At 32.7% G+C, this 244,502-nt stretch overlaps 10 protein-coding genes and 1 pseudogene across 17 annotated transcripts; 6 read left to right on the top strand and 5 right to left on the bottom strand.

Moving 5' to 3' along the window:
* The first annotated feature begins 16,234 nt into the window (after window positions 1-16,234).
* On the top strand, window positions 16,235-18,970 carry LOC133193796 (uncharacterized). 2 transcript variants are annotated; one of them, XM_061329724.1, is made up of 4 exons: window positions 16,235-16,318; window positions 16,961-16,999; window positions 17,786-17,815; window positions 18,664-18,970. In XM_061329724.1, exons 1-4 carry the CDS (start codon window positions 16,243-16,245, stop codon window positions 18,828-18,830), a joined length of 312 nt encoding a protein of 103 aa, XP_061185708.1. In that variant the 5' UTR covers window positions 16,235-16,242; the 3' UTR covers window positions 18,831-18,970. The 2 variants fall into 2 exon arrangements, with proteins under 2 accessions (XP_061185708.1, XP_061185709.1); XM_061329725.1 differs by lacking the exon at window positions 17,786-17,815.
* A 6,616-nt stretch (window positions 18,971-25,586) lies between these two features.
* On the top strand, window positions 25,587-35,545 carry LOC133193795 (uncharacterized). The gene is made up of 6 exons (XM_061329723.1): window positions 25,587-25,613; window positions 30,395-30,479; window positions 32,304-32,381; window positions 32,525-32,581; window positions 34,565-34,675; window positions 35,323-35,545. Exons 2-6 carry the CDS (start codon window positions 30,398-30,400, stop codon window positions 35,430-35,432), a joined length of 438 nt encoding a protein of 145 aa, XP_061185707.1. The 5' UTR covers window positions 25,587-25,613; window positions 30,395-30,397; the 3' UTR covers window positions 35,433-35,545.
* A 25,145-nt stretch (window positions 35,546-60,690) lies between these two features.
* Window positions 60,691-66,712, bottom strand: LOC133193794 (transcription factor 15-like). Of its 2 annotated transcripts, none has more exons than XM_061329722.1 (2): window positions 65,924-66,712; window positions 60,691-60,816 (listed from the first exon to the last, which is right to left on the bottom strand). In XM_061329722.1, exons 1-2 carry the CDS (start codon window positions 66,408-66,410, stop codon window positions 60,803-60,805), a joined length of 501 nt encoding a protein of 166 aa, XP_061185706.1. In that variant the 5' UTR covers window positions 66,411-66,712; the 3' UTR covers window positions 60,691-60,802. The 2 variants fall into 2 exon arrangements, with proteins under 2 accessions (XP_061185706.1, XP_061185705.1); XM_061329721.1 differs by having other exon boundaries at window positions 65,949-66,712.
* Window positions 66,713-69,024: 2,312 nt separating this feature from the next.
* Window positions 69,025-89,097, bottom strand: LOC133194153 (coiled-coil domain-containing protein 93-like). 4 transcript variants are annotated; one of them, XM_061330141.1, is made up of 22 exons: window positions 88,994-89,097; window positions 88,363-88,476; window positions 87,765-87,859; window positions 87,229-87,340; window positions 86,606-86,704; window positions 86,277-86,333; window positions 85,445-85,542; window positions 84,061-84,097; window positions 80,750-80,842; window positions 79,906-79,950; window positions 79,643-79,657; window positions 79,052-79,138; window positions 76,911-77,027; window positions 76,596-76,658; window positions 74,517-74,590; window positions 74,028-74,184; window positions 73,114-73,185; window positions 72,775-72,883; window positions 72,045-72,165; window positions 71,558-71,642; window positions 69,616-69,729; window positions 69,025-69,213 (listed from the first exon to the last, which is right to left on the bottom strand). In XM_061330141.1, the coding sequence occupies exons 1-22, from the start codon at window positions 89,084-89,086 to the stop codon at window positions 69,169-69,171; spliced, it is 1,902 nt and encodes a 633-aa protein (XP_061186125.1). In that variant the 5' UTR covers window positions 89,087-89,097; the 3' UTR covers window positions 69,025-69,168. The 4 variants fall into 4 exon arrangements, with proteins under 4 accessions (XP_061186125.1, XP_061186127.1, XP_061186126.1 ...); XM_061330143.1 differs by lacking the exon at window positions 79,052-79,138; XM_061330142.1 differs by lacking the exon at window positions 79,643-79,657.
* A 154-nt stretch (window positions 89,098-89,251) lies between these two features.
* On the top strand, window positions 89,252-95,412 carry LOC133193793 (insulin-induced gene 2 protein-like). The gene is made up of 6 exons (XM_061329720.1): window positions 89,252-89,383; window positions 89,756-89,944; window positions 91,511-91,641; window positions 92,820-92,986; window positions 93,337-93,436; window positions 94,247-95,412. Exons 2-6 carry the CDS (start codon window positions 89,767-89,769, stop codon window positions 94,280-94,282), a joined length of 612 nt encoding a protein of 203 aa, XP_061185704.1. The 5' UTR covers window positions 89,252-89,383; window positions 89,756-89,766; the 3' UTR covers window positions 94,283-95,412.
* A 4,965-nt stretch (window positions 95,413-100,377) lies between these two features.
* Window positions 100,378-103,687, bottom strand: LOC133193792 (E3 ubiquitin-protein ligase TRIM45-like). Its single transcript, XM_061329718.1, has 4 exons — window positions 102,374-103,687; window positions 101,588-101,761; window positions 101,283-101,324; window positions 100,378-101,158 (listed from the first exon to the last, which is right to left on the bottom strand). Exons 1-4 carry the CDS (start codon window positions 103,680-103,682, stop codon window positions 100,569-100,571), a joined length of 2,115 nt encoding a protein of 704 aa, XP_061185702.1. The 5' UTR covers window positions 103,683-103,687; the 3' UTR covers window positions 100,378-100,568.
* Window positions 103,688-107,842: 4,155 nt separating this feature from the next.
* Window positions 107,843-174,454, top strand: LOC133194155 (sodium-dependent multivitamin transporter-like). 3 transcript variants are annotated; one of them, XM_061330146.1, is made up of 17 exons: window positions 107,843-107,901; window positions 121,180-121,563; window positions 121,676-121,744; window positions 128,042-128,093; window positions 129,892-129,959; window positions 142,825-142,905; window positions 157,845-157,918; window positions 158,366-158,503; window positions 158,892-159,027; window positions 159,312-159,400; window positions 161,207-161,319; window positions 168,200-168,270; window positions 170,922-171,008; window positions 171,602-171,822; window positions 172,767-172,867; window positions 173,841-173,959; window positions 174,086-174,454. In XM_061330146.1, exons 2-17 carry the CDS (start codon window positions 121,222-121,224, stop codon window positions 174,176-174,178), a joined length of 1,854 nt encoding a protein of 617 aa, XP_061186130.1. In that variant the 5' UTR covers window positions 107,843-107,901; window positions 121,180-121,221; the 3' UTR covers window positions 174,179-174,454. The 3 variants fall into 3 exon arrangements, with proteins under 3 accessions (XP_061186130.1, XP_061186129.1, XP_061186131.1); XM_061330145.1 differs by lacking the exon at window positions 107,843-107,901 and adding an exon at window positions 114,217-114,263; XM_061330147.1 differs by lacking the exon at window positions 107,843-107,901 and adding an exon at window positions 114,232-114,263 and having other exon boundaries at window positions 121,183-121,563.
* LOC133194148 (uncharacterized) lies at window positions 144,354-157,555 on the bottom strand. The gene is made up of 9 exons (XM_061330129.1): window positions 157,103-157,555; window positions 155,383-155,588; window positions 155,013-155,109; window positions 152,597-152,777; window positions 151,269-151,354; window positions 149,416-150,209; window positions 148,088-148,227; window positions 147,255-147,442; window positions 144,354-146,238 (listed from the first exon to the last, which is right to left on the bottom strand). The coding sequence occupies exons 1-9, from the start codon at window positions 157,266-157,268 to the stop codon at window positions 145,442-145,444; spliced, it is 2,655 nt and encodes an 884-aa protein (XP_061186113.1). The 5' UTR covers window positions 157,269-157,555; the 3' UTR covers window positions 144,354-145,441.
* A 16,216-nt stretch (window positions 174,455-190,670) lies between the features above and the next one.
* LOC133193549 (uncharacterized) lies at window positions 190,671-204,281 on the top strand. The gene is made up of 11 exons (XM_061329510.1): window positions 190,671-191,829; window positions 195,155-195,406; window positions 195,720-195,833; window positions 196,310-196,537; window positions 196,836-197,923; window positions 198,369-198,510; window positions 200,204-200,587; window positions 200,906-201,043; window positions 201,254-201,310; window positions 201,768-201,843; window positions 202,630-204,281. The coding sequence occupies exons 1-11, from the start codon at window positions 191,775-191,777 to the stop codon at window positions 203,363-203,365; spliced, it is 3,270 nt and encodes a 1,089-aa protein (XP_061185494.1). The 5' UTR covers window positions 190,671-191,774; the 3' UTR covers window positions 203,366-204,281.
* Window positions 204,282-207,790: 3,509 nt separating this feature from the next.
* Window positions 207,791-209,140, bottom strand: LOC133193547 (uncharacterized). Its single transcript, XM_061329509.1, has one exon. It carries the CDS (start codon window positions 209,138-209,140, stop codon window positions 207,836-207,838), a length of 1,305 nt encoding a protein of 434 aa, XP_061185493.1. The 3' UTR covers window positions 207,791-207,835.
* Window positions 209,141-229,151: 20,011 nt separating this feature from the next.
* LOC133193791 (uncharacterized) lies at window positions 229,152-230,362 on the top strand (annotated as a pseudogene).
* Window positions 230,363-244,502: the final 14,140 nt, after the last annotated feature.

Raw genomic sequence — 244,502 nt, 5'->3', positions numbered from 1 at the left:
TTTTAAGACAAAATGCGACGTTGCTGTAAAAAGTAATTGAATAAATTGACCAAATGCAACATACATGGTAATGGACCAGTAACAATTTACAGTGAAATCACTAATATTTGTGGGGATTTAATTTCATACAGCAGTATGATGATTCTCCAAAAACCACGAAATTAAATCCCCTCGAACCAGTATTTTTTCCCCAGAACCACGAAAATATGACCCCACGAAAATTACGTGATTTTACAGTATATCAAAATGTTACATGCTAGTGTTACAATTTACCGATTTATGACATATGACAGCACTTTATTCGCTTAATTGTACATATAAAGAGAAGTGGAAACACAGCGGCGTGTAGTACGTTACACAGTGATAATATACAATTTAAACTTTCATTCTTATACGTCGAGGGATTGAAGTAAGAGATGACTTGCACCAAAACCATAGGAATTGCTGGAACAACCGATGCAATGAGAAAGGAACGCAATATCTTGAACGCTTTTAACTTCCACCTACCTCCCACTTCGGTATTTAGCTGTTTGATTTTCGTTTGGTTTTGTTTTCTTGAACTTGGCAAATTTTCCTGTGATTGTGTGGTTCCAAGTTTATTCTTTCTCCCTGGAAAGTTATTAGCTTTTCCCAAAAATCCTGTGGATTTGGAAAAAGAAACCATCTTTGCTGCCTTTCTTTGTGAAGGTTCTTTAGTTACTGGTTTTGTCGAAATGCGTTTTAATGTTTCTGTATTTTTTCTTCCATCTTCAAATCCCTCAGTATTATCAGAAAAAGTAGAGCATTTTGTCCGACTTTGGCCCATTTCCTGTTTATTATTCGTTCCGAATTCTGATACTGTAATGAAAGCATCACTCGAATTTCCGCGTGAGTTGACATTTGAAAGAATAGCAGTTTTTATCTTTTTAGCAATGCAAAAATACATAACGGACACGATAATGATTTCCAGTGAAAAGATCGTCCTAGTTATGTTCACAACCAGAGTGACATTGTCACCAAAACGTTCCTGGCCATCACATCTTTTTGAATTTTCCCGCGAGTACATAAGAAACAGAGGTAGAAATATACAGGTTGAAATTGACAAAGAACATCCGAGGAATATGAGTCTAGTTTTCAATTTTGTCATCTTAACAAATGTTTTTACTGAAAGAGCCTTTCAGAGCACAATATCGCTCGACACAAATATAAAGGAGATGGTTAAAAGCATTATGTCTGCCAATGGTACACATAAGGATGAATACCACACACATGTATTCTTGGTAGTTTGTCAGGAACAAGAGAAGGAAATAAAAAACATTTGTCAAAATTTCAGTTGAAGAGATTATAAGAAATACAATATTCTGGTTTCGCTTTCGTAGATTTCCTAAGATGATACAAGCAGCCACGCTTAGCAATGTTGAGATGCACAGGATACCTCCAAACACTGGAAAAATAAAACTTCCAAGATCTCCAAATGGATGAATATAAGGCTTTTTGTCCAATTTAATGATGAATTCATTTCTTTATTTGTACTCCTTTTATTTGAATTATTCCAACAAATGTGGATAAACACATTGTTTCAATGGACACTAGGTTTTAATGAAATCTTTGTTCTGTTAATAAAATGTGGTTAATGTAATACAATGTGTTAGGGATCAGCGCTATTCTGAAACGCCTTTTCATATTTCCTCTGCTCAGTTAAAGGTACCAAAAGTAGTTTACCACTGTCTTGACTTTATTCGACGTGAAAAATTGATTTATTAACGGTGGCACTAGCATTTTTCTCCAAGTTGATGGCTATTGTTGGAAAAGTGGGGATCAGACTGAATTTCATTTTTTTTTTCAAAATCACCTGTTACTCCTCAATAATATCATGCTTTATATCGTCTGTGTATTTGTTTTGATACAAACGGTTTTTTTTCATTTATAAACCCCGTGATTTTCATTTTAAAATACAGGTAACATGTGTATGAGTACTTAATTTAACAAAATTGATAGTTGCATCTGAAATATGGACTTATATGCAACTATTAATTTTGTTACTTCTGAAGGCACTTATTTTATTAAACACCAATGAGTTATGGACTTATTAGTGTTCAGTAAAATTAGTGCCTTCAGAAGTAACATTCTTGCCAATCTTTGAAGGTTTTCAAGCATGGTTCAATAAAACGTGTAAAATTGACTAGAATTTTCAGTTAATACATGAATTTCCTGGTCTATTCAGTTGTTACATGTAGTTCCTAAAACGGCCAGTAAATACATGTATTTACTGAATGGTTTAGGAAATACATGAAATTTCTGATTTCACATATTTACTGTAACATATGCATGTATTTGATTCATTAACATAGAATGAAACTCGACTGTCAGCGGAGTGGTCACTGAAAGGTCTGGAGAGGTAATTGAACGGCAATATGTGGGTAAGCATATTATGTGAACCACATTTTGAAAATGCCTTTTCGTTCATTTCCTGCAAACGCTAGGCAGGATAGTACAATAAGATGTGCATTCAATTCGTAAACAAACCGATTTGTACACAAACTAATTCATACACAAGGAGTCAATTCATATACAAAACAGAGGTAAATCCGTACACAAGGTCTTCCTGTATACAAAAGTGAGAAGTAAATTCGTACAAAAATGTTTTTTAAACGATATTCTATGTAAAAATGAAAAATCTATTTTTTTTTATGACAGGTTTAACTCGTATAAAAGAATTGGAATGACTGTATTTAAAGTGAAATTTTGCCAAGTAGAAACTAATGATGATATGTATTCAGTTATTAAGTTATTCTCTTATGTTCAAACCGTTCACGGTAGCTCAGTCGATAGAGCGCTCGCTCCGTGATCGGTAGGTCGTGAGTTCGAATCTCAGCCGCGACTGACTTAAGTCGATAAAAAATGGGTTCGGCACTTTGAAGTAAAAGTTGCGGGTCCTTCGGATGAGACCTTATAAACCGACGTCCCGTGTCACGGCAGGCGTTGGCACGATAAAGATCCCTCACTGCTCAATGGCCCTGAGTGCCGAGTATAGGTCAAAATTTGAAGCCCTTCACCGGTATAAGGTGAGGTCTCTATATGAGTGAAAAATTCTCGATAACAACATATAATCAATCAGTCAATATCTTATGTTCATTTAGATGTAGTGATAGAAATATCGCTGCATTACTTATGCTTTATAGTTACGTTTTTTATTCTTTCTATGTAACGGTATCTATTAAAAATTGAAATTCAAACAAACTACTGTGATCGTAGAAACTATTATAATTTTTTCCAAAATATTTTTAAAAATAAAATATTTTAGTCTAAAATTAGTTTTTTTATGATTTGACAATACTTGCTACTTTCTTATTAGTCCCCTACCGGTGAAACCGGAGGGGACTATAGATTTCCTCTGAGTCTGTCCGTCCGTCCGTCTGTCTGTCTATCCGTCTAGCTGTCCCTCTGTCTGTCTGTCAGTCTGTCCCACTTTTTTCCGCACTTTTTTTTCTAAACGCTTGCAGATATTGAGCTGATTTTTGATATGTGAGTGTATCTTGATGAGTTACTGGTCAAGTTCGCATTTCGTTCCGCTTCAATGATTTTTGACGGAATTATGACCTTTTCAATTTTTCAGGATTTTCCGCAATTTTTTCCTAAACGCTTGCAGATATTGAGCTGATTTTTGGTATGTGACTTTACCTTGATGAGTTATAGATCAAGTTTGCATTTCGTTTCGCTTCAATGATTTTTGACGGAGTTATGGCATTTTCAATTTTTAACGGGAACCAGATTACACTTGCCGGTAGGGGACTAGTATTGCTAATGCAATACTTTCAGAATGCTTGTTTTATATGCAGTTTTCATGAACATCTTTAGTCACCGTTTCTGGTATACTTCCGGTCAATTGTTGATGTTCAAAATGAGGTTTTTTGAAAGCCGATTAATTTTTAGTAGATGTTATTTATCAAAGGAATTGCAAACCTAGCTATACTTCTGAAACATTGGGTATTCTTATGCCTACTACTGATTCACATGGGACAAAATATTGAAAAATGTCAAGCAATTCGGCAAAGGGAAAGAACTGATAGGGCTAGGAATAAATCCCCATTTTTCTACACGTGTTGTTCATATTGAGCAAATATCAAAGCCTTCTCTGATATCATAGTCGCAAACCACGGCCAAAATGTACGATCCTCTCCCACTCTGGCCTGGTTGAAGGAGAAGACAATATTTCGTAGCCCATAAAATTATTGACCAATGCGAGTAAAGCATAGTCGGATAATGAACTTTGACGTGACCTTTCAATACCCAATCGCAGTATACGAAACATTTCTTGTATACTGTTGATATCAATTGTTGATTTCAATTGCGATGGAAACAAATATTGTCATTGGCTGTACATGACGTCACAATATAGAGGCGTAAATATTCAAGATTACGACTCTTTTTGTGATCAAGCAGCCACGGGTAGGAGAGAGCTAAATGCGGACTCCGGATCGTGGCTTGAGACGATGTCTCTGATATGTGAATGTTATTTTACTAGGCTTACAAACTCTTGTCCTTAACTGAATTCCTCTTCTTTTTTTTTAAATATTTTGTACCACATAATTCAAAAGAAACAGTGAAATACTCGGTGTTTCTGAAATATCACCAGATTTATCAATCCCATTATTAATAAATAGCTTAGGCTAACTTTAAAGTAATGTTTGCTTGCCCTCTCCCGAGTCAGGGTTAAAAAAATGGGTAATATTTTTCTCAGAAAATTTCAATTTCAAAACTAAATTTTAAAATCTATTGTCCAGAATACATCAAAAAAAATATTGCTTTCAGGGGGTTAAAAAAAAAAAAAGGTTTGAGTCGGGCCATTTTTGGCCAGTCGGTCGGGAGAGGGTAACCAAACAATTGTTTAAAGATGGCCTTAAATATGCTTTCTTTTTTTCGATAGCAGTAATTTTGAACATCCCTAGACAACAGGAAATGTATAAAATAAATGGGAGGCTATCTATGAGAACTGCATGTATCATCAGAAAGCACGGGGTATTGTCATGAAATAGAATAATAACAATAATTAGAATTTTTGTTATTAATCCAACATTTTAGATAAATGCATCATGAGAATAATCACCAACAATTTCTGGGAAGACTATAAATGTTTTTTGCATCGGTCTAATAAATTCTATGTTGATCGGTCTATCAGTCCAAAATAAGAATTGTTAGACCGTAAAAAGGCTACGTCACATGTTATTAAAAGTCGTTCTTTGAAAATAACCGAAGTATAGTATTGAATGTCATGGTTTTCTCAAAGAGACGAAAATAATGTTTAGCCTTAAAAAAATATATAAATAATAAAAAGTAAAAGATAACGTGATATAATGATTTTATAATTAGTTTTTCATTCCCTATAATTGTTTCATGTTTATTATTAAAGCAAATGTATTAATGATAAAGTTGTTTTTCATATATTAATAAAATCTACTCAAAAAGTTTCACTCTAGTATTTCAATATTACATATGTATATCTGAGGTGAAGTGTATATTAACAAAACAGTTACAAACTGGGACTCAGCAACATATGCTTTGTTCGAGCTGTAGGTGAAATGCTGCCCTTTGCCTAGGGCCTCGGGGAATATTTTCATCTTCAGCTCCAACAAATTATATATTGCCCTCATACCCACTCAAAAACTGTATATTGAAATATGAAGATAACGAACAGTATTCAATCTCGAAAGTCCAATGAAACGATACGAATTTGGAGCAGGGCAAACACTGACCTCAAATTTTAGAGGTGGGATCAGGTGCAATGGAGGAGTGAGCATCCCCTGCAAACCGGTCACACCCGCCGTGTGCTCCATGTCATGATCGGGAAACAAAAACCGGAAATGTCCGTAGACAGTTCAGTGTATAAATAATGGCCTAACAATCAGTATGAAAAACGTCAATCAGCATTTGACTCAATGACAGGATGAGTGTGCTGAGAAGGTCATCGTATCGACCGAAAAACTTGCGAAAAGATAACTTCAAACGAGACTGTTGATATCCCTGTTACGTAAAATTGTTTGTCAATAGCTTGTCTTGTTTTAGAAATTGTACATACGTAGATCCTATTTTCATAAACTGTCGAACTTTTTGGGTGGTCCTTTTTCTACACTTGCAAGCCACTGTATAGCCAGCGATGTTATTGCGATTTATTTCATTTTTCAATGTACATGTATTAAACATACCTCCATTGCATTTACTATCTTTTTAGCCATTCTTGGTGCTTTTTAGGGACTGTCTCATTTCTGGGGCTGACATTTTACATTTGGTTTAATAAGACCAATTTAATAAGACAGACAACTCTTACTATTAACTCTTACTTCTGATTATAAATTTAAAAAACGAGTTCTAGTACAAAACTTCCAATGAAGTCTTCTTATATTCTTATACACTTCTGCATCTATAATAGATAAAGGAATGTGTCAAAAATAATACATTTCTTTGAGAATTCATAAAGGTATAGAAAGTATTTTTTTATTTATTCTAAAATTAATATAATTTCTAATACGTTTCATTTGTTCCTCTAAATTTGTCCTAATTGTAAATTTTTCAGGGTCAGTGTTTGTTGTATGGAGGATGTTGTTATTAGTTTACTAACAAAAACATGATAAAGCAATTTTATTTCACTGGATATCGGGTCTCGTATTACAAAACTTTCTATGTAGTACTGGTGATCTGGCTAAGATTATACAAACACATTTTGCGTGTGTGTGTTTATGTGTAACATCTTGTAATACTTGCATAAATATCACAAAGGAAAAAAATTCTCACAAGAAACACAAAATTGAAAAAAGGGTACACATTCCTGTTTTTTCCTTAAACTCCAATATGCCAACAAACGAAATGACGCGGTTAATATAAGTAATATTCTTAATCACAAAAGGGTCCAGTCTTGTATTCCACTATATTTCAAGTTGAAGACTACACCTTGTATTTCCTACAAATATACATTGACTATTGCTTCCAAACGTTTTAATTACAAGAAAACTTTACAGGGCCTAGATATTGAATATCTGAAACATAATCCTTCTTCGTGTTCATGTTCTTCTTCATCCTGCTGGACACGTTATTACTGGTGGCGTAAATATAGTTAATAATGAGGACCTTAGATCACTAATTTTAAAAGGTCCTAAATATAGGGAACCCCGATCCTTTAACTGGCGTCGTAATTTCATACATATTATGAGTTCCGTAGAGGATTACGCCAGGCGGTGGGTCAGACATGAAAAAGAAGACCTTGACATTTTGTCAGAATGGATTAAATGTATCAGATATGTTAAAGTCTCGCATTTAACGATTGAGGAACCGTATGAAAACCACCTGTCCTTCTGTATTCAATAATTCAAATGTGAAAAAAGAAAATGTATGAAAGATTGTATTTGCTGACAAGGTCATTGTATCGACCATAGAACTTACGAAATGATGACTTTAAACCAGACAGTTGACATTCTTGTTTCATCAACTTATTTGTCAATAACGTACCTCGTTTTAGAAATTGTTCATACGTAGAGCATGCTCTGGCGTATCGAATCAACTGAGGGATATAAACCCCGTATGCAGGTGATAAGGGTATACTGCTGCATAAGTAACGGAAGTTGACGATTGAAAAGTTAAAGTCATCACGTTTATCATACAGCTTTGTTGTTTAATTAGCATTAACGTCTTTTTTTAGGAAAATATCCAAATATGAAACAGATTTGTCAGACTCTGTGGTATCTTTTATCTCAAGCTCACCGAGATATATCGTGTCGACATATGAATGGAAATAACTATTGTTAATTGACAATACGTCGTCGCTATATTTAAATGTCGAGTTGAAGGCCACAGCAAGTGTTTTCTTCTTTTTACGTGAAAGATTTTGAACAAATTCTGCTTCATATGAATACAGAAATAGGTCTGCTTATAACGAGGCACAATTAGTACCCATCTGAATTCCAATAGATTGTTGGAAGACCTGGTCTCCAAAAACCACATAGACATTGTCAATCAGGAACTCGGGCATCTTTTTAATGTCAACTTCAGAGTACTTGTGTGTACAATCGGATTGTTTTTTAACAAAGTAATTTTGCGTATATGATTTACATTATGACCCCTGGGTCGAGGCCTCTGCTGGTGGACTGTTAGTCCCCGAGGACCTCTACAGCCCAGTAACCTAGAACCTCGGTACTAGCTTGAAAATACGGATATATATTTAATTGCAGTGGTAAAATTTAGAAATTTATTTCAAAATTAAGGATTATCCCCCTCATGCATAGCTCTGATCCTTCGAGGTATTCAGCTCCAGTCTTTGGCACCTTTTTTCAGCTCTTCCAATACTTTTTTTTTTTAATATTTTGGATTTCCAAAGTGTCGGCTTGAGCATCACTGAAGAGACATAATTTGTCGAAATGAGCATCTTGTGCATCAAAATTGGTACCGTATATGGTTTACATTCATTAAGTCAAATGCTGACTGACTTTTTTCATACTAATTGTAATTGTTAGGCCATTATTTATACACTAAATTGTCGACGGAGTTTTCCGTTATTTCCCGATCATGACAAGGAGCACACGGCGGGTGTGACAGGTCGGCAGGGGATGCTCACTCCTCCATGGCACCTGATCCCACCTCTGATATCTTAGAGGTCCGTGTTTGCTCTGCTCCTATTTTGTAATGTTTGGACATTTGAGCTCGAATACTGTTAGTTATCTCCATGTATTTCATGTGAAAAAATAAAGATCCAGTAGGTACAGTATTATGAAAACAAAAAATACATGCATAAGAATAGGTGATAATTGAATTACAAATAATATAAATAATGTTTGTATATAAATATTGCAACATTCACAAAAAGAAAAAAAAATAGACAGTAGTTGTAAATCTAAAATTTCTCTCAATGACTACGAATCTATGTACAAAAAAATTTTGGACAAATATTTAGGATTATCCTATAATAGTTCTACTAACAATTGTTAAGGCCTTGGATAATAAAAACTAGATTTATGCTAAATTACCCAGTCTTGTTGCCGTCGGGGATACTTTTGGTTCGCTCCAGCATGGTGTACACATGTACCTGTATGATGTTAAGTGCAAGTAGGGCAGCAATCATTTTTTATTTAATATTTAGTTGTATATAGTGCAAATAACATTAAACTATTTCGAAGTTCTTTATGTGTTTGTTGAGCTTTTAAATTCCATAAACCTATAGAAATGATAAATTTCAGGTTTACTGTTTTGTGTAAGGCTTTCGTAGGGTAACAGTAAAAACCTAACCTACATACTACCTAACTGACCTTCTACACTGTTCTTCTGGCACGTTTCTCTTCTGATAGACCTCTTAGTTGTGACTACAAAATTATATGGCAATTACATTATTTTAATTAACAAAAGCAAACTGTCAATAAAACAAATTTGATGCTATTCACAAGGAGGAGTTGAGAGGGACATATAATTATATTACATTTCCTAAATAAGAAAAAAAACTTAAGGGGAGCGGCGTATCCCTCCCTCAAATGAGATAAAGAGGGGAGCGGGGAAGCGAATGAGAGGAAAATGTTTGACATCATTATGTTTGTAGCGTTAATTAGCTGTTCTGAAGGCGCCTCATTTTGTGAGTATTAATTGACGGCTGATTTTTTATCACCCCCCTCCTATTGGAATCCTGGATCCTCCATCTAATTTCATATATCTTGCCAGATTTTGGGTGCATTGAACTTTATTCAGCGTGGTTTTGAACTTTTACACTTTGTTGTTTCTAGAAAGACCCTTTTCATTCATGCATTTTGACATGCATGACAGTCAAGTACGTTGACAAGACCACAAAATAAATTACAAAATTGACGCAGGCATGGGGGTAAAATAGATGATGTTTTTGTCAGCGGCTGACTTGGTCCAACTCATTCTAAACATTTTTTTGGACTTTACATGTAACATTCACTTCAGGAATGTTAAACAGTAACTCCTTGTTATGATTTGAAACTTAATACAAAGGCCTAGTTAACAAAAAAAGGTTGAGATTATCACTCTAACTGAATCATTGGCTGATCGAATATAATGTCCCGATCGTGAATTTTCATTCATGTAAAGATGACACCTGCTTAAGGTGAAGTGCCACTAATTTTGACCTATACACGTTGGTCACGGCCGCAGTTGAGGATTTTATCGTGTTTACACACATCACGACACGGTACCGCAGTTTTTAATGTCTCATCCGAAAGACCCTTGACTTTACGTCTAATACCAGGCGCTTGGTGAAAAGTCACTTTGTTGTCTTAACATTCACACGGCACAGTGAACAAGAATCGCCAGCGCCCAGCCTCATCATTCTACCCGGAGTGATGGTTTTATTATTCAGGGTCTATATTTAAAAAAAATATTATGCTCTGTAATTTGTTTATAATACATTTGTATAAAAATATATTTTTGAATTAAAATTGACGTAGTTAGGATTCAAACTTACAAACATTACACCCAGAAAGATAGAAATATTATACTAAGGAAGGGGTCTGTAATATTAGAATAGTAAATTTGTTCTGGGATATGTAATGGGATAGCATATCAACAGTGTATGTAAAGCCCTTCTGTTTTAGTTCATTTTACTTTTTATCTTAATTTACTTATCCTTTATGCGTCACATTTCCCCAAGCGCCTTAACATATATCTTCCAACCATCCTTTCATTTGAAAATTTTAAAGTCAAAATGATGTAATATGCACTTAGTTCTACTCCATGCCTCGACGACGAATTTCTTGAAAATTCAAATGTATTTATTTCTTTTTCTTTGTCAGAGAGTGAGTATAATTAAAATTGTTGCAAATTCAAAACTCCCATCTATCGGTAAACAGTCAAATCTCGTTATCTCAAACTCGATGGGGCCGAGAAAAATTCGAGATTTCCGATGGTTCGAGAAATCGAGGGTAAAATACTTAAAGAATAAGTGATTGGACCTTCCAACTCTTTTCGACTTATCCATGGTATTCGAGATATTAGTGTTCGAGATAGCGAAGTTCAACGTATTTTATATGCAGGTTTGCCACCACAATATGTTTGGATTGAAAACATATCAAAACTTTAGCAGATTATTATTATGATTATTAAAACGATTTGGGCAGATAGAGATCAAAGAGAATAGTTTGGAGAAAAAAAAGTTCACAAAAGTATATATTTTAAGGTCCTTTAACCCTTTGGGAAGAGAGATAACTCTCATTGGAATAATTGGCTGTTTTCCTCTGTAAAATTGACATGTTAAAAATCAATTTCTTTCAAATTTTGCCCTGAAAGATATCCTGATATTGTTTGCATTTTACTTATAAATTAGACATCTTTACGTGAGCATTCACACAACATTTTATATGTGTGAACAGGGGGATGATTCATCATAACGCCGCTTCGTGATAATTTTGTCACTTCTGGTCATTGACGTCTTTCAGTGATTAATATACTAAATCATACGATATACCAACAACGTCAAATTATGTGCGTTATTTCATTCATCTGATGAACTTGAGATTTCTCAAGTCATTTCAGGATTTACTGTAAGAATTATTTTGTTAATCGAGAAATGAAACTTAAAATGAAACTCGCACTTAATTAATGATAACCGAGGGCTTTCATAAAGGTGTGTGATTTATATAATTTTGTTAAAGTTTCCTTACTCAGTGAGCAAAATAATATACCGTGTATTTACGATTTAGTCAAGGCTTATGATTAATTTTTTTGTTGTTGTAACAAACATGTTTTTATCATGTAAGTAAATTTAAATACGGACAACTATAAAGATGTACACAATTTCTAGGGAACGTTTCCAGAAGTCTCCAAAAATTCATGTATATGTTGTTGGAAGGCGAAAAACATTAAATATATCATTGAAAAATGAATCTCCTTTGTAATTGACTTACAAAAAATGTTATCCAAGTTCCTTTTGCAGACCTCGTTTGTCTCATTCGTAGTTATTCAAAACCTAGATGGGAACATATCATGTTGAAATAAGCTAAGAAATGAACGATTAAAGAGTCAAATGAAGAGTTTCAAAATAAAAATGAACTGCATCCGTTGTTTGCAGAACAGGTCCATAGAACGAGGCGGGGGGGGGGGGGGGGCTTTTCAAACCACTGCTCCGGGCTTGCAGAACGAACGGGGTGAGGAAATGCTGGCGTAGAGGGTACAAGGTATGGGTAGAGGCGCTGTGTGGCAGTAAGATAAAAATGAAGTATAAGTGTGCTGTATTCCCGAAGGTCAACCAAATTGGTTGAACCAATATGCAATTCCAGAGATAAAACAAATAATGAAGGAAGTGGCCCCCAATCTCAGAGACCTGGGAGTCGAACGTAGCCAAGACTGGCCTATATATATCCCAGACTAAAGATTAAAATTATACATGACTAATTAAACATTCATTCATTTATTCTCTCAAAAACTATATAAATGGTACAAGAAGTACATACATGCATATTTACAACATTTATGCAGAGATTATTTAGATTGAGAAGGACAGAGATCGAGTGTCATAAATTTTGATCACCATGATAAATATACACAATTTTCTTAAGAATGCAGGATCATTATTTGCCATCAAATCACAGAATTTTACAATATTTAATTTGGAAACACATATTTTTGTAACAAAAAATAATTTCCAAATATTAGTACCAGGTAAAATTTCTTAACTTCAAAGTTGGTAATTTCAACTTTCATTTTGGCTTTTCCAACTTTAAATTTGACTTTTGGTAATTCCAACTAAAAATATGGCGGTTGGTAGTTCCAACTCTCATTTTGGCTTTTTCATTTTTAAAGTTGGCTTTTCCAACCGTTTTGACCTTCATGCATTTCGTTCGTATACTTTGTAGTTAATTGGACTCATGTTGCTGTTTTAGAATTACATTTTTTTTTATTATAATTATGATGGAAGAAGAAAAAAAATTTTCATCGAGTTTTTAGGTACATAATTGAAACTTTTTTTAATTCATGATCGTTTGTCTTTGTGACATGAAATTTAGTGTTCATCCATCCTATGAATCAAACACCTATTATGTTAAAATTCATTTTCAATATATATATATATATATATATATATATATATATATATATATATATATATATATATATATATATATATATATATATATATATATATATGTTTGATCTCATTAAGGTATGGTTGAATGCTCTTATTTACAGAGTTGTATGAAGTTACTATATACTCTATAAAAGTGTACAAGACGGACCAACAGAAATATGAGGGCTTTTAAGGTTGAAAGTTATATGTAAGGTCATGGGAAAGGTGAAGGTAAAAAATAATTCATTTGACATTAATTGTTCATCAGCTTGTTTAAGTGTATTAAATTTGCATTAATAAAGATGAAATAATATTGAATAAAGAAAAGAAACCTAAAGTCAAAGAAAGGACTAGAGAAAGCTCAAATTAAAGTTGGAAAAGCAAACATTAAAGTTCGAATTACCAACCTTAAAATTGGAAAAGCCGTCTTTAAAGTTGGAATTACATTTTAAATTGAAATTACCAACTTTAAAAAAATTTACGTGACACTAATCTGATTCCGTAAATATTACATATTGCAATACATTCCAGTCAGTAGTGAAATTCTCCTCCAATTCGGTTATTATTACACTGATAACACACTCTTTCAACATTATTATTCATTTTAAAAATCTACGCAATGGGTAAATAAATGACAGGCGTTGACATTACGTAAGATGAGTGAAATATTCACAGGTATTGAGTACTGTAATTAAATGACTTCTTGATGTTTTGAAATGAAGATCAGATAATTACACGATGTTGTTTCTATAACCTTGTATATACAGATAAACAGTGCTTGAGATACAGCACTTTGTCTTTTTGTAATAACAGATCAAGTGTCCGAATAGTGTCACTCGTAAATAAAGAATTAGATTCGTTGAACTTATTGTGAGAAATAAAATATGACATAAGCAAGAAATTGAAAAGTAAAGTCCAAAATAAAGTTTTTCTGAAACTGCGAATTTTACACCTTGATAGATTTTATGATATAAATACTCCTCTGAGGAATGCATCGAATTTTTAAAAGATCCAATTCAAATTTGAGCTATTCACCTTATTTTGTACGAAACTCGCCATACGCACGTACCAAGATTGTCCATGCAGCAAAGATAGGCAGTAGGTTACTTATAATAAAACCTTCAAAACTCTTATGTGTATTTAGTAGATGTATCTCTCACTTTTGATCTCCTTGTTCAAACTAGTACTAATCTCAGTTACACCTTAAAAAACTGACGTCTTTGCCCCATCAGATGTTGTTTACGATTATTTTCATAACTAAACTTTCTCTTCAGCTTTAAGGGTTAGATTAATGAATTAATCAAATGTGCAAAAATGCGATTGGGGTTGCACTGTTAGATTCATTTACAATTTCTCTTTAATGAAGTAATAAAAGTTTTTCTTATGATTATGTATTGGTATTGGTGCAGCTATATAAAGGTTGAAGTAATAAACCATACGTGACGAAATGTGGCCTATTCGGAAAAAAAAACTTGGAGATATTCCAATAACTCCAAACAGTCATTAAAATATTAATTAAATTATCAAATGTGGTTCTTTTTGTTAAAAAAGAAATCATTATAGTACATCAAACGCTGCACCCATATGTATTAGCAAACATTTCATCTGAGGAAGCTCGTTGTAACAATAGACATAGCTAACATTAAGAATAAAACCCAGGACCCAGGTTTACCCTATCTTAAGGTAAACTAAGATGCATTTCATTCAGATTAGTTTTTCATTTTTACATACCATTACAAGATTTCTACATATTTTGGTTAAATATTACAATGTTTTATGAAAAGAGGATCTAACCCCTCTATATTACCTTGCCTATACCGTGACACTAGCAGTGAATAAAATGCAGATAAATTTTCAGCAGTGGAGACTTAAAAGACTTGAAGTGAAAGCTTCACACATTAAAAATGAAATATTATTTTTTGTGGGTTAATACGCATCATGTCTCCCGGCTGCTGAGGTTTTGCCAGGTGATAATCGGGGCAGATCCTTGCTGATCATTAATCAGATCGGACTGTGAATCAGCCATGACCTACCGTTCAGGACAGAAAACATTTGTAAACTTAAAAAAAAAACCCTGGGCTTAAATGAATCCCCCGCCTCTTTTGGCATGCTCTCTAAGATACACAAAATTTGGTAGCCTCCAAAAGAGTATAAAAAGCTTATCTAATTAGCAAAACATGTATTTGTTAGCAAAGGCATCCCAGAGAGGTGATGTATTTCTTTTTGTTTCTAATCTTTCTAAAGATTACATCATGTTTCATTTCATTAAGGCTTTAATCACTGAATTCTCTTAGTTTAATGATTCTAAAATTCTTCTATTTTTATTTCCACAACTAATTTGATGTAATGATGAAATAGTAAATGTAAATTTATTTTTTTTATTTGAATTTTCACATATGGTTTTAATTATGCCTTCTTTTTTTTCAAAGCTATACATTTAAATATAATTTGTTTACATTCAAAAATATATAACATTTTCATCATCAGTACTCACTTTTCACGAAACAGAATCAGTAATTATGATTTCAAATTCGATAACTCCAGACAAAATGTCTCGTTATTTATCTGATATGCATTATTGTACTTAAGATCCACTGCCCCCCTTAAGAAAAAATTCCGTTGCTTATGTTTATATTTAAGAAAAAAATATGTTACAACATGTAACAAAAGCAATGGTAGGGTCAGATTTGAAACCCCCCCCCCCCCCCAAAAAAAAAATGATTAAATGAATTTTTTAATTTTAATTTCTAAAATAAATCAAAATTAATCAAGAATATTTTTTTTGGAGCTTTATATTTTTGTTAAAGTGCATTTTCATTTAGATGCCAGTTGCCTCGTCACCCTTCTTTTTTATTGTGTTGAACATTCAAATTCAAGGATTAGAACAAAATGTTCCAAAAAGTAAGAGAAGGGTCCATTCCACCCCTGTCTACCCACAAAATGGTATTTCCGAGTTTGGACAGTTTACTTTTTTGACTCGTCAGAATGGGTTTTTTTTTCAATGTCAGTTTTTAGGAGGTGGAACACCACTTTTAAAACCGTTGCTACGGGTCTTTGAAATGAACATGAATAATATCAAAATGCCATGCCTTATTTGGTTTATGTTTAACTATGATGTTTAAGATCCCCACAGATGTGTTTCAAATGTAATTATTTCATTCTTAAATACGATTTCAGAATTTGGGTATTTAAAAAAAAAATACGGAAACATCATGAACGGCTTCCTGCTCGTGACGTTATGTTGCTTAGGAATGGTGGCAGCGCAGGACAACTTAATTAGCTTCCTTGGTAAATCTCTTGTTTGAAACATGTTAACGGATTTATGTTTAGTTTCTAGTTATGTGTTTTAAATGAATTAAACGGTAAGCTTACTAAACCTACAGTGTAACCCCTAACAATATGAAGAATATATTGAGGAATATATTACTTACCATGACGCATATCCGGCTTTACATATACATGATTATTTAATTGCTTTATAAGAACTAAATTAAAATATGGAACCATTTTTATCTTTTTTCACTCTTGTTTTATTCTTGTTAATAATTCTTGTTTGCTATTAGCAGCATATTTCGAAATATTTTTGTAATATTCTGATGGATTAAACTGCACTTATTTGAAAAGATTCAAGATAATTTCAGTTTTATAAAGTATTATAATATTGATTAATTTTTTCTAGGGTATAAATAAATACCTTGTGTTCTGATTGGTAAATTGAAAGTAATAAATAAATAAATACATTAACATATGCATGAAAGAAGAAGTGCACACAATTTTTCTGGAAGTATTGTAAAGTACAATATATTACAAATGAAATGAGACTTCATTTTGGTGCAAAAGTACAGGTCTGTACAGACTTTCCTTACAAGATAAATTGACTCTTAATATTAATAGCGATAACTTCGTAATAATCAATTGCTATATTTTCAGCAATGAAAAGATTATTTGATCAAGCCAACCAACAGCCAGGTAAGAAATAAGAGATCTCTTAACCTTTTTGTCCTGTTATGGTCTTTATTACATGTATATGTGAATAAATTCTATATATACCAAAAACCCATGAAATAAATAAATATAAATAGATAGAGAATAAATAAACCTAGGGAAGGAATATACCCTTAAGTTGTGTATGAAAACTATATGATAATCATATTTAAGTATCTAGAATATTAATGCATGAATGCACCACGAGACTAGTTAGACCATTAGACACAAAAATTAATTACCAGTTCTTTAGATTAATTACCCAGGATTTTTTTTGCTTTGGACTTTTGTAATTTCTACCTCCAATTCCTTTGATATGCCCTGAAGGCCCTCAAATGATGAAGAGACTCGAGGAACAGGTTTGTAAAAACGCACCTGTTAAGGCGAATCTAGTAAAATTAATGAAAATAAAATCAACATTTGATGACGGTACTCGACAAGAGAATTGTTTTCTTTTGAAAATGAAACAACTGAAAGGGCGTTTAAAATGGTCTACAAATTTTGACATTTGAAATGTGTAATATTTACTTCTAGAAAACTATGTTATGTTAATTTTGGACGTATGATTGATTGCGGGAATATTGTAACATGTCATATGATTACGACCAATTAAGTGATCATGTACTGGAATATTTTAATTACTTTTTCATGACGAATTTCGTCTTCTTTATCTAATATTTCAAATTCTTTGCACATGTTAACTTTTTCTACCTCCCCATTTATGAAAATGACATAATTTCATAATTAATGAATCCCTTCTTTTTCATTAAGGAACTGCACAAAACACGATAGCTTCAAAAGGTAAGAAATTAATTAATGTCTACATTAATTAACTTAAAATATGGGAGCAATCATGACATGTCACATAGAACGGAGGAATGATAAATCTGATGTGGGGAGATAAGGCTAAAAGAACAAACTTGTCCGAAAAAAAAAACAATTTATCTTATCCCTGTGTCCCTAAGATAAACAGAGAAAATATATAATTAGAACAAGCAGTGTCTCTTCGTTTGCTGAAGTAATTTGTGATTACATGTGTAGAATAGAATACACATTTAGTATGTATAATGAATGATAATTCAATTTTAGGGAAGGGAAGCAAAGCTATATATAATCAACATGTTTTAATTATTATTATAAAAATATTATGCCAATGAAAGAAACCAACAAAAAAAAATAATAATAATAATAATTCATGATAATTCATAATAATTCATGGTCGAAGTGCTTCCAGCATGTTTCAGAATCTCAAATGAAGAACTGAACTCATAAAACAAAGATTTGGACATACATTTATCCCAAAATGTTAAATTATATTAAATTGTTCTGGTACGATCATAACTCTTTCATTGGAATGGCCCGAAATTAACCCACAAGATCGTTTGTTCAGAAGGGATTTGGGACGAAGCGGAGAGGGGTTGCCATCGTGATCATGAATACAGTAGCATATTCTAAAATAACTCGAGCTCTAAATTTATTTATATGGTTATACAAGAGAAAATCTTTATTACACATTTCCGGCCAACAATCTTTATCTTAAACAACCTAGATTTATTAAAGTTCAATCAATTTTATACAACAGTTTTTTATGCCTTCCACAAACCTTTAGAAATGACAGACATTCTATATACCATAAGGATATTTTTTAGGACTGAGCACCTCAGACACTCCAGGAACTACCGGAAGTCAAATGTTTGGAAGAACCAGCAGAAGAAGCAACATGTTCCGAAACCCCATGAACTGGTACGTTATGGATCAAATGGTGGACATTCCAGACGCTATGATGTGGCCCCTCCTTATGGGTGGTTTTAACTAGACTTGGACTGAATATTTTGCCTGATATAGAAATTAATTTGTTTGCAGTTTACAAATAAGCATATTTAATTAACTACAAGTTACATAAATACAATGTAGAACAATTTTTTTTTTCATTTTTAAGTTTAATTTTGTAATCTAAGAAAGTAACAACTTTTTTTGAATATTTTGTTTCGTCTTGGAATCAAAATTAACTTACTAAACATTTGCTTTAGAAACTGCAAACAAACATTTTTGTATACATGGCAAGTTTACGAGTACATGTATTATTCCTAGAGTGGAAGATGTTACATTTTAAACGCAGTTCTAATCTGAGTTCAGAAAGACACAGTGACGATATCATATTCATTTTCTTTTATCTCAATTATTTATATTACATTTAAATTCTATGTTCATGAGTATTAAAATGTGTTGAATTCTTGTTTCGTTTAATGTGTTATTTTTTTATGGCAGGGATTTGTTTATTGAAGGAGGTTTGCAACGTTTGCAACAAGGTAGCAATGTAGATATATAATGCATAACAAATACGTGTACCTCTTAAGCGAGATTGCGACCCTTCTACCCTGCAGTATAGTTGCAATATAGTTTTCATTAGTGAAGTACTTCTCAGTGCTAATACATGTAGCAGTTCATTGATAGAATATATCATAGGCATTACTGTACTTACTCAGATTTTCTGAATTAAAGTAGTAGCAGATGATTGTATATGGTTGGAAGACTTTGCAGCTTATCCAAGAAAGAAAATTTGAACATTTTGACAATTTACTCATTTGATTAATCATCGTGAGTATTATTCATCACAAGGTATATTCTTTTGTGGAGGGCTATATAATAATTCAGAAAACAATAATTAAATGTTAAATCTAGACATTACCTCTCAGATTCCTATAAAATAGGATCGAACGTTTTCCTCATAGACTTCTATAGCAAAATTCAAAAACAAATAAATTAACAAACAAAACAAAACAAAACAAAAAATCCGAGAGTTTTTATATATGGTTTTATGTGTTTTACAATTGCATACCATTTTTAAAAGTGCTCAATACGAAATTTAGATATGAGGAAAAAATATGTTCTCAACGAGCATTTGTAGATTACCGAAGATCTCAGAATTTTAATCAAAGATCTTAAATGCCCATCACGTAACATGTTGCTACAAGTAGGCTTGAGAAACATGCTTTCGAAGCATGAGATATTTTTATTTTAGTATTTTCTGTTACTGAACGATGATAAAACGATGATAGAATACATGAAATTTATTCTCAAAAAATTAGTAATGGTTAAAAATTCTGTCAATATTATCATAAATACAAAATTATTTCATAGAAACTAAATATACTCTTCCTCGATGTAAATTATTAAATACTATTTATAGTTGTAAATTGAATGTTGATATTTATCAAAGCAACTTTAGTGATCCCCTTGGTTGCTTGTAAAAAAAACTATTAATCATAGCAACAATTTGATAATATTTCTCTAAGTTGCCCGAGTTTATAAACATAATAACAATGAACTTTTTGATAGCATAAGATTTATTTATACACATTATAGAGAATTTCAATATAATTGTTCTCATAAATGTTATTTTACATCCATTTCTGAAGAACAGGGGTTTCTATGTTTTACAATATTGAAAATTATTGTAACTTTGACCAATTAAAAAATAAAAATGGGGATCCTCACTGCTATAGTGAAATATATTTTACTCAAGTTCACCATTGCTTCTTATAGCATCAAAGCTTTTACTATGGTAAATCAAAGTGATTTTACAATGAAGTTCAAACTGTTACATGTAACATATTTCATTTTCCCTAATTTTTACATGAAATATATGGAGATAACGAACAGTATTCAAGCTCAAAAGTCCATAAATCATTACAAAATATGAGCAGAGCAAACGCGAACCTCCAAAACATCAGAGGTTGGATCAGGTGCCATGGAGGAGTGAGCATCCCCTGTCGACCGGTCACACCCGTCATGTGCTCCTTGTCATGATCGGGAAATATGGGGAAAATCCGTCGACAATTCAGTGTGTAAATAATCGCCTAACAATTAGTATGAAAAAAGTCAGTCAGCATTTGACTCAATGATAAATTGTATTTGCTGACAAGGTCATTGTATCGACCATAGAACTTACGAAATGATGACTTTAAATGAGACTGCTGATATTCTTGTTTCATCAACTTGTTTGTCAATAATAAATTGTACATACGTAGAGCATGCTCTTGCGTATCGAATCAACTGAGAGATATAAACCCCGTATGCAGGTGATGAATATATATTGCTGCATAAGTAAGGGAAGTTGACGATTGAAAAGTTAAAGTCATCACGTTTATCATAAAGCTTGGTTGTTAGATTACCATTAACGTCTTTTTCAAGTAAAATATTCAAATATGAAACAGATTTGTCAAACTCTGTGGTATCTTTTATCTCAAGCTCACCGAGATATATCGTATCGACATAAAAATGGAAATAACCATTGTTAATTGACAATACGTCATCGATATATCTAAATGTCGAGTTGAAGACCACAGCGGGTTTTTTCTTCTTTTCACGTATAAGATTTTGGACAAATTCGGTTTCAAATGAATACAAAAAAGGGTCAGCTAATAACGGGTCGCAATTGGTACCCATGGGAATTCCAACAGATTGTTGGAAGACCTGGTCTCCAAAAACCACATAGATATTGTCAATCAGAAACTCAAGCATCTTTTTAATGTCAACTTCAGAATACTTTTGTATACAATCTGAATTATTTTTAACAAAATAATTTTGCAAATGACCAATGACAAGGTAAGTTAATCTACGATTTCCATTTTTATTGAAAAAGCAGCTGTCAATGATATCAAAAAGCCTGGACTTTAATTTATCGTGGGGAATGGTTGTGTATAAAGTTGAAAAGTCGTAAGTTTTTCAGCTGTTGATTTTGGTAAAATCTTGTGATTTCAAATTTTCCAAAAGTTCCTTGGAATTTTTAAGTATCCACATCTGATTTACACCACTTCTCGAATATATTGTTGCACATTGCTCTTGAAGTTTCTCCTTCACTACCGTTAATATCTTAGTGAGGCGTAAAGAAAGAGGCTTGGTTGAACATTTACTGGAACCCGCTATGTATCTTTGTAAGGATTTTTATGAAGTTTTGGAATCCAATATAGATATGGAAATTCAAATTCATTTTGGTTGTTTGGAATATTAAAAATATTCAAAACTGACATATGATATGTGACTTTTTGATATCGAAAGGAAATATAAGATGTAAATTCACATACTATTCATAACATTTACATAATTGGAATGACATAGGGATATTAAGAATATAAATCTCAAAAAAAGTTTTAGAGTAAAGTTTCACAGTGAATAAAAATGTACTATAGTGAACTATAGCTACTTATTAGGAATATATACCTAGTACTCTTTTTTCATCAAAATTTTCAAAATCTTGGGGATCAGATTGTTGATTGACATTGGACATTGGACCAGATATTCGTCCCTTCGAAAGGGATGAACTATGTAAGTATGATTGTTGTGTGTGCATTGTCGACGATACTTATCTTTAAACTATGCTAATACATCATTGATAAACTACAAATGATTCTGCATACGTAATGCAAACATAAATCAAATTTATTTACCAGAAAACACATTTAAGTGTTCCAGATTGTATGTTAATAAAAAAGTTGGTAATGGATAATTTTTGGATGGGTCTAATTTTCGAATAATTTAAAAATATATCAAAGATTTGAAATTTTGACATTTTAATGATGAATGTTTAGAGTGGATAACAAACAGCGATCGATTTAAAAACCTACAAACATCACATATGTGACAGGGCATAATTCACGAACCCCTGGGAATTCCAGATGTGAGATTAGGTGCCTAGTTGTATGCATTTCTTGTCAACCGGTAAGCCGTGAGTCCTATGCACCGATCAGGTTTACGGAATATTTGAGGTAAAATTTAATATTTAATCAAAGATCTAACAATTTGTATGAATATGGCAGTCAAAATACGACCAAGTGATAGGTCATATTTGCTAACAAGGTCATTATTACGACCGTAGAATTTACGAAATTCTTACTTTAAACGATGTTGTTGAAATCCCTTTAACAACTTATCTATCCGTCAGTAGCCTGTCTTATTATTAATTGATAAAACGTCGTCAATATATCTGAATGTCAAGTTGAATGGTACAGCGAATGTTTTCTTCTTCTCATATAGAGGTTTTGAATTAGTTGTGCTTCGTAGGAATATAAAAATAAGTCGGCTTGTAAAGGAGAACAATTAGCGAACATCGAAATTCCTACAATATGTTAGAAGACCTGGTCTCCAAAACAACACAGTTGTTTTCAATAAGGAACTACAGCATCCTTTTAATAACAATTTCAGACTACTTGCGTGTAGAATAAGAAAGTAGTTCTGTTGATGACAAATCATAAGATATGAAAATTCCCGAGTTCCATTTTTATTGAAAAAGCAGTTGTCCTTGATATAAAAAAATCTTGTTTTTATTTTACCTTTAGGAATAATTGCATAAAGCACAGAAGTCATTTGTTTTTACGTTACTTTTCAAAAAAGTTTTGCTTTTAAATTTTCTAAAAGTTCTTTGGATTTTTGAGAATCCACATTTGATCTAAACCACTTCTAGAATATACTGTAGCACTACATCTGATGTTTCCTCTTTAAAGCAATTAAATATTTGTGAGGAGTAAAGAATGGGGCTTGGTGTAGCACGTGCTGGACCTTCCAATGTATCTTTGTAAAACGTTTAGGAATCCTGTACAGCTAGGATAGACCTAGGTTGACTGGATTGTTGAAAGTATTAAAGTCTGAAATGTGATTTTAAAGAATTTCATCCAGATGTAGTATTAAATCAAGTTCTTCTAAATACAGTTGTTATAATGAGCCTAACAAATATGATATTGCAACAAGCCATAAAGATATTTCTGTTGTTAACTTTAAACTTCGATTAGATGGTTTTTGATACTGTATGTTATATCCTGTCATCCAAGGTATTTGATCTTTTAATAACATTAGAATTTAACGAATATATATGTCCGGGTAATGTCACTTACTTGGTCAATAATGATTTTAATATTTTGTGTGCATTTTTGTCATACATATATAATATGGTGACAATATTCTGTTGTAAAAAAAAAAGAGGGCCTAAGAAAATCAGAAAAAGATTAAGAAGTATAACATTTTCAATACTCACAGCATGCAATCTGCATTCCCAGATGCAATCAGCATTCTCAGAGAGAAAGGAGCATTCCGAGCATGCATTCAGCATCCGCCAAAAAAAAAAAAGATAGCAAATCTCCAAGCATGTAATCAGCATTCCCAAAAAGCAATCGGCATTCGAAGCAAGCATACAGCATTCCCAGCATGGCATCAACATTCCAAGCAAGTTATCAATATTCTTCACTCATGCAATTAGCATTTCCAACAGGGAAGTAGCATCAGCAGCATGATTCCAGCATTTTCGGTATACATACCAAATTGTTCTGGATCAAAAAATATGTGTTTTATGATTTTAGAAAAATGTTCCTTAATGAGAATACACTTTTTCCTTTATTGTATTAAACCAATTAAAAAAAATACGTGATAAAGATACCAGATAACAAGAATGAAAAGAAAACTTAATATTGATATTGATATTTGCATCTTGGCTTTAAAATGATTACATTGCTATATTTTATAATTTAGTATTCATTTTTATTCATTGTTTGAGGATTTAAAGCTCCAGAGTAATACTTAATCACATGAAGATTCCATCACCATCTGGTGTCAAAATAAGAAAAGGAGCAGGTCTGTATCGGTGCCAACTGCGACACGAACCTTATTCTTTTCCATCCCCATTCAATACCCATAATTCCCTCTGATGCTTTCGTTTGGCTATAGAACAATCACTACCACCTTAGAAGTACTAGTTTGATCCGAATGGGAGTCGCTTAATGATCTATTTGAAGGAAGTCATTAGTTCTTTAGTTTGGCTCTTGATGCCCTACCACTGCGCATTTAAGCAAAAAATTCAAATTTGAAAAAAAAAATCACGTAGAAAAATATGTGTTTTGTTTGAGCATATAAAATCAAAATACTGTGTATGACTCAGAAAACTTAAAAGAGATTGCAGTCTCTGAGATCATCCAAAATATTAACTGTCTATGTCTGGTGAGTATATTGAGGTATAAAAGTGTAAAGGCAGAAGAAATCGTGTTGAAAAAAGAAAATATGTTGTTTATTTTGCCACCATGCCAATAAGCACAAACAAGCTGGCCTATTAATGGATAGATAATTAAAATTACATGCATGAACTGATTCATAGAGGTAATTAAACTATGGAAAGCCATGTCAATGTTCGAGCAGTTCAGAAAAATACCCCAAAAGAGTTTTTTTTCTCTCTAAATCCTGTTTACAATTTTAAACCAACGGTTTTTGAAGCCCTTGGCTACTTTACATCCGGGAGACTGCGCACAGTATATCATCCTATGTATCAAAATCTTGGTCAACGACCATAGAAGGGATAAAAGTAAACCAGAAGAGGCAAATCTTCAACAAAAAAGAACGTGACTTTTCCTTTGGTTCGAGCCGAAGGTGACTTCAGTGCGCAATAATTTTGGCACTTTGAGCACAGATTAAAAGGACTTTTCTGACTTCAGATACCCTGGAGGAGCAGATTACAAATGAGAGGTGCAGCGTCGTCTAGATTACTTAATATGAATTCATCCTGTTACTCATCCCATTCAAACAGAGGATTTGCAGCAACACCAATCATTTCAGACAGGTAGGATTAAATTTATAATATCCGTCTAAGTACGAGGGTTGTCCAGCAAGTCTGTAAAACTCTACTGATGAACATTCAATATTAGAGAAATAAATCATTTGATGAGATTTACTTACTTTGTCAGTATTTAATATATATATAAAAAAAGAGAAGGGTACGTTATTAAATATGATAAAATTGGTATGCTTCTTCACATAAGCGATTGTTGATTGATTCCCTATCCCTTTATTTTCTTCCACTAATATATGTCTGATTCCACATGCGGATTTTTGAGTTATGGAAAGTTCCAAGCTAAAAATCATAAAAACAAGCGAGTCCGTAACGTAGCTTGCTGCAGCAAGTTTTGTATTGGGTCAAAAAATCGTACTATTTAGTATTATCACTCTTTGAGACTATTTGACTTTTTCCAGTCTCTATTGAACTGCTCGAACTTTCAGGGAAAACACGTATCCATTCTATATCTTTGCAAAATTATTGAAACATACCAGTCTGTCCTTTTTTGTCTCTGAAGGATATTGAAAGAACAATACAAAATTTTAATGACCCTGAACAGATTTGCTCGAACGTTCTATGTCACTTTTTATGCGTTTACAAAAACTCTATATCTTTAAATCAGTTTTACTGTTCTAAACTTAATTATGAAGGACAGGTTAATGTGAAGTAATACCTCCAGGCTACGGTAAAATAAGTATTATATAATTCCGATTGGTTTAAGTAAGTTTTTAAAAAGGAAACGTTAACGGATTTTTAAATATGAGAATTGATTCATAAATTTTATGAAAAATTATGATGCCATGTGCACTCATTCAGAGATTTCGATCGTAATCTTAACCTTAAAGCAATATTACAACCCAACAAATATTTTGAAATAAATCCAAATGCTTCTCGATATATAGATTAATGTATTAATCAGGAGCAGTTATGTTTTGGACAACTAAATAATAAAAAATAAATGATAATAGTAAGTGACCAAATTTGATTGTATACAAATGATAGAGGTGTAACAGGAATGAAAAGAGGTGAAAATGACGAACAATGATCGACCAAAACAATCTGTATGAACAGGGCATAAATCACCTCCTCCCCCCCCCCCCCCCCCCCGAAAATTCCAGAGGCGGGATCGGGTGCCTAGGAGGAGTATGAATTCCCTGTTGACAGGACAAACCTGCCCTAAGTATTCATCAAGTAGACGGAATTTCCGTAGTCAAATTTTATATTAAGTCAAAGACCTAACTATTGATGTGAAAAACATCAGTCAAAATACGACACAATAATGGGTTCTATTTGCTAACAAGGTCATTATAACGACCATAATGTTTACGAAATGCTGGTTTTGAACGTTAAAATCCCTGTAACATATTCTTGAAAATATTAAAAAAAAACTTGGGAGACACGAACCCCATATGCAGGTGATAGCGGAATATTATTATATAAATAAGGAAAGTTGACGATGGAAAAGCTGAAGTCATCTGGTTTGTTATATAATTCAGTTGTTAGTTGGCCCTTATCGGTTATAGTGTCAGTAAAACATCCAAATATGAAACAGATGTAGCTGACTATGGTGTCTTTTATATGACATATGAATGGAGATAACTATAATTGTTAATTGATAAAACGTCGTCAGTATATCTGAATGTCTAGTTGAAGGCGACAGCAAGTATGACTTATTCAGATAGGAAGACAATCATTTTAGAACAATGTATAAGTGGCGATTCTGAAATCAGATCACCTTACTTCAGAAAGTGCCATATTATTAGCAACATAATATGAGGCAAGTTAGGGAACACAACTTTCTATAAATAAGCCAATTTAAAATACTAAACAAGTATAGTATAACAAAACTATTTAAGTCTGAGCTTACTTTCAGACTTAAAGTATGTCATTCCTGAAATGGATATATCTTCTTTATGAATTTTTGAAATAGGCACCTGTATTTTGAAAACCTTTGTACGGCTCCAAACATCTGAACTAATAATAAAAAAAAATCCTTTAATTTATAGAGTGCAATGTATTCAATTTGTCTTGTCATCTTTTTAACCTAAGGTTCTGTATATTAATTCAGTATTTTTCTTTCTTTCTTATTATTTTCTTACATTTTTTATGTTTATAATTTTTGTTTGTTTGTATGTCTGTTTGTTTGTTTGTTTTGCTTGTTTCTTTTTGTGTCCCTAATATGTCATAATATATTCTCATCCTATGGTCATTATAACGACCTCGTTTACAAATACAACCTATCGTAGGATCGTACTTTGCCTATATTTCATAAAAACTGTACGGTTATTGTTTTTATACTAAATTTGACAACGGCTTACTCTGTCTACCCGATCAATATAAACGGCTCACGGAAGGTGTGACCGGTCGTCAGGGAGTGCTTACTCCTCCTAGGCAACTGATCCCACCTCTGGTATTTTCAGGAGTCTGTGCTTTTTCCCTGTTCTTGATTTGTATACTTATTGGATTTCTGAGATTGAAGACTGTTAGTTATCTTCAACCTTTACCCATTATTTAAGGTCTTTTTTAAGTAAAACTAAATGTCAGGAGTGCAACAAGGTAAATTAGGATTACTTTAGAATCTTGTCCTATTTATAAGAAAACTTTATATCTCACTTCTTTTTTTATCTTAGATTTTAATAACTGACTAATTTCACACACACAAAAAAAAAGAAACTTTGGGAAATTAATTGCATTATATTTCTTTCCTATTAAATCTTTTCAAACGAAAATTGAGACGATTAGTTTCAAATAACAATCATAAAGCCATTTTGTCACATATACAAGCCACTTTTTTCACATTTACAAGTTTAAATCTAATCATTTGTATCCTTCACAAAAGTTCGAAAAGAAAAAAATCTTTTGATCATAAAAATTCGAAAACTTTTATATTTATTTGTCAATTTTACTGTAATTTTAGAAATGTATGTACAACAAAATGGTATAATTAAAAAAATGGTATGGTCTAACAGTTGATTTCAATTTGCTGGACATTATTTTTCAATTCACCCATATATGAGTTATACTTTTTCTCCCGAATTTCTACTTTCACAATCGAGGCAAAACAAATTCCAATTATAATGACTTTTTTTCCTTTTTTTGTAGAAATAGCTTGTATTTAACAACACAATTGATAATAATTTGTGACGAATGTGTTTTTTTTAAGAATTTTGTTTGTAAAATTCACAGCACTGAGCCTACTGGCTTTCAGACTTCAGGAATATCATTCTTGAAACTGGATACATCAAGGACTTTTTTTGAAAAATATATCTGAGATATCTAGATATCTACTCATATAGTATAACTCAAAACTGGAAAGAAAAATGGTTGCCATTATGCATATCACTGAGCAACATGCAATAAAGTTGATGTTTTTGCAGCTAAATTATAACTTATAATTTAAAATCAATCACTTAATTATCAATGCATTTTATTAGATGTAATCATGATGATAGATATAATCTTATTTTATGTAAAATAGTTTAAATAAAATATATTTTGGAGAAAATATGCCGATTGATGCGTGTGAATTATTATTTGACCTTTTGCACTAATAGCAAAGCATTTTTGGGTATTACAAAAACTAAATACTCGATATCATATTTTCCTTTTTCAAGCTTTTCATGATTAAAGTGTTGAGAGGTAAGAAGTATTGAATAATTTCAGAGCGTGAAATAAAAACTTACCTGTCACAATATGCAAAATTTAGGGTAAAAACAAAGTGAATTTTTGTTGATTGTATTAATATATCTGAAGTTTTTGGCAAAGTATGTTGACAAAATGTGTAAAATTTGTTCCTAAAATATCATTTGAAACCTACATTGAATATTCCTAGCATATTATAGTATGAAAATATCTGTGATTAAAAATATGTCGGACCAAAGTTCCATCATTAAATGATTCACATCTGTACATTTTGAGAATTTTCTTCTTAATGTCCTTAAATATAAAATATACGTGGATAAGGATAAATTTCTGGATCTTACAGTACCTGTATGTGTAACTTATTCAAAATTAATTGTATCTGATTCATTTAGTAAAATGTTGTAGTGGTATATAGGTAGAATTTAACAATTGCGATGGATTTTAGTCTGTAAACATACCCATCCAACCGCACCCACCCCCTATTATGATATCCGTGAGTATTGCCAAACATACAGAGTTAAGGCTTTTTTTGAGAATATTCAAATATTCTGTTAATTGATATATAATATCTATATAAATTTGAAAAATGACTGAAACTTGAATACTTTTGGAAACTGACCTGGAGGTAGGCGGCAAAACAATTATATCCTTCGCAGTCCTTTCAAGGCAAACAGCATCTTATATATACCTTAAAGTTGTCAAAGGGACGTTAAACCATACTAAAGATGACAGAAAAAGAATTTGTTTTGCCAATTAAGATGATTAAAATAGATTTTTTTGCATTTGTGTCCCATCCTGGAAGGGTAAACCACATCCTACCCTCCAAAAAGGGATTTAACTAAATTAAAATATCAACTGCTAATCTGCAAATAAAACTGTATAGCACTTAAAGAAAGACAATTAATGTAAACTAAATAGTTGTAAAAGAGGAGAGTAAGCGCCAGCTTCAGGTGTATACCAAAAACTCTTCTTATTAAAGTGGAGGAAAACAGTGGAGACCACTGTTTCATTTTTGAATACAAAATTGTTCTTATGACATGCCTATTTTCAATAGAATAAAGTTAGTATATATTAAAACATTGGCAAATTTAATTAGGAAGCATAATGTTTACTTTACGTATTTTATTTTATTATTTTATTTTTAGAAAATGCATTCTATAGTTGTACTCCTTTCGCTGATGGTATGTACATGTGTGACGTCACACTCCCATGTAGGAGCACAATCCACAGGTAAGACTACGGATAATCCCATAATACTCATACCTACATAATACAAGATAAATTAATTCAGGCACGATACCCTAAGATACTCGCACGATGTGATGCAATCAGGATACAAGGTACACGCGGTACACACACAGGGTACTTATATCCTTTAGGAGACACACACGATATGATAGGATGTACAAGCACGGTACTTCAGAATGAACGAAGTGATACGTAAACGCAAGACCTGATAAATTATTTACAAGGTTAACGAAAAATCTGATAAATGATGTTAAACAGTAGGCCTAATGGAGACAAATCCTGTCTCTAGCGCTAACGGGCTGTATGAAATAAATATACGAGCGTAAAATACTAGTGTAAATTTAAACCTTCATGTACTTTTCAGAGAGAGAGAGAGAGAGAGTCTTTATAATAAAGGCAAACCTTGATTAATGGAATACTCGATAAAGACAAAATACGACAGGATTAGTATTTACCGATAGACACAAAAGACGATATGATTACTGATAGACACAAAAGACACAAAAGACGATATGATTACTGATAGACACAAAAGACGATAGGAAAAGAACTTATAGGATACAAGCACGACACGACATAAATGAAACGTTGTAGATGTTGTGTATATAGAGTGTAATTCTAATTACTTGTGTATATACAGTTATTCAACGTTTTTTAATAAGATATGGAATTTATTTCTTGAGTTGGACAGGATATTTTTTTAATTGTCACGAGTGCGATTGTGAGATTGAAAACATTGTAGACATGGATTTCAACATCATATTTGGAGAAATACTTCAAATTGGCAGTTTCATAAGTTAGTTTCTGACCCGATGTTTTATTACTCTCTGTATCACAACAGACCAGAGATTATTTTTTACAGCTCTCTATGAAGGGAACCCAAATTGAGAGTTTAGCAACGCTTTTGATATTCTTTCACATCGTGGCAATATATCACTCTGATATTCTTTAACACCGTGACAATATATCACTTTTATTCAATAAAAAAAATAAATATTTCATTGTTGAGAATATAATCAAAGTAGCATATTTACATAATATAAGTATATGTTTTCCACATTTTGAAAAATAAGAAGAAACAAATATACATTTATTAAGTTAAAGAAAAATATGTTTATTCAAATATATTTTATATAGATATATTGAATTTATCAGCCATATAAACAATCATTCCTTTTTGACTACCGTAAAGTAATATACCGTGTATTAAAAAAAAAAATCCGGGTTAATATAGCCAAAGGTGATTTCCTGGAGGAGAGCTTCAACGGCCGGAGATTTTACACAAAATCTAAATACAGTAAAACTCTTTTAATACGAAAACAGATAAAGCGAATTTACGGATATTGCGAAGTTTTTAACAATTCCTTGTAAAATGGTATGGATTTTTGTTTATAGAGAACTCAGATATTCAAATTTACGGATATAGCGAACTGATTTTGTGACCCATAGTGGTTAAAAAACGAATTCTTAAGATTTCAAAATGAAAACTTTAAACTGAGATCATTTTTTTGAAATGAATAAAGAGGATTTTTTAATATATTTTATTACGTACGATGGTCTTCCAGAAAATCACACATGGCTATATGAACCTAGAATTTTATATCTGTTTGTATCTTTAATCTTAGTATATCCAAAAGTTTGTAAAAATATAAATCACACAGAAAATGTAGTATTAATTAAAGACTGTTGATTGTATATTAATAACTACATGTATATTTTATGATTCTGTTACTCAAAGTAATAATTACATACTTACGAATTAGTGAAAATTAGCTACCTTATTCATAACACTTTTCCCGCCTTCAGGTGAGAACTGGCCAATGAATATGCTTGGTTCGAGATCAAGGTCTAGTGTATCTAGGAGTCTTCCCCCAGAGGCTTCCAGTAAGTTTGTTATTGGTCGTAAAAATTGAACTTTACATAAACATTTTTTGATGAATAAAACCAGTTTTTAATGGTTAAATTATATTTCTATATATAATTTTTGAGATGTTTTATTTCATAAATTGGTTTTTCGTTCCCTTTAGATATGTTATGGTCGCTTTCCTCCTCAATGAATGGAGGGATTCCCCGAGGGGGCTCTGGTAGGTTTTATAGCATGATCAAAAATATCATTATAAATTATCTATCAGCTAAATTTTTATCACATGGTAAATATATCACTTGAAATTCATAGTTTCTATGTTTTTATCATGAAATTTGTTTAATCAATACTAAAGACTGATAATTTTAACATGCATGTTTTTTGAAAGAAGCAAATATTTTCCATATAAAAATGATATACGCTTTGTAAAACGAATTTACCTAAATCCTGAATTGCAATGTCACATCAAAGTCCATACACCATCTGTGAAAAAGAAATATTACTGCGTTTCTCGTATTTCTCTTGTGAGGTTCACTAACATCACATGCGATCAGAATGAAATACTTCGAAAGAATAGAGAAAACCGCGCTCAAACATTTGCTTTGTTTTATTGTAACAGCATTCCGTTCTGTATCCAATCGAATTTACCCCAGAAGAGGTGAGTATGTTTCTTTTCCCACGTGACAGTTCTAATGTATTTTCATAGTTTATTGAGTCAAATTAGATATATTATCATGTATAAAAGCATTGTTAATTTTATTATATAAGCATGACTTCCAAATATATTTACGAATATAAAATTCAATTTATATTCAATATGATATGCTTTGTACATACGTATATATATATCATTTAATATGAAATACAATATACTCACTATTTATCTATCTATTTCAATGTAGTCAACAATATATATTCAATGACATGTATCTCACGTTTTATATCTTTTAAAATTCATGATTTCCTTCCCAAATTGAAATTCTGCTCAGAACGGAAATTTTCCATAAGTTGTACTTTAGTAAAACTGTTAAAGAAATTGCAACTTTTGTAAAATTCTTGGTGCGTGTTGCAGGATCGCAGTTTGTTCAGAGAAGACAGATGAATCAGGTGCTGCCCTGGATGATGGCGGCTGATATGGACGCAGCTGAAGAATGGATGCCGTTTATGATGCTAAATTCTTTGTAAAATGAATAAACATTCATTAAACATTTATCTTTCTATTGGGTTTCTTTTATGATATGTGTGTGTTATTCAAAAAGTGTGATGTGATGTGACATTTTGTATACTCAATTGATGATCACTGTAAATTCAAAACATTTCTAATTTACAAAGGACTTTGTAAAGCAATTAATCAAGTTTTAAGCAATTTCATTTCTACACAATTTTGATTTTAAGTGCTCATGGCTACGTTTGATTATTTTTTCAATACATTCATATAAAAGGTAAAGTAAGAAAACTTTACCTGGATCCCTTTCCATAAATACGCCACGGAGGATGAGTTCAGGAATGTATGTCAATACATTCACTTGTCATTGAAACTTCTATATTAGAAACTCTTAAATATTTTTCCTACGATTTTGTGGTTGCGATACATTTCAACCCAGGTATATTTACCCAAAATTTTGTGTGTAAAAAATTAAGCAATTTACCCCAAATAAAATGTATAAAAGGACGCGTATGAAAACAAGATAATGTGAGAAACTGGAAGTTCAGAAGAATCCGCGTGCCTGTTTAAAATTTCTGTAAAATTCGTCATTGAAATAACAAAAAATGGATAAAGTGTTCGATCTTCACAATTTCCAATTTTTCCTCGTCTTTAAAATTTTAAATCTACCGACGTAACGGATACAGAATGGTACAATATTAAGCATTTTGTGTTTCTCTTTTGCATTTGGTGAAACATACAGACTATATTTCAATGTAATATATTGTAGTAATACGGTAAAGCTATATGCTTTACTATGCTGGATAGACTTATGCATTCCGAATAGAACCCAGTGGATGTTTTTTTTTAAATCAGAAATTAGAATTAGATTAAGAAATTGTTTTTTGACATATGGAAATATTATTAAGAATGCAAATTCAATAATCTAAAAATTAAATAATCTAAATACCACATGATTCTTTTCTGAACATTGTCAAGTCTTTTTTATGCATCCCTTTTTGGTGATAAATATAATAACCATGTTTCTATATATTACAGAGGGTTTGGTCAATCTCCAAAGTATGCTAGGAAATAGACATCAAAAGCGAAGAAGGGTTTTACAACCTGTTGTGGTCAGACCACATATAGTGAGACAGAACCAAGATAGAGGTAGGTATAAAGCTACAATTAACCGTACCTAAATTAGACAGAGACTAAACAATACATGAAGGATTTAACAGGGGGGGGGGGGGCTGTTACAAATAACCGTACCTAAATAAGACAGACATGAAGGATTTAACAGAGGGGGGGGGGGGGCTGTTACAAATAACCATACCTAGATAAGACAGACTAAACGACAAAGATGAAGGTTTAAATCAAAGGAAACAATTAAAATTTACCGTACCTAGATCAAACTGTGAAAAATCCAAAATAAAGGTAAGTACATGTAAATGTAAGTGAAAATTGTTACAATGTGTATAATTATGTGTTCGTGCGTGCGTGGGTGCGTGCATGCATATAAGAGAGAGAAAGAGAGAGATATCCTATCTCCATTAAAAATCATCAAGGTAAAGACACAATTCAACACTTACAGCTAACTTACAGTAACAATTTGCTAAATAAAATTGTGGGCATTAGAGCTGTTGAGCAGTTCCATGCATTGATAAACTTTGTATCTTAACAAATATATATGTTTTAAAATTGTTTCTTCATCATTTATGACCACATTAATTACAAAAGTTAATTTTAATCTTTGTGTGCACCGTTATGGAACTGTAATATGAATTTTAAAAATCGTGATACTATTTCTGTACTAGATATGCAGCAGTTGATGCAGTTATTGCCCCTTCTATCAATGACTGAAGCAGGTGAAGGTATGATGGAAATGCTACCTCTGTTACTTATGCAGAAAAACACACGATTTTGATTCATCATCGACCTTTGTTCCTCACCTCCTGAAGTCATCCCGATGAATGCTATGTTTAGCTTTTATTTGATTAAAAGAAAGATGTGTTAAATTGAATAAATATAATTTTATTTCATTTTTTTTTTAATTGTAATTTTCCTAGATTCTATCATATTTTACTTTAATTTGTAATTGATTTCATGTGTCATCATTTCAGAAAAAGTAATCATATGGAATATACATGTACATGGAGTTTTCATTTAATTATTTTATTATGTAAATGCTTTACGAGTTTATCTTGGTGTAAATATTCTCAAACCCAAAGCTTAATTAAGTTTTCATTCCCTTGTTTAGTTTGTATGTAGCATTTCAGTATACTCATAGATGAAATATGAAGATAACGAACGACATTCAAGCTCAAAGTCAATAAAAACAATATAAATTGAGAATAGAGCAAACATGAATCTCCAATAACATCAGATGTGGGATCAGGTGCTATGGAGAAGTGAGCATCCCCTGCGGTCACACCCGCCGTGTACTCGTTGTCATGATCGGGAAATAATGGGAAAATCCGTCGACAATTCAGTGTGTGAATAATGGCCTAACAATTAGTATGAAAAACGTCAGTCAGCATACTTAATGATAGATTGTATTTGCTGATAAGGTCATTGTATCGACCATAGAACTTAGAAATGATGACTTTAGACGAGACTGTTGATATTCTTTTTTCGTCATCTTGTTTGTCAATGATTTACCTCGTTTTAGAAATTGTTCATACGTAGAGCATGTACTTGCGTATTGAATCAACTGGGAGACAAAAACCCCATATGCAGGTGATAAGGGTATATTGCTACATAAGTAAGGGAAGTTGACGATTGAAAAGTTAAAGTTATCAAGTTTATCATAAAGCTTTCTTGTTAGATTATCATTAAAGTCTTTTTCTAGTAAAATATCCAACTATGAAAGAGATATGTAAGAATCTGTAGTATCGTTTATTTCAAGCTTAGACGATATTTTTTTTTCTTTTATGAACCGTGGAATAAAGTGAAACAACATTTGGTAAATTACTGGTATTTTGCTTGTGTCAGAAAACAACCATGGTCATTTGGAGTATATCTATTGGCGAGTTGAAGGAAATGTTGATTTTTCAATCTGACTGTTTTAATGAAAAAAAAACGGTTCTTTATAGAAATACTCATGCTTAGTTGGACAGTTATAAATATTTATCAATACATCAGCAGAAAGATATCAATAGGACTAAAAATGTGAACTTTGTATTTTGATGAAGGAATATTGTGCTTTCAATTTGTGTATTAATTTAAAACCATATGAATGAAAGTGATGGAAACTTACTTCTGTTAAGAAGTAAATAAAAAACATTATGGGTGTCTTAGTGGTATCAAAATAATATTATATTTTCTATAAAATTTGAAATCTGAATTAAAGGTATAAAAAGGGAAAAACAATGAAAGGTGCTTTTGTAGCAAATGCCACAATTAAACATCAATGATATAAAATTATTGAACATATTTACATTTGACTTATTTATAGAAAATATAAATTCATTATTAGACTTATGGAAGAAAATTGTCAACAAGCAGTTAGCTAGTTGTTTTTTTTTCAATGTATGAGGTTTTATTATTTAATATCATGTCCAACTAGTGGAGTGAAGCTCTTCTGAAGATGTCAATTTATGATGGAATACATGGACAGCAACAACATTCTTTAACGCTTGAAATAATATAGAAGTATAAGTTACAATGATATATATATATAATGTTATATGTTAATTTCAATTTGCAACAAAATTTTAATATTGACACACTACATAAAAGATTTTTCAAACTGTAGACATAAAGTTTTTTCTTCCGTATTTAGTTTGCAGCAATTAGAGATTAGTTTCTTAAAAAATATAATACATAGTTGTTCCTAAGTAAGATCGCTGGCTAAACGAACTTAAAATACTTAGAATAAATGCCACCATGAGGATGATAAACAACCAAATCATAATATGCATTTTGTGTTTATATCATTGAATACGCAAATAATGTCAACATCAGCTAATTACTAACATTTGCAATTTTATCTGTTTTTGCTATTTTTAATGGTAAAAACAATCAGCCAGAATTTTTATCATCAAAAAATTAATCAATTCATTATGTTGTCTGCTTGTATCTGTGAAAATTTTATCAATTTTAAAATACTTAAAATATGAGAAGAATCCATCCTTAAGGAGAATCAGAGCAGGATATATGTCAAGTGACTCAACTGACTACGACATAGTTGATGCAGATGCTAAACGTTGTTAATATCATCAGTAATCGTGTAATTCTGTATAACTCTAAGCTTCAACATAAAACATGAAAATATTAAAAAGGTTTTTAACAATTTAGTCAACATTTACCCATTGTGAATTGATTGATTTACTCCTATGTTTCCTTAAACAGAGCACCTAACAAGTCAGTGACGTCATATCTGATTTGTTAGTATAGCAAGATCAAGTACACGTTTATTACGTGGTAAGATTTTATTACATAAAAACAGGTCATAATCAGTGCATTGTTAGGGTTATTTTGAAACAGGGAACAATAATAATATTTGCGAGAATAGTAGCAGATATTCGATGTATTTATACTCTAATCTGCTAGTTAAGTTTTTGTGATGTCATATAGTTTTTTAATGTCGTCTTGCTTATGTAAAGTGATCTTTTTGCCAAGGCTCGGGAATTAATAAACACAACTCGTCAGATAAAAATCTTAACGAACACAAATCATGGGAGATCATACAAAAAACCAAAAACAATGTAATATTATATTGTGTCGGATATATTTAATATATACATAAAAACATACAAAAAACCCAAAAAACTGTAATATTATATTGTGTCGGATATATTTAATATATACATAAAAACATACAAAAAGCCAAAAACACTGTAATATTATATTGTGTCGGATATATTTAATATATACATAAAAACATACAAAAAACCAAAAACACTGTAATATTATATTGTGTCGGATATATTTAATATATACATAAAAACAAGGTCATGAATTAAAAAATGAAAATTATTCAAAGCACCAAAAATGACCAACGATACGAACAACAGAAATTGTCAATTCTTTTGGAACGCCCTATCCCTTCCTCAGGACAACGAAAAAGTTAAAAAGTCAAATGAACAAAAAAAAATTGAAAGCAAAAACAACTACCTCTCCAACTAAACTAAACTTTCAACTGACAATATTAAATGCTGCCGAAAAATACTGGAAATTTTTTCTCGGTGAACTTGCGTGTAGAAGTTGTACACTATGGATGTTACGACTTCATTATCCTGATCAGCAATAACAAGGAGGTTTTATACAGGCACTAAACAGGGGACACATCGAAGTCATTGTATTACCAGCATACGCTACAAGTCAAAAGAAATATTCATTACATTTCAACAATGAAAATATAAATATATATATCATCTATATTTATTTAAGGAATGAAATTGATAGCTACCCATTTTATATGGTATAAACTGGGTTGGGGCAGTTTACACTTTATAAACCGCGAAGCGGTTTATAAAAAAGCGTAAACTGTTCCAACCCAGTTTATACCGTATAAATTGGGTAGCTATTAAATTCATTCCTTATAATTTAATTTTCATTCATTTGATGTTAGGAAAAAAAGGACGATTGTCCTTAAAAAATGACTACAATTTGTTCAAAATTTGAATGTAACGTCAGGCGGATCGATACGTTTTTGACGCAAGTTATTGTGACGTAAGCAACCCATTTTATACGATATAAAGTAAATTTTTTATCCAATCAAATACAGCGTTACAACCAGAATTAAAATATACTAAAATAACCGAAATATAAAAATAAAAAATAACCGAAAATAGCTATCAATAATCCGAATCTCATTAACTCATTAATCCAGCCAAAAATACAAATCTTGGACAGGGCAAAAAATCGGACTCCCTCTTTTTCCCTCCCATAAACAGACTAAACGGCCAAAGTTTCTCTGAATTTATTGTCGATATCATACTGGCAAATGGGTGCGTGGAGGTAGGGGTCATCAAGTGAATCGCACAGAAATACATGTTTTTGTTACGATCTTTGATCGCTATTCTTGAGTTTTGTCTTATCTTTATGAACTTTTGAATGGATTTATCTTATAATTATTCAATTGTATTGAAGACCCGAGCATTAAAGATAAATTACCTAATTTAAAATAAAGAAAAGATTCATACCTGCTTTGTCACAAGACGTTGATTCATCATCGCCAAATTTTTCTGGTCAATATAAAAAAAGAAATCATGATATAAAAATTTGCCTGATTTGTAAAATATAAAGTTATAAATCTATTTATCGAACATTATTATATGTATATATTTTACAACTGTAATTATTACTCTTTCTTCGAAGCAGGGTTTATGAATGCTCTTTTTAAAGATTGGTTAGAGAATTTATATTTTCAAACAAAATAAACTAATTTAAAATATAACGAATTGAAAAGGAAGGAGAAATGTCAGAAGATTTTCAAACATCCTCAAATAAGATTTTTTTTTAATTTGTAAAATTTTATTTCTCATCAAAACACTAAGATATACTCGTATATGCATCAAAATCATTATTAATTTCAAACAAAAGTAGTTTTTCTTGCACATTTCATAAAGGTTTATTTCTATAATCTAATTTTTTTTTTACCTTGAACATTTACAAACTATATTAATTTCCAAGAATGAAAGAATAATCCAAAAATTGCATCCATTTCAGAAATGTGTTTTCGTGTACAGGTGTGACATTTCGCGCTTCAAGGTGTTAACGGATTACCTCATTTCATATAAAAAGAAATTCACAGAGTTTTAAAACTGGTCCTGGTGACTGCTATAGTCAATACCTCAAACCATTTTAATGATACAAAATTAACAGAATTTATCAAACCCAACAGAAACTCAAAAAGAAATTCTTACCTGTCAGGTAAATAACAAGAATTGTGATGAAAGCGATGAGGGTCAAGACGAGTAAGACAACGAGAACGATGATAAATTTGGTTCCAGTCGGCACACTGGTTTTAGTTTGCGTCCCCTCTTGTAAGAAGAAAAAAATCATGAATGTTTATCATAAAAGGAAAATATTGAAGAATCTTAAAAATATACTTAATACAAGGAAATGTTTGCCCCCGTTTTATTTTTGTCCCTTTCGCATTACCTCTTAAATGCAACTGAATCTGGGCGAATTTAAAACGAAGCAAAATTGTTTGACAGTTTGAATGGGCAAATAAAATGTTTTTTGAAAAATAAACATTATAGAAATATAAAAACATTACATAAAAAATAGAGCTCTTTAAAAAGACAGTAAATATCAATTCATAGAAGGTTTATATCAAATAGAGATTATCATACTGATACCTGTAATTTATTCATTTAGTTAAAAAAAATTAAAAAGAGATAAAATAGTGCTACAGTGCTTACTTACCTGGTTCACCTTCTGATACCCAGGGGTTAACTAGCGTCATTGTTCTAATGCCAGAATTATATTCTCAAATCTCAATTCTGCCTTTCTTTTTCAAATATATGTATGTCTATTCCTGGTTCTATCTAATACCGAATTACATGGATTACAGCGCCATAATATAGATTATAAGACATATCAAATGTTTCTAACAAATAATATTCATTCACAATTTTTTTTGGGAAGCAGCATCGATATTTAAATGGAATCAGTGGGATTAAAATTGTTTACAAAAAATAAGAATAAGGTTTGATAACCTATTTGAATAATTTAACCTCAAATGGTAATCGTTCATGACACGAGCCATGGTAAATTAAGGGAATCACTGAAAAAAAAAAAAATCGGATATATCACAGTCGACTCCTTCCACATCAACAGGAAAAAAATAACCATTTAAGAAAATAGGTCAATTTGTCCACAGAAAGTACATTAAAGCTATGTATGGGGTATCAGAGCTAAACAATCAAAATTCGAGATTGAGTGTAGATATATTTGACATGAATGAAATATATGGAGATAACGAAAAGTATTCAAGCTCAGAAGTCCATTAAACATTACAAAATAGGTGCAGAGCAAACACGGACCTCCAAAACATCAGAGGTGGGATCAGGTGCCATGGAGGAGTGAGCATCATCGGTCAACCGGTCATACCCGCCATATGTTCCTTGTCATGTTCTGGAAAAAAAACAGAAAAATATGTACTTCAGACAATTCGGTGTGTAAAAAATGGCCTAACAATTAGTTTGAAAAACGTCAGTCATCATTCGACTTAACGATAGGTTGTATATGCTGACCCTGGTCATTGAATCGACCATAAAACTTGCGTAACTGTTGATAACCTTGTTTCATCAACTTGTTTGTCAATAGCTTGCCTCGTTTTAGATTTGTTCATAAGTAGAGCATGCTCTACATGCATCTGCAACTGTTGCAGAAAAAATACATAACATACGCTGATTATGTATTTTTTCTGCAACGTTAATTCCGTACTAATAAACAAAGAAAGACATTTTATTGTTTATGTTTATATCTGTAAATTATCATATAAAATAGAATTAAATACTTTAAATATTGTATTATTGATATTAATGTAATAATGTATATTTCATTGATGAAAGATCCGCTGCTCAAGAAATTCATACAGGTGTCTCGCTCATTGGCATTTACTGATTGATAAACAACTTTTTTCATAAGAAATAAAGGAGATAATACCCATTGGATGTAAATATACAACATTTAATACTTTTAGTTTAATATATTTGTATTGAATTGCACACTATTGAAAATGAATCAAATGAGTAACTTGGTGTAGAGTTACGTAAGAAGTATGATGTAGATCTTTGATTTGAAAATATTAGATTTTTACGACATCGAGGTTCAACTCTTAATATTTATCTCAAAAGACAGCCTATGATACTAAACACGTTTTACATCCAAATTTACACCAGGACAAAAGATTTAACATAATACCTCCTCTGTACAACGTTTTAACAAAGCAGTAGTAGAGTTGGTATTTAAAATACCGTGGTCGTGCTTTGACCTATGGTGAACGTGTGTTGACCAAGGCATGAATTTAAATGTCCTCACGTACACAGAGTTTACGATTTTAAACAATAGAAATTTTTACATGCAATTCTTATATTTAAAAAAAGTCGTTCGATAGGTTAGTGTTATTTGTTTCTTTTTACACTGCAGCGACATTTAATTAGGAGAAATAATGACCAACCGTTAGTACGTTGTGCTCATTTAATGAGGTAAATCACACACACTTGGCTCCCGTTCTGGTGTCTATATATAAGTAACTATGTTCTGTATAAATTTACTTACTTTCGGGTTTAACCTTGATGTAAAATGGATCTTTATACCTGTCGTTCTTGATTTGGATTTTAATGAAAAATATTTTCAGTTTTTCATGATTTTTATTCAATACATGAAAATTGTGAAAAGAGAGATGTGAAGTAAAAAAAAAGCTCACAAAAACAAAAAATTCCTGTTCGTGTTTGATAAAAATGATAAAATAAGTAACGTGAACCTCATGGACTCGGCGTGAACCTTTGGACTCATAACCTAGCTACAGAACTGAAGCTCTCTGGTTGAGAACATTTAGGTTTGCCTGTTCGAATTTTCTGAACCAGAGAGCTACGGTTCTGCAGCTAGCTCACACCACAGCTAGAAAATGTGCTGTAATATGTAAGCCAATCACAATATAATACACGTTTAGGGTCTCTGACGGAGCGCAAGCAGGGATGTCCGCACACTTACGCAGCCCTTACTGGTAGCGAGTTAGTACACAGGCAGAAGTTAACACAATATAGTGTACTTCCACAGGGAACAAAAAGGGATGTCTGCATAATTAGTAACAAGCAGGAATGACCCCACACTTGCTACACCTGGCAGGGAAATCTACATACCAGTCAGTACACTAATGCAACAAGAAACGAGAAGGGATTACTCTTCCACATTGTTAAGTAGAGATGACAGCACATTTTTAATAAACTGCAGTATATTATAAGCAGGAAATATGCATATTTATACGTCTTTTAACTCAGCTTTTTGAGTTTGACCCTAATATTTTGATTCATACTTTATTATTATTCACAAAGCTAAGAAAATTCTAATTATACATCAAACAGACATATCTTTATTACAATAAGTATGGACTCAAACAATGATTATTCTTGATCTCTTCTTTTGGAAATACACATAAATCACAGGATATTTTTTGCATATAATAAAAAGAATTATAAAAGTTTCATTTCAGTTTAAAATATGAAAAACATCTCCTTTCAATCTTATAAACGCCACCGTTAATATTTCAGTTGTTGGTTTGTATGTCTGATTTTTGTTAATTATTCAATTTTTATCAAGTGAAAAGGTGGCAATATGAATGATGATCAATCTCAACTATCCCGCCTATAAGCAATACAAATCGTGACCAGTGCAAAAACACGGACCCTGGTCGACCGGTCTATAGAATATTTATTTAAAACAGAATGGAAAAATGATTTTCTTGAAAGAAATTCCAAATCTAAGATTCATCAAATTTATTTTCACTTTTACAGCAGTTTGAAATAACAGTTTTACAGCTATACACACCTATATACAATCCCTGGCGTAGGTTTACTGTTAATATATCGATGAAAGAAATAACTATGAGAACATTTAATAGATTATCCCTATTCATTTTGTCTAATAAAAGAGAATGCAAGAGGAAACCAAACTGCCCCTATATATATATATATATATATATATATATATATATATATATATATATATATATATATATATATATATATATATATATATATATATATATATATATATATATATATATATATATATATATATATATATATATATATATATATATACGTATATGTTCATGCAAGTTACGCAAATATGTTTTGTCATGTTTTTAATTATGCTATGACGTCATATCCTCCTTCACTGTGGTGAGGTATGACGGGATTCCACAACAGTATTATGTTCTTTACCTTGGAATTTCCATTTTTGACAAATACAAGGACGTAAACAATGGGATTGACATTTTATTACACATTTTCGATTTGACGTTCTAATTTACTGTTGGTTTTCATGTTAGTGAATTTCCCCTCATTCTCAAGCTTAAATTTAATAAACAAGGGTATGATAAAACCTACTAGTAGGATAATTGACGGAATTACAATGTAGTTTGAAGAAAAGATAATAACGGTTTGAAAAACTCGCCTTAGGCAAAAGTGATTTTTCCCCTGTAAAGGAAATGATGTAATCAATATTTTTAGATTAAAAGTCGGGCACCCATACATCCTATTTGATTGTTGTATTACTTTAAACATATTACATGTTATAGGATGCAACACTTGCATTTATTATTTTCATCAAACTTCTGTTTAATACACTGAGTGACACCCTATAGGGTAAACGTTTATTCCTAAGTTCTGTGGTAAACCAAGACCTATGTTTTAGAGTTCCAGTCGAATGAACACTTTTAAGCGCTCTTGACCTGCTCACAGTTTTGACATATGTTTTTGTCAGGTGTTAAACTTACAGGTCACTTGTTTGAATGAACTTATTTTTGAGGTTTATAAAATAGCTTATTTGACTGTATTTTAGATATTTTAGATAGTTTATACTCAGTAGAGATTTTTGGACCAATGCTAATAAATTTGAAAAATCTGAATATTTTTATAAGAACGGTGGAATTCATTAAAGGCAAATGTTAATGTACATGTTACATTATTACAAGTACGGTTATTAGTGGTTTCTAACTATTTTGCAATATTTTGTTGGTCTGCTGAACAAGTCGATAAAAAAAAATTTACAGGACTTGTATATAAACAATGGCCTAACAAATTGTTTGAAAAATGTCAAATCAAAATACGACCCATTGATAGGTTGTATTTTTAACCAAAGCAATTATTATAGCTACATGAAATTTGCCAAATGCCGACTTTTCAAAACCGGATTATAGATAATCCCGAAAAATCAATTTGTCAATTGAAAAATCAATTTATTTGTCAGAAGCCTGTCTCTGTTTTAAAATTTATCTTACACTCAACATGCGTATTAATTTAGTTAGGAGACATGAACAGGTTTTGCAGGTGATAGTGGATTGATTAAGGTCAAGATCTAGTAAATGAAAGGTGCCTACAGATTTCTCAAATTTGAGAAATGAATTCCTTTAATGATGCTTTATAACTTTAGCTTGGTCAAATAAGGTGTTTCGGGGCATAATTTGTAGATGAACAAGGTGAAAATCATATTTTAAACTGTCATTTTCAATGAAAAATTAAGAAAACCAGACATGAATATGGGAGTTTTTTCCATATCAGACAAAGGAAATATATCCAGATTGCCTACATTCTCTTAGAAAACGATAATTTGTATGTTCTTGGCCTCTTCTTTAGAATAATATTAAATTGAATATAGGTATCGGGATTACTTTTCACATGATTTCAAATTGAATTCCATGAAAATACTTTATTTTCTACATAATTCTATTAGAGCCGTAAAGTACGGGAAAAAGAAGGTAAAACTTGATTATGACGTCATAATGGATCTAGCACCAAAAAGTTAGTCTAAAGTCATTTACTAGATCTTGACCTTAATTGATTGGATGTTGTTCGAGAATTTTTCACTGATATAGAGACGTCAATAATATGATAGTGGAATATTACTACATAAATACATGTACATGGGGAAGTTAGAATGTGGATATGAAAAAAATAGAATAGATGAAGTCATCTCATTAGAGAAAATTAGATTTTGTTTTGCCATTTACGTCTAGAGTCAGTAAAACACGGTGAAACAGATGTGGTGTCTTTTATTTTCAGTTCACTGAGATATATTGAGTCGTCACTCGATAAAACGTCATCGATGAGTTGGTTTTTTTTTTTTAATCTCATGTAGAATTTTTTGATTTAATGTATGAATACCAGTTGATAATGCGTAAATTGGCGGGGCACAAGATTACGTTTGTATTAATGATAATGGTAAAGAAATATCATCTCAATCTATTGTTTAGAAAGCATTTATCTGTGTATTTCAATGACTATTCTGTAATACAAAAAGGAAAAGTAATACGTGAACACAACGTACATGTACTAATGTAAAACGAAGTGGGTCATAATAGGACACAATATAATATAATAAAGGTAGAATAGATCATAATGAAAATCAATTAAAAAAAGGGTTAACGCATTATTATATCTCATAATGTGATAAAACCAAAAGTATTTTTTTTAAATAATAAAGTGCTGCAATGTAATTATATAAAAGAAATTAAACAAAATTATAATATAGTAATGTAGCAATGCACCCCCTCCCAAAAGAAAAAAAAAAAAAAAAAAAAAAAAACATCATAATGTAGCACGAGAATATTATTACAGAAACGTTGTGTTACATAATGTTATTACCCAAATAAGATTTTTTTTAAAGTCATCATGTACAACCTGAATTGATTATAATGGATCATCTATTTTTCTCCAAAGAAAAAAATCATCGATATAAAAAGATATAAGTAGGATAGCATCGTCACAAAAAAAAAATACTCAGTCCTGAAAGAAGCACATTCTGAACATGAATATATTTAATTGTCTTTAAAATGCATTTGCATTTATAAATTTATTTAAATTAATTTAAAAATTATGATAAAGTTAGATTAATTGTGGAAATCATTTCTGAAAGATTCTAGTTTACAAGTAAAAAGTTTTTGTTTTATATATATATATATATATATATATATATATATATATATATATATATATATATATATATATATATATATATATATATATATATATATATATATATATATATATATATATATATATATATATATATATATAAAATGCGTTTATTTTTTTTAAGTTTTAAGAAAATAAAACCCTGTATGACATCAAGGATATTTAAATTAATGTATGTTCATTTTGATAATTGTCTGTCTTAATCATCAGTTTTAATGAAACGTAGATGAACGCAAACTAATTGCTTGTTTATGAAACAAAATGCGAATCAGACAGGTAACATCTGGTTGAGAGAAGTATTGTCCAGATTCAAACTGCCTTGCTCATAAGGTAAATCTTAAGAAAGCAGATGACAATTTTCGAAACAATCACAATCCATACATCTTGAAGGATGTTTTCACTTATGGATTTTTTTCCTACAAGTAAGCATCTGCATATCATTAATATTTGAGTAGTCAGTAAATTCAGGATGAAATAATGTTTTCTATTTTGCTTTGTTTGCTCGTTTTCTTTGACCCCAGTTCCTTTACATAATTGGCTTGATTACATCTTTGTCCATAGAACTGAATACAGCCAGAGTGTATATGGATTGAACATTCTAGTATATAGTTACAAAAAAGGACAAATTGAAAAATTTCATTTATATCAGATATTTGCAAACCTTGAATTGATTCTTTAAAACTGAGTTTAATACACAATAAATAGTAAAGTCAAAGGTCATTGGGAAGGTCAAGGTAAAAAATCTACATTTAAGATATTCCAATTTTCCTTATCTAGATATGATATGGAAATGGTTTAGAATTGTGTGGATATTTACATGCAAAGATAATAACAAAAACATCAATGAACATTTTATTTAATTTCAATTCAAATATTCAATTAAAGATCATTACACATCATACCTCAAAAGAAAAATAATATATATATTTACAATGAATACTACAGTATGTGGGGAAATGAACATTATTGTAAAGCAAATGCGCGGCGGCCCCCGGCTCTGTGAAAGATGTCACTCAATGGCGGATCCCCAGCACAATAGCATGGATAGCAACAACAAACACAGCCGCCTTTTATCCTAATGTTTGACTTGCCACCTGAAAAATATACAAGTATTCTTTAATTCTTTATTAAACAACTTTAAGCCATACGGCCCATTAGTATACACAAAATTAACATAATTATGCACGCATAGCGAGAGTCTACGTGGGATGGAATCCCTAGTGTCCATCTGTCCGACTCCTCAACACCAAAAATTACAGTAAACATTATAAACTCTCCATTATACATGAAAAATATCTATGCATAATATACATATAAATTAAATAACTCATCATTTCTTAATATCATTGCATGAAAAATAAATTTCCCTAATCCAACTAAAACACCAACATCATGAGAGCTGTCAGTAACGGAGTAAGTTTGTACATATTTGGAGATCTGAAATAATATGGTTTGATATATTTTCTTCTTAAAGAATCATAAACAGGACATTCAAGCAAAAAATGATATTAATCTTCGATACAATGATCATTACAAAATTGACATATTCTATTACTTCTTTCTATTTTCTGATATCTTCCTGTTTCTATACTTAAGCTATGGGAAGAAAGTCTTATTCTAGTTATATACTTCTTTAACCTAGAATGAATAGGTTTTGTCAAATATGCATGGATTTTGGAAAAATTGTCACACACAATGTGCTTATACAAGAAACACTTTGTTGAATTTTCAAAAAAGGCATTACAATCTTGAAGGTAGATATCCAACAGTCTTTCCTTATATAAAGATATAAACTGTATTGGATTAATAAAATCTTGATTGATCCAAAAATTCCCAAGTCCCATTCTAAACAACTAAAGTAAACATTTCTAATTGGATAACTGACCAGGTAATTTTATTGCACATGGGTAGCTACATGTACCAATTTAGTCGAAAAATAATAAATCTGTTACATGTATATCAGAGATATTATTTTTAAGCAAAAAAGTTTCGGAAAATCATTTCATTGAATAAGACTTATCCTCTTCCATTTAAAAATCTATTTTCAAGCCAAGAGTATCAACTCCTGTTTACATTAAGTACATTGCTAATTTCTATATTTCTTTATCCTCAGACAATTAAGACATATTGTTTTCGAAGGGGGTGCTAAAATACGTATAATTTCAAGAACACTAAGTTTTTGCTGAGCAAAAAAAAAATCTTACTTTAGGGGCTTTCTTCAAAATTATAAGGAGCTTGTATATTAACCTACCTATGTAGAATCCATCTCCTGTGTTAATAGTTAGAGTTAGGATAAAGGTCATCAGAAGAAAGGATCTGTAACTAAACATTTTGAGGTATAATGTAGAATGCATAAAGGCAACAAGCTGGTGCTTTTTATAGGCGAAAAATTATTTTCTTTTTGTCTTCAATTAACATGATTAATTCAGCTGGGATTTCCATTCCAAAAGTACAAAGATAATAAATAATGTTGTTTTAAATGTGACGTATTTAAGGTCAAGATCTAGTAAATGACTTTAGACTGTCTTTTTGGTGCTAGATCCATTATGACGTCATAATTGATTTAAGCTTAATTTTTTCCGTACTTTACGGCTGTAAAAGAATTATGTAGCAAATGAAGCATTTTCAATGTATTCAATTTGAAATTATATCAAAAGTAACCCCGATATCTATAATCAATTTAATATCATTTTGAAGTAGAGGTTAAGAAGAAATGAAAAACCGTTTTCTGAGAGACTGTAGGCAATATTGATACATTTCTTTTATCTGGGATGGAAAAAACTCCTAAATTTATACCCGACTTTCTTCGTTTTTCATTAAAAATAATAGTTTAAAATATGTTTTTTTGTCTAGTTTATCAAAAAATTATGTCCCGAAACACCCTATTTTTGCAAGTCATATTTGTAAAGGATCATTAAAAGAACTCGTTTCTCAAATTTGAAAAATCTGTAGGCATCTTTCATTTACTAGATCTTGACCTTAAAATTAACAAGTTATGACGTTCTGATTATAATTAACGTTGGGTTTTCCGATCAATTCCGTCATTCCTCTATAGTTATTTACAAGTAATTTATTCGAGAAACAAAATTCATGTATTACCAAGGGGTATTTGTTTGCTAAAGGTATGCGGCATAAAGTAAATATAAAAGCATCATTTCATTTGTTACTCTTTTATCTTCTTCAGAAGTTACCTGAAGATTGAAAAAAAGATTGAAATGTTTAAAATAATTGAAGTTAACAGAAACAAAATTATGATGGTATGAAGCGAACATATATTGCATTAGAAATCCGATAAAATTACTTTCCTTTGGCTATTTAAATTAATTAATTGATTGATCGGTTAATTTGATTTTATTACATTTAATGAAAACTGTAAAAGGTATTTTCTTCTTCATAAGAAAATATCTCTCTACACGAAGACTTTACAAAACGCCGCCTTGTTTTCCTTTTGTTATTGTTATTATTTGTTAAACAAGATGCGTAAATATGTCGGTGATGTCTTTGAACAATAGATAATCAGACAAAGAATACTGAATGAACTGGGAGGGACATACAAATGATAAATGACAGATGTCAATGTTAAGGACATCGTGTGTCTACAAACTTAAATGTTAGCATGTTTACGACCTTGTCATATTTATGCCCCGCCATGAATATGGCCGGGGCATATAGTGTTTGTCATGTCCGTCTTCCGTCCTTCGGTCCTTCTGTCCTTCCGTCTGTCCTTCCGTCACACTTTGCGTTTAGCTCTGTTTAAAGCTCAGTTTCAAAGAAACTATCCAAGATATTTTTATCAAACTTCATATGCTGATAGATATTGATGCGGGCTCTGCAACTGCATCAACATTTTTTGACCTTGACCTTTCCTTTGACCTTGACCTCACTTTTCTTAAATTAGTGTTTAGCTCAGTTTTAAATATACCATTCAAGATAGTGTAATGAAACTTCATATGTTGATACCTACTGACGTAAGCTATTCAATGGCATCAACATTTTTTGACCTTGACCTTTCTTTTGACCTTGACCTCACTTTTCTTAAATTAGTGTTTAGCTCAGTTTTAAAGATACCATTCAAAAAAGTGTAATCAAACTTCATATGTTGATACATACTGATGTAAGCTATTCAACTGCATCAACATTTTTTGACCTTGACCTTACTTTTGACCTTGACCTCACTTTTCTTAAATTGGTGTTTAGCTCAGTTTTAAAGATACCATTCAAGAAAGTGTAATCAAACTTCATATGTTGATACATACTGATGCATGCTATTCAATTGCATCAACATTTTTCTGACCTTGACCTTTCTTTTGACCTTGACCTCACTTTCCTTAAATTAGTGTTAAGCTCAGTTTTAATGAAACCATTCAAGATATTTTTTAACAAACTTCATATCCTGATACATACTGATGTAACCTTTTCAACTGCATCAACATTTTTTGACCTTGACCTTTCCTCTGACCTTGACCTCACTTTTCTTAAATTAGTGTCAAACTTCATATGGTGATACATACCGATAAGAGCTATTCAACTGCATCAATATATTTTGACCTTGACCTTTTCTTTGACCTTGACCTCACTTTTCTTAAATTAGTGTTTAGCTCATTTTTAAAGAAACCATTCATAATATTTTCATCAAACTTCATATGCTTATACATACTGATGTAACCTTTTCAACTGCATCAACATTTTTTGACCTTGACCTTTCCTCTGACCTTGACCTCACTTTTCTTATATTAGTGTCAAACTTCATATGCTGATACATACCGATGAGAGCTATTCAACTGCATCAATGTTTTTTGACCTTTACCTTTCCTTTGACCTTGACCTCACTTTTCTCAATTTGTGTTAAAATGTTGCATTACTAATATACCTTCGGCGGGGCATTCATTTCCTATGGACATATTTCTAGTTTCAAAATACTTCCGTTTATAAATGTATGTGTTTATTGATACAATTTCATTATAAGATGCGCTTATTGATATGATTAAATTATAAAGTTGTGTTTATTGATACAATTTAATTACAAAATGTGGTTATTGATACAATTTAATTACAAAATGTGGTTATTGATACAATTAAATTATAAAATGTTTTTATTGATACAATTTAATTATAAGATGTGTTTATTGACATAATTTAATTATAAGTTATGTTTATTGAAATAATTTTATTAGAGGATGTGGTTATTGATACAATTTAATTATAAGATGTGTTTATTGATACAATTTAATTATAAGATGTGTTTATTGATACAATTTAATTATAAGATGTGCTTATTGATACAATTTAATTATAAGATGTGCTTATTGATACAATTTAATTATAAACTGTGGCTATTGATACAATTTAATTATAAGATGTGTTTATTGATACAATTTAATTATAAGATGTGGTTATTGATACAATTTAATTATAAGATGTGCTTATTGATACAATTTAATTATAAGTTATGTTTATTGATACAATTTAATTATAAGATGTGTTAATTGACATAATTTAATTATAAGATGTGTTTATTGATAAATTTAATTATAAGATGTGGTTATTGATACAATTTAATTATAAGATGTGTTATTGATGCAATTTAATCATAAGATGTGTTTATTGATACAATTTAATTATAAGATATGTTTATTGACATAATTTTATTATAAGATGTGTTTATTGATACAATTTAATTATAAGATGTGGTTATTGATACAATTTAATTATAAGATGTGGTTATTGATACAATTTAATTATAAGATGTGTTTATTGATACAATTTTATTATAAGATGTGGTTATTGATACAATTTTATTATAAAATGTGTTTATTAATGCATTTTACATGTAATTATAAGATGTGTATATTTATACAATTTAATTATAAGATGTGGTTATTGATACAATTTAATTATAAGATGTGCTTATTGATACAATTTAATTATAAGTTATGTTTATTGATACAATTTAATTATAAGATGTGTTAATTGACATGATTTAATTATAAGATGTGTTTATTGATAAATTTAATTATAAGATGTGGTTATTGATACAATTTAATTATAAGATGTGTTATTGATGCAATTTAATCATAAGATGTGTTTATTGATACAATTTAATTATAAGATATGTTTATTGACATAATTTTATTATAAGATGTGTTTATTGATACAATTTAATTATAAGATGTGGTTATTGATACAATTTAATTATAAGATGTGGTTATTGATACAATTTAATTATAAGATGTGGTTATTGATACAATTTTATTATAAGATGTGGTTATTGATACAATTTTATTATAAAATGTGTTTATTAATGCATTTTACATGTAATTATAAGATGTGTATATTGATACAATTTAATTATAAGATGTGGTTATTGAGACTATTTTATTATAAAATGTGTTTATTAATACATTTTACATGTAATTATAAGATGTGTATATTGATACAATTTAATTATAAGATGTGTTAATTGATACATTTTACATGTAATTATAAGATGTGTATATTGATACAATTTAATTATAAGATGTGTTTATTAATACATTTTACATGTAATTATAAGATGTGTATATTGATACAATTTAATTATAAGATGTGTTTATTGATACATTTTACATGTAATTATAAGATGTGTATATTGATACAATTTAATTATAAGATGTGTTTATTAATACATTTTACATGTAATTATAAGATGTGTATATTGATACAATTTAATTATAAGATGTGTTTATTAATACAATTTACATGTAATTATAAGATTTAATCATAATCATTGATACTATTGTTACTGATTCATTTTAACTTTTTGACGGCGTTTTTTTTCTTCAAATCACATTTATTGCACCAGTCCACGAACTTTTTAATACCCTCTCGTATTTAATACTGTTCATTAATACTTACTGCCATTTAAGAGAAAACATTTGTAAGGAAAAAGTTTGGAAAAATACTTGACAAAAAATGTGTAAGAGTTGTAAGAGGAATATAGTAACGCTTGTGTACGTTTGTGTATGTGTATGGTTTAGTCAGTGAATACATTTGAAACAGAGGTTATGCAAGTAATAATTTATATCGGGATCGATATGCTCCTTTGCCAGGGAATGCTCCGCTTATCAGTGCCCTTGTTTTAATTTTTTTTTTTTTTCATGAAATACATGTACATGTATCATTGGATGAGGATTTCAACTTACTTCCCTTTTTTATGTAGCAAAATAATACCATTATCACTTGCATATGGAATTTATGTCTTCCAGTTGATTCGATACCCAAGAACGCATGAAAAATTTCTAGAACGATGCAAGCTATTGATAGATAAGGTGATGAAAAAGAATATCAGAAGTCTCATTTAACGTTAATATTTCGCAAGTTCTATGGTAGATACAATGGCCTTGTCATTAAATACAATCGATCATTAAGTCGAATGTTGACTGACGTTTTTCGTAGAATTGTTAAGTAATTTTTCACACTGAATTTTCTACGGATTTTTCCGTTTGCATGATTATGACAAGAAGCTCAAGGTTGACTGGTGTGACCGGTCGACAGGGGATGCTTACTCCACCATGGTACCTGATCCCAAGTCTGGTGTTTTTAGAAGTCTGTGTTTGCTCTGTTCCAAATCTGTATTGAAGTAAAGGACTTCTGTGTTTGATTAATGAAACAGTTCATTATCTTCATATTTTATCTAATTTATACTAGAGTAATTACACAGAAAAAGGTTTAATAAGTAACATCTTTTCACAAGGTTCCTAATGTTTCTCAGAAATCCAAAGATAAATGCAATAACAGTCACATTCTTAAGAATACAGGCTGTTTTTTAAATGGTCTTTTCACTTTTAAAGCGGGGATGCATGAATGGAATTAAGAAATTTTTAATCCTTTATTTTCCTAGCCATATACAACTCATCTTTTTAGCCTAACTTGACTTTGTGACCAAAATTAAATCTTTTTTGAAGTAACTTTGCTACTAGGCAATGGTGAAGAGAAAAGATATGGTGGTTTCGCAAATTTAGCAAAGTTTTGATGTTCATAATTCATTTTGTAGTAATTAGTTGCTCAGCTTTTTGCACGAGTAATAAACTTAATGCAATAATCCATGTTATGAACGAAGTTTTCACAGAGATGTTTTTCTTTAAATTTAGTATCATTTTAGCTAGTCCATATTTGGGTTCTTCGACACCAGAATACAGACTCGGATCTGTGATTATGGATATTGCAAATCATTGGCTCTTTAAACCGCCACACTTCGCGGAAGAAAATACCGCTCAAAAAATCCTCTTTGTTCCTTAAACTTCAATATACCATCAAACGAATTGATTCAGTTATTTTAAATAATATTCTTTATCACAAAAAGGTCCAGTCTTATATTCCACCATATTCAAGCTGTAATCGAAACCCATATACTGTAAACATGGAAATTTTCGCCATTGTTTTATTTTCACCCCTTTCGCCCTAAACATAAGTGTTCGAATTTAATACGGGGCGAATTCAAAGAATAAATAATAATTTCTTAGACAAAACTGTGACTGGGCGAAATTAAAACGGGACAAAATTGTTTGCAAGTGTAAAAGGGCGAAAATAACCCTGTATACAGTATATCTACAATTTCTTCAAAATTGTATAATTATTAAGAATAACTATACAGTGTCTAGATATTGAGCATTTGAACATATAATCCTCCATCGTGATCATGTTCTTCACCCTACAAATATAGTCCTGCTGGACACGTTATTACTGCTGACGTAAACATAGTTAATAACGAGGACCTTAAATCACTTATTAAAAGAGGGCCAAAGTTTAGAGAGCCCCGATCCTCCAACCCAACTGGCGTCATAATTTCATCAATATTATGAAATCAGTAGGAGCCAAATATGAAAAAGAAGACCTTGATACTTTGTCAGAATGGATTAAATTTATCAGATGGATGTTAAAATCGCGCATCAAACGATTGTGAGGCAATATCAAAACCACCTAGCCTTCTGCCTTCGACAATGCAGAAGTGAAAAAAAGAATTAGATAGATTACAAAATCAGTATGCATGTACTGTTCACCACTGACGAAGCAGGTTGCAAACATTGTTTTTAAGTTTCATTATTCGAATTGTATTTTAGAGGAAATAAGATTTAATTCTGCAAGTGGTAATCCAACTTATACCCAAAGCTCCTTTTCTAAGGAGGAAATACTTTAAAATCATATGTGAGTTTTAAATATTTTAATATTCCCAACAATCAAAATTAATTTGAATTACCATACCTATACTGGATTCCAAATCTCCATAAAAAATCCTTACAAACAAAGATACATAGCGTGTTCCAGTAAATGTTCTACCAAGTCTCTATCTTTACTCTTCACTAAAATATTTACGGCAGTGAAGGAGAAACGTCAGGAGTACTGTACAACAGTATATTCGAGAAGTGGTGTAAATCAGATGTGGATACTTAAAAGCCCCAAAGAAGTTTTAGAAAATTTGAAATCACAAAATTTGAACAAAATAAATAATATCAGAACGTACTTTTTAACACTTTATACAACCATTCCCCACGATAAATTAAAGTCCAGGCTTTTTGACATCATAGATAGCTGCTTTTTCAATAAAAAAAAAAACCTCGTAAATATACTAACCTTTTCATTGGTCATTCGAAAAATTATTCTGTTAAAAACATTCTGTTTGTACACACAAGTACTCTGTTGATATTAGAAAAATGCTTGAGTGTCTGATTGACAATATCTATGTAGTTTTTGGAGATCAGGTTTTCCATCAATCTGTTGGACTTTCCATTGTTACCAATTGCACCCCCTTAATAGCAGACCCATTTTTGTATTCATATAAAGCAGAATTCGTTCAAAAACTCGTATATAAGAAGAAAGCCCTGCTGTGGTCTTACTAGATATTTTACTAGAAAAAGACTTTAATGGTAACCCAACAACAAAGCTTTGTGATTAATGTGATGACTTCAATTTTTCAACCGTCAACTTCCCTTACATATGAAGCAATATACCCTTATCACCTGCATATGGGGTTTATGGCTCTCAGTTGATTCAATACGCAAGTACATGCTCTACGTATGAACAATTTCTAAAACGAGGCAAGCTATTGATAAACAAATTGATATAATAAGGATATCAACAGTCTTGTTTGAAGTCATTATTTCGCAAGTTTTATGGTCGATACAATGACCTTGTCAGCAAATACAATCTATCATTTTCTGACTGACGTTTTCATATAATTGCTAAGCCATTATTTACACACTGAATTGTCTATGGATTCTTCTGCTTTTCCCGATCATGACAAGGAGCACACGGCGGTTGTGACCGGTCGCTAGGGGATGTTCACTCCACCATGACACCTGATCCCATCTCTGTTGTTTTTGAAGGTCTGTGTTTGCTCTACTCTCGATTTGTATTGTTTAAATGGACTGTTCCTCATCTCCATATTTCATCTTCCAGATGTCTTTATTCTAGTCGTTAGCATGCTTTTACCAAATTCTTCCTATTCCATCCTAAAATTCCTCTGAGGTGCTTTAGATTAAAGCTGACTTGAACTCTTAAATAGGCATTTTTTTCATCCTTGTATGCCTTTTTATTCATTCCAAAACGCCTCTTTCCGCAATATTTCTTTGATTCCGTCAAATTTGTTTGGGAACCTGGCCTAAACCCCGATGCATTTGTAACACTTGAGTGATTTTCTAGCCTGGCTGTCGACATGTACACATCTCCGATAGCATAGTTTTGGGACACACCATGAACTGAGTAAATACACGTTTTAAACATAAAAATCCATCCAAAAAGTATAACTACTTAGAAGAAATAAATTTTGAATACTTTAGGTGCATGGCCGTAGGAACCGGGGGGGGGGGGGGGGGCGTGCCCCCCAATAATTTTGCCGATATATAGTATACTATAGAAAGCATAGCTACTATGCTCGTGCCCCCTCTATAAAAACTTCTGATGACCTTTTTTTTTTTTTTTGCTTGTCAAGGAATTTTTGGTAGTTGATAGTGCCCCCAACTGAAAATATATGGTTGTGCCTCCCTCCCCCCCCCCCCCCCCAAAAAAAACAAAAAAAAAAACTGAAATTGCTTCCTACGGGCCTGAGGTGCAATGTAGAGAAATCACAAATGGCACGTGCATGTTTTCATGCACATAAATATCACAACAATAAACAGGAGAGGGCTACTCAATGCATCTTTTCCAATTGCACTGTTATGTACACGTACTGTTAGAGCTATATGCATGATACACGGTATTTGCGCAAATTATGCATTCATGTACAATAAATTTAGTTGTTTATATATACATACATGCATGCCGAGAAAACGCGTCGAATGCTGTGGTAATATTAATCACATTTATCTGAAATACTGCTATCGTTACAGGGATGTGCACATGTCGAGAGAATTACAGCATATTTTACTTTAATTGAAATATGCATCACAGAAGTTTTAAATTCCATTTATAACTCACATATATAGTTACAATAAGACAAGGTATCTGAAAGAAATATGGAGGAATACGGCTATATGCAACAAGTCTTACATAGATGAAAATGTTGCGTTTCTAAGAGTTCATGTCGGCTTTAAGTTTCAATCGGGTTTGTTCCCGGATCGCGTTAATATAGAAAATATATTTCCTTTGAGAAACTTTCTTGTGCTCATCAAAAGATACTGAAAGATGTTAGTACAGCTGTAGCATATTTGCTTGTTTGGTATGCCATAACTCAGAAACCACAAGACAGTTTCTCATGCAAAATATGCTACTTGTCTTTTGTTGTCCTAGAACACCCCTAACTCACCCCCCCCCCCCCAAACATCTTGGGGCAAATAGAGAAAACCTGACCTTACTCATGCTTACAACTTTTAAATTAAAAGGTGAATGAAAAGTAATAACGTTTATCAAATCCAAAAAGAGGTTCTGTGAAAACTAAATTCATAACTTATATCTAATTGTATTTAGTCCAATATGCGTGCAAAAAGGGGGAATAACAAAGTTCTTCAAAATAAATTATAGATCAAGAATATAAAACCTTCATTAAAATGGCATAGTTTTTCATATCATATCCATATTGGCTACATTTTTCGCACATTTTAAAATGCGTGGCTGTTGCTCAAATTTTTACGAAATGTAATGAAGGTAACGAACAATCATCAAACTTATAAATGTAGTAAAGAATACAATTCGTGATCATGCAGGGCAAAAAACATGGACCACTGGAGACACCATCTCCTGTCAACCAGTCACACCAGCTGTATGTGAGGCCTCTGTACTGATCAGGTAAACGGACTAATCCGTGATCAAACTGGTATTATAAAAACAATGTCGTAACAAACGTAAGAAACATGTCAGTCAAAATACGACAAAAAAAATTAATTTTTACAAACAATGACATTGTGTCATTTTAAGGACAATACACACCAGAAGTCTCTGACGAGACTGAAGTTCTACTGATAGTACTTATGACACTTGAAGGAAGATAAAAGTAGCACATGGACTTGAAAGTTTGCAACAGCAATAAATAGAATAATGATCCTTTTTGTGGCAAGATTTATTGCAATCAGACTAAAACTGCAGGAGGAGTAGTCTTTTAAAACAATTTTACAGAAATTTCGATTTTAGTAACCATGGCAACAACATTCAACAAAATCAAAAAAACAATAAAGATAATTATGTATCTTAGTGTAGTCTACTTGTGTGCCAAGTTATACTGAAATTAGACCAAAACTGAAGGAGGAGTGGCATTTTGAAAATTTTTCAAGGAAATTCCTTTTTTAGTAACCAAGGCAACACCGTTCATCAAAATAGAAAACCGATACACAGAATTATGTATCTTAGTGTAGTCTACTTGTGTGCCAAATTATACTGAAATCAGACCAAAACTGTAGGAGGAGTAGCATTTTGAAAGTATTTCAAGGAAAATTCTATTCTAGTAACCATGGCAACACCGTTCATCGAAATCAAAAACGGATATATAAAATACATGGTTACTGTCTTGAAATATAAGCGATATTTGGGCGAGGGTAAGAAAACGTGATAGAGGGCGAGGCTTGCCGAGCCCTCTATCACGTCTTCGACCCGAGCCCAAATATCGCTTATATTTCAACACAGTATCGATGTATTTTGTTTATCCTGCAACATATTTTTACATGACCTTCGAAACGAGCTATTTTCAATCGATTTAGGTACATCTCTGCAGTTGAATCTAAGACGCCATGGCGTAAACATTGCAATATTCATGACGTCCCAATGCTTTTAGAACGTCGGAATACATGCACGAGGCTTTATTAGGGCATTGACCGAATAAATCTTTGGGTTATTAGGTTACCTTTTTTAGGTCAATGCAAGGGGTAGTTGCAGGATAAATAGAATTATGTATCTTAGTGTAGTCTACCTGTGTGCCAAGTTATACTGAAATCAGACCAAAGTTGTAGGAGTAGCATTTTGAAAGGATCTCCCAGAAATCTCTATTGGAACACCGTTGGCTGAAATATTGCCGACTCGGCGTTAAACAATATCAATCATTCAAATAATTTGGCAGAAACGTAAAAAGATTTTTTTTACATTTTATTCACGCTACTATGAAGTAACAAATAAATAAAAGCTGCTTCCCGGTCTCTACCGGCGACAGTTGGTGGTGTGTCTCCCTTCCTTATACATACAACTATCCCCGCGAATCTGAAAAAAGAAACGAGTAATAATTAATTTCATAAAAATGTAGTAAAGCATTTTGTAAACTTTCTTTGTAAAGCTTTACAGCAACGAGTAAGCATGCGCAGAAGACATTTTCGGAAATATATGAATTCAGGTGTGAGAAGAATTCAAGGCGTTGTTCAAATGTGTGATCATTGATGTCTTTCAATAATGAATATTCATAAAAGTTGCTCGTGTAATTGTATATATTCATAATATAAGTGCCAAAATAATGAACATTTTCCTGGGAGGGATTTTTTTTTTAAATATGTATATCAACCATATTTTCATATTGAATCCTGTTGTAAAGCATTTCAAAAATTACAGAAAAAATCATAATAATATGAAATATAATTAATATAATTATGTTTGGAAAAAAAAAATTCAATAAGAAAATTCTTATAAACTTCGACAAAAACTTAATTATGAAATCGTGTATTTTGAAAAGTTTTTGAAAAATATATTTAAAATCGAAAAATACAGAATGGCCATGCACCTTCCCTAATATTGATACCAGAATACATTTCTGTAAAGGTGTGTTGGTCTTACTCATACATTGGTAAAATGCAATAGAAAAATGACATTTCATTGAAGTAAAACGAGTCTTTCCTTGTTTTAACGAACATTTTAGCTCATTAACATTCATTTGATAACGCAAGAAATTTAACAAATAGAAGTTTCGATAAATTTACATCATGAATCGAGGGACTAAGTCAAAACCGGAAATGATGTAAAGCCGATACCAGTGGATAAAGCATAGGTCTATCTTATGGGTGTATACACCATACGAATGAGATAAAATGCAACACAAAACTGTCATAATATAAACTTTCATTACTGCATTCTTCTTATTCACATCAAATTGACAATTATATCAACTTGAAAATTAAATTGCAACGGCAAATTTTGGTCTAAGTCGTCTCTTATTTGTCTCTTTTGTAAAACATGGCCATGTATTGAAAACTGGATTGCAATAATTAATTTTAAAGAATAAAATAAATATTATCAATTTAAGCATTCAAGAATGATTTTCTTCAGTGTCTTTTAAAAGGTATGAAAGGGTCAATTGTAGGTTTTGACAAAATCAAGAGGTCTGTGAAAAATACTTTAAAGCTCTTCTTTTTTTCTTAAAAAATTTATCATAATAGTGCAGCACTTGCCATTATCGACGCTTTGCTATGTTGATTATGGAAGGGTCGCACACACAAAAGTAAGTTGCGGAACTTTCAAAATGTTCTATTTTAAACAGTTGATAGCCGAATAGTGTGAACATACGGATAATTAACATGTACATCGTTTGAGATTCCATAATCACCATGCGACCTGCATAGGGATAAAAGAAACATCTTGCAATACATGAAGTCTTTCAAAGCATTTTATGGTTGGCTAGCATGGTACTATTTTAAGAACAAGAACTCTAATTGAAATTATATATATATATATATATATATATATATATATATATATATATATATATATATATATATATATATATATATATATATATATATTAGGGATGTCAACGAGTACCCGGTTACTCGATAGAACGCCCGAGTATCGAATACTAAAATCGCTACTCGGTTACCCAGATGTATATTTTTTTCATATTTCATCAAAGTTCATATATTTATTAAAAACTTATCAAAAAATGTGATTTAAATCTTATGCATTGTCCCTGTCTATAAAGTAATTAGCATTACCTACGCCGAGTTAATACCCGTTTTCGCCTGTGGCTGTGTACATGTACATACAGTAATTACCGTGACCAATCACTGGACATCGTACACAGGTGTTCTCACCTCTTGCGACCCTAATTTTTGGATGGCTTTAATTATTTGTTTTCAATGAACACCATTTAATTATGATCTATTAATTATCCTTATATAGATTATTTCATTAGCATCGGGCATAAGTTATTAGAAATCGAATTAGAAATTAGAAATCAGACATAAATAGAAATACCGCTACCAATTCCAAAGTGAAAACTGTAAAGAATTAATTTTGTAATTATTAGTGTATTAATTGATCAATACATGTCTTTCGTGTTTGTTTGATTCATAAATCAAGTACCCAAAAATTCATTTTCGTTGGGCTCGATGTTTATGTACATGCATTGTAAACGAAAGTAAACATCGATGGAGTAAACAAGTCTCGATAAGATCAATAAACTTTTACATGTATACACACGTTTTCCGAGTACCCGGGTAATCGATCGGAAAATCGTCCGAGTAACCGATTATCAAATATTGACCGATTTGACATCCCTAATATATATATATATATATATATATATATATATATATATATATATATATATATATATATATATATATATATATATATATATATATATATATATATTTGCGTACCTGATAGTACCTGTTTCAATACGAACTTAGGGAACTATTTCGGTTCAAGTATTTTTTATATGATAAAAATAAAATTTAAATAATTTTGAATTTTATAATTTTGAAATTTGTGATTGCAATTCTCATTTCTTTTCTTTTTTTTCTATTTTTTATTTATTCATTGATTATTTATCTTTTAAAGAATCCAGCAAACATTATGTAAAGAAAACAATGTTTTAGTTTGAACTCTAGTCGAGAAAATACAAAAGAAGACTTATCTTAAGTGACACAGTACACAAAATAAAATCATTCATTTAAAATGAATTATTAATAATGACATTATACGTATACAAAGAAAACATAATTGTCTGAACTGCATGTGCACATTATTACCACGGCATTTAGTGCATCACTGTGGAGTTAGAGTTTTCAGTTTCTCACCATACATTATCAGATAAATTGATGTTCAAAGCACTTACAGACAGCTGCACTTATTTGTTTCTGGAGCAACTCTGAGGTCAAGTAAAAGTTCAAAACCTCTCACTTCTTTAATCGGAATTTAAGTTAATGAAATAAATGGAAAAAAAATACAGATCTTGTGAATAATGTTACATGGATAAACAAATAAAATATCATGTTTCTAAGATATACGTGTATGTCTTAAAGAATAAACTGGAAACGTTTTTGATTATATGATTTCATATTCAAATAAATGAATAAGAAAAACAATTTTTAAAAATATATTGTACTGAAGATATGATAAGTATGTGAACAGATTTATACTAGTACAGTACCAATATAATGGTCAACTTCAAAAGCGGACGGTTATATTTGCCAATTTCCTCTGAATATCAATTTAAGACACTTTTACTAGTTTTCGTTTGTGTTGATGATGACAGATTTAGTTTCCAACACAAGCTATAAATTATTTATTTAAACTCTCTTCGTGAGGTCAGATCTTTTTCAGCTATTTGTGAAATAATTTTGAGCCATATCTTTGGACCTATTTCTTATATCTTTGGAATTCTTTTATTTTAATTCCATATTAAAACATATAAAAATTTACGTTTTAAGAACTATACACAAAATTAATTATTTTTGCATAGCGAGAAGAATTCTCTTGGGAGACTGCATGGACAAATAAAATATTTACAATGAAGCCTTCATCAAAATATAGCTTATTATTTTGGCATCACTTAATGACTCACAATCATCTGGAGAATCTAATTAGTCTCTGATTACAAAACGTGGAGGTCGATCGTCTCACTGCCCCTCTTACTCTCATAGCCATATGCGACTTTCGAAAATTCATTCCCTATTAATTGACCTAGTGTAATCCATTTTGCGTAAACATGTATATGAAAAATATTATGTTCAACGAAACAAAGACTTATTAGTCCACCTTCATTACTGAGATCAAAAACTTAAAAAGCTCGAGCATTACCCCCCCCCCCCAAATTTACAAACATATGCAGTGATTTCAATTCAAAATAATATTTAGTTTTAGTTAGATACAGGTACATACGAACACATACTCGAAAAATAAAAGTTGCACTTTTTTTGATAAACGAGAAAGATATCCTTGTATGAGAATTTCGCAAGAAAATATTTTAAATATTCTAAGTTGAATTAGCTTTATGGTAGAAATTCTAACATGCAGTTTTGATATAAATAAAAGTTTCTCACATAGAATTAATCTTACGGGAGGAGCACATTACAGCATTTTTTTTTACCTGGATTTCAAGTGTGAATTACCGCTTCATTTTATGAAAAAAATACCTGCAAGGTATAAGGGGTTCAATGTACGCATGGCACTAAACGGTAGTTCTATTTCATATGATTCACTCAAAATGTAGTCGAAGTACAATTACATGTAAATGTGAGTTCTTTTCAATATCATTCATTCTGCCTGTGGTCGAAAGTAATTACATGCATACAGAATAAGTTGAACATTGCTTGTTACAAATCTCAGCAATGCGGATTTAATATTTCCTATAAATAAAACTTTTTAGAAAATTTAATTAAGCTGCATTACGCGTAGTTGTCAAGGTAAAAAAAAAAATAAAAAAGCCGCTCCAATATATGTTGTACTTCGAACTTGTGCATGAATGAGGCGCTAACGGAAGAGGCATTTTACATAGTGGTAATGTACGTAAACATGTACATATAAAATAATGTAATGGTATTGTGTACTATTTTGTAGCGGTTTTGAATATGCAAAGGTATTGCCAATTATGAAAATAAAGCGGTAATGTTATGCATCTATTTTAACGAACCTGTGTGCGACAATTTACAAGTGCACTTCATACAAGAGCAATTTTAATCTCCATTTGAATCCTAGATTGCTGGAAATGCATGAATCCAGACTCCCCCCCCCCCCCTTTTTGATGCATTAGAATTAGATTAGATATATTACTGAGAATGGTGATGTCAAACAAATAAACAGTATCCGCATTATTTAAGAGATTGGTATTTTGATTTTTTGAACAATTAAATATTTGAGAGGAATATATATCAATAAGCTGATAACATTCATAAACAAAAGAACCAATGAAAATCTGTAGGTGAAATTCCTAAAATACACTCATAAAATTAAAATGTATTTCACAAAGAAGAAACTAAACGATGAAAAAAGTGTAATAAATTCATAAGGCATGCGGAAAGAAATCCTATTGGAAACAAAATATATGCAACTAATTAAATAGAAAATGTGAACAATGAATGAAAATAAAATTTAATGTTACCTCCAAAAATCACGTGATGCCTTACCGGTCTCGTTTTGGAGGCGCTCAGGCAAAATGTGCAGACAGGTTTGGGTAGATTATCTACCCCGCCTCTGATCATGGCCTGATGTTTGATACAAGGTTGATCAACACAGTCTGACCCTACCATCAGCACCGTATTTAGGTGAGCTATGTAGCTCGTGGCTAGTCTCAAAGTTTCAATTTTTGACAATTTCCGGTCAGCAGGTTCGGTAGGAATAAGCGTCCGAAGCGTCACAAATGCCGTATTGACGCTATGCGTTCGGTCCCTTTCACGAGCGTTGGCAGCCATCCGCTGCTTTGGGACGGGAGTTCCGTCAAAGTTAAAGTTACACGTTTTGTCGTCTCCGTCAGAATAATTCCGTGATTTTCTTTTCCGAATTCCAGAAGTTTGGTTGTCCTCAGTTGAACCACAGCTATCGTTTTCGTCTGAAAGATGTAGATCCTCTCCGCTTGGCCCTCGTCGCATTGCGTCACTATGACGTTGCGTTCATTTACCTCATATTAAGCCACGGCGTCAAAAATATATCAAAATAATTTCAAGTTTCATCAAATCCGATATGATGAAAATTCTCTTCAATGTTTTAAGATCTTAGAACTTGCATTGAAGCCACAACAAGAATGGAATTACATATGGATATGCAATTTCACGCCATGTACATCCCAAATATGCTTTAATGTAGCGATAAACCCCGAAACCTTCCGTAATATCCAACAGCTAAGCGGCTTCAAGCTGGTATTATTTCGATCTGCAAAAGCCATCACGAAGGGTAATTATACCGGCCTTTTTTTCTGTCTGTCGAGTAAAGGTCGCATTTAATAGGAGGAGCACTCAGAGATTATGATGCTTCAAATGTCGTCGTCAAGACAACAGGATGGCGTGAATAAAATGACGACGTTACAATTACAAAATGTTTAGATTTTTTTTCAACGTTTATTCAGCGGCCCCAAAATGGCTGAAATATATATTTTTGCAGTTAATATTTCTATAAATCTTTAAAATGATTATGTCGCGGCGGTGGGGGTCGGGATGGAGAGCCTTAGAATGCAAGAACTGCTTGAAGCTTGTGTTTTCGACAAAATAATGGCGATTACATTTGTATTCAGTTGTTTTTCCTGATGTTGTTATCAAATTAAAGCTTGATTTCGATTTTAAATTAAAATCAAAGTTGTTTTCCAAAAGACGTCGTTCAGTGCATTAAATGCGAGAAGAAATTTACGTGCAAGTTTTGCAAATGAAGAGCGCATTCCCTGCAGTAGTAACAGGCTTGCGGATCATCAGAACACAAACGACAACATGCATGTTCCCCAATTTTTCAAAACAAATAGAAACTTCCCCCTATAATGATGCGTTGATGATTGGCGGAGCAGTCAGGAGAAGTGACCGTAAAATGAGATCTGCCACCGGTCAGAGAACTCTCTAGGGGCGGATCAAAGCTCAGTGCTCTACAAATAACTGGCGCTAAACAAACTTTGGCTGAAGTATCGTCTTCTGAACTACGATGTAGTATCAGTATTCACGTGCACCCCCCTCCTCCCTTCCTCGGGAACTCGCTAAACATTGTATTTTACACCTTTTCCCATTTTAAAGAATACATGTATATAATTTATCGATTTTAATGTATATGAAAATCTGGTGGATTTACAGAAAATTATTATACAAGCAAAACCCTCGAATTTAACTGGCCTATCAAAATTAATACGAATCGAGATTCAGATTTAAAGAGAGTGTATATCAAAATTGAGAAAATGTGGCTCATAATAACAGTGAATAAGTATCCCTGAAATTATAACAATAGTTATATTTTTTTCAATAATATATACAATATTCATAAATGAATAAATGTTTATGTACAGTTTGAAGGTTTGGAAAGAACACTTTGGTTCGATTTTTTTTTCCATTTATAAACCGATACAGATAGCCATTTCGGACTCTTAATTTAAGACCAAAGGATTCAAGTCGGTGGTTTCTGTTTTCATCTAAATATTTGTAGCAAACAATTCCAAATCTAGCAAAAAAAAATCTGTTACAGTACGTGAAATGCAGTTCCGTATTAACGATATTCAGCTTGCGTGACGCTTTGATTCGAGCTTATGATATTGGATTTTGAGGACATTTGCTCTGTAGTTGGTTAATATATTGCCCCCCTCCCCTCCCTCCCTAAGAATTTAGGATAAGGAGGTATTGTATTGTCAAGTGTTGAACAATGCATTATTTCATGAAAAAGTTCTTGAAAGGCAAATCAACATTTTTTTTTTTTTACTATAGTGCGATTTTTTGAACGATGCACATAATTTACGATGCTTATCAAGGAACAAAATTGGTTTAATATTTTTCTCAACCAAAAAGAGTGCTTTATAATTTATTTTTTCAGATGAATGCGCGTTTTTGTCATATGCATATATACATGCACCCGTCTTGTAGCGTGTTATATCTTTCATTTATAGGTATGATACATTGAGGATATTTAATAATTTGTAGTTGGAGACAGTATATGATAAATTACAGTAATTCACTTCATAAAATTTAATAAATATAGATTATGCCAAGTTCAATATACAATGTATGAACTTCAGTAATTCGACATCCCTTCGCAATCCAGGCAGTATATAATTACATATGTATATAAATGACTTTTTTTTTTAGAAACTCGCATATGTGTCAACGTTGGTAATCTTTTGTGACCTTACATGCTAATTATCATCAGTTGCAGATTTACATAACGTAGGTAAAAACGCATCGTCGGAAAGTGAAAACGCAGACTTTACTGCTAATGGCTAATATAGACAAGGTGAATACTGAAAAATAAATTCGTCTCCATTCATCTGAGTGAAGAATAAATGGATCTGAAAGTATTAGAATAGAAATATTGCAATAATAGGCATGCAGTGTCATTTCCAGAGCGGGGGGGGGGGGGCAAGAGAAAAGAATTGACAAGATACCTGAAAAAAACTTTGAAAAAGCAAAAAAAAAAAAAAAGTCCAAACTGGAGACTGGGGAACATTTTTTTTTTGGGGGGGGGGGGGGGGGAAGGGGGTTATGCTGATACTACGAGCCTGATTTTAAAAAAAGCAGATGTGTAGTGATTCATTACTTTTTATTGAAGCTCAACAAAACAGCACATTTATCATGATTGTATACTGTTATCATTATTATGTTATATAAATGTTACAGGTGCCATTCACTCTGAAGTGCTCCACATGGCCAAGTCATTCCAATCTCATTATCACTTCTTTAATTTACTAAGCAGCATTTCATTTCTTCGACATTCCTGGAAAATTTAAATTCAGTGTTAAAATACACCAATTTTCTTTAAAAATGTTTTCCTGGTAAAGAATTTTAATTTAAGGAAAAACAATAAAATGCAATAAAATGGAAATAAAAATGTTAATCAAGTGACTTTTTTTGTAAACACGCTTTAGCAGACTGGAAACTACTTTGACAATAAATTTTTTACTTCATAAATTGATTTTATGGAAATCTTATTTTAATATTGTCTAAATCTGACATTGGTATTCATGGTTGGAGAATTAGAAGTCTAAATCTGACATTGTTTTTCATGGTTGAGGCATAAGAAATCTAAATTTGACACTGTTACTCATGGCTGGGGCATTAGAAATCAAAATCTAACATTATTTTTTCATGGTTGGGGCTGTTGATTACCGAGACCTACCTCTTTGAAGTCCTTCACCGTCTTGAAGTAGAGTCGCTGTTTTTCTACGAGGTCTAAATATTGATCGTTCAGCTGGTCTCTCTTCATCTTCTCTTCTTGTTTACGTTTTTCAAGCTAAACAGAAACAAAGAAAATACCTACAATAATTATCAGTTTGTATATATAAAGAAAATGAGGAGTGAGAATTTAAAATGAAGAGTTCAGAAAACACTTGTAAGCTTAAGCTTGAGTGATTTATTTTGGAATGTGTGACTCTTCCCTTGTAGACCGACAAACAGGAGAACAGATAAAAAAGCAAAAAGTGATCTCTACAAAGTATCTACCATCTTCAGCTGTTGATATAACAATGATGAAGATCTGGCTAAATTATGTACATGTATTTAAAGATGTTTACATGATATACCAATTAGTAATGAACTTTATAGTGAAATAACTCCAACATGCAAAATCAATAAAAACAAGAGACCCATGTGCCACATCGCTCACCTGAGCACACTGGCTAGGAAAAAAGCACAAATCAGTTCAGTATTATAAAGTTTCAATGGGGGGGGGGGAGGGGGTCATCATTTGAACAAACTTCAATCTACACTACCTGGGGATGCTTCCATTTCAATATGACTAAATATGGCTATTCTGTTCCTGAAAAGATTTTTTCCTATATATTTCTATGTAAAAAATTTGATCCCCCATTGTGGCCCCACCCTTCCCCTGGGGGTTATGATTTGAACAAACTTGAATCTACACTACCTGAAGATGCTTCCATTTCAATATGACAAAACATAGCTTTGCTGTTCTTGAAAAAGATTTTAATTTTTTTTTCCTATATATTCCTATGTAAAACTTTTGATCCCCCATTGTGGCCCAGCCCTACCCCTGGGGTTCATGGTTTGAACAAATTGAATCTACACTACCTGAGAATGCTTCCACTGCAACAAGACTAATCATGGCTTTGCTGTTCTTGAGAAGAACATTTTTCAAGTTTTTTCCCTATATATTCCTATGTAAAAATTTGATCCCCCATTGTGGCCCACCCTAACCCAGGGGATCATGATACGAACAAAGTTGAATCTGCACTAACTGAAAATGCTTCCAAATCAATACGACTCATCATCACTTTGCTGTTCTTGAGAAGAAGTTTTTTCCCAGTACATTCCTATGTCAATTTTGATGTGACCCCACCCTACCCCCAGGGGGTCATGATTTGAACAAACTTGAATCTACACTACCTGAGGATGATTTCACATGAGTTTCATCATTCCTGGCCCAGTAGTTCTTGAGAAGAAGATTTTTAAAAGATGCTATTAATTTTTCACTAATTTGTAATTATCTCCCCTTGGAAGCGGGCATCGCCCTTCATTTGAACAAACTTGAATCCCCTACCCAAGGATACTTTGTGGCAAGTTTGGTTGAAATTAATTGGCCCAGTGGTTCTTGAGAAGAAGTTGAAAATGTGAAAAGTTTACAGACGGACAGACAGATAGACAGCTAGAGAGACGGACGCCGGACAAAATGTGATCAGAAAAGCTCACCTGAGCCTTCGGCTCAGGTGAGTTAATAAAAATCAAGTGTTAATGTTATAGAACTGGATCATAGTTAAAACTTTTGTTTTATAATTGTAAAATTTTGGACATCTGATAAATGAGCCAAATTTTTCCTATATTATATCTTCCAATATGGTTGGTACTTAGTTTAATAACTCAAAACTCTCAACAAACTTTAATATGTGACTGTTTTATAGGATAACTTTAACTTTTTAAACCTCAAAAAAAAAAAAAAAATTATAACCAACAATAGCAACTAAGTCAAGGTTTAAGAAGCAGAATCATTTGAGTATTTCTAACACAACGGACATCTATCTTACCACGGTATTTTTAGCAGAAAAAAAAAAAATAAGCTTACAGTACTACATTCTAAGAATAGATTAGATTCCTTGACCACTGACCTTTGCTTTATTTTGTTTGATCCCCTCCACAATGTTCTCAAACTGCTTCAGGAACTGCTCCCTGGATGCTGGGCTAGCCATGGCTCTAAAACAATAACACAATGATAAATACATCCCGACGTTGTGTCAGCTTTAGTCTTTTTATCTAAAACTTCTGTTCAAAAGTGATTAATCTATACCAGATTAAATATAAAGTCATTTTTTTTACTAATTCAATGATGGTTCTGATGTTGGATTTTATTCATATATTTTAACTAGAATCTCTTTCACTGTTTTAAGACTATAATTAGTGCAATGATTGATAACTGTCATATAACTTTGAGAATGATGTACTTTCTGTCGGAAGTTATCATGGATTGAGTTAAGTATTGGAAAGTCGGTACTTACTGTCAGAAGTTATCATGGATTGAGTTAAGTATTGGAAAGTCGGTACTTACTGTCGGAAGTTATCATGGATTGAGTTAAGTATTGGAAAGTTGGTACTTACTGTCGGAAGTTATCATGGATTGAGTTAAGTAGACTGATCTCCTTGTTCAGGTAGAGTTTAGTGTCATCAAGTGTGTTGTACAGAGTGTAGAACTGCTTTGTTTCTTTGTGGGTGGCAGAAACTAGAAGAGAACAAACATTTGCCATCAGTGTGAGAGGAGACCTTTGTTATCAAATTCAAATATTACTGACAGCTGAGATACTTTATAAGGGAAGTAACTCTCAAATCAATAATGTACCCAAATTTAATATACGGGTATGTACTATGTACACAGGAATGTATATTTCAAATCTTGAGTGCTAGAAAAAATAATAAATGCAGTAACTGTACAAAAAAAATCAATTCCCCTTTTCTTTTGTACTGATACTTTTTGCTAATTTCTTGTAATAAGGGGTAAATTTTGTCAACAACTTATTTGTTGGTGTTTATCCAGCTACATTATAAACACTCAATTTGATTTTCTAAATCTGTGAATTCTGGTACACTCCTGATAACGAAAACACCAAGCATCACATATAAATCGTATACAGCTCCTGTACTGAAAAAGTTCTGCTTGAGTTACCTATCCAGACCATACATTTCAATAAACCACCATTATTCTGCTTGATTATACAGTTCAATGAACTGCCCCTGATACTGACAAAGTTCTGCTTGAGTTACTTCCCTTGACTGATCATACAATTCAATGAACTGCACCTAATACGGAGAAAGTTCTGTTTGAGTTATCTACCTTGATCATACAGCTCAACAAATCGCCGCTGGTATTGACTTAATTCAGCTCTAGATGGCACTTCATCAATCTTTCTCTGGAGAACAGCAATTTCCCGCGTCTTCCTGGCCTTAGATAACAAAGTTTACATGCATCTTAGAAATTTTTCTTGATAAAAATTGATAAGTATACAAGTACACTGTAGCTTAAAACTGTATTTACATTTAAAAGATTACCAGTAGTCTAATAAAAACACTATTACATTTAAGACTGACAACTAATTTTATTTCATAAATTTAAATTAAAATAAGAGCAGCAGACATATTTCATTCTTAAGGATATAAGTCCATTTTTCCTTACCAGGAGCAGCCTAATCTTGTGGAGTTTTTCTCTGTCAGCTTCGTACTGCTTGTCAATCAAACTGGCTCGGGTCTGTCAAAATACAAAAATATGACTGATCTGATTTACCATAAATCATAGTTGCATGTATATCTAAGTAGGCAATTCACAATCTTCCAAGAAATTAAATTCTAAAATTCAAGGAAAATGGACGTTGCAAAGGAAGTATTTTCTTTCTCCTTTTTTTTTTTTTTAATTCAAATTTATAGGCTAATACTGTAAGTAACACATACTGTTTATATAAATTCATCAAACATTGGTGCAAATCAATGTTTAACAATCAATAATTGCTCTATATTCTCTGAAGGCTTATCAAAATATCTAATTCATCACATCATATATCAATTAGAAATTCTCATAACCGCCTCATTTCAGCACTGTTGAAGATGATGTACAGGATGGTTAAAATTAAATCCCAGAGCACACCCTGATACTATAGAGCCTTGGTCTTCCACATACATAGCAGTATCAGTTTCCTTCTTTCAAAGTTTGAACTTTTCAGTACAGTAGAACTTGGTTATATAGAACTCAGTGCTTGGGAAATCTCTGATCAGTTGAACTTCAGTATCTTAAACACTGATATCTCGAAATACCATGGATATGTCGAAGTGATTTGGAAGTCCCAACCCCTTATTCTTTAGGTATTTTACCCTGGATATCTCAAATTCATGGATATTTTGAAGTCTTTTCTTGGTCCCATGGAGTTCGAGATAACAAGGTTTGACTGTATAAGGAATTTCTTATGAATCCCATGGGTGATTTTTCACTATGTTCCTGATATGAATATAAAGAACCACCGTTATAAGGAAGTAAAATTTAAGGTCCTGGTGACTTCTTGATAACAAAGTTTTACTGTACTAAACTACTTCACTAACCTTGTCTTCAGAATCTTCCTCCTCAGTTCCTGCCTTCAGATCCTCAATCTGAGCCTTCAGTCTAGACATCTCTTCTTTACAATGAGCTTTAAAGTCCTGTTCTTGTTTCTTTAAGTTCTCATTCATAGCAACCAATGTCCGTAGAGTTTGTAAAACTCTACAAAAAATTAAAATTTATATTAGTTCATAGCCTTTCTTTAATGAAAAATTTCAGTTCATGTTTTTTTTAGTTTTGACCTAATATGGCATATTGAAATTTATTTTTAAAAAATCCTGTAAAGTAGATATTCATTTTTTTTTTCACGCACCAGGTACATATTGCTGTTTCAACAGCTAGTTACATCTCTATACAGTATAAAAACAAAACTGTATTCTTATCTACTAGATTCTATAACAAAAATCTCCAGTAATGATAAATGTCAGCTGTGTACTTCAGACTATACTCTGTCTTATTTCACAATGCCTGAATAAAGCCAACAATGGCCATACCCTTGATTTTCCTCTGTCTCTATCTCGGTCAGTTTCACCATCTCCTCACCGATTCTCTCACTCCGATTCCTCACCTGAGATAATAATCAAGCCAGAGAAAATGATAAATAAAATCTGATACATACATGTAGACGATGAATAGTTAAAGCAATGACTTACAAATGCTCCATTTTCTCCTATTTGAATTAGATTTTAACTACAGTTGAACTTCAGAATCTTGAACATTACATGTAATATGTGGTACACACATACATGTATGATATGTCAGAGTGACTTGGAAGTCCCAACCATTTTAAATGCATTTTAATCTCAATATCACGAATCCTCAGATACAGTCAAACTTGTCATAGCGGTCACCTTTATCCAGCGGTCACCTGTCCTATGCGGTCATTTTTTTTCCTCCCAATGAATTTTCCTATATAATGTAATTCTATTAAGCGGTCACCTGCGTAACGCGGTCAGCGGTCATCAAATTTCATGTAAAATCGCCGTTTTCCCTCGTATAAAGCGGCCATTTTGTCCGATCACGTGACCAGATCTAAAGTCAGGTGACTCCCAATTTTTGTCGTTAATGTAAATTGGTCGTGTGTAGCGAGATCATGAAAAAAATAATTGGCCTTATTAAAACCATTTAAAATATTGGATAATTTATTTATTCATTTAACAAAGCTAAACAAGGGTGCTAGTGGCCGAAAAGGTTATTGGGAAAACGGACTTATGAGAATCTTAATCTTACTGAATTGGAATCTGGTTTAAAAAAAATTCTGAATGATACACAAGGCATCCTTATATTTATCTATTAATGGCTACAATAATTTCCTAATTATTAGTTCACCTTTGGCATGTCCAACTCCGATGGGTGTAATTGTGTAAACGCATGACAGGCCGTTTTTAACACATAGGAAACGTATTATTTGTAGAAACCCGAATTAACTGTTTTATTTACTCAATGTGTCCTGATTATCTCTTGATTTTCAACTAGGTAAGACGACAGTTAGGATTAGTCACGCTTCATTGGTCACAACACCTGTGAATTTGATATCAATTTGTATTGTGCACTGCTTTGATAAACTGAGAACATTATGACTTGTCTGTTTATTACGCTACTATTTACATAAAATTATCAGGACTAACTAAACTTGTTTTTTTAGAGGCAGTTTAGATAAAAAATATATTATACATGTATTTTATTCATGGCACAACATGATAATGTAACCTTATAATAAAAGAAAGTTTTGTGGTTGTTTGGAGGGAGGATAATGGCAGTGCCCTATTAGACTCAATATATTTTTTGTTGGAGTCATCAAATTTATCTTGAACTTAATCTTGAGACTTTTTAAATTAAAAATAAATCTGAGACCATCGATGTCCAAAGCACATCTTTCTTTTATATTCTATAATGTAGTGTTTCAAAACACAGAACTTACATAAATTGGAAAAGGTTTTTTCTTGAAAAAAGATGCACCTCTTTTCAAAGGTCACCTCTCTATAAAGGTCACTTTTAATGGTTCCCGCAGGTGACTGCTTAATACAGGTTTGACTGTATCTCAAAATTAATTTTTCTTGGTCCCTATCAATTTCTGGATAACAAGGTTTGACAGTAATTATAACCCCTGCTTAAGGTTTGACATTAATTATGAACCTTGACTAAGGTTTGACTGTAATTTATGAATCCTGCCTAAGTTTGACTGTAATAATGAACCCTGCCTGAAGTTTGACTGTAATTATGAACCTGCCTAAGGTTTGACTGTAATTATGAACCCTGCCTAAGGTTTGACTGTAATAATGAACCCTGCAATTATGAACCCTGCCTTAGGTTTGACTGTAATTATGAACCTGCCTAGGGTTTGACTATAATTATGAACCTGCCTAAGGTTTGACTGTTATTATGAACCCTGCCTAAGGTTTGACTGTTTTTATGAACCCTGCCTTAAGTTTGAATGTAATTATGAACCTGCTTAAGATTTGACTGTAATTATGAACCCTGCACAAGGTTTGACTGTAAGATGAACCCTGCCTGAGGTTTACTGTAATTATGAACCTGCCTTAAGGTTTATTATAATTATGAACTCTGCCTACCTGTTTGAGCTTTTCTTGAGTTTCGAGGTAGACCTTATGAAGCTCATCATGCTTGGCTTTAACCTTAAACCAAAAAAGAAGTATGATGAAGAATTAAAAAACAACATCAAGCTTTAACTTCAACATGAACTCCTGACAAAATGGACATTATTGACGAAATACATGTAATGACATCTTGAATTTTCACTTTGATAACTATTATTACTGTCTGTGTGAAAATCTGTTCCATCATTTGCATTGAAAACATTAGAGTTTGTCTGTTTTATGAACAAGTATGGTATAATAAAAGTTTGTCTGTCTATAGTATCTGTTTACCTGTTGTAGTTTGTCCGTATTTTGTTGTATCTGTTTATTCAGGGCAGCTGTCATTCTCTTGTGCTGCTGGGTTCCACCAACTCTTTCAGATTTTTCTATTTGTTCTATCTCAGATTTCTGTCGGGGGAAAAAGCAATTGTTATTTTTTTTTTAATTTACAAGTGTAAATGAGAATACACATGTATTAACTACTGAGTATTTTACTTTAGTTGGACATTTTAACCCCTCATGCCCATCCACAAAAAAAAATGAACAATTTCAACCTTGTTGAATAAATTATATGTGATCCTCCAAATTTCTGACTTGTAAGGAAGGGGGAAATTGTTGGGATAATACAAGTAACAAAGATCTTTTTTGATATTAGAATAGCTTTTGTAAAAAATTATAGATCTTTTTCTTTGACATTTGATGCTATAAAAATCACTGGAAAATTAAATACTAACACCAGGCTCTTGGGCCTCAATGCTTACTTGTCTCTCCTTGGACCCACTGTATTTGAACAAAAGAATTTTAAGAAAAGTTTTGATTAATTTCCCTTTCAAATTTTTATCCCCTGCTGTGGTCCTACACATGCCCAGGGGACAATGACTTGACCAAACCTGTCCTAAGCCACATGAGGATGGTTGTACATCAGTATCATTAACTGCCAATTTGCTGTTTATCTGAATATTTTAAGACCCCTACTGTGGCCAACATTATCCCTAGGGACAATATTTAGACCAAACTTGAATCTTCGCTACATAGTGGGTGGGGCGATTGTTATAAATCAATATGATTATTTGTTGCCCAGCTGTCCTTGAAAAGATTTTTAAATATTTTTGAAATATATTACTATATAAATTTTTGTCTCCCTACTGTGGTCACTCCCTTACATTATCAACCCATAATCTGATGAAATACTCTACATGGGTATCCTTGCATATCAATACGCCTATCTGTAGCCCTGCTATTCTTGACTCTATATTAGGTCCAATAGTAGCCCTCATGGGCCATAATTTGAATTCACTAAATGGGAATGTTTTATGTGATTAATTGTAGCCGTTCTTTTCTTGAATAGAAGACTTTTTTAAAATTTTTCTTAAATATTTGATGTCAATCTTTGAGCCCTGTTGTAGCCCCAGAATCCTGAAGCAGTCTTAGACATACACTGAAAGAGCATTTGAGACTTTTAATTGGAATAAAAAACATCTGTGTAACTTTCTACCCGCTGATTGAACAGAAATTGTGAATCCATGGAATTATGACCCTGCAGAAAAAAATATGTTTACAGTAACCTTACTCCCATTTACTATTCCTTAATTTTCTCCCTTGAAAAGAGAGTAAGCCCTTTATTTGAACAAAGAACAAGGTTCACTTAAGGCTTTTTTTGGCCCTGTGAATTTCTGAAAATCTGAAACTACTTAGTTTTAGTTGACAATGCATAACATTTCATTTAGACACTTGGCGATTGCGAATCTACCAAAAATGACGTCATTTTCTGGCTAGTCAATGCATTATGACGTCATGAAATGCGTCATTTTCCTCATATCCTGAACAATTCTACAAAAACAGCCAATTTTTAAAGCTATTTTTCGATATTTAATATAGAGCGCAATCTCTGATCTAAAATATGCAATTATTTACTGAAAGAACCGTTTCTGATTATTACAAAACATGTTTTATTTTTTAGATCAGAGGGTGCGCTCATATTATTTTTCTTCTATGAAAGTACTTAAATATACCTGTTTTCCTTTAAATTCAAGAACACTGCAATTCCATAAAAGCTTGTTTTCCAAGACCTGGACTTTAAGGAGAAAAATTTTAATAGGAAATGATAGCACTAAGTCTCTACTTTATCTTGATGTTTAAAATGGAACATAAGGTGTTAGACAATAAATTGGTATATCTACAGGGCCATTTTATGCATAAAGTGAACCTAGCTCTTTCTCCTTTTTCCAAGCATTCTTTCTGCCAAGTTTGGTTATAATTTAATTTGTAGTTCTTTGAGAAGAAGTTGAAAAGGTGAAAAGTTAAAAAACAAACCATGCGCAAACATTGAGAAAAGCTCACTTGAACCCTTGGGTCAGGTGAGCTAAAATCAAATGACTGAGTGTTGAAAAAAAGCTCTAAAAAATGAAACTAAAAACTAAGTTTCAACTTACTTTTCCTTCGTAATGGGAGGCAATTTGTTGGATCTCTTCTGACTGCATGCCTACTATAGATCCCACGGCACTCGCTGTTAATTTATCCTGCATGCATGTAATAGCTCAACAATAACTTACAATGTTAATTATCTAAATCATATACAAAAACAACCAAAAAAAAACAACATAACTAGGATACTACAAACATTGTATGCAAGTACTTTGTAAAAAGCAAAAATAACATAAAGCAATACAAAACTGAAGAATCCATGCTGGCAAATAAAAACTTCAGCAAACAAAAAAGTAAAAATGCAGTGATGTGCAAATCTGTTGGAAACTTTCAAATTCTAACAATTTTTTTTTTTTTAAATGATTTCATCCAATCCATCTAAACCATTCCATCTACTATTTCATGCAACTTAAGGTAACCTCCACTGATAGTCAATTCATTAAGGCACAAAAGACAAAAAGAACTTAACTCGAAATACTCATTTGAAGAAAAAAATGAACACTGCAAACCAGCTAGTGTAAAAAAGGTGAACATAATGGAGTTATTTTTTTTTTTCTAAAATACACATAACGAAGATTTACAATTATACTCAATATTACCTGTCTTTTTCCTCTCTTTATTAAAATATTGCAAAGATTAGTTAATCAAAACAGTTTTCTAAGATTTTGAAAACTGAAATTAAGCTTTTCTGAATGTGAAAAAATTGTCTCTTCAGTCTTTACAGAAATTTTGGCGAAATGAACCCTGCTTCATACACACTCTTACAACCATATTTCAAAATCTGCATCAAATACATTAACATTGAGATAAAAAACACTCAGTCCATGCAGAGATGGATATACTTCACAATAATGTAACTCACCTCCTGAAAGCCAGACATTCCTGACATCAGCTTCTGTATTTTCTTCTGCAATGGAAGTAAGCAAGATTTATCTTTAGATAAATACATCTGTGCACAAATTCTGATTCATTAGCAAATGCCAAAAACAGTTCCTGAATGTAGGAATCTCATTGTACATCATTTTTCTCATTTAATCACTGTAAATTGTTATACTTTTTATAAACTTTAAATCAAATATTATCCATGAAGTACTTCTACAATATGTACAGTTAATAGGGCTGCACGATAATATTGATTTTCTGGTGTATTGCGGTTCATTGACAAAAAATGTTGTATTGCAATACATATTTTCAGTACCAATATACTGGAAAAAATGCTTGGGCTTGGGATTTCTAAAGTAAAATATAAAATTTTAAGACGTCAGAAACGTTTTCAATCATGCCAAACAGTAAAGATTGCTATGGTATGGTTGCATTTCAGTACAAAACTGTATTTAAATCAACATGAGCTTTCTGGCTACAATGTATTTATGATAGATATATACATTCCACTTATAAATGGATCGAGGTTAATGAAATAAGAAAAGATCATCTTAACTGTTACTGAATACTGCAACATATGTCGCAATGCAGTTAAAAATATTGCAATACGCAATTCCCAGTCGATACCCAGCCCTAACCATCAAGTCTCAGGAGTCCAGATGCTTCACCTTCCACATAAAATTTGTGCGGAACAGAATTTACATTTATGATTTACTGATTGTGAAAAGTCCATATCAGTAATTCAGACATTTCTTTAATCAAGACAATTGGATTGGGAACACAAACATCCAGATAAAACTGTATAATATAGTAAATAATCTGACCTCTTCTTCAGCCTGGAGTTCCTCTGGGGTCATTTCCTTTTGACCTCCAAGACTACTGGCTGCTGCTTTCTTTTTAGCACTCTTGTCAGCATCCTGAAATATTTAGTATTAAATGTACGGGTGAAACACAATATATAGGGCGCATTGAAAATACCACATTGCTATACATGATTTTTAAAAATATTATTTTCTTTTCATGCAATTTATCACAATTTATTCATAGGAATACTTATGAAGGACTTGTGTGCAAAATTTTGTTGATCTAGCTTTAACAGATTTTAAGTAAATGCAAAAAATGTACCCCAAAAATGTCATTTTTTGAGCGTTATGCTGTTGCACTTAGAAATTACAGCATTTTTCAAATCAAATAATTGTTAAATATCATATATTATCATGCAATTGATAATTATCAGAATTTAGAGATTTTTTTAAAAATTATTTTGGTGCTTGAATTTTCAGGATCAAATCATAACTTTTGAAGATATGAAAGAAAATGTAATAGGGGTGCAATGTTCTACATTTTTTCATTTAATTTTACCCCTCTCATTATGCCAAATAAAAATAATGTCCATGTCATTTGTTTTTTGATATTTCTGTCTAAAATCATAGTATTAATGTTCTGTTACTTACAGAAAAAAATTGGGTCGTGTAACTCATGTAATTTAATTTCATCAATGTTTTAATGTGAAAAATTAAGATTTTACAAAAAACCTGTAGTGTCCGTAACCACTAAAATTCTGTGAAATTGGAAGGCTCTATAAATATCTTTATTAATTTTCTAGATAGGCATTTCATATAGATGCTGAGATGTGCTGTAATTTTCCTGATCATCACCACTGTTTCTCTGGTATCATCACAAATGTGGTTACGGACACTACAAAATCATGTAGTGTCCGTAACCTGTATTTGAGTCAGTTTGAAACAGCCTATGTTAAAACACTAATGCTAGTATATTGACAAAGGTCAGAGGTTTGTTTTACAAGTTAATCAATGTACTTTATTCTTCTCCCTCATTTTGATATTTGCAACGAATTTGGGAAACCCAGATTGCATCATTTCCATATGCAGCATCATTGGTGTTACACCATGATATTGGCAGATGCTATTGACATCCTAGGAATTAAGACAGATACATGTAGCATGCCATTATTTTTTTTCAATGTTGGAAGTCAACTGGTATTACATTTAACAAAATCTTGTTGGAATTCCTCTATTTAAGATAAGTTTCGATCATCCTAATTTAAATAACTTGTTGAGTGTGTAGTGTCTGTAACTTGAAAAATTAAATCTTTATATTTTTTCCCAAAAAATTTACAGATAATTTTTTGAAGCAGTGTATTATTAAATTTAGAGATAAAAAGGTGTTTATTAGCAGGAATTCTTTTAGATCAAGTGGGTTTTTTCTTTACTGCAAGTACTAAAATAATGACTGGACACCCACAATGACATAGAATATGTGGAAAAATTATTATGAGTCACATAACCCGTACTTCTAGTGATATATTGCTTCAATTGTCTAATTGCTGATTAGAAAATATCTTACAATGTACGTGTTTAATGCAAGTAAATTTGCATTCAAAATGTTTAACAGTGGGGAGGTAATTTGGTTACGGACACTACAAAATATTGCAAAAAAAGAAAACAACTAAAATTACACCAAGTTCAGATTAAGTATTGTATATTTAACTGTTTGAAGAAAAACAGAATGCTTCACAGAATAAAATAAAAATACATTAAAGAAATAAGTGAGCTACATTCTTTAAGATTTGACTTTTCTACTTGCACATGATACCTGTATAAAGTTACAAGCGTATAAATTAAAATAGACAAAGTATATTGGTTATGGTATGCTTTTATCAGATGGAGTTGAGACCTGAAGAATAAAAAAATCAGGAGAAACTGAAACGAAAAAAAAATGAAAAAGAAGATGGCAAAAGACTATGAAAAAGTTCATTTTTGCCAGACAGTCTCGTGTAGTGTCCTTAACCCTTAAATTTGGTTGATTGACTTCGTTGACCAGTGTATCTACATTCTAAATAGTTTTCATAAAACGTTAGTGAGTTAGAGAACTTTTGTTCTGCACTTTAATTATATAGTTGTGTGAAAACAGGAAGTTTCAGAATTTTCTAAATTGAATATTTCTTTCCTATTAGCATTAGTTCTGCAAGTAAATTGTTTTTACTTGAAATAATATCTAATTTTCATGTACTTTGTATTTAATAAATCATTTAAATCTGATTTCTAATAGTTCAGAAGTTTATAAAATGTATTTTTTTCCACAGCCCAAAGCCAATCTTAAAAATTTGGATTTTGTAGTGTCTGTAACTAAATAAATTAAGCTATCAAATTATTTTACAAAAATTTATGAAAATGAAATTTCCTATTTTAATGGAAGTATTTTTGTTTCAACAAAGACATCAAAAATGTTATTCATAAATATTTTTTTCTTTATTTAAATTGGAAGTAAAGAGTTCAGATAAATTGAAATACTACCATTTATAAAACAAAAATGTACGATGTAAGAAATGTGTTCATTTTAAAGTTTTACCACCTTTTCTAGTCCAACTTTTGTCCATATTATGTATTTTTATATGTTGCTTGTTTGTGAGCAGTTGGAAAAATTAAGTTTATAAACAGTTTTCAATATTTATTTCAAAGAAAACAACACTTGTAGTGTCCGTAACCTGTGAAAATGAGGTTATTATCAGCGTGTAAAAAATAAAGTTCTAATATGAATTTCGCAAAACCGTTTATGTTTTAGATCCTTTAGAGACTCTACTCTTCAGAAAAAATATTTTTTGGGCAAAATAAAGACGTTAATTTTTTACCCCCATGTGCAACATTACTATTCCCTTTATTGTGTTTCACCCGAACACTTCCCTGAAATGTTTATGCCTTAAATGCCTGCCCATTTTTCTTCAGTCTCCCTACATGTACTCCCCTCACTTCCCCCCTCTTCTTTGTATGCTTGCATTCCCCCTCTAAGTTTATTTAATATCCCCTTCTCTTCCAGTCCAACCCACTCTCAACCCTTTCTGACCATCCCTTTGTCCCTTCACTATCTATCAACCCTCTAAACTGATACATGTATTCTAGTGGTTAGAATTTTGCAACATTATTCAAACAAATGCAGAATTATTTTACAACATAGATAACTATTTTACAGTGTTGTATATATCACATATAGTGAATTCTTTCACAGTATAATTAAGAACCACAATTTTCTGATTAAATAAATCAAACAAGACGATCTTGAAACTAAATATTTTGCATTAGCAGCACCAAAGATTGTAAACAAATATTAGCTGTACCTGTTCAGTAGTGTCAGACTTGCTCAAACCATACCTCCTGGAATACAAATTAAATCGAGTACTACAAAATGTTTTCCAAAAACGATATCAAAATAATATTTTCTACAATATCAACACTTCTATAGAAATTTGATTTATAAACAATTATCTTTATCCCTTTTCCCTATTAATGTTAAATATTTATTTTTATGTTAATCGAGGGTTGATCCAAAAGTTTGTGGAATTTCTTGACATTTTCTTTACTTTTTAATGGAAGTGGTTGAAAATTACAGGTGAAAATATAGAGGCTTGTTGAAATTCATAATAGTAACACTTTGGCAGTTGCCATAGAAACAGATGGTTGAAAATGCGGGAGAGACATTTTTTTGTTATCATTTCAATTCTTCAAATTCACTGTGGAAAAAAATGCGCTAAGTTTCATATAAAATGAAAATATCAAAATTACCATTGCTTGAACTTTTATAAACCTTTGTGTAAAAATTTAATTGATTTTACTAGATATTTAGTTTTTTATTGATGCTTTGTTGATCATGATGACATCGTTAGACAATGTCGAAATTCGGTCATTTAATAAGTTTTGTGAAAATCTCAGATACACTCTGACTAAGATGCATATATCAATGATACAGGCAGAACAAAAGTACAGTAAGCAATGGTTTTCAGTGGCGAAAGAAATTTAAGGAAAATAGAACTTTGGATGATGAAAGGTCCAGCAGCCTAGTGCAAAGTCGTTCTTTCCTCGTAGACAAATTGACAGCGTTTATGGACATGGACTGCCGATGCACTTTGCTTGATATTGCTACTGAAATATAAGAATCATATGGAAGACGGAGCGTGTTTTGAAAAATTATTGTTACATGAAGAAAGCAGGTGCAAGATAGGTATCCAGGCTTTCCTCGAAGGCAGAAGTGGAGAGAAGAATGCAGTTTTCTGTAGAATTTCTAAGTCTATTTGAATGAGAGAGTGAGATGCTCCTAGAACATGACGTGACTTACCTAATTTGACGTTACGTCAAAGTCTCCCCCGCATTTTACAAATGCCTAAGTTTAGAAAGCTCATGTGACCTTAATGGTAATTGGAATGTGGTGAAAGTTTCCAGTATTGTTGCATAATGGCTCTATTTTATAGATATGTCTTTTGTTTGCTTTAATCACATCACAATAAAATTTTAGAAATTTTGGATCAATCCTCATAATTTTTTTTCGTTTTACTAAACACTTGATGTTTCATGAAATTACATGAATCATTTTATTACTTTTTTTTGGTTTTTATTTATTTTTTTTTTTACACCTAGGTTAGTTGACTGATAGAGGTCTCATAATGGTGAAAATATTAGATCAGCATTTTCGATAGTATAATGTATATGGACATCACTGTATCAGACCTGCCATATTCCAGCAGTGTGGAATGAACACGAGTCTCCTCATCCTTTAGTTGATCCACATTTTGTCTTTTGTATCTTCTCTGGGGCTTGTAAACATCCTGTATAAATGTAAATCTGTATATTTTTTCAGTAGCTATGCAAAGTAAAGCTGAAATAATTTTCATAGAAATAGACTTTAGGGCTGTCACAGTTCCAAATTTTTTTGGGTTGGGTGTGTTCTGTAAATTTTTGGTTTCGTTTCGTTTTTGGGTTCTGTTTCATTCCTGAATTTAAGGTTTAAATTTTAAACCTTAAATTCAGGAATGAAACTTGAAAAATCTTTATTTATTAATTAAATTCACCATGAAAATAAGTCTTAACAGGTATTTTCCACTACCAAACGTAGGGCCGAATTAGGCCCCATACCCTTCGATGTTTAGGAATACTAGGCTGACTATTGCTCTTTTTGATAATTATCTTATCCTTTCATTACAAGCATTTTGTTATGGAATGAAGTAGATTTATTTATCACAGTTATCATCATCATTCTTTAGATTTCGACATCATTTGATTCAAATATATAAACCAGATGTCCAGACCTGAACCAAAATTCAAAAAATGGAACCGAAACTAAACCAAACAACTTGGACCGTGGTTTTTGGTTATTTTGGGGAAATGTGACAACCCAAGAAATAGTTTGCACATGATATAATATAAAATTTTTCCAATAAAATGGAAGTTCTAATCCATTGAAAAGATTTAAGGATCCAAAATTTACTTATTTATCAGTAATCCAATGCTTCATTTCAAATGATCTCCCTCTTAACTTGGGGGGGGGGGGGATAAAACAAACCTTGACATTAGACAGGGAGGTCGTAGACTTTTCTTTCAGTTCTTCAAATACAACATCCTGTAATATAAAGCTTGTGTAAGTTATCCAGATTTAATTTGTCATTTTCAAATTATTTAAGTCATAAATTATATAAACTTTGACTTCCTGAATTCATCAAAGCATATGTACTTATTATTTAACTTGTAGTCAAAGAGTGCTAGCCATATCAAAAATTGAATATGAATAAGCTGCATTAGAATAAATTTGAATACTTTTTTAAATTTTGACTCTTACTTGTAAAGCACCAATTTAAAAAAAAATAAGCAAACTGTAAGAATAGAAAGTCAAACCTCTGGTGTCTTGTGTGTTTTACTGAATTGAGATATTGAGAAAGCACGGATAAAATCTCCCATCTCTTCCCTGGTTTCAATGGCCTTCTTCACCAACCACTAAAGCACAAAAAAAGCATTATAGAATTATTATGCTTTAATGTATAATTTAATGTACTGGAAAAGTTATTTTATTATGCTAAATAAATTTATTTCAATCATATTAAACATATTTTATCTTGAACCACATATATATTCACGTACTTTGTGAAAAATATGTTTTTGGTATATACATGTATGCAGGAATTCAATTCACGAAATTCATGTAATTTTACAAATTAAAGTTAGAATGCTGTAGAAAGAATTAAATCACAAGAATATTGTCTTCATAGCATTAACCTGTTATATACAGTGAAATTACTAATATTCGTGGGGGGGGGGGGGGGGGTTATAATTTTCATTGTTTCCAGGTATGAAGAGACCCATGAATTCATGTCCACAACTAAATATAAAATTACATATACACAACTACTAAACAGTTCTTTATCCTTGAAATCAAATCCACATGAATCAATATTTTTTCCTGAAACCATGAAAATTTGACCCCACAAAAAATACGTGATTTTATATTATTATTCAGTCACCTGAACTACGGGGTAGATATGAATGAAATCTAAGCCCTGGATCTGATGTGGTTCAATTCTGTGTGGACATTTCATCTTAGGAAGGACAGCCACAATTCTCTCTGTTAAGGCACTGTTCAAAATAAATACAATGTATTAAACATAAAGATAAATAATGCTAAACTAAGTTAAATTATTGAACTATATTAAGAAATTATAGACACTTGTATACTTATATAATCATATTATATATACAATTGAACTTCGGTATCTCGAACAATGATATCTCGAATACCATGGATATTTTGAAGTGATTTGGAAGTCCTAACCCCTTATTCTTTAAGTATATTACCCACGATATCTCAAATCCTCGGATATCTTGAAGTTTTTTTTGGTCCCAGAGAGTTCAAGATAATGAGGTTTGAATGTATCATAAAATACAGTGAAAAATTATAAATTGTAGCCATAACTATAAGATTTACACTGTATGAAGACTGTTTGGGTGAAAATAATTGAGACAGTAAGTCAAAAGTGAGACTAGGCAGATCTATACTCACATCTTCTGTCCAATTGTTGAATTTTCTTGAAACAAAAGATCGACATCAATGTCTATATTACAGGTAGTGATACACCATGTCATTCCTCCAACCACCTGATAATTAATGGATACTCATTTAAACAAAAATTAGCAAAGGCATTCTGACAGGAAGCTCATTAATAGTGATGAGCACGAGAACTTCAAAGGAATACTTCAGCGTAATTACCATGTGTAGTGTGAATCCACCCTCATGATTTACTAGCATTGGTATGTTACTAAATAAAATGTTCATTAAAACTATTTTATTCTATGGACCAGTTTGATGACAAAATTCATTCTGTGTTAATTTTTACAATGTAGCAAAGTAACCAGGGGAAGATAACTCTGATCTAGAGTGCAGAGAGTACAGCATGGCAACAAGGTGGATACATTTTTAAGCTAAAAAATAGTACATAAATTTAAAATGTGTTAAAGTCTACTTGTTTAAAGGAAATATTTCTTTTTTGGTCAGAAGGCACGATAGTCAAAAAATTTCAACTATGTTGAGGGCTTATCCCAAGACTCTGTTTAATTCATCTAACCCAGTATACACTACAAGAATAAATTCGGCATCATACTTTATCAAATGGAGAGAGACCCTTTATCCTGGCCCTGAAATATCCGGCAGCCAACAACAGGTCGATAGTTTGTCCCAACTTAACATTTTGCTCTTCATCCTCCCTCACATCAAACTGCAAACATTTGATTCAGAAATTAGTGAATGAATGGACAACTATCATACAACAGTTTAAAAATTAATAGACCGTTTCACGGTAACTGCGGCACTGCTCTTTTGCAGGGCAAAATGATATAGTTTGGTGGAATATGACGTAAAAGTAATTGTTTAATATACGTCATTTAATTATCTCTCCAAAGAAAACTTCGCCAAACGTTATTATTTTGCCCTGCAAAAGAGTAATACCGCAGTTACCGTGAAGGGGCTAATAGGGTGGAAATTCATTTTTAAAAATTGTACTGGAAATCATGAAAGGTATGATGATTTATTCTGACTTCAATACATTATACGCAGAATTAATCTGCAATGAATAACATTTCCCATGTTTTAATACTGAACTACTATTACTATATCCATAATGATAGATCATTGAAACTGTTGATAGATCATGTCTATGCTATTTTGTGCAACCGTTCATTTCATGTTTGTAAATAAATGCATTTATTATGAGCATCAACATTGATTTTTGATACCTCTATTTCATTGCCGTCTGCATCGTATTGTGTGGCCAATTTAGATGATCCTGCACGAGCTCTGGTCGCAAACACACTCCCCTTCAGCGCCATTTTGAAAGTCACATGATCTGTCACTTTATAAATAGATGAACCGGAAGAGTTCCCCACGATCTTCTTTTGACAGTCATGGCGGGAGAAAAATACTGAATGTTGATTGGCTGATAATTTTAATCGTTCAAGAATTCCTCAATTTTGATTGGCTGATTGTATATCATCCGAGATTTCTTCATGGTACGACCATCAGGCGTCACAATTCATAACACTCACCGGTCACCAGACTTTAGTGTATAAAGGAAAACTAATTGATATCAACAGACAGAAAAGTTTGTAAACATCAGTTACACTCAGGTAAGATCAGCTATTGTTTCTGAGGTGTTGAAGTTTAGAAGCGAAAGGAAGAACGTTGGAAATTATTCCTGGGAGCTTTGTTTACATTTTCGCTGCAGGTGGTCAGTGGTAAATAACGGTAGATTATAAATAATGTTTGTCAGGTATCGTTTTTCATTTTTCCCTAAGTAGACCCACTTTGTAGATCTTGTGTACAGTGTAAGTATTTGTGCTAGTCTATGTATGCATACATATGCATAGCCATTTTTCTTGTGCCAATTAACCTGAAAACAGCTGTTATACATGAGACCCTGCTGAAAAAAATGCACATTAAAGAAGCAGTAAAATCTACTTATCTATTAAAGACGGACCAACTTTTTTTTTCTCAAACAGGTTTTTCAAAGATGGGTCTACTTCTTAGAGGGACAGTACTCTTTCTGATTGGCAATTTCTTTGCGGTCTTCATGAACCTCCTTCAGATTAATCGACAGGGTGATGTGTCTGTGAAATTACCCCCAGAGCTGCTGGAGAACCTCTTCCTAAAAGAATGGTGGGTTCCACCTATGTGCGGAGCTGCTGCAGGTAATTTGCGTAGTCTCTAAGTTTATTGAACATGTTGAAATTGAGGTCCAGTGAATGTTCTTGACAGAGTTGCAAGATGGCTATAATAATTGTTACTCTGGATATCTTCTTATTAGTGGCTATAAGCTTACCATAAAATACCTCTAATTATAGATCTGTGCCTTTTTAAATGTGTTGCAACTCAATCTTTCCATTTACTTGCAGTGTAAATGTAACTTCAATTCCAGGTTTATATAAGTTTTTTTTAATATGATATGTATATATGACAGTCATATATTAGGAATACAGTTATAATATTTAAAGTTTTTGAAATTTGATGAACTTTTAAATTATTGTTTGGAATGGAAAATTTGCAAAAGAAATAATAAAATCTTTGGACATGCATATATATACATGTGTATATAAGTAGTTGAATACTTTTTGTCTAATTGGACAAATGAAATATTTTGTTAATCCATGCATACAGAGGAGATAATGTGACTGTAATGTGATGAATGCAAATTATAGACTTTTACAAAAACCTCCAACTAAGAAAATTTCCTAATTTTCACATGGAAATTGAAGGTTTCTCCAGATAACACAGTGGATAATTCCCATGCATATAAGCCTAACACACATAATAACCCAAGTCATTGATAAAATACTTGTCACCTTGCCAAGTTCTCTTGTTTACATCTTGTCTGCAACAATATGGTGTGACTGCAATCACTGCATGTGTTAGTATCTATGTGAATAAGGGATTAGCCAGGTACTTGTGTACTACTTGTATGTACAGTTTGGAGATAGGGACAGTCACCTTAAAACTGAATCAGACAAGGTCTAAACATAAGTGACCTAAATATAATGAAGTATCTGGGTTATCTAAGACATCTATTTGTACATGCTGTGGAGCAGCTCAGCTGGTTAACATGTAAATGTCACATTAATGTACATTAGTAAATCAAAACTAAGATTCAGTGCATTACAAGAAATTATAAATTAGTAGACTCTTTATTATAACATTATACAGTCTTTGCAATCATATGTTGAATCCGAAAGAAAGCTTATTCAGATCGATTTGTATATTTTAATACTACATTTTGTAATTATTATATTCATATCTGCTGACTACTGCAATATGCAGCTAAATCATCAATAATATATGTATATATGTGATTCTAATCTATGGGTTAACCAGACATTCTACAATAAATAATCCACCAATAATCAGGTTTACGTTTCATACCTGTAGACTGAAATGTTGCAGCTTGAGCATTGAATGAGCTCTAGCCAAAGTGGACAGTTCAATTTGATTATTGACAGACCATTTAAACATGGTTAATGCTCATGTTTTTTTCTTCGTTTTTTCCCCCAGCTGATCTGTTTAGACTCTAACATCTAATGAACTACTTAATATATATCGCAAAGTTTGAATTTTACTTAAAATATATTTAATGTATTCATTTTCTTTTGGGAGGTGTATGGGTTTGTTCTCTAAATCTTGTAAAATTGCAGGATTTTCAAATTATGTCAATGCATCATCAATGTAGAAGATGTATCTTATCAAGAAATTTTGGTGTATTTCAGCAATGATAGGCCTTCTGTACCCTTGTCTGGACCGACACCTACAGATCAGCAACTCAGAGTCAAGGAAGGGGGAGTGGTCCAAAGTAATGAGGTGTATAGCTGTGTTTGTGGGCATCAACCATGCCAGTGCTGTATCCTTCACATAAACATGAACAAATACTTTTTATTTTACTGTACATACATCATCTCATTTATGTCTGACATACATATGTGTTGCCAAGACAAAAACAGGATGGTTCTAGATGACACATATTTGCAAATGCAATGCATGTGATGGTATTTTAATTTGTTTTATTTACAATAGTCTACAGTAAGTAATGATAACAAGGACAGATTATCATCTATCAGTACCTGTTTGGGGTATTTTTAGCTCAAACAAGTTCAAGATTAGTATGAAAGTAGTGATAATTTATATAGTGTCAATATTTATCAAATAAGCTTAGGACATTGGATCATAGTATAAACTTATGATATATATCCTGTACACAAAATTTAATATCACCTGTATCACACAGGTAAATGGACAACACGCTAGTCTGAATATTCTTGTCAGTTGCTTTAAAAAGATGTGTTAGATGTGGATGAAATAAAGAAAGTCACAATTGGTGTTTTACCCAAGTATCCCAAAGCACTTTTTAGCTCACCTGAGCTAAAAGCTTGAGTGAGCTTTTTCTGATCACCCCTTATCCATCCATCTGTCCCACTTCTGTAAACTTTTCACATTTTCAACTTCTCAAGAACTACTAAGCCAATTCAAACCAAAGTTGACACAAAGCATCCTTGGATAGTGGGGAGTTTAAATTGTGAAAATGAAGGGCCAAGCCCTTCCAATAATCAAGAAAAGACAAAAATAGAATAAGGTCATTAAAAAATCTTCTTCTCAAGAACCAGTGGTCCAGAAAAGCTGAAATTTATGTGAAAGCTTCCTGAGGTAGTGTAGATTTAAAATTTTTCAAATCAAGGCCCCCAGGGGTAGGGTGGGGCAACAATAGGGAATCAAAGTTTTACATCGAAATATATAGGAAAAATCTTTCTCAAGAACCGCTTTGCCAGAAAAAATGAAACTTATTTGGAAGCTTCCTGAGGTAGTGTAGATTCAGATCATTCTGAATTGTTCTAATCATGGCCCAAGGGGTAGGTCAGGGCCACAATAGGGAATCAAAGTATAACAAGGGGAAAATCTGATGAAGAACAGCAGGGCCAAAATTACTCAAGCGAGCGTCGTGGCCCATGGGTCTCTTGTTGAAGTGCTGATGTGTTTACTATAAGAATGATCATTGATTTGAATTGCCTTTAACCTTATTACTAGAAACTGGACTTTGTGAATAACATGCAGCTGTCTATGACATTAGCAGCTATGTCTATTGGTCTATGGTGGCTGTTTGACCGGTCTCCATGTGGATTTGGCCTGGGGGTAGGGATTGCCGTCCTTGCAACACTAGTCACACAACTTTTAGTCTACAATGGTGTATACAAGTAAGTCAAAAAGCAAACAAAAACATTTTTTTAAAGAATTACATACTATTTGCCTCATTTGTAACTAACATTTCAACTCCATTTTACTTTTTTCCAAATTTTAACTTGCAGCCTCTTGATGGAAGTTAAATTGATCATAGAGAGAAAAAATGCTGAAATGTATTAATTAATAATTAATTAAATCTTGTTTTATTAATTCAGACCTATAGTGAACAAGGATATTGCAAAATAATGCTAACAAGGAGATATGACGTTTTACTGTCTAGGAGCAATGGAGGGAGTATTTATTGTATACGGAGTGTTTTTTGTATAAATATGGTGTTTATTCTATGTTCTAATATTTCTTTCAGTTATTCCAAAGCTGAGTTCCTATTTGTTAGATCATGGCTTCCTTGCATCTTTTTTTCTGGTGGAGTGACCATGGGAAATATAGGGAGGCAGCTGGCTCTGGTAAATTTGTTATATTTCAAGTTGTCATTAGATGGAGAAGTTTAAGAAGTACAACACTCATATATTTTATTGAAATAGCATGTAATGACATAATTTTCATAAATAGAATTTTTGAATTTTTACAGACATACAGATTTTAGTTCTTTGATAGTGGCTTGTATTTATTTTAAACTGAAGTAGATTTTTAACTACTGCTAAATTGTTGATACTTGGCACGCATGTCATATTTTATGGCTAGAGTGTAATACGGAAAATTTATTATATACCCAAGTGTGTATCACTCAATATTACTGTACATTTCGTACAATCACGTGACAGTGTGATCCGACTTTCCGGATCACCACACTGTGGTTTTCTGAATCCATATCACCCCTCTCTGAAATTGATGACGTAGTACACAGAAACATGACGTTATTTTTCATGCGCATCAAAAAGTTCCTGGACAAAATGCTTTGTTTAATGGAAAAATCTTATATAATTGATCTCAAAAGTTTTTAAAACTATTTGCTAGTTGTAAAGGGGGTATATAATAAATTTATCATTATAGCAGCAACTTGATCCAAAGAGCCGTATCACGTCTCGTTGACAGGCGCGGATCATCAGATCAAACTCGACGCTTCACGTCTCGTTTGATCTGATGATCCGCGCCTGTGAACTTGACGTGATACAACTCTTCGGATCAAGTTACTGTTATAATAATGTATATGTATTAAGGATTTTTATAACTGAATAAGAACTCAGTGTGATATTATTTTGAATTTTTGTATTAAACATTGTTGTATTAAGTTTAAAAAAAATTTTATTTTGCAGTATGATGAAATCCCAGCAAAGACCAAAACTGACTGAAGGACTAGACTGATATTTTTACTGTTATGATTATGGTTTACTCAAAGAAATGGGCTTACCTCATCAAGAATTATTTTGGGTTTGTGATGAACTGTGATATGACCTATTAAGAGTATTAAACAAAAAAAAGGGGGAGTTTACTCCTTACACAAAATGCTTCACATAGGTCTCTTGCAAGCCAGGAAGACATAAAAAGAGATGAAGCCCCTGCTGCTTCCAAGAATTGGGTTATTCCCTTGTGACCTGAGAGTTGATCTGTGGCCAGTGCTGAACTTAAACTGTGTGGTGTTCACAGTCAACAACTGAAATATTGTGTGCTGAAAATATACCAGATGTAGGATTGTCAACACTGTATTTACAAGTAGAATCATCTTCTTGCAAGGGTACATAGAGTTATTGTAGTGATTGTTGTTCAAATGCAGATCATAATTGGCAGGATGTAGTCCTTTGAAAATACTGATACAATAGCAATATTAAGTCTGACTTTATTGATTGATACTCGTGATCTTTATTCATCTATGGTACATTTATGTGTTGAATGTGTTTGTATATGCCATAGCTTTCTGAAACTAAGAAAGTACTAGATATGTTTAAGAATATTTTCTAAAACAAGGACTCATGTCACATCAAGGGTTCATATGTTTTGAGATGTGTGAGGTGACAAACATTTCCTATGTACATCTAGTTTGTTCAAATTGATGATTTGGTGAGTTTAAAAGAAGAAGAATGACATTTTAAATGAGGAAAGAAGAAAAAAGATTTTCTGTTTCTCAGTTATGTGTGTGTGTCATATTTCAGAGACCATTGTATGTGTTATTTGGTGAATGATTTGAGGAGAGATGTGATGTACATGTATGTGAAATGATCTTGTTTTGAATGATTTCATCAACATGAAGTTTGAAAGTTATATAAATCATCATGTATAATTGATTTTTTTTTGCTCAGTTAAATGAAGTATTACTATACTTCTTTATTGTATACAAATGTTGTGGAACGATCTGAAGTCATCATTTATTTTCCTGTTTTTTGTTGATTCAAAAGTTAAGTGATCACATCAAAATGTGTAGAGCTCTTTAATGTTATAGATACGGGTTTTATTTAAGCCTACATTAAAATGGCAATAACTTTGAGTAAGTTGTTTTCAATTTTAAATAAATTGCTTTTACTTGAGCAATAAATGACAGGGTGTAATTCTTATTTTTGGATGTCGTCAATCCTATAACAGCACCTGTCAATGCAAACAAATCACACTTCGCTAATGTGATATTCAGTTTGTCAGCACAGCCAGGATCTGTTGTAGGACCGATGACCTCCAAAAATTAGAATTCAGTGCTTAAGTTTTGGTTCCAGCTGACATGCTGTTTTAACAATATCGTCTTTGTTTGTAAGGCTCATTACAACTGTATTTTAGAAGAACTTCACTTAATTTACATCAGGAAATCTAATTTATACTTGGAGTACACTTTCTATAAGGGTAAAATTCTTCAAATACACCTTTCAGTCTTTAATACTTTTAACATTGCAGTCAACTAAAGTGGGTCCTATTTACCTGACTGGATTCCTAATCTACATTAAAATTCTTACAAAGATACATTACAGGATCCAGCAAATGATCTTCCAAACTGCTATCCATCCCCCTCACAAAGATATTCATTGCAGTGAAGAAGCAACTTCAGAATTTAAGACCAAAATGTATGACTTCTGTACACTTTATAAAACCATTATTCATGATAAATTAAAAACTAGGCTTTTAGATATCATTACATAGACAACTGCTTCTTCAACAAGAAGCCTAAGGGCCTTAACGGTGACCTGGGTATAATACAACAATTTAGAGGATCCACAGAGTATAAAATAATCTGATAGATGAAGCTTTGTTGCCCCAAAGCAAGAGAAATAGGATGATCAGGATCAACAGAGTAATTAGTTAACTGTAGCATAAATTACATTCTCATCTGTCCCACATTTATCACTATCACCATGCACATTATTAAAAATTTAACCCCATATTGTGACCTCTCATATTGGCCTCCCTTGGTTTTTGAAGAACATTCAATAAGATAAGTTATTTTTGTCTGATTTTTATTTATCTATTATTTACAAGTCTACCTGATCATTAAAACTATGATAGTACTTTTTGCATAATAATATAAAAATTCTTGCATAATTCTGTTGTTCTATTAACCTTTCAAATACATTATTTACAGTGATTAAATATCAAAAGTGAATTGCAAAGGAAAATAACTTATTGTAGAAGAAAACAAAATAATAGAGCCCTGGCCAGGACCAGAACATATATGATCAAAGTAGTCCAGATGTTCAGAAAACTGGAAAAATACCCTTGCTTATTAAAAATTTTACTCTGTTTGCCTCCGATATTTCCAGAAGCAGAGAAGATTTTCAAAGAAATAATGCATTTTCACTACAGATTCAACACAGCCCTATCCTAAAACACCAGAACCCATGACTCAGGGTCATGAAATTCACAAGTTTGGAAGAGTACCCTCATCATGATAAGTATTCACTTAGTTGAGGATTTTCAAAGAATTAACAAATTTTCACTATCCATCTCCACACCCCGAGAAACACCAGAACCCCTGGCCCTGGGACTACAAGTTTTTAAAAAATTGTTAGAAGCACCCTTGTTTATCATAAACTGTGACTATGCACTTCGATTATCTGCTTAAGACTAAGGAGCAGACAGGATTATTTAATAGAATTAATGCATTTTCACTTCACGTATATTATTAATAGAGCCCCGCCCTTACATTAGATCATTTGACCCAAGCATTCTTGTTCATCATAACTATACCAAGTTTCTTTGCTTTATATCCAGGAGCAGAAAAGAATATTTTCAAAGAAATTATGCTTTTCACTACGCATTCAATAGAATCCCTCCCCCTTTCACCAGAACTGACCCAGGGGCCATGAAATTAACAATTTAGGAAGAGGCATCCTTCCTCATCATAACTTTGTACTTAATTACAGTTGAACTTCAGTATCTGAAACACTAATATCTCGAATGCCATGGATTATAATGTTGAAGTGATTATATTTATTCTTTAAGTACTTTACCCTGGATATCTCGATTCCTCGGATTTCTGGAAGTTTTCCCTTGGTCCCATTGAGTTCGAGATAACGAGGTTTGCCTGTAGTTTGTTTAATACCCCAGAAGCAGAGAAGAAGATTTTCAAAGAATTAATATATTTTCACTATTTAAGCAATTCAGCTTCGCCCTAACACCAGAACCGGCCATGATATTGCAAGTCATCACGCTTAGAGAAAATGTGTCTTTCAAATTTACACACCACACAATGATTTATTAATTACAGATATACAAATATATGTGCACATTTGAAAAACTTACAACTAATACAATGGCATTTTAATAATTTAATACATGTACATTTGTAATTGCGAGATTCTACCTGCCAATGCAAGAATCAAGGGTTCTATCCAGGTTACTAGAATATATCATAATATCATGATGATATTCTGATGATATTCTAGTAACCTGGATTTTTAGATTACCAATCACAAGATATGAAAATTTCCGAGTTTCATTTTTATTAGGTCACCTGGCTGAGTCACTCGGTGAATAGTCAATTGCTATGCCTTTTTGTGAAGATGGCATCAAGCGTCGTCCGCTGTGCGTTAACATTTTCAACCAAGTCTTCTTCTCTGGAACCGCTGAACCAATTTCAACCAATTTGGCATATAGCATCTATGGGTAAAGGGGAACAAAAAATCTGAATTGTTGTAGTATTATACTCAGGTCACCTGTTAAGGCCTTTGGGCCTCTTGTTGAAGAAACATTTGTCTATATAACGATGATATCTAAAAGCCTAGTTATCATGAATAATGGCTGTATCAAGTGTACAAAAGTCATACGTTTTGGTGTTATTGATTAATGTCTTATGTTGCTTCTTCACAGCAGTGTACGTCTTGGGTGGGGGGGTGGGGGGTGGGGGGGGGTAGATAGGGGCTTGGTGGATCATTTGCTTGATCCTGTAATGTATCTTTGTAAGGATTTTTATGGAGATTCGGAATCCAGTAAGGTAAATCCGACCTACTTTAGTTGACTGCAATGTTAAAAGTATTAAAGACTGATAGTGAATTTTAATTTTAATTATCCTTATAGAAAGTGAACTCTGGGTATAAATAGAATATCTAGATGTAAATTAAATCAAGTTCTTCTAAAATACAGTAACAATAACCCTTACAAATCAGTTTCTCATGATCAGTGCCAAGTAATCTTGATTGCCTTTGAGAAAAGACTTTTTTGGAGGTTTGAAAGTTTTTTCATACACAATTTTAACATCTCCATGTTGTCTTTGCCCAGTAATATGACGCAGCGAGACAAGAAAGTGAAAGTACGTTTTAATAATACTTTTTATTACAATTGTTATTGGGATATACTTACATTTACTGTCTCCTAGTAATAAAAAGCATTAGATATTTTCAAGCGATATCTACACGTAACACACAACACACAAGCACTAAAATCTCTAGGGCGTATATGAATATGAGAGCTACATTGTATACTTAGTTTTACAAACAAAACGTCTGTTATCAAGTCATATTGTATCATTTGTTAATAAATTAAAGAAATTCTTATTAGATTTCCACAAAATAAAAAATAAAAAATTTGGGTAATCAAAATCAATCTTTCAGCATTATGGACTCTTTTTTCGCATGGTAGTAACTGCTCCAATGGCTCTTCCATTAAGGTTCATATCTGATGAATCTTATGATTTTCCAAAGGAAATGTTTTTTATAAGTAAAAAACAGACAGTTATATCATAGCTTGTGGGGCAAAATTAAACAAAAAGACACTTCAACTTGACCAATTTCTAAAGAAATAAAAGACATTTATTTCATAAAGAGTTATCTCTCTTATCAGAATATCAATGAACCTAATTGGACTTACCCAAAGAAGGAATTTTGAAATATAAATCAAAATTACAGACAATGCAATGAGTTAAAATGTTAATATAAGCATTATACTGTACGTGTACATAAATTGGCGTATTCAAAATTTAGCGCAATCACTAGGAATGGAGTTTTTGGCGAAATCATGAATTTGTGCTATACATGTCCGTGCCGTATATTCAAGTGTATTTTTAAAATTATTTCTAAGCGGTATTCATGAATTAGTGCATCGTTGTCTGCGCCAAAGCTGCTAAAATATGAAACCCGCTTTTTAAAGTACAAATACATGCAGTATTATTATTTTTTTTTAAAAGATGCAACAGTATATGCAAACACATTTTCATAACGCGCTTACACGCGTTTCTCTAATCTGTTTGCATAAGAGACTATAAAAATTCAATGCTTAATTAAAATATGATATGTACAAATATTGTTCTCAAAAAATGAAGTCAAAACTGATAAAGAAAACTTGTCAAAAAGTAGAAAAAATCCCACTGGGATACCTTGCTCAGAAAGTAGAAAAAATCCCACTAGGATACCTTGCTCAGAAAATAGAAAAAATCCCACTGGGATACCCTGCTCCTTGTTACATCTATAAACTTAATACAATTAGAGTACATAACTTTCCATGCACAATGCAAAACTTATAACGCAAATCACAAATCCATACTCAGTAATAAAAAAAAAAGTCCAGAATTGCGAGTGATCACAAGAAAGAACTACAGTATAGATAACTGATAACTCGACCGTTTCTTTCTACATGTATGTAGAAAGAAACGGTCGAGTTATCAGTGCCATGGTGTAAAAAAAAATGTGTCAAATGACAAATAATATAATCGTAGATTATAAGGTTTTGGAAGAATGTATTACAATAAAATCTTTAGTTGATTACTTTTTTGTGGTTTTGATACAATCATTTACATGAGGTTTGAATATAAACCAGTATTACGAAGAAAAATTATTACAGTAATTATTACAAAAAAATATTACAAAATTACACCAAAGTTTGAATTCTAAAATTACAGTTGTATTACAAAATTATGGTCATATATGCTTGAATCACATGAGATTGCGTAGCTATCAATTTTACCGAAATTTCCAGTAAATATAAAAAATACGTAAAACCTATTATAGGTATTACATGTACGTATTTTTATATTTACTGAAAATTTTGGTAAAATTGACAGGAACGCGAACTCCTGTGCTTGAATGCAAAAAGAAAAAAGAAGTTTTTACATGATCGCATAATATTAAGGTGACCTAACAAATTGAATTGGATAATTTCGTAAATGTAAATACTAGTACTTTAGTTCTGTTATTATATGATGTGCGACTTAAATATTCAGGAGTCCAATCAGTACTTCAGCGTCAGGTTCAGCACAACTTTTGAAGGGTTATAGCCAGCAAAAACCGGAAGTAATATATTTTCGGTATCTATTTCCAAGGAACATAGCATTTGGTTGGAGTCAAAAATTTGCCAAAGACCTTTTCTCATATCAACTAAAAACCCAAATGCCTTATGAAAAACGCTATCAACAGTGTTGTCTGATATCTTTTGGTGAAACACAGAACGACCCTCGTGGGCAACTGTGATGCACACTGCGTTACAATGCGCGTGATGGGAGCCAATCAGAGACCAGCAATAAGGCTGACCTTCCACGTGATGTTTGTTGTCAATCGACGATTCCAAAGCGAGGCCAATTTCAAATACAAGATCTGTGTCGTCAAGTATTTTTCTCAGCCAGAAACAAACATCGATCTCGTAGAAATAAACGTCGTCTTTCTGAAATGGCATTGATCCGCATGTTCCCTTAAAACGTTTAAATTGTGTACTAGGCGGTGGTGCAGTCCTTAAAATTGATGAAAAATTCTGGAATATCTGTCCTTTATCTGTGACCATAACATCTGAATGTGCCCTGACGTCGTCAAATGTGAAATTGGGTCCTACAAATCATTTCGTTCATTCAAATTATAGTGTAATATTTTACAATTCAAATTATTTAAAATGCACTTTTAAGAACCTCTTACTTAGGTGAGATGGTTTTTATACAATGCTTAATAAACTTACTGCATGCATCTCTGTTCATAATGGAATTGAAACCAGCTTCGCCTACACATGCAAATTGTAAATATATACGCTTTAATCACACATACTCTTTTTTCTTTGTTTGAAAATACTCAAAAATAGTACACATTCATTTGAGATTTGAGCACTCATGTATAGAATGATATTAATATTTAATGCAGAAAATGGATTCACGATGCAAAATGTACAAAATAATCCAATAACAACTTTGAATTTCATGCATAAAAAATCCGATGATGCTGATCATGCATTATTATTGAATATCACATATTTTTGATGCTACTCACAATGCCGTGGATGAGATTCATCTGGAGCCACATCAAAAACTAAGCGACTTACATCTTTCCTCATCACTTCAACAACCAGCTCGAATTTACCGGAAGTGAATGGTACGTACGAAACAACCAAAACGCCCACAGCAGACTGACTTTCCTGTGCAGGTGAGAGCGTGATTTTCTTTCCTATATTCAGGGGATGAATTGAAATTTAATCAAATATCTTATTTCAATATATAAAATTTATAAATATACAGTAAACTTTGCTTAATATAAGGAAGTTTAATGGGGACATGAATCTTATACACTGTAGTTTCTAGTAACATATTCTTTACATCCTTATCAGAAAGTGTTTTGAGGGATGGAGGGTTGGGAAAATAATACACTTGTATTTTCCATATTTAACCGGTCGCCCGTGTGGCGCAGTGGTTAGAGCTTCTGCTCTAGAGTCGCGGAGTAAGGAGTTGATCCTTACGTCGCGGGTTCGAATCGCACTGCGGGACGTGGAGACCGGTCCTTCGGATGAGACCAATATAAACCGAGGCCCCGTGTCGCAGTAGGTACTGGCACGAAAAAAATCCCTCACTGCTCAATGGCACTGAGTACCGAGTATAGGTCAAATTTTGTAGCCCTCCACCAGCAATTGATGGCGTCTCCATATGAGAGAAAAAATTCTCGAGAGGGACGTTAAACAACAATCAATCAATCCATATAACCGAGATTTCCCTACCGGTATATCCGAGTTCCTCATAAGCGAGTTTTACTGTAAGTCATTTAACTGTGGGTTTGTTGTCATACCTGATGGATCGGCGACAGTGATCCTCAGATTCTCGGTAACACTGGTACCGGTTTCCACTGGTTGGTTGCGGTGATCTCTGAGATACACTGATAGCCTCGTCAAACTGTTTTCTACGGCCTTACCGGAAAGTTCAATCGTCGTGTAAGGCGGGAAAATAGAAGAGGACCAAATCTTTAAGTTTTCGGTCAGAATCTGTTGCAGTTCTGTCATGACTTTGGATTTCTCAAGAGTAACAAATGCGCGTTCATGAGGCACTCTGTCAAAAGGGTCATGTTGCAACCGATATAATCGATGCATTATAGTCTTGTCTATTTGTGAAAATGCTGCATCGTTTGTTGAGCAAAGAGTGTGCTCTGCAAATTTCAAGGCATGGGAAATGTCCTCTTCTCGTTCAGACAGAGATTTTCCCTGTTCTTTAAGTGTCTCGCGTTTCTTGTCCACTCTTTTCTTCAGATCGAATTTTAGTTCCATGCGTTTTTGTTCCAACATTTTGATCATCTCTTCTATTGAAAAATCAATGTCATCCTCTACTGTTCTTTCTAGTTCATTAATGACCTCAATCTCACTTTTCACATGTTGTTTCACTGGTTGAATTTCCTCTCGAGTCTTCTGGATTTGTCTAATGCTTTTTTTCATGTTCAGTTTTTTTGTAGCCGCTGTTTCTTTTAAATCGAGATGCGTGTGACCTTTCGATGGTTTGCACGTGATGACTGCACACACAAGACATACTGGTTTCTGACAAGTCTCTTTGTTACAGTATACAGTAAGATTGCTGTCTTCGCTACCATTCTTATGCAAAGGGCATTTCAAGGGTGTATGAAAAGCATCTAAATTATTCGTGTCTATGAGCTGAGACAAATCTCGGATTTCGTGGTTTCTAGTCATTGTCGTTCTTCTGTGTGCAGAGGTACAATCATCGCATAAAAACTCAGCACAAGTAACGCATCTTGTGGAAGCCATTTTACCATCACCCTTACAAGAGATGCAGTCAGCACCCTTCTTCATGCGAAGAAAGTCCCTCAGATCCAGGCGTGTGTTGTCTAGCGGAAATGACTCCGTAACATCGTCTGACTTAATGTCAAATACTACCCCACACACGACACACTTGATCTGTTTGGAATGCTTCTGACGTAAATCATGCAAGCACCTGCTACAGATAGTATGAAGGCATGGTAAAAGGTGAGCAAGTAATCTATCATCGTTCATAAAGTTCCCTTGGCATCGTGAACATGTCAAATACAGTTCCTCTAGTTCATGAAGTCTGCGGTCTGAGAGTTCTAAATCTGTATGGTGACCATCTTCTTCCATCGTTGTAATTACAAATAACTATCTGCAAAAAACCAAATACAAGGTTAAAGATAGGTAGTATGGTAGAAAATAATACACTCTGGGGATTTAACACCAAATGTTGGATATGCCTCTCTAAATAGACAACTACAGGTCTCAGTTCTCTTCAGAGACGACTGCCATTCAGTTCCTCACAAACAATCCGCGACATCATATCTGTTCAGTTCCTGGTTCATATTTGCTGTTTTCAACATAACATATTTCCCCCTTTCCTAAAATAGCGTATAAAAAAGGAAATGTTCTGTCGAGTAATAGATTTTTCATTCCTTATCTTCAGCATAGTGAGACTGAGACAGATAATAATTATAAGCAAAAACAGTTATCAATGGTTCTATATCAAGTATAATGCTCAAAAGATCTATATCTTAATTTTCGAATGTAATATGAAGTACAAAAAACGTTAAAACTGAAAAAAAGCAAGTGAGTTTTTTTTTTTTTTAGTTGAGAAAAAGACAACGAGTGAACTAGACTCTCTGTAAAGAAGAAAGGCCCCAAAAACATGTCCGTTCTGTGAGAGAAAGAACAAATCAGGGCAATAGATATTTCACAAAATGGACACTTTGAGGCCTTTCTCCTACTTCAACTTAAAGATTGATTTTCTTAAGTTTGTTCTGTTGTTTTGAAAATCAACTCAGAAAATTAAAGAAAACTGATTATTGTATTTCGAATCGATTGTGTCAGGTACATGTAACACAGGCAATAAATTCATTGTTTTCACAGTCACTAATTAAGAAGTAAACACATTTTGTTGAATAACTTAATTTTGTGTTACAAGATGCAGCATAACAAAGGGTCTTTATCTAAAGAATGGACAGTCATAGGTGAGTTTTACAGAATATTTTACAATTATGTGATACATCCATTCAAAGTTTGCTTTGTAGAGGAAATTTGTCTTCTTCCGATGGAGAACGTATTTTTTTAATTTAATGAAATTATAATAAACCCAAAGAGGTACCTCCTCTACCCCCCACGCATATGCATGGAATTACGAATGATATAGTTTGACCCGGAAACAGGATGTGGTAAAGGTGAAGGACAATATTTCCCCATGCACCTCTGACCTGCAAATGTATACTATAGTACTATCTGCAGCCTCTGTGATGTTGAAATGCAACCTGTTCTATATGATCGAGGTTTGGATTAATTAAATTAATTCTTTTCCAGGGGAATACGGTTAATTATTTAATTTAAAAAAAAAAGGAAATGTTTCATTTGAAGTTTTGAGGATATATAAACTGCACCGGGCAGTGTGAGTGTAAAAACTATTTAAAAGTATTGAAGAAACGTATGCCATTCATAGATTTAAAGTGCAAAATCATTTGCAAGTGTATGGTGTGTAGAGATTGTGTTTTGGAATAAAAAAAAAAAGATCTACATTTCGTTTATTTCTTTTTATTTACAAAAGGGGGGGGGGTTCTTTGAAAATCTTCTCTGCTTCTGGGCATCTAGAGGCAAACACAGTACAGAGCTGTAATAAGCAAGGGGATTATTACCGGATTTTTGCAGTTCTTGACAACTTTGTCGAGTGATTTGGTGCTGGGCATGCAGGGCTACATGTATATTAATTTTTATTCTACTGAGAGAAGTTATTCCCCTTTGCTATTCATCTATGATAATCAATCACAGTAAATAATGTTATTGAAAGGCCAATTGAATAAAAGAATTATACAAGAAAATTAATGATGACATTATATAAATTAATACAGAAAGTACTTTCTTAGTTTTTAATGGTCAACTAGACTTGTAAATAATAGATATATAAAAAGGAGACCAAAAAAAAAAAATTAAACTTATCTTTGTACATTAAATTTTCTTCAAATCCAAAAAAAGCTAATGTGACACTATTGTCTTTGTGGTGATAATGACAAACGGGGCAAGTACAAGCAAGGAAATAGATCTACTCCAAGACTTGTTAATGAGTACTGGGTTAATTCTTTGTTGATCCCTGTTCATTTTTTTTCTCTTGCTTTTAGGCAGCAGCATATTTTCATCTATCTCTTTACTTTGTTTTATTTTATACTTATATACCGGTAGATCCTTTATAGCGTTGTATTATACTCAGGTGACCGTTATGGTCCTTGGGCCTCTTGTTTAAGAGTGTGGTCACTTGCAGGTAATATAAGGGATTGTTTTAGGAAGAAGCACAATTTACCAGTAAACTACTGAATGAATATTAATACAAACAAAATGTTTACGTCATAATTTTAAATAGTATTTAATTCAATTGTTGAATCTTTTTCACATATACTTTTCGAAATTCAAATAACCTTGAACGCAGACTAAAAAAAAAAAGCATCGAGATTCCAGTTGCATGTACATACATTTACCTTACATTCAGGACTTCGTATCTTCAAAGAACTGTAGATAAAAAAAAAATTTATTTAAAAACGATGAAGTTATTTAAAAATCTTTTGAAAAAAAAAAACACAAACAAACAAACAAAACAAAACTCAAACAGAAATTGAGCGAAAACTGCAAGATGTATCGATGACTGAAAAAAAAAGTCGATCCTGCTTCTTTTGTCACTGAAGTTTTTTTTTAAATGTTAAAAACATAACTATCAGTCTGATTAGCACTAGCCCTTTTCTCCTTTCGACGTCAATAGGAGAAAGAGGGAGGGGCTAGTTTCAATCAGACTGATCATCTATGGACTTTCAACGCTTCGACGTTATTTTTTATGCTGTTTGATGATGTCACAAATTGCCCCAAGTAATGTGCGCGACGTCACATTAAAAACTTACTTATTTAGGTATTCGACCAGTTTAAAATAACTTTCAATCTTGAAATCAGGAACTAAAACATATTGCTTTGACTGAGTAGGAAAATAAATTTCCATACCATGATAGGCTTCAATTTGGGTCAGATCTCCCGGTTAAAATTACATTATAAAGTTCAGGCTAGAAAAAGTTATTTAGATATATCTGTTCTTGTTCAAATTTGATAAACTCCTATATTGTGATGTAGAATTTTTTTTTCAAACTAATAGCTATATATTGACTTATTACCATACATGCGCTTTTTTTATATAATTATCTTATAAATACAGATTTTATTGCAAAGTTACTCAGTAGCTAGAGAATTAAGCAAGTCAGGGTTTTCCGGAGAAAAAAGGTTTATTACATGGGTTTTTTCACTTATAAAATAGTGATTGAGAGTGATCTCCCGTGTAGAATTCTCTAAGCGGTGGAAACCAATAAAGCGTATTTGATATTTTTGTGATTGACATGAGGAAAACTCTGCAGTCGATTCAAATTATAAATAATCATAATAAATATATATAAAAATATACATTTTGTATTTTTAATTTAAAAATTCTTTAATAAAGCCTTTTAGAAGTAATCAATGAAGTTTTGATATTAAATTGTCAGCTTATTTTTATCTTAATAATTTTGAAAATTAAAAGTTTGTTATCTATGTCTACGTTATAAATTATGTGTCATTCTGATTGAATTGTTGAGACTAATCAAATCATTTCAGTTCTATCTCCTACATTATTTGTGTATAAATTAAGTACATCGCAGTGTCCATTAACTGTGTTGCGTAATTAGATACATACCCCAACATTCAGTGGCTTTATGGAAAATAATTAATATCGGTTATATATTTTGAAAATTTTGACATTTATGCGCACTGAAAAAAACATAAACTTTTTGTGCCTACAGGTACAAATCATACTTGTGATGTGTTTAGATATTAAACACTTCTGCTGTTATGTGTTAAGAATTAAAACACTTGTGTTTATGTGTTTAGATATGTTTAATTTCTAAGCACACAAGTGTTTGAATTCTAAACACTTTCTAAGACATGTTTAGAAATTTTACATGTTTAGGAATTAAACATATAAAAAAGGAGGTGACAACAAAGTGTTTAGAAAAGTGTTTGAATTGTAATCACATTTTTTACAGTGTAACCAGGAACCTTGCCAATGTCCCTAATATTAAGGTAAACTATTTCTGTGATGTACAATCATCAGGCTTTGACGCTTAACATACAGGTCTATGTGACCACATTTCCTGTCGACTAGTAAATAAATGTAACAAATTAACTTACAGTCATTAATTTCAATATTTTAGGGTATAAGCTGCAAACCCTACCTGTATACATGTACTTGCCTAATGTAATAATGGCGATATTACCTGGAATCTAAAACGAAAGTAGACAACACTGCGTACGGAGACTGGTAAGGAACATGAAATATATTTTTTATTTACATTTTTAACAAATAAGGTAGTAGGCTTTATAACCCCATAAAGCGATTTGCTCAGCACGTGACAGCTATAACGTCTTGCTTTCTCTCTGTGTGTTGCTTTGTAATATACTGGGCGGCAGTGCAGAGATACATATTTTTTCTTTCTAAATTGAATCAAAGATCAGGTGAAAATGTAAAAATAATATTTATGATGATGATCAATCTGTTTACTCGCGTGATAATTTAATGCGTAAACGAGCAAACTTCACTTGATCACATCATAACCCCCCCCCCCCAATATATACAGTTATTCCTTAATTTAATATATATCTATTTTACACATATCCCTTCATGGTTTGGTTTCATTGATATATTCAAACAACTTCTTTCCCAGTTAAAGTCCAGTCTGAAATTATAATTATAGGTCTACATCATCCTTTAAAAATATCACTGTAAATGCATTCCTAAATCATTTTTTCTTGAAAAGTGGTATCAAAGGAAGGAAAAGTCAAATACAAATTAGACACTTATAAATTGCTCATTTAGACAAAACTTTGGACTAGAACCTTATTTATTAATTTTGAGGAAATTTGAGAAAAGGAAGGTTTCAACTCATCTCATCATCTCTAATAATTAAATAAGGGAGACATAATGGAATACAAAGAAAAGAGAATATATGTCCCAAGTATTGCAAATTAAAAGAGGTAGAAGATGAAAAGCATTAATTTTCTATTATTTTGTCCATGCCAGGTCTATCAGGAATTGATATTCTCTCCACAATTTCACAGAGATGCCTTCTTTTTAACAATAGTAAATACTTCTGGAGATCAACATTAAAATTTTCCTTATTTAATTCACAATCTACACGTGGCATTACAACCTTTAATAGCGTTTTTACAGTATGTGGATTTTGTGAGGGGGGGGGGGGGGGAGTGTGTGTGTGTATGTTGGCATATTAACACATATTTTATGTACATGAATAAAATTTCATCCATTAATATTCCACATTTCAATAAAACAATTGATTCCAATTGGTATCAAAACTCATAATTATGATATATATTTTGGAATTCCATTAAAAAGTTTACTTTAATATGCGAATCTGATAAAACTTTTATATTTTTTCCCCTGAATATCTTCATTGTATAAATATTATAGTATTTTATCAAGATTAACAAGATTTGTTTATCTTTGTTTTCCCCTAAAATTCCCAAAATGAAACTTTGCAGCTTTAATCCTGTCTATATATTTCAATTTTTTAAAAAAAGTCTGCACATTGTCACAATTCCATAAAACTTGTATCAATTTATTGTTTCTTCCCCTTTATTGCAGAAGGAGCAGGATTTTTTATCTTCTTCACTTATACGAACCTAAAGGTACTGTAAGAACTGAGCTCACAAAATAATAAACACTGTTACAACGCAAAATGTAATAACAACGCAAAATGTAACAAACTGGGATTATTACATTTTGCGTCAAGATCAACGCAGAATGTAATAAAGCAAAATGTACACTGGGAAAAATGGCTTACATGATATTCATGTGATTATCTTTTTATTTGAAAATTATGTGAAAATCATGTAAAAATTATATAAATATTTTTTCATGCGAATATTATGTGAATAAGTTTGTATGATATTCACATATATATTTTTAGAACTTTCATGTGAAGTTTTCTCTGCAGGATTTTTATGCGATATGCTCTTCATGTAAAATTCATATATGATTTTAGGTCAAAATGGCTTAAAGTTTTCACATAAATTTGTTTTGTTTTTGGTCTCTCTCATGCAAAAAATTTACATGAAATTCATGTGAATTTCATATAAAATTTATGTAAGCCACTTTTGCCTGTGTAATAACACGATTTTTGGATTATTACATTTTGCGTTATTACATTTTGCGTTGGGATTAACGCGAAATGTATAATAATAATACACTTTTTGGTTGTTACATTTTGCGTTACTTAATTTTTGCGTTGTGGACAATGCAAAATGTAATAAAACAAAATGTAATAAAGCAAACTATTATTTTTTTTGTATTGTGTTCAACGCGTAACATCACAAAATTGATTGAAACGTATAGGCCTAACAATGGGGAAGCTCGCTTCACTAAATAGACAGACATACATGTTTCCATGACCATGAGACAACGTTTAACGTTATGGCTTTTATGGACATTACTAAATCTAATTGATTATTTTTTTTTAACGCTGTCTCTAACATTTTAATCGAATACTTTTAAAACATTAAATAAACTTTGATTGACATGTCTATTTATAAATCAGTCTGTATTATATATCCATCACACGGAAGCCGGTAGGTGCCAGGTAGAAAAATATTTTGAATGGCTAATGAAATCAATATATGATGAAATCAGATCTAATGAAAGAATTAGCATATGTTTATTTTTCCTTTTGTTTTATTTTTTCCCATTTATTTTCTTCATACACTACTCAATTGAAAATTATTCTCAACCTGACTGACTTAAAAGTGTGTTATTATATTTTGCGTTGTTGCATTTTGCTTATGTAACAACGCAAAATGTAATAATCGAAAAATCGTATTATTACATTTTGCGTTATTACATTTTGCGTTGATCTCGACGCAAAATGTAATAATCCTAAAAAGTCTGTTTTTACATTTTGCGTTATTACATTCTGCGTTGATATCGACGCAAAATGTAATAACACAAAATGCAATAATCCCGGTTTATTATATTTTGCGTTGTTATTACATTTCGCATTGTAACAACCCACGCTCCCATATATGACTATATATGGGAAACAGGGAAAGTCCTTTTTTTGGTATGGGAAAGCCCAGATGTCTGTCTGATCAAAATATAAAGTAGGAGGTGCACAATTGCACTATATAATAAAGTCTCAGTAAATTCTCTTCAGCGGTATAGGAGGAGTTGCAGATAATAGATGGGTACCCCCGATTTTATAAAAAGAATGGCAGTGTCCATATTCTGCTATGGGAAATTCGCAAGATGTGTCCGATGAAAGAGTAAAGAATAAGAAATGCACAATGGCACTATTTAATAAAGATTCTGTAAAAGTCTCATTAAATTTTATTCAGTGGTATAGGAGGAGTTGCAGATAAGAGATGGGAACCCCAATTTTATATAAAGATTGAGAGAGTCTGTGCATGTTTTGCCATCGAAAACCCAAAATAAAGTAAAATAGGAGGTCACAATGGCATTATATGTAACAAATATTCTGTGAAAGTCTCCTTAAATTTTATTCAATGGTAAAAGAGGAGTTGCGGATAAGAGATTGGTATCTTAAAGCGTACCGGACGGGCGGAAGGAAGTTTCTTTCGTGGTCCTGAAAAGAAGATGGGCATACTTGGCGTGCGATCCGCAGGAATCGTGTACGCAACATTTATGGTTTAAATGTCCAATTTGGTCGGCTGACCAGAAGTGGACAGACTTTATAAAGTTACGCACATAGGAAAATGTTTAGATTTAATTTGAAATAGCTTTTAAAATTTGAAATATTTTAGTCCACTTATCATATTAGTTACGATAACACAGTAACACTTCACAAAAATAATAAACACCTAACAAGATAATAGGGTATGATATATGAAATGAAGTTTCAATAGGTTTGAAAAATTGCTTTCGCTCCCCGTGCCACTGAACCAAAATTTATCTCTTTTAAAACTTTTATAAATCAGTAAATAAAATTAAACTGATAAACAACTTGATTGTTTGTATAAAAAAAAAATAAATAAAATGCTCCATGCGAGGATCGAACCAAAAACTTCTCGATACCTTAATTAGTGCACTGGACTGGTAACGCATACTACTGAGCTATCATTGCTACAAAAACATATTATGGAAGAAGCAACGCATTTACACATTGGAATTTATTTTTTTTTTTAAACGTTCATTTTTTCACAGTCTCTGGGTCTTCTCTCCATTTTTTACAAATGTTTGTTCGTTTCTTTGAATGCAAATGCACACAAATTTCTTTTTAAAATCGTGGAGAGATGACCCAGAGTTAGCATATGTTTAGAAAAACGTGTTTAAAAAATGTAACATTTTGTACCAAATGACTCATCTAGCCATGCTTCAAGTTTTTTTTTTTAAGGAAATGAAAACACACTTAAGAGAAAATATTTTCCTTTCCTTTTTCGAATTCATGGGAACATAATACATCAAAACAGTGTTAAAATTTAATTTGATAGTAAAGTTTTCACTTTTCAAGTGCGCCCTAAAGCCCGATTCCTGCAAACTGTCAATCAAAAGCGCCCTCGTTCTTTATGTCTTGGTCGAAATACACACCTTATACAAGCCATCATATTGTGCCAGTAGCTTGTTTCTGGGGTTACCGCTCTTTGAATGGTGGTTTTTCACCGCAGATTACGAAGTCGCCTGCGTGGCGCAGTGGTTGGAGCGTCTGCTCTAGAGTCGCGGAGTAAGGAGTTGATCCTTACGTCGCGGGTTCGAATCCCACTGTGGGACGTGGAGACCGGTCCTTCGGATGAGACCGTATAAACCGAGGTCCTGTGTCGCAGTAGGTGCTGGCACGTAAAAGATCCCTCACTGCTCAATGGCCGTAAGTGCCGAGTATAGGACAAAATTTGCAGCTCTCCACCGGCAAGTGGTGGCATCTCCATATGAGTGAAAAATTCTCGAGAGGGACGTTAAACAACAAACAAACAAACGAATTCCGGTTTTAGTGAAACGTCATGCAACATACGAGATACACATGTACATGTAACCTAGGATTTACAGGTGTTTTTAATAATAATAGAAAAAAACCCACATAATAAAACATTACTAACGTAAGTTTGAGAAATAATTTAGAATAAGAACATTTTCCTTCAATTTATTGATCCTTTATTGTTGAATAACATCTTTCTAAATCAAGGCAGCCAGGTATTGAAAATAAAGTTATATAGTTTATTGAAAAACTATAATACCTTGTGAAACAATAATACAAATACTGTAGCCATATAGCTATTCATCCGAAGTGTGCCAGATTTTGACAATTATTTTGATAAATATTCATTTAAACAAGAATTTATGATCAGACATGTTTTGTTCTTTCAATCTGGCAATGTTGTTACTGATATAAATTTACGTACTGTCATTTGTTTCTTTTTTGATACAGGGAAAAAAAAAATAGAATACAGGTGTATTTTTTTGCCTTCTTTAAAATATTATTTCTCATTAAAATATGAAAAATCAAAGAAAATAAAGCGCAGTTTGGTGATTTCGACAACTCTGTTTACGATAAAGGTCCCTCACGGCTTAATGGCCCTAAGCACAGAGTAAAAGTCTAAATTTGAAGCCTTTCATCAATATATTGTCGCCGCGGTTCCAAAGTATCGAGTGAAAAATTCTCGCATGCATGGTACGTAAAACATACAATCAATCAACCAATCATGTGACATTACAGTCTAGAGTGGGTCTCGTGCTATTTGAAGAGGCGGATCAAAGTTGAAAGTGTAAGCTGTAAAGGTTTTTGATTCATTTCTCTCAAGAAACCACTAAATGGTACAAGAGGTACATATATACATATTTACAATAATTATGGACGGAAAGAGATTACAGGAGGACAGACAGTGACAAAAATTTGGTGATAAATATACACAATTATGAATTTTGATAATATACTATAATATCCTGTAATAAAAATTTAATACAACTGCGCTCGCCACAACGGTATACCCGCGTAGAACATAATCATTATCATTATTTTGGTCATAAAACGGATTTTAATTTAAATTAAGCTCCAAAAACCTAAATTAATACATCACTAAGAAGTCCATCTATAAAATGTTTGTTTATATATCAATATATAGATTTATCTTTGTCTGTTCATCGGCAGCCAAAACATAAAGCTTTGGCTAAATCAGTTATTTAAATTGTTCGTTTTTTTTTCTTTTTATTTTGTGTATGCTCTCTATTCTGAATGTGCTGTCTATTGGGAATTCAAAATAGATCGTAAAGTAGATTTCCTTACAGAAGACCCTTGTTTACTAATTCACTGCACATCCTAACATATGTGTAAAATTGTTATACTTTTTATGCAGAGAGTCATTTTCAAGCACACATCGTTATCAAAATAAAATAAATTCACAGTCATGTTTTAGAAAGGCACCTCATATTTCCCTGAAACTGTTAACAGTTGACATAATTTACTAGGGCCGAGAGATTTTTTATGTAATACTTAACCCCATTTTTTTCAACAAGCTGTTCATAAAATGGCCCGTCAAATAGCAATGGTGTGCATCCAATCAGACAGAGTTTCCTGTGTGATGGTTCAGTCCTTATGTAGGTCACGAATTTCTGCAGTAACGCTCAGTGTTTTCCCAAGGCCAAAAGATTGCAGGCAGTAAAAGGTACGTGTATTATTATTTAGTACCAAGATAAAAAGATACCTCTTCTTATTTTGATTGTCTAAGAAACTATTTGTTAGGCAATCTGGTCTATGCTATAAATTAAAAAAAATAGTTGGATGCATTAACGTTAATTTACCCTTTTGTCGTAAAATGTCTCTGTTGAAGGTGTTATAAAGGTGAAAGGTCGTTATCCTTCCTTAGTTGCGTGCATTTACTTAAATCAACAATCTTTTTATCATACTTAACAGTTCACCAAGCCCTATATACTACAAATCTACATTGTTTTGCAAAACCGCTCCATTGCATTTTTTTTTTTTTGAAATAGAAAATTGAAGCTCGATCCCGATCAATATTCTAACCAACACGCGTTTGCTGACAAATGCCTCAGATCTTAAAGGATAATACACTTGTCTCATTTTTATTTTGAATGGATGAAAAGGAAGTGGTATTAAGAATTGTATCATAATAATAAAAAGCCCCAGGCAACAAATTATGAACTCTCTAATTATTATTTTAAAATTTAACAGCACAGAACTATAGAGGAGAACCATGCCAAATTTTCTTACTTCATTACACCCCGATGATAGATATACCGAACCACTACAGGCCCGTAGGAAGCAATTTCAGTTTGGGGGGGGGGGCACAGCCATATATTTTCAGTTGAGGGGGCACTATCAACCAAAAATTCCTTGACAAGGAAAAAGAAAAGGTCATCAGTCGTTTTTATTGAGGGGGCACAAGTATATAGTAGCTCTGTTTTCTATAGTAATCTTTATATCGGCAAAATAATTGGGGGGGGGGGACACGGCACCCCCGTGCCCCCCCTCCCCCGGTTCCTACGGCCATGCACTACCTCTACACTGTAGAACTTTTAATTAATGCTTGAAAGATGAAAAACATTTTTTTTTTATTAAACTGTGAATTATATGCACATGTAAAATTTAATAAACATTTTTAAAAATAATTTTAGCAAAATCGAAAAGTTAGGTTTCTTGATGAACAACTTTCAGATTTATATAGAGGCTACAGAAGCCAAATATTAGAGAGGTGTTGCAAAATGACGTGTAAGCGTACTATACGTGTAGCAGGGACTTTTCCCCTAAAACATCTGTGCATTACGTCATCTTTTTTGCTATCCGAAATTCAACGTGTACGTATCCACTTACGTGTAAATTGCCGAGTACTTGTAGCTTGTGTTTCCTTATCCGCTGTTGATTTCAATAAAAAAGTGTGCTTTTCTAAAACCTGAAGATTTGATGCACATACTGAATCAGATATATAAAAAAAAACAACAACTAAGCGTCTAAGAAGGAAAAATACAATTATATAGAGTGTTAAATACACAACATCTATAGATTTTTAAAACTGTTACAGTCTTTGACGGATTAAAATTATAAAAGCTCTTTTCAAATTATTTCTTATAAATATATCATATATTCATTAAAAAACAGTGATATACATAATAGATTTCATGTACTTTCTAACAATTATTAATGATAAGTACTCCAGTCTACATTTGACACTTACAAGTACACGTACACGTTATAAATTGCTAAACAAGAAAAATAATGAAAACTTGTACTCGTAATTCTAACTTATAGTTTACACCTACAAGTACACATACAAGTGAGCTTGCTAAACCTCTCTAATATACATGTTTTATGCATACATGTAAAAGAAGAAAACATGTGAATATGTTAAAAATAATTTAAACTTAAGTTAAATTTTATTGTTACAATATTCATAGTAATTGCTTATTTAAGTGCATGTCACATAGTTACAAAATATTAAAAAAAAGTACTTATATCAACAGCGAAAGATAGTTTCCATGTTAGGACTTAATTCTATAATTTACATGTATTTTGCTGTTCCTTAATTCTCCGATCTTAAATTCATTGTGAAAGCGTGCTGTCTTATATCTGTCTCCCTAATGTTAGTAAAGTTCTATAAATAATTTTGACGTGCAAGATGATTTAGTCAGTACTCTAGTGTAAGAAACTTTTTTATGTGAATTGTAAAATATTATGTTAAACTACAACAACGTTATTCTATAATTATGGACTTTCTTGGTGGTGAATATGGTTTGATATTCACCAGAAAAATATCAATATTGACTGAGGCGAAGCATTTATCTAGTGAATATCTAGTGCTATGACCCATTTCCATTTGTGTGTTGTATAGATTATGTATTAGAAACTATAAATCGACCATATAGGTAATGATTTTTTTCACAGAAGCCAAAAAATAATAATAATAATAATAATGATCACTAGAATGTAGCAATAACTTTTGAATTTTCAAAATCCTGTCTGTGTTACAATTTAATTAAAATCAGACTTCTCAGATATATACACGCTGCACAAAGTGTGTTCGGCGCGGATCTAAGAAGTCTGATTTTAATTAGATTGATCTGTGTTACAACGTCTTAAAGATATAAATTTGACCTGTATTGATTCTCCGTGTCTTTCAATAAGATGGCAATTAATATTAATCATAACTACTGAAACTGATTTATTTGATTAAACCTATTTTTACATAAACGTACTCAATGGTATTGTGCAGTAAAACTGTAAAAACAAAATATATGTAAATTTACTTTTAATTCGCTAATATGAGAAGAAAACAATCTCCCTTTTTATTCAAATGAAAAAGGTAAAGATAACTAACATGCAGTGATCGATCCTGTATGCTGAATAGGTAACTAAGGAGACCATTTTGGATATGGTATTTACCATCTTTATGCAACATCAAATATTTATGCTAGCTCTACCTACATAGCGGCCAGGCTAGCTTAACGTTCCGTTTTACAAAAGAACTTACGACTACGACCAAAATTTTATTCTGCTTTTTACTTTCTATTTTACATTTATTTGAAAATGATTTTTATCTTTTTCAAAAAGAATTTAACAATATATTTTTATGCTAGCAATTTCAAACAAAATCATCAATTCTGCAAAATTTTACAATGAACTAAATTTTTTAGTCTTAGTCGTAAGTTCTTCTGTAAAATGGACCCCAGCTGGATCATAGCTTTACGTAGAGGTTACATAGCCGCTACGCTCTTGAACGTACCTCCGGCCAGTGGCGTAGCTAGCTAGTAAAAAATTACAGTATTCAGAAAAGGCAAGAGGTACGGGTTCGCCTTGAGGCCCCCAGCGGGTCCAGGGCATACAGGACCCTGGTTGGGGGCCCAGGGTGCAAAGCCCCCGAAAGCTCCTGTAATATCTTGGTTTTCTATTTTCTTAATTTTACTATATATGGAGAAAAAGGTTGAGTTTTCACAGAATCCACAAAATCTGTTTCTTCAAAAGCATATCCGTTAGTATGAAGGCATTGCATTTCATTTTCAACAGTAAATTACTGCAGATCATACTTGTAACATTCGTTGAATAAAACTGATTTTATTACAGGAGTTATTTTTACAATCAGAAATGCAAAATACGAGGTGACAGCACAAGTTCGCCTTTTTAAAAAACAATTTACGAAAAATATCAAATCTGTCATATTTTAATGTTCAAAATACCATTAAACTTTAATTTTGTCTAAATTTAGCTATTTGTTCAAATTTACTGAGCCCTTTATTTCATTTTAATTTTTTTTTCATTTCAAATGTACCTTTATGTTCCTTCATCGCAATATTCTTTTGAATATGAATATAGAGACAGTTAGTAGAGAATAAAAAAAAAATTATAAACAGAAAAAACAATTTTTGATATGGAATATATTTCACAAGAGAGTATTTTTTATTTTAAATGTTTATAATTTCAGGAGTGCGATATCAAACTTCAAACATCGAATATCCATATAAAATGCTATTACATTTTCAAATATTAATAGTTTTTAAAATAAAGTACCCGTGCAACGCAGTAAATTTGTATTTAAAATTGCCAGTGGAATGAATAGTTTATGTAATTGCTCTAAATTTAAGCTTAAAAAATTTCCTTGAAATTAAAATAAATAAATAATGAATAAATAAATTCGATAAAACAAGAAGAAAACTGTATCAAAAATCCATTAAAAAGCTGAAAATTTCATGGTTCGTATGTATGAATTAAATAAATCTGGAAAGCCTAACTTCAAGTCAGTTTCTTTTCAAACTTCATAATTTTTATGCCCCCGGATCGAAAGATCACGGGGGTATATTGTTTTTGTCCTGTCTGTCTGTTTGTCTGTCTGTCTGTTGTCAACTTTAACCTTGCCCATAACTTTTGATTGGTAGAAGCTATGACTTTCATATTTCACTTGTGTATTTCTTGTGACAAGAGCTTTCTTTGGTTACCATCATATTTGACTTTTTGACCTTGACCTTGGAGTTTGACCCACTTTTGCAAAGTTTTATGAGACTTTAACCTTGGCCATAACTTCTGAACAGTTGGTGCTTAGGGTTTCAAACTTCACATGTGTATTCTTTGTGACAGGACCTTCCTCTGGATGTCAACCACTTTGACCCTTTGACCTTGACCTAAGAGTTTGACCTACTTTTGAAAAACTTTAACCTTGGCCATAACTTTTGAATGGTTGGAGCTAGGGATTTCATACTTCACATATGTAATCCTTGCGACAAGACCTTCCTTTGGATACCATCCACCACTTTAACCTTTTGACCTTGACCTAGGAGTTTGACCTACTTTTGAAAAACTTTAATTTTGGCCATAACTTTTGAATGGTTGATTCTAGGGCTTTCATACTTCACATATGTAATCCTTGTGACAAGACCTTTTTTGGATACAAACCACTTTGAACCCTTTGACCTTGACCTAGGAGTTTGACCTACTTTTGAAAAACTTTAACCTTGGCCATAACTTTTGAACAGTCGGTGCTTAGGGTTCCAAACTTCACATGTGTATTCTTTGTGACAAGACCTTCCTCTGGATATCAACCACTTTGACCCTTTGACCTTGACCTAGGAGTTTGACCTACTTTTGAAAAACTTTAACCTTGGCCATAACTTTTATATTGTTGGAGCTAGGGCTTTCATACTTCACATATGTAATCCTTGCGACAAGACCTTCCTTTGGATACCAACCCCCACTTTGACCTTTTGACCTTGACCTAGGAGTTTGACCTACTTTTGAAAAACTTTAACCTTGGCCATAACTTTTGAATGGTTGATGCTAGGGCTTTCATACTTCACATATGTAATCCTTGTGACAAGACCTTCTTTGGATACCAACCACTTTGACCCTTTGACCTTGACCTAGGAGTTTGACCTACTTTTGAAAAACTTTAATTTTGGCCATAACTTTTGAATGGTTTGTGCTAGGGCTTTCATACTTCACATATGTAATCCTTGTGACAAGATCTTCCTTTGGATACCAACCACTTTGACCTTGACCTTGACGTTTGACTTTTATTTAAAAAACTCTAACCTTCGCCATAACTTTTGAACAGTTGTATCTAGGTCTTTCAAATTTCACAGGTGTATTCCTCGAGACAAGACCTTTCTTTAGGTTTCAACATTTTTTATCTTTTGGCCTGGATTTTGACTTGCATTTGAAGAAACTTTAACCTTTGCCATAAGCTGCCATACGGGGGCATCAGTGTTTCACAAACACATCTTGTTTAAAACTTTTATCTCTAATTGAACTTTCTAAAACATTTGTTGTTGAAAATCTGTGCATTCATTTGCATTGTTGCGTAAAGGGCGCTACGTCACTACCTGTTGTCATTCCTGTTACAAAAAAGTATTGATTCTAAGTTATAGCAGGCCTCTAAGTAGCCTCTAAAATTTAGACGCCAGCTGGCGCCTTATCAAAAAAATTAGTCGCCAATGCAAATATTTAGTCGCCAGGCAATGTTTCTAAGGTGCCAACTTTAAAAGTCAATAGAATATAGGGATCCATTAGGTGCCTAAGAAAACACGACATGTCCATTGCTGAAAATATAATTTCCTCTTCTTTTAAATTTCTTTTCGCTTTTTCAGAAAAAATTGTAAAATATGTGAAAATTTCCAGAATTCGACGATGGCCAATTCAATTTACATGTAAAATGGTCGCCATTTGGCGACTTATGGAAAAATTTTAGGCGCCATGATGACTAAATTAGTCGCCAATCAGAGCCCTGTATAAGATACATAGAGGTCACAGGAAGGTCAAAGAATTCGTCAATTTCCAAATTTTCTCATCTTTATTTAATTTTTAATCAATTTCAAAGAACAATTCGTTTCAGCAAACACAAAGCACAAGTTTGCCTGTCGAATTTTATATATTTCATGCACATCTATCAGATACATCATGTGCATAAATTTAAACTATCAGATAGGCAATCAGATAGGCAAGCATGTGCTTTATGTTTCCCGAACTAGAAAGTATTTAAAATGGAGCAAAATTCCATCAGAACTGAGGAAATTCGGTAAGATGCTCTAAATTGTCTTCCTCTTGAGGCCTTTATGAACGATTAACACACCTTGTCCTTTCTTTAAATAATATGTGGACGAAGTACAATGAAATTCTAAGTAGTCAATTGCTTTTCTGTCTTTGTAAAAGTTTAATAAAGATTCAATGAACCTGAAAACCTTTTTTTTTTTTTTTTTTTTTTTTTTTTTTTTTTTTTTTTTTAAAAGTTTCCATTTGTGCAATCAAGATATACATATAGCAGCCATATTTTTGTTTGATATGTTTCTGGTGTCAACCCATAATAATGAGCACAGTTTTATCAAAATTGTTGACCATGCGTACATTAAGCAGTTACAGAAAGTTACTTTTAAAATGTTAGTAAGGCAGTAATAAACATTTATCTAGCGTATTATTGCTCGTGCTCCAGCAATACATAAACTCTTTTTGTAAACGAGTTGGAAGTATCAGGTTATATTACTAAACAGAAAATGTTCATTAATGTAAGCGTCCTTGGAACTAGTTATGACTTAATGGATGTTAATCAAAGTTTTTAATTTAATGTTCATTTTGCTTTATTTCAGCAGTTCCATCTTCGATGACGTCAGTGTACAACTAATCAAACCATGTTATCAGATGTGCAGTTTGCCACAGCGGACTACGTCGTATGCGTACTTGCTTTATGTGTGTCGCTTGCCATTGGTATTTACTATGCTTTTTCTGGCGGACGACAGGTCACCACCTCAGAATATCACCTTGGAAACCGTAATCTCAACTTTTTACCAGTAATGCTCTCTTTGATGGTGACGTCACAATCGTCGATTTTGATTTTGGGTGTCCCAGCAGAGACTTATCTCTTCGGTTTCCTGGCAACGTTTGCTGGTTTTGGATTCTGGGGCGCCTATTGGATTTCTGCACGAATAATTATCCCTGTAGTATATCCACTCCGGATCACCAGTGTTAACGAAGTGAGGTTATAGTAAATAACTGAATTGTATACTGCCTGTAAAATAATGTTTTTCTCCATCAAAATTATACATGTACCTATAAAATAAATTTTATTAACTTATTTAATTGTAGTATTTTGAATTACGTTACCAAAGCAACCGAGTTCGGATCCTAACAACTTTTCTGTCCTTTTTATTTTGGGTAAGTCTGTATTTATTTCAAGGTGACCTTAAGTAACTTTTAAAAGCACTCTTAAATTATGAAAATTGCAAAAATTTTTGGCTTCTAATTTTCTGCCTAATAGAATAGAATAAGAGACATAAGTAAATGTATGTAGTATTATAAAGCTCAGGTATGTACGTTATTGTTGACAACCTACACGAACGATTCTAGTTACAAGAACGATTCCGTACGATTAATGCACGATTAAACCTGATATACGAACGATTCTACACGTCTACCCCCAAGGTGCCCTGTTACAATGCAAAATGTAATAACAACACAAAATGTAATAAACGGGGATTATTACATTTTCGTTATTACATTTTGTGTCGAAATCAACGCAAAATGTAATAACAAACATTTAAGGATTATTACATTTTGCGTTATTATATTTTTCGTCGAAATTAAAGCAGAATGAAATAAAGTACTTTTTGATTACTAGTATTTAAGGATGTCAACGAATATTCGATTATTCGAATATTCATTAGTTGAGTTGATATTCGAATAAGAATTTATGATTCGAATATTCGGGGTTTTTTCCCAAGATTTTTTTAAAAAAGAGATAACTATGATTAATTTCGAGGACAACAAAATGAAACCCTTCTTTGTCAGTCTAAAAGATGCGAAGAGTTTACTTGACAAAATAAATTCATTGATCATTGAATTACTTGTTTTATCGAATTAGTCCGTAATACCGTTAAGGGATCAATTGCAGAATAAATTGCATTAATTACTTGATTATCTCGGGTTGTACATATTCCAAATTTTAAAAATCATTTTTGGGGAAATAGTTAATTATCTACGAAAATTGTCCATGGAAGTGTTTGTTTATGTTTTGAAACTCTTATTGGATAGATAATTGTAATTAATTATATGCATTTAAATCTGAACAGTATACGACAATATTGCCCTTGGTAAGACGATCAGTTCATCATTTAGAGCTTCAAATTATATTTTTTTAGAATTATATTTCGGATATTTACATGTAGGCTCAGATCAATAGATTTATTTCAAAGATCGATAAATAACAAATGTAAAATTCCTTATTGTACACCTATAAAATTTTACACCCAATTTTTCTTCCAAATCTGTCATAAGGGTAAGATGATGCATATATAAAATTAACTAAATCTCATCGAATATTTAAATATATTCGAATACTTTCATTGAATATTCGAAAATGAATTATTGACAAAATTGACATCCCTACTAGTATTACATTTTGCGTTATTTAATTTTTGCGTTTAGGGTAACGCAAAATGTAATAAAATGAAAATGTAACAACACAAAACATAATAATTTTTTTGTATTGTGTTCAACGCAAAACATCATAAAATTGATTTGAACATATTTTTAATATTATAAAATATGAATAGGTATTGTGCCGAAGTGGATGAGTCGGTTAGGAGTATAAAATTCTTTTTAAGGTACTTTTCCTTTGATTATGCATAAAAAAGCTTTGTCTCTTAGAATTTTGAGTTTTGGTTACCTAGTAATTTTTTGCATTGCACCCTCCTATCATAAAAATTGTATATCTACTGAATGCTAGTAGTACTGAATTCAAAAATGATTGTAAATCGGTGGAATTTAATCAATGATATAATGGGCGAATCAAATATCGGTTACTCAAATATTCGTAAACACAGGAAATGGCATGTCCTTTGCATTAATTTAGGGAGAAAAAAATTAAATTAATAAAAATTGTCATGTCTGAAAACCAGGAAATCGGCACATTATATTTGATCCCTTGAAATGGAACTTGCATTATTTCTTAGATCAGGAAACGGCTAATAATAAAGGAATACGAGGATCGTTTAATAAATAATGCAAAAAGTTATCTAAAAATAAGGAAAGTACGTAATACATGTTTTTAATATTTTCAATATCTCAGAGTATTCCCTTTTACCTTTTACACATGTCTTAGGTCTTTGTACCCATGACCAGAAAACCTCAGCATACTCATCTTTAGGGATGTCCCAATGACACTGAAGAATAGCACTTCATGACATTTCTGATATTGTACAATCTTCCTTTGATTGTTTTCTTGTGTTTTTTGAAATAAAAAGATCTCACAATGACTGTTAATTAGCGAATATGGGGGTTGGCAAAGCTCTTTAAACTTTCTTTTCTTTAAAGATATACACGCTATAACTTGCGTCACTTAAAAATAAAGTTGGAAATTTATTTATTTCGTTTACCAAATAAAGTTACGAAAATATTGTAAATTACACAATTGGAAATGAACGCATTATAAAGATCTCAAATTGTAATTATTTATTATCCTACTAGGAAAGTAATGCCTCTATTTGAATTCATGCATCATGTGACACCGTCGCTACTTTTAGATTGATAAACAAAAATGGCGTCAAGAAAACGAGGTAGGCCGTTTGGTATACAAAATAACTTTTGATATGGATGGCATACGTTTTATGCTTAAAGATACTTACCTTTCAAAACAACCAGTATTAACCATCTACTCTGTAATGACAGATATTAACTTTTATTCAAAATCGTAGTCAAAATGCAACGTACCTCGTTGTCTATGATTTCCCGCGGACATGCGTGTCTATATACTGTTTACGCACTTCCTTCATCAATATTCATGAATAGGCTGAATTCTTAATTGCAGATCTTGCTTATTTGTTTTATTTTTACAACGACTTATTTAGTAAAACTTTGTGGAAAGTAATTATTTTTTATTACACATCATGTTTCTCAAATCATTTAATCACTTTGTTTCACATAAAAAATCGCGTTTATATAGCGTGTATATCTTTAAAATTTCATTTATTTCTTTATGCTTATTTGCAGCAGCGTTGTTAGGTACAGGAAGATTACCCTGGGAACTGGTATTTGGACTTCCTTGTACAGAAAATCTGTTTTAGTGCATTTTGAGCATAAATTAAAGTAACCATTGATGGTCCCTCATTTGGGTGTATGTACATGTTTTACCGGACCTCTTCAGTTCTTGAAAAAAAAAATGAAAACTAGAAAAACACGTTTATAGCCCTTGTTTCTCTTTACAATATTTATACGGCTGCTTTTTCTTTGATTTAACATTTTACGAGTATTATTGATCTTCCTTTTCGGATATAAAAAGTGCACCCATGTTTCGTCATTCATCACGAAAGTTTATCAAATCTTCTATTTTGTTAAAATATTTGTTTTTAAATAGACCATTGGCACTTTTAAAACGTGTTTTCCCTTAGGCATTTGTAAAAAAAAAATAAGACACCTATCTCATAGAAATATTATTATATTCATTTCCTTTCTCAGAATTCTATAAAATGTGATGATGAAATGTTTAGTGTCCTAGCAAAGTCTTTCAGTTTAAATCTGGCATTTTCAGATATCATGTTGCACACAGCATCGATATTTTTGGTGTCCTTTCAGATTTCAATAGACCAGTTTGACCATTACATTTCAACTCTTCTTTTTTACTTCTGAATTTCTGAATCCATCTGAAAACTATACAGCCTTAAAGACTATGCTTTCCACATATAAAAATCAAATCCTTAATATGAGTTCTTCATGCAGCGATTTATGTGCAGAAGCACGTTTTCACATACGCTTCCATTTTCATCTTCTTGGCAGAGATCATCTTTAAACAATTTTCAGCTCAGTGTAGTGACCCTGCTTACTTTAAAAGTGAATTTCTTTGCGAGGACAATAGGAAAAGTCTTGGGGTGTTCTATTATAAGAAGCTCTTTAATAGAACTTTTCAACTGTGAAAAAATAAAATGATATACTTCTACATTTATTATGATATACTGTATGTTGCATTATTTTTTGAACGACCCTCGGATATATAATCATTGGTATGAAAATTATTCACAACCTAACTGACCAAAAAGTGTGTTTTTATACTTTGCATTGTTGCATTTTGCTTAATATCGACGTGAAATATAACAGCAAAAAATATAATAATCCAAAAAAAAAAAAAAAAAAAAAAAAAAAAAAAACGTATTACATTTTGCGTTATTAGATTTTGCGTTGACATCAATGCAAAACGTAAGAAGGCAAAATGTAATATTCCTAGAGTATCTTATTACGTGTTTACACTGTTAATAAATAAACAAATTAAATTATTTATAAAACAGCAATTTCGGATCATCCTACGGACTGCTTGATTTACCTTATGAATATAAGAAAAATAAATTATCTATATTCTATTAAAGGATTATATTTCTTTCACTCCTACAAAATGCAGTAAACAAGCTAATTCAGAGAATGTGTGCCCCCGCTTAGGGAAAAAAGAAGAGCATGCGCAGTTCTGGGGGGTGGGGGTCCGACTCCCCCCTCCTGGATTTGTAGAATTATTAAATGTATACATGTAAATTGAAGCAAATAAAAAATGCCAAGATATGGATATAAAGATTTTATTGCTTATTCTTTAAAATGTGTATAGAAGATTCTTTTTATATAGAATAGTTATCACACTGTAGTCGCCCGCGTGGCGCAGTGGTTAGAGCGTCTGCTCTAGAGTCGCGAAGTAAGGAGTTGATCCTTACGTCGCGGGTTCGAATCCCACTGTGGGACTTGGAGACCGGTCCTTCGGATGAGACCGTATAAACCGAGGTCCCGTGTCGCAGTAGGTGCTGGCACGAAAAAGATCCCTCACTGCTCAATGGCCGTAAGTGCCGAGTATAGGACAAAATTTGCAGCTATCTACCGGCAAGTGGTGGTGTCTCCATATGAGTGAAAAATTTTCGAAAGGGACGTTAAACAATATGCAAACAAACAAACAAATTATCACACTGTAATAATGATTTTATGAGTTTGTACACACCAGACGTTATAATTTTTTTCATTTCACATGTCGAATACTATCATTTATAGTTTAAAAAAAAAAGGATCGTCTGGGATTTGAACCCGGGTCTCTCGCTTCCAAGCCAGCATCATAACCCTAGACCACGGAGGCACTTGCTTATACAGCAGATTAAATCAAACAGTAGGTCACATATAATGTTTATATTCACGTTCGATATTGTCAAAATTTTACTCAATACATGTTGTCTAATTTAGGCTTTACTAAACAGTTCTAATAGATGTAATTAGAATATAAAGTCCGCCGACAACCTGTATTATACGTAATAACTCTCCACATGCCCCTGTGCTAAAAATTTTGCCAAGCGACTTTTAATACAATAAATAAAAAACGGGGCGGGACACTTTTAGAGGGGCGAGAAAGGCCATAGGGAGTTACGGAATAAAATTTCATTTCAAAAGCTCAAAAGCTTTTGCAATGAAATTTTATACCGTAACTCCCTATGGCCCCTCTCGCCCCTCTTAAAATGTCCCGCCCCGTTTTTTTATTTATTGTATTAAAAGTCGCTTGGTACTATTTTTAGCACAGGGGCATGTGGAGAGTTATTACGTATAATACAGGTTGTCGGCGGACTTTATTGTCTTTATTATATTTTTATTACATCTATTAGAACTGTTTAGTAAAGGCTAAATTAGACAGCATGTATTGTGTAAAATATTGACAATATCGAACTTGAATATAATCATTATATGTGACCTACTGTTTGCATTTAATCTGCTGTATAATGAAGTGCCTCCGTGGTCTAGGGGTATGATGATGGCTTAGCAAGCGAGAGACCGGGTTCAAATCCCAGACGATCCTTTTTTTTTTTTTTAAACTAAATGATAGTATTCGACATGTGAAATGAAAAAGTTATGACGTCTTGTGTGCACAAACTCATAATATCATAATTACAGTGTGATAAATATTCTATATAAAAAGTATCTTCTATACACATTTTAAAGAATAAGCAATCAAATCTTTATATCTATATTTGCATTTTTTTTATTTGCTTCAATATACATGTATACATTTAATAATTCTACAAATCCGGGGGGGGGGGGGGGACCCAGAACTGCGCATGCTCTTCTTTTTTTCCCTAAGCGGGGGACACAAATTCTGAATTAGCTTGTTATGTTTGCTATCAAGGTGATATTTTTAAATCAAAAGTGATCAAAGATTTGCCTGAAGCGGTAATTGGTTCTTTAAAGAAACTTTTTTTAAAAAAAGATCTTTAGACTTTTTATTTCTAATAGGTAAGAAAAGTTATTGATTGCGTTAAGTAAATCGTCTTATTAACATATTTATCAGACTAAAGAAAGATACTTTTTAAGCTTTTAGAAATAACAATCGAAAAATGAACATTTCAGAAAAAGATGTGTGTTTTATTTTAATTAATCTTGAATTATAGTTCATATCTTATTTTCATTTTTAGTTTTGAAGTTCAAAATATTTTATTTCCATTTCAGTTCATATATATAGGTATTGTTACATACGGGGTATCTACAGCAATAGAAACAGGTATATGTATAAACAATATTGCATTCTCTAGATAATAACTAAGTTAAAATATTAACACTAATATTTTTTGTAAATTTTGAAATTATGTTCAATCTAAATCGTGTGACATTTAGGAATATTTGATTTATAATATGTCTGTCTTAAGATGGATATTTTATAATATATACTAGCTCTCATTTCTTTGGTACATATTTACGTCAGGCCAGACCTGTCATGGCAGCTGATGAAAACGACTGGAAAACTTGCAGTTGCATTTTACCTTGTGTTAGCGTATTAAGGGCTAGGTTGGTGAAAATGACTGAAAAATCCATCTTATTCGAAGGAAGTTGAATCTAAAAACGATTTACATGTATACTGCCTGAAGACAACCGTATTCAATAAAATATATTTGCACCAATAATAATTTGGTTAAAGGGCAAAGTCCGTTGTGCATAAATCATCTCACATTTACGCTGATGTCCCTGGCATACCAAACAAACTAGACAGTGATTCTTTATATTTACATTTATATGTGAGATAAAATTGTAAATGTAAATTTAAAAAAAGCTGTCTAATAGATTTAAAATAAAAGAGGCACCCTATGTTAATTTCAAAAGTCCGCTCACTGACGTCAGACACAAAGACAGCCGCAAGAGATTGACATGCATTTTAGGCTCCTGACCTTTCACTTTGTGAAATTTACGTTCAGGTGTAATAATGAAGAAATCAACTTACCTGATTTCAAAGAGGTAGTACAGGAAAAACAATTAAAAATGTAAATATATACATTTAAACTGTTAACTTTTAATGAAAGAATTTCCCTTGTTATTATGAACATTTTGAAATAAATTATAAGACATTTAATCAATAATCTTGAATTAGAACCTATATATATGGCAAATCTCAAGAACCACTAAGTCAGAAAAGCTGAAACTTATGTGGAAGCATTCTTGGGTAGTGCAGATTCTAAATTGTTCAAAACATGACCCCTGGGGTTAGGTTTGGACCATAATAAAGAAACAAAGTTTACCATTGAAATGCATAGGAAAGATCTTGAAAAATCTCTTCTCAAGAACCACTGGACCAGAAAATCAGTAACCTATGTGGATGCCTCCTTAGATAGTGTAGATTCTAAATTGTTCAAAGCATGACCCTACAAAGCAAAACAAAAGAAAACAAAGCCACAATAAGTATGACAAGGGGAAAATCTGGTGCAGCAGGGCTAAAGTCACTCAGGTGAGCGTTGTGGCCCATGGGCCCCTTGTTAAAATTATTATTATTATTATTATTCGTGATTTTTTTTTTTGGTTGTAAGCTTTAGCATTGTTTGTCCTTTTTTTCTAATTAAACATAGTGATATTTAAAGTTCTGAACCATGAAAGTTTGAAATATGTTAGCTCAATATGTAAAGATTTATGTATGCCAGTTTGTAAAACAATGTTTTGCTATAATAGTTTTAATAATATAACGTTGGAACAGTCTTAGCGAGAATGTTGAAAACTCTTCATCATTATCTCTAAGTGGGGAGCAAATAATAAACCATTTAGGTACTTTAACTTTGGTAATGGAAAAAAGAATATCTTACATTGTCAGTTGCGAAACTTGATTGTGAATCTTTATTTTTTAATATCAGCATGTTTATTATTATTATTATCTATATTGTCTCTGTTTTGACCTATTATACAAGGAGAGAGTTTGCATAGGCTTTACCTGTTTCCCAGTCCTTATTGAATTATTCAATAAAAATATGTTAAAAGTTAAAGTAATATCTTTTAATAAAATTTTGATAATGAATTCTTATTGTGTGTGCTTTTTTAAGTTTTAGGAGCCCCAGTTTGGCTGTCTATAGTTATAGTGTCCACGGGAAGTATGATTTATACAGCTATTGTAAGTAATAGTATATATCAAATATTGTGAATAAATATAATAAATAAATAGTAAAGAAAATAAAAATAAGTGAGTAACATATGACGTTATTGTTATAGTTATCATAACAATATATAAAGTAAGTGTGATATACAGCTATCGTAAGTAAATTACAGCCATAGTACGTACATCTTCAGCTATCGTAAGTATATATACAACTATAGTAAGTATATATACACTAATCCTAAGTATATATGCACTTATCGTAAGTATATAATAATGTAAAACTATCGTGAGTATAAATACAACTATCGTAAATAAGTATAAATACACTTACTGCATGTGTAATATTCTGCTATTGTAAGTATATAATAAAGTTATTGTCAATATATTTATGAATATCACAAGTAGATATACAGTTGTCGTAAGAATATATATAATTATCATAAGTACATTTACAGCTGTTGTAAGTATATATATATATATATATATATATATATATATATATATATATATATATATATATATATATATATATATATATATATATATATATATATATATATATATATATATATATATATATATATATATATATATATATATATATATATATATATATATATATATATATATATATATATCTTCTTCCTACAACTCTGAAGTGGTACCAAACTTTTTACAAGTAGTACTCTAAGTTGCATATACGAAAGCATTAAAGAATTGTTATAATTTCTAAAACACAAAGTTTTCTATGCCCTCTGGATAAATTTGTCGAAAAAAGAGAAACACCTGTTATCTCTTTATCTTATAGCCTGCTTTTACCCCTTTTAATTCTATTAAATGCAAAAGCAATCCATCTTTTGTAATTTAGTTGTAATGTCTTTTATTTCAATCTTCAAACAGATATGTTTGAATCCTTTTGTAGTTAACGTCTTTTATTTCAATTTTGAAAAAAAAAGGTTTGAACCATAAGTTATACATTCTCCTCCCATAATAAGATAGAATATCCTTTTAACGTTAAGAATGGTATTTTAAAAAAGGGAGATAATTCCAATTTTCATTGCTAGATGCTTGCCGAGATCAACAAAGCACTAGCAATTTATTGATCCACAGTTGAAGTTCGATATCTCGAACTTCGATATCTGAAATACAAAAAATATATCTAAGCGAACTGGAAGTCTTATAACCACCTTTTCTCTATGTATTTTGATATAAATAGTAGTATGCCGAGTCCTTGGATTTCTCAAGGTTATTTATTGGTCTTGTTAAGTTCGAGATATTTTAATTAAAGAGAAACCCATAAAAGATTTCTACTACTGAATAAGCCATTGGTAATGAAAATAAGTTTTAGATTAAAAAAAGGCAGTTTATTACAAGCGAGAGGGATAAGTAAAAAATGTGCCATTTTTTTGCAGCCTAAAATACAAATGTAAAAACTGAAAAGTTCATATGTAAATTACAGATAAGTATGCTGATTAGAACTACGCCTAAAATAATTACTAGTTGACATTTGGTTCAATATCAGATTTGAAATTTCATGTGCCAATTTTCATGTAAATTCAGGGACGACACTGATGCCGGTACAACATAAATATATATTATAATGGTGTTTATGTATATATATTTTATAATTTTCCTAATAATTAGCTGCTTTTACGCTGAAATTTCATGGCTTCATTATTTTAACACAATTTCAAAGGCGTCACATCTGGCAAAAGTTTCCCTTTAAATCATTATTAGATTTTTAAAACATTATTAGATTTTTAGCTCACCTGAGCTTTTCTGATCACCCGTTGTCCGGTGTCCGTCCGTCTCTCTGTCTGTCCGTCAATTCGTCTGTAAACTTTTCACATTTTCAACTTCTTCTCAAGAACCACTGGGTCAATTTTAACCAAAGTTACTACATAGCATTCCTGGGTAAAGGGGGGATCTAAAAAGATGTTTTCATTTGTTCATTGTTAAAATGATAGGCCAAGCCCCCTTCGAGTGGAGATTTTTTTTTTAAATCTTCTTCTCAAGAACCACTGGTCCAGGAAAGCTGAAACTTATGTGGAAGCTTCCTGAGGTAGTGAAGATTCTTAATTGTTCAAATCATGGCCCCGGGAGTAGGATGAGGCCACACTTATAGGGAATTGAAATCTAAGGGTAAGATCTTTAAGAATCTTTTTCAAGAACCATTAGACAAGTAAAGCTGAAACTTATGTAGAGGCTTCCTGAGGTAGTGTAGATTCTATTTTTTTTTTTCAAATCATGGCCCCAGGGGTAGGGTGGGGCCGCAGTAGAGAATTAAAGTTTAACATTCATATATATGAAAAAATCTTTAAAAATCTTCTCAAGAAACACTTGACCAGGAATGCTGGATCATATGTACAGCATCCTGAGGAAATGTAGATTCTAAATTGTCCAAAACAAGGCCCCGAGGGTAAGGTGGGGCCACAATAGGGAATCGAAGTTTTACAGTGAAATATATAGGAAAAGTCTTTAAAAACCTTCTTCTCAAGAACCGCTGGACCATAAAAGCTGAATCATATGTGGAAGCTTTCTGAGGTAGAGTAGATTCTAAATCGTTCAAATTATGACACCTGGGTGTCAGGTTGGGCCACAGTATGGATTTTATAGGGGAAAATCTTTAAAACTCCTCAAGAGCAAATCCATGATGAACCATCTTAATGTGGAAGCATCTTCTGGTAGTGTAGATCCAATTTCGTTCAAATCACAACTCCAGCGTAAAGGATGGGGCCTCACAATGTGATAAAAAATACAGAGGAATACATGTATCTTGGTTTAAATAAAAGGCCAAAGTTACTCAGATGAGCGTTGTGGCCCATGGGCCTCTTGTTAAGAAATCGCTTTGTCAATTTTCAGCTTCGTAAGACTAAAGCACTTATAAACTAGTGAAGTTTGTTTTGTGTCTCCTTCAGTTCAGTAGAATTAACTTTTGGTGTTTTGTTTGAGATGTTAAATTTAGAAAAATATAGATATTTGCTCGAATTTATGCTAAATCAACAGAACTTTATAGAATTTTGCATTTTACGTCAAAGGTTCTTGTATACATGTTGTTCGATATATTTACTTAAATAATTTCTCATCTTTATCCCAAAAACCCTTTGCTTGATAGACACCAAACATCAGTAGAGGTCGCGATAGCCTAGTGGTAGGGTGCTTGCTTCATGATCAGGAGGTACCGGATTCTATTTTTGTTCCCGGTGCCGCGTCAAACCAAAGACGTAAACATAGGTAGTGATAGTACCTACGCCAAGCTCCCGGTGCCAGAAGTGAATGTCACGGGTCTTTCGAATGAGACCTTAAAAATCGAGGTCTTGTGTCACTGTAGGTGTTGACACGATGAAGAACCCTCGCTACTCAATGACCCTGAGTGCCGAGTAAAGGTCTTAATTTGAAGCCCTTCACCGATATACGTTGACGTCTCACAAGAGTCGCTGTCACGGTAGCTCAGTCAGTAGAGCGTTCGCTCCGTGATCGGAAGGACCTGAGTTCGAATCACAGCCACGACTGACATAAGTCGATAAAAAATAGACAGCAACTGTTTCTTCGGCAAGTGCTCGGCACTTTGAAGTAAACGTAGCGGGTCCTTTGGATGAGACCTTAAAAACTGAGGCCCCGGTAGGCGTTGGCACGATAAAGATCCCTCACTGCTCAATGGTCCTGACTGCCGAGTAAATGTTTAAATTTGAAGCCCTTCACCGGTATATGGTGACATCTCTATATCAGTAAAAAATTATCGAAATAACAATCAATCATTCAAGTCAAGGTTGGGTATGGCAAATTAAATTTATTGATCACCCTTTAAGGAAGAGAAAGTTAATTTTAGAAATAGAGATATTAACGCTGCATACAGAGAGGTGTTTGCCCTGTTCTATTTTCGGTTGAGGCTATCTGGTACCGCTTGCAGGGTGGCTGGCAGGAGTTATCTCTCCATAAGTGCGTACGAGTTATCTCGCATTACAACGGTGATAACCATGAATTTGTACCCTTATTAAAAAGTTCCACATCAATCGTTCTATAGAAAGGTTAATGTTTATTTAATATGTAAAACGTAATAATTAAGAAAAAGAAAGGGAGCGAGACAAATAAAGTCCTCTAATTATTGATTTGGGACCATATAGTGCACGGAGCCCCCCCCCCCCCCCCCAAAAAAAAATGTAAGATGAAGTTTATTTTTTAAATTATTTAGTTATTTTTAGTTATTTTATATATATATATATATATATATATATATATATATATATATATATATATATATATATATATATATATATATATATATATATATTATTTTATGCACATATTTTTATTATTTATTTATTTATTTATTTATTTTTGTAAATACATACCTTTTGTTTATCACTCGAGACTACGATGTTTTTAGTTACCTTTTGTTGTTATTCTTTTCTTTTGACAATGTTCACTCGCTTTGTCATTCTCGCAGGCATATAGCACCGAACGACTTTCTTCTTGAAATTGAAACTCTTATAAATTAAAGTAAAACAAATAAGGGAATTTTGAATCCCACTCCATGTATCAGCGAATGCCGGTATGCAAAGACTCTACATAGACCTTTTATTATATACTTATTTACAATCTAATCAAGGGTCGAAAGGAAGTGTTTTTGAATGTCTCCAAGTTATTAACAGTTCTCTCTGTCTCTGTCTGTCTGTCTGTCTGTCTGTCTCTCTCTCTCTCTCTCTCTCTCTGTCTGGCGGTAGTGAACCCCTGACTCAATCCGTGCTTGCTGTGTTCTACATTTATTCTAAATTTCAGACACTCTTTGTTAACTTTCTAGTCATCATCTTCTAATTCACCGAAAATTTTTCTGTTTTTTTTTTTCTTTAATATATTTCATCCCATATTTACACAGTGAACATAACAATGCCATGATAACCTTGTACAATTTACAAATAATGATAGCGTTTATAACATAGGTCCAACTAGTATTTCAAAACTATCCCAAAAATATAATTCGGCATCTATATGTATGCCCTCCCCCAACTCCCTATGAAAAAACTAAAAATTCTTAAACCAGTATTTAATAGTGATATTTATTTTCTTTAATGCAAAATATGAATAGGGGAATGTTTTAACGCCGAGAATCAACATTTAATAGTTCTAAATATGTGTATAAAAGTTTAGACATACTAAAGTCACCTCTATCTAAGTTTTGCTAAGATTGTCAAATCTAAGCATGCTTTTAGTTACGGTATTGTTTGACACTGTACATTCTTCAGTCCTTCTTAAGCAAGGTCTTAGATTTAAGTACCCTTTATGTTACGACACCCAGAAAATGAAACTGCCCACCTCTAGCAGGTACTACATTACGTAGCCTGTAACTGTAAAATAATTACAGATATCGAGATATGATACTTCCTACCTCTAACAGGTACCAGATTACAGGGCAACCTACATCTAACAGGTACCAGATTACAGGACAACCTACCTCTAACAGGTACCAGATTACAGTACAACCTACCTCTAACAGGTACCAGATTACAGGACAACCTACCTCTAACAGGTAGCAGATTACAGGACAACCTACCTCTAACAGGTAGCAGATTACAGGACAACCTACCTCTAACAGGTAGCAGATTACAGGACAACCTACCTCTAACAGGTAGCAGATTACAGTACAACCTACCTCTAACAGGTACCAGATTATAAAGCTACTCACCTCTAACAGGTACCAGATTACAGGACAACCTACCTCTAACAGGTACCACATTTCAAAGCTTCCTACCTCTAACAGGTACCAGATTACAGGACAACCTACCTCTAACAGGTACCTGATTGCAAAACTATCTTGTTCTATTACTACGGCTACTTATTTCTATTATGTACCTGATAAAGAATCTACCTACCTCAAACATCAGATTACGAAGCTTCTTACTTCACTTAGTAAGTACTAAGAGGTACCAGATTATAAAGCTACTCACCTCTAACAGGCAACGGGTTATAAAACTACCTACCAGCATGACGTACCAGATTATGAAGTTTCCTACCTGTAAGAGGTACCAGATTACGAATCTAAATACTTCTAACAAATACCACATTCAGAAGCTGCCTACCTCTTACAGGTACCAAAAAATGAAACATCCTTACTGTAAGGGGTACAGTATTATAAAATTTCCTATCTGCATGATATACCAGATTATGAAGCTACCTACCTGTCAGAGGTTCCAAAATATGAAATAACTTACTTCTGACAGGCACCATATTATGAAGCTACATGTACCTACCTGTAACAGGCACTAAATTATGAAGCTACCTACCTGTTAGAGGTACCGGATTATGAAGTTACCTACCTCTAACAGGTACCAGATTATAAATCTACCTACCTGTAAGGAGTACCAGATGATGAATCCACCTTCCTGTAACATATTTCAGATTATGAAGGTGCCAACCTCTAGCAAGTTTCAGATTTTAAAGCTATCCAACCTGAATTAGGAACCGTGTTTTTAATTATAAATAGTCGCCTGCGTGGCGCAGTGGTAAGAGCGTCTGCCCTAGAGTCGCGGAGTAAGGAGTTGACCCTTACGTCGCGGGTTTGAATCCCACTGGGGGACGTAGAGACCGGTTCTTCAGATCATGAGACCGTATAAACTGAGGTCCCGTGTCGCAGTAGGTGCTGGCACGAAAGAGATCCCTCACTGCTCAATGGCCCTGAGTGCCGAGTATAGGTCAAAATTTGTAGCTCTCCACCGGAAGGTGGTGGCGTCTTTATATGAGTGACAAATTCTCGAAAGGGACGTTAAACAACAAAACAAACACATTATAAATAACGTATCTCTATTAGGTATAAGATTATTAAACTACTACCTCGAACAGGTAAAAGATTTTGAAACTTTCTGCTTTTGATTAATAGCTTCATCTCTTTTCTCATGTTATATATTATGCCAGCAATTACACATACATAAAACAAATAATGAGCCTTAGTCTTACAATACATGAAAAATTAAATGTCATGGTTGTAAAGTTCATATAGTCGTTTGGTACATATCGTCAGTGACAATATGCACGTATCCTCATTGCACATAGTGTCGTCAATCGACAGATATTGTTGTCGGCTGAAAAAATTATACATGTATATATATATGTATATTATATATGTATTTTTTGTCGACATAATGAGCTTTCCCTTCTCGTACATATTGTCGCGTCACAGCTAGGGCTGCTTAATGTTTTGTAGTTTTTTTTTAATGTAATTGCCGTGTAAATCACACAAGCATATCTGTCAAATCCTATTTTATGCAGCGCGATTGTCAAGGTACATATTGTCGTCCTGTTCATATTGTCGCCGGCGACACAAACCACTTGTACTAATGTGACGAGTGCAAATAACATGATATTATATAAATTCATCAAAAAAGACTATGCAGGAATCTCTCTCTCTCTCTCACTCTCTCTCTCTCTGAAACTTCAATCCAATACCCGCTTTCTGTCAAAAGAGAACTTTCATCACTTTCGTCTCACTGATATATAAAAATTGTCGACCCCAAACATCAATTACTTCAGTATATGTATAAGAATAAAGCTAAAAATAATTTCCGGATAAACATTACTATTGAACAAAAACTTTATTTCAATTTCCAAGTATATATTACAAGAAAAAAAAAGAATAGGCTGGTTTATCAGATATCAAATATCTCAAGAACTACAGTATCTTGACATATCATAGTGATGTACATAGTGTACACCAATCCTGGACCTAATTTTTCTGAACAAAACATTTTCTCCCTGCTGTATTGCAAGTTATGAAAATTGTTTACTTATTTAACTGGCGTACACTTTGTCTGTCCTTCTGTCTGTATGTCTGTGTGTGTTTGTATGTGTTAATCTTTCTATCTCTCTCTCTCTCACTCTCTCTCTCTCTTCAAAACCTTAGTAAATATTCTTCAACACAATATATCGGCCACAAAATGTGCAAATGAACACAGCTAGTACATATTGTCGCCGACGACAATATGTGCCGATGCGCGACTGTACATTTTGTCGTCTATTATGCAGGATGAAAAAAAGGCTCGGTACATATTGTCGCCTCAGTATGTACCGATTGTCGACAATATGTCCAGTGAGGGTAGGTACATGTTGTCACCGACGACAATATGTACAGAATGACAATATGACATGTTGACGTCACCAGGCACGTAGCAACAGGAAGGGGCAGAGGGGGCCTGGCCCCCTCTTTTTTCCAAGCATAACGTTTTACTATTGAAATGTTCATATAAAGGCCGGTTGCCCCCCCCCCCCCCCCCCTTCGTTGCAGTACAGTCAAATAAGGCTAATGTAGTAAAGTATGAAAAAAATTGGTAGCGAAAGAAGAAATTTTTTTTGCTTGTCAGGTTTTTTCAGGTAGGTTGAATTTTTTCTCTGGCTGCCCCCCCCCCCCCCCCCTCCCCATTTAAAAAAAATGATGCTACGTCTCTGACCCTACCCAAATGCATAATTTGCAGCTTTTATCATCCACATGTCTATACAGATATAACATATATCATGAAAGGCAGCCGAAAGATAAATTAAGTGAAGATTGCAACATAAAACATCATCCAAGAAGACACTGTCTATCATATGAATGCTCTTTTATTTCTTTGAAGTGATATTTCACATAAAGAAAAACCTACCCTTCTTTCTTTATGAAGTTACTTTTTCTTTTACTAGATACGGTATGGAAAAAAATTATTGCATATACATGCATTGCCCCATTCCACTTTTATAAAGATTGTAGTATATGGATCGTAGTATTCCATGTATTTACTTAAATGTATTGAAAATGGACATTTGATTCGATTAGTTGAGCTTCGAACCCCTCTCCCTCCCCAAGTACACAAACATCTACGCGCGAGCACTTTAAAAATATTACGTTTTCCGGAGAAGTGCCAACTATTTTCTGATTTTTAATGGTTGATTTCTGAAACGTTAGAAAACAATGTTACACTGTATAATTCATTACAACAATTATTGTCCATTGTGCTCTCTCTCTCTCTCTCTCTCTCTCTCTCTCTTACAAACACATAAATGTACACTTTTAAATACAAGACACTATATAAGCGCATCACCTAGTAACTTGTTGCCTTTGCATGGATTTATACAGGGTATGAGTTTAGATTTCATCCATGCTATAAAACGTAACTTTCCCCAAATGAACACAGCGCACACTAATATATATATATGTATACGTATAACCACTGACGCATGACAAATGTGTTTCCTAACCCGTCATAGGTATTTTGGCGTATTTTCTTCTGTTTGTCCGCTTTTAATTACATTGTAAGTGATTACTGAAAATTAGACAGAAGAAATTATCATTTACAAAGTGATTGAAATACTGTCCGTTCTATTATACACATATACTTAATTTTTCCGATTTATTAATTTTAAACTAGGTGCAATAACTGGTCCCGGGAAAACTACCGAGATACGGGAAGTTAGGGCGAGTTACGTTCGTTCGTAAGATGTCGGTATTTCTCTAATATAGACATGGCCACGTAGATGACTATTTATACGGCAGATATGTACAGCTTGTTATAACAAAACATTTCACGTTTTACGTTTATTTCATGCATAGTTTTTCCTAACATAGACTGGCGACCTGTTAGTAAACTTTTTTTTCACATCTATGGTCACTGTCGCCATATTGCACGAGAAAAGTTAGAACGATAAAAAGCGCACAATTAATGGCAAGTGCACCTCGCACATCATTTTGAAAGATGTACTGTAGATAGCGTGCGTTAATATTTTTCAATATATAAAAATATGTCCAATAATTACGCTATTGATGCAATATCCAAGAAATTCCATTGAGTCATTTCAATTTAGTTGTTTCAAGTCAAATCTGAGCCACTAATTAACAGAATAATAGCGAAACGAAATAAGTATGAAAAAATTAAATTATTCAGGAACTAAATTGTAATACCAAAAATCATCCAATTAAATTGCTTTGTTATGTTTAATTATTATTAAAATCAATTAAAACTGTGTTTTACTAGAGACTTTAACGTTTAAATAACAGCAACAAGTAAAGGAACTGGATTATAACTGTGAAAACCATATTTTTGCTTGCTGTACTAGATTCAAATGATTTCCTTATCTGTCGCTGATATATATTTTAATTACACTCTATAATCTTGATCAATCTTTTCAAAAAATTGAATTTTTCCTGTGATCTCAATTTTTCTGCATTATGGCTCTTGGCATAGTAACATGTAAGTAAAACTCTGGAACTTGTTACAGGAAGAGTAATCCACAATTTAGTAAATCTTAGGTAGGTGATTCATAATCTGGTACCTGTATGTGATAAATAACTTCAGGTAGCTTCATAATAAAGTGCTGCATAGAAGTATGTACATTATAATCTGGTGCCTGTTAAAGGTAGGTAGCTTTGAAATCTGGTACCTGTTAGAGGTAGGTATCTTTGAAATCTGGTACCTGTTAGAGGTAGGTAACTTAGAAATCTGGTACCTGTTAGAGGTAGGTAGTCCTGCAATCTTGTACCTGTTAGAGGTAGGTAACTTAGAAATCTGGTACCTGTAAGAGGTAGGTAACTTAGAAATCTGGTACCTGTTAGAGGTAGGTAGTCTTGTAATCTGGTACATGTTAGAGGTAGGTAGTCCTGTTATCTGGTACCTGTTAGAGGTAGGTAGTTTAGAAATCTGGTACCTGTTAGAGGTAGGTAGCTTTGAACTCTGGTACCTGTTAGAGGTAGGTAACTTAGAAATCTGGTACCTGTTAGAGGTAGGTTGTCCTGTAATTTGGTACCTGGTAGGTAGCTTTGAACTCTGGTACCTGTTATAGGTAGGTAGCTTTAAAAACTGGTACCTGTTAGAGGTAGGTAGCTTTGAAATCTGGTACCTGTTAGAGGTAGGTAACTTAGAAATCTGGTACCTGTTGGAGGTAGGTTGTCCTGTAATTTGGTACCTGTTAGAGGTAGGTAGCTTTGAAATCTGGTACCTGTTAGAGGTAGGTAACTTAGAAATCTGGTACCTTTTGGAGGTAGGTTGTCCTGTAATTTGGTACCTGTTAGAGGTAGGTAGCTTTGAAATCTGGTACCTGTTAGAGGTAGGTAGCTTTGAACTCTGGTACCTGTTAGAGGTAGGTAGCTTTGAAATCAGGTACCTGTTAGAGGTAGGTTGTCCTATAATCTGGTACCTGTTAGAGGTAGGTAACTTAGAAATCTGGTACCGGTTGGAGGTAGGTTGTCCTGTAATCTGGTACCTGTTAGAGGTAGGTAGCTTTGAAATCTGGTACCTGTTAGAGGTAGGTTGTCCTGTAATATGGTACCTGTTAGAGGTAGGTAGCATCATTATCTGGTACCTGCTAGAGGTAGATAGCATCATTATCTGGTACCTGTTAGAGGTAAGAGTGCTTTATTTTTTTATCATGTGACGTAAATGTCTTCTCCTTTTTTGTGTTTGTTTTTTGCATATTTAGAATAAAATTACCCTCAAAATAATCCAGTTCTCGATACTTTTTTTCTGTTTAATCTTAATGTTTTGTTTTAATTTCAATAAAATGTATGAGGGGTTGATTGCTCAGCTATGTCCTAATTTCTTATAACAATCCTCTCATGTTTGGCCATATTTCTCAGAGTGCCAAATTTAGATAAACTTTAATAATAGTTGAAGCATGAGCTAAATCTGTATAATCACAAGCACTCTTTACCACCAATATATCGAATGATAGGAAATAAACCGATATTTTTGTCTAAATGTCCCTAGTTTTTTTTTTTTAAAGCATTTGATACTGTTTAATGGTGCCAAAGCATTAAAAAAAAATGAAATGAAGAATTATTCACTGAAAAATACTGAGCAGTTAGAATGAAAAGTTTTTTGCTTGCAGCAGCAAAAGTCCATAAATTCTAAAATAGGAATATTATACAGAGAGTTATACCGTTAAACTATGAGCATTCTTTTTTCTTTTTCTTTTTTTTTTTTTTGGTAATGCTGTTTATATCAAGACGCATCCCGTTCATAAAATTGCATATCTTGCATCAGGCGGGTTTCTCTCTCTCTCTCTGTGTGTGTAGGGAGGTGTGTGTGTGAGGGGGGGAGGGGGTTGATATTTATTGGCCTGGGAATCGCGGCTCTCCATTGATCCAGGGTTGTGCTCTCTAGGCAATATTAATTAAAAAGTTTGGGGACAAAACCAAAGAGAAATTCCTTAAAAAGCCAATATATATGAATGAAATACATTGTAAATAAATAAATAAATACAACAATTAAATATTTAAGTAAATAAACTTCGTCATGCATATGTTTGGGGGGGGGGGGGTCCATAGCTCTGTTAAACACCTTTGTTTCCATTTTATTAATGTTAAAATTATTGTGACGACCCCTTCCCCCTTACCACCCCCAAGTTCGCAAGATCTTAAGATCAGCATTAATTAGAAAACATAAATTTCTCTCTCTCTCTCTCTCTCTCTTAATTATTACGTTTTACATATTAAATACACATTAATCTTTCTAGAGAACGATTGATGTGGAACTTTTTAATAAGGGTACAAATTCATGGTTATCACCGTTGTAATGCGAGATAACTCGTACGCACTTATGGAGAGATAACTCCTGCCAGCCATCCCTGCAAGCGGTACCAGATAGCCTCAACCTCTATTTTCGTACTTGTCGTCAAAACAGGAAAAATTCAACAATGACATAGTAATAACTATGTCTGACCGAATTTCAAAAAATTGCAAATCGTTTACAAGTGTAATTGGCAAAATAAAACAAAAAAACAAAAAAAAAAACAAAAACAAATTAAACAAAACAAACAAACAAAAAGACAAAGAAAAAAAAAATAAACGGGACGAAACATATACATGTACATTCAGTAGTAAATTGAGAGTAACAGAATGAATTGCTAAGTATTTCATTTGCAGGGAGGCATCAAAGCTGTTATATGGACAGATGTTATTCAATATACAATAATGCTGATCTCAGTTCTAGCTGTTCTTATTAAGGTAAGACAACAAAGCCTCCAGAATCAGTATACTGACATAATTTTCTAAATTATGAAATATTTGATTGAAAACGATCCCTGTGCATAAAGCAAGCATAAATCAGTTATTCCTAAGGTAGAAATCTTTGAAAAAGTACTATTATACTAAGCCTAGTGTCTTTAGATTAATTCAATTGCCAAGTACTAATAATGTTAAAAATCTATTAAGTTTGGGAAATTTTCGAATGCTGCCACACTGTTAAAAAAAAACAGTATTGATGTATAACACTATTTTCATGCATGTATCGTTACGTTTACTTTATGATTTTTTTCTTAAGGTGTTTGGCTTCTGACAACAAAAATAATTAAAAATTTAATTTTTCTTTTTTAATTGTAAGAATAAACATAATTAATTATTTTAAGCCAAAAAAATGCATATGTATATGATTTGGTTTACAAGCTATAGGCGTTTATGCCAAAGGGAGGTAAATCTCTCATTTTAGTAAAGAAAAAGACCAAAAATGCGTCCAACGTATTTAATATTCCCTTTAACCTAAAAAATATTTTCAAATCATTTTGACTTTTTGTTATCTTTTAAAAGTAGTCATAAGGAAAATAAATATTGATGAAATAATGATGGTAATCAACCGAAGATAAAATTAATTCTTTAAAAAAATGCACACACCCCTGTGCAAAAATTCGCTTATTTTTCATTTTGGGGGCTTGTAAAATAAGCTTGGAAAATGAATTAGAAATAATTAAAAAGTTAATTTTTTTCTAGTTAATTATTTCTTAGTTGTAGTGCTTTCAAACAATGTAAAATATTGTATATCTACATGAGTTACTTTAAAAGATATTTTCATTTGAATTTCCTCTGACCGAATTTTCCTCAAATTTTGAACAGAGGAAATTCGGATTGATTATATTTGCTTCCTACATTATTTAGCCTGTTATTTTTGATGAATTTTCCATTTGCATGAATGTATGATTGTATTAAAACTCATTCTTTCTCTTAAAAAAAGGACATTAAAATATATTAGTGAACGACTATATTTGATATTGAGGGGGAAAGAGGGGGGGAGGGGGGGGGGGGGGTTATCGAGTCAGATTATTTTCGTGCCCTCTCAAGACAGAATATTTATTTGCAAGAAGACTGGATACAGATTATTAAATTTCATTCTTGGAAAAATTCTGAAAACTCTACTTCTTTGGGTTTTAATCTTTCATATTACAAAGCTGGTCTCAGTATATAAACTTCCCAGATTAACAAAACTTAAATCTACAGTATGTAATGATGCTTTCACACAAGTTTCATCTTCTCTTGCCCAGTGGTTCTTGAGAAATTTTTTTAAAGATGCTACCAAATTCTTAATTATCTTCCCTTGAAAGAGGGCGTGGCACTCCTGTGAACAAACTTAAATCCCCTTACCCCAAGGATGTTTTGTGGCAAGTTTGGTTGAAATTGGTCCAGTGGTTCTTGAGAAGAAATCAAAAATGTGAAAAGTTTACAGACATTGTGATAGTTATCGGTATTTCAAATTGTTACCGGTACATGTAACATACAAAAATTTAATGGCACTGCTGTATACTGTAAACATAAAGGTTTTTTATCGTCTTTGACAGAAAGCTGCTTCCGCTATATCAAGAACATCACAAACTTTATGACGTGTATATTTATTGGTACACAATCAGAAATGTGCCAAAATCAAACCTAGCTTGACTTGTTGAAAAATTAATCACCACCAAGTATAGTGCATGCACAATATACATTTGCAGTATGTCCTTTCATATTCATTTGTGCATATTTCAATTTATGCACATAGCTTTCTTCAATAAATATCAATGAACAGAATTTAGATTCTCATGTATGGTCAATAAATCATTGTCAATTCAGTTTCTAAATTGGATTTATTTTGAATGGAAAGAAAATGTTTTGTTCAACTACAAACTACCAATAACACTAGACATTGAAACATGTTTCATATACAACAGTGCATTGCATAATTATACCCCCACTCCGAAGGAGAGGGAGTATATACTGTTTTATCCTTGTGTGTCTGTCTGTCCATAACAAATTTTTGTCGCAGTTTTCTCAGCAACCACTTATAGCAGATACTTGAAGTTTTAACACTCACTTTGTTTAGGCATGCCATATAGTAAGATTTATTTTGTACGAATCCAATTTCAACTTCCTGTTTATCTGTGCGTCTGTCAATACCATGCATAACAAATTTTCGTCACAGTTTTCTCAGCAACTACTCATCGGAGATGTTTGAAATCTTAGCACACTCTTTGTTTAGGCATGCCATTTGGTGGGATTCATTTTTGTACGAATCCAGTGTCAACTTCCTGTTTATTCCTGTGTCTGTCCATAGCTGAACTTGTGTATATTCACATCAGAGGGTATATTCACATCAGTGCTCAGAGCGGGGGCATTACTAGTACATCAACAACTCGTGGGGTTCCAATTTGAGTGAAAAATTCTCAAAGGGACGTAAAACAAACAAACAAACAATAACATACAAAGAACATCATACATTCACAAACAAATAACTGCATTACTGCTCAGACCTGAAATAATCTGCAACAGAATCAATGATTTTTTTAGATTTTGTCACACGCACACTATTATCAGCTATCTCTGACAGCACATCCTGCACTCCCTCCCTACCATTTCTCTGATATGCAAGTTGTAAGTGGGATAAGGAGAGTCCACTGCCGGCAATCTTATTTCCCATTCCATTCGAAATTACCTTTTGGTCCAATAAAGGCCTTAGTGTACTCATTAGATGCTTTGTTGTGTTCTTGTGATGAAACACGGCAACGGCAGAGTTCAAGGTGAAGGATGCAGCAACTTTGACTTCATGGGAGGGTCCTGTATGATCGACCAATCTCTTCAAGGCTATGACATCCTGTAATGAGTCATGCGCACTGTATTTGTCTTGTAGAATTTCTGCAAAGAGGTGTAACTGCGAGTATGACGAAAGGTTTGGATGTGTCATTTTGAAAAGAGGAATTGTATCAATGAAGCCAGTGACTGCAGATGAAAATGTCTCCAAAATGTTTAGTTTACTCAAAATGTTGAAGAGCACAGGAAGGTCAAACACTTTAGAGTTATGCCCAACTAGAACAACATCTGGACCCGACATCTTCATGAAGTCCATAAACTGGATCAGAGCATCTTTAATGCTGACTGTCTCAACTTCCTCATGATTGTGGTACATTTTATTGTTGACTACTTGTATTCCAGTTATTTCTGTAGCTTTTGATGTCATTGGTTTTTTTGGAATGATGTACTTGTTGAATACCTCATCATTTCTAACTGCAGATAACTGCACAATATGAGAATCCCTTGCTGAAAATAAAAACAAGTATATTCAAGTTTTTGAAATTCAAAACATAAAATATCCAAACAAATCCATTGATATATGCACTATTTCAAAAATTTTGAAACAATGAAATACTAGTGCCCCTCTTCCCCAAGCCTTAACTCCTGTCGAAAATGCTTGAACTCTTTCAGAGTATGCATTTTCTTTTAATTCAGTGTTGTCAGATTAGGAAAAGTAAAGTTTTGAAAGAATGATATAAAACATGCTCAACTACCAATACCAGAATCATAGAGGTTTAAAAACTTCTTTTATGCCATTTCAAAATATGCATTTGCTTTTATTCAATATTAGCAACAGAAAATATATAATTTTTGAAAAACATATATTACCTCTGTATAAATTATGTGCATTTAGTTTCATTGGTTTTTGTCCCACCCACAGGCCTCTGAGGTGCAAGAGCCATAACATTTAAATTCCTCTTTACTCTGAAGATGCTTTATACCAAACATTGGGGGGGGGGGGGGGGAGCCATATAGTTTTCAGGAAGTTAAAAATGTTTATTAGTTTACACATGGCAGACAGTGGACAGGGACCAATTACAAAAGGTCATATGAGTGTCTCAAATCTTCGAAATTAATCATGTTTTCATACATTCCTTTTGCATATGCTTCCCATACATCTGGTGGATATCAATCAGGAAATAAATTTTGAGATTACATGGGTGTGATATCACAATTGTTTATGACTGAAAGTGTTGTCATGGAGTTTTGCTGCTAAGGCTTGGAGATAGAATATCATATTCAATCATATTCAACCGCAAAACATGATAGATCCTTCTTTTATAGAATTGTTTACTTGATCGTGATTCCCATATCTTGTGATAAACACTTCTTGGTGGTTTTTGTGACAAACAGATTAGAAATTTTCTTGCTGTTTACAAAATGCTGGGTTTATTCCTTTGACATGCATATAGAAGAAATACTGGAAGAGTGCCATAACCATCAGCATTGACTAGACATTCAAAACTCATTTAGGTTCTTACCGAGTCCAGTAGTTTCCAAGTCGAAATAGATCTCTTCAGCATTTAACAACTGACTTGAAGGAAGATGATCATACTTTGGAATTGTTTTTGGAGCTGGAATTTCATCAATGTCCGAGGCATGGTGGAGATCACATCCTGTCAAATAACTGACGCCTTCCCTTGTCTCTTTTGTAGAAAGACTTTGAATTCTGTAAAGAAGTTGTATATTGTAAAACAAATAATTCCAAATTGAGGTCTTACAAGAGGCCTAGCAAAATAAACACTCACCTGATGTACAGCCAATAAAAAAAATTTACTTAGTAAAGACTGGTTGCACAGTTCTGATAGAACGTTTCAAGCTATTCTAAACCACAATTTTGTACATTACAGGGTGAAAGAAATTTCAGTGACCACTTGGCAAAGCAAATAAATATGAAGCATAACCATTCATCTCAATGAAGATTTTGCTTGTCCCATATGACTCACTTTTCCAATATAAAATAGATATTCAACAATATAGCGAAAAATATACCTCCAAATGAATTGGAAAAAAATATTTATCAAACCACTGGTTGATTCATTCCAGAAAATGTCCTCTTCATTAATTTTATACTTATATCAAACTTTTTATGACAATTTGCAACCAGAAGAGACTCACTATTTATAACAAGCATAAATCTTTGGTGATTCAGAAAACAATAGATCTTAGTAAGATTCAAGAGTTTTTTTCAATTCTCACTTTAAATATATACTTATCAGCAGGGACATCCACTTGTCCTTGGTTGGTTTTCACTTTTCAGTTAGACAAGAGTTTTGTTGCACTCTGACAAATGACAATAAAAGTATACTAGTACCTCTTGGCTTTCAATTCTCTCCTTCTCCTTTTAAATTTCTGTGTCATTGAAATGGCCTTCTGTCGTTTTCTTTGGAGATCCCTCAGAATGCACTGTCTTCGAGTATAGTAGCCAGGAGAGAGGCCTAATTTCTTGTTCACCTTTAATAAGGATATAAGAATCCATTATGTACAACTAAATATGCAATACATTCATTAATCTGCTTTTGATTAAAATTTGCAGAATTTTAAAATCTAAGAGATTAATATTCTCACATAACAAAAGTACACACAGTAGAAATATTGTTAGGAATATATGTAATGCAAACAACATACATTATAAAACAAATGGATCATGGGCCTTGATGGTCACCTTTACTACGGCTACTTTGGCCCCGCCCCAAGCTCTAACTTGGGACTAAACTCGCTCCTTTTTTTACCATTGGCCTTGCTGTTTTTCACTTGATTCCCCCCCCCCTTTGTAGTACTTATTGTGGCCCCACCCTACCCCAAGGGGTCATGATTTGAACAATTTAGAATCTACACTACCCCAGAATGCTTCCACATAAGTTTCAGCTTTTCTGGCCCAGTGGTTCTTGAGAAGATTTTTAAAGATTTTTACTACATATTTCAATGTAAATCTTGGATTCCCTATTGTGGCCCCACCCTACCCCCCAGGTGTCATGATTTCAACAATTTAGAATCTACACTACCCCAGAATGCTTCCAAATAAGTTTCAGCCTTTCTGGCCCAGTGGTTCTTGAGAAGAAGATATTTAAAGATTTTTACTATATATTTCAATGTAAAACTTGGATTCCCTATTGTGGCCCAGCCCTACCCCCGGGGGTCATGATTTGAACAATCTAGAAACAACACTACCCCAGAATGCTTCCAAATAAGTTTCAGCCTTTCTGGCATAGTGGTTCTTGAGAAGAAGATTTTTAAAGATTTTTACTATATATTTCAATGTAAAACTTGGATTCCCTATTGTGGACCTGCCCTACCCCGGGGGTCATGATTTGAACAACTTAGAATTTACACTACCCCAGGATGCTTCCACATAAGTTTCAGCTTTTCTGGCCCAGTGGTTCTTGAGAAGAAGATTTTTTAATGACCCCACCCAATTTTTGTATTTTCTTGATTATCTCCCCTTTGAAGAGAACTTGGCCCTTCATTTTAACAATTTAAGCTCTTCTTCACCCAAGGATGCTTTGTACCAAGTTTGGTTAAAATTGGCCCAGTGGTTCTTGAGAAGAAGTTGAAAACGTGAAAAGTTTACAGATGGATGGAGAGACGGATGACGGACAACGGGTGATCAGAAAAGCTCACTTGAGCTAAAAATTAACATACCTTTATAAGATATCTGTGACCTTCATTTTTCTGAGCTACACACGCAGCAACTCTATATCTGAGGCTTGAAGAGGAGCTGTAATGATGGGTCTTTGGGGCTTTTGCAGACACCATTCTGTTAAAACTCTCATTTGATTGCGTGCTTCCTAAACATGAAAGACGATCAGAATGACTTGCATATGAACTGAAAACTTCTTTGAGATCATCCTGAAGGAACCTATCTTTGAGCGGTTTTCCTTGTGGAAGAGACTTGTAGCGCAGGTTAGGGTTGTCGATGAACTTGCACCACCGTGCGGAGCAGTGTTCGTGATCTCCAAAGATGTGGTATGGTATTGATGAGAGGTCTTCTTGGATTTGAAGAGCATTTCCTTTTCCCTGTGCTATGGAGTAACTGAAGCACTTTTGAATATACTTTATAACAGACAAAGTTAGAGATGAATGTTCTTTCTTCAAGGTAAACAAAGAGTTTGTAAACAGTTTCTTCAGATGATTTTTATCAGACAACTTCTTGATATTAGCATTGACATTAGTTTTTAATCTTGCTATTGTGGTGGTATCCTCATCTCCTATGATTCCGTCAATGGTTATTCCTTCACTTTTCTGTAAATCTTCTACCATCTCAATAACCATATCTGCCTCCATGGCCTTTGAACTTCCCTCCCAGTTCTTTGAGCACTCATGGGCTGCTGGATTCTTGTTGGTTGTTTCAGCTACACTGCATACTCTGCAATTCTTTGACCTCACAGAATATGACAATACTTTGCCAGAGAGAGGGCCAACCATGGAACAATGACCTAAAAAAGTACATATTTTGAAGTAAAAGAAAAATTTAACACCCAATTTCAAAACAATGCCAATGGGTTATCACACTTTAGAAGATAATCTATACAAAAGTTTTTCCTTTCTTTATTCCTCTGAATAAAATTCACCTAATATTGCTAATGAGAGTGCTTGCATATTGATTTGACTCATTAAGGCTCTTCCTTAATGAGTTTTTTCCTATAAATTCCCATGTAAAAATTATATCCCTTTTTGTGGCTCCATCTTACCCCCTTGGGGCCATAGTTCAAACAAAATTGAATATGCTTTACCTGAGCATGCTTGTATCTATACATGACTACTAATGGCTGTTCTTTGGAAGAATATTTTAAAATTTCAATGTACAGTTGAACTTTGGGATACATGTATCTTTTTCATAAAATGTTTCTTTCTTTCTATCATATAAATCCCCGATATCTTAACCATGTATTCATGGTACAGGTGTGGATTTAAAACACTCTTTTTGAGGTAAACTAAATAAATATCGAAGGCATGGTGCCTGAAGATTTCTTGAATATCAATAGATAATCAATAGATAATCAGGGTCATATTGACATCGCTGCAATATGCCATACACATATTCGAATTTCTAGAGAGGGAGAGAGAGATGTCAACAATGATGCCGATCGATAGCCCCACCTCCTATAAATTTGATTACGTGACCTAAAAACCACTCCGGGTACATGCCAAATTCCGGAAGACGACACTAATGTATCGTTGCTTCAATTTTGATTCATGGCAAAAGGCCTTGCTTTTGTACAAATGTTCTACCTAATATAACCATGTATACGTAACTCTTTCTATTGCTTGCAATATATTTTGGATTCACTTCATTTACAGCTTGGTAGAGGAATTGCAAAAAGATCCAAAGGGCTTTAACTCCACCCATTCTTTACTGCATCTGTTTGCATACATATTTATTGGAATCATGTCCTGAGCAAAATTAATGCATAATTCATGGGGGACGCAGGCCAAAATAAATCACTCTATGCATTAATATTTGTTTCATTTTCCTAAAATTTGTCTATTTTTACCTGACAAACTATCATATGTCTTTCCACTTCCCCGTTTTTGCCATCCAGCATCTACAGCAACAACTAGTCCCTTTTCATTCATCTCTCTGAAAGATAGTTAAATAACAGACATCAGTTATTAGCCTGTGAACCTGTCTCCTTTAGAACACCTCCCTAATATGCATAACAATCTGCATATTTATCAGCACTAATTATGCAGTAGATGACTAAAACTAACATTTATAAGTATATCTAGTAACTGCGAAGCAGTATATAAAAAGTCATAAACTGTTCCAACCCAAGTTATACCAGTATATGTAGCTATTAAATTCACTCCTTATAATTTAATTTTTTAAATCAATAAGACAATTTCTCCTTCAGAAATGCCTTCGAATTGCACATATTTTAAAAGTAACACCAAGCGGATTGATACGTTTTTGACGTACATTAAGTCATTGTGACGTAGGCAACACAGGTTATACCATAAAAACTAAAATTTTTTATCCAATCAAATAATGCGTTACAACCAAAATTAAATTTTTTATAAATATTTTGACTCCATGCGGTGGACCAAAATGTAGACTAAAGGAGTTATATGATTTATTCAAAGTTTAATCAACACAACATTGGGATGCTTCAATATAAATATGATCAACATGGTCCTGCTGGTTTTTTTTCCTTTACACATGCATTATGTAAAATTTGACTGCTCTGATTTTGGCTCAACTCTAACCCCAGTGCTAATAATTTTTTTTTAAAAATCTACTCTTCACATCTTAGATATGTGTTAGTAATTTATAGGATTTAGTGTGATCTTGCAACTCTATCTTATGTACTCCTTTATAAAACTCTAATCCGCTATTGTAGTCTCAACCTAATTTAAAAAAAAAAACCATTTTTCCTATATATTCTTGAATAAAATTTGATCACCTTTTGTAAAAACCCTAGTCCTGGGGGGTCATGATTTTTACACTATGTAATGAAGCTAGCTTTCACATAAATTTCCTCTTTCCTGGCCAAGTGGTTCTTAAAGAAGACTTTTAAAACATAACATTAAATTTTCTCTAATTATTAATTATCTCCCTTTTAAAGAAAACATGACTCTTCATTTGAACAAACTTGAATCCTGACCTTTCATTTGCACAAACTTGAATCCCTTTACCCAGAGATGCTTTGAGGCAAGTACGGTCGAAATTGGTTTGTGTGGAGAAGTCGAAAATGTGAGAAGTTAACAGATGACCACTACACATGGTTGCTGGACACCCTTTGATCAGAAAAGCTCAATTGAGCCTTTGGCTCAGTTGAGCTAAAAAGTGAGATTTTAAACTGAATTTATATTGTATACACACTCATTCATCATTCCCAGTTCCTTCTGCAAAGCATTAGACATAGACTCTGCAGCAACATCTTGGACAGCTCTGCCAATCTCTTTCTGTCTATTGTCTAGCATGGCATGACTAACAGGTGGTATATTCAGCTCAGAAAGGAGACTGTTAACTTGAGTTACACCAATGCCAACATGTACCATTGCTGTAAATACAAATTCAAAAATGAAAAAAAAAATATCAATCTAATTAAAACAAGAGGCTCTTGAACCACAACACTCACCCGAGTCTCATTTTTCTCTGTATTCCCAGGAAATAAAAAAAAAAAGATCCATACTGTACTCAAACCCCCAAGGGGTAATGGCTACCAAACTTAAATTGATCTACATAACATTGGGATGATTCAATATCAATATGATTAATACGGTTATATGGCTTTGCTCTTCTACAGAGAAGATGATTTTTAATTTTTAAAGATTTTTTCCATGTACTATTGCATTATGTAAAATCTGTTAAGTCCAGTGGTTCAGAGAACAAATCTAAACAAGAAGTCTGTGAGCCAATGCTCACTAGTAATACCCCTGCTCTGATGTAAATATATGTTCTCATGTAGAAACACAGATATAGAGAATTTACGGATATAGTGAAGTTTTTTGGAATCCCCAGCAAAATTCTTAACAAATCCTAAGAAAATATTACAGCTATAACAAACTCTGATATAACGAATTTACAGATATAGCAAACTGATTTTGTGTCCCGTAGAGATTAAAAATAATAAAAATTACATTTTTTATAATGAATTTTTATAATGAATTGCAAATTCAATATATATACTTTAACAAATTCGTAATACAGATATAACGAATTACGGATATAGCGAAGTAATTTCACAGGTCCCTTGGACTTTGCTATAACTGAGTTTTACTGTATATACACAAGTTCAGTTGCGACAGAAATTTGGTATGGACAGACGCATGGATAAACAGGAAGTAGACATCTGATTCGTATAAAAATGAATCTTACCATATGGCATGCGAAAACAAGAGCACCGCTAAGTGGAGCATCCCCTCACAGAGGAACTTCACCAGTAATGGTAATGTCTCCATACGAGAGAATAATTCTCAAGAGGGATGTTAAGAAAGATACAATCACCTAGTTATCAAGGGCACCCACTATTACTATATAAAGTTTACAATAAGGTAAAGTACATAAAATGTATTGCAACACTAATTAATTTTTTAACAAAAGTCAAAGTTGATATTATCTTGGGGGGGGGGGGGGGGGGGGGATGGGGGATCCATTTTTAACAAAAATTAAAAGTGCATATCATATTGGTGGGGAGAGGTGGGGGCATAACATGCATACGTAATTGGGCAGTTTCCCTTATTCCTAGCAGAAACATATCACGTATGCTCTAAGTTTCAGTAATTTACCTATGCAATATGGATAAAATCTGAGAATACCTGTGGAAGCAATATTTTTTCGTAATGAAAAATAACAATATGTCAGTGTTGAGAGGTCAATGAAACTTGCGAAATGTCTTTATAGCTTTCAGAAGAAATAAGGATAAATTCTATATTGTAAACAGACACATGTGGAAATTTAATAATGAAACTGCAACGTTCATCAAATTATTTCAATTACTCAGTGTCAGAGATGACACTTTTAATTCAGACAGATTGTCTCAAGATACGCACAATAATATGACAATATAAATATGCAAATACATAGTAGAACTTACTGAAGCGAGTCTATCGAAGCGATCCGAATTTACCAGTTTGATTAACAGGAAGTGAGTATTGTCAAGTCGTATATAAAATTTCAGGGCTTGAAGGTACGCAATATTTAAAGAAATATTTCACTGATTAACTTGAAAATGAATAGGATTTGTCCTTTCACAATCCCACATAAGTATGTGGAAGCTGAGATTTGATAGTACAAAGGTTCTCCTTAAATCTTGTTAACAAGCTGTAACGGACACACTAACACACACACAAACACACACATATATGCACAGTAGCGATGCTATATCCTCTCCGCAACTAGCTGCGCGAGGGGATAACAAAGAGTGTGCTAAAAACACAAGGGTAAAACAGTTTACCCCCCTCTCCTTTGGAGCAGGGGTATAATTTTGTAAAGTTAACAGACAGACAGATAAATGGAAAAACTTAGATCAGAAAGCTCAAATGAGCCTCTGGCTTCAATAAGTTAAAAATGGCTTCTCAACAAGTTTTTATTCTGAACTAAACATTTAATATATATATATATATATAAATTCTTTCAAGTTCATGCAAAACAAGTGGCACTTATGAAATCTTTGAACAATGGGGAAAAACCTATACGTACAAAAATGAGCTAAAATTTAATTAGGCTCTTGTGACCTGACAAAAATTAATATATGTGTATCTGATGTAGGGGATGTGTAAGTGAAACTTCTCACCTGCTGATAGTTTTGTATTTACATCCCACACTTTTCCATGTTTTTTCCCCGTTTTTACATGGTTAATATGATTACACTTTGTATTGCTGCAACAGACCTGAAATGTGAATGTAAAACCAATGAATCCCCAGTTACAGGTCACTGTAATAAATTCATTCACCGTTAATGAATATCAAATGCTGGGGAAAAAAAGAATTTCAATATGCATCATTTCAAATATGATAAAAAAAATATTGTAAAACCTTTCAAAACTTTTAATAAGGACATGGAATAATGCCTATTTTACATTGAGAAAAATCCATGAAAAAAAACCTTTCAAGCTTTCAAAGTTGTTTTCTAACTAACTGGACATAAATTTATGAGTTTATACCTTTAACAAAGAAGCTAAACCATGTGTCAGTACAGAAATTGTGTGTGAAAGTTGCAATGGTAAGCCACATTTACAACATCCCCGCAAGCCCTCAGCTAACACTCCAAGTTCTACCACTCTCCTTCCCTCCTTCCAATCCTCAGATGTAGTCACTTCTCCCCCATCCACCACCTCCTCTCTTTCCAGTATATTTAAATTTGGCAATTCTATTAATAAAGAATGAATAAATAAAAATTATCACCAGGATACACATAACGTTCTTTACTATCTACACATGCTGACAAGTTGACTACTTTTGATACACTTACAACAGTTCATAGTGCCGATATACAGCATATTTTTGACATTTAAGATGTAAGTATATGCTATTTAGCATGTGCATATATGCATAACAAAATTCATGCATTCATGGTGTTGGGATAGTTAACTTGACAGGGTTGTGCATCCAAGTTCTGCTGTTTTGTTCCATTTTACTAAGAAGTAACACAATATAAACAATTTATTTCTATTATTATGGTTTTGGGCCAGTCTTTTTAAAATTTACTGGCCCAATGTGACAGTGAAAGTACTAGACTGCTGAGTTAAAAAATTGACCAGTAAAAATTTAAGCGATAGCCTGAGTGGCCAGTGAAAAAAAAAGTAATTATTTTTAGTCCTGGACCTGTTATAAGATAAATAAACCATCCTGATCAGTGGCGGATCCAGGAATTGCATAACAGCGGGGCGCAGTAGAAGGCAGGGGGTATGGGGTACTGCATTGACCCCCAGTGGGTCTAGGGCAAAGCCCTGGTGGGTGCCTGGAAACTGATGAATTCTTACAAATAAGAGATGTTTTTTCCTTGATTTTAGGATAATGGACATAAAAGTTCTACATACAAAAAATTCAAAAGGGGGGGGGGGGGGGGGCTGGCCCTGTATCCACCTTTGCTGATAGAGATTTCCAAAGTTTCTCCAAATATGTTGTTGAAATCCATTTTATTTGTTTTCAATCTCTTATTTGCTATGACATCTCAACCACACATACATGATGACACAGCCTATTCACACTGTGTTACAAAAATACAAACAATTAATGAATAAAGGTAAAGGGAAAATCAAAGAAAATGTAACAACAGAAAATTCAATGTTTTGTAGTTGTATATGGAATTTATTTCAATCATGAGACAGGATTTTTTTTTAAAAATAGATTTTCATTTGTGTTTTCAAAGACACTTGTGAAAATATAAAAAAAAATCCTATCCCACTAGTGAAATAAATTCCATATTCAGCTACAAAACATTAATCATCCGCTATGTATCATGATACACTGGAACTGCATCTCAGTATTGTGATAAATATTGTGAGATTTCACCTTTCATACATTTTTGCATAATTTGTGTCAATCTGTTTTGTAATGTAACTTTCCATCACAATGTGAAGGGATCAAATGAGTATATTATTTCATCAAGCTTTAACATTTTATAATCTTTGAACCACAGCAATGAACAGCAAAAGTAAATTAAAAAAATATATATCTTATATATATTTATTACATGTAGGTTAAACTATAAAAAAAATTAACATATAGGCCTATGACTTAAAATGTTATAAGGACTAGAACGGCGCACTGTAATGGACATCATGTGCCTTCCTTTAATATTTCTAAGATAGATCTAACATAGATGCAGATGTGCAAACTGGTTTTTTTTTTTTTAGATATGATACACGTATGTATACAAACCTTGATCATGATCAATGTTAACAGGAGTTGCACTGGCGGAGTAATTGTGGTCTCTAAGAATAGCTCCCCTAATCCATCGGGTCAATTGCCCTGCAGATACTTTTTCATATCTCTCCTTCTTCGTTTTCGAAACGAACCCATGGCGTCTGTACTTTGGTTTCACCATCTTAACCAAAGTTTACGCGCCGAACGTTACTTCACGTCTGCTTTTTACTTACATTATCGTAATCCGTCTCACATGTCTTAATTTTCCGCGAAATATAAAATAGTTATTATATGTTTTCTTCTGGCACAAAAATCAATATTATGTTACTTTCTACGGATAATTATTATAATTACTTAAAATAAACTATTATTTTTCTGTCATACTGAATTCTTTATTAAAACGACATTCAGACCAATTTCCGGCAGTTCGAGTTGCGCGGTGTATTCAAATTCGTCAGAAGCGAAACACCTTAATAACTTATTTTTCTTAATGTACTTGTTCCTTTGATGAGCCAGTTGGCTAAAGGAAATAAATATTAAGAAATTTGAAACTTGCTTCTTTACAATTTTTATATCAAGCAGGCATTCCTTCTATTAACGTATTAATTAAACTACTTTCATTTAAATTTTAGATGAAATTAACGTCATTATGATATGACAATAGATATGGAAATAGATTAATTTTTGAAAAAAAATTAAAATAAAGAAAAAAATACTGAAATTCGGTATTAAAAATTTAAGTGTTTTATTTACATAGGGATCGATGAAGGTTGGTGGTGGATCCGAAGTTCTACGTGTTAATTCGGAAGGAGACAGGCTTAATATATGGAAGTATGTTTTTACAAATTTATTTAGCAGAGAATCTACTCATTTTCCTCATTTACGCATCATCTAATTTGATGAGCAAGAACATATTTATTTTTTTAGTTTGAATGTAAAGGTTCCTACTCTGAAGTAAAATGCAATATAGAAAGATTTTTTTTTTCATTTCAACAATATACCTTAAGATAAGTATGAACAGATATGCACATAACTGTTTAGTGTCCATTTATTAACTTACATTTGAGGATGAATTTACTTGGAAATGAAATTTCTCCGCCACCCCCAAAAAATATCAAAGCACCCCACACAAACATCTGTCAGATAACCTCTGCAAATCTCAGCAAAATTGAACATAATTTAGATTTGTGAGTGTCTGTCTGTGTGTGTGTTTCCACTAGATTAAGCATTGTTGTGAGGCAGTCAACGCATATAAATTGGCCTCAATTCTTTCCTCAGTTTCAGCGTGGACCCCACCCTCCGTTACACTCTGTGGAACGTTGTCATTGGAAACATCGCCAAGCTTTTCGCCTTTCCTTTGTCCCAGTCCTCAGTACAAAGAATCGGGTGTATGCCATCAATAAAGGAAGCCTACAAGTACCCCTATAATTGTTTTTATAGTTCTATTTTATTCATTGATTCACAAATAGTTATTCTGCTTTTTTATTTAAAGCCAGGCTTTCATTTAGAAGATCAATTTTTATTTTATCAATTCTTACGGTCAGTTTTTGAGAAGAAAAAAAACCTTCATACTCAATCCATGTATACATGTTCTCCTACATTTTTGGTTTCTGTATAAATGTTAATTTCACTTTTGGCCATTTAATTCATATGGGCTTTTTTCTGTTTTAAAATTCTGATTAGACATTTTGCAATATCTGTTCTGTATCGTGTAATAGCTTTTCAGGAAGACACATTAAAAAGAATTTTAAGACAATTTAAGTGATGAAAACTTTGTGCTTAATATAACACTTTTATTTCACAGAATGTTTCTTATTGCTGCTCCACTAATGGTATTGACTTTCTTTTTGGCGGGAAGCATGGGATTAGTTGCTTATGCCTATTTTGTCAAAGTAAGATGTGATCCTTTAAAATCCAAATTCATTGGCAATCCAAATCAGGTACTAGTATATGTTGTTATTTTGCTGTTGTTGTTATCTGAAGTTTTTGAAGTTTTTTTTTCAGTGTGGCATAAAACTATAGAAAATGTGGTATGAGAAACCAGTATTTATTTGTGGAAAATCTTTCATTCTTGAATATAAATTCTTTTGAACTAATAGGTGTTTAAAGCAACTGGAAAAAAAATCACACCTTAAGGACATATTCAGTTATATTAGTTAAATTTTGAAATGGTATTTCGGTATGCGGTTATGTTAGGAGTGAATGGTGTCTTGTTTTTATACAGATTTTGCCTACACTTGTTTCGGAGATATTTCAGGAAAACCCTGGAATGACAGGACTTTTCATTGCTGGTCTTTTCTGTGCATCTCTAAGGTAAAGATTTTAACACTCCCTCTCATCCCCATTTATAAAAATATAACTCTGAATTTTCTTTTCTTATAAGTGTTTTGACCTTGAAAAAGGCCAAGAAACACTAATTATGCATATATAAGGACTCTAAGCTTTATTCGAACCATTCTGTATTCAAAAAGACGACCCGCATCAATTTTTGGTAAGTTAAATAGTACCCCGTGTCAAGGATTAAAACAACCTTGGCACCCAAAAGATCGTTTCTGTAGTTTTTTAAAAAAGGTAGGCTCACTGAGGGCTGCCAAAGAGACCCAAAACTAAAACTTTCAAACCGAAACGTATTTTTTTTACCGCCGAAATATGGCTGAAATATTGCCGACTTGGCGTTAAACAATATGAATCAATCAATCAATCAATCAATTATTGGTGGGGTCCCAGGAGCCCTTTTGTGACCCAAATTTAGTAAAGAAGAAAAAATCAGTTCAGTTTGTTTTAGATTTTGCTTTAATTGTACATAAAGTATACCTAAGATAACTCACAAAATTGATTTAAAAGACATAAAACCTGAGCTTCCGAGGGCTTCACCAGACCCATGGCCTGTTGGGCACCTCTTTCAAGGAATCTTGAATCAGCTACCGCTACCGTCAATGTTAATACTCGATCTGCTGATTAATATGTTGTTCTTTTCAGATAGATAATCTCCGATCATGATCACATGGTACAATATTTTTTTTTTTGGATCAGTTTCTCCAAATACATGAAATGCCCCTAGTGAAGCCATTGGTATTGTTAATGCCCTTTTTATTGAACCTTATAACGATTGCTTTATAAATATGGACGTTAATAACTTGACGATTTCCTTTTAATATTATATACATATAAGGCAAATTTGAGTGCAGACCATTGTTGTTTTGTATTGTGATAAATCTGGGTTAGGCATATTAAAACTGAACATGACTCATAAAAAGGCATACGCCATATTAGTTTTCCTATCTCCGATATCAGAACTGGGATATACCCTTCGCATTCCTTACACCTGACTGCTTTCTTGTCATGGGTATCTGAGTCGAATGGACGACACGTGTCCATGTTGGTTATCTTACATTACCTTTGTTTACAATATATTGCAACTTACGCGTGTTTGTATATGTACTTCACTGACCTGTGCAACTGATTTAAGTTTCTTTGGTTATTTTCTCTTCTCCCGAGGAAGATTGATTGATTGATTGTTTGCTGTTTAACGTCCCTCTCGAGAATTTTTCACTCATATGGAGACGCCACCACTTGCCGGTGTAGAGAAGCAAATTTTGTCCTATACTCGGCACTTACGGCCATTGAGCAGTGAGGGATCTTTTTCGTGCCAGCACCTACTGCGACACGGGACCTCAGTTTATACGGTCTCATCCGAAGGACTGGTCTCCAGGTCCCACAGTGGGATTCGAACCCGCGACGTAAGGATCAACTCCTTACTCTGCGACTCTAGAGCAGACGCTCTAACCACTGCGCCACGCGGGCGACTCCCGAGGAAGAAGCACACAGTTACTTTTGTCGCTACCAAGAGTTTCTCAATAGCAGTCCGTCCACACCGGTGAACACTGATTACACTGAACCGAGACCAGGTGAATGGCTTACATATGTAGGGACCGTTCAGCTAACGGGAAATGTAGAGTAATATGGCGGACAAACATAGATGTCTGCCTTTTACGAATCGTGTTCAGCTTTAAGCAGTAAGCGTAAACGCGAAGACCTTAAGATATACTCTGAAATGGGATTTCCATGGTCATTATCTAGTCCCGTACATATATCATTTTAACTCTTTTATTTTCTTAGTACTGTGTCTAGTGGGTATGCAGCATTATCTTCTATGACCCTACAAGACATTATCAGAAAAAGGTGGAGAAAATTATCAGAGAGGAAGTCAACCATCGCCTCCAAACTAACAGGTATCAAAGCAACTTCTTATTGTAAAATTTCTGTAAAGACCTTTTGTTTTGGTGAAGAATGTTAATCCTGCACAACTTGGTATGCACATATTTTAAGTACAATCTTAAAGACATTGTGTGTAACAAATAGAAATACTGATTAAAAATCAGTCTTGTTTATGTGTTTCAATATGGAAATCTGAGGACTTTAAAGTTATGTTGAATTATTCAATCTGAATCCTACAATCATGAATTCGTCTAACTATTTTATAAAGAGTCCATTTACATTTCCTGAACACCTTACAGATATAAGAAAACATATCTATACCACTATATTAAAATAATAGACTCGAATTTTTGGCCTTTAATACCGATAAATTGGAGGAGTACTGTCGTTTGTTTTATATATTTTAAACATCATTGGTACTTGAAGATTACAAATTTGTTTTTATTTTTTCTCTGTTAAGCTTCGCTAATTAATAATCAACGAAAATTCCTCAGAAAATTCCGGAAATCATCTGGATTTTTTGGATTTTACAATCTTGCGCGTGCGTATTACATTCACGCTAAATCACGGTGTTCAAATCAGAGAAGACAAAAGTAATTTGTACTAAGTAGATATATATTTGTTGTTTTATAATTTTCTCTAATAAGAAATCATTAATATATATGAACAAAATTTATAGCAAATTTCCAATGAAAATTTACACGTATTTGTATTATCGTTTCTAAGTTTATCCATGCAAGTGTGATATTGTGGCCACGTGGGTTATCATTTGCCATCTCGAAGACACATTATATGTTATTTATGTCTCTGGTCATCTCAACGGAGGCAAAAAGCTCATGATAGTAGGAGCAATATTAATGTAACTACCCGATTTTATTTTATCCTTCCTTTCTTTTATGCTTTTTTGAGGGTAAATGGGGGGGGGGGGGGGGTTTACAACTCCAGCTAGAATCACATCTTAGTGAAGTAGGTATTCTTTTTCCGCCAAAAATTACAATAACATTATTTTCATTTCTTAACTTTGAAATAAATCGAAATAATTAAATACGTCAATATAACCGATATTTTCAATTTGAAATGTGTCTAAATGATTGCAACTTGAATTTGTTCGCCATGTTCACTATTACCTTCACTGCTGAATTTTATAACTTCACCTCCAAAAATTTCTGTAACTTTAAAAAAAGTGGGTGAAATATGTAAATTATTGTTATTGAACTTCGGTACGTTATATAGAAGGGACAGCCTGTTCTTCTAAATATGTAAAGGTTGTCGTGGTAACTACGCTTGATAGGAAGTCTGAAGTCAGCCCTTGCGGCCCGTACAGTTCATTCTATCAATGCTGCTAAAATACCGATTGTTTGTAAAATTTAATCCATGCATAGTAAATCTCAAAACTATGAGGTGGGACAAAATTAAGATCGTAAAAATATTTATTCAATGATGAAATGAATTATATTTAATCGTAGCAAACAAACTTATGTTTTATTAAATCGCCACAAGAAAAAATACACCAGCGTGAAAACAAGTTGTCTTCTTCAGCAGCCATGACAGTTCTCATGTGATGTAATGACGTTTAATACTGCAGTAGATTAATTTTTGTTATCACTAAACACATATAAATGTTTATGAGGTATTTATTTTATTTTTGCCTGCATTATTTACGTATGAAATAAGAAAAATTCCCATATTCAATTCAAGATCCCCTCCCAAATTCTCATTGGCTGTCCCAAAATAAAATCGGTAAAGGTCAGTAAGCTTTAAAGTTTGCGGTAAACTCAGACTTTACTAAATATTTTGGAAAAAATTATGCTCTGAATAATAACATTAGAAACATTTATTTTAAAATGTTCCTGATTACATTGTATGATTTCAATTAAAAAATGGAAATGATATTGTATGATCCAAAAAGAGTTGTACCCCACCCCCCAGGAAAAGGCTTCATTATTGCAGCAAGAAGTACCTTCAAGTTCCTACTTTCCTACTTAGGATACCCTTGCTTGGCTTATCTAAGATAATGATAATTTATGTTTCCCATATATTTCATACTTAGTATAAACAAGAGGCCCATGGGCCACACCGCTCACCTGAGCAACTATGGTCAAATACTCCAAACCAAACAGCTTTAACAGATCAGAAATATCTGTACAAATTTAGTTTTTTATATTAAGTTTTTGATACATATTCTAACTTTGAGATTTTTCTCCAAAGATTTTTATATGTAAAATTTACAGTAAATATTCTGTTCCCCCCTCTCCCATTGTGGTTGTGGTTACATTTCAGAAAACCTCTCTGGTCATGTAGTTTTGGAAAAGAAAATTCATTAAAAAAAAAATTCCTATAAATATTCCCATGGATACCCCTCCCCCACCGTACCCCCAGGGGTCATGAAAGGTCATGAGAAGATTTAAAGGAAATTGAGAATGCTTCCACGTAAGATTCAACATTCCTGGCCAAAAGGTTCTTGAGAAGAAGATTTTTAAAGATTTTCCCTATATATTACTATGTAAAATTTCAACCCCCATTGAGGCCCCACCCTATCCCTGGGGGTCATGATTTAACAATTTAGAATCTACACTACCTGAGGATGCTTCCACATAAGTTTCAACTTCCCTGGTCAAATAGTTCTTGAGAAGAATATTTTTAAAGATTTACCAAAAAATTTCAATATTTCTTAATTATCTCCCCTTGGTAAAGGGCGTGGTCACTCATTTTAACAATTTTGAATCCTCTTCACATAAGGAATTACTTTGTGCCAAGTTTGGTTGAAATTGACTTAGTGGTTTTGGAGAAGAAGTCGAAAATGTGAAAAGTTTACAGACAGCTAGACAGACTGACGACAGACAAAATGTGATCAGAAAAGCTCACTTGAGCTTTCAGCTCAGGTGAGCTAAAAAGTAAAACACATTACATTTGTTGAGTCATAAAAGATGAAAAAAACTTTCAAATTGGTTAATATTTATTTCGAATTTTCAATAACTATAACAGGTTTAAACAGAACTGAAGCAAACATTTTGTTTCCAAAAATCGAATCAAAATTATTCAAAAACCGAGGTTTTTGTTTTAATCGAATCGATTCAAAATATTACTAATTCAAGGATATTACATTAATTTTTATCAAAACAGACAGTCATGAGAGCATTTTCTTATATCATATATAAAGTACATTTGATATTCTTAATTTTTATTATGATCTCTTGAACAACCAGTATGTTTTTTTTTTGGGGGGGGGGGGTATTTGCAAGATAATCTGTTCTGCTTCACATCTGCTAAATTGTGTAAAAATACCAGTATATAGTATGAGGTCATATTTTGAACAAGTTGAGACCTGCAGTGTTAAAATTGTTACAAAAAATTTTACACCTTTAGTTTAATAACTAATTGTGTAAAAATACCAGCTAAACACATTTCTTCATTTTCATTACTTTGCTTGATATGTATCAGCAGTGCTCAACTCTTTGTTGTTGTCATATTTTCAATAAATATCCATAATTTCTTTTATTAAAGTTTGGAAAGGTGAAATTTATGTAAGCTCCGGCGTGATTCGAACTCATGACTTGATTTATAGCTAACTGGGGGTCAAACCCATTCTGCGCTACACTGTTACGCAACAATTTTGCAAAAAAAAAAAAAAAAAAATTATATTCACATTCATTGTTTATTTCAAAAGTACCTTACAATATATGAATGTGTCGATGTATCTATTTTGTAAATGTCCGATATGCACATGGATGCATTCATAACAATGCCAACCCGTGCACGCACGGGTCAAAGTCTAGTATAAAGAAACAAAATCTTTGCAAAGAATGCCATATTTTTTAAACACTAATTGTACCTTAATACATTTTTTAATTCAGTACTTCAGTACAGTACTTAAAACAGCATGTTTGTTAATTCTTTATTTGCTTAATACATATTACGTAATAACATTTATACACAGAAAAATAGTTATAGTGATGCTTCTGTACGTGATAAATAGTGCACACATTTAAACAACAGAAAAATTGGCAAGGTATGACGCTTCAATGCTTGATCAACAGTAAATACATTGTACACAGATTATAATCAAAGTACTGAAAGTACTGGGAAGCGCTAAGCAATGTTTGCAATTTGAAACTCATCAAATTTATTTTGAATTTAAATTGTCTGTTGTATTGGAATAAGTAATATGTTGACAGTGCAACTGCTGTTGATACATATTCACTTTAAAATAAAACTTGTATCCGCCTCTTTAAACCGCAAAAGGATAGATTTGAAGGTTCGAGACTGTGTCATCACATGGCGTCGTTATACGTCGTTATTTAACAAAGACAGTGAAATTTATTATACATTTTCATCAAGCAAGTCTGTTACTTTTTTTTCATTTTTATAAGTTTACTTTTTTTTCGCACGAAAGAGCAATACTGCAGTTATGGAAAAAAGTCTATTTGTGTTAAATGGCATTTCCAGAAGTTATTATGGAAAAACGTTCATTTGGAGCAATTTGCACAATCCAAATTTACTCTTCGCCCGGACGTTCCTTTAAGAGTTAGCTTGTAGTTATGAGCAGCACTCGCTTCTATTTTTTTTTTTTTTAACATCATTGCATTTATGCGAATTTATCCATACGACGCAAGTTCGAATCCACAAAGGGAGGTAAAGACCGATTCTTTGGACGAGACTGTATAAACCGAGGTTCCGTGTCACAGTAGGTGTTAGTACAAAAAAGAACCTCACTGCTCAAAGGCCATAAGTGCCGACCATAGGTCTAAATTCAGTCAAGTGGTGTATTTTCAATATGAGTGAAAAATTCTCGAAAAGACATTACACAAGAAAAAGAGAAATTTTTTTTTAGGAAATTCGAGCCAATCGTAATTTGCTAAACTTCAAATTAAAATGGCTTATCCACAGTACTTCGTATCAGTGAAGTATCTATAAAAATATAATAAGACAATCACATTTCTCTTAAATTTTATTAACATGGTCAATGTTAGGCAAAATATTTCAAGAGCACTTCTTTCTCTTGTGTCTTAAAAGAGTCTTTGATAAGCTTTTAAAAATCCCACAGTGATGGATATTGCGGTGTATTCAACGTAGGCGCTTGGTTTCAGGATTGCATATTTTGTGTATTATGTGTTTTCCTAGGTGGATCTGAATACATTTTTTAAACAAAAAAGTCGTTGTAATTAGGACTTTTAAAATTATATATAATATTTCTGTATATAAAAAGTTGAAAGGTTCGACGCTCGTCTTCTTGGATTCCTGAGGTGCCTCGGTTTACACTTAGTTATATTCAACATCTACCATTCTCCATCGCCCTAAGAGTCTATAAAATTTAGCTTTGCGTATAAATTGCAAGCAAATGGGGGGGGGGGTTCGACGAGTTTTCCAACAAAATTCAGACTATACACATAACTATACATTATACATTTGCTGGAAATTGATCAATTATGAACACATGTAAATGTCGCTGATTTATTTCTCTCATTTATGTGCAACACTGACAGCTAAAAATGTTCTGGTGATAAATGTTAATAATAAATTCATTCTGTGTTCATGAGTGTTTCAGATTGAAGATTGGCTGTTGACTGTGATTTTATTTGTAAGAAGTGCACTTAAAAATAGACGTTATTTTTTACTGCTTCGATAAAATAATTCCTAATTGATAACATATTTATTAAAGTTAAGAATAAAAGATCTTAAAACAACTAAATATTTTGTCTGAATTGTTTTTTAGTATATTTCATTTTTTTTCTTTTGCATATTCATAAGCGAGTTATAAATTTACGATTGTATAGAAAGGATATTATAAGAAGTACATTCAATGGCGTCCTGATAGGAATAAAATATCCACTGCACTGGTGTGTTCGGTGAAACGGAATACTGAAAATAATTAAGGTTTTGCATTTTTCACCATATCTTGCGCACTGCACACTTTTGTCATAAATATTTCCGCGAAATTAGTTTTCATTTATAAGTCTTTGCGTACAGCCGCAAACTGCCTTTCCTTGCGAATTATTTACATAATTTTAGAGGTTCTGTTTGCTATGCTCCTATTTTGTAAGGTTAAATGGACGTTTGAGCTCGAATACGGCTCGTTATCTCCCCATATTTCATAATATTTTTTTTTATCTGTGTTACACGTATAGATTACAACACGAGTATAGACAGTCCATGACTGCATTCCAGTCTGTTATTGATTGGTACTGAGATGCGAAATTCAACATCATTGATAGCGCTGTACATTGAGCAAGGATGATAATAAAAAGACATGTTTTTAGTTACATTGTCTGAAATAAGGGTCTAGAAGAAGAAATATTAGTTAATATAGATATAGATTATATAGAACATAAGTACACTGTAAATCAATTTTCTGAGTTATAAAAATATGTACGTATTCAAATATCAAAAATATGTACGTAATCAATCACTGCATAGCATGACCTATTATGAGCCTTTATTAAGATATTTGCACCAAAGATGTTTTTTTTTTTTTTTTTTATAACTGTTTCGAATTAACACTATAGTAACTGTTAGCTATATGTTACACAAGTGGTGTGTGCCTACATAATTTTTAAATGAACTACAATGTAAAGAAATAAGAACCGCCCTCATCCACTAGGAGCGGATTTCGTACTCTCTATCTCTCTTATTGACATCTATAATTAGAACTGCGCGTAACGCAGTACTTGACCAAAATAGCCGAAAGAGAGTCGGGGATTTCCAGTTGCATATTTTTAGAAGAGTCAGTGGAGTTATCTTACTTGCTTAGTGGCGCTGGATCGCGAACGGAAGTAGTATTAAGATGCCACTAAGCGCTTTGCGCTTCGCTTAGCGCTTAAAAGGCAAATAAACAAGACAAGCACAGATAGAATATTTCATTATATGGCCATTAATATATACATTTCATTTATATAGTGGTAGTTGTCTCGATGATTACGACGGGTATGGCGTTATTACTTGCCAATGTTAAAGGCACTCTTTTAAAGGTAAGACATATTTATTTCTATATTTTATGTTTATTTTGGCTGTAGGGTCATAATGATAAAAAAAAAAGCTTAATAAGGAAGGTATTTTTTGAAAACCTTCGTGAATTTGAATGGTTAATATCCTCGGCAATGCTTCATAGTTTGTCTTTCTTATTAAACATTTATAATATTACAACTTCCAGTTCAAATTCTTCTGCGACTTATTTTATTTTTATTTCCTAAAGATTAAGCATAGAAGTTATGCTTAATAATGACTATAAGAATGTCAAGCGTGGAACACTTTTGGGGGGGACATTTTAAATTAGAAGTTCTGTTAAATAAATAATAATGTTTAACTTGGCGAAAAAAACTTTTCTGATAAAAATCAATATATATAGCTTTGGATTTACACTTAAATAAGTTTGTCTTAACAAAGTTAAGGTCACAGCTGGTGCTGGAAAAATGTTAGGTGTCAGGTGTGCAATATTAAAAATGTAATGCTGCTCAAAAAAATCAGCTGATAAACAGTATGTAAGCTTAAAATAATTCATGAATCCCAACCCAGATTAATTTGAGTCAGGCATCTGTGTGTACCTGTAATATCATCTGTGCAACAATTGATGGTTTGCTCTCACCCTTGTAAAAAATTTCACCTGTCCAGTAGATAAATTTTATGCATTTTTTTTGTATACACAAAGAACATATTTACTCCATAAAATCTATCAGTTACAGGATCTGTGTTTCAGATTGATATGGGGGATGATTGGTATGGGGTTTTAACGAAAGGAAATGATATAAAAAAGTTCATATATTGTTCCGTTAAGAAAATATTACAATAAAAGACTGATTGATTGTTGTGTTTTGTCTCGTTCGAGAATTTTTCACTCATATAGAGATGACCCCATTTTGGTGAAGGACTTCGAATTTCAACCTTTACTCGGCACTCGGGGTTTTTGTGCAGTTAGGGATCCACCGTGACAAGAGGTCTCTGTTTTTAAGGTCTCATCCAAAATTCCGCAACTTTCAATTCAAGGTGACGAGCGCTAGACGAAGGGACAGCTGCTTCCTATTTTCTATCGACTTAGTTCCCTTGCGGCCGGGGTTTGAAACCACGACCTTCTGATCAAAGAGCGAGAGCTCTACCGACAAGGCTTGTTTACTTTAAGTCCTTCATTTTATGGTCAGAAGTTCAACAAAGATGTTGATATCATCTGTGATGAGATATGTGTAAATGCAAACAAATATTGATGAGTATAATTTTTACAATTGAACTTCTATGCTACCTCCAGGGAATAAAATGTCCGAAAATATGATTTAATCTTCTACATAAAAAAATAGAAAACATCGATCTCAAAAAATCTACAAATAATACAAATCTGTGAAGAGAGAATAAAACACGGATAACTGGAAATTCCAGAGGTGGGATCAGGTGTCTAGGAGAAGTAAGCATCCCCCGTTGACACACCCGCCATGAGCCCTATGAATTGATCAGATAGACAGAACATTCCGTAGTCAAATTCAGTATTAAAAAAAGGCCAAACAATTGGTATGAAGCACGTCTTCCAAATACGACCCAATGATAGTTTAGATTTGCTAACAAGGTCATTATAACGACCATAGAATTTATGAAATATGACTTTAAATGAGGTTGTTAGTTTTATTACGTAAGTAAGGGGTAATTCATGATATTAAGCCAAGTTTAAATAATTTGTTGATTTTTTTTAATTATGCATTATTGGACTTCAATGTTGCACGGTTTCATTACAATGTCATATTGCTTTAAATTAAGATTTTTTGTGGGTTTTTTTTCTGAGTTTGAACTCTTGTTATTTTTAACTGCATTCAGGATTGCAAAAAATGTATTTATTTTTTCAATGACCTTCATAACCCTTCACAGCAAAAAGGTAAATTACAGGACATTGTTGATATACTTGCCAACAGTAAGTCTATAACATGTAATAAACATTTGAAACATTTAACAGTAATTTATAGAAATGTATTCTTCATTTATGTGTACATTACGTAAACAAATAGTATTAATAATTAATTAATAATAAAAATTATAATATTCCGAAGTCAAGAAATACTTGATTTAAATGTTGCTTTGTATAATTTGAATTTGGTATGTTAGCTCTGATTTTTAAAATTATATTTAATAATAAACACAACAGAAAGAACTTTATGAGGTAAAATGTATAAAAACATCAATAAAAACCTTATAATTTTACATGTTCAAGAAAAAAGAACTCAATCAAAGTTTCAATTCATTTTTTAAAGATGTTCGTGAAAAATATTTTTTAATGAAGTTGTGTAAGTAATTTTTTAACCTTTTCTATGCATTTATCTATTCGATTGCCGCTTCGGAAACTTTAACCGGAAAGTATGTTCAATTTGATATTATTATTAAAAAAAAATGTGAAGGCAAGTTGAATTTTCAAAATTTTCAATTTGCCGCTCTTTTTCTTTTTAATTTACCCATGCATATTGCTATTCCAGAAGAATTGCATCCATATCCTGACAAGGATTGAATTAATGTGATTTCATTGGATATGCATTTGTATTTCAGTGATTGTTAATAAATTTTATTAAAAGGCAAGACTTAGAAATTGTACCATTAATTATAAGGTTAATTTCCTTTATCTCTTCCGCAATTCATTATCCTTTATTTTCAGCTAGCTCATATGGTGCTGACCATTCCTACAGCGCCATTTACTGGAATAATTCTTTACAGTATTTTCTGCACCTCTGCAACGACAGCGGTAAAGTAGTTACAGCTAAAACATTAAGTTATTTTCTCAAAAGGGACAGTGTTAAATTTCACAAGGAGCAAAGCGTGTTTCAGTTTTCAAATTATGAATAACATCTGAGTTTCAGGAAGTCTAAGAGAAGAAACTGTAATTATTATACATTGCATGGGAGCATCATTAGGGCCTGGTATAGATGCTCAAATTTTATTTGCCTTCTGCAGGATTGATTAAAAAATATTTCTGCAAGTGATGTTTGCTTTCCTGGCAGACTAAAGGCTGGTAGCTATTAATGTTAATTTATGCTTCAGTCCCACGAAGTAAAACAAAGAAATAAAGATTTAAGAAGTATTATTATTCCCTTTGTTCAGGATCTATCAAGCATTTAGTTGTGTATTTCGTAAGGAATTTAAAAATGCAGTATTTACGGTTGTATATTCTTCTCTTTTATTGTTGCACAACAGAGCGATTAAAGCTAAATAGGGCATAACAAAAGAATATTCTCTGTTTTAATATGAAATATACCACCCATTCAATAATGTAAAGAGAAGAAAAACTATTTTAAAAAGATGTAGTATTTATACATAATTTATTATTTTCTATTACAGGGAGCTGTTGTTGGTGGTCTGACATCTCTCCTGTTTTACCTGTGGATGGCCATCGGTAACATCGTGGTTAGTCCTCCGTCTGTGGAGAAAAAGCTTGCCCCGGCTCCAGTAGACCAGTGTCTCAGCAATTTCTCCATGATATCCAACTTAACAAATTCTTTTACGAGCGACATAAATTCCAATCTTACAGATATATCTTCTAGCACAGTACCTAATGCTTTGTGAGTAAAAAAAAATCGTCAAATAAGTAGAAGCTCTTATTTGTGTTAAAAATAATTTATTTAAAGATTTTAGGGTCAATGATGCTGTGCATGAATGTCTGTACTCACTCCAATGAAATATGAAGATCGATATCGAAATATAATCATTCTCAAAAGTCTAATGAAACAGTACGAATTGAGAGCAGAGCAAACACGGACCTCTGAAAGCAGCAGAAGTGGCACCCTTCTCCAAGCTATAACCTAGTATTTACATATTCATAAAAAGTTGTAAAACTCTCGGCTAATAAACACAATTTCTCTGTGAGGTGGTTTCCTAACTCTACACAAAAATACTATGTCAATTTTGACAACTTTATTTAGACTTGACTAATGACAAATTCCCGACGTGATGATTAAAAGAATAAAAATTATCTTTTTGTTTTTCTACAAGAAAATATTTCACAATTATACATACTTTTCGATAGATGTGAATTCAGCAAGAGTTATTTCCCGTTAGCCGCTATATTTGAGGTCAACATGCTTAGATTCTTTCATTAATTAACCAATTTTAACCTGTCACACTGGCTATTGTTGTGTAAGAAACATTTTTCTTCCGAAGATGTGCGTTTGCTAAAGCCTCCTTTAATTGGGAATTTTTGCTTTGCCAAAATTTCCAACCAGATATTTCATCAACTCATGTTTAAATTTTAGTAATAATTAGATAAAAGAAGAAAAATCACTAGTTTGACCTCCAAGATGGCGGCCAAGGGAAATAACGCAGAAAAAAAATAATACAAAAACTAGTGCCAACTATTGTCAATACATATTTTTGCAAGATTTTTACGATGTAATTATAAAGGCTAATTGCATTTTTATGTACCATCGAATAACGTGTAGTTCAAAAAGATAATTTATAAAAATCAACAGAAATCCTTTCCGTCAAAGCATTTTCCTTGTTATTACAGGGAAGGTTTCAGTAAAATTTACACTTTGTCCTTTCAATGGTTCGATGTCATTGCCATTTTTCTTGTGATTGTAATTGGTTTGATCGTCAGCAGAATCGTAGGTAAGCTGATAAAGATTTTTTTTTTGCTTGTGTAACAGAGCAGTTGCATAATTATAACAGTCTTTTTCTGTTTTTAAATTTTTAAATTATTAAATTAAACAACAGAAAATCTATAACCTCAGTAAATGCCTAATTCATATTTTTAATATTATTTTAAAGCTAGCTTTCCCTAGTCAGAATGTACTTTGTATATCTGTCTCTTCGACTGTTTTTGTCATGAACTTTACCAATGCTATAGTAACCGTCGAATGTGACTGTGTTTACATTCACATTATGTTAATATATTAAGAAGATATTTTGGTCCAAGTCTGTTGAGATTAAGAGTCAAAAAATAGAATTTGTCAAGTGAAAGTCATATTACACGCTACTGAAAAAGGACGCAAATAGCTAAATAGCTAAACTTATACCTCTTTCCAGTTATTTAAATAATTTCAACAGGATTTATTGTAGGAAATATATATTATTGCAGATAGTTTATCTTCATAGTTCAAAACCACGCACGCAATCTAAATATCAAACTGTAATATAATACGCAATGAGAAGGATACAAAAGAGAAAAAAATTAGTCTGATATCTATTGAACCCTTTACAAGTATTTCTGTGTGAATTGATTATGGTTTTAACAATGTTTTTAAGTACAATGTATAGATTCAAGATATTTTATTATCAGAATTATTTTCTACGATAAATTTTCCTGTTTATTTCATAAAGTAGTACTTTATTGGTCACAATATTATTGAAACAAATAACACCTAGAGTATTTTGTAATCAAGAATTACAACTGCAATTTCATCAACTTAACCAGTCAACAATCTGTGCATAATAATCGAGTAATAAGCACAAGCAAAAGGATTGTTTCAAATTATTTTTTTTCTTTTAAATATATTGAGTGTGCTTACAATGCAAATTAGTTCTTTTCATTCTATCTTGATGCATATTTCATGCTTGTAAACTCGTTCAATTTTTATTTAAGGTGCCCCAAAAGAAGAGGAAGTAGACGCTAGATATGTTTTGAGTTTTATTGAACAATTTTTCCCTTATTTACCAGAAAAAGTGAAATATTTCCTCTCCTGTGGGTCAACAATACCTAAGGTACATGTATTAAACACTGAATCTGAGAGCCTATGAGGGTCATAGGATCAATTGATAGATTCTCATAACAGAGTGAATATGACTTTTTCTATTAATGCAATAATGTTTTTCTGTTTTTAATCGCAGAGGCGCAGACAAATACAAGCCGAAGAACGCCAAGATAACCAACAAATCATGGTAGAAGATAAATTCACAAGAAAGGAGGATAACTACAGTTGATTGGCTTAGAGAAGACCATGGACATGAGACATGTAGTATCTGTGTCATTTCGGAAGTATAATGAATTCCTTAGTTTTATGGCACATCAGACAGAAATAGATGTGTATATACTGAACAATAATGCACAATAATTAACATGGAATTGGTGTATTATACATAAATAACTTTTATATAGCCTTCCCAATGAAATTATGTAATCCTTTGAGTGTATTATGTATTTCATGCTTGTCTAATTTCATGATACGCAGGGCATTTTAAAATAAAGTTAAAATCATATTCTGCATCATTCAAGACACATTATTAACAGTCTGTTACTAGTACATGTATATACATGTAGTATATATTCTCTTCAACTTATCTAATTTCTTTTACACGTTTTTTTATGATTAGAAAAACTAACATATATGATGCATTTGTAATACGTATGAGTGATAGATTTTGATAAATTAAACAGGAAACAAAAACGGTCCACGCTATATTGATACAATTTTCCCTTTGTGTATAAGAATACGGTAGATTAGTTCTTGACAATACACGATAGCTTCCAGGCCCTATTTCTAACCTAAGATTTTTAAAATAAGTAGTTACTGTTTCTCTGCCCAGCGCCCAGAATTGTGAAAGTCGCTGCCCTTTTGGATAGGACATTAAAAAGCAGGCCCCATGTTACAGTAGAAGGAATCTTCATTGATACGGCGATAAGTCAATATTTCTGACTCTTTATCTGAAGCAAGTGATGTCTCACTATGAGTGAATAAAAAACTTGAATAGGATATTAAACAATCAATCTATCAGTCAAGTAAAATTTCTTGGCTTAGTAATAGCAAATTCCCTAAGGGTATCAGATCCTGAAACTTCAATTTAAAAATACAAATCTAGATATATGTATTGTTTTTAGCATTGCCACCTATCCATTTAAGCTGATTCAGATATAATTAAGGCTCTCCGCATTGGCATCGTAGGGGTAATTGGTCAGGTTTTTCCGAGATGTTAACTGTAATTTCAACACCATTAAAAATTGAAGCCATTAACTGCCAAGAAATAAGCCACACGGACATATATGGCTGACCTTTATTTCTTATAGGTTTAGGTTTAAGAAAAAAAAAATGCGAAGGCATTGCATGCGACCAAAAATACAACAAAAAACCTATCGAAAGGAAATATTTCCAGATTTACGATATTATTTTTAGATTGCACAATTTCATACTATTGAACAAAAGTTTGTATATCTTTCAACACTGCGGTATTAAAACTTAATATTTCACAACACTATCTGATAAAATCTTTATAAATATGACATACAATACACATTTAGTTTCATTATTCAAATAATAGATAGATATCCATTAATGTGTGAAATGTTTTTCTACTTTGATCAGCGACATATCCCTATGTAAACCGGTCACGGTAGCCTAGTGGTAGCGCGCTCGCATCGTGATCACGAGACCCGGGTTCGATTCTCGTTCGCCGCGCCGCGTCAAACCTATATATATATATATCCTTCGCCAAGCACCTGGCACTTGAAGTGAAAGTGATGAGACTTTAAAAACCGTGGTCCTGTGTCACGGTAGGCGTTGGCGCGATGAAGAACCCACCCTCACTGCTCAAGGCACAGAGTGGAGTATAGATCTAAATTTGAAACCCTTCACTGGCATACGCGGTGGCGTCTCTAAATGAGTGGAAAATTCTGAAATGGGATGTTAAACAACATACAACCAATCAATTAATGTATTTAAAATCGCATTTAGTGTGCCTACGTTAATTTTCAGGGTAAAGCAGAGAAATGGTTTGAGTATCTAAGATGTTTTGAAGTGATCTGGACATAGTTGCATTGTTGCATTGTTTACTATTTTAAATGTCTATCAACTTTAATGACTTGAACTTAAATGAATATTCTAAGAATTCAATGACAACGACATTCTTCATAACATCACATGTGTTTGTAAACAAGGCATGAACTCCATTATTGTAAGTGTTTACGTTTTACTGGATGAGTTCTCTCCTGGTCTGCACACATCACTGAGCACGGACTGACAATACTGGTGAGTTGGTTTTGCTTTTTCGCATTTCTGCTATGCATTTTCTGGATTATAGTTCTCATGTTTTCATTAATACAACAAAATTTATACTTTCTTAAGTATTATGGATAAAGTTTACTTTGTGAAAGTTTAAGGATATGTGTCAATCAATATTTTGGTTTTAGTTTAAATTTACTTACCTTATCATTGGTCATTTGCAAAATTATTTTATTAAAACATTCTAATTGTATACACAAGTACTCTGAAGTTGATATTAAAAGATGCTTAAGTTTCTGATTGCCAATATCTATGTAGTTTTTGGAGATCAGGTCTTTCAACAATCTGTTGGAACTCCCATGGGTACCAATTGCACCCCCTGGTTAGCAGACTTATTTCTGTGTTCATATGAAGCAGAGTTTATTCAAAAACTTCTACATGAGAAGAAGAAAACACTTGCTGTGGCCTTCAACTCGACATTTAGATATATCGACATATTGTCAATGAACAATAGTCACTTCCATTCATATGTCGACTTGACACATCCCAGTGAGCTTGAAATAAAAGATGCCACAGAGTCTGACACATCTGTTTCATATCTGGATATTTTACTTGAAAAAGACTTTAACGGTAACCTAACAACAAAGCCTTATAATAAATGTGATGACTTCAAGTTTTCAGTCGTCAGCTTTCCTTACTTATATAGCAAAATACCCTTATCACCTGCATATGGGGTCTTTGTCTCCCAGTTGATTCGATATCCAAGTGCATGCTCTACGTATGAACAATTTCCAAAACGAGGAAAGCTATTGACAAACAAGTTGATGAAACAAGGATACCAACAGCCTCGTTTAAGTTTTTGCAAGTTTTTTGCAAGTTCTATGGTCGATACAATGACCTTGTCAGCAAATACAATTTATCATTGAGTCAAAAGCTGACTGACGTTTTTCATACTAATTATTAGGCCATTATTTACAAACTGAATTGTCTACGAATTTTTCCGTTTTTCCCGATCATGACAAGGAGCACTTGGCTCACTCCTCCATGGGACCTGATTCCACCTCTGTTTTTGGAGGTCCGTGTTTGCCCTGCTCCCGATTTGTATTGTGGACTTTGAACACTGTTCTTTATCTCCACATTTCATTTTAAGAATTATTATTGACAAATAAGTTGATGAAACAAGAATATCAGCTGTCTCGTCTAAAGTCATCATTTCGTAAGTTCTATGGTCGATACAATGACCTTGTCAGCAAATACAATTTATCATTGAGTCAAATGCTGACTGACGTTTTTCATACTAATTGTTAGGCCATTATTTACACACTGAATTGTTGACGGATTTTTCCGTTATTTCCCGATCATGACAAGGAGCACACGGCGTGTGTGACCGGTCGGCAGGGGATGCTCACTCCTCCATGGCACCTGATCCCACCTCTGATGTTTGGAGGTCCGTGTTTGCTCTGCTCCTATTTTGTATTGTATAATGGACTTTTGAGCTTGAATACTGTTCGTTATCTCCATATATTTCATTGATTCTCAAGACAGACGAAAATTAAAAATTGTAAATTATTTTGAATGAATAATGTAAAATAGATTGATTGTGTTGAAGAAGTGAAGCTATTTAGTCATATCATCTGTCACTGTTTAACTTTGTTCAAATTTAAAAAAGTGATTTTAAAAAAAAATAAATATCTACTTAATGGTAATGCTGCATAGCTCAAATGATCTTAAGACATGTTCAGTTCAGATATTTAAAAAAAACAGCAAAAAATACCACTTTGAAAGGAAAGATATACTCCATTAAGGTTTATTTATCCTCTGATAAAAGAAAAAAAATGCCGGTTATTTCTTAAAAATCGTCAAGTTAAAAAGGCTTAAATCTGTACAGTTTTTCTAGGAAAGGAAAGACAATCCTGAATGACTTGTAAAGTATAATGCCAAACTTTTAAACAATCAAATTCTTACAGGATGTTCGACAATTTTATCAATAATTTGACTTTCCAATCAAAGATCTTGTCAACTTTCATAAGCTTTCTATAAACATATTTAAGTGAACAATCAGTAAAGTATGTTCTTTCTCTCTTATTAGATATGGATACTTAAAAATTCCAAGGAACTTTTGGAAAATTTGAAATCACGAGATTTTACCAAAATCAAAAGCTTAAGAACTTACGACTTTTCAGCTTTATAAACAACCATTCCTACAACCATTTGATATCATTGACAGCTGCTTTTTCAATAAAAATGGAACTCGTAGATTTACTTACCTTAATTGACATTGGTCACTTGCAAAATTATTTTGTTAAAAAACATTCTGATTGTACACACAAGTATTCTGAAGTTGACATTAAAAAGATGTTTGAGTTTCTGATTGACAATATCTATGTGGTTTTTGGAGACCAGGTCTTCCAACAATCTGTTGGAATTCCCAAGGGTACCTATTGCGCCCCGTTATTAGCAGACCTATTTTTGTATTCATATGAAGCAGAATTAGTGCAAAATCTTATACGTGAAAAGAAAAAAACACTAGCTGTGGCCTTCATCTCGACTTTTAGATATATCGACGACGTATTGTCAATTAACAATTGTTATTTCCATTCTTATGTCGCTACGATATATCCCGTTGAGACATATCTGTTTCATATTTGAATATTTCACTTGAAAAAGACGTTAATGGTAATATAACAACCAACCTTTATGATAAACGTGATGACTTTAACTTTTCAATCGTCAACTTCCCTTACTTATGCAGCAATATACCTTCATCACCTGCTCTCAGTTGATTCAATACGCAAGAGCATGCTATACCTATGTACAATTTCTAAAACGAGGTAAATTATTGACAAACAAGTTGATGAAACAAGAATATCAGCAGTCTCGTTTAAAGTCATCATTTCATAAGTTCTATGGTCGATACAATGGCCTTGTCAGCAAATACAATTTATCATTGAGTCAAATGCTGACTGAAGTTTTTCATACAAATTGTCAGGCCATTATTTACACACTGAATTGTCGACGGATTTTTCCGTTATTTCCCGATCATGACAAGGAGCACACGACGGGTGTGACTGGTCGGCAGGGGATGCTCACTCCTCCATGGCACCTAATCCCACCTCTGATGTTTTGGAAGACCGTGTTTGCTCTGCTCCTATTTTGTAATGTTTTATGGACTTTTGAGCTTGAATACTGTTCGTTATCTCCAGATATTTCATGTCATTTGTGATATATTTTTGCATCATCTCTACTTGACTTCTTTACCAATTATGAAAATAAGAAAAAAAAGCATAGGAAAATAACTAATATCCTTTGAAATATAAGGAAATGCAAGGAAATTATCTACATTTGTATTTTAGTTAAATTATTTATCTCAATTGGATAATGTTACTGAATATACCTTATGCAGTATTATCTTTTTAACCAAAATGATAAACATGGGATAATTTTTTTTAAAAAGATAGGCATTACATGATTGACAAAAATAATTTTTTATCCTAATGCCGGGGGAAAAGATGATGAACTTTTCTTGACCCTGGTTCTAATATAAGAAGTTAAAAATTTAATTCACCTGATACCATAACTTAATCATAGCATATTATGTTCTTGAATCCGTGAAAATTTCATTGATTTTTTTCAATTCATTAAATATGAAATCAATCCATCCTATAAAAATGTATTGATATTTTAATTCAGTGAATAAGATTAAATAATAAATTTATTTGAATTTTCTGCAACAATTTAGTTTTATACTCATTCCTAAGAAATACTGGTCAAAAAAAAAAAAAAAAAAAAAAAAAAAAAAATTAAAAATCAATCTTGCACAATTTTTACACAACAATACCTTTACCTAGATTAATTAAGTAAACGAAGTTCAATATCATGAGAACACGGTACGGAAAGCAGGAACATTTTTCTGTGATTATGAAGGTCTTAACTGATTTCAACAAGATGTTTATATTGAAGAAAGGAGCCTGATCTTCTTTGTTCATCAGTGCTTATCAGAATCTTTGATAATTGAATAAACCAAAGTGTGGTAAATGAACCGTCATTTTTGCAAATAATTTAATGATGATTTGAAGCTAAAATTTTTCAACTCTTTAATCTAAATAGTTTCTGAAGACATATTCCCCCGCCAAAAAATGTTAAACATAAGGAATAGTGATCATTATCAAAAGTCCGTTTAAATAAATAAAGCTAGGATTAGGTACCGTGGAGGAGTAAGCATCTCCTGACGACCGGTCACACCCAGCTTAATAAAAAAAACTTCAGCATACATAAAATACCCCCTAACAACAAAGAATAAAATCTTATTATTGTATATAGTCTGTAAGAAAAACCAAATTACATAGAAGCTCGACATATCGTATGGATAGCTTTCAGATTTATTTTCGTCAGCACTTATCAATATAAATGATTGTAAAGGACTAATTAAGTCTACTTTAAGATCTATTTATAGTACGAAACATACAGAAATTAGAAGTGATTAAGGAAATTGTGAAAGACATTTAATCAAAATCTGATCTATTCTTGAATTTTTACACCGTGCGCCAAGTAAAGAGACTTTTGGATATAATTAGAAAGTCTTTTGGTCATACATCAAGAAATAGAGTGGGGTTCCGTCAGTTTTGTCACATTACTTATCATTGTGTTCCGGTCTGTGTGGATAATCTACAGGTGTCATGTGATATTTATAGTTTAATTCCTTTCTAACCACATGGATCCCTTTGTAAAGGTTGTAGATTTCTATAATTAGAGCTGTAGGTTTCTATACTGAGAATTTCGGGAGAAATTAACACACATAGAAGAAAAGATCTAACGTAAGACTTGAATCGTTCAACAGCTTCATAAAGAGTGATCATGAGTGTGTATTTTTACTTTTTATTTCTACATTTGTTACCAAATTCAATTTCGTGCTATGGCAAAGAATAGTTACTTGAATTTAGAGTGTAGAAGTATTTCTGAACAAAAAGAGGATACAACATCGGAAATGATATTACAACATATAAACAACAAATCTTTCAAACGGAGTTTTCCAAAAATGGGAAATCTATATAAATGAATATTACTAGCACATGTTTCTATCTAGATTTCGGCATAGCAAACTTTCTGGCTGTCTCATACTCACAACAGATATGTACATACAATTTAAGGGTCTAGTATGCTCTCTAAGAAGGATTACTTTTTTAACCAAATTTTATAGTTACATAAATTGCATCAGGGATTCTTTTTTTAATGCTTCTTTGATGAAATGTAAATACCGAACAGAAAAAATAACACACAATCAATTCTGAGAGAAATTAGAGATTGGTAACGTGTTTATATTATGCTTAGACAATAGCAAGCTGAACATAAGACCTAATGAATGTCTATATGGGGAATAAATGCTTTTTTTTAAATATGTATCGTATGCTCCTTCGACGAAATGTATAGATACAACAGTACTCATACTCAAAAAGTCTAATAAAACAATACAAATTATGATCAGAGCAAACATCTGAAAACCTCAGAAGTTCAATCAGGTGCCACGAAGGAATAAGGATCCCCTGTCGACCTGTCACATCCGCCGTCAGCTCCTTCTTATATCGGTTAAACAATATTAAAAATCTTGTATAACAGTTTGTTTGAAAAACGCCAGTCAACAATAGATTGTGTTTGCTAACAAGGTCATTGTAGAAATACCAAAGGTTGACTTTAGACGAGAGTGTTGAAATCCTTGTATCATCAAATTATTTGCCAGTAGCCAGTCTCGTTTTAGAAATTGTTTGTACGTAGAACATCTGCTAACGGGAGACATAATTCCCATAGTTACCTAACTATATAAGGGAAGTTAACGATAGAAAAGTAGAATTTATAACGTTTGTCATAGAGTTTAGTTCTTAGTTTTGCAATTAATGTCGAATATTGTTTATTGATAAAATGCCGTCCATATATCTGGATCACGACTCACTGGGTTTAATAAAACTATCGGTTATAGAAACGCATCAAGAACATATTATAAACATTCTAGGAGAGAATTAAAACTGTGAAATCCCTAATTTTCATAGGAGGTGAATTCGTAGTCGTTCGCAGCCAACAAAGTAAAATAAAACTTTTCAGTCTGTTGCCTATTGAAGCGATATTTTGTTTGGCAATTCAACCAAACAAACAAACAAAAAAGAAAAAACCTATTTCAATTTGGGTTGCAATCAGACGTATATTTTTTTCCTACTTGCCAAGAATCCTTTTTTCTTTTGATTTCATAAGTAAAATTTAAAAAAAATTAAGGGTCTGGCATCAATAAATTTTTACTTTACTTCCTATTACTAATAATTTCCTTTACACCTCTTTTAAAAATATATAACTAACGTGTATATGTAACCGACATTTGTGCCCATTGTATTCTGTTTTTAGAAGAATGAAAGGAGGAAGAACAATATCAATATACATGTATATACATGTGAATTGAATTGCCATTCCAATTTTAATCGAAAGGTACAATTTTCATATGCTGTTCAATTCTTGTTTCCAATCTTTTAGAAAATCTTCTTCGATGATCATATAGAAAACACTATTGAATTCGAGAAATCGTTTTATCCCATGTTTACCCCCTTTATCCCGTGGATATGACTCATTGGATAAATTTTTCATAATCCACAGTTGTGACGTCACAATGGTTTTTGCGTTAGCGCGATGAAGTAAAATAAAGTGGAGTCCTATATAAAACAGTGTAAAACATTGGTTGTGAAGTATTAAACATGGGATAAAAAGAATCTCCCATGATTTGTAGTTGGATATGACTTTTATCCAACTCGTTGTGTGTTTTTTATCCCCGAGCCTTGGCGTGGATATGACTCATTGGATAAATTTTTCATAATCCACAGTTGTGACGTCACAATGGTTTTTGCGTTAGCGCGATGAAGTAAAATAAAGTGGAGTCCTATATAAAACAGTGTAAAACATTGGTTGTGAAGTATTAAACATGAGATAAAAAGAATCTCCCATGATTTGTAGTTGGATATGACTTTTATCCAACTCGTTGTGTGTTTTTATCCCCTCGCCAAGGCTCGGGGATAAAAAACACACAACTCGTTGGATAAAAATCATATCCAACTACAAATCATGGGAGATCCTATATATATCGAAGTCATTAATATTTTTCTATAGGCCCGAAAGGTAGAATTCGAAAAATCAAAATTGAATCGGTTATAACAAACTTCAGAATTCCTTAGAACGAATTTTATGCGCAATTAGAAATTTTAGAATCAGAATCATTCGTTTGTTTGTTTGTATGTTGTTTAAAGTCCCTCTCGAGAATTTTTCACTCATATGGAGACGCCACCACTTGCCGGTGGAGAGCTGCAAATTTTGTCCTATACTTGGCACTTCCGGCCATTGAGCAGTGAGGGATCTTTTTCGTGCCAGCACCTACTGCGACACGGGACCTCGGTTTATACGGTCTCATCCGAAGGACCGGTCTCCACGTCCCAGTGGGATTCGAACCCGCGACGTAAGGATCAACTCCTTACTTCGCGACTCTAGAGCAGACGCTCTAACCACTGCGCCACGCGGGCGACCAGATCATTCATAGTTTTCAGGTAATATAGATTCTACTTTAAAATCCCGCTGTCCAAAATGTATTTTATAAAAAAAGTTCAAAGAATCGTTGGTTTTAAACTGCTAATAATGATATTATTAGGTTGACTAAATTAAGAACTGGTCTGGCAATAAAGCAGCTCAGATAAAACCTATCTCATTTTCTTTCCTGATAATAATTATAATATCCAATTTACAATTGATATGTTTGCCATCAATCATTACGAGACGGCGGAAGAATTCGTTTGCGTGCTGCGTACTTTATATAATCGTATCACAGAAACTTTTTCTTTGCCAAAATTGTAAATTATTTTCGTGCCAGAAGTAATAACCCACTGAAAGAAATGATAGATTGGAACACTAAATCTGACAAGTGAATTCTATAAAGTCCGATATTAAGACAAGCTTGATTTATCTTATTTTGTCTTTTCTCCTATAATTACACAAATTTGGTCAACATAATTATAAAAGATAATTATGTAGAACAATAGAAAATCTTCATGTTACCACGTCTCAAACACAAAGATACTGTCTCGTACTTTCTAATCCAAAAATAACATACACGTGCAGGAATATTTCAGCGTAATTAACCATGTTAATTTTCTGCAATTTGAAACTTGTTGCAGATGGCATATCATGATCGATATTGAATGAGTCAAACCAATCATGTACCATGACTCATTTTAAACAATGGGTATTTTGAGTAAATATTGGAATTTTAAGATAGTTGCTCAAGGATAAACAACATTAAATTTTTAAGGCATCTTTGGATTGGATGTTTCTATAGAGATAGGGGTATCTCAAACATTTGTCAGTTACTATTACATTTTACAATGTAAGCATCCTTACCACTTTATTTTTTAATCTTTGCGTTTACATTTATAAAAAATTGTACATTTATCTGATATTAAATGCGCTTGATATCAACTTACTTGTTTGTAATATATTAACAGCCTTCCTGAATAAATTGTGACTTTTATTTTTTTTTAATTCTTTTACAAAGTCAAATGAAGGTCGACAAACCATTTGAAAAAAGCTCTTCTATGATAAATTCATCCAAAGTGATATATCTTATCTATTTTCAGTTTAATTTCAATTAGATATTTCATACGTCAAAAACTAAATATTCCATAGTTTGCATCAAAGCCATTAACTTAGCAATTCTAATAACAATTTAACAAAGGATAATCAGAAATCATATCTATATTTATGTTATCTTTACATGGATTTTTTAAGTATCAACATTTTGATTAACATCACTTCTCAAATTTGTTTTTGTATAATACTCCTGAAGTTTCTATTTCACTGCTGTCAATACTGGTATTTTCGGAAGGAGTAAAGAAAGAAGCTTGGTAGTAAACTTACTATAGAACCAGCAATGTATCCCTGTTTGTAAGGATTTGAATGAAGTTTTGGAAATCAGTATAATTATGGTAATTCAAATTCAATTTGATTGTTGGGAATATTGAAAAATTTTAAAACTGACAAAAGAGTCTGAGGAAATTATTCCTTAGAAACCAATAAATTAATATCCTTAAAGGTTTATGGATCCATTTCATACAACATTAAGTTCTTTTATTTAGTACAAGCAACAGATTTGATGGTTGCTTTGTGAAATAAAGTTTGCCATATGAATTTTGTTTGACATTCATAAAGTGGTAAAATCCAATGATCAGCAGTTATTTCTCTGTCAATAAACATTAAACAATACAGGTATAGTCTTATGTATTAACATCTAGAAATAATAGCCAATAACCCTCTATGCACAGTTATATTTCAAGATCGGTTATTTCACTTATTTTGTAAAATGGCCAGGCCAGATATAATTTTTTCATAAATTCAGTTGACGATTTTATGTACTGTATATCAAACAGAAAGCACACTTAAAAATAAGTACATTAAAAAAGAAAAACTCATTTCGCAACTGTAAGTGAAATATAAAAGCCTGATCCTCTGTGATGTAATTGCAGATTAGAATTGTAACTGCAATATTGTCTTCATACTTTCTAAAGGTCATGGTTCCTTGTAATTTGAGCATTCCATTAATAATCCAACAGGTCTCCCGATAATACGAACACGGCTGCACAATAAAGGACATTACAGGAGGATTTTCGATCACATAATCACCCGGCTGGACGTCTCATCATGATATGAACTTTAATGCCTATCGAGGGACGTTTAAAGCCTTTTATCGGTTTTTATTATGCTCTTTTAGTCACCATCTTGACGAGAAATTACTGATCAATTTTGTGGCTTAATTCCCGTGTCAATCTAAATACTGGACGGAAAGCATAAGGATGGATCAGAAGTCAGTTAATCCGTGGTCATGTTATTGAAGGACATCTCTACAAAACAGTAGCTGCTATTACATCTCCATAGACGTGTTCAGATGGTATTCTTGTATTTAACTCAACTTACATGAACTTTTTTCGAACCTACTGTGTTTTTATATGGACTTTCCAAAATCGAGGATGTGGATGAAGAACAAAAATAAGATTATATCGTAATGTAAGTATCGGCTTTCTGTCATCTATTGTTTTTATGTTTTCGTTCTCACGAACATCTGCATGTATTCATCCATTTCTATCTGAATGCAAATAGATGACACGACTGATCAAGAATAAATCTTGTTTTCTGACCCGGAAAATTTCTCATTGCTGAATGAGAACATGGTACCTTTATTACTGCTCTGTAGATTTTAGTTGGAAAAAGTACTTTAATTTACCCACTGAGTCAGTAATAATATTCTTAATTTACAAAAATTAACATCATGCTCATCGAATGCATAAGGCCATTCATCTTAGATTGGTGGTCAAGATATATACTTAACGAATTCTTTACAAATGTTTTAATATAAGAAATGCACACTGAAGTAAAACTAGGGGTGCATTTGTTCGGGTTAAACAAGCCTAAGCATTTACTATATGCAACGTACATGTACGACATCTGTCACGGATCACGTGTTACAGTGTATTTGTCATATGTTGCAGATGTTGACAATAAATGACAGACTTGCTTTTTTAGCTCACCTGAGCCGAAGGCTCAAGTGAGCTTTTCTGATCACATTTTGTCTGTAGTCCGTCTGTCCGTCTGTCCGTCCGTCTGTCTGTAAACTTTTCACATTTTCGACTTCTTCTCAAGAACCACTGGGCCAATTTCAACCAAACTTGCCACAAAGTATCCTTGGGTGAAGGGGATTCAAGTTTGTTCAAATGAAGGGCCACGCCCTCTTTCAAGGGGAGATAATAAAGAATTAGTGAAAAATTAATAGCATCTTTTAAAAATCTTCTTCTCAAGAACCACAAAGCCAGGGAAGATGAAACTCATGTGGAAGCATCCTCAGGTAGTGTAGATTCAAGTTTGTTCAAATCATGACCCCCGGGGGTAGGGCGGAGCCACAATGGAGGATCAAAGTTTTACATAGAAATATATGGGGAAAAACCTTTACAAATCTTCTTCTCAAGAACAGCAAAGCCATGATGAGTCATATTTATATGGAAGCATCCTCAGGTAGTGTAGATTCAAGTTTGTTCAAATCATGACCCCCGGGGGTAGGGCGGGGCCACAATGGAGGATCAAAGTTTTACATAGAAATATATAGGAAAAATCTTTTAAAAATCTTCTTCTTAATAACAGCAAAGCCCTAATTGATCATATTGATATGGAAGCATCCTAAGGTAGTATAGGTTTTAAGTATGTCCAAATCATGACCCCTGGGGGTAGGGTGGGGCCCCAAAGGAGGATAAAAGTTTTACATAGAGATATATAGGAAAAATCTTTAAAAATCTTCTTCTCAAGAACAGCAAAGCCCTGATTGATCATATTTATGTGGAAGTATACTCAGGTAGTGTAGATTCAAGCAGGGTTCGACACTAACTTTTTAAGGCTTTAGTCCGGCCGGACTAGTGCTTCCGTACTTTTACTAGTCTGCACGCGATTTTACAAGTCCGTCAAAAAAAAAAAAAGAAAAAGATACATCTATGTTTTTTAACATTAATTAAACTTGACAATTAATATACGTTTTATACTTTTTTTGAAATAAACAAACTAAGCATATATTTGAAATCGCAATCAGCAAGTTCGACCATATTCCCGATCTCGTTCTTTTTTTTTTTTTCTTTTTTTTTGTCTTTACATTACATATCCAAAACGTCCAACATCTTTCTATAAAGTGTCATACTAAATCATGTTCGCTAAAAACTTTTTACTTCATATCGATCACTCAGAAGTCTAAAAATACACGCGGGGTATTCCAGTAAAGTTGTCGAGAATCGGACATCGGTAATTTATTCATATTGTTTTCCAGAAATTTTTATTGGTCCGCTCGGACTAATTAGCCACAGATTTTATTAGTCCGAATGAAAATGTATTAGTCTGAGACTAACGGACTAACGTTAGTGTCGAACCCTGTCAAGTTTGTTCAAATGTTGCCCCCCTGGGGTTGGGTGGGGCCACAATGGAGGATCAAAGTCTGAAATAGAAATATATAGGAAGATTTCTTCTGATGAAGAACTGCAAAGCCATGATTAGTCATTTTGATATGGAAGCATCATCAGGTAGTGTAAATTCAATTTTGTTCAAATGATGACCCCCGAGGGTAGGGTGGGGCCCAATAGGGGGATAGAAAATTTTACATAAGAACACATAGAAAAAATATTTCTTCTCAAGAACAGAAAAGCTATGTTTAGTCATATTGATATGGAAGCATCTTCAGGTAGTGTAGATTCAAGTTTGTTCAAATGATGACCCCCGAGAGTAGGACGGGGCCACAATGGAGGATCGAATGTAACATAAGAACATATAGAAAAAATATTTCTTCTCAAGAACAGAAAAGCTATGTTTAGTCATATTGATATGGAAGCATCCTCAGGTAGTGTAGATTCCAGTTTGTTCAAATGATGACCCCTGGGATAGGGAGGAGCCACAAGGGGGGATCAAATTTTTACAAAGGAATATATCAGAAAATTTTTTTAAAATCTTCTCAAGTACAACAAAGCCATTTGTTATTTTGACATGGAAGCATCATCAGGTAGTTTAAAATTCAAGCCCCCCCCCCCCCCCGGAATCTTTTCAATACTGAACTGATTTGTGCTTTTGCCTATCCACTGTGCTCAGGTGAGCGATGTGGCCCATGGGCCTCTTGTTTTCTCTTGCATTCAAAATTACAAAAAAGCATGTATTATGATTTTCTTTATCTAATTATTTTGTACCTATTTTAAAAGGAAATCATGCATCATTACGTAATCGTTAAGTAATTGAAGCCCTTTGCAATAAATTGTTTTAAAAACAGGAAAAACGCCTACCTAAAGATGTTAAGATGTAAAGGAAGGCAATTAATAAAGACTCTTATTAATCAACTCTCTCCTAAAAGTGAATCCAGATTCAGCGCCAGGGGGACTTTCACAATTAAAGCAGATACAAAACCTCTGGAAATTGAATCACACTTGTCAGTAAAGCTGAAGGCCATAGGGATCTCGTATAACACAACAGAGAGAGGAAAATATATAGATTACTGCGATTTTCCACAAAGAACAAAGAATACAATCCTCGAACATTATGCAAAATTTCTAATATCTAAAAATAATACTGATCAATTGATGGATAAATTAAACAAAAAGTAAACGAAGCTCTTTGATAAGTTGCTATCGACATTTTCAATCCAAATTGAGTGCCTGGCATTCAGATCTTGAATTATTGGTCACACTCAATGAATATTCAATTGAAAATACGCTTTCTCCAGGCTCTATATCATTTGATGTGCCGCTAGTATCCGGTATGCTCTGTCAGTCCTTCATCTGACCTAATTTTATTTCTTAACGATTCAACATGTTACTCACTTGCGGCCAGAAATGTGAGTACCATGCAATCAAACAGTCTGTTGTTACAATTGATTAAAATTGACAAATGTTAATTTTCTTTCTTCTTTCTCATACTGCGCTCTGTGCTGACTAAACCAAAGCGCAGTTCTTGTGTAACATGTCAAATTTACAATTTATGAAGTAAGACGTATCTGAAAATATTGCGTAATATGTGTAGGCAAAAGGGCGGACAGAAGAACATTTGTATTTATTTTTTTATAGTAATCACGATTTCAACTGTTTCCAAAGAAAATCACAAAGTTTCAATCTAAATCGAAAATTGTCTACCCTTGAATCTACAATTCAATGACAACTTTTTTGTATCTTTAATTGAAGTGAAAATTGATGGTAATTCAATTAAGCGGAGACTTTAGGCTTCTCTTCATAACTATTTTAGAGGACAGTAAATGGGAATCGCGTCGAATGCTGAAACATTGTCCATAGATCAATACAAGAGCTGGGAGAAAGGTAGCGAAATGGCAAATGAGATTTCATGCTTGCTCTGTTTTTTGTTGCTTTAGTGTTTACTCGTTCGTGTTAGATAAATGACTTATTTGGAAGACGATAGCAAAAAAAGTACTTTGTGGAATTAGATAGGATATATGCATAAGTATTGGTTTAATCGGCCAGAGGCTTTCCTTAAGTTAAACTGTTGATGCCCCTGTCCAGAAAACTATGCAGTTTATATTTTATTTTGTCATATTTCCTGATGAAGTTGATTGGTTTAACACTAAATGATCTCTGTATTGTTGTTCATACATTTACGCATCTAATTTTCCATTTGATACAAATTGACTTTGTTAAACTTTAAATTAGTATTATAATAATATTTAAATCTTGTTTCAGAAGTGAACTGAATTAAACTCTCTGAACTTTAAAGTTAAATCCTAAAATATGATCCCCGATATATTTGGCGATTATAACTGCATGAGTGTGTATTATTTCTCTTTCGAATTCGCTTCTTGTTTCTTTCCAGATTATCAATGTAAAACATCCAGGAGATAAAGAAAGAGCTCCACAGCCGTTTTTGTTTAAGATATTCTTGTAATTAAAAACACAGAACACTGTCACGTGAGGTATAATAATTTATCCTACAGTATACATCGGCTACTCTGTTCTTTCTACAGTCGGCTGTCAACAAAGAGATTAGGTTTCTCTGTTTAAATAGAAAAACAATAGTAGAGTGCAAGAACTTTCCAATCAAAGGGAAATGACCAGCTTAAAAAAGTGCAAAGCGGATTATATGGAAATCTTTCTTGCGCCTAGTTATTGTTTGTGTAGACAAATCTGCAACAAAATTCAGAAACTGTGGAATGAATAATTGATCGTGGACAAAAATGGATATTTATGTTGGCACTTGTCCTGGGGATCTATAGGTTTAATATCGACATAAGAATTATAAAATCGGCCAAATGTTTACTTAGCCCGTCTTTAGCCGTAATAACCAAACAATCTTGGACATAAGCGTCCTGTTCAAATACCGAGTTAACAACATGGGGGAGACGGTGATTTATTAAGGGAATATATTGAGTTTTCTCGAGTCTGAATTTCTGGGAGAATAGTATGTACACACTGGATATCTATACGGAAACGGTGTTCATTTGTGGATTGGAAAATTATCGGCCTTCACTTTGGAAATGAATTCATCCCAGTAAAAATATACCGCGTTATTGTGTGTGGCCTGCTACTAGGGACTGTGTTATATTACCATGTGACACCTTTGAAATTAGTGGTGTTTCTTTGAATGTCAGGTTTATTTCAGTGTCAAGAACAGGAAAATCAAACGAGGTATGTGTTTAACTGTCCATAATATACAGAAACTTATCAGCACAGCATTTTGTTTAGTACACACGCCCTTGTGTTTGATGTTACACAGCCGTCGAAATAAACTTGAAAGGATATATTTCACTGGAAAAGAGATATACAGTACTCAATATATAAGCGTTTGTGCTTTAAACACTTTAAAGTGTAGCTGGCAGGTTTTATGTTACATAACAATTTCTTCAACTTTGAAGAAATATTTAGGACGATATTGACACTGTGAAACTGACACTTGGGGATGCATATATTAAATTTCCTATCCTCGCTTGAGTGAATTCTCACCTGCCTTTTTGCGTACTTGTCCTTTGGCAGACTGGAAAACTGAATTCACAGGAAATGTATTCAGCTGTGATATGGATTCTGCTACTTATATTGTCCCAGTGGACGCAAGGTAGGCGATTTCACTTAATTAAAATTCATTACAAATTCACGAAATATGTTATACTTATTTGAGAAATCAATAATTTTACGATGTTTGACAGTGGAAATGGGATTTTTTGATTGATAAGGGCAATTAGAAGTCAAAATGATCCCGCGTTTATAAATAAGAGACGGTAGATTTCTTTTCTGGAACAGTTACCTGATGATGATAAGCGAGGATATTTAACTGTTTAAATACAAATAAACGGTGATAAGGTAAACAAAGCGTGTATACCTCTGCATATTTTAAATGGTTCACTTTCAAAACATGCTCCATGTACACGCATGAGAAAAATTTAATCACGTTAATCGTGTTGTGATTAAGCATATAATTAAATGGTATAAAGTTTCTAGACTGTTTATATGTGTCAAGGAACTTTCAAGAAGATCCTAAATTAGCGTAATTACGCTTTTGCAAAAAAAAAAAGGGGGCATGCACTTCCTGCATCAAAGCGACTCGTCTTTTTATAACGCCATTAAAAAACCTGGGGCCGATATCATCTTCAGGCCAGGAATGTATTACAAATTTTGTAAATGCTCTAAAGATGACCTTTTGAACTTTACGAGTCTTTATTTCGTTGTATATGTCCCCTCTTTTCAGAGTTAAAAGTCCACGACGGCCAAGTCTTTCGACTTTTTCAATTTAATTGAGTATCCTTGAGAAGGTTAAATAACAATGAGAAGATCGTAGTAAGACAGTATGCCCTACATTATATCGTGTTTAGAGGGACGATAATTATATATTCTTGTTCCATTGAAAAATAAGCGTGAAGCAAAATTAATTTAAATAAACTGGTATTCAAATTAAAACACACAGCATATACATACTTTCACATGATTTTCACTACTTTTGGGTATAATTACGTCTGTTTTATAAATGTTTATAAATTTGCATGTTCATGTACGTATATAAGTTAAGCACTGAAATGATAATAATCTATTTACAAAATGAAATTAAATTATACCATTTTTAATGAGCAAAAAGGTATACTTTTTCTTAAGGACAGATGATACAAAAAAAAAAAAAAAATGGATGCCTGCATTGGTATATATTTTTGGATCTGTTTTGGTTGTAAATGATGCGAATAATAGTTTTCTAAAATATTACGAAATTGTAAACTTCCTATGATATTCAAAATTCTACCTTTCTACAATCATCCTTATTAATCTATACAACGTTTCGTCACTTTAAATCCAATTATTATGAAACTTTGAATGAAAACTGAAACTCTATGCGGTTAAAGTTATTCATTTTACTCATCTGAACATAACTTTAGTTGTTATTTTTAAGATTCTTGACAAAAGTTTGTTTGTGTATCATCTGTCCTTAAAGTGTTTCTCATTTTAAATTGAAAAATTAATATTCATAAACAAATAATGAGTACACGTTATTGATAATTGATACATGAACACCCTGGATTGATGATAGATCGATTTTTATGCAGCACTTGCTTAGAAGATGTAGATCTCTAACAACAAAGAAAATAAAAACTTAAAAATCTATGAAGATATCTCCAGGTAAAAAGAATGGTACATGGGCTATGTTTTTAGGATACAGAGATGACAAAGCATATCAAATGTTAAAATTAGCAAATTGAAATGATGAAGTAGATTATTACAATTTACTTATATACTGGTAAATCTATAGATTTACATGTATTACATATTAAATGTTAAAATTAGCAAACTGTAATGGTGAAGTAGATTATTACAATTTACTTACTGGCAGTAAATCTATAGATTTATTACATATCAATTGTTAAAATTAGCAAACTGTAATGATGTAGATTATTACAAATTACTAAATGGTAAATCTATAGATTTATTACATATCAAATGTTAAAATTAGCAAACTGTAATGATTTAGTAGATTATTACAATTTACTTACTGGCAAATCTATAGATTTATTGCATATAGATGCAATTGATATTATTTGTTTAAAAAAGTTTTTTCCATATAGAAATTTCAAAAAAAAAAAAAAAAAAAAAAAATCATTTTTCTTCTTAATTTTTGTTTTACTTATATGCAGAGTTATATTGCCTTGCTTTAGTATATCAGACATGCTGAGAATTGTAGAATGATTTGGTTCTTTTCTATCTTTTTCATATTTTTGGAAGTTCTTCTGGAAATAGAATATTCACATGTTAATATTAAGCATTTCTTTATAAACGTTTTGAATTATCAATTTTTCATAACATTTGAAGGAAAATGTGCAGATTGTTAAGAGTTATATTGTGTGCATTCAAAACCATTAATTAAGTGATCGTATAGAGGAATAAGCTTATTCGTGCTCATGCTGATTTTATTTTATAATTTGGTTCATATATGGAGTTTATTATGCATATCAAACATACATATTACATAAGTAATTTAATTGAAATGGACAAGAAATAAAAGAAGACATAATTTACAAAGAACGTTGCGTGATGCAAGACCATTAGGTAATACACCAGAGAAAGATAGAACAAGTTTACCTAAGAAATTAAAATCCCAACACGATTTCAGTGGTGTAAGTACAAACATTAATTATTTTGCGATGTACAGCAATGCACGTACCTCCACATCAATAGATAAATTCAGCGGCAGCAGAAAAAAGGAAAGCTATTGGATATAGTAACCACAAGATAAAGTTAATCGATGAATAAAGTTACATGTACTTAGGGAATTTATGACCTGTTTCAGTTATCGGTTTTGCATTTAATTATATATTTATATAAAGGTCTCAAAGGTACGCAGAATGGGTGCTAGACCATTGTTTCTAACAAAGCCTCTCTCGAAAATCATAACAGTTGTTTTTACAAGGTCCTAATGATTATATCACTCATTTTTATTATTCTAAAGTCTACTGTCAGGATGGAAATCTAGATTTTGCCGGCTAAACAAGTATTTTGGAAAAATACGTTTTGATGGGAAATGAAAACTGACAGTTTTTACATTATGTTTACTGATAACGCAAATAAGTTGTTCTGAAATGACTCTTGTGGACGTTTGTCAATTTGAACAAAACTAGCATTTCAAATACAAAATAAGACTTTTTACAGTTAAAAACTGTTAACATACTGCGGTATTTGGTATTTTAGGAGTTCATTTATCTCAGTAGACCTATTAAAGGCAACAAAATTTTAGAATATGAATTATTTTTTAAAAAAGCAGTTGTTTCCTTGGATTTAGGATTTCACTTAACTTATGATAACAAAAAAAAAAAAAAAAAAAAAAAAAAAAAAAAAAAAAAAAAAATAAGGCCAAAAACCATCTGCTTTCATCAGGGTCATTTGAATGTTTGTTTTTCGTTTAGGTGACCAGGTGACTAGAACAGACGTCTGCAGCAACAGCGGGAAGTTTCTGAAATGCGAAACTAACCACGTTTTAAAAATCAAAGATGTCATCTGCATGCCTAACAACTACACCTGCCCCGAGAAGGACCGGATTGTGTCGATTTGCGAAGGTCAAAAGTCATGTGAGAGTATTGGTTTGAGACAACAATTATGGACATATTGTCAAGATCAGCCAAGCAGAACGGTACTGGTGGATTTCACGTGCGAATCAGGTAACTTACAAGCAATATTACCAATTATTAATCCCATATTCAGAGCATTAGTCACAGTCACAATATTATTTGGATTCTCTTTAAAAATTAATGTTTCTTGTTAGTTTTTTGTATCACATATTGTACATGTACGTACCCTCGCTTAGAAAATACATGTATTACCTATTTTCTACTAAGAACACATAATGTACATACTTGAATTCATGAATTGGGACGTATAACTTGCTTTCATTTTTCGTTAATGAAAATTACATTAATTAAACTATTTGTGGAAAATAATTATACATTTTTTTGTTTTGCTTTATATTCGTAGTTAAGGATACTCCATTATGTCGAACTAACCTATGCAGCGAGGAAAGCAGGGGCCTTTTGTGTCCTGCAGGATCCAGCATTCACGTAACAAATCTAAAATGTGGGTCAATGAATCATTTAATTTCTATAAAATAATTGATTCCGATTGGATAAAAAATTCTTTTGATAACCGCATCAATAGAATCTGGCGTTCACTTGCACTTAGCAGCCGGAACTACTTTCCTCTGGAATGCAACCTTTCACCTTTCTATTTTTAGCGCTATTTATAGAACGGGAATTTCCAAATAAAAATGTACACATTGATTTCGTTCGTGTTTTTATTCAATTTATTGCTCGCAAGACTGAAAAGACAAATAAATAAAATAAATACTAAAATAAAAATGAAAACAAAAACACACATATTGATGACATAAAAATACATCTTTTCTCACGATATCGTCTGCTTCACAAGTTCGATGAAAAACATGAGTCAGCAAGAGGCGACTTTTGATCTTGGAGATATTAATGAAATGTTAGCTTTGGGGCACAGCGAGGGTGATTTGGATGATGAAGTTTTGGATTTTCTACTAAATACTGAAATGGACCTTCCAGCTGAATACACACTTCATGAAGTTACTGCTTCTACAAGCAACAATCAAGCCATGGCTGAATTGACAAAGGCTCTTGAAGAAGATCAAAGACTACCAGTACCAATTTCCAATGAGAAGCCAAAACAAAGATTTAAATCCCTAACAGTTGAGGAGCTTGATGAAATTGAATCTAAAAAGCATTCTTCAGCAACCAAGGCCAAAACAAAATGGGGTGTAAAAATTTTGCAAGGTAGGCAAACAATTAATACACAAAATAACCAAAAAAATATAAATAAAAAAAATGAAAAAAATCTTAAAATCAAAACAATGTGTTTTTTTTTTATAAATCAGAATAGCAGACGATATTATATGAACATGATGAAGTCATAACAATAAATAAAAAATAAAAATAGAGTTACTCAAACAATAATTCACACAATTTGAACCAAAATATGTTATTTGAAAAATAGAGAAAAAAAATAAATAAACAAAAAACAAAACACCAGCCAAATACAAGTTATAATAAAAAGGGCCTAATTAAATTGCAGACTGGAGCCTTGAGAAATTTGGTCATCCTCTGGATTTGCAAACAATTTCAAGAGAGGAACTAAATAATCATTTAAGATGGTTTTACACTGAAGTCCAACCAAAGCTGGATTCAGAAAAGGAAAACAAAATATCGCAGCCTCAGGAATATCACAAAAACACATTAAAAGGGATAAGATCTGCGATCAGCCGACATCTTAGTGACATTGGCAGAGATTTTGACATAGTTCGAGACAAAGCTTTTAAACAAGCGAATGGGGCCCTCACAGGAAAATTAAAACAAAATATGATCCTGGGTTTGTCTAGACCTACCCAACACAAGGCTGTGGTGTCACCTGATGACCTTTCTAAAATTTCTACTTATCTTACTTCCAGCTTAGATCCTGTTATTTTACGCTATCGTGTCTGGTTTAATCTGTCACTTCACTTTGTGTCCAGGGGATTAGAATTCCACCATCAGCTGAGTCCCAAGTCATTTCTCTTCCTCAAAGACGACAATGGTATGGAATATGTATCTCTTTCACATGAAACTAAACAAAAGAATTGGCAGGGAGGACTTGATAACCAGGAGGCACCCCAGGATAAGCGTATGTACGCAACAGGCGATTTACACTGTCCTATTGCATCACTCAGAACATTAATTCAGCATACAGACCCCCAGGCACAGTCACTTTTTAATCATTGTACTAAAGAAGCACTCTCCTCTCCTGAAACTACTGAGGTCTGGTACATGGCCAAGCCCTGCAAACAATACCAATTTTCCAAATTCATGCCTGATATTTCCAGAAATGCAGGTTGTTCTAAAAAATACACCGCACATTGTCTACGCAGCACCGCCATCCAAGCTTTAAATGATGAGGGTTTTGAGATCCGCCACATTATGTATATGAGTGGACATCGCAATGAGGCTTCTGTACGATCATACAGCAGGGATTGTTCCACCACACAAAAACATCAACTTAGTTCTGCGCTCGCTAAAGTTGCACGCCCGTCCTCCTCCGTCTCGTCGTTTCAACCGTCCACTGAGACTGCGTTCCCGTGCACCACGTTACCACATGCCACCGTTCCCACGTCACAACCAGTGTTCAACGTCTCCTCCAACACAATGCAGCATACCTCGAGTCATCGTCTGTCCTCTTCTTTCATATCCAACTCAGCATTCAACAACTGCACTTTTCATTTTGCGTCCAATCCATTTAATTCTACACAGTAACGCTATATGATGTGTACATGCATGACATTCAGCCATTTTTAATTTTCGCAACATTGTTATATGATGTATTCATACGCACTGTCTTTGATGCGTAAATAAATATTCATGATGAAATAAAAGTTTCGTTTTAATATTTTTAAATCATAATTAAATGATAAGAAATGAAAGTAATATTTTTTTCTTTGACCGAAGTATCAAAAAAAAATTTGGACGGAAAACTTTTTCATCAATGCGCTACGCGCATTGATGAAGTTTTCCGTCCCAAATTTTTTTTTGATACTTCGGTCAAAGAAAAAAATATTACATTCATTTCTTAAATCAGCGTTGCCCGTGGAACCTGCATCATGTCATCTTTCCCACGTGCGAGGGGAAGCAACATTGTCAGGCTTCCGGTCTAAGGATGTTGGGATTGGAGAGGACCTGTGTCGAGCCTTTTGTGCTTGCTGATTACATCTGTATTCAAAGTAAAACATTTGTTTTAAAAATTACGTTACCAAAATCTTTAAAGGGGCTTGGAAACATTTGCATTGTTTACATTTTAAATTTCTATGCTTATTCAAAAAATAAAACCAGTTAAATAAATTGAAGTTACATGGATATTCTTAGAATTCAATGACAATGGCATTCTTCTTTACATCACATCAAACACCTGATTTTGTAAACAGGACACGGGCTCTGTTATTGTTAATGTTTACGTTTCACCGGGTGGGTTCAATTTGTTAAACTCTGCACACATCAATGGGTATGGACTGACAATACTGGTTAGTTGGTTTTGCTTTCTCACATTTCTACTCTGAATTTTCTTGATAATAGTTTTAATATTTTTTTTATTAATACACTACAAAATTTCTACTTTTCTTAAGTATTAAGGATAAACTTTACTTTGTGAAAGTGCAAGGATGTGTCAATCAAACGCGTCCCGAAATTCATAGTTTAAATAATTTCCAGATAAAAGAAGTTTCTGAACACGTTTTTATTATATTTCCGTGTGAAATACTATAGCAACATACAAGTCATGATATTATACAGAACATTTGAGAAAAAATATTAACTTTAAATCTGTGTCCAGGCCCCTTTAAAGATTCAACACCAACATTACATAAAGTATTTGCATATTACTTTATGCGATATATGCATATGCACGGATATACAGATATTTTCTTAAATATTTCTGAACATATGTTCGAGGCATAACAGCTATACAATATACCTTATAAATAATATCAGTAATTACAGAGATTCCGTAATGTACAATAAATGATTAAATGAAACTAATACAAATATTGAATATATGCTTAGCAAGATTGATCTACTTTCGTGTAAGAAGGTATACCAAAAAACTATGGAATATTGGGCTTTTACATTATTCTTCAACCACTGCATTAATATACAAATCGATTAATTGCATTAACATGAACAAATAATTTAAGAAAGAACAGCAAATCCTCTTTTGGCCAGCAATCCTATTACTTGAGGAAGACTTCGACGATATTGCTTGAAAGAAAATGGCAATTTCCATAATCTGAACATAATTGTCTCTCTACAGTAAGTAGCCCCAATTTTCGTTAATGACCCCTGTTCCCCAGGGATTTTATTAAGTCTCGTAAAAGAATAATTAAGTTGATGAAGTGACCACAGGAACAAGGGCTTAAAGTATGAAAAGAATTGTTCATGTCCTTATCTTCGACTTTTCTATGACATTGAAAACCACAGATATTATAGCGAAGGTCACCTTTACGGTGAAATATTACTTGATTTAAGTGTTCGCTGAATGTTTCCTTAACATATCTGATTTCCTTAAACTATGCAGTTAAAAAGTTGTTTTGATATGAATAAGGTTACGGAAATATTTTAACCGTATCAGTAAAAAGCAATTTCTAGAGAGTCTGGTAAAACGATCTGCAACTAAATATATCATACACCTGACATATGTTTCACAAAAATTCGACGCAATAGTTTAATACAAAATTAGAATTAAATACTTTTTTATCCAGCATATCAATTTTGGTAATGAAAACATTTTGTGAATCATATAATATTTCTGTATGATCATTAGAAGAAATGCTTTTAGCAATGAATTCTTGTAAATTAATGGCTTCCAGAAATTAATCATTTCAACAAAGAACAGTATGTAAAGCCATAAACAATTTTTTTCAGGCTCTGTCATACATGACACATGTACAGGATACTCACAGAGACTTCCAGCCAGATTTGGTGTCATTAAAAGCCCAGGTTTCCCACAAAACCCTGATGGAAATCCAAATGGTTGTGTATGGAAACTGTCCCTTGGTCTGGGCAAAAGAATTGACGTCACTGTCCATTTGGCATACTCTCGTGAGGAAACTGAGGGAAGTACGTGCTCAGCTAAATTTCTGCACGTGCGCTACGTAGACTGTCGTACTATGACGTCAGTGACAGAATACTTCTGTCAAACTCACGAGGTCAATATCACCCGCCAGTCTTGTGGTGACGTCAAAGTTCAGAGTTACTCTTACTTCAAAGGAGACGATAGAGGCAACAGGTTCCTTGTTTCGTATGAAGGTATTCCCACTGTCATCAACTCCATGTATTTTCTTTAGTAGATTAACCTTACGTCAACATTATCATTATATTTATTCTATCATTTATTATTCTATCATATTCTATCATATACATGCAAATAAGAATTTATAAAAATGTTTCTTTGGCAATTATATTAACAAAACAGATCACATAATAAATCACGTGTTTTGCAACGGTTAAAAAATATGGAATAAAACTATGTTCCTATGGCTGTAATAAATCATCTGTCAGAAAATTCTTTGCAGCGATTCAGGAAAACTGATAAACATTTATGATCTAGTTCTATATTGTTTACAGTAGTTGGATATAATCCCAAGGGACCCTCATATGTGCCTTACATACTTCCTTGCGGGGTAACGACCGGAAGTGGCTTTTATGCATCCTCCAAGGATGTTAAGGATGGAGGTTATTTATCGTCTGATGAATCTCCGAAAGGTAATCTTCCTTCTTTGGAAGGAAAAGAAAATATATTGATAAATCATCTGATGGTAGTAGTTGATAAAGGCAAAGCTTACTTTTATATTATTTTGTGTTTGATATCAATCTGAAATCTTTTTATTTAACACTAGAGGTGTTAAAAACGATACCAAAAATATTGTAAAATTTAAACTCAAACTTACGTCTTCTATTATTTTCTCCAAATAGGAAATGGAACAGCTGTAGAATTTTCTTTCAATCCAAGAAGATTTTCTCTAATTCTCAGTGAGTATTAAGTATGGCGTCTAGAGTTTTCTAAAATGTCTTGCTTTATTTTTTTATAGTCATTGCAAGAATTCAATGAGGAGAGAAGGATATCTATATGTCGTGTTTGGTAGAAAAAAAATGTAGATATTACTGTTCAGTATATGTTAATCTTCATTATCCCTTTGTTCACATATTTAATAAAATTTTGCTTTTTAACACTATGATTTTCCAACAGAAATTATTTATTTATTAATAACTCATAATTAAAATACGAACACTATCAGCATACATGTACCTTGCGGAGAAAATTTTGACAGAAATAACATTTTCACTTGACAATTTTATAAAGAAATGATAGACATTTATACCAATGAGAGTATTCTCCCTTATCAGAGGGGTGATGCACCTTGAACATGTATGCTTTTCCTTGCTTTTTTTAAATTGGTGTTACATCATGTTTTGATTTTTCTTTCAGAAATAGTGATGATAAACTTTCTTCTGTTCATTGTTGCCTTCATTCTTGTGATGTCCATCTGCCTTGTCTGTTACAAGTAAGTCCAATAAATTTTAAAGGTTAGCAATATATATGTCAAGGAAAGAAATCTTGATGGCATTTATTACATGTAAAAGTAAAATAAATATGAAGGTGAAATATAAATATTTTTTTTTAATTTCTTTTATTCTACTACATATCAAAATAGAAAAAAATGTTAAATATTGTTGCTTCAAAAGAGGTTTTTTTTATATAATAAGAAGTTTACATACAAACAAATTCAGAAGTCATATCTACATTCTTCATAAAACATTTATCTGTTGACATTGTGCTAACATAAAGATATGTGACATAACATTGCTTAAAACAGAGCTTTACATTGGGGTCTTTAATTGCATGCTTCTTATTTAAAGTTCGGTAACTCTTGTATTCACATTAAATAATCAACAATGTGTTGTCATTCTTCAATCGAATCTTAAGAAAGTTCAAGTGTTTAAAACGTTGCAAAGGTAAATAATTGGTGTAAAAAAAGAAAAACTTGATCTAGATGTGGTTTAATGTTTTGAGATAATTCAAGGTATGCAGTCCAGAATTTGACAGAATTAAACTGGTGTTGGTGTGCATTTTTGAAATAGATTGCATTAAAAAAAATGAGGTGTGTGCACCTAAGAAACTAATTTCAGATTAAATCAATTTCAGATTCATAATAGTAATTTTGAAAATAAAAGAAATTACAAGTGATTTAAATACATATATGATTTTATTCACTATAAAACTATGTGAAATATCGTTATAATCTTGATATTACTATTTTTACTGAATTCTTAAAATTTTATTTTTGCAGAACGAGGCAGATAGATCGTAAAGGCAATTATGAAGTAGCTAAAGAAACAAAAGACAATAATAAACCTGGCACATCAAGTGTGAAAGAAGACACTAAAGTATTAATCGGAGAAAATAATGAAAGTACTGTATCAAATAAAGCTAGTAACCATTTCTCTGCAGTTCAAAATAGCAATAATTATGACGGAATATACAATGAAATCAAACCGGAAGAATTGCGAGGTACAACACAGGTACATCCACGAAAGAAAAATCCCTACGCTTCCTATGATAGCCTGGATTTCGATGATGGAATCTCAGCAGAAATGGTTGGCGGAAGACGATATAGTGCTAGGTGTTCTGCAGAAATTGTGGTGACCAGTTCCTCTCCAACTTCACTTCCACACTCTCCTGCTGAACAGAAAACAAATCAAACTAGTCATCAAGACAATCATATAATTGTTGGGGAAAATGGCGTTCCCCATGTTAAAATCAATAATGATTTTTACGCAATCGTTCAAAAACCAAATAGCCTTAGAAACGGCAAAAGTAGTCCTTATCCAAGAAATTCCTTTGAGATGAATACACACAATAATCATGTTAATGGTTCAAATGGGGGTCCTTTTTCTTCATCCGGGGCATTACCACAACATGATTGTATGTTACATGAAGTTCATTGCGGTATTCCTCCCTTTCCTAACCCAGAGTCATACGATAATATGACGCTGGAAAACCGACAGTCTTCGTCATTGGCGTAATTTCAAGTCTGCCATTTTTTTTAACAATAACATTATATCATTTATCTAGTCGTATGGATAATCAGGGATGAGAAGACAGCACCGAGTGAATTTTTACGGAGCAAGTACTCAGGGTGATGATTAATAATTGATATTTTTAATTAAAAAAAGCCACCCCAACATTTAATTTAGATATTAAGAGTTTCATATGAAGGTGGCATCATCAGTCTTTCGTATATAACCATTAAGATTGAAAAAATTAAATAAAATGTTTTGCAGGTCAATTTATACATTAAACTGAAAGTTTAAGATTCAATTCCTATTTAGACGACAAAAATAAGAATTGGTGCAGTGGGAAAGACTAAAACAAAGTTTTTAGTACCTTGGTTTTATATTAAGCACGTCGTATTGAATAAATTAGGGTCTTTACTAACTAAAAAGTTTACCTTTTTAAAAGGTATTTCTGTTTTGTTTCTTCTTTTTTTTTTTTTATTGATGCACGATGTATGGTCACTCCGAAATATAGTTTCACACAGCATAACAAAATACTCAAAAAGCTAATTCAGAATTTTGAGAAAGTCATGACCATTTGTTGCGCTTTAATTTGAATACGCTTGCATTCTTTGGTCAATGCATGATTGCTGCATGTGACACATTTGAAGAATGTAAAAATTTTGCAATTTACGCAGGTTAATTCTAGTACTTAATATGTTAATAACTCTAGTGCTGAATGAAGTGTTCAGTTAAGCAAATCAAGAAATGTTAGTCATTCGGAAGTTAATACAAATATTTATAAGATAATGCATCTGTATCACTTTTTTGCAAAGGAGTTCAGGAATATGCGTCACTATAGCCAATAATTACTCGAATGTAAAAGTCTTGCCAGGTTTTCTTATAAGGAAGTGCAATATAAGTGCCAAATAAATTAATTATTCAGTCTTGTTGTTCATTTTCACCCATCAAAAAGAGGACAGAGATGGGCTTTTCATTTGACGTACACCTACTTCATTATAGGCCTCGTAAAAAGAAAACCTCGTTATAGGTTACTATACTTGCATAAATACATTTTGGAGTTAATTTCTATCATCGAGACCTGTCTTTCTTACTGTAATCTTTGATTAAAGTGGAAGTTTCTGCATACTTTCACATTCCCTCATTACATTTCTGAGATGACCCTTCACTTAACATCATACATTTCTGAAGCATTCAATTAGTTTTTCTGATAAAAATGAAAGATTATAATACCATGTCCTTATGGGTCGTATTAAGCAGACAGGACAATTCAGTTGGTTGCTTGTTTGTGTAATGTTTCTTCCAGAGTGTTTCACTGGACACCGTAATTACTGGTGGACGACTACACATTTAGGTCTGTACTCGGCACTAATGGCCATTGAGCAAGGATAGTTCTTTTTGAAGTGTTCTTACCCTGGAAGGCTACACATTTAGACGTGTACTCGGCACTTGTGGCCATTGAACAAGAATGGTTCTTGTTGGAGTGTTCATCTTCTGCTATATTTACCGCTGGGGGGGGGGGGGGTGCAAATTTAGACCTGTACTTGACACTTATCGTCACTGAGCAAAGATGATTTTTTTTAGTGTTCATTTACTTTTTAAAACGAGAATTTTACATTTTCATCTGAAGGAGAGAGGGAGAATTCTGCATTTTTGTTATTTTCTATGTTTTCGATTTTCAAATCATTTTTTAAATGATTTTTTGTACACTTTTCCACTTGAAAAACTCAGATGATCAATTGCTATTTGTTTTAGGCTATCGTTTTTCGTCTAGCAATGTTAGTAAACATTTGTGGTTGATATATAGAATTTATAAGTAAAGGGGAACAAAAATAGTTAATTTTATTATCTTAGCCTCTCAAGTGTAAAAGGAAAACCTTCAACACTGATGTATTTTTCGAAAACTTCCTCCTGAACATCAAGCAATGAGCCCAGTGCCAAAAATGAACGTAATTACAAGCCTCAGGGTGGGACTAATTGAATCATATATATTGAAATGCATTACATGTTCAAATATTTTCTTCTTTCATGCTGGACGTCTAGCAAGCAAGCTTTTTCTATGAGTACTTTGTCCAAGGTTCAGGTAGTGAGGCGATGTTTACTTGTTTATGTATTGAAAATACATTAAACATATTAGAAATTCTTTTCTCTACTCATGGGCATTGAGAAGACAATACAATAGCAATAGACATTTGAAAAAGGAATTTACGGTATGTAGAGTACATAAAATGTTTTTGTTTCAGCTGACAAGGCATTTAAAAAACATTATCTTTGTAAACTCATTAATACAACTGTATTTGACTCGGTCTTAATTTCAGTTCCGGTAAAACCTATACTGAGTCTCACACTTCCCTTTCAAAGGATGAAATTCCTTAAAAAAACTTTCAGTTTTTAATACTTAAACATTCGAGTCAATGGAAGTGAGTTTTGATATTTGCAGTAACTATATTGGATTCCAAAACTTCATTAAAATCCTTACTAAGATATATTGCAGGGTCCGGCAAATGTCCAACCCAGCCCCAATCCGTGCGTACTCCTCATCAAAATGTTAACTGGTGGGAAAGAGAAAATTCAGAAACATTGCGCTACACTATATTCAAGAAACGATGTAAATCAAATGTGGAATCTAAAAAAAATCCAAAGAACTTTAGGAAATTTAAAATCTTTTGAAACGTCAATAGCACCAAAACATATGACTTTTTCTACGATTTATATAACAATACCTCACAATAAATTAAAGAACAGGCTTTTGACATCATAGTCAACTGCTACCTCAATAAAAATGGAACTCGTAGATTTTCATATCTTGTGGTTGGTGATTGGTCATCCAAAAAATTACCTTGCTTAAAATCTTTCTGATTCTACGTACAAGTACTCTGAAGTTGATATTAAAAAGAAGCTATAGTTGCTAATTGACAACATCTATGTAGTCTTAGGAGACCAGGTCTTCCAACAATCTGTTGGAATTTCGATGTGCAATAATTGTGCCCCTTTATTAGCTGACCTATTATTATATATATGAAGCAGAATGTATTCAAAAACTTCTGCAAGAGAAGAAGAAAAACACTTGAGGTGATCTTCTATTCGACACTTTGATGTATCGACGATTTTCTCAATTAACAATAGTTACTTTTATTCCTATGTCGATTCAATATATCCAAGTGAGCTCGAAATAAAACACTACGGAGTTTGCCTCACCTGTCTCATATTTGGGTGTTTTACTGACTGTAGACGATAATTATCAAGCAATATTAAACTGTATGACAAACGGGATGACGTAAGCTTTTTCTTTGTTAACTTCCCTTATGTAGGCTATGTATTAACATTGCAACATCACCTGCATATTGTGTTTATGTCTCCAAGCTGATTTGATTCGATTGACCATGCAAATTTAAACCGAGCCGAAACTAGTGTCAAATTAGTTAATGTTACGAGGGGTTCAACAAACCCGTTTAAAAGTGAGATTTTTCGCAACATCTATGCTCGTTATTTTGACCTTGTTTGTAAATACAACCTCTAATTTATCGTATTTTGTCTCATCAGTTTGATACCATTTGGTAAATCATTACCTTTTTAAAACTTAATTTGACTATGGAATACTCCGTATAGTACCTTATCAATAGACAGGGTCCAAGAAGGCGGGCGTGACCGGACACCAGGGAATGCATATTCTTCCTAAGCACCTGATCCTACCTCTGGTTTTACCAGGGGTCCATGTTTTTGCCCTGTTCACGATTCGTCGTTTCGTTTACTTGATTTATTAGATCGCTCACTGTTCATTATCGTCACCTTTATATTAAATCTCCAAAATGCTACTTGAAAATTTCTTCGAAAAAGGATCTGAGTGAGATCACAATTGTTGAACATGGAAAAGAATCATGGGATCTAGGGTAAAGTCACAACAGGGATCAAAGTAAGGCACAGAAATATTTAAATTACTGCTTGAACAACAAAGCCACCACTTGACTTCAAGCCTAAATATACTGTAAATAAAGAATGTTGTTTTCAGGAAATTCACGTCGAAGGCGTGAAGAACGCATTTCATTTCTCTACATTTTTTATTTGGGACGTTTGTGTGCGTTGTGGCACAAAGTCCTTCTTTAAAGTCATATCTTTCAAATTCATTTATCCAGTGTATTAGATTATAAACAGCTGTCTAAATCTTCCATATTTATAAATGCACACACCGTTTTCCTGGATGACTTTATGTGTTGTCTGAGAACGAAGTGTGGCATATGAAATCATATCCAGTGAAGGATATTTACTGGATAAAACTTAAACATTTGATATTGATATGTGCATGTTCATTTACAAGATTATTAAGAAATCAAATACCAGTATGAATAAAACATCTACATGATTGTTTACTGTTCGTTATCTCCACATATTTCATTACAATACCAAACATCAGTAAGAATAAAACATCTAAAGATATGACTTCTTTATGCTTTAATATCTTGTCACTCTACAATTAATTATTTATCCGAAGGCGTACACCTTGTAGTAATGACCATCATCACGTGTATAAAGGTGAGCGGAAGGGGACCTCCAGCAGGTGTTAAGCCCACGGTCAATTACACCAATTGAACCATATGTATGGCAAGAGGTACGAGCCTCGCTTGGAAACGAACTAAAAGCTACATTTGCATCATTTCTACGATGACCGGTTAAGCGTTTTTCGACATTTCGTTTTCCACCATGCATGATGTGGTATGTATGAGAGACGTGTACATAATTGACGACGTGTTGTTGAACTGTACTTAGGTGAGCTTTATGCGCATCAACACTTGCTACCACAACATTTTTTCCATGATTGTTGTTGATGACTCCTCCTATTCCCGGACAAACATGGACCTGGTACTTCTTAGGGTCAGTGTTGTGATCACTTGTTACGACAAGCCAATTACGCCAGTAGTATTTATGTTGAAGTTTGCTCTCTAAAGGGTTAGTGATGTCACAATTGCTCGAGTGTGCATGGTCAGAAACGAATTTATCTACATCCGTTGCTAACTGACTACCATATTGCGTCATCAGCTTGTGGTCTGCTGCCAACAACGTTTTTTTTAAATGTTCAAACTTTACTCTCCAGTCATGCTGAATAAAGGAAGCCAAGGACGGTTTTGTAAGTTCATAATATGCTATTTCAATTGCCGCTGCATCTATCAATAATTTTGTAACGCCTAGCATAAATTGTTGTGTCTTCTTTCGATCCCATTCCAAGTGCCTGATCGCCTCATCAAAAATTGGTCCGTTAAAAAGATTACTCTGACCCATCACTCCATCGTAAATTTTTCCACCAGCTTCGTTGTATTGCTTATAGCTGCTGAGAAAAAATTGTTTCCTAGCGTTGTACTCGGTTTTACTAGTTGAGGCGGCCAGCGCTCTATATTTTTCTCCCACCACATGAATAGTGCTTTCGTAGCTACCATAGTGGGCCTCAATGTTAACCCAGTGGATTTCACGGGAAATAGCGGCAAACTGATGATCTATACGGTCAAATCTGAGGGTGACCTCTTTGTAGAGTTTCTGAATGGCGACAAGCTCTGCAGAAGGACCTGTGTTTAAAAATCCGAAGGCAAAAGATAATACGGATCCAATAATACCAAGGTATGGACTGACGGAAGATATAAGTTTTGATGCTGTTTTGGAAAAGTCCTGGCTCTCAATGAAACCTCCCAGGTCGTTAGCAAGGCTCAGGGTATCAGTAATCGTTGAAGGATCGATAGCATTCACTGCTGTCCAAAAAATTATTCCATAACAGAAGTAGATCGGATGGAGATTCATTTTGAATCTTACAAAAAGAAAGAAAGAACCTCATTAAAGAAAACGAAATGTCTGATAGACTAAGAAACAAGTAGATGTTCTATTACAGAGAAGCACTTTTCAAGTAATATGGGTGAATTTATTTCCAATAATCTCATTCCCTTCTGAGACGATTTCGTTTTTATATTTTACAATTGTTATGCTTGAGAGAAAGATTCCAATTGAAGTGATTATCCAATCTAATAAACATTAGACTTGTATTTTCGCTCCACTAATATACGCTTTAATTGCAGGAAATTCTTAGACAATTTGCTCTACAAATAACTCAGTTATATATTTATCAACCCCAAAAGATTCATTCATACTCCCATTTGAAAAATATTTCATAATTTTAAGCGTATGGTAGAGGATCGAAAATACAAGTCTAATTTTAATAAGATTGAGAATTTATATACTACCTATGATTTTCAAAATTCTACTTTCTGCTCTAACCCTTACAGATCTATGCAACTTGTATCGCTTTATAAAACATTTTTGTGAAAATTTAAAGAAAAATGAAAATCTAAGAGGTTAAACATATTCATTTTACTTATGAACATGACTTAAGTTGTATTTTTTAAAATATATTTGAAAAAGATTGTTTGCATCATCTGTCCTTAATTCATGATAGGAAAAAAACTGATTATGATAAAAATATGGTAAATGAGGTAGTAAAAATGCACATTCATTAAAGAAATAGTAATTTATGCTCTAAATCTCTGCCTTTATAGAAATTTATATTTTATACATTTTTTGTACATATAAATACATTGTTTTAATACATTGGGTGAGTATTGCAGAAATACTGTGAAATTGATGAGGATGCAATATATAGGATATAAATTAGGATGCAATATTTGGTTTATTTACTTTCCCGGTGTTTATAGATGTAGAATAAAAATTTTCAGGAAAGCAAAATTTTATCTTCAGTATATTAGATATTCTATAAGCACCTTACAATAGCTTATTCCCCTATTTTCCCCCTTTCATTGAAATTAATGTTGAATTTTCTCACATATCTAGCCATCAGTACTTTTAAGATACAGAAAATGGTTTTTGTTTAAGATAAATTTTAAAGTAAACTTTCAACAATATTTGATAAGTAACATTGATATTTCAAATATTAAGTGTCAAATTGATATTAAACACAGGAACAATATTTGAAGTACAACTACATTGTAACTAAAAATCATTTTGCCCATCATGTATTAGTATTAGAAACAAGAAACAGTCTTAAAATTTACCGTATTCTCCGATCTTCTACACTGTCAGGAACAAAGTGGGAGTCTACTAGTAGGTGTCTACTTATCTCATTAACATTGTACTTACTATTCCGTTGGTCCATATAATCGTGATCACCTTGACCGAGTATTTTCTTTGCACTCCTTGAGACAAAAGAATTTTTATATTGTTATCTTTATCTGACCCCCTTTCCTTTGTTCAGTTTTTATGATTGAGACACTTATCTATAGCAAAAATTGTGGAAAATGATGAATGCGATATATAAATATTTTCTAAGATTTCGTTTAGTTTTAATTTCATCAGAATGTACAAAATCAAAAGAATCGGTTACTACATTTAACAAAAATAATTCCTTTGTCTTTGAAATTATTTTTTTATTTTTAAAAAAATTTGAAATTGTAAAGTTAAGAATGTGGTTTTTATTTGTTTATTTTTACATACAGCTGTATGCATAAAAAAGTTAGGCTATTCTGGAAATGTACTTTTTTCTTGGGTAGCAATGCAGCTTATTTGTGATTTTTTGAGATTTCATTTAAGAATTTTATTTAATTTGCCTAACATTTAAGAGTGTGTTTATATTTGTGTGAACATGGGAAAGATGTTTAAAAGATGGTAATTTTTGCAAGAGATAACTTCAATAACAATAACATAATAATTGATAATAGTAATGGACTTTTGCGAGAAGAGCTGACTTTTACAACCGACGGCTTACTTTTACACTAAGACAATAAACGGTAACTCTTTTGTGATATAAATATTAAGCTTAACCGTTAATTAAACGATAAATATGGGCCATTTCAAAGCACATTTTACGTTGTCGAGGAAGAGAACGGCAGCCACCCTACCTTCAACCCCCTCTCTTCCCACATTGACCAACTCTTGCTTAGTTTTCCTTCCGGAATGCGTTTCCACTTTATTTGATTCCTTCAGAAAATGAGATTGAAAGGAGGTACTACCCCTCACAAATAAGGTAATTTAAGTTATGTAATTCTGCCTTCCATCATCTCTTGCGTTGATTGCATACCGGTAAATCATGTGAGTGCCCCTTACACGATACCTTTAACCACTATTAAGGTTTTCTTGTCTATTATCAATTCCATACCTCCGTACATAAGGCAGGTTTAAATGTCAAAGTAAGCCGTCGACTGTAAAAGTCAGTGCTTCTCACAAAAGTCCAGTAATAAGCATCAAAAAGCACTTGTCTCTATTTCTACAAAATGATTTGTATTTAGCAAATCATATTCTTTCCAAATCATTGATTTTATAGTAGCATGGTTAACGTAATGATTTATTTCAGATCTATTTTATTTTATCAATAATTCTATAATGTCGTAAGAACCGTCATGGTAGCTAGTGGTAGGGCGTTCGCTTCGTGATCAAGGTTCGCGATGTCAGGGTTCGATTCTCGTTCACCGCTTTGTGTCAAATCTAAGACTTAAACGTAGATAGGAAATGTTCCTTCGCCAAGCTCCTGGCATTAGAAGTGAAAAATCCGAGTTCTCTTGCCGTGGTATGTAATGGCACGATAAAAGAACCCTCATTGCTCAATGGCCCTGAGTGCCGAGTATAGGTCTTAATTTGAAGCCCTTCATCGTGGTATGGTGATGTCTCTATATGAGTAAAAAAATTCTGTAACAGGACTTAAAACAAAATACAATGAATCAATCAATCATTAATGTCGTGAGTGTGCGTAAGATATAAAAATGTGATGTGTCATTCAAATCTTTATATACAAATGTAGCTCTTTCCTCATAGACTGATCACCAAAATATCTTTGAACATCTAAAAGTTGATGAATTCATACCGGTAGTTACAAAATGGGCACCAATCAACCAAACATGTTGTTAATTTACTAGGACCAAACACTCTAGTCCACTTCGTTAGTAATTTTCTAAAAAATGTTATCATGAAATCATAGAAAGTTTTTGTGAATTTTTAAAGAGAATTATTTTTTTTATTCTCTTAAGCCTCATGACCCTTTTTCTAAATTTCAGCATAAAATCAATACCAACGTTGATTTTCATCAACAATAAAAGCCTTATATTCTATTGGGTAAAGCATGAAGCGAGGCTTACTTTCTTAGAGATTGATTTTATGTCCTATCATGCTCTAGAAAAAATGTGACACAGTGAAAAGAAAGAGCAAAATATATCGTCAAAACATAACAAAATAATGGTATCTTAAAAATAATAAAATCTATATAGTGTCATTACAAATAAATGTATATTAGATAACATTACGAGGCAATGATTTTCAAATCAGAACATCGTATTGTATTCTATGTTGGTAAAAAATATATGAGTCCCTCAGCAAGGGTTACCTTTGACAACCTTTTCTTTATGTATTGAAAATATATAATAACAACACAGATGTACACATCGTAAATTATAAAACCTTTCACATTTTATTTAAAAAAAAAGACATGAATATTCTAATTTAGTAACATATAACGACAGAAGAGTAAAAATGTCATTATGGGTCAAATATCATAAAAATAAATATCCAAATATATTGATAAAGGAAAATGCAAGTATCAATTAATATTTTCCTAAAACAGGTGTGCGATATTGTAAATAAACAAACATTTGGGTGGGTAAATAAGGCCAAGATAATTTAAAGATAGTTATTTCTCCTATCAGAGGGTTGTTTGACTTTAACACCCTTCTCATCAGGGGTCCACCTTATAAGCCTTAAGCTATTGTAAGCTTACTGAAATATGATTTCGCCTATGCTTTTGTGTGTTTTTGTCGGCGATTATTGGTTTATCGATAAACATCTCTTTGCAAATTGTGTCTTTTTGCAAAATATTCCGGTGATTGAGAATGCTTTTTTTAACCCTGAATATAAGGTTGTTTCGGGTAATCACGGCATTTGGCTGACGCCGTCAGCTTTTGAAAGCATTTTTATACAGGTACTCTTTTTTATTTGTTCTGACCATTTCAAGGATAATTCCTTATCAGGATAACCTCTCTTGGGCAAGAGTGTCTTAAATTTTGCTAGAATTGTTGATAAGATAGATAATTGTAGATACATTGTATTTATAGTGAAAGCAAATTTATATGACCGATGAGATTATGCTTGACATTGTTGCACTAAGTCTAGTATTTGAATGAAATATGTCATAACTAGAAGATCTTTTTGTGTTATGAGAGTAATTATTCTTAAATAAGATATATGAATGAATCTAAAATTGAATTGATTTGAATGAATGCAATACTTATAATGCAAACGGGCTGACCAGCTTTTGCATGGTCAATTTTCCTTATTTATGTAAAATGCTCTGAGTACAATCAATTTTCAAAAAGAGGCAGGCTACTATTAAATAAATTTATGCTACAGGCATTTCAACAACTTCATTATAGTCAGCATTTCGTTAATTCTATTGTCGTAATAATGACCTTGTTAGCAAATGCACACCTTTCATCGGGGGTCTTATTTGATAAATGCCATACCAATTGTTATGCTTTTGTTTTCATAGTATATTTGACTACGGAATATCCCGTTTACCTAAGCAATACATAGGGCTCACGGTGTATGTGACGGGTCGATGTACTCCTCCTAGGCACCTGATTCCATCTCTAAGGGGTCTGTGTTTTATGGGGCCTGTGTTTTATGCTCTGTTCACAGAATTATTGTTTGTATTTTTGTTTAGATCGATCGCTGTTCATTATCTTCACTTGATTAATTTTTGGATTTAGGAAATTTTTTAACATAAAAAAATCCTTCATAAAGGAAAAACGCAAGTGTGTAAATGCAAGTAATAGATTAAATTGACATCAACTGCTTGCTTATTGGTTACTACAATCGAAAATTCAGCGAGAAGAATAAGTCTCTTTTTAATAATATACTTGACACAAATAATTGTTGACAAATTTCGGCGAATTCCTAGAATATAGTACACATAAGGACTTTTACTATTATTTTGAAATTTTGAATATGAATGCTTATGTACTTATTATTAAGTATAAAACTAATTTGATATAGAAAGATTTCTTCTTGAATATAGATTTTTCTCGAATTCTTATTTTAAATATTAAGTTTTTCTGAGTTTGAGTTTTCTTGCTCATAGATAAAAGCTAATACTTATTTAATTCTGATTTGGATTAACATTTGATATACACAGGGTGTTAATTTTGAATGTAGGATTTCGTGGCTATTAACTTTTAACTTCTATTGGAAATGTCTAAAAGAAATAAAAAGCGGTAATGTATCGTGTACATTTTTAATCAATTAACCATTTCAAAACTTTTCTATAATTTGCCTGATAAATGGTTTGAATAATATCAGCGACTGGGATTCTTTTCCTTAATTAGAATTGATCTAACTTAAATTAGAATTTGTTTTAATTTGATTCGCACGGGAAAAAGTATGTTCGAAAAACTGAAATATTAAAATATTTCCATCTAAAATTAGATGATTAAATCTTTGGAAAAGAAGTCCCTTTGAAATATTTAAAATACATGTAGGCAAAACTAAGGCCTCCTTCCCCCTTTCCGTGCTTGAAAGTTGTGAATTAAGTAAAATATAAACAAAAAGATTTGTTTTGCTTTTTAGTAATAATTTGTCCCATCTATATTCTGTGCGTTTTTTAAGCTTGTTAAATTTTTTTATCGTTGCAAAAATACATGAAATATAATTGTTATTGACAAAAAAGTTTTCCAATACTATATTGATCTAGATCTGGTAATAATTCAAATATCGTTCAATGATATATAAGATTTGATTTTTTTTTCATGTCATTTATGCATGATCAATTGAAATGTGACCTACTTTCTGAAATCTTGCATTTTCGCCCTAAATTGACTAGTGGCTCAGTTAAGTGTATTTTTGTCCAAAATTGTACCATTTTGTTCAATTTAAAATAAAGGTTGAATAATCTGCCAATTCCAGCCGTGGGAACTGCAGTCGTCCTTTTTAATCTCTCTCTCCTTCTTCTTTCTCCCCCCCCTCTCTCTCTCTCTGTGTAATAGAGCATGAAGCTACTTTCTATAGTAACCATGAAAAAATATAAATTGCATGTTTTGAACCCTAAGTCAGAATGATGGCAGCTAGAATAATTGTATTCAGTTAATCATTTATTTTAGATATTTCTTAATCAGTTTATTCTTTTTGTATATATATATATATATATATATATATATATATATATATATATATATATATATATATATATATATATATATATATATATATATATATATATATATATATATATATATATATACAGAAATGGCCTGTGTTTGAATTTATTTAGTTAGGGTAAAATATATTCATTATGATATTAGAAATGTAAATTATTACCGTACTGTTTTAAATCAATCATGTAGTAAAAAATGATCCCAAAATCGTAGAAAACTAACCACATGTTGCATTATTGCAGCCCGGAGGACCGGGCTGCTCTATACATATAAAGTTGACACATTTGTACAAAATCAGTGTTTGTTGCAATGACCTTGTTTGCAAATACATGTACAATTCTTATACTTTTCCACAATATAACAATATGATAGGGAATCTTTCAAAGGGAGTCTATAATGACAACTTACACCGGAATTCCTTAGATGTGGCAAAAATCTTAAATGAAATTGCTACAAGCAATAGTTTTCATATTGGGAGGAAGAGAAAAAAGAGTTAATTCCAAAATGTATGATCAGATCAGCAGTTTTGTTTTTATACGTGCTGGTGTCATCTTTTTGGCAGTATATTAGGAGAGGAGGGATTAAAAAACCATTGGAATGCACCATTATTCAGCTTCACATTTATAAAGAATTGAAATAAATGATTTTGCAATTGTTTTGCCACTCATATTTTAATTTTCTAAATATATCATAATTAACATTCCACAATAAATATTTCAATACAACAGAAACCTGTACAATTCATGGGAAAATCTACAAAGTCGGAGAGGATACAACATGCATCGATAATGTCAACTCCTGTAGCTGTATGCAAACAGGAGCAGTTTCTACAACATTTCTTGGTTATAACAGGGCTCTCTTCTGCAATGCTGCTTTGTCAAAAAAATAAACATTTTCTGAGATAAATATTTTGAAAGCTATATAAATGTTTGTGTGTTTTTAAGCTTTCTTTCAAAAAAATTATAAATATCTGTATAACTTTATTTACTCTAATTGTTACATTGATAGATTTTGATTAGCTTTAATCAAAGAAAACAGTACACATGTATTTATAAATAAGAGTACTTTCTTATCGGTAGCATGTATACGTTTAGCTTAAGTAATGTCACTCACAAAATTATTGCGAAGTACGTTGATAACATTTCAAGATTGTCCCCTATAAGTGTGTTTTATGTAATCATTAATTTATCCCAATTAATTACCGTTAACATCTTTCTTGTACATTTCATTTGTTTTTCATATGCTGGAATTCATGAGATGTTTAATATAGGATCTCCCATAGATTGCGGTTGGATATGATTTTTATCCAACGAGTTGTTTGTTTTTATCCCAGAGCCTTGAAATTGAAAAAAAAAATTTTAAAAAATTTGATATAAAGGATTTCCAACGTTTCGGCATGAGTATCACTGAAGAGACATAATTTGTCGAAATGCGCATCTGGTGCATCAAAATTGGTACTGTGTAAGATTTTACATTTTTTTGACCCCTGGGTCGAGGCCTCTGCTGGTGAGTACTCGAGGGTCTACAGCCTAGTAGCTGAGTACTTCGTACTAGCTTGAAAATACGGATATATATGTAATTGCTGTGGTAAAATTTAGAAATTTATTTCAAAATTAAGGATTATCTTCCTCATGCATAGATCTGATCCTTCGAAGTATTTGGCTCCAGTCTTTAGCATCCCTTTTTCTGCTCTTCAAAGTTTTTTTTAATTAAATATTTCGGATTTATAAGTTTCGTCTTGAGCATCACTGAAGAGACATAATTTGTCGAAAAGCGCATCTGGTGCATCAAAATTGGTACCATATAAGATTTTACATACATAAAATCTCCCAGCAAGAATCAGTTAGAGGACATACACCTCTTACAGACTCACACAAAATATCTTCAATTATATCCTTATTCATTATTTGAGCCAGTCTAATATATGCACAATTGATAATATTAACTCTGTATAAGGGGTAGCGTTTCACATTCAGAATTTTGGCAATTATTTGAATGCCTCACATATCAGACAGTAGAAAGGAATAACGATATTATATTGCAAATATTCACAAACAACAGCACATTCAGGCTTACAACAACAATTCAGAAACCTGAATTCGTCAGAAACATAAAAGTTTTCTACATGTCATATGATTGGTAGATTGATTGTATTTTGTTTTACGCCCATTTCGAGAATTTTTCACCCATATAATGACGTCACAATACACTGGTGAACGGCTTCAAATTTAGACCTTAAATTACTTAACACTCAGGGCCATTGAGCAATGAGGGTTCTTTATCGTGCCAACGCCTACTGCGACAAGAGGACTCGGTTTTTAAGGTCTCATCCGAAGGACCCGCAACTTTCACTTCAACATGCCGAGCGCTTGGCGAAGGAACAGTTGCTACCTATTTTTTATCGACTTAGGTCAGTTGCGGTGTAACAACGAAAAGTGACCCCCGTAGAATATTGACCGAGGGGTCAAATTTCTCCGTAGAAAAATGACCCTCTGGTCAATTTTCTACGGCAAGTAGGGTCATTTTTCGACCGTAGAAAACCCTTCCAGGCCGGTGATTCTTCGACTCCACACACGTTGAAAAATGACCCCCATAGAAATATGACCTCCTACTTTTTCAGTATATTTTATAATTAAACCTTTAGAAATGAGATGTGATATGCGTTAATCCGATGTTGGGGAGGGTCGGTGGAGGCCTAGAGTATCCCCTGATTTTTTTTCTTTAAAATGTATATTGGAGGAGGAGCAAAGTACTTAACGCCACTTCTCAATACTAGCATCATATGCAATGTACGTGGAAATATGTCTTTTTTTTCTTGCATCCCAATGAGTATACATTATTGAGGAGCAATAATATATATATATATATATATATATATATATATATATATATATATATATATATATATATATATAAAGCACTAAAAATGACCAACGACACGAACAATAATAATTGTCAAATTTTCGGGACAACCTGTCCCTTCCTCAGGACAAAGAAAAAAGTTAAGAAGTCATAAAAACAAAGGAAATAGAGAAGCAAAAACAACTAGCACTACTACTAAACTACCAAACACTAAATATTTACAATGTTACATGTTTAATTTTGAGTTTATAAACAGTTTTGAACAAAGAAATCCGGAGCGCTAAGAATTGGCGGGACATGACAGGCAAAACCTATTACGCTACAAGGAAAAAGACAATAACGACAGGGTCCCTCTGGTAACCACATACCATCCCGTCCTTAAGAACCTCAGCGGTATCCTTCAAAAGAATCTGCCAATTCTCCACTCAAATAAACGAATGGCAGAGGTCTTTAAGGAGCCCCCAATGGCTGCATACAGACGCCCGAGGAACCTGAAGGACATGGTAGTAAGAACCAGACTGGACAATCCATTACCTAACGGGGGCTTTAAAACTTGCTCTGACAGAAGATGTCTTCTCTGTCAGTACAGCTCTGACACAGACAGTTTTAACAGCCCCGTTACAGGCCGCAGCTACAAAATACTAGGGAATTTGTCCTGTCAAACAGACAACTGCATTTATCTCATCAGTTGCAAAGTTTGCTCCAAACAGTATGTTGGTGAAACAGGAGATCTCCGCAGGAGAGTCAATAATCACCGTTCTACCATTAGGACCAAAAAACTCAATGAACCCGTTGGGGAACATTTCAACCTTGAAGGTCACAAATGGGAGGACATGACAGTAGTGGTTATTGACCATAATCCAATATGGACAGACGCGCAGAGAAAAGGCAAGGAAAAGTTCTGGATGCACATGCTGAAGTCATTCCGCCCTAATGGTATTAACAAACTTAATGACTTCACCAGGATGAACGTGAACTAGACCCAATCCCGGATTGTAACAAACAAGTTCATTCTCTCTATATAGTGTAAACTTTACCGTTAATTCGTATTAGTAATCCTGGAACAACCTACTCAAATATATACTCAGTCGTACTTGAGCAACGAACGACTTTAAAGTTTAACGTTTATCTTAGAAATTCCTTTTCAGTGGCATATAATAATTTGTACACGATTTATGAAGACAAAAAGACATGGCAGAAGTTCAATCATTAATTGGATTGATTGTTTTAGTGAAGGAAGGGAGGTGGTTAAAATGATGTTTGTTCTGGTGCCCAGTGAAGGCAAGCTTGGGAAGAGATGTGTCCTTAGTTGAGCAATCTGTAACGAAAGATCTCCAAATTACAGTTAGAAAAATAGTTGATTGAACTTTGTTTTACGTCCCTCTCGGGAATTTTTCACTCATATGGAGACGCCACCACATGCCGGTGGAGAACTGCAAATTTTGACCTTTGCTCGGCACTTACGGCCATTGAGCAGTGAGGGATTTTTTTCGTGCCAGCCCCTACTGCGACACGGGACCTCGGTTTATACGGTCTCATCCGAAGAACCGGTCTCCACGTCCCACAGTGGGATTCGAACCCGCGACGTAAGGATCAAGAAAAATAGTTGAATATCTTAACAATAATATAATTATTGAATCCCTAAAATATCGTTTTCCTTAGATTTTAAACATATCATATATGATAAAAAGAAGGCGCCCATACTTTATCCACAATGGATAAACAACGCACCCCAATACAAAAGAGTCGGGTTTTGATGGTCACTATGCTCATCCTGGGAAAGGATATCCTACTCCATCAATTCTATTTGTGACAAATGGGCTATTCTTGTTACAAAAATTAACTTCCATGGTAAGAAATATAAGACTCGGAAAAATCTTTTAATTTCTGTGAACAGAACGCTAGGGAGCATGTAACGTGAACGCCTGGATCACGTAATTCGCGCATGGGCAGAACGATGGCAGATGTGCATTCAAATCGGAGACGACCACTTTAAAAAATAATAAAAATCGAAATCTGATTTAATTTCTTTTATGGAATTTAATTAGTTCGCGAACTTTTTGATTACCCCTCGTATTTCTTGTTCATTAACATATCATTCCAAAGGGATTTATTCACAATATCAAAAGAATTGACCTATAGGAGAGAACAAATTCCCGGAAAAAATGACATTTAAAAATCCTTGTTTATTAGTTGTTTTCTACCGTACATATGTATATATGTCTAAAATTTTCAAATTTGTATTTTGCACCTAAAATTTATCATTTACAACTTTAGAATAAACCTCAAAAGTTGGCCAAAACAGCATTTTGTCCGTTAAAGCGTCGATTTTTGCATGAATTTTGTCCTAGAAGTCCTTCAGGGCAGGCCTGCCCCTTAAAAAATTTGTGATATTTCGATAGGTTGGGATGTAAGGAATAATTTAAGATAGGATTTTTTTTATGGGCACCCCTGCCCTAGGGTCGAAATTCACAAAAAACCTACAAAAAATAAGGAAACCTGATTTTGACAATCTGTTTCACATTTATACCTATTGTTACAATAGTCAGAATAGCTCAACTAATATAAGCGTTGGCTATTCACACCATGGGTATTTTTTAAAGTCGGCGGTTCGAATCCACCTGGTGCCACATTTTTAACGTTTTAAGTTCTCCCCTTTTCAAAGACTATTTTAATTTTTTATTGGCTTGTGTATTTTCCTTTAATTATCTATCCTTTATGCATGTCCATTTTTGATATAATAAACACTAGAGAGAGCAAATAGTAACATTCCAATGTACCTAAAACACAGTCAAGCGGACTATACCTCAGTATAGCACACTTTCTTCGAGAACAATAATAATTCACTCTGTGTTACTCGATAGGATCTACTCGATACAGTTATTCTCGGCTGCAATGAGCTGCGATGGATTTCAATTGTATACATTTATTAGAATTTAATCACATAGCTTTTATTCCGTCTTTACTTCTAGTGCTTGTCTGGGTTAATATGTTACGTATTGCATGAATTATTTGAGCTTAATTTATTAATTTAGTATAACATACATGTACTTTTGTACTGAGTCAATGTTCTTAACTCAGAACTTAAGTTTTGAAACAGTAGGGCTACATACTAGTATCAGTTACTGCACTCTCATGGATTTCATTTATATAATTTGCATACATCAATGACATATTTTATTATATCCATGGAAATGTGTTGTTATATAAATACACACCAAGAATAGAATATTGAGACTGTAGACATTACCATTATGTACAATGATAAGTGAAGGAAATTATGAATTAAAACATTTCGAGATAACAAACCCAGAATGCGTTGACAATATCATGCTATATAGTCAATGTCTATGAAAGGGTTCCTCCTACCTCTACTACTGAAATAAAGATTTTTGAAAAAAAAAAATTATTACATGCATTTAGCCTAAAGTCATTAACCGGAACGAAAATCGAGAAGCTTTTTGTAAACGAAAAAACAATCCCGGCCCTATAGGTCAGATCCCTATTTATATAGAAGTGAACCTTTTACATTACTGATATCAATTTAAGAAAAGTTCAGCTTTGAAATCTCAAAAAAGTTCCAAACAGAGTTTCATAGTTATTCAAAGTATCAAAGTATTTACTATAGTTAATAATAGTAAACTATAGTTAACTATAGTTTACTATATTGAATTTTTGTTAGGAGTGCCCTTCGATTGTGATAGAAATACTGGCAACATACTCCCCTTCTTTGATCATTATATAGATACATGTATAATCTACATCATCTTGCATATATTTATTATGTAATCCTTGTAAGTAGGGTTTTTGATGTAAGAAAAAAAAATTGTTTATTTTTATCCTAAAAACTCGTATTTTTTCAAAACCTCGTATCACACAGCAAGATCGCTTAATTTGTGTATATAGGAAAGACATGGCCAGATTTTTTTTTCATGAGCTAGCAAATTTAAAGAGTGTGTTACATCCTCGTTACCCACTCCCTCAAAACTTACCACTATAGATACGCTGACACGAATCACGAACTTCATTCGAACACAATATGTGTTACAATATTTTTTGGCACAGTTCTATGTAGTCTTGCAAACGCAACTTCAATTGTGCTTATATTGCCAATCATACTTAGGGAAAATAATATGTAAATTAGGCAGAGAAGCTTTTTCATAATGCAACATTCGGTTTTTTCTATTGGTAAAAATTATTACATGTAACTAGAAAGGGGAAATACGTACTACTATGTATAAACTTGTGTCAATTCTTAGTATACCAAAGAATATGGAATGTTGTTAGTGAAATTTTAAAATTTAATGTATCATGGAAACATATAGTAGTAGGATTCTATGATGAAGTCAACGAAAAAACAATTTTATTTACAAATCTTATATCATTTGTAGCCCTTAGAATCTATAAATACAAAATGCTGTGTAGACTGGAAGAAATAGCTGAAACGCCAAAAGCAATTCTTTGTCATGTTAAAAAATCCTTAAACACGTTTTATTATGCTCTTAAAAGATCAAAATACAAGGACTGGAAAATAAATATATTTAAAAAGGTCGAAGAAAGTCTGTGATATAAATCATCTAACTTTTATACATATGAATATATATATATATATATATATATATATATATATATATATATATATATATATATATATATATATATATATATATATATATATATATATATATATATATATATATATAATTTCAAAAACAAAATGAAGAACCGGTACAGTTTTGCTGGGTGTATTAAAAATAAAAATCCAAAAAATCACAAAATATTTTCTGCAAGCGCTTTCGCCATGTTAGGCTCTTCAGGCAGTTATACAAATGTCAGGTAGGTTACCTGGTAACGTCCAAAAGCAAAAGTTCATTGTGACGTCATAATAGATCAAGGTAGCGTAAAGTTGCCGTATTAGATAAAGTACAAATATTGCATTAACTTGAACACATAATATGCATAAAATCTTACAATATGTTATATAATAATGTATCATTTTCGATTAAGCTTTGGTTTAAAGAGTTTGATAAAGTAGTCCTCTTTTGCCAAACGTAGATTTTCATTTTCATTGGGAAGTTTATAAAAAGGGAAAATCTTAAATATTCCTTTGCCGCATTTTGCAAAATGTTCACAACATGGTGTATTACGCACACTAGGGTCTTTAATTTGTTGCTTGTGTACACGAACCCGGGCATTTAGTTTCCCCGTTTGTCCAATATAGAATTCTTTGCATGTCGGACAGATTGCACAGTAGATAACGTTTTCGGATTTACAGTTCATTGGTGAATTGGTTCTAATTTCCATTCCTGATTTAAGTTGGATTCTATTTCCCTCTTCTAAATATGTACACGTTCCGCATCTTGGATCTTGGATATATATATATATATATATATATATATAGTGAAACTGTAGTAAAAGTCCACGGTATAGGTAGGTTATAAATTAAAATAAAATCCAAGATAAACAAACAAGTTCACATTTAATTATTACACTAAGCGCTTTCGCCGTGAGGCTCTTCAGAGTGTAACAAAGTTTATAAAAACAATACAACTTGGTTGTTATGACGTCGTTATTGTGACGTCATAAAGGCAGCATTATATATTGGCGCAGGTAAATGTCATTAGGGCGCCAAAAGTAGAGAATTGAACATATGTACATTGTGATGAAATAGACTGCTAATTTTAAGCTATAATGTTCAATTTACATTTAGTTTAGGTTTAAATAATTTAACAAAGTAATCTTCCTTGGCTCTCCGTAATTGTTCATTATTTTCTAGAACTTTATAAAATGGAAATATTAAATTGAATCCATTCGCATGTGAAACTTTTTAATATTTCCATTTTATAATTAATTTGCATAATTAAATAATTTACATTATTTACCCAGAGTAAAATTTAAAGAGGATCATTACAATTATACACAGAAACTATGCATTTTTATTCATATATATTTCTCTCTGTGACACCATCTAAGTAAATAGTTTTGTATTGTTTTTTTTTTAAATGACGACTCTGGAAACTTTTTTTTTTAATAAAATTTGATAAAACAAATCCAAGAACACATGTATTTTTGCACGTATAGTCATCGAACAGCATTATAGCCTATAGTTATTTGTTTTCCTTTAATGGGATAAAACATCTTGTATTATTGATGCACATGTAAGGTATAGTATAACCTTTTGTTACTTAAACTTTAAAGCTCTTAGGCTGCGTGATTTTACTTCTACGTATTTGCCTAACAAGAGTATTCCTACCAAAACCAGTTTTTTGTATAAAAAAGAGACACGGGGTCATTTTTCTACAACCCACATGGAGAAAAATGACCCCCAGGCCATAATTTCTACGAAAAAGGGGGTCATTTTTCTAAGTAGAATATTGACCAGGGGGTCAAATTTCTACGTAGAAAAATGACCCCCGGTCAATATTCTACGGGGGTCACTTTTCGTCGTTACAGCGGCCGTGATTCGAAAACACGACCTTCCGATCACGGAGCGAGCGCTCTACCGACTGAGCTACCGTGAACGGTACATGTCATATGAAAGGTATATTGAATTTTCTTTCCTTCTCATAGCACTTAAGTTTGCAGTAATATGACGTCATATGCTTTTATGGCGTCTTATGTAGGTAGTTCAGAGTAGTTATTTCAGCTGGTACACAGTGATATTTTACGGGCAGCCTTATTCTAACCACGTACAAGAGTAGAAGAAAGTACTTGCGTTGGCATTCAACTCGACATTCAGATACTGTATATCGACGACGTATTATTAATTAAGGTAGTCCGATCCTCAGGTTCTGAAATTCAGCTTTTAAGTAATTGAAAACGCTCACAAAAATGTCTCTGATTTCACATAGTAACGTGAATTTACCCATGGAATTTCTTCCACGTTCTTCATTATAGTTAAATCATAATAATATAATTTTGTTTGTATTCTAGCCTCTGATTGGTTAATATCCAAAAAGGAACACAAATTACACCCCCCTGACAACTAGCTGTATCATCTGTATCCATACAATCATCTCATTTCCAGTCCTCGGGATTCATGGAAAATTCCAGATTTAATAAATGTACCTTTAACTTAACAATAATTCGATCTTACCACATGTAAACAAACAACAAGGCTGCCGCTAGGCCTATGCATCAGTTTTTACCTCCCCTTGCTTCCCATCACTTCCGTTACTTCCGTTACTACGGTTGTATTATTGAGCGGCAAATTTGAACTAATAAAAAGCAACGAAATTTTACACCCTTAGTTATTTAATGATTTTAAAATTAAATTATAAGGAATGACTCTTATTCTTGGCCAAATTATTCGAGTATAACCTGGTTTGGGTCAGTTTACGCTGTTTTATAATCCGCTTTGCGGATTATAAAGCGTAAACTGACCCAAACCAGGTTATACTCGAATAATTTGGCCAAGAATTAGAGTCATTCCTAAATCATATAGGAAAAATTATCAAATCTCAAATATAATTTCAGGAAATGCGAATAAAAACAACAGCTATGCATTTTTTAATTGAAAATTTATCAACAAATATAATTTAGGATAGAAAAATATAGGTATCCAGGTATTTGGAGAAAACTGCATCTTTTTTATGCTTATACAGTATTTTAGTTCTTCTTTTTACTTCAATTGTCATATAATACATAGTGTAAAAAGCTTGTACTATCATTGCTAGACATCATATATCACATCTAATTTCATACCATGCTAATAAGCAGTGGTATCTAATGCTAGACTAAAGGAAAGTCGATTTCTCTAAAAATGAATTCATTTTTTTCTTTTATGGGGTACAAATGTTAACTTTTTACAAGACTGTTTCTAAGACTTCAAAGAACCTTGAATCATATTAAGATGCATAAAATGATAATTGTTGCATGAAAAGATCTCGGTTTCAAGATTCATTTTGAGACTTTTTTGATAAAATAATAAATTTAAGAGTTATCCTTCCTAGCTGAGGATCGGATATCCTTAAAGATAGTTACTACCATTCACATGCTGACTCTATGTATCCCAATGGACACAACGGATTTTGCCACATTTGTGTCAATCTTGAATGTTTTTCTGATTATAGACGATTAGGGCCTATTAACAACTAAACTATATAACAAACAATATGCCTTCAGCTTTCCCATCGTCAACTTTCTTTATTTATTTAGTGATATTCTGCTATCATATGCATATGAGGTTTATGTTTTCCAACTTCGATACTCAGAAGCAAGTCCTTGCAACAATTAATTTGATGTTAAAGAGACTTCAATTACCTCTTTTTTTAAAATCCACATGTCGTAAATTCTATGATAATTATCTTGTTAGCAATTGAAACCTATCACTGGGCTGTATTTTGACTGACATCTTTCATACCAATTGTTTTATACTAATTTTACTACGGAATATTACATCTATATGACCAATACACTGAGCTCCCAGCGAGTATGACAGGTCGACAGGGGATGTTTACTCCTTTTAGGCACCTGATACCACCTTTGAAATTACCAGAGTCCATGTTTTATTCAGTTTGTAAATAGTGGCCTAACAATTAGTATGGAAAATGTCAGTCAGCATGATGGATTGTATTTGTTGATCACTGTATCGACCATAGAACTTACGAAATGATGACTCAAAACGAGACTGTTGATATTCTTGTTCCATCAACCCGCCTGTCAACAACCTACCTCGCTCCAGAAACTGTTCACACGCAGAACATGCCCTTGCGCACCGAACTAACCCAGAGACATACACCCCACAAGAGGGCGAGAAGGGTACTTTTGAGTCCAGAAGTGTGGAACCGCGGTAATCCGTACACGAAAAAAATCCGAACAGTTGACGTTCCGAATGAACTTTGTGGGTAACCTGGTTCCCTGTCTCTGTTATGCTTCGTATACTCCCCGACACTGCCTTGCCAAGGATAAGCCAGGGAACCAGGCTACTTTGTGGGAAACACGATTCACATTGATATCTACCAATTATAAAAAAAAATTATGCTTCAATGATCCGAACTCTTCATTAAGCTGCACAATTCGTTTGGGAACACAGGCGTAGATAATAAAGAGTTCGACGGTTTTATCTAAAGGTCTTGAATGACCAAAAGCCTGATATTTGCTAAGCACTGAAGCTTTTTTGTCGAGTGAAAGCGATGACTCTCAAGCCTTGAGGTTGGATTTAAAAGATGTCTGCATCGAATCTTTTATTTTGACTTAGAATCACACCCTCACGTCAATTAAACTTAATAATTCGAGTTTTGAATTAATTTGGGCTTTTTTTTTATCTGATAATGGAAATAGTATTCAATTGGTACACAAAGCTTGAAGAAACTTTACCATCATTTGAGTACATAGTTTCTCGTCTTTCAGCAAGCGTTAAGAGGACCATACTATGGCACGCCGATTGCTTCAAAATTATTTTCTGCACGACCTTAAACAAAAATTACACGAGTAAGTAAAAACTTACACAAAGTGAGGAAAATATACACGAAGTTATTAAAATTTACACAAACTATAGCAAAACTGCACAATCAACAAAATATTTACACGATATAGTGAGGAAATTACACAAACGTAAAAACGAAAACTGCACGAGTGAGAATACAACATGATCCCCACTGAGAACTGCTGATAACGAGTAGCATCATCACTTGCCGATTTGCGGAGCGAGCATTCAGACGTGATTTTCACCAGAGTTGGTTCACCCCTATTGATTCTTCATCAAGGTATGTAAATGTATTTAAAGTGATTGGAATATATCTACGTGGAGGTAGATATATATTATGTTGAAGCGCTATATTAATATCTAAATCCACGTTGAGGTGGAGGTGAATACGTGAAAGTAAATATATTTTTGTTGAAGCGCTATGTTATTGTTTAAATCCACATTGAGGTGGATACGTGAAGGTATATATATTTTTGTTGAAGCGCTAAGTTTATATTTAAATCCACGTTGAGGTGGAGGTGAATACGTGAAAGTAGATATATATTTTGTTGAGGCGCTATGTTATTGTTTAAATCCACATTGAGGTGGATACGTGGAGGTTGATACATACTTTTTGTGTTGAAGCGCTAATTATAAGTTAATATTTAAATCCAGGTTGAGTTGGAGGTAAATACATGAAGGTACATATATATTTTGTTGAAGCGCTGTGTTATTGTTTAAATCCACATTGAGGTGGATAATTGGAGGTAGATGGAAGTAGATGATTTTTGTTTTGAAGCGTTAAGCTAATATTTAAATCCACGTTGAGGTGGAAGTTTGATCTAATAGGTTAAATAACTGTATACCCACGTCGAGGTGGTGGTAAAAGGTGACGTAAGAATATCATGAATAATTAAGGTGATTTTTAATTAAACAACTTAATCAATGTTTTTGTGGAATTGAAGACATATAGACTGGGGGGATCATGTTGAGGTGATTTGCTACTAAAAAATTATTGAGGCGAAAGTACGAAATGAAATTAGAGAGAGGGAAGCTAAAAAGAGACCTCGAGAGAGAGAGAAAAGTTGAATCAGCATTTTCAGTGAAATGATAATTAAATTATTGTTGGGATGGAATTAAAAAAAAAAGTTGATATGGAAGTAAAGAAGAAAGAGAGAAGAGACGAATAGAAAGGGAATGGTTACATGACAATGAAAAGAAAACTGAGCTCATACTAAGATGAAAATATCTATGTTATTAATGCAAATGTTGAAATGGATGTTGAGAATGTACTGTTTTAAACGTGCAGATCACTTTGTAAAAGTATTCTGTTTTCTTTGTATAGATGCCGCCACCTGCGGTACTGCGAAAGAGACACTCATTAAGGGGGAAAGACATTTTCCCTCTAATTAAACGTGTCAGGGCAGCTGAGGAACCAGTTGGAACGCTGGCAAGAGTCAAAATGAACACCCCTATGGAGAGCATGGGGCGAGAAGAGATGAACGCCGCCTTTGAAGGTCTTACAGGCGAATCAGCAGAGGAATGTCTCCAGATGGTTGGAGGGAGACAAGAAGATGATCTCAGAAACCTCTTGCATTATACGATCTTATATGCAAATGAGGTCGGCCAACCAGATGGCCAGGATTTAGAGACTGCTGAATCGGTAAATGGAAATGACAATTTAAAAAAAAAAAATTATATATACATGTATATATATTAAGTTTCAATTTAAAGCTTGAATACTGTCTATCAGTTGAAGTGAATAAGTCTAGTAGATTCGTGTCAAAATGACGATTAATTGTTAATGATCGATTAATTATATTGAAAACTTGACTCTAGATGTTGTTATATTTTATATATGTTGTTCTAAAATTTTGTAATTACTTAGGCAAGAACTGAGCCTTTGGCCAAGAAACAAAAGAAATCGGAACAGGGATTAGAAAAGAGAATCCAGGACCTAGAAAAGTCAAAAAAGAATGAAGAAGAGGAAGAAATCGGGAATTTAAAAGCTAAGGTGAGGGGTTTGTGCATGCAGACAGAACCAAGCCTCCCACTGATTTTGGTCTGTATAGAGGAGCTAGCAAGAACTGCACGGAAATCTAATCATGAGGAGGCGGCTGTGTTTGAAGAGCTGTCAAGACAGGCTAATTGTAATAAGGATAAATTAGATATTCCATCCTTTTGCATGACTGTGCTTGGGGGGAAGGCGACTGATGTCGTGAGTAAAGCCTTGGCAAAAGCTTTGAAAGTAAAGTCGGAGTCGGGGGAAGGTAGTTGCCAGGAAAAAGTTTCGGAGACACAACATCAGTCCCCTTTGATGAATTTATTCCCCCCACCCACATCATGCTTACTGGGGATTTGGACAGGGAAATTTTGCTCCTACAATGTACCCATACGGGGGTGTAGCGGGATATTCTGGGTATAGAAAGTACCAAAGAGGTTCAGGCCGGGGTCAATCTTCCAAAGGAAATTGTCTGTTTTGTGGCGCGTCTGGCCATTACGTTCGTGATTGCCTAAAAATGAAAGCGGCGAGGGGAAAGTAATGAAATATTTGAGAATGTGACAATTGTGCAACCTTTCTGTAACATAGGCTTAAAAAAAAAAAAAAAAAAAAAAAAAGTGTAATAGGTAATAGTGTCCATTGGAATGGTATAATCTATGTAACTATGCGTGATTTTATTGTACATTTTAATCTGTTTTGAAATGATATAAAATAAAACCCGATTTTAAATTTTATTTTACATTAGTTTGTATCCTTTAACTTTACATCCGGGGACTCTAAAGCCCTAGTGAGCTCGCTCACGTGGATGGCAGGTTTGGGATCCAATCTTCAGTGTTATTTAGTAGAGATGCTTGAGTTAAAATAAGTTTCTTTATTCCTAACAGGAATTTGAGATTGAAGTCCCGGAATGGGAAAGATGTGAGTCATTTGATCCGGAAAAAATTGTATTGGAAAAGAGAGGGCATCCTACGTGGATAACACTGAAAGAAAGCGATTCCAAGCCTGCACTCCATGTAAATGAACAATTTAAGTTGTATGATGATAAAATTGAAAGATTGGGTGATATGATTGTAAGAAATCCAGATACTTTTGTGTCCGTTGAAATTCATAATTGTTCAAATGAATGGTTGAATATTACTGGAAAAATATCTGATAACTTGTCTGAGACTGTCCAGAATTGGGTGGACTCGGGGATTGACGCACAATCGTTTATGCGCCCATTTAAAGGGAATTATAAAGGGAGATCTTTTGATTCAGATATTCCACCAAAACAGTATTTCCCCAATTCGTTGTCCTGTAAAGCGTACACCTCTTTTATAAGAAAACAAATAACCGAAAGCTTGAAAAATGGATCATTTAGATTATGGGGTAGAGTAGGTGAATGCGCTCTCCCTAGGGTTATTATGCTTTTGACTGTTGAACCTAGTAAACCTAGACTCTGTCATGATGCACGTTATATAAATCTGTGGACTAGAAATTTGCCTTTCAGTCTCGACACTCTGAAAGATGTTCATAGATAAGTAGAAAAGGACTCGTACATGATATGTTGTGATGAGAAATCGGAGTATGATCACATAAAACTTAAAAAGGAATCAGAAGAGTATTTTGGAGTTCAGTTTGGGGGCTGGATATTTACATATACAACACTGCCTTTTGGGTGGAAAGCCTCCCCGTATATATATCAAACGCTAGGCATGCAAGTTACGTCGATGTTCAGAGATCTAGGGTTGAATACAGTTCAATATATAGATGACAGGTTTATGGTTTTTAATTCAGACACTCGAAGTTGTACAGCATTTCAGCATACTACCATTGACAGTCCCTTGGAAATGGTTGCTATGGTTGTAACTCGTTTGACAACTCTGGGTTACACGCTGGCATTGAAGAAATGTCAGTTAATTCCGTCGACTTTGGTGAAGTACTTGGGGTTTTATGTTGATTCCATGAAACAAGCATATCTATTACCAGAAAATAAGAAGGAAAAATTTATTGCGCTTAGAGAGACAATTTTGAGTCATGATGATGTTGAAGTTAGAACTCTTCAAAGATTTGCAGGGAAATGTGTATCAATGTCGTTAGTCATACCTGGTGCTAAACTTTATACTCGTGAGATAAATGCAGCTATTTCGGTAGGTTTAAGAAACAGTAGAAAAATTAAAATGACTGGAGCTTTATATGAGGAGGTTAAGTACTGGCGTTTCGTCGATAGTTGGAAAGGGTGTGCACCATGGAGGTCAGAGAGGCACTTGCAAGTCTCGATCTCAACGGATGCATCTTTATTTCGTTATGGGGTAGCAGTTATGTCTGGGAAAGATAAAGGTGATGTATTTGGTGATTTTTGGTCTGAAGGGGATGTTAGGCCTATTCATCAGAAGGAGGCGTCAGCTGTTCTTAAACCTTACAGTCTTTGAAATCGGATGTTAAAGATCATAGGGTCGATTTGTTTGTTGATAACATGGCGGTTGTATTTGCTTGGGAGAATCAGGGATCCAGGGATGTCCAGTTGTCAGCTATAATGAAAGAAATTTTTCAGATGGTCTGTGCTCTGAATATAGATTTAAAGTTGCACTATGTTGAATCAAAATCAAATATGGCGGATTACCCATCAAGAAAAATTTCTTATGTTGATACCATGTTGCCTGTTGAGACCTGGGGTTAGTGGAAAGCGTATTCGGACCACATTCTGTGGATCTAATGGCAACTGATTCCAATGCAATGAGGGATTCAGATGGGAATCAGTTACGTCCCCCTCAGTCCGCTGGTGTTAATGTCTTTGCACAAGAGATTTCAAAAGAAACAAATCCATATGTGTTTCTTCCTTTTAGCCTTATATTACCCGTATTGTGTTTATTAAGGGAACATAAGCTCAAACAATGTACCGTGGTAGCACCAACCATGATACCGAAACCGGTATGGTGGCCTCTATTAATGTCATTTTGTGTCGCATCCATAATACTGGGAAAGAAAGGGGACAAAAACATACTTAAGCATCCCTCTAAATTTGGTTTTATAAATGATGGGATGGGTCTAAAATGGGATTTGAAAGCCTAGGAAATGGATTTCAGTACTTAAAAATTGAACATATGGTTTACAGTTTCAGGTTTCCTCGGGAGAATCCATTGATTTGTTTGACATAGACGAAAGGCTAAATATCTTGAAGTCTCAAGGAGAGGAGTCGACACATGCAAAGAAACGCAAACGTTTAGAAGTTCGATTTAAAAATTTTTTGTCAGCTTTACCACATGCACCAACTGTTTTGTCAGTTACACCTAAAGATATTTGTAGGTTTTTAGTATGGAATGATAAGTTTGGTAAAACTCAAATTCATGGAATGTCATGTCCACATATTGGGGAATATGGTATATATAAATGCGGTTGTGCAATAAGATTAGCGGCAGGAACAGTGCATGGAATGATTCAAAATCTGTCTGAAATTTTGTGTATGCATGGTAGGGGTCGTTCATGGGATATAGGCACAGGCATGGGGAATCCATGCCTATCTCCAGAAATTCAATGTTATGAGAAATCCTGTAAAGATGAGCAAGCAAAATCTCGCATTTTACCAAAGCAAGCAAAACCAATATTCTTGGGAAAACTACAAAAGATATCCTTATATATTGACAGAGAACTGTCTCGTCATGATTTATCATTGAGAGAAAAATATGTACTTGTGCGAGACCAGGCAGTATTTAAATTGCAATTTTTCGCAGGCGATAGGGCAAGTGACGTGTCTAACATTCTGTCACAAGAAGTTAAAACATTGCCAGATCCGTCAGGGTTCGTGTTTAATCACACGTACGGGAAAACATTTCGAGGAGATGGACGGTGTAATATTTTTGTTATTAAAAGATCTAAAGATAAAATAATATGTCCTGTTTTGGGACTTGAACGTTATTATAAATGGACAAGTGATAATGGGATAAACATAAAATTAGGTCATTTGTTCAGACCAGTTACTGAGAAGGGTAGAGTTTTGAATGAAAAGTTAGGATATTCAGCCATATATGAAAGACTGAAATGCTATTTAGTTACATTAGGAATACATGAGGGAGAGACGCCACATAGTTTAAGAGGTGGTTTTGCTATCACAATGGCCGTTTCGGGTGCGGTCAAGGGTCCTGGGGAACTCATGCACCATGTGGGATGGTCAACGGAAGGTTCGGCACACTATTATAGTAGGTCAAAATCGTTGTCAGATGCAAGTAGAGTAGCTGGAAATATTGCCAAGATTACAAGTGATAGGGAGGATATAGAATTGTTCTATAAAACACACGGGGATATGTCTGCACTGTCGCCTGCCTTCAAATGATGTAAATGCATGTTACAACATGTTACTGAAATTATGTTATCACAGTCATAATACACTAATGTATAGTTATTAAATTGTAGTAAATTTGTATTGTATTTGAATGCTGAAACCTTATAATTATTGAATGTTAACCAAAGGGAAATAAATAAATAAATAAGTACATAAAAGTTAATTATTTTGGAGGATTGAGTATTGGGAGAGGTTGGTTATTGATGTGGTACAATAACAAATACATGTAGAAGGAATAATATGGACCAGGAAGATTTTTCTAATTCTGATTTCAACCCAGTACTTAATACAGAAGTGCGTATGAGGTTCAGATAGTTCTCAGTGGGGATATATTAACGACATAGTATGCTACGCATCCTCATTGCGCACATTTCATTAATATTCATTAGAGAACGGCTCAATGTGACTTGGATGCTCGAAACATATTATAAATACAAAAGGAGGAGTAACAAGTATTCTTTTTAAAAAAAAGTTTCTTTTAAAATACCGCTAGACTCTCAAGAATATGTACAACGTATATTATACATATAGATAAATTGACGGGCACACAGTCTTAAACTTGTAGTATATGAACACCCCCGAATAAAAAACATTCTACACAGAATACATGTATAGATAACATAAAAAAAGGGGGATGCATATTACCAGTTGTGTGTTTTAATTGTTGGATTTTTATTTTAAGTATGTCATTCCTCTATATAGCAATTTCTTTTGAAAGTTTAAAACAATGACATATAGGCCTAAATAAAAATAAATAAAAACAACATGTGATATAATACAGGAGAGTTAACAAGAAATCACACTATTCTCCTCCACCACCTACTGTGTGTACTTTTGGTAATAATCAAGGATGTGCATGCGTGACCTTTTCATACAGAGATCTCTCCCTGCTGCATGGTTCTGGAACGAAAAACACCTGTACGCTAATCGATTTATAGCTCTTTGACACACCAATAATACGTTTTGATTAAAGATTACTAGCAATTCATACAAAGACTTTGAAGCAATGTTGCGATGATCTGGGTTGTGGAATTTGACCGAAAACGTTTTAGAAGTCAACAGTAAAGAAAATCGAGTAAATAATAGTGCAACTTAAATTTTAATATTGAAACGCATATCTCACTTTTTGATATATGTATGTAACAAAGTAGTACATGTAGTCTTAACTTTTGAGCAACATGTGTTGATTTCATAAAACTCCATGAAAATGTAGAAAAATTATACAGTCGTTTTACTTATGTGAATTAAAGCTTTATTTATGTTGTTTTTAATGTACCGGCGGTAGTCTATTTTGAATAGTTAAAATGCATATAAAGGAGTTAAGAAAATTTAAAAATTATAAAGTACAGGCACGCAGTATCATTTTGAATGTGTGTGTGGTTGGGGGGGGGGGGGCAGCCATAATTTTTTTTGACAACCTACCTGAAAAAACATTGACAAGCAAAAAAAAAGGTAAAGTGTCCAAACTAGAAAATCCTATTTCGTGGGGAGGGGGAAGGGGGTCCACCTTCCACTTTCTTTTCGAAACACATTATAATACCAAATTACTTTGATTTATCCTACAACAAAGGGGAGGGGGGGGGGGGGCGGCAACCAGCTTTTCAGTGGACATTTACAATAGAAGTAGGTTATGTTTGGAAAAAAGAGGGGGCCCCTCCTGATGCTTGGTGCCTGCAATATTTTTTTAAGAATTTAAGGGTACATATAATAGTCTATCGAAATCTGGATTACAATTCAACTGAACTGTAACAATATTGTGAGGCCAAATTCAAGAAGACATACAAGATGAACTTAATTAGCTGGGACTTGGCTACACATGCTACACATGCATATTTATTTTCAATGCAGATTTTGACAATAATAAATTTGCACACGGTAATAAAACAAATATTGCTTAAGGTTTCTAACTTTTTATTCATCATAGGTTTTCTTATATTTATTCGTAGTCATGCTCGAAGTAAAACAAGACCTGGTTGATGCAATTGATACACATGTACAATATTGCTATAAAGCAAACTTTTTAATTACTTGTACATGTATACGTACAAAATACAAAATTGCATAGATTAGGCTTTTTTAACTCATAATCTGAATTTTCAAAAATGTTAGATATGCACATGAATAATCTTTTAAAAAGTGGATCTTGTATCAAATATGTTCCTTGAATGTTATTGAAGATTATTTTCATTTTATAATTATACCGTCATGTTCTTTTTATAATGACTATAGATTTGGGTAAGAAAGTGTTATTACAAAAAATTGTGTTCGGAAAATAATTAAAATTTTATACATACGAATTCGAAATGTAAAGAGAATTTGTTATCTTGAAAAATATTTCTCAAACCTCGAGATCCATGAAGAACATGATTTATTTGCATTTTTCAAGAGTGATAAAACACGTGCTATGTTCTTTCTATTTATTATAATATCCATTCCCATTTTCTTATTTGTAACATTGTATGAAGATGTATTTAGTAATTCACTATGTTTTAAAATTTCCGATTTGTCATTATGGTCCAACGATTTGAAACTTTAATAAATACATAGATTCAGATGTTGCGACTCAATCAATCCACGAACCAGATCCGCCACTAATGATGTTTTACCGGTGCCAGGATTATTTGAATAGAGTTTTCTTATTTCATTTGGACAAATTTTAAGAAACAAGACACAAACCGCATGTACATAAAGCACATAGAGTATATATGTTTTCCCTTTATCTGGTTCTTTTTATTAAAAGTGAAAACATTTATTAAGTAATCGCCATTACGAATGAGGGTAACGCTTACCCTTAGGAATGTCTTGCGAGTACCGTAGTTTATGACTGAAAATATGCGAAATCATGGAAGGAATTCATAACAGTGTAGGCTGCAGATATCCAACCAAAATTGATATCCTCATATTTTATAACTTAACCCCAGTAATTAGAAATAAAATATTTTTTATGTTTGACTTTAAAAACATACTGTGTATATCTAAGGTCAGGTAATCCCCACTTTTTAATCTTTTTGAAAATCAAAAATATATCCAACCAACTGAATAATTTCCTATTCCTAAATGAAAAAAAAATATGCCCAAATGAATTCATAATTAGTACAAATGAGAAGTACCAAAATAAATTCTACAATTTAATGATTATAATCAGCAATAATTCTGCCATCATTTTCATGAAGAATCCACTTTATTAATTGTTTTATCACGCATGTGTTAATTTTATTTTATACAAGTACTTTCCGTTAAAGTTGTATTTATGTTAGAGAATTTTAAAAGGCCATAGAGCGTATTACTTTTAGTTCGGAGTCGAGTGCATCATATGCAATAGTACTTTTTCTCCGCACTATAACACAAACATGCGATTCCTTTCTTGTCACAATTTATGTCGGACATCATATAATACCTCCATATTTTGGCTAGGATCTCGATCAATATAAGAAAAATATAATATCTCCGAACAACTTTTAAAATTTTTTCACACAGTTCACAAGAAAACATTTCATTCGTTCGATTGGCATTAGTTAGAAATCGGATCGAGCTTTAGCAAAGAAATAAAGAAGCAAACAAACATGCATATCATCGTCAACGCCATTTTCTCTCGATTACATCCAGCATTCATGAAGAGGTAAAGAGTACAGAAAACCTAGAACACAATGAATATTCTATTTGCATAATAATGATATGCGCAGTAAAATTGTTTGTGTAATTTTTAGTTTCCTCTGCTCGTGCAGTTTTGATTTTACGTTTGTGCATTTTATACCCCTTAATCGTGTAAAAAATTTCGGATTCGTGTATTTTTCGTTATTTTTTGTTAAAACTTTCAAACTATGAGCAATTTTTACCGATACGTGCAGTTTTATTTTACTCGTGTATAATTTTCATCAAGCTCGTGTATAAAATCGTGATCGTTGTGCAGAAAATAATTTTGAAGCAATCGGTGTGCCATAGAGGACTTCCACTAAAACTGACTTTCATCCAAATAGCTTCCTTTGATTAATTCAAACAGTTTACACGTTAAACAGCTATTTAACCTTTTTTTTTTGTAATTCTGTTTCCCACAAAAATTATTCCCTTTTGCAATCTTATAATTTATCTGTTCAAAATGATAATATTATACTCCATTTTAGCGGAATTAAAATAACAATTTGTCATTATTAAACAACTTGTCATTATTACAAGACATGAGAACTGCAGCTGTGCTTTATTAAATTACTCTCCCCTGCAATGATGCTTGCGGTCAATGCTAAAAGATTGATGCTTTCTTTTGCTCAATTTATCAAACTACTATATCTAGTATTTTTTAATTTTCTTTAAGTTAATTAATTTTAACCATATCCTATTTTAAAAAAAACCCAGAAAACCAGAAAGTACTCGAAAACAAGTTACAATACTTGCACTAATCCGTCTCCTTAATATTTGTTAATAAATGAAATGTCCTTAGTCTATTATAGATACTTATAAGGTTTAAACGATGGTACATTTGATATAGTAGAATGGATGATTTTTGAGTTTGCTAAATGTATAAAAATCCCCAAAGTACATTTATAATACCTTTTATAAGGACGACCGACAATTGATTTAAGTATTTTTGAATTTATATAAAGCAGAATTTCTCTTGTTCTTCTCATGTTATGACCAATTCACTATTAGATATATCGACGTTTTATCAACTGACAATATTCGTTTTTATTCATACGTTGATTCATTATATCCCAGTGAACTCGGAATAAAAGACACCACAGAGTCTGGCATATCTATTTCATATTTGGAAATTTTACTGGAAAAAGACAATGGTACATGTAGTCTAACAACAAATCTTTATGATAAATGTGATGACTCTCATTAAATTCCCTTTTTATGTAGCAATATACCATTATAACATGCATATGAAATTTATGTCTCCTAGTTGATTCGATACGCAAGAGCATGCACTACATAGTACATACGAACAATTTCTATTGACAAATTTGATAAGATGATATAATTTTCTGGCCGTCTTCTGATAAGTAAATTAAAGGGCTAGCAAAATTTTCTAACTTGATCACAAAGACAATTTAACCTCTTAAAAGATTCTGTACTATATACCTTTTTTCAAAGATGAATTAATTGACAGATGAAATGAACTATAAATGGATATTCAACGAGTATCTAATATATGAAAAAAAACCCATAGCTTTGTGAAAATATGTAGAAACGAATTTAATTTTTCATTACACGCGCTGCCTTTAGTATACCTTCTACATACTTTGAATAAGAGGTGTATCCTGGAAACACAGATGTAGATCAAACTCGGAGAGAATGCATGCGTGAAACGGTAGATGGTGATGAGCTTCTATTCTGTAAAAGCTGGGAATGTACTACACCACACAACTGTACTGAGCAGGAGAGATTAACGGCAAGCGATGGCTGTCAATTCTGTCCAGGTTTGTTCTCTATGTATATAAGATTTTTTAAAAATTTCTTTGCAAATGTAGTTTGAATGATTTTGATATATTTTTGCCATTTTAGTCTTCGGTGAGGAATCACTTTATTTTTATAGCAGTAAAAATTTGGTATTCATTGAATTTCATTTTTATAAAACACTAACGTGAACTTCCAAAAAACTTTAAAATTTTGAAACATTTGTACAATATAACAATATTGATTTTTCTTAACGAGAGAAATTCTTATGCAATTGTTTTGTAAAATAAATTTTGATTGGCTAATGCAATGATGTTTGAGGCAGTTAAACGAGCATTAACGAGAGTGAAAGCTTTTGATTGTGACGTCATAATAGAGGGACGCAAAAGCAGAACGCTCCGTGATGTATTTCATATATATAAAAAAAACTCAACAAAATAAGACGTAAACGTTAAACAAAAGGCATAAATTGCATTAGAATGAGAATAACTATCCTCTAATTTGGTATTTGCGACGTTACTGCTGATTTAGCCTGTAGCAGAGTTTTAATTCCCCTTTGGTATGAATATAGGGAAAAGATATTTAATTCCTAGAGTTATGATCGGAAAATACAAATGTATACATTTTTATTTGTTTTCGTGCTATTTTATTTGCCAGTACGGAAGCCGGTTGGTGCCAGGTAGAAAAAATATTTTATCTGGCGGCCGCCAGATAACTTTCTGGAGGCCGCCAAATAATTATCTGGCGGCCGCCAGATAAATAACTGGCGGCCGCCAGAAACTTATCTGGCGGCCGCCAAATAATTTTCTGGCGGCCGCCAGATAAAAAGATCTGGCGGCCGCCAGATAAGTTATCTGGCGGCCGCCAAATAATTATCTGGCGGCCGCCAGAAATTATATGGCGGCCGCCAGATAACTTTCTGGCGGCCGCCAGATAAGTTATCTGGCGGCCGCCAGAAAGTTATTTGGCGGCCGCCAAATATTTATCTGGCGGCCGCCAGAAAGTTATCTGGCGGCCGCCAGATAATTATTTGGCGGCCGCCAGATAACTTTCTGGCGGCCGCCAGATCTTTTTATCTGGCGGCCGCCAGAAAATTATCTGGCGGCCGCCAGATAAGTTATCTGGCGGCCGCCAGAAACTTATCTGGCGGCCGCCAGATAAAATATTTTTCTACCTGGCACCTACCGGCTTCCGTATGCCAGTATATTTGGGAAGGAGGAATAAAAAAGTAGAGCAAAATTATTCAGCCAGACACACATGTATATAATAATTAACTCTCCTTGTGACAAGCCATTTGATCGGGTAGAGAATTTTGTTTATATCGTATTATGTATTGCCTACATTACAATGACGAGTCAAAAACGTTTAACTATCAATCTGCCTCATATAACATTTGAATTTTGAACGATGTAATTTTCCAGGGTTACTTATCTTAATATTTTTTACACTATGTGAAAGATAATTTATAAGTAATAACTTTAATAATTAGGTTAGTTATTTTGTATAACCTGGGTTTGGACATTTTTACGTCTCCATTTAACACTATTCATATTTATAAAGCTTTAAATCCTCCAGTTACGGTTATACGAATATTTTCTTTTCATTTTTTAAATAATTGAATGAAATGAGTTTGGAATTTTTTGCAACTCATATTTTTAATTTCTAAATGCATCTTTATTAGCATACACCAATGAATTTTTCAATATAACAGGGACCTATACAATCCAAGGGAAAATCTACAATGTCGGAGAGGGTGGAACATGCATCGATAATGCCAACTCCTGTAGCTGTTTGGAGACTGGAGGAGTTTATACAACCTTAGCTGGATACAACAGCGCTCTCTTCTGCAATGCCACTTTGTCCAAAAAATAATGTTCTACTTTAATGAATAATCAGAAAGTGATACAAAGTTTACATTTGTGTATAATTTTTATAAGTTTACTAAAAATATTCTGATATGTTGTATATTTGTGATCACTGTAACTATTGTATTTATACAGCTCTTGATTAGCTAATTAGTCAAAGAAACTGGTACATGTAACTTCAGGTATAAATCGGGTAAATCGGATTGACAATTGAAAAATATTATATTATATCATACAGTATCAAATTATTTTTTATCTTTATATCAAATTCATTCAATGATCAAAAACAATTTTAATTTGACGGATACATGTACTATGAATTGCAATTAAGAGGCGAGATATCTATGTCCGATTCCATAGAGATATAGATAACGCCTGCTTGATCAAAGATGCTCTAACAGAAACGATGAAGACAGTCTTCTTACACTAAACTCATTGATTAATTGATTTTATCAAAAATACATTAATTCCCATTTTAACAAAGAAAGAAAGCATTTTATTGTTTAATACCGGTAAATGCATGGGATGCCTTCGTGTAACATTAGTTTATTTATAAACATAGTTTACCATGTTGGTTCTCAGTCTAACAAAATCAAATTATCTCACGTTCTTGTAGAATAAACGAAGCTTTTGTTAACAATTTATTATCGAGTCAGCCGTATTTGCCAATCGAACATACCTCGATCTCTCTAGATATTTGAAAAAATAAGCATGAGTGCTTCTTCAAAAAAAAAAAAAAAAAAAAAAAAAAAAAAAAAAAAAAAAACCTAAATCTAAATGAAATATGATGGGGTAAAAAAATTATACTTTCATGTAAATTAGTTGAATATGATTTGTCGAGAAACATTTGTTAAGAAACACTGAATAATAAAGCCACGCCCTACAGCTAGCAATAGTTAACATTGCTTGAGGACTGGTGATATTCTAAAAATTATTGACTGTGCAGAATTCATGCGCGCAAGTTTCACTATAATGCGCCTTGGGTGACAATAGTTTTCTTGGGGTGAAAATTTTCAATGTTACACTCAACTTCATGCAGTATTATTTCATCAGTCGTCATTACATCCTAAGTGAAGAACTCGGATTAATTAAGGCATTCGTTGGGCGAAATGTTGTAGGGAAGACTTGAACACTGTGTCAGAATAAATTCAGTGTTTTAGAAATATACTGTAGAATCGTATTAGAAAGTTAAAATGCAAAATGCAAACCATTTATCCTCCCGCTTTGTAAATTGTTGGTGATGAAAGAATTAGAAAGTCTTAATGAATTATATGGTATGGTTCCAGTAGACATCGTCTTTGTTTGTAAGGTTCATTATTATACAATTACATGTATGTATACAATGTAACTGTATTTCAGAAGAATTTGGTTTTAATTCTAGATCTGGAAATCAATCTTCACAGTTCAATTTCTAAGGAAGAATTTCTTTGAGAACACATTTCAGTATACATTCAATAATTTAAAATTCCAATGAACGAAGGTGAGTTCGATCTTCCCTAACTAAACTGGATTCCTGAACTTCATAAAAAATCCTTTAAAAAGATACTATCACCGGGTCCAGCAAATGACAAACGAATTGACCAGCTTTAATTTCTACCGCTGACTTTCATTATTTATGTATATAAGTTTATATTCCTCTGTCGCCTGCATATGGTGTTCAAGTCTACCAACTTATTCGATATTCAAGGACATGCTCTGAGTACGATCACTTTCAAAACCGAGGCAGGCTACTGGACTTTTGCGAAATAGCGTACAGAGAACAGCGGACTTCGGACTTCAAACATTTAAAGCGAACTTTTCAAAGGGAGCGGTATAAAAAATTGAAAAAATATCAAATTACAACAAATCATCCAAATTGTATAGACTTTTAATATCTATAGGTAAATTTAAATCGAAGGATGTTGAAATTCGTATTTTGATTGCTTTATTTAGAAAATTTGCAAAGAATTTATATGTACATATGTATATGTGTATATATAAATTCCCACATCGAAATGTCTCGAAATAAGTATTATATATATATATATATATATATATATATATATATATATATATATATATATATATATATATATATATATATCAGTATGAATTATTAAACTTAAGGAGGTTGGATCATGCCATCAAATGTAATGAGAATTTTTTATCAAGTTTATTTTTAGAATTTATACACATAGCTTAATTAAAAATCAAAACAAAAAATTGGGGTCAATGCGCTTCTTTTGGCACTACAGAGCATTTAGTTTGACCTTTTTGCACTGTAAATACGTCTTACAAATAAATCAATTTTTAAAGTTTTTCCTCCAATATTTTTTATTCAAATAAATTATGGGAACAAAAACAGTCTTAATTCATCTTGAATAGACACATTAAAATTTGTGACAACTAAAAAATTTTCAAATTACTCCGCATGTTCAGTTATTTGACCTTTTTGCACGCAAAAAATTTCATTTTTCTGGCATTAAAAATTTAACACACAAAAATATCATTTGAAAGTAATGACATTTTACTGAATTTAAGAGGAATGGTTAAAAGTATCTTATATATTTAGAAAATAAAATAAAAAGTGGGGGTCTGTGATGTTAATTTTTAGATATTACTAAAATAGTGCTAATTTTAAGCTTAAAATAGGGATATCTTTTTCTTGATTTTCACAATATATTTGCTATATTTATCAAATATGATGATAGAATTCATGAAAGTTTATTTAATATATAATTTAGGACCAGTATAAAACAGTTCACTGCACAAAATTACTCTGTGTGCAGACTGCATGTAAAATTAGGCATCCAAACTTAACATACTTTAAATACTTCTAAAAAACCTTCCGCCACAAAATATAGTTCCTCACTAAATGCTTTTGGTATGGAATTTAATCATGGAGTTTTAACTGAATATAGTTTAATTGGGATTATAGAATCCAAAATTATTGTAAGAATTAAAACTTTATGCGGAGTTTTTGAAATATAGGTTAAGATATAAATCTGCTCAAAAGCTCAGGGGCGAACCTCGTTAAAAGCATCAAATATGAAGTTCATACAAGTCCTACTACAATCATCAAATGAATAGTACAGACGCTAAATTTCCACTTTACATTCTGTACGTTTCCAATTTACA

Source organism: Saccostrea echinata, unplaced genomic scaffold (genome assembly GCF_033153115.1).
Source record: "Saccostrea echinata isolate AGI-Se365-2 ecotype Australia unplaced genomic scaffold, CSIRO_AGI_Sech_v1 ptg000028l, whole genome shotgun sequence".
NCBI lineage: Eukaryota > Metazoa > Mollusca > Bivalvia > Ostreida > Ostreidae > Saccostrea > Saccostrea echinata.
The sequence above is the reverse complement of the archived record's forward strand: the minus strand, read 5'-3'. Positions and strand labels throughout refer to the sequence as shown.

What these genes read in the sequence shown, in the direction of transcription:
- LOC133193796 (XM_061329724.1), top strand. Translation starts at nt 16,243, where the DNA reads ATGAACGGCTTCCTGCTCGTGACGTTATGTTGCTTAGGAATGGTGGCA. An exon ending in CAACTTAATTAGCTTCCTTG is followed by an intron (nt 16,319 to 16,960) that starts GTAAATCTCTTG and finishes CTATATTTTCAG; the next exon opens with CAATGAAAAGATTATTTGAT. An exon ending in TCAAGCCAACCAACAGCCAG is followed by an intron (nt 17,000 to 17,785) that starts GTAAGAAATAAG and finishes TTTTTCATTAAG; the next exon opens with GAACTGCACAAAACACGATA.
- LOC133193795 (XM_061329723.1), top strand. Translation starts at nt 30,398, where the DNA reads ATGCATTCTATAGTTGTACTCCTTTCGCTGATGGTATGTACATGTGTG. An exon ending in TCTTCCCCCAGAGGCTTCCA is followed by an intron (nt 32,382 to 32,524) that starts GTAAGTTTGTTA and finishes CGTTCCCTTTAG; the next exon opens with ATATGTTATGGTCGCTTTCC. An exon ending in GAGACAGAACCAAGATAGAG is followed by an intron (nt 34,676 to 35,322) that starts GTAGGTATAAAG and finishes TTTCTGTACTAG; the next exon opens with ATATGCAGCAGTTGATGCAG.
- LOC133193794 (XM_061329721.1), bottom strand. Translation starts at nt 66,410, where the DNA reads ATGCGACGAGGGCCAAGCGGAGAGGATCTACATCTTTCAGACGAAAAC. An exon ending in GCGCCTCCAAAACGAGACCG is followed by an intron (nt 60,817 to 65,948) that starts GTAAGGCATCAC and finishes TTCTTTTTTCAG; the next exon opens with ATTCGCGGGGATAGTTGTAT.
- LOC133194153 (XM_061330141.1), bottom strand. Translation starts at nt 89,086, where the DNA reads ATGGCGCTGAAGGGGAGTGTGTTTGCGACCAGAGCTCGTGCAGGATCA. An exon ending in AACTCCAGGCTGAAGAAGAG is followed by an intron (nt 79,951 to 80,749) that starts GTCAGATTATTT and finishes CTTCCATTGCAG; the next exon opens with AAGAAAATACAGAAGCTGAT. An exon ending in GAGACAGAGGAAAATCAAGG is followed by an intron (nt 74,185 to 74,516) that starts GTATGGCCATTG and finishes AATTTTTTGTAG; the next exon opens with AGTTTTACAAACTCTACGGA.
- LOC133193793 (XM_061329720.1), top strand. Translation starts at nt 89,767, where the DNA reads ATGGGTCTACTTCTTAGAGGGACAGTACTCTTTCTGATTGGCAATTTC. An exon ending in GCATCAACCATGCCAGTGCT is followed by an intron (nt 91,642 to 92,819) that starts GTATCCTTCACA and finishes CCTTATTACTAG; the next exon opens with AAACTGGACTTTGTGAATAA. An exon ending in TAGGGAGGCAGCTGGCTCTG is followed by an intron (nt 93,437 to 94,246) that starts GTAAATTTGTTA and finishes TTTATTTTGCAG; the next exon opens with TATGATGAAATCCCAGCAAA.
- LOC133193792 (XM_061329718.1), bottom strand. Translation starts at nt 103,682, where the DNA reads ATGGAAGAAGATGGTCACCATACAGATTTAGAACTCTCAGACCGCAGA. An exon ending in CACTGTCGCCGATCCATCAG is followed by an intron (nt 101,762 to 102,373) that starts GTATGACAACAA and finishes CCCTGAATATAG; the next exon opens with GAAAGAAAATCACGCTCTCA. An exon ending in TGAATCTCATCCACGGCATT is followed by an intron (nt 101,325 to 101,587) that starts GTGAGTAGCATC and finishes TTGCATGTGTAG; the next exon opens with GCGAAGCTGGTTTCAATTCC.
- LOC133194155 (XM_061330146.1), top strand. Translation starts at nt 121,222, where the DNA reads ATGTTATCAGATGTGCAGTTTGCCACAGCGGACTACGTCGTATGCGTA. An exon ending in ATCTACAGCAATAGAAACAG is followed by an intron (nt 128,094 to 129,891) that starts GTATATGTATAA and finishes TGCTTTTTTAAG; the next exon opens with TTTTAGGAGCCCCAGTTTGG. An exon ending in TTCTAGCTGTTCTTATTAAG is followed by an intron (nt 142,906 to 157,844) that starts GTAAGACAACAA and finishes TTATTTACATAG; the next exon opens with GGATCGATGAAGGTTGGTGG.
- LOC133194148 (XM_061330129.1), bottom strand. Translation starts at nt 157,268, where the DNA reads ATGGTGAAACCAAAGTACAGACGCCATGGGTTCGTTTCGAAAACGAAG. An exon ending in GACATATGATAGTTTGTCAG is followed by an intron (nt 150,210 to 151,268) that starts GTAAAAATAGAC and finishes GTACTTTTTTAG; the next exon opens with GTCATTGTTCCATGGTTGGC. An exon ending in GTCACAGATATCTTATAAAG is followed by an intron (nt 148,228 to 149,415) that starts GTATGTTAATTT and finishes TCCTTATTAAAG; the next exon opens with GTGAACAAGAAATTAGGCCT.
- LOC133193549 (XM_061329510.1), top strand. Translation starts at nt 191,775, where the DNA reads ATGTATTCAGCTGTGATATGGATTCTGCTACTTATATTGTCCCAGTGG. An exon ending in ATTGTCCCAGTGGACGCAAG is followed by an intron (nt 191,830 to 195,154) that starts GTAGGCGATTTC and finishes TTTTTCGTTTAG; the next exon opens with GTGACCAGGTGACTAGAACA. An exon ending in TGATTACATCTGTATTCAAA is followed by an intron (nt 198,511 to 200,203) that starts GTAAAACATTTG and finishes AATTTTTTTCAG; the next exon opens with GCTCTGTCATACATGACACA.
- LOC133193547 (XM_061329509.1), bottom strand. Translation starts at nt 209,140, where the DNA reads ATGAATCTCCATCCGATCTACTTCTGTTATGGAATAATTTTTTGGACA.